Here is a 241,007-nt window from a genome sequence, read left to right as displayed (position 1 = left end):
GTGCTTAATTTTATGCCAGCTATTAGAGCGTTGCTGCTGCAAACTGCTAAAATGCTGAGTTGAGAAACTGTACTTCTGGGAAAACCGTGCTTGATCATCTTTTCTGTCAAATCTGTTTCTGGAATAACTATTACTTCAATTTGATGAATGTGTATTTATATGTATTAAATTTTTCCTTTTCTTTTGACCTTTGAGAAATTTGGTGAAACAGTCTTGTTTTGACCTTGACCTTTGGATAATAGTGTCTTTTAGTGGTGGCCTGAAATTTTCGATTCATATTTTCATCACCTCTGCAGTAGGAATCTTGCATAACTGACAGTATTTCACAAGCAAATGACATTTTTCCTTTAAAAAGAGGATCTTTTGCTATAGTATCCAACAAATGTCATTCTCTACTTCGGAATCCCATGGGATCAGTCTGGGCTGTGTGTATAGCTGCCAGAGGAGACAGCTAGTTTTGTGCTGATGTTGATATGATTTAGATGTAATTTTCATCTAACCCAGATTCTGCAGTCCTGCTTTTCACTTTCTTTTCTCAGAGGTGGGGGTAATGATGAATGGAGCCTGTCTGGGGATTAGCTTAGATAAGAATGAAATTATGCTGTCTGCAAAGTAAGAAAACCACAGGAATGAGCTGACCCAGCGTATGGAGGTTCACAGCTCTCAATTATCAACTGCGGGATATGAGCGAGTGCGTGTAATCTGAGGAGGCTGGCTCTATGTGACAATTTCTGTTGCGTGGACTGCTGCTCACTACAGTCAGTGAGATGAATACTGCTGGTCTGAAGGCCATACTACATGAATGCCTCCTTTTGGTAGGGCGTAGTGCCGCGAGCACCTACTCGTGTTTTCTCAGATGGGCAGTTGTTTGCCTGCAAGTGCTCTTGACACTGAGAAGAGCCCCAGCTGCTGCGGGTTCAGCCTTGTGACTTACCCTGCCTCTTCTGCCACTATCATGTCCTGTCACTGCAGTTGTAATCCTGCTAGGTTGTACTAGCTATTAATTCCTGGAAATGGATGTCCTTAAGTAGGAAAAGCATATTCGCAGTGAAGTCAAACACTGCATGAATTCTCAGCTGTATAAATGGGCCAGGATGTTTTAGTAAATTTAAAAATCCTTTTAATTGATAGGTTTTTAATTTTTTTTATTCACTGTATCATTTGTACTTTCTTAGCACTAATAATATTCAGCAGATTTAATGCCACATGCTTCAAATATTGTGTTTCTTTGAAATACTGAGAAAGCAAAATTGAATCTCGTTAAATAAATTATAGTTTCAAAAAGCTAATCTTACCACCCTGAAACATGATTTTTGCAATGTATGCTTTTGCATGGTACAGGAAAATGTGTGGAAAAAAACCCCACTCTTTTGAAAAGTGTTTTAAATTTAGCTCTGAGTCCCAGTTAAAATGTCTCAAAATGAGCTTTCGTGAAAGTACCATTATTTAAAAAGCCATTTCCTGTAATTCTGTCATTTGATGTAGAGCAGGCTGGTCTCTTAATTTGTGAAAACAGGAGCTGGTTCCATGGAAACCCCTCACATCATTGAATGATTTACTACCCAATAAACAGCTTATTATTCCTTTTGTCTTTATCCCTTGTATGTACCACATGGATGGTAAACGTTTCCATTTCCACTGAGTATGGAGAAAATGTTTTAAGGACTGGAGTTGATTTTTTTTTCTTTCTTCCATTACGTGCTGTCATGGAGCAGGAATTTTCTGGGAGAAAACTGTTTTCCTGTAAAATCAAACTCCCTCAGTCAATTTCTTATGCTGCCCATAATGTCTGTGTTATTTTAGCTACTGGAATTGCTTACATCACCTGTTGTCTAATACATTTCCCATCATAGGACTGCTTTCAACTCATGACTACTAAACTTTTTAATAATTTTGACTGAAAATTATTATGCTGGGCTTATTTGTCATGGTTGAATTTTTAATTTTTTTAATGTTTCAACAAAAAAAAGCAAGATACCTTTCAGACATTAAAACTGGAAAAAACCCCAAACGTATTGTTTCCTTCATTTTAACAACAGTTTTTCTAAGTATTGGGCATATCTACTGCCTCTGTGCTTTGGCCTTAAATGTGGTGACCAAGTGTGTATGGGTCACATGTTAAAGTAGAATGGAACTGTGTACTGAAGCACATACCAGATCAGAACATGTTCTTAGGGACTTACATATAAGTACTGGCAAATACCGAAAGCAGATAATGAGCCTCTGTTTTTCAGGTGTCAAGGAATATCCTTTGCACCTGGCTCTTGAAGCCACTAATACAGTTTGCTGTGGGAAGTGTTGTTTTCCTTCTGTTTCTTTGAAAAGCTGGGGCTGTCTCCGTGTAATGCAGCCACGTTTTTCATGTCTTTGTTGTCTCCATATTGTATATGTAACTACCTTGTTTGTGTAGTATTCCACAACAAAAGAACCCGACGACAGCTGGAGGGCCCCCTGCAACTGTATAACAATACTTTGCAAATAAAATTGCATTCTCTCAGAGCACTTTATGCAGGGATAGCCAGGGGGGTACAGCTTGAAAACTAGTTTGTAGAGGCTGTGGCTGCTTTCTTGTTCTGTGGTGCTAGTCATTTTAGATTTGTTTAACATCAGCTTTGAAAACTTAAAATTAACTTAGCATCTTTCCAAGGTATCTCCACAGGCCCTAAAAGATACTGCCTGTGTTCTAGGACAATTTCCCATTGCTCTCGAGAGTTTAGCAGAGAGCTGCCATTTTAATCTCAGAGATCACTGTAACAAGGTACTTGGTGAGAACCACTGGTGTGAAGTTATGCGTCATATAACTATAGATGTGCAGGTTTTGTTAAACTTAAGATTTTCAGGACGGCTGAAGGGACTGTTAAGTATTGTTTCATTTAGGTTCTCTAGCTGTCCACTTTATCGTGTTGGTTTTGTCTCACACCTAGCTTGTAAGCTCCTTTAAGACAGGGAACACCTCCTGTTGTTTCAGTAAGTAAATCAAATGAGTGCTGCTTTATAATGATAGATCAGCTGGTGTTACAGCAATCCAGGTAGTAGATCTGCCATCATCAAAGAAATATAAATGTGCACGCAGGACCTAAGTGAGATAGCGCCCTTTCATGCTTCACTTTCGTGCTTTCTGCATGTTTTCATGCTTTGCTGCCTCCAACCTCAAATGTCACTCCTTCCCATGCAGATATTTTGGCAGTAATCAAAATCACCAGGAGACTAAAATTGGTTTGTTTCCCATAGTCAACCGTGACTCTGGACATAATGATACCTCTTCAGTATCTCTATATAATCTTTTTTTTTTTCCTGTCAGAAGCTGCTATCTCAAGAAACAAATATATTCTGAGAGTCAAAGATGCTTATTGCCTTTCATGAGTCTAGTGCTGTATTTGTACAATTGATACTTTCCAGCAGGTGATTGATGTCATTCAAATAACCTTCAGATACCTGGCTATTCAGAAATGGCTCATACTTCCACTTCATCCCTACTTGGATTGGGTTTTTTTGGTCACATAACTGATAATACCAAGATTTCATATGGAAAATTTTCCTTATACAAGGAAACAAGTGTTCAAAGAAAAAAAAAAAAATTAGATGGGCACTATTTTAGTGACACATTTCACAGACTGGGATTCTTTGTGTTTAAATTGTGGGCAGAATTAGGCAGTATTACTCAGATTATTACCTATAATTTTACAGTTCTTATCTGTCTAAAGAAACAAGTAAGAAATCCAAAACAATTTCAAGCTAAGGTACTACAGTAATGCTGCTCTTCTGTGTGAGTGTATTTCCGAGGATCCTGCAGTACATTTTTTCACTGAATGCTACAGAGCTGTGTTGCATCTGGTCCTCGGAAACACATGTCAAAAGACATGTTACATTGGTGAATACCAACAAGGTGGTTCCCCTAGCAACAATAAATAGAAGAAAGCTCAGCCCATTCAAGTGATTTACCTTTTTAAGTATGTGGCAGCAAAGATGGATTTTGAACACTAAGGGAGCTCGTTAGCTGTAAGAAAAAAATCAGCAAATAAAGAACTGTACATTTCTCTTACCCAGCACTACCATTTATTAGAATCGTATACAGTGTAATTATTGGGAATTTGTATAGGATATTCTTAAGATGAAATATTATCTCATTTTACTTTTTCCTTCTACAGCTTTTAATTTTCTGTACTATGGGGGGGGGGGCAACATGCTATATGTGGGAAGAGGGAAGGAGAAAGAACTTTGAGAAAGGGAAATGATTATTGGGATAAGTTCACCTTCCAAACTTACTAATAATGTACTGCATACTTACTCAGGCCTAGAATTTGGGTGACATAGGCCACTCAGTGGTTCACATGGTCATCCACTAAAGGTAAATTCAGAGATTTAAACATAATAATTATGCTAAGTCTGCCCAGCAATAATTCTTAATGTATCCATGAGAGGTGGTAATGGCACTCCAAGTCATATTACTGCTGCCTCTGTGAAGAAAGCTGTACAAAGCAAGACTAAGGATTACTCCTGGGAGCATCACACTCCAGCTCTGCAGAATAAAGGGTAAGTTTATGGTATTTGGGTAACTTGACCCATGTTGTGGAAGAGCTACACATTAGGTACTGCTAACTGTGGTACACATCACTTGCTAGAATCTGTGTGGATCCTTCTCTTGGCAATTGGTATCTAGAATATACAGCATGTAGGCTCTTCTATGTGTATTGTTTGTTGTTGGCTTTTAAGTCCTCTGAGTCACCTCTTGTCTGCAGTTTAGAGCTGGGAATGAATCCAATATAATTCTAACTCCCTATAGTTCAGTGATGCTATTTACATTTCAGTGCTATCTCTACATAAGGCATTCCATCTCCCCCCTTCTGTGTCCAGGCGTCTGCCTGAGGTCTGCAGTTTGTGCTTGTGATTTGTAAGGGTTGGACTATGGTTATGTACCTTGCACTTTAGCCTTGGCTAGAACTGTTATATTGTTGAACTGCTTCTCCTGCTCTTTCCCGATGCAAGTGTAATTACTCTTTAATGCTGTGCTGCTACCTACATAGTTTTGCTGCACTTGTATAGTCCTTATCTGACTACACTGCAGCTGCTGGCTTCTAGTTTAAATCATCTTTGAATATATGCATAAAGCTCCAATATTCTTCTCACTGCTTACGTTGATTTCAGAGGCAGTGGAATCCACTCTTACATTATTAACATTGCTGGTATTTCATTTCCTTCATTGCTGAAGTATTTTTTTAATGGATGTTCTCTCTCCTTTTCAGTCCCCTGTGCTGGTTTTTGCTTCGCATCCATGCTGTAAAACTCCTCAGTTGCTTTGCCGTTGCTGTCCTCTGTATTCAAGTAATGCAGTAGTTTTGTATTCAGGATTTTTCTTCTACGAGTGCAAATGAGAACAAAACTACATGTCTCGGCTAGAGCAACCATCTGTATGCAAGTATGCACAGATGCATTAAAGCTAGGAGCTGTCGTTTCAGACATCTGTTTAAATGAAAGCCTAACTGCAATAAGACCTTGGCTACTAGACCCCTTGGACACAGCTAACGGTACCTGTACCTGCACATGTCCTGCTTTTCCTCTCAGGTGGTGAATGGGACAGGGGGCACTCTAGGACAGGAAGGGCTTTGGGATGAAATTATGATTTAGAGATGAGAACTCTCAACTGAAGCATTTTGCTTGCTCCAGGACAGAGCAGGCAGACAGCGTGGGCTTTGGCTCAGCAGGCTGAGAATTGGCAGCTTTGTTTCCTTCAGGGGCCCTGACCTATACTCCTGCAGCCTAAGCCCTGACTTGGGACTGGAAAAGGGCTCTGGGACTCTCCCAGAGACCTATTAGAAATGACAGCACACCATGGTCTTTGCACACCTTATCCTTCCCTTTACCTTATTCTTTTGTTCTCAGAAATACAGCAACCCTACTCTTCAGGCAGAGATGCAGATGAGGAAAGTATCAGGTAGGATGGGGGATGTTTCCATGTGAACAAAATAAAACATGATTTGGAAGAGAAAGCAAGCACTGGTGGAGGGAAGTCTTAGTGTGAGGTCTCCCCATTAATGAAGGAGAAGGCTGACAAACTCTTGAGGTAAGAAAGGGACGTGTAGAACTGGTTGAACCACAGAGGTTTTTATGTTCATTTTCTCTAAGACAGTGGCAATCTTTGAACAAGGTGCATTCACATTTATTTAAAAGCTAAGAAAGGAAAACTGAAGCAGCACCCTCATGGCCTGGTAGGAAAAGACAATATGACATGATACACATTAGCTCAGATACTTAGAGTTCAGCGCTGTATCCATATTTGCATAGCCAGAATTTAAAACTGCCTTAAGATTTTCACAGTAGTAGTACACATTTCAGCAGTGTCCTTAGAGTCTTCAGCAACTGTTTTTTTCCCTTTCAGCAAACCTGTTTAGTATTATTACATTAACTTCTGATTCACCAGTGTTTATGATGTGTGTAGGTTAATGCAATCATGCATTCTGTTTGTAATCACAAGTTCATCTCCGGGCAAAGAAAAATGCGCACAGAGATGAACAGGTATTTAAAAAGCATGAAGACCTCCTGACTTTTAAAGAGATTTACTGTAGTGAATAATGTTTGTGTATATCCATTTAAATAAGATTTTAAGATTATAAATCAGGGTAAGACAGTGCATCTCAACTTTTTAATTGCAGAAGGAGTAAGTTCCATTATAATGATATGTTTTATGATTAAAATACTTCCATTTATAATTTGTTGGTTACATATTTCACTACAAGTCAATACTGTATGTCAATTTAAACATTAACAAATTCACAAAATACCCCACCTACTTAATGTTTAGCAACTGAATGCTTCCATAGAATATACTTTGGAAAAGCTCATCAGGTAAATACTGTAGACTATTTGCTACCTAAGAAATGCTCCATTCCCATTCAATTCTTGAGGCTATAGCATTTTATAACATTTCATTTAATAACAGCTTTTCACCTTTTGGCATCTAGCCATGGCCATACAAATGACAAATTATTTAATTTTCAAATACAGTCTAAAGAAAAACTAGGAATGGCTTGATCTCCCACTGAGCTGGCATTAGTAGAGCCATTGTATAATGGGTCAATTATCACTGCACATGTAACCAGAAATATTACAACAATTAAGAGTTGCTCTTTTCTACCTGAGATTTGCAAGCAACAACAAAAAACAATGGCTGCACTTAAATATGGCGTGTTTCGGTTTGGCTGCAGGATAAGCAATGTTCATGTAAATTGCAGTTTAGGATTGACACTCTTCCTATTACTGCAAACAGTTACATTAACAGCCTGATTGCTAACAAAGACAGACCTTTGAAGTGCAGGTGCCAGTAAAGAACATGACTAAAAAGAAACCATTTCCTTTAACCTGTGTAACATTACAAAAATGGAAGGGTTATGTGATCTGAAATTTGTTCCTGCTGAAATAGGCAAGTTAGAATTAAGATAAGGGGTTTGGGGGGGGGGTGTTGGGTTTTTTTTTGTTTTTTGTTATTTTAAATTACAATTAATTAGCTGCCTTTTCAAATTCCATATTATGGTATTTCTGTGATTCGTGGATGACTCTATTGGCAAGTTGTGAATTCCAGTTGTACTTACAAAGCCATTGCAACGAAAATTGCTGCACCATGGAAGACCATTGTCTGTTTGGAAATCCACCACGGCATCTGAAGTCTGTAAGCATACCACTCATGTAGCTCCAATACAGTGTAGTTACCCATCATGACTGTACCCTGACTGGAAACAGGTATGTTTGAACAGGCTGGCAGTGTTTGGAAAAGCGATTCTAGCTGGCCTGCAAGGACCTAGTGAAAAGGGAGTGAAAAACCATCAGCATCAGAAATAAGCAAGCAGGCACAAGAGAAATATAAACTCAAGAGATTGAAATAAAGAAGATTTAAGATATAAATGAGCTTTTGTAACAGAGCTCACGAAGGTCTAGATTGTATAAGCCAAAATTATTTAGGGATAATTGAGGAAATTTCTATGGTTCAAAAACCAACATATGAATCTGGGAGAAATCTGCAACTACTCAGAGCTTCTAGATTCTGATTATAAAAGAATTCTTGACAATACTGAGGGAATAGGTGCAGAATAGTGCATGTAGATGTTATTTCTGCTTGAATCTAGGTGCTTCTTAGATAACTTGATAAAGAACAATGACATTTTAGAACCTTATGCACAACTGATAGGGATGTTTTAAAGTATGTTACAACTTCTGTAAACTGAGGGCATGTAGGATTAACATTTGGATCCCACTTGGACAAGCTTGTTGATTGTCCAACAGGGTCAGCTTGACCAGGTGTGTGTCTATACTACTATTTGCTGTCTATGTTAGAATTTGTTGTTATAGTGTTTATATAATCCTGTATACTACAGGATTTTACAACTGCAGACAACCGGAGAAAATAATGGCTTGTGATGAAGACTTTGTATACTCCAGTGTACAAAAATTCAACAAAACAACAATAGTATGAAATGGAGCACTGCTCAGCAAAACTTCTGGAGACTCTTATATCCCCTCAGTTTCCTTCTAATGTTGTCATGGACTAAATTCAGAGAAAACACATAGGATTTACATTTCCTGCTGACCATCTGAATCAAGGTTTGGCTTCAGTTACTTTCAGTTTTGATAAAGCATTATCTTGATGTAATTTACTAGAATGTGGATGCTAGAAAAAAAAATGTCTGTCTATAGAATTACAAAGCACAGAGTTCACTAATCAAGGGAAAGGTAAAAAAAACCTACTGTACTTCGGCCAGAATGATGACAATTCACTGTCAGAAACTACTGCCTTGTTAAAACAAAACTGGCACAGCAATGGATAAAGGTGGTGCTGGAAGAGTTTTGTGGAGAAATGCCATTGCTCCTCTGTCTTTAAAGTTTGCATCTTAAATACACATGAAAATATATATGGATATAAAGCCCTCCTCGTCATTTTTTAATTAAGATTACTTACAGACTACTTGCTAAGTTAAATACAGATGAGAACGGATCTATTGCTTTCATATTTGAAGGGCTACTGGGTGCTGTGGAGTGAGTCAGACTTCACTGAAGCTGATGAATACAGCAGTTGCTCTTTATTTGTAACAGATTAAATTAGAATGATAGGAATTGTCACCCAAAACACAGCCCGCGGGGCAAGGCTGATCAGAGCCCAACAGCGTGTTTCTGACTACAAAAATAGAGATCTGCTTATCCTATGGATCAGCATGTCTCATTGTATGAGACAGATACAATTAAAAACTCTGTGGAAGAAGCAGAGGGTGGTCATGATGAGCTGGCAAAATGCTTCCAGAGAGATCGCTACAGAAAGCTGAGTGAGAAGGAGCCTTGTATGATGTGCTCACTTGAAAAAAAGCACTGGTACGTTGAGCAAAGGAACAGCCTCCCATTTGTTTCTCTGAGATTTTTTGTAAGCAAAGAAGTGTGTAAGAGAAACATTTACCTGAATTTATTCTCATCAGGCAACCAGAAACAACCTGAAAAATGGCTAAACCCATAAAGGCTAATAGTTATAAAAGGAGAAGCCCAAAGATGGGGGGAGTCCTCCACGCTCACTCCCACAGGGGGAGAAGTGCTTTATAAAATAATTTCCTCCACCAGGACCCATTTCTCAGAGCACAGATGGAGCTGCACTCGCAATTCATTGTTCTGGACAATAAACTGAAGGCACAAAGACAAGTGAGGCGTTTAGTTTCAGTGAAAGCTATTTAACACTGACTTTGCATATATAGGCGTTAATTTTATTTCTTGCTCCTAACTATTTCTTTAGAAGCTCACTAACCATTACTCTTCTTTTCGGTGTTTAACCGGCCTTTTCTGAGAGACCTCGGCCCTTCCCCTCCGGGCGCGGCGCTGCCCTTCGCAGGGAGCAGCGATGACCGCGCGCCCCGCCAGAGCCGCGCGGCGCTGCCTGACCGGACATGGCGCCGCCCCCCCCTCCAGCAAAACCCCGGGCCGCTCCCGCCGCCTCGGTGCACGGCCCGGGCGGGGCGGAGCCGCCCCGGCTCCTCAGCTGTGCCTCGTTGCACACCGTCTCTCCCTGTCCCGGCGGGGTGAGGCTCCGCTCCCACCAGGTCTCCGGCCCTGCGGGGCTGCCCGCCGCCGTGTGGGGTGGGGGTCGTGCCTCAGCGGAGAGGGGCTTCGAAATGGCGGTCGCCATTTGTCTCGCAGTCCGCTGGCGCTCGGAGCCGGGCAGGGGCCGTCACCTCTCCGAGGGAGTCGGTGCCGGCAGGCCTCGTCGCTAGCGCCGGGAACTTGTCTTTTCCCCGAGACCCAGAGAAGTCTGCTCTCAGCCCCGGGGATTGCGGCGGGGAGGGGAGGGGAGGGGAGGGATGGCGACCTCTGCCCCGCTGACAGGCCGTGGCGCCCGCTGCGCTGAGGCAGGGGTCGTGGGTTGCCTGGGGCCCGCTTGTGCAGCTGAGGCTGTGCGGGTACCCAGCCTCTGCAGGTGGCCACCAGCTGTACCTGTTTTTCCAAAATCTATAGGTAAGCAATACTCAAACAGAAAAAAATCTCCATGATTAAATGATTAAAAATGGTAGAAGATGCTACAAGGCAAGAAGTAAGTAGGCGTGACACAGGATTCAGGCACATCGGGACAAAGCCGTGAATAACTGAAGAAAAGTCTCTGTAAGTTCCCTGAATACCAAAATAGACCTGGCTCTAGTATATAGTACTTTAAGCGACCTACTACTAACTAGTGAACCATAATATACATTGCCAATACTATAGTATTTGATAAATTCCTTTAAGCAAATACAAGTGTCCTTTTCTCCCTCCCTGGTACATACAGGTATGCGATTATTAACAAAAGAAAGGAAGAGGTACCGTCACCCATAGACAATACTGCGCAGAAATCAAGAAGAGACTATCTTGAAACGTCTTTCTAGTTATTTCTCTGAAGCAGTGCATTTAGTTTTGTGTAAATACAAAATATTTTTTAATTTTCATATTTAAAAGTTAGGTTTTTTCACTTCTTTCTCCCCTTTAAATCTCCACTCTGGAATTCCGATTTCACTGCACTGTGAGCACCAAAGATCAGTGTTTTGTTTTGAGGTATTTTGAAATTATTAAGTGGGAAACTATGTTCTTGTACAGAAATTTATGTTAGTATGGAGATGTATAATAATACTGATTCAGTGTCAGCAAATCAGATGTAGTTACTGAGGATTTTCTGGTAAAAGCAGTGAATTGGTTATATCTTAACCTACTTTGGAGTCTTGTGGAACGTGTTCTGAAAATACGTGGAATCCCTTTCTTAGATGCTTTTTGTACCCTCAAATTGAAGTCCAGCTCAGTTCTTAATGTGCAATTTCAAACTGTAATGCATCTATTTTTCTGACATTATATTCTTTAATCCTCTAGTATTTATCCAAGTTGCTGTAAATTATTGACATTGTAGCACATAAAGTAAAAATAGAAGAGTTCACCCAAGTTTTATTTCAAAAATAAAAATGTGACTTGAACCAAGCAGAGCTATTTTTCTCCTGGGCTAAGATTTTCATATGGTAGTCTGGCTGGAAGGCAAGGTCGATACAGATCTCTAAAAGCTGTTTCAGACCCTTTTAAAATGGAAGGTCAGTTTAAGTGCAAATGGATTGTTTGGGAAACAGGGAAAATATGAACTTCTGTGCTGGTACTTGCTGCTCCATGGTGTTCCATGGCTAGGAAGCTGTAGGAACATTATCTGCAGCAATACATTTGTGCAGGTTGGAGAGTGAGGGCCGCTGTGTGGTTCCTTCCTCAGAATGTTGTGCTGCCCTGTTGATGTATGTGCAGAGTAACTGATTTATCCACTACCATCTGAAATCCTTGATTAGAAGAAATATTGTACCTGTATTATTGACTTTCTGACTGCAGGGAAGAGAGATTTAGTGAGCAGCACAGTGGCTGTTTGGTTGCTTTAAGAGCTGCCAGGACCAGTTTTGCAGTGTTTTTGCCAAATGCATTCAGAATAAAAAGTTCATTGGACAAAGACAATGATTCTTGCTGTCCTAGTGCCTGGAGAGGCTCACTAACAAGGGGCTCCTGAGCACGGGCTTGTCTGAGGAAGAGACACATTTTGTGTCGCAAAAAGAGAAGTTACTGTCTTTACCAGCCTTCTGCCACTGAGGAATTGGAGGAGAAGGGAATCATGAACAGAGTGCTGATGCACTGCGCAGTGCTGTGAGGGTAATCAAAGAACATTCATGTTTAGGGAGGGGTTTTGAAGTACTGAAAATTATGGTATTGATTTGCTTTTGTTCTGCTTAAAAAAATGGTTGGTGGTTTTTTTTGTTTCCCTAGCCCTAGTTTTAAGCTGTCATCTGAACACACTTAGTGTGATACATTGTGTGTCTGTAGTTTCATGCATTAGTTCCTACAAACTTCCCTTCCCTAGAGGTGAGTTCTGGTGATCTAACCCAAGGAAATATAAGGGAGGAGAAAGTAAGGTGACAGGATAGCCTATGGATCAGCAACAGAAAAGGAGAAGGGGAAAAAAAGCCTCATACAAACCCTGAGCATAACTGGCCAGGTGAGCACTATACTTTTTACAAATCTATTCTACAGCTGAACTTCAGTAATGTAGAGCCAGAGAACAGAAAGGCACCTTTGGCTTGGTTGTTTCAGGGAAGTTGGGAATGCTCTGCACCTGCAGGAACAATCACCACGTCAGTCAGTAGGAATTCTTCTTTTGTTCTTGTTACTGTTTAATTAATTCGTTTTCACGAGATTGAACGGAGCTGTACTGCAGTAGAATAAGCAAGCTGTGGTATTTCCGGCAATCATCCAGGACACAAGTTCAGAGTGGGCATTTTTAGTAGAGACTCCTGCGTTACAGACTAAAATGTGGACCCACATTCCTCATAGTGCTAACAGGAGGAATCAAATATGTGGACTCATTTGCTGTGATGGATTATCACTGTGCTGTTTGATAAAACCATGTAGCTCCTAAAATGGGGAGGGGAGATAGGAAGAAGGTAAGGGAGCTGTAGCAGGAGAATCTAAAGGACAGAAGAGTGCAGAATGAAGGTGGTGGTCACCCAAGGAGTTACAGTGTGCAGCTGAGGAAAGCACCTGTTCTGCTGTTTGTGGAAAGTGGGGGGACTGCTCTGGAGGTAGAAATGGAGAAGGAGCAACTATCTAAAGCATGAAATCAGTCTCCTGCTACTTCTGTCCTAGCTTGTCCTGCCTTTCATGCATCTTTCACATCTTTGCACAGCTCTCATTTTGGGAGTTGGACAAGTGATATAAATAGTGGGGAAAGGGTGGTTTGTCTGGAGTGATGAGATGTGACTGATTTGTGTGGTACTTCAGCAAAAGGAAACCCCACAATGAACCTGATGCAGCATTAACAAAGCAAGGCCTTGGGATTGATGTGCCACACCAGAAACCTGAAAAATAACTTGATAAACTGCCGTTGTTTAATTGTGCAAAATTTCTGCAAGGAATTTTCCCCACTCTGGGGAAGAGAAGTTCTTTGAATAATGCATTGTGTAAGGCCATACATGCTTTCCTTGTGTCAATGCTGGAAAGCTGGATGGCTGTGGCTAGAATACCACTACTCTGGGATAAATGTCTGACAGTGTAAGGCTGAGCTTTCCCATCTGAATGCTGCACAGCAGGCAAGAAGCTCTGCTGAACACAGCTGAGAATTGGCCTGTGGTAATGGCACGTGATGAGGGGAGAGGAAGTATGAGATTTTTCATTCTTTGCTGCTGCTTTGTAAGGAACAAGGCATGTCAGTAGCCTCTTGCTGGCTGGTCCTCTTTTTCTCCGCCCCTCATCCAGTTGTTCCTTCCTCAGGCGCTGACTGTACCCTGCTGTGTAGAGAGGGAGTACTTATATTTTTTGTGGAAAAAGGAGACGTTTGCAGAACTACACATTTGAAAACACTGGACTGAGTTAATTTTACAGTGTTTCTTATGAAATAGAAGAAAATTCAGGAAAATGAATGCATCTCCTGACGTAGCATGATACAAATTAATAAAAAGAGTAGCTTTTAGTAGTAGAGCATGTATGAGATACAAATATCTCAGAATAAGGGAAGAGTTAAAGCTAATACATGTCCTTTTGCATCTTTCACTGTTCCTCTGCCCTTGTATCCACTACTTTCTTGGTCAGAATATCAAGAAAAAGTATAAGACTAGGGCAAACGGATCTTTGTTTGCCTGCCTATCCTGATGGCAGGATTATGGTTGATGACAATTAAAGTAGATGGAGTCAATTTTCTTTTCTTTCTTCCTATGCTGATGGTAGCATATTGACTGTGGAGAGAGGTGCATTCGGTACACTGGTGAATGTGTTCAGCCCACCTGAGATAATGGCATAATTACTGCTATGACTGTATTCAGGCAGCTGTTTGTCTAACGTTCTGCATGGACACTATACTTTTTGGCTTTGCGTGGACCTTTCTCACCTTACACACAGTTTCCATGATTCACAAGAAAATCCCATCTCCTTCAGTCTCCTGGTCACACCACTACTGCAGCAGAAACAACAGGGAATCATTTACCCCTCCAATTCACAGAGCAATGCTTGCACTAAGCCCCAGAGATTTCTGTGGCAAGCAGCCTGAAACACTTGAAAGGGATGTAGTTTCCAGGGCATCAGTGTTCATGGCTGAAAGCTTCAATAATATATTAAGCTGGGCATTTTGGTGAAAAAAAGATCCACTTGTATTTAATCTGCGTTGAATTACTATTCCCGCATTGTGTGCAATGACTGAAAATTATGTATTCAATAGCAAGGTCAACTCTGTAAAGCAGATGGCACCTCTGTTAATAAATATATACTTCCTGCCTTGTATTTAGGTGGGTTTTATTCATAGAAGACAGGAACTAATTGTCCATCTTTGTGTCTAAATGCGAGAGACAGCCACTTGACTTTTGGCTTCCTGAGATTCAAACCTAGAGGAGTTCAGAGCAGGGTATAAGAAAGAAAGGTGAATTCCAAGTTGGGGGAGGTACTTCAGTGGAGTAAGCAAGTTAAGGCCCTCAGTCCCAGTTTCACAGGGGCACCATGCAGACAAAGAGAGTTTCTGATATGACCTTTTCCTTTGTGATGCCCCCCTCTGGGCTCCACATGCTGGTCCTACTTTCTTATTGTTCTGAATGTCAGTTTAAATGTCCAACTTCCATGTGGATATTCACATTTGAATACTTAAGATGAGTCCTGTGTCTCCCACCCCTAGAATTAAGAACCTAGGATTTAGATGGAGCAGTGTGAAGTGTCTGAATAGATAATGTCGTTTTCTGAATGCTGTCCTAGTCATTGGTGTCTGCTGCATGGCATTGCAAGTAATAACAATAATTCTGCAGAACAGAATACAGAGCAACTAGAAAATTCTCTCTTGAGAAATTGATGTCAATTTTTCCTTTCATCCTGGCGAGGTTTCCTATGTTGATTGGTACTTTCTAATTGCTATCAGCAGTATCAAAAGATGCAAAGTTATGTAAAAGAAGTTCCAGCCTTTGCCCAGAAATCCATAGATTTCATTCCTGCTGTGCTGTGCCATATTCAAAGTTAATTGGATGACCCAATTTTAAACCTGAAATACTGTATGAACTTAGAGACTGTATCAGTGCGATTGTAAGTTGCTTGAAGAGCACATCTGTGGTCTTGGGTACAAAAACCTGGAGGCCAAAATACAGTGTTGGAAGCACATTAGCAGTTAATGACTGAAAAGAGAGGTGGCCAGTGGAATAGGAATGTATACAACAACCATATGATAAAACCAGATATTTCCATTTTGGTCAAATTCTACTTTGTAAGAGACTGGTATGGAGGCAGTTTAAGGGACTTTGTTCATCATTCCCTTGCATTGCAATAAAGCATCATCCTGCTTCTTTCTATATGCCATTTAGCGTTTGAAATAGATCAATTGAGCAAGAGTTCAGGAAACTTTTAAGTTCCCTTTACAAACTAAATCAGGCTGTAAGTTTTAAATTTCTGTTTCATTCATCATGTGCTTTTGAGGCCTCCTCATGTTCTTGTTAATAATTCAGCCTTTACCTATTCTAGGTTTATTGCTCAGAGAGACAGTACCTTTTGCTAAGTCCAGCATATGGCCAACAGGAGCTATGTCAGGTAAGGAATGCAACCTTTAATTTTTCACCTTATTCTCTTTTGTTGTTAATCAGCTTTGGAATAGAACTATAGTGCATGCAGCTCTGTTCATGTATGTCAACAACTGTTAGCTCTGGTAGCCTGTTACTTTGAAACAGTTGGAGAAGTGCCAAAGATCTCAAGTGTCTTGAAGGCTGTCAAGCTTTTGCTTTTTGTGTTTGTTGTTGCAGCAGCTGAGAACACAGCAAGTCCTGAAGCAAACTGGATTAGGTAAGAAAGAATTTTTAAACATCATCTTCTATGGCACCCTGGAGAAAAAAACAAATGTATTGTATTTTTCTGACTTCCTTCCCATAAAATAGATAAGTCCTTGTCTCATTCTGCTAACATGTCATAATTATCTTATTGATGGTCAGCTAGTAGCTGCTCTGCTTGCAGCTGTTTTTCTTAACCTTTTCTTTTTTTTCTTCCTCGAGTAATGAAATTAAAGCTATCAAGCTAGGCAAAACAGCTGACTCCTGATTTCATCATAATACCAAGAACATTGTGAAAGAAAGTTACTCACTGAGAACATGTAATTAAAAATGAGGGTTACCAACTGTTGTTGCTTCTCAACGTGGCCTTCGTACATTTGTAGCAGCACAGCTGTATTTGACTCAGGTTGCACTAAGAGTGTTAATTCCATTCACAAACATTCCCTAAGGGTAGAACTGCCCTTGGAATTGTGGGCTTGTTCAACCACTTCTCTTTCTACTGCTGTTCAGAAACTACTTGCTGGAGAGGCTTTTGAACTGAGTGGTGCATGGCATGATGAAATACAGATCTCTGTGACTGGTAAAATTCTTAGTTATATTTATTAGGGAGCTCTTCAGCCTCATCTCTGAAAAAATACAGTGCTTAGTTTCTACAGGCCTTATCTGTTAGCTTCCTTCAAAAGAGTGATTGTTATAAATTGTACCTAAAAAGCTGCTAGTCTTGAGTTACGAGTTTGTAGTTTTGATGGTTTTATTGATGGGCAGTGCATACAGTATTGGAAGAGGAATAAGCTTTTACAGCCTTGATACTATAAGAAAGACTGGATTGTGAAGAGTGCAGCCTGTACTGCTTTCATTTTAAGTCATGTCTGAAGAATTGACTCATGGTGTACTTTCTCCTGCTTGGGTTCTTTGCCAAAAAAATAAAATGGTAGCTCTCTCTCTCATCAGGATTTATGGCCCCGTTAGTGTCAACCTATTGTGAAATGAAACCCAGGGATTTCATTATCAAAAATTTTAAAAAGAAAAATCAATTCACTGAGAATATTAATGCTGTAGGTAACACAGTTTCCAACTAAGGATTTACATATCTAAGTGTTAGCTCTTTAAAAAAAAAAAAAGTTCTCACATGAGGTTCTTATGTATGTGTATAGTAACAAGAGTAGCTCTTTCTAAGTCATTGTGGTAATGGAGCTAATGACAAGACAGTTGGCACTGTCGTGCTAAGGTGATCTTCACTCTTGCAAGACAAAATATAGTTAGATTAGCACATTTTTGCAGAGATCCGCAGTTATCCATGTGTATAAAAGATTTGACTCCTGTTAGCTAGCAGATGCCTGTGTCCTTGACAAAGCTGTTTTTGCAAGATAGATATATCTATAGAATGCACAGTGATCTGTACTATATGCCGCAGTTTCCTCTCCAGAACGCTGTGTGACTTGCAAATATATAAACCTTTTGGGGACTAGGTGGAGGGTCTTGGAGGGTTACAATGATACCTGCTCTGGTAAGGCTGCCCTAAGGCCCAAGTGTATCAGATTGCCATAGTAAACCCTCTACTCTGTCCTTGACACAGTTCCAGCTCTACCATGGAGGCTGTACTGAACTTGTAGGTATGCAATTGTGCCTTATCTTTGCTGCCTTCCCAGCCTTTCCTCTTTCTTACATTTGGACCCAGGTGTGCAAGTCTCAAATAGAACTTGCTAACTGCAGCCCTGCATCTCCTTGTTCCAGGTGTATGGCTTTCAGGAGAGAGAAGTTTTTTGCAGAACAATTTAGGAGTGTTAAGCAGCATGCTGTAAATGCTTTGGTAAAGGCTTTATAATATCCTGCAGTGTGGGAGGTATCCTGCAAAGGGGGAGGGCACTTGTTTTATCATGGGCTGCTTGAGGCCAGCTGTAAGGCTGACACTAAATACAGTTTTGAGAATCATATGGAAATGGTGTGTTGTATGCAAAAATAGATTGGGCTCTTATTTAGGTATAAGAAGGTAGAGGCATCTCTGGCTTTTTTTTGTGGATAATGAAGAAGATAGGAATATTTAGGGAAAAGTTTCTTCCTGGCATTGAAATCTGAAACAACAGAAAGTGCTGCTTAAAACTGTTTGAAAGAGTGCTGTCTCTGCTCTTTTTAATTTCCTGGGTAGGCATAGAACTAGAAGAGTGATGCTGATCCCGAGGGGGATCTTGTCTTTATATTTGACTACTACTTGGAAAAAGAAAAATCCCATTCACTGTTTCATAAATATTTCCCTGCGCAGGCAGAATTTTACTAAACTCTGCCAGGTGGAGAGTTGCCTGATTCAGTGTTCTCTGCTACTTCTACCCTCAGCTTAGGCATTGAGCAGATGTCAGGAAAAGAGAGAAATGGTTTATGACAGTACAGCTATAAGAATAATTTCTTCTACTATTCTTTGGTGACTAGTACTGTTGCCAGTTCTTGTCTCTTCCATGGTCTTCCTACTTCTACTCTTTCCTGTTACGCAGCCTAACATGAGCTGAAGGGTAGAAGGGAACTGTAGTTAATTTGGGCCTGAAAGACAGGCAGGGCTAGAGGTTTCAGAAACACTTCTTTCTTCAGGATCTCTCCTTTTTTTTTTTTTTTTTTTTTTTTTTTTTCTCCTGAGTAAATGTATCCAGAATTATCTAATTGGCAGTAAATTTTAAGACAAACTAAGAATTACTATAAACACAGAAAAAATGGAAATGGAGGAATAGTTTAGTGTGGTGCAATGATTTCCAGAGAAAGCATTGCCCCATAGGGTTAAGAGGGCCTGGGGGTCAGTCCACTGAACACACCAAGACTCTGGCTGGTAGAAAGTGGCTTGCTTTCAAATGCTCAGCAGCTCACCCCAGATTTTGTGGGATCTGTCATCTTATCAAGGCATTTGTTCTAAAAAACATTTTTTCACAGTTTTTCTCCAGTATAGTTGCCCTTTTATTTAGAAAAAGAAGAAATTATTGGAAAGTTCCCTGTGCCAGTTATTGCGTACTTTTTAATACATTAACTTTGAGATGAGCCAGCAAAACCTGGAGGTATAGGGACAGCAGAAGCTGTTCTCCGTCAGGTTCCTATCTCTAAATATGTCAGCTAGGCAGTCTAGATACCACCTATGTAACCAATATCCAGTTACTTCACCTCTGCCATGGGACAATCCTGTCATGTTTGTAGCATGTCCAAACAATCTGTCATTGAGCTATTTGTTACATGGTTGCATTTGCTCTAAAGAATTGGTATAAAACCTGTTCTTAAAGGAAAAGAAAAAAAATTAAAAGCCCCATTTCTGGTATTGGAAGTATGTAATATTGTTGTTGCTACCAGTTTTCCTGGATGTATGGGGAATAAACTCTAAGTGCGTTAAGCAGAAGGAGTAGTAAAAAGTGTAGAGTAGGATGGCAGTTTTCATGTCTCCTGGTACATTTTTCACGCTGTATTTTAAACTTACTGGAGGGCTGAATGATAGATGTGATTAATTCCATCTCACTTGTAAGAAGAGGGCATGTTTGGTGCACATCTTGTTGTATTCACTTGTTCTCTCATCGTTCTGTCAATAGTTACATGGACGATCTTTATATTTTGTGTGTAGTCTGTGAAGTGGATATAAAGACCTGTCAGGCTACCTTTTCTAATACATTTTCTTCTGAGGAAAAAACCTAATATAAATGTCACCTGCAGTATGCGCAACTGTAGCAGATGGAGCATTGAATTAATGGCTCTGAGAGGCAAGCCAGGAAAGATTATGAGATGAGATAAATATGGTACATGATTCAAAAAATTTCCTGTGATTAAAAATGAGTTCAAGAAAGAAGATCAGATCTTCAAAAAGTTACAGAATATTTAGAAGCCACCTATCTTTTGACCTTTTGGAAAAGTGTTAAAAAATCATTTGCAATTATTTTTATAGGGAAAATCCCCCATTAATTTAATGAAAAGGATATTTTTCAGCAGTGGGTCTTACATTCTTTTGTAACAAGTATTTTGAATATTCTGAAAGGAAGGGAGTTTGCTTATAAAATGTATCTGGTATAATGCCTCATGTTTTGTGGCAAGATCACTATCTCAGTGAAAAACAATTATAAAACTAAACTGATTGCTGTATTGAAAATTGTATATATTGTCATCAAATATAGAGGAAGGACTGTTTTTAGTCAAAAAAGTGACTTGAGTTTAACAGCTGATAATAAATAGGAAGGTGACGTTAATGCAGCTCCCTTGCTGGTGTTCCTTTCATAGGTCCAGGGAATGGAAGCAATTTATATGCTGGCAGAAGGTTTGGAGGGTCTGCAGAAATCAGCTAACAATAAACTAAAGGTGTATGTCAGTGACTCGTGTAAGTAGGCTTAAGTTGCTTCTCACTAGTGGTAGTTTGGCCTCTTTCCAGTTTCAAGAGTGAAGGACTGTCATGACTAACTGTAATAATGTATATGTTGTAATATAGAGAAACTAGCTGGTTTAATAGCTGGATGAAAGGTGGTGGCATGGTGATTTGTGATGGCATAAGGTTGCTTGGCTGAGAGCTTCACAGAGTTCAGCAGCACTGCTGAGAAAACATGCTTGGTTTCACACTCCCTCATAGCAGTGAACTGGCTGCTGTGAAGTGAACACCTTCTTTTGACCAATCTGTGAAAAGGCATTTGGAGCAGAAAATTCATCCACTCTCTGAGCTGGAAGATGAGCGCTCTTTGTGACAGGCTGAAAGACTGGGGATGCAACATGTACGAGGAACAGCTAAGCATGAAATTTAGAGTACTTGTTAAATCAGATAACATCCTTTCAGCTGTAAACAGTTGTGAAGAGTCCACACCCTGCTCCCCACTTCATAAATTAGGGTGATCTCTCCACATGTAAAAGTTTGTGTGTCCAGGGGCACATCTTCTGCAAACTGATTTGCTCCACGAGAATCAAAATGGGAAAAATGGCATTTTAGCCTTCAGGACTACACTGTGGACAAGGAGGCTGTGATGCTGCCGCTTCCTCAAGGTATGGTTCCTGGTACAGCTATCTTAAGGTTTCCTCATATTTGCTTCCACATGCTGCAGTCATTCCTCCTGATTCCTGGCAAGGTGTTCCTGAAGTGGGAAGTCATGGAGTGGCTGTAGCTGCCAAATACTAGTAGGTTCCAGTTTTCAGAGAGTTCTCTGGAGATAGTTAATCTGAGTTTCTCTTTTGATTGGCAGTATAAGCTTGCTCTGACATCTGATGAACATGTACTTACTGCTGATAACACATGCATGTACAAACTCAGGTGTTGCACAAACTTGGGTATTGCAGCAGAGTTTCTGTTCATTTGCATGTTACCATGAGCTGACTGAAAGTGAATAAAGGGAATATTAACCCCTTGGGAAGGAAGGACTACAAACAGCTCCTCAGGGAGCAATGACAGAAGCTCTGATAACAAGCACATGAGGCAGGAAACTGGTAGTATAATCTTAAACCAAAGTGAAACTGGAAACCCCCTGGGATCGAGAGCTAGCAATCAGCACTGCACAGTAAAGCAACACAAGGGCCGCAAATGAGGTGTTTGAAAGTCAGGAAGCTGGCAGTAAAGTGGGACCTGCTGAAGCAGCTGGAGAGGGACCCAGCAATCAGCACCAGAGTGCTGCAAGGGCTCAAATGATTTTTTTACTTGGTGGGGCTCTGAAGGAGGTGTTTGCCTTAATTAATGTAGTCCCTCAGAGGCATAGAGGGAAAGGATTCACTGCACACAAGTGTATTTCTAGATCTGTAAAAAGTCATGCTACACTTTTCTTCCGAAGCAGATTTATTGCTGTCTTCCCCGCCCCCATCTCCCGTGATAGCAAGCTCTTACAGAAACATACCATTCCTGGGGCTTTCACCTTTCTCTTTCTTCTCACCATCCAGTTGGTTACTGTCTCCATGCTCGTGATCTTTCATGAGAGGGACCATGTTCACTGGTGTGTTGTCCTGTGTCCCACCCCCACCCCCCCATTACCCACGTGCTTACTGTACTTTTGAAGTGGGTTGGAGAGCAAGTTTTGTCTTTTCTTCTAAGTACTCAGCTTTTTTGTCATGCTTTCATGTGTGTTCTGAATGCAGGCAGTTACAGATACATACTCTGCTTGTCCTAATCCAAATAATTAAGTAAGAGTCAGAAGATTAATGGAAAAACTACATACAGTTGTGCTTCTGTCTGTATCAGTAAAAAGTGCATGGGGTGATGCCACAGAGTTACACCAATATCTTCGTAAAAAGAAGTTGCAAGAATTGCTGCTGCTGGGACTATTTCTTGTAAGGAATGTCATGAAAATTGTGCTACCTCTATGAGAAATTTATTATAGTCTTTTTTTAATAGTTGTTAGATGACCTATGTTGTAGCTTTATGTCTGTATTTAATCTGACTTTTCTGAGTCTTAACAATGGTACATCTGGAGAGATGCAGAAAAGATAGTAGTAGCGTGAAGTTTTAAGGATGAAAACTTCTGTGAACTTTGGATGGTGCAAATATATAAACCTTATTTGTTTACTTGAAATATGGAGTCACCTGTCTAAGTAAATTTTAAGTATCTCCTGTACTGTGTTGTACAGGAAAGGGAGCTTATTAGGAGTGTTTCAGGAGGCATCTTACTCTAACATTCAAAATTAAATGAAGGAAAGATCTTTGCCAGTTCTTTACTGAATAAAAGTGAAGAGGCTATAAATTCCTTCTTACTAATGTCTTGATGACAAATGTGTATGAATATTTCATCAGCCAGAAGAATACTGTTACCATTCAAACTTAGTCTTATGCTTTCATGAACTCCAGAGACTTACAAATTAGAATAATTTTATAATCTGTGGCAAAGACTAATTTTGTTAAATAATATATACTAAATTGCCAGACTTTTGCAAGAGCTGTTTATTTAATAGAAGGAAGAAAATAATTAAATTTGAAAAGAGGTTTTAGGAGAGAGGATTTTTTAAAAGCAGGTCCTGAAATAGGGTTCTGCTTTACAGTGTGGGCTTTTGTGTAATTAAGTATTGGTTGTCTTAATAATTACTCAGGTAATTAAGAACAGTATGTCCTTATGGCCTTAAATACTTGCTTACTCTGTGTAAAGGAAGAAAGGAAAAAGAAAAAAGAAGACAAAGAAGAGATTGTTTACCTTAAAATATTTGCCTTGCAAGTTCCACACCGTGCTCCTTTTGATTTCAACGAACATTCTCTATGTAAACAGTATCTAACGTAAGATACGGACATTAAAGTTTAGGCTAACTATTGTGATAAATGAATTTAGTCCCAAACAGGATTCCAATCAAAGTTTATAATTTATTAAATGAATAAAGGCAAGCAAACAGTGCTGGGTGAATCGGGAGTCTCTGCTCTACCAAGATGCACACTGTGAAAAACAACCCAGCTTGTTTTATAGTCTAACATTAGTTACATCGTGTCCTTCCAAAAGGCTCTCCACCTCCTGGTTGTGCAGGTGCAGTAGTTCTCCTAGAAACTTCTCAAACTCTCCTCATTGGCTGAGGGGTCTTCTATACAATGTATCTCCTCACTGCTCCTCGCTGCTCAGGCATGACAGCAGACATCCTGTGCAACAGGCAACACCCTGCACAACACCAGCTGTGGCCATCAAAACCTAAGCAAGTTCGCAACAGACACCTCCCCCCCAACAAATGCATATAACAAATTGCTTACACACTGCGACTTCAATACACCCTCTATTCATACATACTAAAGATCACCCCGTTCGTAACCTTGCTTAATACTATGATAAATGCCTCAGTTCTCCCCTAGGATTCTCCCCTAGGATCTCTTGTTTAACACTGCGCAGTTAACAACAAAACCGGTTTTGGGCTGGCAAAAAAGAACTATATACATATCATCTGTTTCCTCCTGGCCTGCGGTTATACGAGGACCGACAAAATGGTTAAAGATTACATATACAGCGAGGGTCACATTTTATTATGCGGCCCTAGCATTGTTTATATTGACACGAATCAGATGAACACATTTCACACTATGAACCCTAACAGTTATCACCAGGCAATACTGTAGCATGTGTATCTTCATCTGTCTTACTTTAAGCAGGTGAAAATAGTGACCATGAGAAAAATGTATCTGGCTCATCTGTTAATAGGGCTGTTGGATCTCACTGGGTTTACTTCTTGATATGCACTCAAGGATTAGTAGATCTGTAGGTCTTGTTACTCATTGGTTTGCAAAATGTCTAAGTTTTTGCAGGTTCTGAGGGAGGCTAGCCTGAAAAAAGGCTCAGGTAAAGTGCCAGTAGGCACTCTGCAGCGAGGGCTGGGCTGCCCTGCGAGGGCAGGTGGGCTGGGAGCCATGAGTGCTAGTGAGGCAGCAGGACCAGTGGCCTCACTGAGCGTGGGGCATCCTGGCAGGACCCAAGCCAGGTGAGGGGGCAGGCCCAGGGATGGCAGCCAGGGTCGGCCAACAGTCCAATGACTGCCAGGCGTGTCTGTAGCAACAAGGAAGACTCAAGGTCTGGCCAGGAGATCAAGTCCATGGGTTAGGGTTTAGGTGTGGATGAATGGGGTACATGCTCAGGCAGAGGCATGGCTGTAGGGTAGATAGCACGGGCAGGGACCAAGGGTGATGGCCTCAGGTTAAATGCAGCTCCCAAGAGAAGCAGATGCCCTGACATTGCAAACTTTTGCAAAATTATGTAATACATCGTGCTGCTTATGTTTCCTTGCATGTGCTGGGCATTATTCTGTGCTGGTTGTTGCAGTTGATAAGCAGTTTTCATGCTGATCCTGCTTGAGGCAGAGCTCACATGCCTGTCTGCTGCAGGTCTGTTTTCTCCTAATATTTTGGATTCCTGAACACCTTTGTTATGTCAGAGTACAGCCTGCTCAAAATAAGAGTCATTCTGGCATGGATGACTTCAGTTGCTGACACAATCTAATTGCCTTGTCAAGGATTAATTCTGGATTTTGCAGTAGGGGTTTTTTTGAGTGATCATGATAAGATCTTTTGTCAGGGACTTACTTAACTCATAAACTTGCATGATTGTCTCTTAATCTTTTGACAGCCACATTTTTAAGGTGTTTTCTTTATAAACATAGCGAAAACCAAACCTCTAAAGGATTTCATTTTTACATGCAGTAACATATTCCTTCTGGTTTTGTGACATTGCACTGTACTTCCTTTCTACATCTGAATTAGCAAATGCATCAACTGCTTGCTTCAGAATCTGACTGTCATCTGAAAGTTTTTCTTCCTTTTTCACTGGCATCCAGTAGCTAAAGGTCCAGAATGAACTGTGGTTTACAACTCCTCCTCATGTTTCCCCCTCCTTTTTTTTTTTCCTGGAGCCCAGGAGGCCAGTGAATCATTTCTGAAATCACTATAGGTCTGAGGTCCTTGAAGGGGAAAGTTATTGTTCAGAGAATAAGTCCAGCAGAACATGGCTTTCTCTAACCTGTCCCTGTCAGATGGGTATTTTTTATTTTGCCCTAGAAGCTAAGATACATGAATCTGCAGTTTCAAAATCACCAGTCTTTATACTTTGTGGCTTTTTTCTGGCTGACCTTTCTCAGTAGGAATGAGAGGAAAGCAGCATTCATAGTCTGTAATGTTATTTCCTAGTGTTTGCAGTAGTACCTCTGCTTCCAGACTCATGAGAGCAGTGTTTCCCCTGTGTTCTGGACTGAACTAGACAAGGGATCTGTAGTCTTACCTTGGAAATGCTTTGTTACAGTATCCCTCAAAAATAGGATTGCATGTTAAAGCAGTATCTAACTCCAGCAACATTCATTATTATCACATACAGCCTCTATTAAAAGACTCAGTTAAATGAGATGCATGTCTTGATCCCAATTATGTGTCTGCTTAAAGTATGGTTATTCATTTACAACATAACAAATATATCAAAATCTAAATGTTAACATATAGAGAGGCTTTGTCTCTGAGGTTTGACCATTTTCCAGCTAATGTTATGCTTCACAATGGACTGACAGATTGTGAAAAGTTGAGCCAAATGTGAATAATCACTGAAGTGTGTTATGGGGCAGGTGAGACTCTTCACATAAGGCCTGAAGCCATCAGCCTCTCCAGAAGGTGGCAAGCAATAGTTTGATGGAGGAACAGATTACTCCCTTCTTAGGTTAATGACTAGTAGTTTGCGTTTTAGGGGAGTGGACAAAGGCGAATTGTCCCAGAGATGGGGATGGATTATAAAGCAAAAATGGTTGCCAAAGTAGGATCCCCTTCTGTGAAGGGAATATGAGCTGAAAAAGACCTGTGAGTTTATTAGATAAGATGACCCTTCAAGGCCAGTCTGAGTCTAGATGGATGTAGACTTGTTTCTTTTAATTTCCATTCTCTTGTGACTTTATAAACCTTGGTAAACTGCATTGTCTATTGTGGATGTAGTAAATAAATCCTTTTATTAGCCATTTACATTGACCTGGTTTGGGTGAGGTATGATATCAATACAGCCAGCTAACTTCAAGGAATTTGTGCCCATAGGCTTTTGCAATCCATAGATGGTACTGGACTACTCTCAGGCAGCCAGCAGCCCAAAACATTTCTTAGAGGCTGTGAAGGATAGTGGAGTTGCACAGGCCAATGCACAAGCAATAACTCAGTGCCTAAGAAGAAGAGGTATTTCCATTGCTGAAGAGGAAATCTCTCTGGAATGCTAGTGAGAAGCCCAAGGATTGCAGAGGAGTATAAGGGTAGAGGACATTATTGCAAATTTTACAAATTGGGAAATTAGAGATAAAGTGAGATAATATTTCTAGTGTACACGCAAAATTCTTCCGTCCTGATACCTTAGCCCATTCCTGTACCATGCTTTCAAGATCAGGTTTTTTTTCAGCTCCTGTTAGTTGTTTTCCATATGGTGGTTGCCTTCACTAATGCAAAGGTTAAGCAGACTGTTAAGTCAGCATGCCTCTGAGATAACATCCCATTTTTAGAATTAGTTCAGTTTTCATTAGTGAATTAACTGGACAGATAAATATTTATGACTATCTCAGATGTCTGATTACAACAGGAAATAAATAATTCATTATAGAAAATTGCCTTTGTCCAATTGATACCACAAGGATATAAATCAGATATGGCAATTTCCAAAAAAGCAGCACGATATATTGTTTTTGCTGGAACACCCTCAATAAGTATCTTTTAGGTTATTAGGAACAACCATTGCTGTTCTAAGCTGGGTAACAAACCTTCCATTGTGTGAATAGCAGTGATGTCAGGAAGTCTATTTACAGAAATGTGCATATATTGTAAGTATAATGACGGTTGGGACAATTTAGAGAATCTATATACAATATATGATTTCTGTTTGATATTGGGAAGTTTCTGTGTGTAAGTCTATCAGACTGCAAGCATCATTTTGAATGGGGGTGTATTTCCCTTCTCTGTTGTAATTCTGCTTCTGTAGGCTGGTTGAAATAAACTTTGTATCAGCCAAAAGCTAACAAAGAGGAAAAATTAAATTTTGTTGAGTGAATGGCGTTAAATAAAGGATTGAATACTCTGTGTGACAAGCCAGTTACCAAGTTTTAAACTTAAACTTAAAGGCTAGACTTCAGTGGGAGGTTTTGGTTACATAGTGGGTTTGAAGAGGAACCACCTAAAAAGGAAGGCCAGAAGATCAAAGGAAAGGGATTCTTACCAGCCATTTTAAAGGAAAATCAGCCTCTCTTTCCACAAAAAGGGTGCTTGCTGCAGAGATCCAGAGGAATGACTTAGAAAAGAAGCGCAACTGTGTTCCAGAGTAAACGGCACAAGCTTGAAAGAAGAGATTGAGGACTTCTGGTTATAGCAAGTTAGAAGCTGAAAGAGTTTGAAATGTCAGGAAGCTGAGACAGTGAAGTCTTAAAGCAACATGTTTATTGTTTTGATTGTTTATTTATGCTGCTTGTAATAGCTAAAGTAAAGGGGTTTTCAGAAACCTTGTTAAGGCTGTGCATATATCTATTTCACTCACACATCTTTAAAAATACCCTTGTTGTGGAACTCTGAGAGAGGGTTTCAAGGCAGTGGAGAACGAGCTGCCAGCATACCTCTGTGGCTAGCTGAGCTGGTCCACAAAGTCATGTGTCCGAAAAGAGAAGCCAGAAGCATGTGCTCTGAGCCTCAAGGGACACTTTTAAACATAGCAATCCATGGGGTTGCCTCTGCACTGTTACCTGGGGACAGCTGATGAGACTTCTGTGCGGGCTATTGCAACAGAATATTGCTGTAATGTTTGGAGAGGTGTAGCTTGGGATGCCTATGTAGGAGACACCTTTCAATACAAGGTATTACTATTGAAAGGTACTAGTTTGTTCAATTTGTAAACAGAGAACCTGAAGCATGGATAAAATACAATTTCTGCGGTACAGGAAGTGAGTTACAGTCAAGAGTATCTCTTGAGTTCTCCTAACTCCTAGGATTGTATTTGAAATGTAAACTCTCTTTATAATGCTATCTAGTAAAAGGAGCATCCTAAAATAAGACAGTAAAATCCTTACACCACATCACTCATACCTTATAAAGATACCTTTCTTGAATGGATGATGTCAGTTGCTGTTTTGCTCATCATGCTTTTATTCTACTTCAGGCTTTGCTCTTTCACTAGGTACTCTCTGCTTCAACAGAGAGGTAGGAACTGGAGTTATTTGCAGAGGGTATCCTCACTGAAGAAAAATGACCCATTGCTATATGACGTGATAGAACATAATGTATGTAGGTTAAAGCATTGTTAAAAATTTGATGTAAAACATATTGCTGTAGATCCTGCTTCATATTGTGTGTACAATCTAATTTACTTACTTTTATGGTGAAAGCCTTAACTGATTTCTCAGTTCCGTGCTGCTTGTGGTGACATACAAGTATATTATCTAGTCTCTCTCTTTTTTTTGTTTGTTGAATGGTATTACAAAATGTTTTCCTCTTTCAAGTTCTGAAAGCCCGCAGTATTGAATAGAGAGCTGTTCTCTAAAATGAAAAATAGGTAAAAGAAAACTGAATAGCTGCTAATGAACTGCTAAAGGCTGGTTATTCCAGGTCATAGGTACTGTACTAGTGCATGGTACAGCATCCTTACCTGTCATGTTTTCTCTTTGTAAATTAATTTCAGGCATTCTCTTAACTTTCTTCAGGAGCATCTGCAGCAACCCAAGAGTTAATCTGGGAAAAGAGGCCAGTTTGTTACTTTATTCTGTGTTTAAATTCTATTCTGAAAGTTCATGGACATTTTTTTGATTGTTGTTATTAAATTGTTCTCTAGTCAAGATCACAGCTCTTGGAGCTGTTAATCTCCCTCAAATCCCCTCAATCAGTAGGGGGATTCTCAGTGTGAAATACCTGGCAGGAGCAAGCTCTGAGAATTTTTGCTTGGGTCCTTACTGGCATCTGTAGTTTCTCCCGGGGTGCTTGTACCTTTTCCTTTATTAGGATAGCTGAGTACTTTGGTAATGTGTTTTTGTATTAGTGGACATTAGGCCTCTACATAAGTTGTGTAGACTTTCAGGCGTCTTCCCTTGTGCAATAAAGACAAATCAGATCTTTCTTATTGATGGCCACATATCAGAATGTATAGTAAAGTGTACCAAGGTCTAAATTACTCTTTGAAGTTACAAAGCCAGACTTTTTACCAGATCAGTATCTGAGAGAATCAGGGTACTGCAGCAATGTTGTTTGCTATGCAGGTCACAATATACAAATGCATAAGTCATGAAGGTACAAAAAGGTCCCTCAGTTATTATATTATACTGTGGAAAGCTATTTTCACTCTTTTTTTTTTTTTTCTTTCTTAAACTGGCTTCCCATCAGAGTTTGCTAACACATTAAGCTTTCTGCTTGCCTTAAATATTAACAAATGGTAAGGTCTTTTTTTGGGTTCAGATCAGCAAAAAACAGAGTTGTTTTTGTTCCTTTCTGTAGATTAAGGCATTATTAAATAACGTATACAGGCATAACAGCTCTGAGCAGCTTCTATGTGTATCACTATCTGTCCTTTTCTTCTACCTATCTGTACCCCAAAATCCCTAACTGATTTTCACGTTCAATAATTAACTGTGAGCAGCAGCGGACATTGGCATTGTCCTGCCACTTTTTGTCAGTCTTTTCAGCTGGGAAGATGTCAAGCCAATTGCTTGTGGATTTGCCTTGGTCTTTGTTACTGAACTCAACTTAGATGGCTATAGGCCCAGACAGCATAACCCGAATAATACATTTATAATTTATTAAACTTAATTCTTTAAAGGTTCTTTTGATAACTGCTTCATGAAGATAGCTGCTGAAGGAAGTTTAAAATTAATGGATTCTATCTCATATGCCTATTATTATTTTTGAAGCCTGTTAGAGAAGAGAAATTATGCAAATTGGTGTCACGCTAGGCTACTGCACACATGCTGGTAATGCATAACAACTAGCTCACTGATGAAAATATTTCATCTTAAGCAAGAGTCATTGTCAGCACTAAGAGATGTTCTTTGTATCATGGTTAACAGTTTATTATTATTTTTCTTATGGATAAAGAAGTGTTCTTATTAAAAATCCTCAGTAGAATAAAACTGCTGTAAAAGTAATACTGGAGAACTATAGTGATGAATTATGATTGATTACATTATACAATTAAGGTATATTGTGAAACAATAGGAAGATCCCTTAAAAAAACTAAGCAGTTGTTGCTCACTCTCTGTGAATGACTTAAGTGGCTTTAATTCTTCAGCTCCTGCATGTAAAAGACTTGATAAATAGATGAGGCTCAGGATCAATTAGTGTCACAATAATCTTTAGTATTAATGAAGCGAAGCTGCTAGGATTGAACCAGTTTAGCCTTCATGACAGCATCTTAAGCTAACACGCACTGCATTGTCTGTCTAGTACTGGGCATGGGAACCAGTACGCAGAACACACAGTTCTGTGCAGTGCTGGCCGATACAAGTGCTCCCTGTAAGGAAGCTGTCTTAGTCCTGAAGAATTCTGATATTCTTAGTGGGACAAAAATCCAATATAGGATAAGCTGGTTTCAGAAAATAGGTCGCTAATGTAAGTTTGCAATTATTTTCTTCCCAGTTTTATCCTACATCTGTCTTAGATTTTCTTTTTCCTCATCTGTACACAAAGCATATCAAGTTTTTCTGATTAGACTGCAGTGTAGAGCCTGGGTTTGGTCTAAAGGTCATCAGTCTGTTATAGCCCTTCATCCTTCCATTTTAACACTAACACACGCATTTTGTTTGCCCTGTTAAATTGCTGCCAAAGGGGGCAGAGAAAACCTCCTCAGGTATTGATTTTTCACACATGGGGACTGTAGCTCGTTGTCACTTGATTTGCCACCTGCAGTTTATAACTGAATGGGCTCATGGGATTATAAACTTCATTTTAGCATTGAGTTCCCAGCCTGAGGTGAAATTGATGTGTTAGCTGTTAGTCATTTGTAACTGCTTTAATGTATTTTGATAGTTGGAATTCTATTTAGATGGCTAGTATAAATAGCATTTTTGCAATAGAAATGCCACTGATCAGAACCTCCTGTTTGAGTTGCTGATCTTAACTAGTTTTCAGATATTTGGATCTGGTCTTGGATAATCATTTCTGCTTAATATTTTGGGGGTCTTTCTGGTTTTCGTTGTTACATTTATAATGTAATAATTACGAACTATATTACGGTAACTGACTAGGTGCATAATTTTATTCAACATTTGGTCTTCTGATTTGTAGATATACAGCGGATTAATTAGTGGTCAAACAAATACAATGTATTATAGTTCCTCATGAGATCAGGGGCTTTATTTTCAGTGGTACTCAAAGCTTCACTAAAAGTTTCTGTTGATTTCTATGTTAGTAGCAAGGTACCCTTTACCTCACAGGATAAGACAGCTCTGCAAAAATGCTTGGTTTACCATATGCAGGAAGTGATTTTTTGCAATAATTTGAATCTCAGCAAGGCATTCAGTCTTTCATCACTGAATACAATTTTCTCTGTTGGTCCCAGCTTCCATTATAGGTTTTCTTAATGCACAGTACCTCCCAGAAACCTTGGAAGTGTCATTTTTCCATTAAAAATACATTTTGCTAATTTTGTGAAAACAAAAGAAAAATGTATTTCTTGCATGTTAGTGAGAAGTGGAGGTTTGCTTTACTAGTAATCTCTGAGAATTATGCAATCTTTATATGCCTTGGCTTGACCATTTTTTTGTTTAACATCCCATATCCACACTGATCTAAGGATATTTATGTTAAACCTTAGTGAAAAAGTTTTTTGAAGTTCTGTGAGAAAATCCTTTCTTACAGAAGATTGCATCCATATTTGACAGAGAAGTAGAAATCCCCCAAATAAATAAGTTCCTACAGTTTTTATAAAAATCTGTGTCAGGCTAGAGGAATGAATCGTAAGCAGTGTCCCCTCTGAGGGGGATACAGGTTGAATTTTGTCCTTGATACATTCTGCTTGGGTTGTTCCACCCATGTGCTAACAATTCCAGCTTAGCTACAGCAGATGTTGTCTTTGGGGTGTATCAGAGGAAAGGAAGAATGATTATTATGATGGTAAGAAATTAAAAAGATGCAGATTTATCAAATTCATTAGTTTCACTGCTCATGAAACAAGTTGCTTTGTGGCTTGCTTAGTTTTGTGAATTACTGCTCACAGATCTTTTCACTCTAGCTACATTTCAGCTTTTGCGCACATTCAGTTAGAGAAGTTCAGCTATGGTAGACCAGAATAAAGCATGTTGTATCTATGAAATCCTATGAAAATGAGTGGGATTGAATGATTCTAACAGAAAGAAATGTGATTACTAATATAATACCATTGACATCAATGAAGATTAGATAGAAGAATCAAAGCAGCAAGTGTCATGACCCAGACTGGACATACCAGGGGGTCGTGTTTAATTCAAAATTCCCTCGGGCTGAATTAAAGGTGAAACGACACCAAACGATCAGTTAAAGATTTTATTCATGACAGAAGCAAAGGGAACTGGGAAGGCGTGGTAGTAGGTGGCAGGGTTTCTCACAACAGGAATTGGCATAAGACTACTTCTGTAAACCGTGTAACCATATACATCGATTCAGGGAATAAGGAGATCCCTCCCGTTGAGTCATGAGGTTCAGAGCAGACCCCCTTACTTTCCAGACTCCTCCTCAGAGAAGGCTCTAGGGGCAGCTGGATCCATTCTTAGTCTCAGACTTGGTCAATGGTTTATATCTTGAAACTACCTCAGTAAACCAGTTAACCTGTGGTAACCATATACATCGATTCAGGGAATAAGGAGATCCCTCCCGTTGAGTCACGAGGTTCAGAGCAGACCCCCTTGCTTTCTAGACTCCTCCTCAGAGAAGGGCCCAGAGGCGGCTGGATCCACTCTTAGTCTCAGTCTTGGTCAGTGGTTTATATCTTGAAACGGATGAGGTGTAGGGATTGTGGAAAAGGAAAAGGAAAGAGAAAAGACAGAGAGAAAGGGAGAGAGAAAGATTTCACTGGTCCTGGGTCCAGCGTTGGTTCAGTCAGCCGAGGTGTCCAGTCAGCCGATGGGTCCAGTTCCACTGGGCTTGGGCATCCGGGGCTTCAGTTTGTGTCCTTTTATCATCCTTGCCCCTCCTTCAGGCGGGCACCCAAACTCATCAGGTTAATGAGCAGTTTGTGAGCCTTTGGGTTTGTGCAGTAACTTCTCCTTCCCTGCAGACATGGCCATTGATTGATCTTTGTATCAGAACAGCTTATCAGAACAGGGAGCTGCGCACCCTCCAGCACGCCCTCCCTCTCCTGTTTCTGATGTCTGAGCTGATGGGCTTTTCACCTTGGTTCCTTGCTGTGCAGGGTTTGTCTTTAAGCAGAACTTGCCCCACCACAATGTTTGAGACATTAACTCTTTCAGTCTCTCACAGCAAGAAATTTTCTAAAGTAGTAGTGATCATTTTTATTAAAAAAAATGGAGTGGCTTGAGTTCACCACATCTTTAAGACCTTCCTACTCTAGAAAACCCCAGTGGTTGCTTGTTCAGTTCTTGGGTGTGGAGTAGATTGAGGCAGTGTTTAATTTAACTTAAAGTGCATGGTCCCATTCTGTGCATGCTAAGCAGATCTCTTTAAGGCTAGTATTACACTGTTTGCAAGTCCCATTCAACTAGAAAATGGCTTGACGTGAAGCAAACTGATTTGACTGTGGTAGACAGCAGATGATATGAAGCCATGGGTCTGTGGTAGGAGAGAAGCAACTTCAGAATGAGCTCATGGGAAGCAGAAGAAACCTGATTTTTGAGGGAGATGCAGTTATGAAGGATCCAGGATGCCAGTAGTGTTACCTGAGCCCCATGGAAGATGGAAGTTTATCGAGAGTGTTGTGGCACTTGTTTGGGAGTCACAGAATGAGGCGCTAAATAGTTCTGGAGTAAAATAACTTCTTTGTGACCCAGCAACAGAGTCAGCAGTGCCTCCTGATCTGACACAGGCCTTCAGGAAAGACTGAAAATGCATACCCAGTAAGAAAAGCATTAGATTTGCAGGGGAGCTGGTCAGGGGCCAAGCTGTACTTCACCTTTGTCTACATGCATCCTAGATATGTTTGTGTGTGACACTGGCTGATCGCAAGGATATATTTGCCACCCAGAGTAGTCTTCTGTTTGGCTTATATGAACAATACAGAAACGATCAATCATTGTTGAACAAAGGTTAATGTACTCTTAAATATAAGGGTGCAATAAGAGTTTACTTATAAAAATTTATAATGCAACAGATTATGATGCAATGAATCTAAATGAAAACATGCAATGGGATTGTCTGGACTAGGCACATACATCTTTCCTACCATGCATTTTCTAGGACATTAATGGAGAGTTTTCTGGTTTAGACTCAAAACATTTGATCTAAGAATTTGAATTAAGATTATAATCTTAAAAATGCTTGTGATTCAGAGCAAGTTTAGGAGTGGTGGTGTGAAATTTTCACCATTTGATTAAAGTGTTCAAAAATCAAGTTGTTTTTTCTCTTTATTTCTAGAGGAGGTGACATTTAGATTTCTCTGCCATGATGTCAGTAGCTGTTTTGTGGGCAGTTTATTATGGTTGATCCTAGGAATGGGGTTGTGTTTCATGCTGTGATGAACTGGAAGCATAGACAAGACAAGAGAGCAAACATTCCCAATGCTTTCCTCAGAACTAGTGTCCGATTACAATCCATTGCCACTGGTTATCACTCTATTCTGGCCCTGTGTCTGATATTACAAGTCTAAAAGCTTAGATTATCTAGTCCATCCATATAAAGGAAGCAGAAGGAAAGAAATTAACAAAGATATTCCTGAATTTAAAGGACTTTATGGAGAGAGAGTGTATGTAAGAGCAATTGGTAAAAAGTTAAAAAAGTTTAAGTTGGAGTACATGGAAGGGGAGAAGGTGTTTCCCAGTTACATTGTCTCCATCTCCATTTTGAACACCCACAGAGTCAGTTTCGTGGTTTGTATATTCAACAGAAACTTGTTCTGTGAAGTGAATTTAGCAGGAGTGTTTTCAGAGATCTACCTTTCATCTATAAACAATAGCAGTGCTGTTCCTGATTGTCCTATTTTTCCCTTATGTCGGCCTAGTGAAATGATGTGATGGGTTAAAGTATGGTTCTTTTTGTTTGTAAGTTGCATAGCATCAATAACAGCTTTTCAACATACTTTTATTCTTCATCTCCTTCCATCACTGACTTTTATCCCAGAAAGAGCTATGCACATCACATTCTGCAGTTTCTCTTTCTGAGACCAACTGAGAACAGTTATAGGATGGTGTGTTGATGGATTCTTTGTATGCTTCATTTCAAGATATTGACATCCTCTTTGTTTTAACCTAGCCAGTGAGAAACAGCAGGAGGAGACTAGCAGATGAAGATGTTCTGACTATTGATTTTCTTATCCCTTTCGGTGGTTCATTAATTCCTCTAACAATTGCTTCTTAGGTAGCTGTCTGGGTGTGACCATTACTAGCCAGCAGAATAGGGGCTGTCATGGCTGCGTGAAGCCATAGCTGATAATGTCAACTTTACCTTCCGAATTCTTCTATCTATGAGTTCTTCATTTAGTATGGAAGCAATATTGAGCTTCCTACGAATAGGGAAATACCTTCATTTTGAATATGACATTCTTATTCTTCCACAATATGTGTAGGTGCCAGAAGAGTGTAAGCCAGCTGTTTCGCAAGAGAGACAAGAGGGGTTAGACGAAGAGAACATTGCAAAAATTAGGCCTCTGCATGAGTTGTTCATATGGAAACAGTATGTTTAATTTTGTTTCACTGGCATTGCCATTATGTCCCTACCAGCTATATTAGAATTCACAACTGTCTAGTACTGTATACCATGACTGTTAGAAAGCACCCGGCTGGAGTGAGGCTCTTACTAATTTCAAAACCTCTGCGAATGTCCCGTTTTACTGTGAGCTAGAAAAGGGTGCATTTTGGAAGGCAGTAGGCAGGCAAATCACTGTTGTGTAGGAGTAAGGCAGTACTGCAAATAGAACAGTAATTGTAAAGCTATTTCTGGCACTGTTTTTCTTTCTTACAAGTCTCTCCTGTCCCTATAATTTCTGAGAAAGATGGCTGTGATAATAAATTTGTAAGAAAAAGTTGCTGATTTTATTCCAGAAGTAATTATATCATAAAAAACCCTGCATGTAGTTATTCTCTATAGGGTTTGGGGTTTTTGTTTTGTTTTCACAACATAGGTGAAGATCACAGTAGAACTTCTAAGACACCACATAATATTCCAGATGGCTAGTTTGAGGCTTTTTAGAGCCATGGAATACAATTGGAAGGCTGTGGTTCACAGAGGGAAAAATGATTTGTGCACTGTCTGTAACCCATATTTCTTTTACGTTATCTTTTATATCAAACAATACATGTAGTCTGTTTGTCTTAGGGATACTGTTAAGGGGTGATAATGTGCAATCATTGATTCTAATGTTGATCTTACAGAGAAATATTTTCTTTAAATGTAGATAAATGTTATTTGCACATTTGCCTGACTGCCATCTAAGTTAGTCTGTCATGCCTGTTCTGACTGTTAAAGGTTTTCAAAATAGAAAAATCCAGGTGTTATGAAGAAACCCATGAAATTTACTTTATTGGTGGAGAATATCTCTTTTCCTGGATAAATGAAAGAAACCCTGTCAATGGCTGAAGCCTGTAGTAATTTTTTGTCTCACCCTATTGTTTGTCTTGGTTGGTCAACTTTTGCAAGATTTATTTCAAGTTAGTATATTATCTCTGCTTTTTAAAAAAATAAAATCATGCTATTTGCCCCTATTTTAGCCTGAGTGCTTTGACTAGACTCCATCAAGTTGTCCTTACTCTTGCTTTGCATTCTGTCTCTTCCCAAGTATGCAAAACAGGGTTTGGTAGAGCGCTATGGGCTTGTTGATAGCATGTAGTCATTCCTCAAATAGCATAAGCGTGTGCAGTCCCAAATAGCTTTGTGTCAGATGTTCCCCATCCAGTAGAGTTAATTGCCAAAGTGTAATTTTTCAGCATCTGGTGTGGACTGTTTTGCTTGCCTGCATGGAACAGATTTAACCACTGAGAAGTTTTCTCCAGCTGGTGGCAGAAATCATGAAATACTTGTAATCAGTAGGTCTCTAATAGAGGTTGAGGCTCCCTCTGGGGAGAGCATTGCTAAGTTTTTCACAGCTAGAAGCCGCTCTCTGTACATCATTTCAAAGCCCAGGGAGGTGTGAGGCCTGATGTGGGGGGAGTGAAAGGAGAAATTTCTTCCTGAAGAAATTTCAGCTTCAGCATTTTATGTAGTGTTCAGGTCTTCTGAATATGGGGTTGTTGTAAAAGTGGTTGCATTCATGTGTAACTTTTCACTGTAGAAATAAAAAGTAAATGGCAGACCATGTTAAAACAAGGGCATTTTATTTTCTGAAGCTCAGCAAATCAGGAATTAGAAAAAGAAAAGCACAAATTCACTTTACAACTTCAGCTTTTTCCTTTAATGTTTACATTTTGTGGTTTTTTTTTTTAAAAACAGATTTTACAATATTGAAGATAATAGCAGATACTGTTCTGCTTTTTTGTACTGTAAAACATTCACATCTATCATAGGAATGTCATAAGGGTTACTATGTTGTGTGCAATGGGCACTTTTACTGATGGCAGATGTAGAACCTCATTTAGATATGTATTGCTTGAGTTCAAGAAGAGGCTGTTTTAGTTTAAGCAGAAGAGGTTTATGGTACATATTTGGCAAATCTCATTCCATGTAATGCATAAACATGCTACCTGTAAATGCTGCCTTTTTATCAGAATGCATGGAAGTGCTCATTCACTAAAATTTTTCTTCAGTCCTCCACCAGGACTCCATCTGTAACAATTTTGTGTTAAATTTTATGTTGTCAACGTTGTCTTCTGGTATAAAGAAATATTAGTGTATTCCAAAAATTTGGGAGATAACCATTTTAAAGATTTCTTAATAATCAGAACAAAAGCAGGCAATGACACGATTATTTTGTTTTCAGGAAAAACATTTATCCACAACAGCTGCTTGGAGGGAGGTGCCATAATAAACATTACATCCGTACAAAGAGTGCCATGCATCATTTTGTGGACAATCTGTGTGACAGGGTAGTTGTTATAGTGACAGTGAAATAAGTATCAGTCTTTTTTTTTCTTGTAAGGTTGCATCACAGCTGTTTGCAGCCTATTCTACTCTGTTTCTTTGCACATGAACGTCTGTAGCATTTCTCCTAAAGCTTTAAAATCACGCATGTTCAGTATGGGTTTTTTTTAACCTGAGATGCAACTGTTCCAATTTATGTTTGTATTCACCACCCCCACAGCCTGCAAGCAAACCTTGCTCTTAAGGTTGGCTTATCAGGAGCTACATGTCTGCGGCTGCTGTCTTCAGTGCGTGTAGTACAGTCTGTTCACTGATTTCAGAGAAGTCTTTCACCTGACCTGCTTCTCTGTTGAGGTGCTAACTGTATGTGTTCAGAATACTGTTCTTTATTTGCAGCATGCTATATTGGATCCAAGTAGTGAGAAACCGTCCTAATAAATTACATTATTGACCCACAACAGATAAATGACATTGACTCTAGCTTTTTTTTTTTTTAACCTTCCCTTCTTTTTCCTTCTTTTCTTTGCCTTTTTTTGGTCAAAAGACCAAAGCAATTCGGTATATTATTTGGCACCATCTTTGGTGCAAATATAGTTTTAACCAAGGAGGGAAATAGACATTTTCTCTAAATGTGCCTGCCATTGTTTAAAAAAAAGATTATACTTCTTCTAACCTGACTTTGGTAACAGCCGTGTTTTGTGCCTGCTATATGGTAAATTACTTTAGCAACATGTAAACATTTTGTCTTAGGGTCTAAAGGAATTTAAAAATTTCTTCTGGAAAGGAACAAAGCATGCAAATTAGTTTATACACATACTTCCATTTTGAATATTGCTATACAGACCTGCGCTGCCTGTGAATTGCATACAGGTTATTTTCTTCTCTATCATGAACAGAAAGCACAATTATTTCTTTAATTACATTGAAGAGCTGCTGCTTCATTCCTTATTAATTTATCAGTTTCCCCAGCCAGGCTCACATTTCTTTCTGACTAAATTTCTCATGCCAGATAGTTGTCACTGCTGCTGGAAAAGGTGAAGAGGTAAATAAGACAGCAGGTTTTTAAAATTATTTCAAGTAGTTTTGCAGATATCAGACATGCTTAGAAAGAAATGGCTCAAACCTTAAAATTCAAGTGTATGTTTGAGATGCTAGTTGATCCATCTCCAAAAATCAAGAGCTTTTGCAGTCAGCAATGGTGGTGTCTTCAATTGCTTTTGTTAAGATCACTTTCTTATTTTCTCCTTTGGTTTGCTCATGGATCTCAAGACTTTACATCTCTTAATTAAGTGTACAGATAGCTGAAGGGGTCTACCTACTGACAGCTACTAAATGGGCAAATAATATTCTTTCTTAGAGAAACCATAAACCAGTCAGCTTCCCTAATGAGGAATTATATAGGAAGGTTAAGTTAGTCTCATCTTAAACTTCATCTTTCCTTTCTCTAATTCCAGTTCAGGGGCAAGATCTAGGTTCTTACTACTTGCAATGAAATCCTAAAATGGTATTGTCATTTTCCTGAACACCAGAACTTGCCATCTATGTAATTTTAAGGGTGGGAAGGAGCCTTTTCCATAGGCTGCAGTGATCCATGCATCACTCAGGAATGTTTGCGGCAACGACTCCCCTGACCAGGAGATCTCCTGAAGGTGGAGGTGCAGTCAGCCAGTGTACCTGACCATAACACACTCTGACTGAAATACAGAGATAGACAAGTGCAATTGTTGAGAAACATCTCCAGTGATGCATGTCACCCCAGTGGTTTGCCTGTTGCCTATTATCAGGTTTGTTTGTATTTTAATATAACAGCCACCCCAGTCTTAACTTTTATTAAACCATGAAAAATTTAACTTTTATTAAACTAGTTATACATAGCCCTGTTGTAGATGTATCAGATATGATGAGGTGTTATACCTACTGAATGCCTGTCTGGCAATTATCCAGGGAGCATCAGACAAAAATATGTTAAAAGCATGACATGGCTTTTTAATGCACAAGAAATAGGGCATCATTGCATGAGCAGTGTTAAACAAATTGTGTAAAATGTCCATTAAAAGAGCATGCAGTAGAGAGAGGATCAGATTTTGTGAGAACTTGTTAAAATGTGTTCAGAATGATGCAGTTTATGGGGCAATGTTAGAAGCAAATAATACATACAGCAGAGTAAGTAAAGAGAAGTAGTCCCCAGAGTTTTCTTTCCATTCCTTCATTTAGTGATCTTATCTTTCTGTCTGGTTTTCATTTGTGATTCTATCTGTATTTCTTCTCAAATTAGGACAATATTTGGTTTCTTTATCATAAGGTGGCTTTTTTAGTACAGAGTTACTTAGGGCTTCCCACTGTATATGTGTCTGCTTTGTTTTCCAGGAAGCCATTGTATGGATTGTTTCAGTATAATTCCAGTATGATTGGACTAGAATCATTAGCTGATCCCTCAGATACCTGGGAAATTATAGAGACTATTGGGAAAGGCACTTACGGTAAAGTCTATAAGGTTGCCAATAAGAAAGATGGGAGTCTGGCAGCAGTAAAGATTCTGGATCCTATCAGTGTAAGTAAAAAATATTAAACTGTAACTTCATTGTTAATTTGAAAGAATTCTCAAACAGAGTTGACATATAAATCAAATGTGTAAGATATTGAAAGCATCCTGAAGGGAACAATTTTGCAGAATGCATTGACAGAAGGAGTTTGGTACCAGCACCTGAAAGCTGCAACTTACAATTTCATCATCTTGTTTGTTATTTGAAGACAGCATTTGCTTAGTTTCTTTTTTAGGTCTATGTAATTCTTCTGGTACAAATTTAGATACCTGTGCTCGGAGCATGCAAATGATAAGGGCACAGAGGCATTCCTCGTAGGGGCCTGCTATAGCAGGGAAAATAGAAGATGTTGTTAATCTTAATGTTCTTATTTTATTCTGTGTACTCCCCAAAAGAATTTCTTTCCCCATCACAGAAGTACTGTGAACTTTAGGATATTTTATAGTTATCTTTTATAAGTGGATAATACTGTGAGGCAATAGTTAAGATAAAAACAGAAGAAGAGCACAGCCCAAATTCTCAGAGGTAGTTCTGTGCCAGCTGCAGTTTTAGTGGGTACTGAATGCCTAGCTCCCCTTGAGAACCAAGGCCCTAGTTTTCAATGGAAGATTTAATTGGCAGCTGCTCAGGTTGGATCAAGCTGGAGTGTGGTCATGACAGCTGGGCTAAAATATTTGCTAAAAAAAGTTAACATTTCTGTCATCTACCACTACTGAACTTCATCTTGGTTTTCTCTTGTATAAATCTGAAGAAGGTAATAAATTATATCCTTTTTAGCAAAATGCAAAAAAAGGAAAATGCATGTAAGAGCTTAAATTTTCTAATAGTCAGTCTGTGCAGAAACAAAAATTCAGTGCTTAAATACTGTTCTGAGTTGTGGCCTTTGTGCTGATATTAAACAGTATTTTGTAAGTGTCACAGAATTCTTTCATTTAATTACATTTGCTTATTTCATGGGTTTTGTTTTGTCTCTCTGTAATTGTTTCTGGTATATGTCTTTTCCTCATAAGAATGTCTTTGTTTTTACTGATGTCACCTTTGAGGTTTTGTTAAATTGTTCTCTGGTCCTATCTGATGACCACAGAAAAAAGAATGAATCAAAGGTTCATGTATTTACATTTAGCTTACACATTAAAAATATGTGTATTTAAAAACAAGTTAGAAAATAATATACTTTTAAATTTCTTATTTAGACAGCTAAGCAAGGTTAAATATAATTTTTACTTTTCTGGTTAACTGTGTTATGCACTGAAAGAATCCTTGAAGAACAACTGCTTGCTTTACACAGACTTCACATTTCTGTATGTAAAAAAAGCAAAAGTAGCATGATTTGGTGTGGCTTAAATTTACAGTATTGAGAGTACTTTCAGCTACATTAAATTAAAACCATTTAAAAGTACAAACTAATTAAAAAATGGTTATTTTTATCCATGAGAGTTTGCTCTTGCTTTGTACAGGCTTACTGTGTTTATATGTTCTATATGTTTGTGTTTTTTATTTAGGATGTAGATGAAGAAATTGAAGCAGAATATAATATTTTGCAGTTTCTTCCCAATCATCCTAATGTTGTTAGATTTTATGGGATGTTTTACAAAGCAGATCAATATGTGGGAGGACAGCTCTGGCTAGTACTTGAGGTAAAAACATTTTGATAACATTACATCTTAACTAGCAAATGTTGTTTGGTTTCTGTTTTTTATTGCTAGAAGAGTCACAGGCTTTCATGGTTCTCTGATTGGGGCCGTTAATCAAAGGACTGGTGAGAGATGATGTGTGGTAGCCTACTGTTGAAAATCACATCCAAACTTAAAAGTTTGTTTAATAGGGAATGTCCTTGCGTTTTATTTTTGTTCAAGTTGCTACATTCTGCCTCCAAAATAAGCAAGTTCTTTTGATAAGAATTGTTTGCCTAAAAACAGCCTGATTTTTTTCATGTTGGAGGAAACATTAGACGAGACATTTCTCTGAACTTTGGAGAGCTCAAGCACTTGAGAGGAATGCAAAAGATGAGGTAGTAGTAACATGGAGGACAGTTAAACATGCTGCCTACTGCAAAAGTGAACAGGGAAAATGTAATGGGAACGTCTGTTTTATGGTAATTTAAAACTAGAGGCTGGTTGTTGTTGAAAACCTAGCAACAGAAATGCCTTCTGTTAACTCTTCATGTTCAGTAGCAGTTAGTAGTCTTGCAATGAAAAATGTATTTTGGTGATTTCGTTGCCAGTTAAGTGACTGCCAAAGATTGTTGCAAGATGAGAATTTCTTCTATGTGTTTTCTAGGCTTAGTTGATAGAGAGCTTTGCACAGACTGATGAGCAATAACAGACCATTCAAACATTCCTTTCTTATAACTAGACCAGTAAAAGTTAGCATTCACTTTTTAATTACCGATAATTTTAGAAATTCCACTCCCAGTTCTTGAATGGTGACTGGAATCAGAATAGGGAATCTTTATTTCCACTTTAAGTTGTGAAATGTCAACAATACATCTAACTTCTATGTACTGCAGAATTATGTAGCTTGAATGAAAACTTTTGGATGTGTTTCATCTTAAATTTCAGTAACTATTAAAAAAGAAGTTTAGAATTTTTGTTTTAGTGTTGTTTTTTACTGTATGCCTGCTGGCTTTGTGTTGAGTTTGGGCTTGGTTTCCTATGTGTTTTCTTTTTTAATACAAGTGTAGTGTATCCAACAGATGCATGACATGTGGTATTACATATAACAAAATTTTGTAAAGCAAAATTTTGACATATTCTATGTAATAAAATTGAATGTAGAATTTTGAGAGAGTTAGGTGTTTGTACAGACCTTATAAATTAAGTACGTTCATTTCAGGTGTGTTTTGGTGGACATTATCCAAAGTTTTAAAGAAATTTGACATTTTAAAAATTGTGTTTTCCTTATACGGATAAATTTAACAGACAAGGCAAACTATTTCTTGCCTTGGAATTTACGTGCAAATCTATGTATGCATAGCAGTTACTTTTTATGTTATAAATTAATGAGAGTTTTTCAGTAAAAGGGAATGCACGAAGTACTCAGACTTTGATCCCTGAGTCTTTGATGAAATATGTTCATCGGATGTGTGACTTCCAAAATATGTAATAAAAAGGTGGATTTTTTTTTTTTTTTTCCTTTAGGCACAATTTTGCTGTGTTTACTCACTACAAGCAGGACCTTTGATAAATGCCTAGGATGAGGAAGGGTAGCAAAAGTGGACACCTTAAATATTTTTTATGATGATGCAGTTCTCGGATAGGTATAGCACAGGCAACTGTAAAGCAAGCTTCCCTACTTTTCCATCTAAATGTGCATCAGTCCACTTTTTGAAGTACTACCATTAGGTATAAAGTGGTAATGAAGTTTACAAGTTCATTTTGTCCCAGATCTTTGCTGACTGTCAAGAACAGTGTCACTGACAGCTGCAGTAGTGTTTGTGGGATATATTTATTTTCAGAGTCAGTCATTCATTTAACATATGCTACCAAACAGCTGTCAGTCTATACCATTTTTCAGTCACAACCAGCTTGGGTTTTTTTTGAAGTGAGGGCATGCTTGTCGATTTTTTATTTGCAGGCTAGAGATAAGTTTACTACAGCCTGTCTCAATAGAACATTTAATGGAATAGAAGCAAGAAACAAAAATCTTTGACTTAATGGCTTGTCAGCAAATGGTTAAGCATGGAATGAAAAACATGCACTTTGTCTCATGAGATGATGTTCTCTTGTAAATACATTTGATGATTGATATTGAGCTGAATGCTTCCACCTAATTTATTTAAATAAAAAAAAATCCCTACTAATTAATTTTAAAGTAAAGTCAAATTCCTGCAGAACCCATCAATATTTTCAGGGATGAATTTTTGCTTTCAGGAACTTATTTACATAAAGGATGACTTTTTTTATCATGTGATCTGGTCCTTTCCATGAACTAAAACTTTTAGTCTAGTGAAATTTTTTGATGCAAGGGGAAGTTAGTAATAAATTGAAGGATAATATCGACATATCACAGAAATTAGTGATTGAACTGATACACAATTCATAAAAGCTATTTAAGAGATGCAAAACTTGAGAGTTTGTAGAACTTCTGTTTTCATACCATTCTCCTGATTTATGCTGTAACATTTTAAACTTAATACTGATAACGTAAAATGAACTTGTGTTGAAATGTATGTGATTTCTGTATGGCAGAAATGTTGCTGGCTACAAAAACAGGTCTAGAGGAGAAAATTCGATGAAAGAAAGGCAATCAATTCTCCCATCATTTTTTTTTTTTTTTTTTTGTCGAACAATTGTGAATATTAAAGTAAGAAAAGGACAGAGAAAGAAGAGAAAGGAAGGAGGCAAATAGCTGCTTAGAAGGGCATGGACAGTAAACTAATGGTGTGAGTGAAAACGTATTTACAAAGATTCTAATTTTACTTGTTTCTCCTACTCTTTTGATGTATGGCAGCCCATTAGTGGGAAATGCTTGCAAGAAGCTGCTTTTCTGGATCTCAGTTGTTGGCAGCACATGCCATCAAATCTGAGTATAGAGATATGGCTTCTGTCTACTTTATATTGCCTGCCAGCAGGAGCATTGATGGAGTGAAGGTTTAAAATGACTGTAATTTGTTGCCTCCCAGTTATCAAGAACATCAATCTTTTCTGTCTGGCCTTTTCTTTGCACAAAAGCAGTTTTTTGAAAAGACAATGCACGTATTATTGTGAAAATACTCAAATAATGTAAATTGGACTTATCCTCTTCTAACAACAAAATATAGTCCCATTCGTAATATTTTGATTTTTAGTTATATTTTATAAATTACACTTTATAATCTTTGGTTTTCACTTCCCTCTCCCCACCCAGGCTGCTGTGATTTATTATTAACATTGCTAATAAAATAAGTTCTAAGGTGGGATGACAACATAAATAATTGTAAGGTAAAAATCTAGTTGTTCCCAGACTTGTGTTGTAGTGCAGTTTTGCGTGGTAGGTGTTTACAGCCTGAACAAGTATATTGAGTAACTGAGGACTTGCCTTGCTTTCCCCCCCCCTCACAACTCCTCCCTTCACAGCTGTGCAATGGAGGTTCTGTCACAGAGCTTGTCAAAGGCCTGCTGAAGTGTGGCCAACGGTTGGATGAAGCTATAATCTCATACATCTTATATGGTGCTCTCTTGGTAAGCATGTTCATTGGGCTTGTAATGACAGCAGAGGGTGCAATTTACTCATCTCATACATACATTTTCCATTTATAAAGTATGGTAATGTTGACAATATTATGCGGGCTATTATAGCAGCAGGGGTTGTATCAAGCATGTAATCTGGTGGACAGATGTTTCTATAGAGTATGTACAGATTGTCTTCATTACATTCCCTAATAGTAGGGTAATTGTTTTTAAATAAGGGAGTAAACTTATTTTTGTTACTGCTGGTATATAGGGCCTTCAGCATTTACACAATAACCGGATCATTCATCGTGATGTGAAAGGGAACAACATTCTCCTGACAACAGAAGGTGGAGTCAAGCTCGTTGACTTTGGTAATGACCACTTCCCATTTGTTTTCCTGATACATGCAGTTTAGCCAAAGGCATCTGTTTACTTTCCCCTGGGAAGGCAGAATGCCATAGTGAGAGACTTTTTCAGAAGGATACTCAGAATTATTTTAAAAAGGAAAAATGGAGAAGGAACCTGGTACAGCAAGAAAAAAAAAATTCTAACCAAAAATCAGTAATAGACTTTTAACTTATAAGCTTAAACATAATAATTTAATAATTAAAAATAGTTCTGAAGGTACCATTTTATTTACAAAGCTCTTTTGCATTTCATAAGGAATGTCAGTTTCAGGGCAGTTGTCCTCCTAATTTAAATTTAGATATTCTATCTTTTGCATATGAAAAGGAGACATTCTTCTCTCTGAAGTGGCTTTTGCTAGCCTTAAGCATATTTTTTTCCCTCTGAGCAGAAGGTAAAATGGTCCCTTAGGTCCAAAACCCAACATCCATTTAATTTGTGATTATTGCTGTTAGATTTGAGCATTGCAATTCTGGAAACATTGTAAGAAATGGGGGAGAGAGACAGACAGACAGATAGATAGGTAGATAGAAAGGGACTTGGCAATAGAATTTAACTCAGTTCAGCAATTTTTTTTGCCTTTAAACATTCACTTAGAAAAGTAAAGAAATGCTGTAGTCCCTCAGATATGTATGCAATGGAATGGACAATTTTAATAAAGGTAACAGAAACAGATTATTAGTAATATGATTTATTAATTAAACCATATAATGCATAAGGTGATCGTCATTGAGAATAGAATTGTATGACTAACAGATGTTTGTTTAGCAGTGCATGAAGGTAAAGAAGAATGTTCACAAAATGAGACTAGTGTAAAATGGCATGCCAAAAACTTCTGCAAATAGTAATATTAAAAAAAAAAATCCCAAAATATTAAATTTATGCAGTGGAAAGAAAATTTAATACTATGTTGTCATGGTATTATAAATTTAACATAAAAAATCTATTGACGATGCTAAAGTAAGTTGGAAAACAGGAGACTCTGTCCCTATCTTCTAGGGACAAAAATTCATTATGTTGAATGGTAAAGGCAACAATTAAAATAGTGCTGGGAGAAACATACAGCCTGAAGCAAAACTTGGAGTGAGTCCCTGACCTAGTACAAGGTAGGAAGTTCCCTTCTCATTTGGGGGAATTTTGGCAGTATGATCTTTGTTTATAACTATCACATTCTGGGAAAAGTTGGCTTTTCTCCCCAAAGCAAAACATTTTTATCAGATGTATCAAAGGCCTTAGCTGCAGTGGAAGCTTAGCTTGGAGCTCTGGCTTCCAAAGGTGGATCAGCGTGCTGCAACTCCAAGTGGCACATTCAAGGAAACTGAGAGTCCCAACCTTTGTGGTGTCCCATGGGTGTCTGATTCCACATTTAGGCTTTAGGATATTTTCCTACTTTTTAAGTTACAGTAGGAATACTAGAAAATCACAACAAATATGACTACCTCAGAAAAAGACATGAGTTAAATCTCGAGTGTTTCCTAACACTTAATTCTTAGGAAATGCCAAGAAATGCCCACATATGTGGGCTTCCTGACTAAAGAAGCATCAGGCACCACGCTTTCATTAAGTTGCTATTTTTCCCCTCTAGTCTACTGCCATAGTCACAGAAGGGACTCTGGGAGTGAATTAGGACTGAGTCACAGGTGATACTGTTTGTAGAACTGTTTGTCTCATTTGTTGCAGAAAGTGGAAGATATATAGTGAAAAATGCAGGGAGTTCAGGAAGAGAAGGGACTAGCAGTTCAATTGAATGGCATCAAATTGGTGACTATTCTTACTTCTGCCAGTGTTTCTCTGTGACATTGGCAGGTTGCTTGCATCAAACTTTTTAGAACTGGCCACTCTGTTCCTCATTTTCCCGACAGCCAGTTTGAAACATCTTGTCTTCCTTTGCAGAAGAGCTAAGTGTTCTCGAACTGCAGCTGAGATCTATTACAGCTCTACTTGAGGCATGTGGAGTGCCTGAAAACTGAAAGATCTGAGATTAAGTACCCCAAAACAGTGGATGCTTTGGATATTTTTAGGTTAATCACTGGAACTAATAATCCTCTCCCATTTTGCAGGAATGTTAAGGAGATTTATTGTTTGATGAGGAGGGAAGGAAGCATGTCAAAAGAAAAAGAAAATAATAATTTTAAATTTGGTATAGGATTGGATATACTAAATAAGTAACTAGAACTTAAATCGATGGGGATTAAAATAAAAAAATTAAATGGCTACCTATTCAGTGAACGTGATCCATTCTGTCCACAGAATGAGACAGAATCTTGAAGAAAAAAAAAAGTTACTTCATATTCAAGGCTGTACATGTGGATATTAGGTCACAGAGAGGATTACACAGATATACTTAAATGAGGCTTTTTTTTTTTCCTTCATTGATGACCTTACAGCTTGCTTTTTCAATGTAACACACGTTTCTTCTCTCAAGTGCTCTCGACAGCATGATATATTTGAATAAATGTTGGTAACAGTGTAAGTCGACCCAAAATGTCTGCAACTTATTATTCATTTATGCTCATGCTCTCTCACTCTCTCTCCCTGTCTCCCTCTCTCAGCTCTTTGGTATTCTACGCTGTTTTGGAGTGTCCATAGATAGCAGTTACAAATTAAGCTAGCTGAAGAGAGATCAGAGTTAAATGCACAGAGGCTTGCTATAGGTCCTAGCCATTAACTGTTTCACAGCAGTACTCGGGAAATCACTGAAGACTTGCAATCACACTGGAAAATGAAAAATAAATACAGGCTTGAATGTTGGAGCCAGCAATCAAATTATTTAACTTATGAATTATGAGTCCCAATTTCTTATTTATTGGCATCAGGCAACATGTGTTATATCTGTTTCTGCCCATTTTTGTCTCTGGGTAATGCCATAGGAGCAGACCACTGTGGTTTTTGGTTTTAAACAATTTTAAGGTGGAATATGTTTTTAAGTCAATGTTGGTTTTGTGTGAACTTATTGGAATGCTCCTGAACTCTACAATTCAATTATATGTTGAGCAGAGCACAGAAGAAGATTTGCTGCAGAAGTTCATTCTGATTTGTTAACGTTGTTTGATTTCACTTTAGTTCGTTCTTCCTTTTTTCAGTTGTGCTTCAGTAGTCCAGTCCCAGTCCGCAAAGCACTGAAGCACAGGCTTTGTTTTAAGCATGTGCTTAACTCCCTAAGTACAAGCTGCAGTGTGAGCTTGATCTTCCCTGCTTTTCTCAATAGGGAAAGACTTAAGTAAGTGCATAAATGTTTTGTTGAACAAGAGTCTCTGCAAATACTCTAGGGAACAAGTTTCCTGCCAGTGGTGTTCAGGGAGTAAATTTCTGAAACAGAATTTTTAAAGTCAAATCGTAATTTGGGTAGTTACTGTTTATACTCATGAAAATAGCAGAAAGAAGTCTGTGATATTTAGGTGCCAATTGAATGTTTGAGTTTGAATGAAAGTGCTTCAAACTGAGAGTCATTCACAAAATACCTCTCAGCAAGTCTGAACTAAAACAGCAAGCTGAAATTAATCAAAGAATTCAGTACAAATGCTGCACCTACTTTGGCCAGGCATTCTGCAGCTGTACTCCCAGGCTTGGGGTTTGTTTTCCAGGTACTTGAAATAAACTGGCTGAAATGACAGAATGAATTTGAAGCCAAATTTTTTTGATCTGTTCTATTGCAGGTGTTTCAGCCCAGCTCACCAGCACACGGCTGCGTAGAAACACCTCAGTGGGAACACCCTTTTGGATGGCACCTGAGGTAGGCAAATGTTCCTATCTGGGTTGTCTCCATTCATTGCAGTGCACACGTTGTTGCCACTTCCACATAAAAGGAGAAAAGGGTATGTTTTCTTCCCTCCCCTATGGCTGTGTTTCTACTTTACATCTAGGCCCCTGTTCAGTAAAATGAATGTACTATTAGAATATACAAAATGGATTTCTAATAATCTTCATTCTTTTCTTCTCTGTAATGTTTCCGTAAAAGTACAGATAATCTGCAAATAACTGAGGGTCTCCTTGAAAATTTCATGACTTTCCAATGAAATACTGTATTTTTTTGTGTGCTTGCCTGTGCCTCTAAATACAAACTGGGAGGAGAAGGAGGAATTCCCACATTCCTGTCTTGCTGTAGGACTCTGCAAAACCCTGACTCAGCAATGTGTTCTTTAACCTTAATCATTGAATGGGGACCTACACACTTAGACACATGGACTAGCATAGATGAGAAAAATAATCTACAGGCAGCCTAGCCAAGTATCTTAGACCATATTTTTACATACTACTCCCCAGACATAACCGTTTTCCTCGTATTTCATGAAGCTCTAGAAAGTTTTAACACACTGGTGAACAAAAGTCCCTTATGTACTTTCCCTAAATTTGGGGTGAAAGATGTTAATCTTCTCCCTCCCCGCTTTGAGAAACAAAAAATACTTTTGTAAGGTATAGATTATGAAATTAAAAAATAGGGAATGAAAAGGGAGTGGTCTGTTTATTTGTAAGCTGTTAAACCTTCATAACAGTAGTAGCCTTATTTCTGTTGAAGGCCATTAGACTTATTTGAATTTGGGGGAATTTCGGATGGAATTAGCATCTGTTACAAATGCACACAGGTCTATTTCTGTATGTCAAACAGTTAAAAGTATTGTGCAAACATTTGTTTTAGAACATTTTATACTTTTTATACATCTATTTCTGTTGCTAAGGAAGGCTGATTATACCTGAACAGAGAAAGAAGCTGCAGTAACGGATCCAGAATTGATCTTGCACAGTCTCATAAAGAATGGTTGATATTTTACCATCTCCATAACAACCAGTTTACGTCACAACGGAGACACAAGATACCTTAGAGACCACTGTGCAATCGTTATTTATGGAATCACCTTGGTTGGAGACATTATGAAACCTTTATAAAATACTCCTCTAGACAGTAATGGACATATTAAGAAATATTTTATTGAACTCAGATTATTAGAAGTTCTTTTTATGGTACTGTTTTGCTTGAATAATTGCCATCAAAGGCAGTAATTGTACCAAATTTATTTTCCCATCCTGCTTGAAAATATTCATTCTCGAGGTAAAAAGCCAAAGAAATATGCAGAGATTTTGATCTGAAAAATTTTTACCTGAAAATACAACACACGTGTAACCAAGGTATGTTATATGCATAGCACATCAAAACAGGAATAGAAGTAGCTTTGAATGCTTCCTGTTTTGAAAAGATTTGTCAAAATAATCAACCCAGTACCATAAGCATAGTAACTCATATCACATTTGCATGCCTGCATGAGCCTCGCCGATCAGGCTTCCAATCTGCAAAATAGCTGTAAGATGCTCAGATATCTGTTATGCTGTTGTTGAAACGGCTTTTAAATGACACGTTGCATAACGCTCGTGCTCAAGTCACTACACTTGCTTTCTTCATGTTCATATGAATGACATATTTCAACCGACGTGCCTTACTTCTGGGGAGATCTTTCTGGTATTTTTAAAATGTGCAGCCAAATTTTTGTGTGAAAGATGAAAGATTAGGACTGCAATAAGCTGAAAAACTCTGCTTGGGTAACAGCTTATTAGGAACAGTGTTTTCTAGATGAGACTGGTGAGATCAGTAAAAGCTAGAAAAGCATTTGAGTTGCAAAAATCTTGCTGCCTATAGGTTTTGACATAGGATAGAATCTATGTCAAACCCCAAAATACCATAAAATAACTGGACAGGAATGAAATGTTACTAATCAGAGAAATAGAAAGCATGAAGACTAGGATTTTTTTTTTTTTTTAATTGGACTTTTACTATCTGTGTGTGAAACATAGGACCCTCAGTCAATGCATAAGGCAGTCATGGGACCTCATCTTATCTAAGGGTGAGAAAAGTGGATTTAATCTGAAGGGGGAGTGGAGAGGGTAGATGAAAAAGCCTGCCTTGGAGAAAGAGACTGCAGGAGTGTTTCAGAGAAACAAACCTTGTGAAATGGAGCTGACGGAATATTTTCCAGGGTAAGCCCCAGGAAAATAAAACCTGGAGAAGAACGATGCAAGATCATGCGAGCTGACAGATAGGAATAACTGGATATAAGCAGAAGACAAATGTGCTGGAAACTAGAATCACTAGATCAGCCTGGATCAGGAGCAGTCTGTATAATGAGGAAAACAATCGTATTTTAAGATGAGGTTTGCAAAATGTATCAAAAGGATTATATGGCATGGTCCTTGCAATAACAAAAGTTCATAGGAAAATAGCAGTGACTGAGTGTGGTGTAAGGTGTTCTGTTCAGCTCAGTGTTCTTACTGGCTGCATGAAAAACAGCAGCTTAACAGTTCTGAGAGACTTGAACATCTTAGAGGGCTCTTTTTTTCTCATGACTGTAAGGCTTGTTTAGCAGCAACAGGACAAATCAAAAAGATTTGTCCTTGAGCATTTGTTTTGAGCAGAGCATGTGATTAACAAAAATTTTGCTGAAAAATGAAAATACAGGGGAAAACCAGGCTGTGTGGAAGCAACAGAGGAACTTGGCAAGGATGAGTCAGTTTGAGAGCAGCTTTAAAGTAGACTCACTGAAAATCCATCATTGCTGTTTAACCTAATTAGTATTGTCTCACACTTACAAACATGGACATGCAGAAACTCGAACACTGAATACAGGTATGCCAAAAAAAGATAAATAAGGCAGGATAGTTTAAGTATGGTGGATGTTTAAAGCTGCCTGTAGCCAAACACTTAAGTTACCTACAATCTGATTCTATTATGCCGAAATAAATTGTGTTGAATGCTAGCAGGAGGAATCTGACTTGAAACTTTTGAACGGAACTGCCTTTACATCTCAAGTTCTAAACCTTAACGCGTCCTGTTTTCAATTTCCAGTGCAGAACTGAACAAAATGTAGTTCAAATAGAATTGCAGTTTTCCTTTTTCCCAAATATAATTATAATATCATGATATAGTTGGAAACTTGACTCTTGAAACTAGCTCAGTTAGAATCTGTATGTGTTTTCTTTGGCCCAAACCTAGTTTTAAGAACAGAAATAGAAAAAGATACTTCAAGTCAGAAAGAACTGGAGAGATACTGAAGATAATTTAAAACCGCAGGGAGTATGCTGTTATATTTTACTGATAACTGCTAAAAAATGACAATGATGCATATATACTTATGTTTTAAAAGGAACATAATTAAAACATAGTTGATCCTTTGAAGAATGATGTGTTGAAGTATGACATGTGACAGTAGGAAAGGCTGAGACATTGGTAAAGGTATCATATGAGTTAACCAGAGGTAAAATCTGGGCTCTGTTTTGCTATTGATTTTAGAGGAATTTCAGATGTCATACTATTATGTAAAGCTGTGTCAACTCTGTATTTTGGGTGTTTGTTATTGTCCTGCCAAGATGAAGTAATGATCGGTAAGACTGCCCCAGAGACAACAGATTGTTTTCCTTCCCCTTGCTGAATCAAGGGATTCCTTCCCCCTGCTGAATCCTGGGATAAAATGAGCATTAGAATAAGTTTCTGATGTGTTAGAACAATAGGTGACTAGTTTAAATTGTCTTTCTTTTTCCAGTGTTTCTTTGTATTTTTTTAAACTTTAAATCTGATCATATGTGTGTGCAATAAGGCAAATCCTGAAACAATGAATAATATTTGCGTTGTTTCAGTACGAAGCTGTGTCTCTGCATAATCTAAAGAAAAATCAACCAAACTGGTAAAAAAAGTACCCCAAAAAGTCATTTGCATTAATGTAGTTGAAAAATATATAAAGGGAAAAAATCTAATTTTGCAAAGACTCACAGCAGCTTTTCCACTAAAGTCATTATTCATTACAGTAAGGGCTGTATTCAAGTCTTAGAATTTGGTCAAAAAAACTTCTTCCTTTTGGTAATTAGGGCTGATTTCTCTTATTTACCTCTCTATTGTAGGAGACATGAAAATTTACTGTCGTGGTTTAACCCCAGCCAGCAACTAAGCACCATGCAGCCACTCACTCACTCCCCCCCCACCCAGTGGGATGGGGGAGAAAATCGGGAAAAAGAAGCAAAACCCACAGGTTGAGATAAGAACAGTTTAATAGAACAGAAAAGAAGAAACGAATAATGATAATGATAACACTAATAAAATGACAACAGCAATAATGAAAGCATTGGAATGTACAAATGATGCGCAGTGCAATTGCTCACCACCCGCCGACCGGCACCCAGCTAGTCCCCGAGAGGCGATTCCCCGCCCCCCCCTTCCCAGTTCCTATACTAGACATGACGTCCCATGGTATGGAATACCCTGTTGGCCAGTTTGGGTCAGGTGCCCTGGCTGTGTCCTGTGCCAACTTCTTGTGCCCCTCCAGCTTTCTCGCTGGCTGGGCATGAGAAGCTGAAAAATCCTTGACATTAGTCTAAACACTGCTTAGCAACAACTGAAAACATCAGTGTTATCAACATTCTTCACATACTGAACTCAAAACATAGCACCGTACCAGCTACTAGGAAGACAGTTAACTCTATCCCAGCTGAAACTAGGACATTTACAAACAAATCCATTTAATAGTAAATACATTTCATGTGTAGTTAAATACTGAGTTGGAAAAACAGCATAGAAAAGATAACCCCATCACTAACCTGGGCTTATGTTTTTAATTAACTCTAAACAAGTAAAATGATACATTCCCCTGAAACTATTGAAGATATTTTCATTTTGTCCCACTTCAACATAGCTTATTTGCCAGCCCTTTGCTTACATCATGGGACTCAAGGTCAGTATCCTGTTAATAGCTCTAGGTCTCTTCACTTTAATTCCTTATTAGCTAAAATTAGCTCTTCTGATATGCATATTTTCACTAAACTTTTAAATGCCAGCTAAGCATGAAATTTTGTAAATGCTGATTTATAATGAACTGTAGGAATCCACTGCTTAGTATAAATAGGATATAGATTTCAAGAATGTATATATACTCATTTTTCTGCCTGAAAGCCATTTAAAAACAGCTGTACAGTGAAACAGTATGCATATTTTGTGATAAAGAAACATAAGGAACTATGTACCTTCTCTAATAAGAAAATTTTGAAAATATTTCCTTATAACATCTTCCACGAAGGTGTAATAACTGTTCTTCTACAGCTAATGATAAGATAGATTGCTGAATTAGCTCCTACTACAGGTTTGGGGGGTTTTTTACCTCATGAATTACAGTAAATGAGATAAGATTGAAAACAGAATTTACAAAAAATAACTGATTGTTCTTAGGAAGAAACTTCACAGTTGGGAATAGAGAAAACTTCTGCTGCTTTTACAGAATTTGTGTTTATCTGGCATCATGATTAATTAATAGTGAAATACTTGAAAACCCCACACATTTAGTAGGTAAAAACAATAAATGAGATAAATGGTAAATATAAAGAATGGTAGGATTAAATAATTCATAACAGATTTTTGTTACATTGTGATTTGAACAATTGCTTGTTTCTAACATTACTATATTTATGATAGCACATTAAGCCTAGGGTGTAAAGGAATTGCCTACTGGGCATACATTTTGAAATGACATCCCTGCTTTCGGGAGGTTAAAGCAGTGGGACACCACGGTGTGTTAGAAATTATTTTTAGGGAATATTAACTGTCCTCTTGAAATGCAGCACTGGGTTTGAGTGCAGTCCTGTGGTACGTGTGGTAAAGAGGTATGGGCATGCCAGAAAGGAACTCCTACAGTGTAATTGTGGGAAGGCGGGGGGGAAGAGTGGGAGCCATTGCTCTAAATTGATAGAGCAAGACTGTATGGAGAACTGGGGGACATAGAAGTGAAATGACTTGCTTAAGGACTTAGAGCAGGTCAGTGGCAGAATGTGGGATAGAATTAGGTCTCTAAATGTCTGCATATGACTAAAATGCCCGTGACACTGAGGTGCCATCTTCTGAGAGTTGACTGGCATGATTTAATAAACAAAGGTATCTTTTTGGGAACACAGATTTTGGGGAATTGAATAAAGAAATAAAAGAAATGGTGGTTTCTGCCCTGTTTTGGTTTTTTCTCCCAACTTTTTCTGTGGCTCTCAAACCCAAGCTTTAACAAGCTGCAATAGTAAGGAGTTATGCTGAAGTTGCTTAAAGTCCAGAAGGAAAGCAGTGGAATTCAGAAAGCTGAGGTTTCTTTAAAGGAGATGGCACACAAAAGAGGCAGAGGGCACAGCAGGACTGCACCAGTGAGCTGTTCCCTGCAGAGCGGGGTCTGGCAAAATGCATCACCTCCTCCTTTGCCTCCAGGAGAGCTGACCTCCTCATGGACTAGCATGGCAGGAAGGGGTTGAAAAGGAAATGGCAGCTGGAGGGAACCTCGAGGAACCTTGCCAGTCACTTTGATAATATGGGCATAATCTTGTCAAGGAATGTGGAGGGGTTACAGATGCTTCTGTTTTGTTCTAACATAAATGGCAGCTATGGAGGGGTTGTAAAACTTTCATGTTTAAAGATTTAAAAAACAGAACAAAAAACCAAAGACCAAAAACCAAAACAAAACCCAAAGATTTAAAAAACAAAAAAACAAAGACCAAAAACCAAAACAAACCCCAAAGATTTAAAAAACAAAACAAAAAAACAAAGACCAAAAACCAAAACAAAACCCAAAGATTTAAAAAACAAAACAAAAAACCAAAGACCAAAAAACAAAACAAACCCCAAAGATTTAAAAAACAAAACAAAAAACCAAAGACCAAAAAACAAAACAAACCCCAAAGATTTAAAAAACAAAACAAAAAACCAAAGACCAAAAAACAAAACAAAACCCAAAAATTTAAAAAACAAAACAAAAAACACAGACCAAAAAACAAAACAAACCCCAAAGATTTAAAAAACAAAACAAAAACCCAAAGACCAAAAAACAAAACAAAACCCAAAAATTTAAAAAACAAAACAAAAAACACAGACCAAAAAACAAAACAAAATCCAAAGATTTAAAAAAACAAAACAAAACCCAAAGATTTAAAAAAACAAAACAAAAACCACAAAGACCAAAAAACAAAACAAAATCCAAAGATTTAAAAAAAACAAAACAAACCCCAAAGATTTAAAAAACAACAAAAACCTGAAGACCAAAAAACAAAACAAAACCCAAAGATTTAAAAAACAACAAAAACCCGAAGACCAAAAAACAAACCCCAAAGATTTAAAAAACAAAACAAAACCCCAAAGATTTAAAAAACAAAACAAACCCCCAAAGATTTAAGAAACAAAACAAAACCCCAAAGATTTAAAAAACAAAACAAAACCCAAAGTAGAGGTAATTGTTTCATTACCTCACTGCCCTGCACTGATATTCCTACATGAAATGTGTTTACTTACAAGGCTGGAGTTGCCTCTGAGTTTTCAGTTTCTGTGTGAAACACCATTTACAAATCTGTGTGAGGTGTGTAGTGTTGTATATCCTTACCGATGAGGAGCAGATCTGTGGGTCAGAAACAAAATGTGTCTGTGACATTAGCAGTGCTAAAGCCATGATGGTCTCGTGGTAGAAAGCAAAACAGATTTGTGTGCTCGAAAGCTTATCCGTTTTTCCTCACTGTATCATTTCTTCTAATAAAAGGTATTATGTTTCCCTACAAATGTAGCCTGCTGCCAGAGCAGTCTAATGGTCTCAGGAATATTTCACTTGGGTGAGTTAAAAATAAAAACTGATTACTCACAGCTGTTAAAGCACAGCTGAATACTTGACATATAATTAATTTTCAATGAATCAATATTAATTGTGATAATTATAAGAATTATTTAAAATATTCATTACTTCTTATTTTGGTAACATTTCTAACAATATAATAATTTTCTGATACACCATGAAAAAATTTGTGTGATGGTAATAAATAAGGAACTGAAATCCATATAAGAAAATGGGGGAATGTGGAACCAATTTCGGTCACAAATTTGCTATTTTTTTAATTATGTGAATGTGCTTGAGGGGAGAAAAGGAGGGAGGAAGGAAGGGAAGGAGGAAGCAAGGGAGAGATAGAGATGGATAGATATCACTTTGGTCTGGATGTATCAGTATCCCCAGTGCTGCTAAATGCTATCATGAAAGATGACTTTTTTTTTTTTTCCAATGCATAGGAATTGCAAGAATATTTAATATTATATTTACTGTGTAGATAAATTAAGTCAGGTTACATAGTGTCAGGTGGAGCACAGAATTTCATTTGACTTGCATAGCTAGCAATTTTGTTCTCCTTGCAGCAAGGGTAACAATTTTGTGCCACATTCATTTTACATACGCAGTGCTTTTCAGCATTGTGCTCGCACACTTCATAAGCTGCTTAGTTAGCTACGTCAGCTGAATACAGCACCACCTTTCTTCAGGAGCATCAACCTTTTTAACTCCAGACTCTTTTCAGCGGGTGGGTCACCAGCACTAATTGTGTAACAATCGTCTCCAGGTAGCACATCTATACTGCTATTATTGGTATTGTGTATGCTTGCAGCTATACTTTGTATATGCACTGTATATACTGAGGCAAAATGAAAGTAAGTTCACTTCTGATAATTCTGGGTAACCTTAAAATGGTTTAATGTATTTTGCTTCAGCTAAACATATGTATAGCTTCCTCTTTGCCCACAAGTCAGTGTGACCACTGTACAAATAACAGGTGTAGTTATCCGTATTACCTGTTTTCCTTCTTTTAAATCCACCTGTGATCTACTTATGGGCTTGCTGAAGTTCAAGGAAATCTTTGCATTGATTTCGGAACAAGTAGAATTATATCCTTGAATATAGTCTTCTTGTCAGGGTGTGAATCATCTTGTGTATCTCTGTGGAGTTTTGTGTTTCTGTAGAAGTGATAAATCACACAGAATGCCTAATCACTGGCTTCTCTAAATTCCCTCCAGTTAGTGTGACTGATTTATTTATGTGCTGTCTTTGCCAGACCAGTGAATTCCCCCCCCCGGGACCTCACCCTGTCCCAGTGTGACCCTCAGCACAGTTAGTGTTGACAACTACCATCACATTGTCTGTTTCTCTGTGCGGTGTTTAGGTGCTTTCCATCCTACGGCGGTATGGCTGGGCATGAAATCATGATGAAATTATAACTAATACAAAAGGTGACAGCCTGTCTCCTTAGCAACTTGGGCCACAGTGTGCACATAACCAGCCCATGCCGAAGTGAAAGTCTTGGTGCTTATTCCCATGGTGTTTACTGGCAAATCTCAAGATTAACTACATCACCCCCTGAAGCTTTGGCATGAACATAGAGTTTGCAGCAAAGCAAACTACCTCTTCTTTTTTGCTTGTACAAGCAGGGGAGGATTTTGCTGGATATAAAATAGGTACAGATGTGATGATGTCTTTGCACAAGGCAGTGAAAGGAGGTGGTATTTTCTTCAGTTTCAGATAATTTCTTCTGGGGTCTCTGTCTTCATGCCCCACTGGGAAGAGCAGGCATCAGCAGTGCTGAGAGGTGCTCTCAGCTCCAGAACTCTGGCCAAAAAGGACAGATGTTTCAAAAAAATAAGTATCTCTGAGTTCCCGATAGAGACAGGAACATAATAAAAGACAAGTCAATGGCATTTTTCCTTTTTGCTCTCCAGGGAGTTGCAATAGTTTTCAAGGCAAAACAGGACTGGAGCATTCCCAACGACTTAGCTTGTAAACTATGAGTGAGAGAACTCTTTCTTCTTCAGATTTCAAGTTAGAGTGTTGTCTGCTAGCCAACATATAAAGCAAACTGCTGATGTGCACATTTCATCAAGCAAAAAGCTGTAAAATTTGATTCTTGGTTTAAAAATAAAAATTAGTGGCATTAGTGTTTCTCGAAGTAGTGCATAAGTTGGCAAAATTCTAATAATAAATCCCACAGAAATTGAAAACTTCAGTGTCAGAAGAGCAGTTGATTTTGTATGTTTTCTGTGAGGCTGATCTCACTGTAGTCAGGCTAACTGTCTAAAACATACTGGGTTGCATGGTCCATTGGCTGAATTTTTGTAAACAAAGAGAATGCAGGTTAAGGGGAATATTTTTCTGAAAGAATCACTGCAGACTCTGATATTAGAATGGAGGAGAATCTGACAGTGTTTATTCTCCTTGGTTAGAGTGCCAGTATTTTGCCAGTATCATTTTACAGCCATGTACCATATTTACTGGAGGTACAGCTGTTACCTGTGGAGCAGAAGACATACAAAGATGCATTATACATTCCTTTTTCGTTGTTTGGCAAGTAACACATTGTGAAGCTGAGAAAAGCTCAAAGACTTTTTTTCTTTTCTAAAACAGCAGTTGTGGTGTACTTTTTTTTTCCCCATCCATTGTGAGTCCAAAGCCCTCTGATGCTCATATTATTTTAGTGTAGCTTGTTAAACTTTGTAAGACTGAGATACATAGCAAGTTTTGCCATTGGCCTGTATTTAGAAGCAATTGTGATGTGCTTACAGAGGAAAAAGTAGTGGTGTGTTTGAACATGGGAGACCAGCTATCTTTGTAGCACTGCTGATGAAGTCCAGTGTGCTCTTGAGCAGATCCTTCTTTTCCTTCCCTTGAAAATGTAAATATATTCCTCTGCATCATAAAGTTTGAGAACAAATAGACAAGTATTTGCAAAGGACTCAGCACGCTGATGAGAACCATGCAACTTCAGAGGTAGTCACTTCCAGGAGATGGGCTCTAGCAGCTTTTCAACCAAGCAGATAAATATTTTTCATATGTTAAAAAAAAGGAAGAACACAGTGCGTTTAATTAGTCACATATGGGTAAGCTACTTGCAACTTCTGAGTCATGGCCTTGGAAGCTGACTTCCATGATTTTTTTCTTTTTTTTGAGGAAGTGTCCTTGAGTATACAGATGATTTGGGGAACTGTATAAAGAAACAAAAATAATCAAGAAATACAAGCTTTCCTTTCAATCTCTGAGCAAAACTGCAGTGAAGGAAACTCCAGCCAACACCAAGTATGGCCTCTTTCAAATATATTATTTAAGTAACTCTGATAGATCTCCACACTGACTTTCTTACAGGTTTTTACATCAAATTTGATTTCTTTCCTTGTGTCTAAGTCATGGTATAAGGAAATGAAATTATCATATAGGCCTCTGAAATAAGGGTGGTGGTTTAAAGCGCTCTGCTTGAGCTTGAGTTGCATAGAATGTATCTACTGCACAGTAAGACTTACCTTTTTCAAGAGATAGAGGAATCTCTGGGATGAGATCAAGGCTGTAATGAACTCTTTGAGGAACTAAGAAATATTTCAGAGCTTTCACTTAAGACATTCTATTGAAGAGAAGGGAGATGGGAAAATGACCTTCATGTGACAACTTTGAAAAACACCGCATTAGCTAACAAAACTCTGCCTCTTCAAGTTGAAGAAAAAAATCCCCCCTCTTTTGCAGTGCTTACCTTCATTTTTTCCCATTCTGTTTATTTGGTAGTTGATGTGTAGGGGAATGTGTATGTATGTTTGTCTCAGATGGTTTGCAGACATTTTGCTCACCACTTTATCATGTCTTACAGACCACCAGTGTTCCTCAGACAATAGTTGAGAAACACTGGTCTAATACTCTATCAGAAGATTCTTTGACATTACAGCAATAAAGGGGAAATACCACTGTCAGTAGGGTATGAAAAGAAATTTCTTTGGCATACTAACCTGGAAAAATTGAGGAGGAAGAGAGCGTTCTCAACACTTGTCAAAACAATGATAATGATAGGAAAGGTCTTAATTTTTCTGGACTGATTTGCTCTAGAAAAAGAACCAAACTGTTAGTACATAGCAAAGGAATTAACTAATGTCCAACTTTACTGCCCCCAAAAAACTAAAATATACATTTCAGTATTATTTTAACTAGTATGTTCAACACCCCTGGTTTCTGATAAAATAAATGATGAGTGCTGTATGATGGGGTCATGAGTCCAAGAGTAAAAGATGGACAGGTCCTGCGGGCCTGTTGGATAGCATCTCTACCTGAGACAGGAATGCCTCTGTTAGGTACAGCTTATGGAGAAAGTAACAAAGAGGTTAAGCTGGAATCAGCAGCTTCTCTAGGAAAGATTTTCTTACAGCAGGCTGTGAGTGGGTCTCTGCTAGCAGCTACCTCGGGTCCTGACTTGCATGTTGGTGTCTCTGCAAAGCATTGTCCTAAATTGAAGCCCTAACCCAAGAACTCAGAAGTAATACAGAAGTAAAAAAAAAAAAAATAAAAATCTTCTAGAACATAGATACAGCCACCCTAGGACATGCTGTCAGAAGTTCTGTTTATCTTAAGTACAAATTAGTAACAATACTTAAAACAATGAGAAAAATCATGCAAGCTGATACTAGCAATATGCGGGGATCTGATAAATTTTCAAAGTAGTTGGTCTAATTGATGAGATTTGGGAAGACAAGCTTGAGTCAGGATTCCAAATCATGACAGAATAAAAGGCAGTGAAGCCTTTGTCTCATCCCTTTGCAAAGATAAGGGCTAAATTTAAACTTTAGTTTGAATCTCACATTTAAATGCAGAATTGTTTCCAGCTTATATGAATAGTTACATTATGATTAGAATGCAAACAGTGGGTTAGCTGGAAGTGTGCATCAAGTTTGTGATGTAAAACAGTTCTGATGTCCAAGGAGAGATTCCTATTAACTTCAGTTTTTCTTAGGCGAGGTACATGGTGTGTTAATTAAGACTTTTTTTTAAATTGCTCAAATCTAGTAGAGACAAAGTAAAAAAAAAAAAATTGGCAGAAATGACCGATGGAATATTCTTATCTAAAAAACAGCTGTGCAAATCAGTCTATCCTCATGAATAGTCATAGAAGTTAATAAAAACATCAATAGGGTTCTCTGCTATTGTAATAGGTTTCTGTAAGAAGTGTTTTCAAGAACAGAATTTAGTAGAGTGATGTTCTTTGGATAGATATTTGAAGCATCCCATAGAGCTTTAAAAAAAGAGGGAGATTGTTTTTGAAGAAAATGAACCTAAGAGAAGTTCTAATTTACTATTACATTTTTGTGGGGTTTTTCCTAATTGGGATATACAGGCAAACATACAGATTTAAAAGCTACATAAGATTTTAGACATGACTCAAAGTACTTTCATGTTATACTAGGATGGTGTGAATTGTATATTAGGTTAAAGCATTGTTTTCTCTGCTTTTTTCTGATAGGTCATTGCTTGTGAACAACAGTATGACTACTCGTATGATGCTCGATGTGACGTATGGTCCTTGGGAATAACAGCTATTGAACTGGGGGATGGAGACCCTCCTTTATTTGACATGCATCCAGTGAAAACCCTTTTTAAAATTCCAAGGTATGGCACTAGATGGCTGTCTTCACTCACTAGTTTGTTCAAAAGCAATCTATTCAAAGGAGAAAGAAATATTTGGTAACATTTGTGCTTCAAATCCTAAGAATCTCTCATAGGAAAAGACATTAAAAAGCTGTAATGTTAAAGACCTTTTTTTTCAGCCTGAATTCTACAATAATTTATATTTAGAACACCTTGAAATGATAAAGACTTACGTAGTTATTTCATTCTTATCTTAGAATATAAAATCGTATAATATCAAGGTACCTCCCTACAAAAGTACTTTTCTTAGCTACTATTGATGAAAACATTTGTTTCAAAAGAGGAAGAAGCCAGCATTTGTACCTGTTGAATAATGTTTAAAAATGTTATTCCCCTAGAGTCTTAGGCTTGTTTTGCTGTGGAGAACTCCACACAATTTTGACAATGCTATGAAGCAGTCTGGTAGTTTCAGCAAACTGTAGTCATAATTTATTTTTTCATTTACCCAAGGATGTTAAAATGTGGAGATGTGGATTGTCATACATGGATATGAAAAAGGGATGTCATACATGGATATGAAAAAGGGATAGAAATTCCCTCTATCTATAGTCATGTAAATTAGCTGTATTATTTCATGCTGTCTGTTTTTGGTTTCATTTTGTTTTCATGTCATTGAGTCTTCCTGAATAAGTTAAGATGAGATTGACAGTGTAAAATAGACTTTAACAACAGAACAGTTGTAATAATAGAAGAAATATAGAAAGAATTTGTCCATCATTGATTAAACTGGCATATACTTCTCTTTTCCACATTTTGCTCATAAAGAATCGCCACTGACTGATAACAGTTTAAAACCTTCAGCAATACAAGTGTTTGACCTTTTGTTATCTGCATAGTTATCATAAGCTTTTAAAATGTCTTCTGATTGCAATTTGCATTTCTGATTAAGTCTAATTATATGCAGATGCAGTTGTGCTGAGTTCTATGTCATATACTTATCTCCTTCTACCCAGCTCAGACATGAACTGCCACCCCTCTTTCCAAAATTATTCATACTGAAGCAGTGGTTCATCTTGTTGCCTTTGCACAAGTATAAAACAGGTCCTGGCAATTAAGGCAGCAAGGGAGACTTCAGGTTACTACAGCAATATCTATACATTTTATCAACGCTCAAAACAGTTTAAAAGGACAGAAGCCATACCAAAAGTAACAGCAAGCGATAGGAAGATACATAGAATAGGGCATGTAGAGGCTTTGATTTCTATATGTAGTTTACCTCTTTCCCTATTTGCTGTTTCATCTCTGTATGACTTAGCAAAACAAAGGTGAAGTACCTATTTGATGAATTAAATAATGGGTACATTTACTAAATAGAATGGTAGCAATTTTTAAGTCGAGAGATTTCCCTCTGCTTTGCATTTTATGAGCTATAACGCTGCTGCTGTTAACTGTGCGTTTATATTAGATAAAGCAGACTATGATGAGTGCTGGATGGCATAAGGGCCTGGCGTACAGGAGATTGACCTTCTCTTCTGGTACTTGTTTGAAGTCAATTCAGAGGGATACTAAATATGACGAAAAGGTGCATTCCCCTCTTATAGTAGTTTGACAGTTCAGAAGTAATCTTTAGAAGTGCAGTTCCTGATACCTGTGCTGCAATTCACACATTTTTAACAGCATTTTCAACATGAGCATTGAGGCTATTCTCAGGTTGAAAGTGGTTCTTCCAAGCACTGGCTGTTGAGTGCTCAAGCAGTGGCATACAGAAACATCACAGCTCACCTTCTGAGACTGTTCAATCCAAAATCCTCTGAGTTCAGGGATCTGGCATCTTTATACTTTCTGCTTTCATGATAATATCTGTGTCTGAAGTTATAAATGCTAATGTTAAGCCATTTGGTCACTTTTAAGTAGTTAGTATCCTTGAGTATCATCTCTGAATTTATCCAATACAAATTTTCACCTACTATACTACTAGTAACATCTAGTAGCAAAGAAGCCTACAGGGTAGCTGTATTTTATTGGAAGAACTCTCTCCTTTTATGTGCCACTTGCCAGCTTTATTTGGTAACCCTTAGCTGCCCCGTGAGAAGAGGAAAGGCACAGTCAATCCCTATTTCCTCTCTCCGCATGACTTAGTGTCATTGTAAGATCCAATCAAAAGAAAAGGAACCCTGCTGGTTTTTTTGGTTTATTTTTTTTCTTTTTTCTTTTCTTTTTCATTATTGCTTCTCATTTTCTTGCCCAAGACTTTCTCTGCGTCCATCATGCATTTGAGCCAAAGCTCTCAGCCCTAGTTTTTGGCTCAGTGAGACTACAGTTAGACTCTGGACTCAACAAGTTTTTTAACTGAGACTAGCACTTGTCACATCTCCAGAGGCATTTGTGCTGTGCACAGGGATCTTCATGTCTTAAAATTGCTCTGCTGATACCTGCAATCAAGCAGCTTAAGTTAGGGTGGAGTGAATGAGAGGCAGCGTATTCATGCAGCTCGAATTCTTGTCTCAGCTGAGGGGTGGTAACCACTGGCGCCTGCTGCCTCCTGCTTTCTGTAAGAGGCTGCCTGCCTGAGCTGTCCCTACAGCGGGCTCTGCTCCACCCATTGTTTAAATCAAGATGTAATTCTGCACATCTGGTGAGATGGAGGAGGGGCTCAGTCAGCTGACTGCCCTCAGTTCACGAATGGTGACAGCAGTGATCTCAAGTGAAGTCTCGAGCTTATGGCTCCTGAGGGATATAGTGAGGAAGAACTCACTCAGCTAGGTTTTGCTTTCACCTGGAAAATGGCCACTAGCAGGAGGTTAGCAGTTTCCAAAATTCTCTCACAACTGTAATTTGCCATTCAAACCACATTAATAGTGAAGTACAATGGAGCTGAATACTAAGGTACACACTTCTAATTCTGGGACTCTGGAGGTAGTTTCAACACCTGGGTTGGGAAGCAATATAATCTTATGTAACTCCAGCCTTGTGTATGTACCCATACTCTAATTTCTGACAGAGACATACATAATTTAATTTGTTGATAACAGCTCCTCTTTCAGCTGTGGTTTCTTGTGGTTTGATGTGAAACTGGCAAATCAGGTTTCAGATACTGTTAATTGTACTAAATGCACTAATACCAAATGACACCAAAGTGTGTTGCACAGTTACGGTGTGACTGTGGTACCCTACAGTAAAGCTCCATTTTATCTAGAAGTGTAAAAAGCTACTGCAAATAATGAGCAATAAGTGTAATGGGCTGTTGATTTACTGCATATATCTGCTTTCTGTATGTGTTCTCCCAGGATATTTTTTGTTGATTGGGCTGATTTGACTTTAGTTTGGAGAAGAAGAGGTAAAATTGATATTCACAGTAAATGACTTGTGGACATCACTCAGACAGAGAGTTATCAGGAATTATTTCCTTGTTCCATTACATTCTTGACTACACTTAATCCATATCTTTCTATTTATACTGCCTTCTGTGTGCTAGGGTGGTCTGTTTTGTGTGCTGCTGATTTCTTTACATTAGCAGAAAACTTTGCGGTAGTTTTCAAGTTTTGTTACCAAGCACTGAATAATCTGTTCTCATGAATGTAGTTTAAAATGTTAGTAATAGCAAAATTGCCAAAGCTAGGTACAGAAAACTCTGTGTGTGTTTCCACAGAATTCTTCTGTTCTCAAGTAGGGAATAAAGTAGTTAAGTTTCTATGTCAGTTTAGTCATTGGCTTTTTTCTAGAGACAGCCAGTAATTGTGCCATTAGCCTTGGCATTGAGTTTCAACTTAGTGAGCTGTGGAGCTAGGCCTTAGTCTTAAATTAATATATTTGAAATCAGTGAGTCTTTACTTTGACTTTATAGGGTTTGAATCAACCATTGAATGAATGATTTTGTACTAACAGTCACAACAGTTACATACCTCCAAGATCTTTGGAGGTGTCTTCTTGTGTAGAACTCAAGTCAAGGATTAGGCTTTTACTGTTTTCATGTGCTAATTTAAGCAGGAAAATGGGAAAAGCCAAACATCCTACACTATTTGTGTTCTCTAAACAAGAAGCAAATCAGGTATTAAATTCAGATGGTACTAGTTACAAAGCCTAAATGTTCTTCCAGTAGGTGAGAAATTACGCTTCTCTATACTTTCTATACAGCAGTTATAACCACGGAAGGGAAGGTCAGAGTGACACTGCTTTAGAAAATTAAGTATTCAGCAAAGCATACTCAAAATTTCAGTCCCCAGGAAACTCTCTGGGGGAATGAAGACTTTATTCCCAAACTTAAGACTTCTGTTAAACTTACCACCTCCAACTAACACAGGTCCACACTTGAATTATGTAACTTGAACCAGGGATGGACTAAGCTCCAGGTTGAATGGCTCGCAGATCTGCAAAGGAGCATGTCTGTGGATACATGATAGGAACCCAAGATGTTTGGGTCATATGACGTTGCTGGAAGAGGAGGCTCCTTATGCCCATTTAAATCCAGATCTATCTTCGTAATTTTTATTTGAAATATTTTACATTCCCCTCTTTGGAGGACATTAATGGAAAACAACATATCTCACAATGAAACATTCCAGTTGCCCTGAACATTCTCTCTGTCCCATCCTAGGTATATATCTCATTGGAAGATTGTTGAAATTAGGATCTTCCCAGTCATACTTCTCTGTGCAGGCTAGTATTTATATAGAAGTGACAGAACTTGTAGTGATAGCTCTGTGAACTCTCATATAAGACTGGAGGCTGGTCAGTAAAGCAGAAGTTGATAATATGGAAAGTTCTCATGGACATTGTAGATAACAAGGCCCCACTCATGTCTCTGTCTCTCTCTTTGTCTTCTCCATTTCCTCAACATGAGCAGTAACTGTCTTGTCTGATTGCTGTGCCTTTCTAATTAAATAACATGTCTCTATCCTTTCTTATTTGCAGTTCTCTTCCCCCCATCTTGTTCAGGGTAAGGATTTTATTACGAAGATTCTAGTGAAAGACCCATAAATGCTTCTGTTAGATAAATAGCATCAGTTGAAAGACTGCAAACAGATGTGTTGCTCCCTGTCATCCATTTTTAGTGTGTTTTAAACTGTATCTGCAAACTGCCTGCAGTGTGAAGTGGATGACATACGTGCACTGGTGATCTGACGTTGTTGATCCTTGTCCTGAATCAGACACACTTATACTGTTTCTCAGATCTAGAATTCTGTCTTGCAGCTACCAGAAGTCTCTGTTTGAATAGAACAGTAAGAAGGTTTCCTTTCATTGAGTCGAGCAACATGAAACGTGATTAGAGATTGAATTTATCTCAACAAAATAGCTGATTTCCAGAGGGCAGGTGTACCCTCAGAATTCACCGAGTGTCTCAAGTCAGGCATGAAAAATACGTGATCCCACTGTGCTGCACTCCCCTGAAAACCTGACCAGTGTTTCATAGCAGGAGATGCTGGATGCTGAGCACTTGAAAACACTGTGTTTTTTAAGGTGTGTAAGTGTTAACTTGGTACTTTTGATAATATGGCCTGAGCTGTGGGCCAGATGCTTAAGCATCTTCCGGTGGTTAACCACTTCTCTTTAAGTCAGATATTTCATTAGACACTAGCTTTCTGGACCTTATATCTGTATGGTATTATGTAGATTTGGAAGACAAAGGGATACAAGTTCATGGACTAATGCAAATTTTAAAAACCTCTTTCATTCATGAACATTTTATTATATGAATGTGTAGTGTCTTGGAAACAGTTGTGATACCACATGCATGAGACTTATTCTTAAAACTGCTAATGAGAAGGAAGCATTATCTTAGAGCAAATGTTAATGATCCGTTTTGCAATGATGCACACATTCTCCCTCATCAAAATGAATTCTTGGATCTAACTCATAAATCTCCTGAAAAGGGACCTCCAGTGCCTAGAGATAGAGATAAATCATACTGCGAAGACACTGAACCATGAAATGATTCTGTTAACATGTCATCTGTCTAGAATATATTTTCAAATCTCCAACAGAAGGGTCTAAATTATGAAGGGAAGGTGGCCTAGCAGAGTTGGTAATTTGGGAGTTGATCCTTTTAACCTCATCCATCTGCTGCTGCTACTTAGGTGTGTCTGTTTTGGCAAAATATTACAAAGTAAAAGATTCTCAAATACCATTACACCTAAGCTTTTTAGAGTAAAATAGGTCCATAAATTCTTCAAATGATGTTATCTTGTGAGAAATGTTACATCATATCAGTACTATCTCTTAAGGTAGCAGTGATTTGAAATTTTGAAAAGAAAAGTAATGGCTATGAAAAGTAGTGTGGCAAAGAGGAGATAAAGATTATATACATTGTAGTCTGGAAAGGGTGGGTATATATACCGGTGTAAAGTGAGGATTTCAGATCATGTTGCAAAGATCCTGTTTCAGGATCTGCCTCTTTACAATCCTGTTTACAGGGAGGTGGTAAATCAAGACCAATTTTCTAGGTTACACTGACAGCTGACAATAACAGACACTGAACCAAATTCTCTTGTGTCTGTATCAGTCAAGTGTTGCTCTTCTGAAAGCAGTAGAAGGCACCTGTTTTAAAACTGATTGGTGATAAGAAATGGTTATTTAATTTTCTAACCTATGAAAACTGAGAATTAAATGAAATTTCATTAAAAATCATTATGCTTCATTAATTCATGTTAAATAGCCAGGAGTGGGATGGAGTTGATCTTGTAAGTATTCACTGAATGGTGTAGTTCTTTACCTGCATTGTACTGTGTTGAGACCTAAAGCTCCTGGGAGTGCTTATTAGTTTGAATTTAGTGATGTTTGACTGCTTCAGGAGCCGACCTGGCTCTAGCAGAACCAAACCTGGTGTCTCCACCTCCTACGCCATCACAACTTCAGCTTCCCGGTAGTTTGCAGGTAGGCAGTATAATTATCTTTGTACTTTCTGTGCAAACATACACTTCATCTTTAATGTTGGTAATGATGTCTGGAGAAGTTCTTTAAGAGTGCTCAGTTATTGTCGTTTTTAAGGTACGATCATGTCAAGAGAGAGAAAAGACCTCTTTCGGTTCTATAGATAGTGTGACTGTGGGCCAGTCGTATGAGGTAGAGGAGCCAAAATATTTGCACCTTCACTTACTTGCTTTATCGTATACAGTGTGGAGCACCTGGTGTACTACAGGTAGTTTCATCAATCTGAACAGGTAAGAACAGTTGTGGGGACATTATTTTTTGGAGGTAACATTTAAATATTAACATTTGCTAATGTAGCCTTTCATATTGCAGCTGGCTTTACCAACTTTATTGTAATTTTGCCGTCTGCATTGGTACTGACATGATACTGATATATCATGTAGTGTACACTTTTACTGCTGTTGCTTGGAACAGTAAAGAAATAGAAGTATGAGTTGTAGGATAGTAAAGCCTAGAGTTGATTGGTTTTGTGGGAAAAAAAAAAAAGCCAAAAGAATTAATGGAATTGTAGTTATTTAAAATGAAGTGTTAAAGTAATTAAAGGAACATGCTTGATAAAGTCTTATGATGAATAATTTGACAGTAGGTATACAAGTTTCAGAGCACAGTATTGTTTATTTCTTAATAGGAATGTGAAATGCAGTTACAGCAATGTGACTAAACTACTTCAGAAGACTAGATTCTGCCTATAGTTATAGGTGGGGCATCATGATATCCATAAAAGCTATGTATACTTGTCTAAGGAATAATTTGACTCTTACACATTATTTTATTGTCTGATACATGGGACTTTCATTAGTGATCATATTTTTATAGAAAATCCCAAATACTAAAAATGTAAGGTGACACGTTACATCTAAGAGTACTGTGGAAATATCTAATGAGCAGAAATGCAAGGTCCTCGGGATCCTCCTTGCTTGGTATATGAATAGCAAAGCAATTAAAGGATAGAGTCTTATCTGTAGGTGGAAAAGAATACAGATCGGTGACTGAGGATTGGGAAGACCACTACTAGTTCTTCAGCAGGTTACAGACTTCTTATATAATCTTGAACAGGTCAAATATGATTAGATGTTCAAAATTATTTAGGTCCCTAAGCATGTTGTTAGGTAGCCAGGGGAATTTCTGAGAAGCAATTCTGTGTTTCATTTCTGTTAAAATTCTTTTAATCTCCATTCTGTGTTTGATTTTTTTCCAAAGAGTTCAGAATCACTGAAAGTGATTTCACAGAAAGTGAACCACTGATGTGCTTTTGAAAATGTCGGTAAGTGTGTGTGCTTGGTTGTGTCTTCCACAGAATCACAGAATGGCTGAGGTTGGAAGGGACCTCTGGAGGTCACATCTTGTCCAACCCTCCTGCTCAACCCTGGGTCACCTGTAGCAGGCTGCCCAGGACCATGTCCGTACAGCTTTTGAGTATCTCCAAGGAAGGAGACTCCACAACCTCTCTGGGCAACCTGTGCCAGTCCTCATTCATCCTCACAGTGAAAAACTGTTCCCAGATGTTGAGGCGGACCCTCCTGTCTTTCAGTGTGTGCCCATTGCTTCTTGCCCTGTCACTGGGCACCACTGGAAAGAACCTGGCTTAGCCTTCATTACACTCTCCCTTCATATATTTATATGTATTGATAATATCTGTCCCTTCATATATTTATATATATTGATAATATCTGTCCTGAGCTTTCTATTCTCTATGCTAAACAGTCCCAACTATCTCAGCCTTTCCTCATGTGAGAGGTGCTCCAGTCACTTAATCCATGTTAGTGATCCTTTGCTGGACTGTCTCCAATAGCTTTGTATCTCTCTGGTACTGGGGAGTCCAGAACTGGACACAGTACTCCAGGTGTGCCCTCACCAGTGCTGAGTAGAGGGGAAGGATCACCTTCCTCAACCTGCTGGCAACACCCCTCCTAATGCAGCCCAGGATACCATTAGCCTTCTTATACCGCAAGGGCGCATTGCTGGCTCATATTCAACTTGGTGTCCACTAAGACCCCCAGGTCCTTTTGTGTAAAGTTGCTTTCCAGCTGGTCAGCCTCCAGCATACAGTGGTGCAGGACTTTGCACTTCCCTTTGCTGAACTTCATGAGGTTCCTGTTGGCCCATTCTCCAGCCTGTCGAGGTTCCATCCCTCTGGATGGCTGCACAACCCTCTGGTGTATCAGCCACTCCTCCCAGGTTGGAACATGAGCAAACTTGCTGAGGGTGCACTCTGCTACATCATCCAGATCATTAATGAAGATGTTGAACGGGACTGGACCATTTTGACCTCTGGGATACACCACTAGTGATGGATGAATGTCCTCGCATTTTGTTTGCAGAATCTGTCAAAGCATGTATTAATTCGATGCGGAAAGAGTTTTGTTCTACAAGGACAAGATATTTTAACGTTGTTACTATCACATTGTCTCACAGTTTGCAACAGTGCCAAAACATGCTGGGGCAGGGGCCCTGCCCTTATAAAGATGTATAGGAGTTATTCATTACTAATACATATCTAACAGGTATATGAACTGGTAAAAGTCAAATGCATCCTAGGGTTTGAATATCAGACTTAAATAGATTTGTGCCAGGGTTGAACTGAGTAATGAGTGACTGGTAGTAGTATTACCTTCATTATGTCACCTTTGTCTAAAAAGCAGAAGCTGTTTGTGTCTAAGACCGTACCAAATATGTATGGATAACTAGTCTTTTAAGTCTGGCAGTAGATCTAAAAATTGAAGTGTATGCAGTTAGTAGCCATATTGTAGCAAAATAGGGTCTGTTCCCTATTACCTTATGACATTTTAATATATTTGAGAAAGTGGTAAAATATTATAAATATTTTTATATACTACATAAGACAGTAGAGAATCAGTCCTAAAATTAAATCATCTTGGTGCAATTTCCCTCCTCTCTTTCTTTAGCTATTCAGTTACATGATAACTTATATACAACTACATAACTGTTTCTCATTGATTTTTGTCTTTCTATTCCTTTTTGTAAATTGTGCACAGATAGAATTTGATTTTGCAGATGCATTCTTTGTTCAGATGTATTCATAGCCTAATTTCAGCAAGTAATTCATGCTCTGTGACTTGTTGTTGAATAGTCTGTTGTAAGCATTTACTATTTCAGCTGCTGGGGAAGACTTTGCCTGCGTAGTATATTGCTGGTTTTTGATTTGTTAAGAGTCTCTCCTCCAACTGCCTTTCTCGTGAATACATGCAATTACAAATAGAAGGATATTGTTTTATATGTATATTATTCAGTGCTTAATTTAAAACAGTTTCAGCAAACATTCCTGCCAGTATATTTGTTGCTAGAACATTCACGAGAATTACACATAGAAGAGCTAAAATGTGTGCAGCTGAACTGAATTCATTGAGAAACTCAAATGAATAATCATGAAAATAAACATGCTCAGCTCTCAGCCATTTTCTGAGCAAACAAAAAAGAATCACCTCTGACATTCTGATTTATTCTCTGTGCTGCACTCTAACCTTCTCCGAATTCTAGGGTAGAAGCTGAGATGCCTGACAGTTGTTTTTAGTGACTCCATATGCAGTTCATTTCATGCATTAAATGCACATGAACTGTTTTAGTCAACCAGTTTCTAAAGTAAATTATTACTTTTCAAAATCCATTACATAAGTAATAACAGACTGCTAAGATACAGAAAGTGCCCTTTTGTTTTGCTCTAGTGGAAAATTTCATGCTGACAAGGTTAAGCCCTGCAGTCTGAGAGCAGTCAAGTGGTGAAAGGCACATCCAGCAGGAGGAGAGGTGGTAGATGGACATCTACTAACTGTTGTCTCCTTTAGAAGTGAGGATCTAATATGTGGCTTAGTTAGATTTAGGGGATAGAGCTGAGCTACAAAGTCTTGCTTTTACCATTGTACACTAAAAATACATTTTTTAGTGTGTTTTCAAAACTGTTCCCTGTTTCTTGACAGAACTACAGTAGTTAACAGCATTGTCTGTAGTTGTCCTGAGGCAGTAATACTGTGATGGTAGCAGAGTAATCCTTACATATAGTAGTTACTGATTTTTAAGGAGATTCATGCTACAGTGCACAGTAAACTGGAGGTTGCAATGGATAAGATATAGCATGGCTGAATTTTTTTAGTGCAGCAAAATACTTGTGCTCTGCATTTAAAATGAGTTTGAAGACGGTGGGAAAATCAGTCAGTTATAAATAGTTAACAGCCAATTTTCCACCGTTCAGCCAAGAGAACAGCTTCCTTCCAGGTAGATAATTCACATGTAATATTGCTTTGCAGTAAGACATTTAGTGTTCAGATACTTTTATATGATTGATTAATATACTTTGTTATGGAAATAGATTCTTAGGATAAAAATAATTGAGATAATCTAGGGGTCAAATTGTTCAGTAAAGAAATAGGTAGCTACATTTTCAACATATAAATCTACATCATTACCAGAGGCTGCTGAGAGGCTGCTGATGCCTTATTAGATAAGGTTTAGATAGATTACCTGCAGCACTAAACAATTTACTGAGAACAGAAAATGGACTTCCAATACAGTCTAGAAATGAAACATCACAATTATTTGAGGTACTCTGTAACCTTGGAAACAATTGGGAGCAGTGACATCAGCAACAATTATGTGCAATTTTTGTCTTTAGTTTATCACCAAGGTAACCAGAGCAGGTTTCCCTGCTTGAAATTTTAAGAATGTCTTGGTTCGATTTTAAGTGAGCACGCATGAAGCAGACTATTTAGGATCTGTTAAAATTGCATTCTGCTTCCCTTTTAAAATGGTCCTTCAGGATTTATATTGTGTAAACTCATGAATTTGGTTGGGTTTTTTTCCCTTTTCTTTTTCTTTTTCCTTTCTCTGAAACAGCTGCAGGCAAATGAAGCCTTAGTTACTGTGTTTAATTCTCTGAATACTGGAAAGAAGGAAAACTGAATTCCTTTTGCTGGCCCCAAATGCCAAGTATTACAGCTGCACATAGAGGCAGCAAATTGCACTATGTTGGTTTTGGGGATGGGACTCACCCACAGTTTGAGGACACATGATGTTACCATATCTGACTTCCTTGAGGGAAGCTTTGCATTAAAGTCTAGGTTCACAAGAGGCTTGCTGTCAGTGCTGTCTGAGGAGTCCAGTGGATGAGTGGTTCCCTTAGGCTTCCTGGCTATGAACCATCCTTAGTCAGCCTACCTCATCTTGTGGTTGTGCCAGTCAAGAATGGCCTAGCACGACACCCATCTTTATGCTTAATCCAAAGAGGGGGTTTTTTTCTGCATGGGTCTCGGGGAAGGTAACGTTTGAATTAAAGCCTTGTTGCATGGTGGAAAAACCTGTAGTCCCCTTCATAATTGCTCTGTGATGGGGAAGTTATGTGGAGTTGGAGCCATAAGGCTGACAGGGAGGTTGTTCAGACCACACGTTCTCTCATCTATGTGTGACTCAATTTTAGAGAGAGATACTTTACTATGAAATAGTGATAATGCTTATCCATCATTCATGGAGGTAAAAGGGGGGGCTGCAAAAAAGTTGCTTTTTTGTTTAAGTCTGGAACACTATCTCAGGTTAAAGCCACATCAGTTGGCAACCTAGAAATGCATGTATAAATTTGTGTTCCTAAAACTTGCATATTTTACCTGTGTCAAACACTTCCTTTTTTTTGCATACATCTTACCCATAGGTTGCCGCACAGGCAAAATACACACGTATGTTCTGAGGGTTATTGCGCATTCTGCTTATGATTTTGCAGGGCAGTTGGTGTGCAGGCAACTTGCCATACTTATACCTTATAGATACAATTTAGAACTTGATGTTTGAAGGAAAATAATAAAATTATGTTCTTGTTTGGAGTGCAGTCCTGAAGAAGTGAAACTGCATTTCAAGCCATTAGCCCTGTGGGTTTCCGAAACATACATTATAGCCTATGGTTAATGTTGGAGTTCAGTAGCCCACATCACTTATAATGAATTGAGCCAAGTAAATTAAATTAGATTTTTGCATGAAAAAAGATAATCCCTTCACATAGTTTGGTATTGCAGAGAGAATAAGGCACCTCATACATTTCACGGTACCAGAGACTTTCATGGGATGTAATTGAAAAACAGATGCCTTTCTCAGAAATAGAATATTGATGTTCATATTTGTTAAGAAATTAGTTCACTGACTGATAGAAGCAGAAAAAGAAAGACAAACTTTTTAGATACTAGTCACATTCTAGCAAGATTGTAATTATCCTTGGGATTGTAATGAATGTGCGTTGATTATTTTATTTTTGTAATAAAAAGTCACCAAATGCCTATGTGCTTTGCCCTCTGAAGTAATTTCCAGAAATATGCAATAACAAGTAATTACACTATTTGCAAACATATTTGGTGAAAAGGAGCTGTGCTTTGAAAGGTATTGATTTGCTTGTTACAGTTATCATTTTGATTAATGTTAAAATTCTATGCAGCATATTTAACCATTACTCATGATTAGTGCAGTAATAATGCACTACGCATATCTATATATTTACTGTTAACAATTAGTGTCATATTTCTTTTCTATCACAGGTGTAATCATAAGTTAGGACTCATAAAAATTTTAAAGAAATATTTATTGGAGTAGACATTGGTTATAAATCTTTATAACTGCAGTATTCAGGGAGTTAACAATTATTTCAGTGGGTTTATTTTATGATAATGAAAGGCCATTTAGATTACAGTTGTATTGCATCTTCTCTCAAGGTTCCTCCAGGAGGTGCAAGTTTTCACTACTGTTGTGAGGCCAGGAAAAACTCCCAGGCAAGACAACAAATACTGCATTCTGTGCAGAGAGACCACATTTTACATATGAACAAACTGAAATGTAGTCAGATTAAATGACTGTGCGATACTAGGTTCACAAAGGTTGCAGTAGCGTTGTTTCAAGAAATAGCAGGCAGGGAATGAAGAAGAGAAGAAGAGGAGGAATAAAGTGGTAAATAGTGATGAAGGCATGCTGAATTGGTCTGTAAGTCGGTTCTGTGATAGCATCAGTATTTATATGGAGCTAAATGTGATCTTGGGCATGTAGGGAAACAAAGCAAAGGCCATGTTCAAGGGGTGGGTTTCAAAGTGCTGACTTTGATGATAAATTAAGAATCCTTCTTGAAAATAGAATGAAAATTAATTCACAGTGTGAAGACCTGAGTGGATAAAGCCCTGAGAAACCTGACCTGAACTCATAGCTGACCCTGCTTTGAACAGGAGGTTGGAGCAGAGACCTCCTGAGGTCCTTTCCCGCCTGCATTAGACTGTGCTGTGGTAAAAAGGTTCACTTCGTCCATGCAGGTTTATAAAGGGGAATTCAAATAGTAAACAGGATAATTCACTTCCCCAGTCTGAATGAGACAATCGCTGGACTAATTTGTCCGGTGTTGTTAGTAACCCTTCAAAAATAGCATTGAAGGCATACAAAAGGTATAAAACTAGGTTAGAAGACTGAAAAAGAAGCTGGTAAAACTGATCAAAACCAAGTGAATTTTCCAGGAGAGGTGTAATTATTTTTAAAGAGCACTATGTTTGTTTTGTTGAAAAAGAGTGTCAATATTTTTACAGTATATCCAAAAGAAAGTTCAGAGGCAACTTGAGCTTAGCCCTGATTTTCTCTAGGGGTATAAGGTATTTAAGAATGGCATTTTAATCTACTTGGCAAATGAATTATGAGATCCAGTGACTGAAAGTTGTATTTACAAAAAAGAGTTAAAAGATACATCTATGGGAACAGGGGAAGCAACTTTTGTGCTTTTGGAAAGGGAGCACTTAAGTTTTTTGCTGTGCAAACCTTGCTTCAGTAGCCTGGGGGGGCAGGGAAAAGGAACATTCCTCCTCTTGAGAGAGTTGGTATCTGTGCTTTGGCATCCAGCACCACAGTCTCTGAGAACGTTAGGAAAAAAATTATAGTAACAGCTTTCATCTTTCTACCTGGGTGACTAAAGTGATTTGACTTTATGCAGTTCAGTTTGGTTAAATTAGCTAAATTGTAACTTCTAGGTTTCTTCATTCACAGGATAGATAATTTCAGATTCCCTCTTATCAGACTGTTCACATATTAGAACAAGTGCTGGGTAAAGATGTTCTGAATTACAATAAGATAGCTTTACTGGGGCAAGTTGATGATCCATGATCTGTTGCCAGCATGCAAACGCATCAGACTTTTACAGGCAGCATCTGCTTGAACTGTCTGGGGAAACAAAAAGAACAGAAAACATCTTACATTGGAACGAAAATGGAGATCTCACTTGATGGAAGCCTAATTTTCTTCTATGTTTAGCCATTCTACGAGTTATTTAAAATCTAGTGCTCATGTCATGTCAACATGTATATAATTGCCTCTTAGTTCCTCATAATTAATTACTGAGAGGAAATTCAGGAAAGGAGGAAGAATTGTGTTCCATATTATACCCTGTATTTTTATTGGTGTAAATATATTTTACTTCTCAGCTAGTTTATTTTAAAGGTTTGGGTTTGGGGTTTGTTTGTTTGTTTGTTTGTTTAATTTCATTGTTTCTTTCATTGAATATTCACATCTTGCAGAACCTAATACGACTTTTTAAAGACTCCACAGATGCAGACAGTGCCCACCCAACTCAAACATAGAGTAAATGCTCTTTGTGAGAGCTCCCTTTGAGGAAGGTTTAACTTCTTGGTCTATTCAGTTGGGAGGATCTCAGTAGACCTGTGTCAGAACTCTGCACTCCAGAAAAAGCAGGGAAGACATGACTGTATAGTTTTATTGTTGTGCTAGGTGCCAGAAAATTTCAGTCTTTCCAAAAGGACACAAATGCATTTTTTCCCAGATTTGTTGAGGAAATAGAGTGCTTGCTTGTTGATACCACCTGACGTTATTTGGAACATAAATAGCTAATGTTTTTGAATGTTTATAAAGGTAAAACAGTGCTATGATTCAGATTCTCATTCAGTGTCTTAATACTTAATACTATGGAAAAAGACAGCTAAAAGACATTTGTGTATCCTCAACACTTACTGCCATTGCATTCTATACATTGTTTATGCCATGGTTCTGACTGATGCCCACAAAAGATGAAATCCTTTCCCAATGGCAAAAATCTAATAATTTTCAGGGCATTCAAATTTCACCTAAGTTTTGCTTTTTGCTTTAACAACATGCTTTTCTCATAGCTGCCTCTTTATTCTAATGTATTCCTTCTACATTACTCCACCAGCAGCAACTTTACAGTTTTTGCCCACTCCTGGACATGCAGACTATCACATGGTAGTGTGCCTTCTGTGGTAAACACAATCTGTCTTCAAAAATACTTTTTTTTAGAAGTCTGTATTGCATTTCAGTTTCGTAGATTATATCCTTGGTTATTGTCTTGTTTCATCTCCCCATGCCAAATGTCAATGCTGTCTTACCCACACAGAATTATTTATGTCAGCTGTTTTCTTTCTTCCATGTTTCATTACTCTCCTACTTTAAATATTTTAATTATCTCTCTGCTCACCTTCTTGCTTTCTCACTTCTGTCCTCTTTGGTCTTCTCTAAGTGAATGGTGCTTATGAGATTGGGTTTGGGATTTTTTTTTGAGAGAATACAGTATTTTTGCCTTTGGGGATTTTGGTTTGCTTGTCTTCATCTTCTTTTTGCCTCTTATTTTTACTTTTTGCCTCTCATTTTTACTTTTCCTCTTCTAACTTTGTTATTCCTTTGATATTTTTCCCAATCTTGGCAATGTCTTGTCTTTCCTTTTGCCAAGATGTTGCCTCCTACATCCAGAACACTCCCTTGTCCTATGTCTGTCATTTACCATTGCTCCTTTCAACTCTTCTTTTTCTCTGGATGTGTTAACTTATCCAGGAGATGCTTCTTTGCAAAGCTTACCCTAGAATATTCAACATGAGGTGTTGGTTAAATCTTGCATTCAAAAAAAAAAAAAAAAAAAAAAAAATCCCTCTTGATTTTCACATGTTCCATGATGTTTTAATATTTCAGCTTTGTAGGGTTTTTTTTGTCTCTCATTGCATCACTAATTGCTCTGTTACACATTACTTGCACTGTTAGTGTTTCTTGACCTAAATTTAACTACCTTCATCCTTTCCTAGATTCCCTAGCTTATGTGAGTCAATATTTTTCCCAGGGTGTTTCCCACAGTCTGCCCAATTATTTCAAGAGATGCATGAGTTTTAAGTTAGCATCACACAAGCTTATTGGGATATGGTCTTATTGATATTATTGTCATTTAGTTCTGCATAAGAGAGGTTTTATTTGAATTGCTGTCACGGGACTTTTTTTGTAATTAATAAATTCTTCATGTTTATCGTACTGTGTTTATTAGTCTTCACTCCATCATACAATTTTTTTTGAAAGCGGCCAGAAATTCAAGTGTTTTAGAATAAAGCTTATTGGATGGAATAGGAGAGGGAACAAATAAATTCCATTCTACATACAGTCATCATGCTCAGAAGGCATATTACCTTAAATGATAATTCCTTTTTTAAAAAATGGTAGCCTTACACATCTTGTACATTTCTTTACACTTCAGCATTTATTCAGTCTATTGCTTCAGAATTTTTATAATGATCCTCCTAATGGACCATTGGAAATATACCACCATTATCTAATGTATTCCCTCTATAAGTATTCATTTCTGAACCAGACTGGTAGGCCTATCAGAATAGTATCGGTTCTTACAATGCTATGAACCAGACTAAACTGAAAACACTAAGTAAGCTTTGAGTCATAAAGTACCAATAAGGAGTAATCCTTGTTTCCTCTTGAAAATGCAGAGTTTAAGTGCTTGCTTTTGTCAAGCATAATGATTGAATTCCATGTTCAGTACCAGCCATGTCAAGCATATGGTGGTATACTTCTTTTGTGGGGTTACTGTTAGGTTTATTTGTATTTCTGTAGAGCCTCAGCTAAGAAGACGCTCCTCTCTGTGAAATGGAAGGATAAGAAGGTGTCATCCTCTTTGAAAGTAAGAGCTAAATTAGTCAGACAAAGAAATGAAGGTAGAGAAGAAGCGCAAGTGGCAAAACCACTTCTGTGGTTCTGTGAAGCAATTCCCCCTTTTCATGGGAGTAACATGATGAAAATGTTTTATGCTTGTTGGAAAGAAGGGCCCCAAAAAGCATGTCTCAGCCAGCTGGAAAATCACAGGTACCCTGTGTTACCTTGTGTGTGTCCAGGACAATATGAAGTCTGTTGGCAGACTAACTGTGGTATGACAGGGCTTTTGCTGCTATGTGTGTCCTGGGCAGAGGCAGGTCTCAGCAGGAGCACAGAACTGTGGGACCAGGTTCTGTGTCAGACTCCAAATTGTCTAGTTCTTCCCTTGGCAATCTTCCTCCACTTCTTAAGAGAAACAGTTTGTGGCATCCCTCTAAGTCTTCCTCTTGTTGAGCCAACTTTTAGCTTTCCAATAGTGGATCTGCTCCACTGGGCAGTGCCTTCAGGCAGGTGGCCTACTCAGTCCTTTTAAACTGGCTGATGCATAGTGGGAGTTTGAAACACGTACAATTCAGGACTTGCCTTTAGAAATTTATCTTTGGGATTTTCACTTTCAGATTTTACAGATATTTTACTTTCCCATACAAATCTACAAATATGTGGTGTAATTGCAGTATTTTAATATTCCAGCTACAGAAGTGTAGTGTCTAGACAACACCATGTATTTCAGTCAGGCACAGAAGTATTACTGTCCCATTTTTATTTCTTTGGCAACTGACAGTCTCCTACTTTGCAAATTCACAGAGCAATGGTTTTAATAGAAAAGCAAAATATTACATTGCAGTAAAGATGTGAACTGGTTATAAATAAAAATCTCTACTATTACTTTCTCTGTTTCAGTTGCTGTTAATTTGCTAGTGCCTCTTCAGCTCTCTGAAACTTTTGTGAATAAATGAGATGACAAAGCATAATTACAATTCAATTATGCTAAATATTTGTTTTGAAGCTTGACCACTGGAATGCAAAGCTGTACATTTTCACCTCCATCCAAAAATATTTCTGAAATAAAATACTTGTTTCTGTCTCAGTGAAGCCAGAAACTGAAACTGGAAACTGAAGAGTAAATGACAGAAATAAATGATGCCTTGTCAAGTCCTGAAAAAGGCTAATGAAACCTTGCAGCTGCCAAATCTGACTGAAACCAGTAGTCTGTGAATTGCAGTGTTCAAGGGAAAAAGTCAAAGATAATCCAGATGTTCCCAGGCAGAACACTTTGCAATACTTTTTCATCCATTTTCTTTCTGTCTGTATGAACTAAAAAATTAGATGATTGAGATTTGTTTTAATACATTTTCTGAAGGTTATTATTTGACCTTCAAAATAATTTAATGTGCTTAGCACGTTATTTCTGTCCATACTCATTACTTTAAAGGTGACTTTTAATTTATCAGATATATACCATTTTGAAACACAGGATTGTTCATTTGAAGGAGCTTTCTTTAGAAGGTTTCTTTTGACAGCTTCTTTTTATTCTTCCTGAAGTGCTTTTCTTTTGGCAATGCATAAAGTGAATCTTGAATATCAAAAGGAGATTTGTGCATAATTCTGGAACTGACTACCTTTTACCATTTATTTTTGCTCATTATTATATACTGGCTGATGAAATATTCTAAGCTGGAGACTTGTGAATAAATCTTGATTTAAGTGCGTTTTAAAGAGGTAGTTCATATTTTGTTCATTTGTGGATTTGTATTTGTTTTGTAGCTGAGCCCATATCCCATTGTTAATCTACTAAGTCACCTACCTAGTGGCAGCAAAATAAATAAATAGTCACATACAATCACAAGCAAAAGGGTGCAAATGTGTATTTATGTGTTACAAGATATATAGCCATCATTCTTTTCTGAGAAATAGTGAAAACAGATATCCAATTGTATTTTACTAGATCAGGACCCTGTATTACAAAAAAAAGATTTAAAAGTGGATTGGTACCCTCAACCCTTTCAAGTAATTAGGATCCTTAGGTTAGTCCCTTAGATGTATTCATCTGTTTAACTTTCAACTCAATATAAATTTATCATATGCTGTTGGATTCAGTCTAGACTTCTGTAACTGTGTACTGCCTATGGAAAATAAAGAGCATCCCTTCCAGTAAAGAGGGAAATATCAGATAATTCTGTCTCTGTAATTAAAAGGTAGTAAAATACTTCAGCAAGAAGAATATTTTTGTTTCAGCAGTGAGGTGGTAATGTATTGTGTTCTGCTTCCTCTTAACCGATTCTTTTCCTTCGGTAGGTTTTGATCTTGGTTTAAAGCAGCATATCCTTGTTAGAATTAAGGCACTTACACATTATTTGAATAGATATATACCTTTGATATTGTAGAAGATAAGAAATTGAAGTTGTATGTTAACAGTTTTGAACTAGACATTTACACAAGGAGAACAGTCCTTTCAGAGAAAAGGGAGGGGGAGTGGAAAAGGAGAAACTATTTAGAAGTGAAACAGTTTTTAGCGAGAAGGTGTTTGGAGAGTGATTTGGCAGGAGCATAGTCCCCCTTCCCATTGAATCTTTTCCTAGGATGTACTGTACCCTTTGTTCTTACAGAATAACGGTACTTTTGCTGCTGCCCCCTAGTTGTATAGTTAGAGTACTATGATCTGGCATTAGTTTGTTCCCTTGCCTGAGAAAGGTTTATGTAACTGTGCTGAGCCCTAAGAAGCTAAAGATGATGTGAGGAGCTACCACCTTTTCTAGCTGTCTCATATGCTGTGATTTGGTACATACGGTCTCAACATACGGTTCATGCCTTGTAGGCTGGATAGGCATGGGAATGTCTTGCTTATAGATCTGGTTAAGAAGATTTAAGGGAGATTGGTGCCCAGTATGGTCAAGACTTGCACAATCCTAGGTGTTCTAAGGAAAGGATGTTCAATTGTCTTTGGAACACCCTAGATCAACTCAGTGGGCAGGCAATTGCTTTAGACCTGGAGCCATTTTGCCCAGATCCTGTGCTTCTGACATTGCTTCCAGTTTTGTTGTAGGTACTGTATTCTTTCTGATCTTCTTGTCTCTTGAGGCAATGTGCTGCTGTGGTTCCCAACCACAGAGGCTTCATGCAGCAGCATTCAGATTGATGACAGCTTTCCACTGACCTAAAAAGCAACTTCAAAGGCCTGCCTGCATATGCACGGAGGATTTTGTGCTGATTCTCCACTCCTGCAGGTACCTAAATTCTACAGTTTCTATCTTAAACTTACAGAGCTGAATACAGTACCCTGCCTCCTCCTGAGTGGACTTTGGTGGAATATATTACTGGAAGTCAGTCAAACTTCAGCAGTCTTTAGTAGGAGACAGATGAATGGGAGAGTGTTTAGGATCTGAATTTTTGATTCAGATAAGTGGAAACCTCTTGCTGATCTGAATGGGCCACAAACAGAGTGCATTAGGAAATCCTCTGAGCCCTGTTGAGAATTGCCTGGTTATGTTTGGAGGATTAACCAAGGTGGGGATGCTCTGGAGTGGTAGGACTTTAAACTTGTATGAGAATTTATCAGGTATTAATGTCAATTATTCACATATTTTAATAGAAACCATTTGTTTTACATAACCTTTTGTAGCGAAATCTCATTATTATGCATGGTTGACTTGTGCTTTTTCTATGGCTGTTTCTCTTAGGTTTTTGAAATATGCATGAATGGTTTAATTTCATGTAAAAACTGCCTATGTATAAACCTAGGCAACTGTCAACAGAACTATTGTCTCTTAAGTCTGCTAGAAAAATAATTCACACCATGCGTGTGTGGAGCTGTGATTGCCAGAGCCTGTTCATGGTGACAGGTGTTGGGATATTCATCTGCTAATTTCTCATTAGAAACAATGTGGTAGGCTGATGATACAGTTTGGTCATTGGAGGCCCTGTCTTGATTTCTGTTTATAAAACGTATGGCTATGTTTACTGAAATAGTTTAAAAAACAATACATGCATTTTCAATTTTATAAAATTTGTCATAGAATTATTTTAAGATTAAAATATTTATTTTCTCATTGCCGACAAATATCTATTATCTGTGATCTGTAATTAGGCTCACAGCTTAACGTAAAGGACAAGTGGTGCTCGCTGAGCTGCATCATTGGCCTTATTGTGGTAAAATGACCGATTTTGTTTTACCAGCTGTGACTTTGGAGGCAGGCTGAATGACAGGGAGCACATAAAGCTCAACAGATTAAAATATTTCCAGCACATAACTTTGTCTATATCATTCAGAATTCAGCAGCAGTTCTTGCTTAATAAACTTGCTAATGTCTTCATGTTCTAAGGAACATTGTGCTCCTGTATGGGGTGTCTTGTACAGGCTCAGTCCTGCAGTCCTCACTGAAGCAAAACTCCCAGTGAAAAACAGTATTAGTATGACCATGGAAAGCACTGAATACAAGGGTAGAACAACTCCTCGCAAGAGCAATGTATCTGCCTAAGGAAATAGAGCATGTAGTTCTGTGACTAATTATGAATTATAGAAAGAACTAAAGGAAAAAAGACACAAAGTTGGGAAATAAATTGTTGATTACTCATCTTGCATCAAAAGAGGACATTTTCAAAAGACAAGCCCAATTATACCCACTTTTTGCAATAATATTCATATCTACTTCTCACCATTTCCATCACTTTATAGTAGAAAATAAGACTATATTGTCCTTCAGCTTCTTACATATGTGGCAAGGATGACTGAAAGGTTGCATGCAGAGCATTCTAATTTTATATGAAAAGAGTAGAGTAAGTTATGTCAGCAAGTTAACAAGAGGTAGCTTTTTAGTTTTTCTGTGAATGTGTTCTGAGTACTGCAGAAACAGCCAGATGTTGGTGAAATGCAGTGATGCAAGTATACAAAAGCCATAGGACTCCATGTGTTGGATTTAATATAGTCTGGAATCGCAAATGGCCCTAGTTTGATCTTTGAGCTGAAGTGGTAAGGCAAGTGTTGCTTCTCCGTGGTTTAGCATCTGATAATGTATGAGTTGCTTTACCTTTTCTCTTTAATGCGATATGAATTGCAGGTATCTTAATGGATTATTAATTTCAAACTGTAAAAGACTTAGTGTGCTCACAAAAAAGCTTGAAGTGAGTTACCCTTGCATATCTGGCTGTTTTTGTTACCCTAGAACTTGAATTTGAGTTCTTACTGCAGAAATCCACCTCTGGAGTTCCATGGAAGCAATGGTGTTTTCTGCTGTCACCATGAAACAGTTTAGTGGTGTCTTAGGCAAAGTGAAGGTAGGAAGCTGACCCTCTTATGCCTCTTTCTGGAAATCCTTTATGGATATGATGCCAGAAGAGGGTGAGCTGATTTTGTACTTAGTAGTTAAGTAACACCTTTCATCAAGGGGAACCAAGGTACTTTACAGATGCTAATGAATTAAGGTTCTGGTCATGTTTATCAGCTCAATTTTATAGAGGGGGTACCTGAAGCATCAATTTAGTGAGCTAAGTGCAGAGGACCACTAGTTCTTTTTACTACAAAGGTACTAAGAATAACATTGTATCTTCTGTTAACAAATACAAAAGTATCAAGCTCAAGAAAACATCTGTAGAGTTATAGATTCCTTGGTTGTGTTGATTGGTACATGGCGTGCTCAGCCACCTCCAAGAGAGTAGCTATCAGTGAGAGCTTAGCAGCTTAGTAATTTGCTGGACAAAACATGTTCTGTGTGGTTAAAAATATGACTTTCTCCATTAATCATTAACCCGCAAATGACTAAATATATTTCCTGAATGACATCTGCTCTGCTGGTCTGTTCTTCCATGACGAAATTGCACCTGTTTCCATCATAACATCGGTGACTAATGTAAGTATCTCTGTGTCTTTTTTTCAAGAAGTTCCTTGTGAGATCATTAATAGAGCCTCCAAACCACATGATTTTTGTAAGCACCGTTGTTACCGCAATGGAAGAACTTAAAGAACAGCATGAACGGAAAAGACAAAACTACGTATTTCATGAATAGCAACTGAGCTTTGAAAAAGCAAATTACCTTGCGGTGAAATTCAAAATTTCACAGCAAATATTCAGTAGACAGCACTGGTATAATTCTAAAAATAAATACACGGTACTTCACAGTACAATAAAAGTTGGCCTTATCAGAATCCAAATTGTCAGATAGAGTACCATTCCTGCAAAATAAAGACTAAAAACATATACTAACTAGAGATGGCTGTCCCTTAAAGCTGTTTGTAGAGTTCATGCGTGTGGGATGTGTGGACTGCTAACCATTTTCATTACAGAGAAAGAGGTTTTAAAGCTTACCTTTCTTTGATACAGGTTTTTTTTCTGGGAATACATTTAGAAAAACTTTTCAACATTTTTTATATGCTTGTAAAAAATCAGATTCTGTATGTGCATGAACATATGAGCCTGGTAAATGGAAGACAACCCTGAAACATTATTGTCATTGAAAGTAACCAATCATATTTTTTTCCTAATGATAAATTTGATAAGTTATGCACATCTTGGACATTCTGAATTTCTTCACTTCATGAAGAAAATTGTGTTCCCTGAGACTTCTGTAACAAAAGAGAAAAGTAATAACATATTAATTTCAGAAAACATGTCAGCCTGCAGTGAAATTAGATGGCTGCATTTGTTTTGAATAGACACAGATGAACAAAAATGGTCCATCTATTACAAAGCCACATTGTAATATTTTTTTTAAACCATTTGGTTTGGATTTTTGAGGGTAACTGTTAAATGCAACTACTCTTTGAATGAATATGCATGAAAAACTCAAGACTACTAAGGAGATCAGCACTAATTTATGTTGTTTATGCTGTTTGCCTTTTTGTTTTGTGAGATGTTTCCAAGCAGTGTCATGCTGTGGAATGTGGCCCCAGTATAAATGAGGTGATTCATGATACAATCCAGAATATTAGTGAGTGTTTCTGTTGTAGAATAAGTCTTATTGTAATCTTTTTTTTCCTGCCAGTTCAGTAATATGTGACCCTTTGCACTGAGCCCTCAAATGCAGCAAAAGGCAAATCATTAAGGTTTCACAAAACACAAGTTTAATCTTAAATAGACTTCAGTACTTATCAAATCTTAAGTTGCAGAAAAAACCTCTGGAAGATAACAGTATAATATGTGATTCCTGAACACTTCCTGGTATAGGTTGGTCCACTTAAATTTGAGCCACTTAAAATTTGGTCCACTTAATATGACCTATAGGCCTTGCTCTGTATGGGTATGTAATTTAACTGTAACAGTAACAATCAGAAAGGAAAGTAATTATAGGCCAGCTAACATGGAACCTATCAGAGTTTAAAAGATTGATCTTATGGAAGGCCATCTTACGATGTAATATAAAAATACTGTCTGCTAAATGTCACTTTAAAAATAACATCTATTTTTAAAGTGTCATCCAAACTGAATACAAATTGAAATCTGGACTAAGATCCTACAGATTGTTGACAGTTTGGTGGTTCTTTTTTGATCAGAGTCAGTGATCTGGGATAAAGGGCTAAAATGGTGAGATGGCTAGGTTAATCTTCCAGTTTCAGTTGATCCTTCCTGAGTCAGGCTGAATTGAAAGCAAAATACTGGGAAGCACACAGTGAGCTATACTGACTACCAACTTCAAAGGTATTGACATAAAAGGAGAAGGACTTGAAAAGAGGAGAACTGTCAGTGAATAACTAGCAGCAAGAAAAAACCCAACAGGCATCTGAAGGGGACACAGACAATTTGAGCATTGCTTTCTCAATCATCATTTTCTCCCTAGTGGAACCAGTATCATCTCTGTTGACTCTCTGTGAGGTAATTCCAGCAAACATTAATATTTTAAACCCCAAAACTTTGTATTTTTTCAGAAATCCTCCTCCTACTTTGCTACATCCTGAAAAATGGTGCAGAGGATTCAACCATTTCATTTCACAGTGAGTTTTATTTTCTTTTAAAAACAGCTTATTCAGCAAGGCCTACGTGTGTCAATCTGAAAACAGAATCTGTCTATGGAGTTGTTGCTTTTGCAGGTTTTTAACTTCAGTTTTCTTTCCATAGACTCTAGACTATGCTTCACTTTTTGAAAGCTATACAGCAGTTTGATCTTCTCATGTAATTTGCTTCACAGCTTCTCTGAACTCCTTAGTTGATTTGCTTCTTGACTTTGATGGACCTGGGACAGGTTTATATATATACCTGATTTCCTTGATGGTTTTGCAGTGAAATTTTGTGTCAAGAAGAAAAAAGTGTTAGTGAAAATGACTGCTGGTCAATATAAAATAAGAATTTGAAAGACAAGAAAGAAAAGAGTTGCCTTTTACCACTTTGCTAATACTCAGTAGGTTGTATACCCAATATATGTAATTGAGCACCAGTTATGCTCTTCCAGTGGAGGTAGTAGAACATTCCTCCAGAGCAGATTGACCCTAGTTCTGTTTCTCCATAATGCATGTCCTTGTTTGCACAGTAGTGCACATTGTGATCTATAGCAGAATCAGTGTTTAATTACAAAAGACACTGGGTGGTGGATGAATTCCATTCTATTATAGAGAAACATTTTTACAGTATTTGTGCTCTGTAGCCTATATTCTGGGGGACTCTAGCACTTCTGGGTTATATTCCACTTGTACTTTAGAGAGTCAGTGCAGCTGGTAAATAAGATTACATTCCTTTCTCAGAAACATTGTGCATTAACCTTCAACATAGTTATACAGGTTTTTCTTACTTGGTATCTTCCTTTTTAGAAGTCCCTGCTGAGCTTGAGAACAATACAAAAAACTAAACATTTCTTAATGTTTGTTTAGTCCTTTAGTTCAGCATGCATTGTTCCTAAAAGAAGTCAAATGTTAGTACTTTATGGCTATACTTGTTTTTAATCTTGTCCTTTGGGTTCTTGATATCTTCAAGGTGTATATTTTTAATCACGTTGATTTTTAATTACTTTTGCTTAATTACTTCCTCTCACCAGCAACATCTGCAGGTTCTCAAATCTTGCTTTTCATTTTTACAGTAATATGCACAATGAAGTAAGGACGTATGCTCATATGCAGTCTCTTAACATGGAGAAATGTAACAATTGTAATAAATATGCTGGGTTTATAGCTACCTTTAAGAGAACACTGAAATGGAATTCTCTGTGACATTGCTTCATTCTTGGGCATGTGTTGGTGAAATTGTTATGATGCAGAGGTTACAAGATGTTTTTATGGAGGCTTGGATTTACATTAGTGGATTTTCTAAAAAAAATTAAATAATGAAACATTGGATCATATAACTGCAAACCTTTTAGCTATTACTGATAATTGGCTCATTTATATGCATTTGTTATGCATTTGTTGATGCCCACCTTGTGACAGCTTAGTTATGATAAATTAAAAGCAGTGATTGTATAAACTCCATACTGCCTTTTATCCATATGTTAGGACCTTGCCTAATGTTTCTGTCACCCTTGTGATGAGTGGCTAGCTTTCGAATAATTTCATTATCTATCTCCTTCCTGATGGCCAACATAATTTGCATAACAAGCTTATCTGGGTCAAGTTGTGGGCCAGACCTGTGTACTGACAAAAACCGAGCATGCAGCTTTGGCTAAGCATACTTTTGACTTCAGTTCTGTTTACACAATAATTTTATTTATGCCAAGATTGCCAAACCTGGTCATTGTAGCTTTTTTCACCCCACATTCTCATCCTTTGAAATGCCATTGTCTCAAGAGGCATTTTTGTTGTAAGTGTTCTCTCACGTATTATAGTGACTTACAATATGCCTGAGCTGCAAGTTTCAATGTACTTTTGTAGGTAACTCTTTAAACTGTTAAAATAGTAATAATGTATTTTTCAGAAATGAAGTCTGTATTTTTAACTATGATTCTGCTGCCCCAAGAGATATGATTTTGCAGGAGCATTTTAAAGTCAGATACATATTTACAAAATCTGAATGGAGAAAGGGTCAAGATAGTTCTTAGCTTGGTGAATTTATGTTTCTATTCCCAGCATTGTTGACCTTGACTTGACATGAAGACTGTATTGTGTTGTCCTCATAAGGATTTTTACAATGAGATAGCTAATCTAAGTTAGATACTTTGTTTTAAAAAAATACAGACAAGACACAATTTCAGCCAAGTCATCTCTGGCAGCAGCCTAATTTTGTATTTGGTATCTACTGAGATACACGCAGCACATACATACTTGTAGAAGGTCAGTAAAATTCTATGTATGCCTGTTTATCTGTACTACTGTAATTGTCCATGAAGAACTTGGCTGCTCTGCTCATAATGTGAGAAAATTAATTATCTGTTTATTTTACCTACATATTAATAGGGTTTACCATTCCTATAAGGCCATGTAAACAACCACATCAGTTGTTGGAGGATTGGCTCCTAAAAGTAATATACTTTTACCTATGTTTATTTCTATGCTGAAATAAAATAGAAGTCATGCCCATGAATGTTTATGAAGCCTTTTTTTTTTTTTTGATAGCTACAGCATAGATGACATTGATCTCTTAAGATAACAATTTGTGTCCACCACTATTTTAGACACAGGGCTTCAGAATTCGTTCATAAAATAATACAGGCTATATTTTAAAATTAATAAAAAAAATACCTATTCACTGAAATTATCTCACATACTGCAAATAATTTTTTTGGCAGTTTAAGCCTTGACTGATCTCCAGGGGTAGATAGAAGAGTTAATATGTTCTTGGAGCAGAAGGATACAATAACCTTTATTTACATTACATCACAAAATGGTAATTTTAATTAAAATGAGCAATGGTATCTCCAGGGACAGACATTCTCCTTTTAAATTTATTTAACCAATGATTAGCTATTATGGTTCTTTGAATTAATTAGTCATTCTTGAGCTGGAGGGAATTAAAGAATTAAGAAATTCAGGAAGTACTAAAGCTAAAATGTGAAGTTACAGGATTTATGGTCACATTTATCACTAGAAAGTAACTTTTATTTTAGCAATGACATTGCAAATACAATACAAATATAATTTTTAGTCTTGATAAACTCAATTTTTTTGTACTCAATTTAAACACAGCCTTGCAAGCTGAATTTCAGTGATGAGTCTACATTCAGATTTATTCAATTAATAGATCATCGAGATTATATAGGTTTTAAGTGCTCCATTTAGATTTAACTTCTCTGAATGCAGATCAAATTTTTTCACAATTTAAGCAATTGTTTAGTGACATTCTGTTCATGTTACATAAAGAATATTTTACTGTTTCTGTCACTGAGAACATGATATGTGTTTGACATAACTCATTAATTTCATAGTATCTAAGAAGACAAAGAGGTTTGCAAATGTCAGAAAGATACAGATTGTGATGTGTAAGGTTATCACCAAATCTGTAAATTTTTGCATTTTATTCATTGATGTAGACTCTGAGAATCTGTCTACAGATGAACTTGAAATACTAAATTGTGGTACCTGACAAAAGATCTCCACCACTTTTGAGTATTGCATGAGATGTTTTTATACAGATGAATGGGCATATATAATGGATTCAATGATCTTCAGCTTTCTAATGAGCAGTTGTAGTAAAAACCTGCAATTTTAGGTAGAGGTGAGAAACTCCCATGCAGGTTTGAAGTTCTGACCCTGTAAAGAATCGTGCTAGATTTTACAAATGTGATGGTATCAAGATCTTTCATTCAGTGAAGTATACTGTTGAGTTCCTTACCATTAGTGATAAGCACTCATTCTTCCTGTGGTTCCCATGGTTTGTGGGTTTATTGGCTTGCTATTCTCAATTGTAAACACTAACAGTAGTAAGTATAGTGCAGTGAGAAAGATATGTATCCGTGGTGGAGTGGCAAGTCTATTTGGGAAACATTAGCGGTTCTAGGATGCTGCATAGATTATAGTATCAGAGAGAGCACGTGAAATAATTGTCTGATGAGACAAAGTTTCCTTACTCCCTTCTTCAAGCTCCTATTGTCATTAAATGCCAGTATTTCCGTTTCTCAAGTAGTCTCTCCCTATTGCTTTTTCACTGGGATGTTTTTTAAGCTTAATTCAAAGCTTAGATGCTTCTGGAGCTCTAACGTTATTACCATTTTTTGGAAGGATAGCCTTTTGTAATAGCTAATGTTTGCCATCTATCTCTCTGCTTTACTTGAAAGGAAATGTAAAGGCAGGATGTTACCACCTGTTGTTACTACATGGTTTTCACTCCCATAATATTTGGTAAAAGTGAAGGCTGAGCATGGCAGAAGACTGAGGACAGTAAGACAGAAGTGGTAGGCATGAACACTAAGATGCAGGGTGGGAAGGAAGGAAGATGGCAGGAGCAAAGAGAAGTGAAATATGTCTGTGCTGATCTTGTAGTAGTTTGTTTTTAGGGGCGGACTTACTCCTTCTAGTTAAATTATTCTAGTTCTCAAAGAAAGGATGTGTTCTAGATGATCCAGGTTTGTTTGGAATGCATTTTTGATGGTATGAAAGGCAGAAGTATGCAAATAGGAAAGCAGTAAAAATTGGAGTTGCAAAAAATATAAAACAAATAATAATCCAGTATTTCTGCCTGATAATAGTACCTTTGCACCGGACTGATGAAGCAACAGTAGAATAGTAATGCTTTATTCCTGTCAGTAGATTTTTAAGTCATCTGTACTTGTAGAATAGAGACAAGAGTTCAATTCCTTCTTTTACAACTGAAGAAACTGAGACAAAGGGTATCTTTTTCAAAGTCACTCAATAATCAAGAGCAGAGCTGGGAATGAAGCCGTCCAGCATACTTTTAGATTAGGGGAAGCTCCAGGAAGCACAGACACGCCTGCTGTCCTTCTGTGGGCCATGAGGTACGGGTCAGGTCTGGCACACAGTAATGGGAAGAATGTTGTTAGTGCCTGTGGACTCCCAACTAGTAGAACTAACCTGATCTCAGCTGCCCAGGTGTTTATGAATTACTTCAGATGAAGACATCATAGCGTGGCTGCATTTGGGGTTTCACAGCAGAGGGCATCGAGCAGTCAGCTTAATGGTGTGTGAGTGAGTAACTTCCCAGCTGCTCTGTGATTATGGCATAGTGGATCTACAATTGCCTTTTTAGTGGCTGTCCTTATTTACTGGAAGATAGGAAAGAATGCACTAAACACCAAGGGAGAGAAAAATATCTCTGTCCTTAGCTGCCTTTCCAGCTATGACATAAGATGTGAAAGAAATAGTCAGTAGCAGACTACGCTTTCCTTATCTCTTACCTTCTGCCTCAAATCAGGGTCTGCTGTAGTGTCAAAGGGGGATGGATGCCTAAAGGGAGAACGTTTGGTACAAATGCAAAACATACTGTTTCTAATAAAAAGCTTCAGCTGTAAAAGGTTCTGAAGGCTATTTGTGTTCCTGGGTCTTCAAAGACAGGCCAAAGAAATAGAGCAGACCCATTCCTGATAAAAGGCTAGGAACCCCTCAATTTTGTCATACAATAAATAAATGTATTTGGTGTTTTTCAGATGCTCCCTAGAATTGTTCTGACTGAATTTCTCTTGTCTCTGGTAAAATTCTAAGGGTTTCAACATGAGCAAAGTCTGATACATTCTAAGAGCTGCAAGAAGTGCCACTCCATAGCATTTGCATTGTTTGTTCTCTAAAACATGTATATGAGCCAGAATAAATTGTTGTGTCTACTTAGCCCAAAGGAGGCTGGGAAACCTGTTGTAATTTTTGAAGCTTTAGAGGAGGTAAAGCTATTTACTAGACTTAATTTTACAATTTCAGTGTGAGTGAACCTTTGTTAGGTTTCAGATGTGTGCTCTAAATTACACTGTATGGTGCTTGATGTTAAAAGTTAAACTTAAAGAAGATTTATTAAGAAAACAGGTGCTGGTGACATTTCAGTGTTAGAGTATTTCTCTCATTGTTAGGGAAGATTAGTAATTTACAGCATTTGCTACCAAAAGGCAGATCAATAAAGATATAAATGTGTTCTGACTATCGGAATTTATATTATGCATGTGATGATTGAGTACTTTGTCATAAATTCAGTCTTTCATCCTGATATCTGATTGTAGCAGAAGGAACAGTAAAATCCTTGTTATTTATCATGGGATGCTGTTTCAAGACAGGAGGCGTATTTAACCTATATACATACCCTTAGTGCTCAGCATTTGCTTTTTCCAAAGGGGAAATTATATATAGTTCTGAAGATAAGGATATTTGTATCCTATATGTCCTGTTGAATTAGGACTGAAAACGGAAATGCTGTTGGCAAAGCTGTCACAGTTTTTTAGTTAATTTTTGCAAACAGGTGACCTGCAGCAGTGGGGGATGGGCAGGCCTGGGAATGGGAAGCAAGGAGGCTTCAGGGAAGCAGGCACATCCCTGCATCATTATTGCAAACGTAAGTCATGAAATGTCTTTTCTTCTCCACCTTTCTGCTGCATGTGACTGACCAGTGTCTGCCACAGCTACGTGTGGTACAGAGGTAGGAGGAACAGAGTGACGGATAGGAACAGAGCATTTTAACCACTTAAAAACAATCTCAGAGATTGTTATTTTTCCTTCCTTGACTGGAAGGTTTCTGACCAAATGTACCTGGCCTAGATGATCTTGCTTGTCAGTGTCTGTTCCTCCATTTCTCTAAGCAGGGGGGTCAACCCAGTTGGGGTCATGCTCTTGATTTCATTACTCTTCCACTGTGAAACAATCTGCTGATGGAAGTAGCCAGGAAAGTATGCGGAAGAAAAAATAAAAATCTCAGAATCTAGAGACCTCCTTATCTCTGCTTGATGAGAGGATCAAGAGAATATCACCTTACTCTTTCTCCTCTCCATCTGGGAAATCTCTGTTCTAGATTCCCCAGCAGAGCCGTCTCCACCTTTGGGGGCAAGCTGGTAACTGTTTTTTCTGAGATTGGAGGAGAGTATCTCAGCACCTCAGGATGACCTGAAGTCCTGTGCAAGACCCTGGAAAGCTCTTCTGTCCCAATAGGAGAGTCCTGGAAATATTCCTCACTGCTAGGCAGCAGGTACTGTCTAAGTAGTGAAGTATTTGGGGGGCAGGGGGAGTGGTGTAGAGTTGTGTGAGGAGCAGGTGATGGGGAGAGCAGCCTGGTGGGCCAGGCAGTGGCAGAGAGATAGGGACTAGAGGAGTGGCAATGAGGACTTTATCTAACCATTTGTTAAACAGATTGGAGACTTTTTAAGTCTCTTGCCCAGAGGCTGAGGTGTGGATTCCCCAGCTCAAATACAGAGTCTGATATACAGTCATAATTTCTTCCAAATAATAACCTATGCATCTTCTGTGCATGTAGATGATAAACGGTGACTAGATGTCTAGTTGGATATTTGGTTTATGAGACAAAATAAGTTCCAGCAATCCACTGCCAGCAGATGAGAAATCATCAGAAAATGTGGCATACACAAAATGTAATAATTGAAGAAAACAAAATACTGGAGATAGATCATAATGTAACTAAGCTATAAGGGCTGGAGCTGCTTGGTTTCTTTATTTTTAAAGAAAGTACTTGCGGCCAAATAGATCATAATAGATCTGATGAAAGAGAACTTCTGAAAGAAATAACTGCTGCTGCTCTGCTTAGGTTTGTCTGCAGTAGTGAATGATGTTAGTAATTGTTTTCTATTTCTGAACACACAGGAGACTTAGGCCACCATTGCAGTTCTTATGAAATCTATTTCTTTCCATTTATTCATTAGTAAATATTAGCTCATGAATACTGATAAATATCTCTCCTTTTCAGTCATCTGATTTGCTACTTGCAAAATGGCAGTTTACATTGTTGAGATGTAGCAATTCCAACAATGTTATCATCCAAGTGCAAGCAGCCAGTGCATTTTTAGAGGCTGTCTCAGACGGGTCTGTGTATATGGGAGCCTGCTCTTATCCCCTGCTAATAAATGCTTCATCTTTGCCTGTAATTGTGGCAAAATGGAAATGGTGCTTAGGAGCCTGGCTGTGAGATTGCAGCAAATGGCTGCAACCTATGTTTAATGTAGTGACACTAATGAATTCTGAGAATTAATTTTCAGCTAAGAAAGCATGATAGAACATACTAGAATTTCAAATTAGGTAATGGATTGACTTTCATCAAGGCAAACATGTACAGCGTTTGTTTCCTTTTCAATCTCTACTTACTTAACCTTCCCATTATTTTAGATCCAAAAAGTAGCAGACCAAATATGATCATATTTTTATCATACCTTATATGAAACCCATCTTCTAGTAGATTTGCTAGTCAATTTGCTCAATGAAAGGCAGTCTCACTACGTTGGGTTTTTTGTTTTGCTGTTGTTTTGGGTTTTTCTTTGTTTGTTTTTTTCTTTGGGGTTTTTTTTTTCTTTGGTTTTTTTTTCCTTTGGGGTTTTTTTTTTTTTTTTTTTTTTTTTTTTTTTTTTTTTTTTTTTTTTTTGTTTGGGGTGTTTTTTTTGTTTTAATAATTTCCATGGGCCAAACAAATTGGCTTAATTTGCAGGTGCAGCACATTTGTTAGTTTTATATGTAATTGCAGCATGGTTGATGTTTGACAGTGCCTAAGCTAACTGTCCAAATTGGTCTTAAAGGAATGCTCAAATGAGCACCTGAAGATATTTTAGTTTTCTCCTTTCCTCAGAAGCAAATGTTTCAGTGATATGACTTCTTAATATTGTTTTTTACTTGCACAACGCACACACTGATTCTGTTGGCTGCATTGAATAAGAATATTTTCTGATAAGTGTCATGATAAAAGCTGTTTTGTTACTGTACTATTCCTCTTTCAAATGTTAATATTGCTGGATTTTTGTGTATTACTTCTTGATTTCTTTTTTTCTGGCCTTTACATGGAATACATCTCCTTACTGAATGTACTGGCAACTTTGGCCTCAGGCACCCATATGATTAACTTTTTCACACGTTATAGTTCTATTTCAGGGTGCAGGTCAGTAGAAAACACTGTGATAATGCTCACCTTCATGCCGGCTTTAGCATTGTAAGAGCTGATATTCTATATTAAATTATTTTTTTCTGAGGAGCAGTATGGCGTCAATACTGCTTCCGGTGTAGGAGATGATGCCTTACTGAACACCTGCAGTGACCTGGCAGTCTGATGCATCATTTTTCACTAGCCCATAGGTAGTGGCCCAAAAATTGTTACTTTACAGGTAACACTGACTAAGAACAGCAGCAGCATGCATTCAGTGTGGCACCAGAAGCAACACAGTTGAAATGACAGTGTGTAGAAGCAGAATATGTAAATATACTTCAGAATACTAATAGGTCTTGTCTACATACAGAGGAATTAGTACAAAGGAATATGCACCAAGAGGAGAAAAATAAGGACTATCTTTTCATTTTCATATGACGGCTCTCCATCCTGCACTCCGTTGCAGCAGACCTGGTGATACACCAAATTGGCACTGAGTATCTGAGTATGCACTGAGCCCGCAGTACCTACTGTGACTAAGCTGCGAGCGGGTTACTGGCACTTGAAACATAATAACGAGTAATTTCTGCAAGTGACTGTGTTGACACTTCTGCTGTTTCAGAGCAAAAGGAGAGTGTATATGCCATACACACTTCAATTCCCTATGGCCTGCCTGGTCTTTCTGCTGCTGTGTTCCTAATGTGCTAGGAACTTGCCGTTTAACTTGATGAATTAAACCAACTTCAGTGGAGATGTACATTTTCCTGTCAGTCTCTTCCCTGAACTGGAGTAGAAGTACTCCAGACATGAATTTAAGCAGCTGTCCCTCACCCTTGCATGGCTGTTAGTTACTAGCTCTCTGCTGTGTTGTGGCATCTCACTAACCATCTGAAAGGGCTCTGTTCTTCCAATATAGGCACAAACTTTTGGCACAATAGTAGGTGTGCTCTGTCTGAGCTTGGAACAGCCTGATCACAGAATCATGTGGATGTGTCTTGTGCCATTAGCTTGGTCATCTTACAAATTCATGAAGTTTTATTTGTGTTTCAAGTGAAATCCTAAGTGACCACAGATTGCAAAAACATCCTACTACCAGAGAATGAAGGCTGCATATAGAAGAAACAATATATAACCTTTGATAGTTGCAAAGCAGAAGAATAGCATGCATGCAAAGTGAATAGTCAGCAGGGGATTGGCAGGAGTATGCAAGAGAAGCAAAGGTAGTCCTAAAGTGGTCTTCAAGACTGCCTCCCTGGCAGAACTTACTTATGCTCATTAAAACACCTGCCAGACCTAAACAGCTAGCATTTCAGGCACGTAATAAAGAAGCTAAGAACTTTTTTCCCTAAAATGTTTTCCTTCTGTCTCTTCTTGTCGGGCTTCCTTAATGAATGCAGTATCCTGGACATTTGGATGTTTCACCTATGAGCCATCTATATGGAAAAATTTCTCTTGCAACTTCTGGATCTTGTCCGTAGAGTGTCTTTGGAGGTGCATTGCTCCAGAGCTCAGACTAGAATTCATATTAATAACTACATACCATCAGGTAAAATATTTGTATGTTCTTCACACTTTAGTAAACACAAGATATTCTGTAGTAAACACAATATATTCTGTCTGGAACTACCAGATTTCTTGAAGAGAATCCATTTAAACTTTAATGTTATTATCTGAAAAGCAACTGCCATGACATTAGGGCCTGTTGCGATAGGACAAGGGTTAATGGTTTTAAACTAGAAGAGGGTAGATTCAGACTAGGTATAAGGAAGAAATTTTTACACTGAGGGTGGTGAAACACTAGAACAGGTTGCCCAGAGAGGTGGTAGGTGCCTCATCCCTGGAAACACTCAAGGTCAGGTTGGACAGGGCTCTGAGCAACCTGATCTAGTTGAAGATGCCCCTGCTCACAGCAAGGGGATTGGACTAGATGACCTTTAGAGGTCCTTACCAACCCAAACTATTCAATGATTCTATGATTCTGTGACACAGCTTCACTTGGATTCAGTTATATTACTGAAAAATTCCTGATGTAATCAAATTTAACAAGAAAATTTATATATTAACAATATAGCATAAACACTATAAATTTGTAATTATTGTTAGAATGGTAAAAATCATGAGTTGCATGAGCTTTTCTGACTGAAATCTCCACTTCAGATACTTGCCATCAATCTGTGATTTTGTATACTACACAGTTTTTTGTTGGTTTGGTTCTTTTTCCTCTGCCTTCCTGATTAATGTTATCTTTCTTTTCAATGCTTTTTTCCTTTCTCTCTGGAAACATATAAATTTAACCAGGATTGGCATAGACCATATTGACTGTGTGGGTGTATTGACTTCTAAAAACCATGGATCACAAAATGAAAGGGGGGGGGGGGGGGGGGGGGAGGAGACGACACACGACACACAGTTGTCAGAACCTGTTGAAGGCTAATGATGGATCTCTTCATGGGGAGAAGGACAGTTATAGCCCTGCGCTCAGAGGGATGGAAATAAAGCTGGTTCTGATACTTTAGTCTTTCTATCAGGAGGCTACAGTTCTAGCCTACAGCAAAATTCACCAAAATAGTTATAAAACTGGTAGCACATTTTACAGACTGTCTTTTCTGGACCAGATGTACCAAGAAGAGGTTGGGAAAATGGTTTTCAGGAATCTAAAGTATAAAAGTTATGTTCAAAGATATTTCAGGATCATTTTAAGACCAGACTTTAGGCTTCAGTAAAGTATTTGAGGTGAGACTAAACTCTTAATTATTTTGCTAATGTGTTTGGTAGTATTTGAAATCAATTAATGTGTATGGTGGGTTTTTTTTTTAAGATGTAGTTTAAATTTTGCAAATTGATACTGATAGAATATAGATTATTCTAAAAGGTATTAAAGTTTCATTGAACTTTTGGCTAAAAAGATAATCTTTATTTGTGATATTTGGCCCTGCTAAGGAAGTACTTTAGGTGTATTGCTTAATATCAGCAAATATGAGATGTAATTGTAAAGTATGTAATACGAATGCATCTCATCAAATAAACTCATCTTGGGCTGTAATTCATTGCAATGATAGGTGCTAGAAGGGAGATATATACTGAATTGCAGCATTTCTTTTTCACATTCTCAAATAATGTCAATATTATTATTTGAGCAAGATAAAAAATTACATTAATATAAAGAATTAGAGGGTACTTTACAGCAGTCTAATCCTGTTAGATCCTTCTTCTGTTTGGACTATTATTTCAGCTTTATTGTACAGAAAAGAATTAAACTTTAACGATGCCTTCCTCAGTTTTAAATCGTGATTGTATAAATTAGCATGATACTTTATTTTATGCTAATTTAATAGGATTTATCTCTTTACTCATTACTAGATCACCTGTTCCTATCACAAACAGAACTTTGATACTCTGGCTAGCATTTAATTCTGACTCATTCATTTCTCTTCCAGTCTGAATTATGTAGGTCTGCAGAATTTTCTGTGATTCTTATGCTGGCATTTATCATTGCAATATAGAAGATCTACCTAAAACATTCATTTTAAAAACAAAACAAAGCTCTATATCAAATTGTTCTGACTAGTGTTCTATCACAGGTTTCACTTGTGGTTTTTAATAGGCTATATACTACAGTTCCTAGTCAAAGTCTCATTGGAGAATAGGTAGAAAATTAAAGTGAATGAAGTATTGCCTATTCAGCTTAGGTTATGTTTAATGTATATTAACTGTACAGCACTTACAAGATATGATGCCATTTTTTCATAGTAAGCTAGTTACAGTTAAAAAGAGAGATTAAATAAGCTCAAATTCATAGCCTTTGTACTAGTATACTTGTAGGGTGAATTCACTTAGTTAAGTATTTTATGCCAGATTTATTCCAGTGTAGAGAAGGAGTCTTGTTGCATACTGAGGAACTCAAATTTGTGGAAAAAGAAACTACTGTATAATAATAGCCACACAGTAAGCCGACTCAAATCATGCTGTAATGAAATAACATCATTGCCTGAGACCAGTATTTCTCTGTCACAGGTGTCTTATAAAGGATTTTGAAGAGCGTCCTTCAGTCACTCACCTGTTGGAGCATCCATTTATTAAACAAGTACATGGTAAAGATATGTCTCTGCAAAAACAGCTGGCTGAGCTCATCCAAGAACAACAGCAGCTAGGTTCCATAGCCAAAACAAGGTACAGTACAATATACGTGCTGCAGCCCTCCTTCCCCACACTAATCCTGGAAGCACAAGTTGAAACTTTGAATGCACAGACATTTAGTGTTCCAAATGATCATATTAATGCATTGACTAGCAGTGTTATTAGCAGTAAATGCTGTATGCCATGTGAATGCAAGAGACATGTTTTCCCATTCACACTTTTTAAAGCTAATTTGATCAGCCGTAATGCAACCTTCTCCTTAGCCTTCTTTCTCCCACTGAACTCCTGCTATATGTTCACTTCTGGATCAGTCACAGAGATGCTAATAATTCCAGAATGTTCTGGTTTGTTGAAATACATATTGGCATGATGAAAAATTATATCATATTTTAGTAGCAGATCTTTAAAAATACAACTGTGAATAATGAAGTAACTACTAGAAAAGGTTCAGAACAGAACACTTTAAAGTTTGCTGTTTGATTAGATACTATTAGTAAGAAGGCTATTCAGTACTTAAAATAATTGTTTTGTCTGTAGTTTAATAGTAACTGCTATTTTTCATTCAGCCTAGTAATTAATTCTAAAATGTGCTTAAAAAGCAATAAATGTTTATCAGCAGCAGAGGGATTTTTTTTACTTTTGAGGCTGATTGTAAATATGTCTTAGTTTAGTTGTTGTCCAGAGGGTGGCAGAATTTCACTGTTTCAAAAGAGAATTAAATGCAAATGAACACACCTTCCCAAGCTCAGCAATCATTCTGTAATAAGAAATTTGTCTAGAGTGAGATAAGCTTTGGCCCATTATTATAAACAAACACCTACTAATGTTGATGAAGAAAATTAAATGTCATAAGTCATAAACATGTATATACTTATATGCCATAAGACTCTGTAGCTTAAATGCTAAAAGCCCAAACAAAAATGTACAAGTTAAAATAAAGGAGTAGCCATAAGAACAGTTTCAAGGTGAAGTTGACTTCTGTGGGTTTGTTGGTTTTTCTTTTCTGGAAAAATATACCAGGAACTGCTTACTGTGGGTGAGGGAGCTATGCCAGTGTTATACTAGAAGTTTCTGCTTATCTAGCCTCCTAAGCAGACCTCCTCCATGTAATACCTCACAGATCAGATTGCCTACAGCTGTGGGTTGGCTGGCCCAAAAGGTATCAGAGTTTTCGCAGCTGTTGACCAAATAGAAGATATAGGCAGAGTAAAATGATCCTTGTGCTAAGAGAAGCTCTGAAATGGATGCTTCATGGTATTCCAATACATTCTTCTGGGATCTATCTCATAATGTGGAGTGAGAAGGAAACAAGACCAAGACAGCATTTCTTTCCTCAAGCCTTTCCATATATTGACTGGGAGTGCTGTGACAGACAAGCTTCTGCACCTTATGCATGACTGGAATGTAGGAAGGATTTTGCTTCCCCGCACCCCCAGTATGAATCAGTGCTCACCTAAGGGAGTTTAACACTTTGTCCATCCTGTCACCACCTAACCAATCTTAAATATTTTGTTTGCCAAGGGTGATTATTTGCAACTTGTGTGCAGTAGTACCTGCAGATTGCAGTGGTATAGGGGACTCTATTGCAATGGGTTTAGCCCTAATCTTGTCCTCCCTACCAGTCTAAGTTCTATTATTGTCCCTGCTGCCCCCAAATTTACTTGGCCAACTAATCCAAGGTTCCCTGTCCCAGGTTATCTGACCCATCTTTCCCATCAATCTCCATTCACTGTTCCTTCTGTTTGTCCTTAAGACTTTGTTCTATTGTTAGAGTCACCTTCTTGTGTCTTCTTCCTCTACCACTCCAATAGCTTCTGTTTCTAATCTCCACCTTCTTCAGCAAGTCCTAGTACAGGTGGTTCTATTTTTCCAGCCATTTCTCTGTTCTTGGTGTTTCTCCTCACCTGATAATGTAGCTTGCAGCCCTCTTGTTCTTTCATATAACTGAATTCACCTTTCCCAGGTCCATTATAGTTTCTCTTCTACTCTTAAAGCTCTACTGTCAGCAGACTCTTTGTACCCATCTTGTTCTTTCCTGGACTCTTGGTTTGCTTTTAGCCATGCCCCTGAATTAGGTGGCTGCTGCTTCTGCTAGTGAATGATAAGAGGGGAGACATGATTAGGCTGCTGGAGAAATAGTCATCTTTACCTTCACTTTGAAGCCTATGGGCCTTGCTATTGGCTTCACTTTGAAGCCAATGAGCCTAACTGCTATTAAAGAATGTCTTTCTGATTGTTGTGGCATTATACTATGGTATCCTTACTTGTTCTTTGAAGCTGAGAGCATGCTCAGCGATTTAAAAAATTTAGTGATCATTTACCATTGAAATCTACAACATTGTTCAGAATGATGAAGTGCTGATTTTCCAAAGATTTGAAACTTGATCAAATTGGTACAAACTTTAATGAGATTGCAAAAGCATATCCCTGCAAAATATCAAGTCTGTGGGCCAGACAGTTAATACTGGACTACAAACATAAGATTATTACAAGAGAACCAACCACCAGGACCATCTAATTATAATTTTCCCCAGAGGATAGACATAGTCTCATAGTAGTAAAGAGCTTGGCTCTGTAATAGGGAGATAGTACCCCCTAGGAAAATTGGTACCAATTAAAAGTCTTTAAAAACTCTGTAATGTGTTTATAAAATAATTTTCAATACAGAATCTGACATGCAGAAGGACACTTGACCAGATGGTACTGTAAAAAAATTTACTGGCATTCATTTGTGGTGATCTTTAGAAGTCATCCGAATGTATAGTCACCACTTCAAAGTAAATAGGCCAATTAAAACCCCCATTGAGTAAAACCTTTCTATTATACCATTGGATATATGTGCATGCTTTTTCTGTTTATTGATGTGCCTACGACAGGTACAATGAAATGTGCCTTAATTCCCTGGTGTTCAGAGATAAAGAAAAGTAGATGCCCTTTTTTAAGAGTACAGCAACACTACAGATCAATCATTTAAAAGATAAGTAAAAGAAGATGTTCTCAGAGCACAGGCTGAAAATTTCCAGGAACTGGAAAATCATCAGGATGCTGGTGTTAACAGCACTTCTACTGTGAGGGAACCCAGGGAGTCACTGGTGATGACAACTGATGAGGAGGTATCTGGGTTTTGTCTCATTTGAAAGTCTTCTAGCATCAGTGCTTTGCATTTGCATCTTTTGATTCTTTATTGACTCAACACCTATGTTTTTTTCAATAGGATTCTCTTTCCAATTGAGCCATGCCAGTTTTGCTTATTTTGGGACATCACTTAAGGTCATTGTGCCTGAGAGCAAGCCTGCAGACTAGAAGGTCACTACTGATTTAGAGGGTATGATGGAGAGATGTGGAGGGCTGATCTAACAGTTCACCGCTACTGAAAAGGAGAGAGCTGGCTTCTTTTTCTCATTTTCCCACAGCTCCCAGGAACAATCTCGTGGTGCTGTTTTTATTGCAGCTCCAGTGATTGTCAAAACCTCCTGAGCTAGAACTTCTAAAGTAAGAGGGAAAAAAACCTAAGCCAGCAGAAACACACAGATAATTTTCTACTCTGTTAGTGATTGCAGAGGGGTGCCTCAACTGATGTAGCTGAAGTAAAGGAAGAATACTTTGCATGACTGAGAATAACGGGGAGAGGGGTAGAAAGAAGCAAGCTGTCCCCTTTTGGCAGGATCATCTGGGTTGACCTCTGGAGCCACAGACTGAAACATCTCCTTAATTCAGTTTCTTTCATTCTTCATTTATAAAGTTTTTTGTGTGCAGTATAGGTAGGCTTAACTTCAGCACAGTTCTTCATACCTCTGAACTGAAGGGGCACTTCATTGTCCTTGCTGAGCTCAAAGGAGCCTACTAAGGCACACATTTGTTGCTGTCATCAGTTTGTTGCTGACAAACATATTGTCACTTTGCCATGAGATAACTTACTAGAGAGCTTTATACTCTATTATTTCCTTTAGGTTAGAAATGAATAACAAAAGGGTTATGCTAGCAAAAGATGACTTTTAAAATGAAAAATGGCATTAGCAATTGCTACTGCTTTTTTTACTGAAAAAGATGCTTTTTGAAACTTTTTCACCAGCTTTATTTTTCCCTAAATTATTTTCATCAGTGAGATGCAGATATCTCCTATCCTTATGCAAATAGGTGTTTTCAGTTTCAGAAAACCCAGCCAGGATACCTCTCTTTCCACACTTGTAATGAGGAGGAAGATTCTTTTTTCATCTGTTGGCATCTTTCATCTGTTGAAATCCTTGAGTTTTGCCATGGTCTTGAGTGAAGTTGAAATTTCAGCATCAGCACTCCACTCCTGCATTGCCTGTTTCTTATAGTATCATGGGGAAAAACTTTGTGAGAAAGTCCAGTGTCATGGCTGCATAAGGATGAGCTCTGAGTATTATCTTTATCTCTTCTCCCTATCCCTTTTGTAAGCTATCAGTTAACTGGGCATATGTTTTGTCTGGTTTCTAACAGTACCAGGGCATAAATGCTAATTAACAACAATATACTTTTCATTAGCAGCTTTGCCATAGAAGCAGTTATATGAAGTTTATTTTAAGAAATGTATTCGGTGTTAAATAGTCCACTAGTTCTATTTTTGTAAAAGTTCTTTTATCCTTTAAAAATAGAGGTCAGTACATCAGAACATTGCTTCACATATATTTGTTCCAGCAATGCTGAATTTTGCTTTCCCGTCTGTTCTAAAGTCAAATACATCATTACTTTTTAACACATGGATACTGATTTGTAGTTCATCTCAGGAGTCAGAGCAGTCTTATTCCCATCAATATATAGCTACCTTTAGGCAGGAAGCATTTCTTAAAATCAGAAAGGATGCTGTCACAGGCTCTCACTCAGTTTTTTTGTTTTTTTTTCTTTTTTTTCGCTTTACCAATCCTGTACTCGCACAAGGACAGTAAAATGCTTTCAGGTTATTCAGATAGTGTCCTCGTGCATAATAACATTGTGAGAACAAGAAATGTAATTAATTCCTAAAGACTTGTACCTCATGTAGCATTAAAGTGAACTGGAAAAAAGTAGGAATGTAAGTTACAATAAGGTGTGGACAACAGAACTTGCAAACATTGGTCAGGAATGATAAGCAGAGTTATAAAAACATTCTTGGTAAAGTAATAATAACTGAGTGTTGATAAAGACTTTGTGGCTAATTCTGTATTCTCTAAGAAAGGTACACAAGTCGAGTTGGCAGTAATCTTGCTGTATTTCAGGGATAAGTTCTTCAAGATAGAGATTCATGCAATTATGTGTCAGTAAAATACCAAGAATGTTTAGGCACCCTCTGAATTATAATACAAAAACATGGTAGAGGTTTGTGTTTTATTCCTCATTCTCTCTCTGAATTACTGTGTAACCTCTGTTACATACCTAACCTCAATATTTCTCTGTCCCTCCACTTATGAAATGGCTATTAATAGCTTTACTTAATACATGATACCTACATAAAACAGATAGCAATTTCTCTGAGGCAAGAACTTTGTCTTTTACTTGTTCTATAAATCTCTACTGTACCTTTGGTCACTGTAAACCTGTCAATGAAGATCACCTTTTGATCTCTTGAACTCATTCGTGTGGTCGGTTGCTTTTTTGATTCGTAGTACAAGAGATTCCAACATAATGCCTGAAGCTCTAGCCATTTTTTCTTTCATTCTTTCTGCCCTAGAGTCTGGGAAGACTCTAAGCAAAGGTATGTTACAGATTATGGATATTGTTAATTCTCACTTAACAGTAAGCATCTGCTCTGTTTGTGTAGATCATATTTTTGTTAAACAGTGTTTGAATGTGTTTGATAATCCGTTAAGGGAGAGTATAAGAGAGAGCTACTCACTTTCCAAATACATCTTTTGATCTCTTGAACTCATTCGTGTGGTCGGTTGCTTTTTTGATTCGTAGTACAAGAGATTCCAACGTCCAGGCTGATTGCCAGCCTGCTGAAAGAAGTCGTCAGAAGGGATTTAGTCTGTTTCCTAATATTCCTAAATGTTAAATGACTCTTTGTGCTGTCTACATTGGCAAAACGTACTGCAAAAAGTGGGCATGTTCTCTGGAGTTTGTTTATAAACTTCAAATATTATCCCCATTTTTTTGTCCTTGTCAGGACTTAATCTATACCTGGCAAAGTTGGCAGCTGGTTCAGTGTTGAAAAAGTTAAAAAACATGTCAAAACTTCCAAAGTCCTTTAAGCTAGGCAATATCTCACGTTCCATAAAGAATGTTTAAAAATACCATGGAGCTTGTTATGGAGACATTTAAAAGGGAAACTCGAATTTGGACCCCCAATATTCTGTCTATTGTGCCAGCCCTTCCTTGCATAAATTTTAATGATAAAATCTTGCATCTTTTAGGAAGACTTTCTCAAAAAAGTAAACTTTCCATTTTATTCCATAAAAAAACAAATTATAAAATGTTTTAGTGGCTTGTGAGTAGTAATGGAAAACTGGAGGATTTTTAATGTTTAACTGAAGGTTTGAAAAGTACTGGCCATCAGCAAAAGTGAATAAAATAAAAATGTTCTGTTTTTTTTTTCCCCTTTGAATGTACAACAATTAAGAAATTATCTACTTATGAACAATCTTAAAATAACAGGTTGCTCTATCCAGTATAGCATGCAGGAGAAAATCTGAAAAAGTCAAGTCACAACAGCATGTGAGATGGAGAAATTCAGATGTAGTATGAGATCTATTAACTGCCTTTTGACTGTGGTGGAGGAGCAGGACATCATGGAGGAAAATACATGATTAAAAACTTAGAATTGGAAACAGGGAAGAAGAGTCTTCACAGAATGCATTCTAAAAATTTTGCCTTTGGTAATATTCTTATAAGCCATTTTTCAAAATTTTAGATACTGTTGGGTCCCTGTGTGGCATTTGGCTGTTCTTTAGGGGGAGTTCATGTGGGGCAGCTATATGAAATGCAGTAGATAAGTCTATAATAATTTTAAGGTAACAAAAATATTTAATAATCACCAGTTGCCATCTATCTTAATTTTGTTAGCTCTGTCTATCAAATGTCACAGAAGCTGACGTTGAGCAAAACCATGGTCTTCTATATTTCCTCAAGTGATTAATAACTCCTGGCCTGAAAATTCTATAATTGATTTGATGTTTGAGAGTTAATGTTGATCAAGTATCAAATGGTTTTGGTTATATGGTTCAAAGTGGCAGTTTCCCAGCTATCAGCAGCTTTGAAGAGGCCAACTCCAGATGTGGCTCATTCTTCTCTTGGATGTTTTCCTATAGACCAGGTAACTTATGTTCCTGTAATGGGGAGCAGACAGTTATGAAACCTTGCATTTTGAAGGATTAAACTGTACATCAGGAAAAATCAAACTTGAAGCAGCTGGGGAAAAAAAAAAAAAAGACAAAAAGGAAAAAAAAAGGCAAAAGGAAATCTAAGCATCTAACAGTTTGAGAAGGGCAGGTATGTTCAGGCTACCTTGTCAGATATTAGGATGAGACTACAGTGGCTTGGCAGCTTCCCCCTTCTTATTAGCCAGCTGGATTACAGCAGCAGTCCATCCAAGGAAGTAATTCTTACAACCAGATATCTAGCTTCTCTGCCAGCTCACATTTAGTTTTGAAAGCAATTAACTGCAAGGAACTTGATTGCATCCAGCCAGTAATTTCCTTTGGACTCAGAGATAATAACAGAAACAGAAATAGTCCTCTGATGCTACACGCAATGTAAGTTAATGCAATTCTTCTAGCCTTCATCTATATGAATATTAGGCAAGTGAGTTTAAAACTTTCTTCTTCTTTCTTTTTTTTTTTTTTTTTTTAAATTGCAAAGCTGCTGGAGCCCCCAAAAGTGATCCTTGGTCTGATTATAGCATATGTGTCTACTGGAGGTTGCACAGACTTTCGTTGTAGCTGCAGCATTTATATTGTGATTAAGGCTGTGTCAGTGTTTCTATTATGTCCTTGCTTCAACAAATTACTCTAGGCTGAAACTTGATGTACATGAGCAAAATTCACTCTTTGCAATGCACAGGAAGTAGACTGTGTTTCTCTGTGTGGCAGTAGCACACTCTCCACTCTTTTTTGTTTCTCATTGTGTTGAGTATTTTTCTTGTAAATCTCAGTTTAGGTGCAATTCATTTTAAAATTGGCAATGATGTAAAGAAGAACAAGTACAGAAACAGTTTTTCCTATGTGAGTCCTAGAAAAAAACCAGTAAACGTAAATGCTTAACTGCACCAAGAGGCCAAAGGAAAGGCATTCAAAAAAGAATTTTAGGGGTGGAGGGGCGAGAGGCCAGAGAGGAAGCTTCCCAATAAACATAAAAATTCTTGGTCTATGCTGCTTTCTTCCTCAGGTTGGACCTGCCAGCAAGATGACTTTTCAATCTAGAAGTCTATGGGGTCCATCTAGCTTTTCCTTCCCCATCATCAGCTTGATAGCAGGGTTTTATGAGCATATAGCTATTTACACTGCACTTCTATTACTATGGCTGGTGTCTAGTACAAAAAGAGGTTATTTTCTTTCAAGCTATCTCTTCCCCACAAGTAGAACAAATGACTGCTTCCCACCCTCTTCATGAAATTGTTCTCCCAAGAGAGAAATGCTTCTCGCCTTTTGCTCCTCCTCCAAAATCCAAGAAAGCTCTGTCCCTTCCAGCTATTCATGCCTGATAAAAAGGCAAAGGGAGGGTGCTTGGGCGGACAGAATCTTTTTCAATAGACATTGCTCATCACTGGAGTTCTGGAATAAATCTAATACTGCTCTTCAGGTTTGATAAGGTTAGGTACCTTGAGTGACTGGCCCTTTACGCCACTTTTTTTGTCAGTAAAGAGACTAGATCCTCCAGGGAATAATTCAGAACATCGCTGGAACCTTAAGGCAAATAACCCAACACCTTTTATTTTCCTTTTGCTTAGAAATTGTACATTTTACATGTCATCAGAAAGGAAGGGTAATTGAAAAAATGGCTGATAATTCTACTTTTTATGCAAAGAATATAACAATTATTTCCCCAATTAAGAGTGTTTCCTTCTGCTTTTTAAGAATTTTTTTTTAATATATATTTTAAAAGCAGATTGTATTCTGATGTAAAATTGTGGAAATAATTAAAGGTTACTGTCTGTATTCTTCCTTCCCACTCTGTCAGTGTATTTGCAGGACATAGGGTCAGTAGAAAACTGATGAGGCCAGCAGGAGATTTGAAGCTAATGTGATGTTATGCTCCTAATATCCTCTTCCTAATCATGTACTTAGGAAAATGAGTTAAGCACAAGAAAATATGCACAAAGGTACATATGTTTTACTTATATTTGACTAAGACCAGTTTTCTTATTTATTTACATAGTGTTAAAAAAACCCTTTCCAAGAAGAAAATTGATTCATTTATCATTTAAGGAGAACAAACAGTGGGAGTTTAATACACAACCAGATAACAGATTAGTTTACAAAGCCATTCTGCAATTAGAGATGCTTAGGTTTGAATGTGCCCTCTTCCCCCTCCTCCCTGCACCTCTGGTAGATACATCCGTACTTGCAGCTTGTTGCAACTTAATATTGTGGCTATGATGGTTTGCTCCAGGAAAAAAAAGCCTCACAGGTGAGTTATATGCTATAATAATGTCTAGCCATCTCTTTGTTAGTTACATCTCCATGAAGAAAAGCAACTGTTAAAACAGTAGTACATTAGGCCACTTACATGCATTCCCTACTCTTTTGAGGATCTGGCTTGTCAGCAAAGTGTAATGTTCTTGAATACAGTGACTGCTTAAAAAATAGCCAAAAAGAACCCACAACCCGCCACCTAATCAAAGATCTGAGAATGGAAAATTTAATTGAATGGAACTTTGAACAAATTCACGCAAATCACCATGCTGTCCACTGGAAATAATACCCACTGTAACAATTTTTCTTTCATAGTTTCTTATTTGTGTACTACTACTTTCATTTCTTCATATGTACAATATCAAGCAAACTACCATCTCTGGGAATGTAGGATGTAAAATGTAAGTGGGACTGTCAGCAAAACCTGCTCTGTTCCCGCTATTTTATTTCCTAGCTGACAAAACAGTTTGCACAGTTTTATTTAGTTACAATTCAAATAAACCATTACAGAATAGTTTTCCAGAACTCATCGAGTAAATAAGGAAAATGAATAAAAATAGACATAAAAAAATTAGGATCTTTAAATGTGATTCACAATTATCAGTGAAACTGTACTCATAGCTAACCCTCTTTTCCTCCTTCCTCTTTGTTAGAAGCTTTCCATGCAGTAATTCTTCTGATGATATAATAGCTTTTGGATATGAAAATATTCTCTTTACAGAATGAAAGCTGACTAGCTTCAAATGTAGAAGTGTACATAAAGGGGAAAAAAGCAAAACCCTCAATGCTCATTTTTGAAACAGGAATCCATGAGTGTATGAAGATAAGATTAAAGAAAAAAAGACCTGCTACATCTTCATATTAACTTTCAATGTTATAGGTAAACAGTGTTTCCTGCCAAGTCACAGTACCATTCTGTTAGTGCTTGATATAATATTTAGCATTGTTTTGGGATGTGTGATCATGTGATTCCTACTTTCTACGTGGCAACCAATGCAGAAACAATCTGTCAAGGACTGTCATTGAGGATCAATGCTAAATGTTACTCAGCAGGATGCAGACTGTATCTCGGTGGGTGTCCTCCTACTATGCTTTGATTATGTTTGTTGTAAAGAAAAGCCTAGTTGTGCTTACAGCATTCATATTTCACCCCCACAGTGGAAGACATATTACAGCCTCCTGATTTGTCCCTGTTTCACCAAGATGTGTTGTTTAAAAACATATACACAGCATTTTCAAAGATTCCTTCAGTATAATCTGATTATAAAGGGGTTATGTGACAGTTTGTCTCTGGTGCTTATTGTGTGGCTTAAATCTCTGAGGACAAGCTGACTGAACATCCAAACAATTTAGAGTCTGATGGCAGCTGTGGTTCAAAAATGTTGTTTTGGGCCAGATCTGGGGTCATCTGAGGAGGTACTTTGGCATACACCAAGGTAACAGAAGGATTTTATACTACTTATTGCTGCTTATAACTTCGTTAATGACAGTATGGTAGGCTGGGTATGTGGGGGGAAGATTTAACGAAACAGAGTAGTGGTTCATTAACTTAGAGCAAGAAGGGAAGGGAAAAGGGGGAGAATTTTTTTTATACTTTACTGTGTGAGTGGGGAGTAGTAAGTCTACAGATAAATCCTCATCTCTGAGCATTGATAAATAGCTAGGGTTATTTATTGTGAAAGAGAAACAGATATTACACTGGATAGCAAGCCGACATGTTGTTTTTATAAAACGATATTTCAAGCAAAAATATATATTTCAGGGAGCGTGTCTGTGTTTTCTGTATGACAAAAACACTCACCCATGACTTCCCATTGCCTCTTAATGTTTGTTGTCTTTGATATGGTTTTATAACACTGTTGCTCTACTAACAAACTTCCAGGCGTGAACGAATACATACTAGAAGACCTTACCATGTAGATGGAGCTGACAAGTACTCTCTAGATGATGATCTGGTAAACCTAGAAGTTCTAGATGAGGTACTGTACTGTCTTGTATAGCAGTTTCTGACAATTGTGCCTCACATTTTGCCTGTTTCTGCTTTTTGGGTTTCTTTTAACAGAATGAGAAGAGTTCCTTCCTGCAAGCTTTTTTCTCACCATGACAAAAGAATTGTCACGTGACTGATCTGCTATCATCACTTCGTTAATATTCTATATAGTGACATAAAAGCAGTAGCAGTGAATTGTATTATGTGGAAGAATTTAATTATGAGTGATGCTAGTTTAAGTTATTTTGTGAGTTTTCTAAAATGTGAAGTTTAGTCATGACAATCTAGATTTAAGTGTTTTTTTCTCAAATTGATGAATTTATAGAGAGTAGTATGGTATCTACAGCTTCTGGATAAAAAGTGATAAAACAATATCAGTTGCATATTTCACTATATCACCTATATGCAGATTATCTGTAAATTTTTGTTTTGATGATCCTTAAATTGCATGCCAGCAAGAAAAAGACATAATACTAAATTGTGCTAGTGTCCTGTTTAAAACAGTCTCTTACTACCACTTAAAATTTAATCCTTGAAAAATTATTATCCTTGTCTTATGGTCAAATAAAAAATTAAATGGAAATGTACTATGAAGTGCAGCAATAATGTGCATGGCCATTTTCTCTTCAGAAGGTTTGCTTCTCAGGCTGGTATAACAAAATATGTACTAATCTGGAAATAGGAGTTGCCGTTTAATTTAGTTTTATGGCATTAGCAAGAATTTTGAAAATATTTGTTTGGTTTTGTGGTGTTGGCATTTGAAAAATAATTAGTAGCACTTACAGTAAGTATTTCTTAATCTGTGTTCTCAGTATATTTACAAAAATCTTCCTAACTGGGAAAATACTGTTTAACTATGAAACTTTTTTAAATTTTCTCAGGATACAATTATCCATCAGCTACAGAAACGCTATGCTGACTTACAAATTTATACTTACGTTGGAGACATTTTAATAGCCTTAAACCCCTTCCAGAATCTCAGCATTTATTCTCCCCAGGTAAGAGAGATTCCAAGCTGTGGACAGTACTCACTTTACATCTTATATTAACACCACTGGCTAAAATACTAAAGTGATGTTGGAAGCTAGGAGCACAGACTAAACGCCAGCCTTTTCTTCTTCCAGAAAAGTGTGGCTACAAGTCTTTTTTTTTTTTTTTTTTCTTTTTTTTCTTTTTTTTTTTTAAATTCGGTCTCATTTGATTTCACTCCTTTCTGCTTGGTGGCACGAATTCCACAGGAGGGGTGAAGATTACCCCAGCTACAGCTGTGCCTCTTGTCTGGCATTTAGGGCTTTCTTCTGGGAAACAGAAGATGGTTATATGAACTTCCTCATGCTGAGGCTGTTGCTTCCTGAAGAATTGCTCTGACTATGGGGTTACTACATGTCCTGTGCCATCAGCTGCTGCTTTAAAAGAAACAAGTAAATCAAATGCTGTAAAGATAGAGGCAGCTTAATTCCCTACAGATATGAAGAGAGGTGGAGCCATAAATCTTAGTCTTCATGGGTGCCTAAATCAGGGTTGCAGGTAGAGGGGCCAGATTTCAGATTCACTGTTGTCTTTGAAGTTTCTTTTGTATAGGTTGGGTATTTCCTTGGTTGAATGCTTGTGTTTGAAATGCTGTTCCTTGTGATACAGTTGTCTCCACTGTCTTGTGCAGGGAAACGTTGGAGTGCATTTTAAGTGTTGTAATTTGTATTCTGGAAATTGGGCAGTGCCAAGAATTACCACTCTTCTACCAGGTGATTCAGTGGAAATTCTGTGGTAAAACAGGCAACTACCGTCTGTTGAACAGGCAGAAGATAATCACTATCACCTTTTCAGTTCTTAATTATGTAGCTAAGTTGCGTATTTTGACTATCGTGTGTTCTTTTTTAAATTTAGTTCTCCAAGCTTTACCATGGTATGAAGCGTTCATCAAATCCCCCCCACATATTTGCCTCTGCAGATGCTGCCTACCAAAGTATGGTTACATTCAGCAAAGATCAGGTAAGAATCTGTTCATTTTGTTTTATATTTCATATTAATTGTACTGCCACTATCCTACCTGGCTATGGCTAATGTTCTGTTACGTTGTACTTTGGGAAATTTTTTCTTTAAGCCGTTTATTCCTACATCAGGAAAACCAGAGTAGAAATCTAGTCAGGTTTGGGAATTCTGAAGAGGACACAGTGGCATAAAAGAGACTAAAACGTCAAATAATGTGATAGGGTTACCTGACCAATCTAGTTTCCTGGACACCCATGAAGTCCTGGCAGTCAACACAAGCTGCAGAGTGTTGCCGCACACTCTGATTCTAGCCTGTCTTGCACTAGGTATTGTAATGATTTACACCTGTGTAAAATAGGAGAGTCTCAATGCCGCAGCAGATTAACTAGAGTTTGAACCAGTTTTCTGTTGCATAAAGACACTATCAAGCAATGGATAATCGATTACTTTAACTACAAGTCACAAAAAATAGGAACATTAACTAATTTTTTTAGTAAAATTTATTAAGGATAGGTCTAATATAAATGTAATAAGGACACAAATCCAATTATATAGCAATGATTTTAATGAGAATGAAATACTGTGCTGTAGAAGCTAGATTTCTTTTTATTACATGCTTAAGATTCTAACTTTGTACTCTTTCTAATTTGATATGCTGTATATACATAAATATTGAGGGCTAATAATTATTTTTATTTATAAAAACCTCCTGATTTTACCCTGCACATCACACAATAATTCATAGAAAATGCTTTTTTAAAATCACGAAAGCAGAATAAAATAATAAAAAACCTGCAATCAGAAAATACCAAGCAAAGATGACAAATAAAAGGGACATTGATGGTGAAGAAAAAAGGAGTTCTAATGAGTATGTGGAAGTACACTGGCCTGAGAGATGGCTAGTACTTCTTTAATGACTTAAATGCTCTTTGACGGAGGCATTAACTTATTCTGCAGGAGTACTTGTTTTCTTTATTTAAGAACTTGTTGTCTGGGGAAAAAAATTAGTTTTGACATCAGCCCATCAGGCTAACTTTGTACATATTTAATATTGTATGTTTCATACCCGTTTAAGAAGTAATTTGCATTTAGATCTAAATCAGGTTCCTGTTTTCTGTTTGCAAAGAATTACAGGAGCATGTTTATCTCCATTACCTGGCCAATGTTATGTTGGTTCTTCAGGTAAAGGTGCGTTAGAGAAGCACTGTAGCCAGACCAAAAATGTATTGATTCTGTTTGTTTTATGCATTGAGCCTTCCCTTGTATTTTCCTGTGAAGCCTGAAAATTGACTCCAAGTCTAACATTTCTCCTGAAACTAAAGTCAAGTTCTGGCCAATTCTACAAGAGTTTTATGGGTTCTACAAGAACTCATTGGCTTTAACTGTATAAACTGTTGTATATGACTTGTCTAGTCACACAAAGGCAATTAAGTTAGGTATCGTAACCCTGTAAATCCATCATTGGGTTATCTGTTTCCAAGAAGAACAAAAGTACCCAACAAGAAGCAAATAAATGAGCTGCAAATATCATATTGCACACATTATTGAGTCAATCCCTACACCTGCTGTCAAACACCGCAAGACACCACCAAAGTACTGCTGCATCTTTCAAACCTTTTCACAAAGCTCAGTTCTATATGAAGGGTCATTGCATCAAGTATTTTAGGACCTTGTATCTTCTCCTAGCCAAGAATCTTGTATGTTCACAGTGTGGTGCAAATAATTTTCAGGTGTTTGCATAAAAACACACAAATCTATGCAACTGCTCAGTGTTAACATTTTAATTATATGTCAGTTAATACTGTACCTTAAATAGACTAATATTTGTACTGGTGATCCACAGAACACATGAAAAAATGGGAAAATAATAAATGCTGTTAGAATTCTTACTTGCTATGACCTGAAGTGTTCATGCTTCAGTGTTCAGGTGTGAACTGGCCTTCAAGGTGTACTGGCCTTCTACTTCTATCTTGTCGATGAAGTATAACAGCAGAAAGGAGGATACCAAGTGATTTAGACCATTCTAGCTAATTCCTGAGTCTGGAAGCCATTTGGAGAACCTATCAAATACCATGAGCTAAGGACTGCTGACTCAAGAAGATGGATAAGTTCTCCCAGAATTATCCAATGAACAGATGCATATTTTTCTGAAATGTTCAGGTGTTAGTTTGCTGTTCAAGCTTGAATACCAGCATCACCTACAGAATAACCTCTCTACACAGCAGCAATTATTTAAGGTTATTTTTAAAGCCAGGAGCAGACTTTTGGTCAGTGTGTTAAATACAGCTGTATGCTGTGTTTCATGTTCATATGAAGACAATGCAGTGAGCTCAGATGCACTGTTGAATTATGTCACATCAATGGAGCTGTGGCAATTTTCTGAATTTTAAGCATTTGAAACAAGCCGCATATGTGCATAGTGTGTGTTAGCCTGTAGACGTGCTCACTCATTTATGTGTTTTAGCCCTTAGTAATTCAATCACTGCTTCACACATGCATATTGCTATCAGGCATTGCGAGACACATTTTAGTAATCTAGGGAATAAATTATTATACTGAGCCTTTGCTCATCTTTCAGAAGGGAGTTTAGGGAGTTGACCCTTGCAGTATTTTGTAGACTTGGTACTTAATATTAAATAACAGATAGGAGCAGTAATAGCTGAAATTGACCATGTGGTGAGCTGTGCACTTAACTGTTTTGTTTTGTGTGTTCAGTGCATTATCATCAGTGGAGAAAGTGGTGCTGGAAAGACAGAAAGTGCCCATCTGATCGTCCAACATTTGACCTTCTTGGGAAAGGTATTTCTTAGACAACCATGTAAAACTATGGACAAATCCTCCAAAATCCACCCCCAATTTCCACTTTATTTAATCTTTATTACTTAAAGCTGTTCTTGTGAATTGTCCCACTTGAGTTAGGGACAGAGTAATCATGCATGTGAGAGTATTGAATTAAGATAGTGGAGTATGACCCACGCTAAGCCATTCAATATTTTTTTAAAGAGAAGGTGACAGATCCTGAGTGTTCAGCACTTGTAGTTACCTACAGTGTTTATCACATATACCGTTGTTCATTTATACAATAAAGAATGACAGATCTTGCTATGGCTCTAATCTTAGAAGCTCTTACACATTTAAATGTTATGAGTAATGCTGTTAGTGCAAAACAATGGGAAAATCAAGTGTATAAGGTTAACCTTAGATAGATGTGTTTAGTTTTTTATGGTTTTGGTACTCTAACTAATTATATGACACCACAGAGGCAGAACAATTGCAGAGAAAGAAGAATCTGGTTTTTCCTACCTGTGGGAGACTTCCTCATCAATTTGTTGATCCTGTTATTGTATAAGTAGAAAGGTTAACACAGTATCTAAGTCCATACAAGCATGAGAAAGGGATGCTATGCTTCTGAAGCAAGAATTGGATTGTGGGTAAGCGTTATATTCTTTTAATGATCCTTCTGATCTGTATCTGTTTTGTCAAGGCCAATAATCGTGCTTTGCGTGAGAAAATTCTTCAGGTGAATCCTCTGGTTGAAGCATTTGGGAATGCCTGCACTGCTATCAATGACAACTCAAGTCGCTTTGGGAAGTATCTGGAAATGATGTTTACGCCCACAGGAGCTGTAATGGGGGCAAAGATTTCTGAATATCTACTTGAAAAATCAAGGGTCATAAAACAGGCTGTGTAGGTATATTAATTGTCTGTCCTTTCACTTTTATATAATGTTTGGATTCTGTTCAGTTCTCCAAAATTCTGTATTTTAAATGCTTTCGTGTATCCTGTTAAAGCAGTGATCCTTTGTACAGTGCTATGATGACAAGAATAATCAATTAGGTTCTTCTGGAGTGGAAGTCAGAGCTGCTCCATTCTTTGGAGAAATAGTGTGGTCAGCTGGGTTTTCTGTGTTTCACAGTTGCTGATCCTACACCATTAAAACAAGTGGGAGATTTGCCATCTACTTCAGTGAGCTCATGATAAGAACTTCTACTTTTACATTGTACAAGAAGCCACAAGAATAAACACGTGTGCTTTAAAAGGACGCTTTTTTCTTCCAGGGGAGAAAAAAATTTCCATATATTTTATTATATTTACGCTGGCCTTTATCGTCAGAAGAAACTTTCTGAATATAGACTTCCTGATAAAAAGCCTCCTAGGTAACTATCACTCACTTGTTTTAACTGCTTGTTGTAATTAGCTATTGATCAGCTCTTGCTTTCAGTATGATGCCTTAAAATCTCTCTTAATCCTACTCCATCCCTTAAGGATCTTTTTTAATCCTCCCAAGCAGAGAAGAGGATGGACAATAAAGCATTACATTATTTGTATCTGTTGGAAAACTTGAACTATTTCAAGAGGAGGGAGGAGGAAGAATCAAGCTTATTATTATGTAGCTATTCTGTCATACTTGCAAATCAGGACAAACACCTTATAATTTCTTACTGTAATGCTCCAGTAAGAACCCAGAATATGCTTTGGAGTTGTGTTTTTTAATTGGTATTTGTACTTTGGGTGCCTCTGATATGTATCGGGTGAGGGGATGTGTGTGAAATTTTGGTAACACTATAATAGATATTTAAAAAGTGTCCTGGTTTCGGCTGGGATAGAGTTAATTTTCTTTCTAGTAGCTGGTATAGTGTTATGTCTTGGATTTAGTATAAGAACGTTGATAACACGCTGATGTTTTCAGCTGTTGCTAAGTAGTGTTTATACCAAGTCAAGGGGTTTTCAGCTTCTCATGCCCAGCCAGCAAGAAGGCTGGAGGGGCACAAGAAGATGGGAGGGGACGCAGCCAGGACAGCTGACCCAAACTGGCCAAAGAGGTATTCCATACCATGTGACATCATGCTCAGTATATAAACTGGGGGGAGTTGGCCTGGGGGGATCGCTGCTTGGGAACTAACTGGGCATTGGTCAGCGAGTGGTGAGCAATTGCATTGTGCATCACTTGTTTTGTATATTCCAATCCTTTTATTAGTATTGTCATTTTGTTATTGTTATTATTATCATTATTAGTTTCTTCCTTTCTGTTCTATTAAACTGTTCTTATCTCAACCCACAAGTTTTACCTTTTCCTTTCTGATTCTCTCCCCAGTCCCACTGTGGGGCAGGGAGTGAGTGACCAGCTGGGTGGTGCTTAGTTGCTGGCTGGGGTTAAACCACGACACAAAGAATAAGTAAAAGTTAGTGCAACAGAAGCAAAAACTTCTTTTGAATTAGCACCGAAGTATATAATTGGAAGATACTGAAATAAATGTTCTTTCCAGTTATCAAGGTATTTGCATTGAAGTCACTGGAGCTTGTACTGGCATATCTGCTAGTATGGTGCTTTCTTTCTCCCACTCTATTTAGATACATTGATAATGAAACTGGAAGAGTAATGCATGATATTATTACTAAAGATTCCTATGGAAGACAATTTGAAGCGATTCAGCATTGCTTTAGAATTATAGGATTCACTGACGAGGTAAGAGATCCGGTTGCTAAACCATTATTGACCTTCTTTATAAAAACCACTTCCAGTGCTGCCTGTGCACAGGCTGCCATTTGGTTTTGTGGATACACACCTGTGCCACAGAATCTCTCTTATGACAGAAGTGAACTGTGAAAACATAACCACGCACTCTGAAGCCAAGACCAACCTGAGGCCTTAGCTGGTACTCAGGCAAGTCCATTCCCAATTCTCTATCACACTGTTTTCTGTGTCAATAGGAGCTTACCTGAATTTGTAGAACTTGGTCTTAGAGCAAGCTACAAGCTTTGATAGCCATTCCAGTGTCCACCTTTTTCTTTCATAGCCTAAATATGATCTATATATGTAATTGGATTCCTTAAAAGTACTTCTTGCCATCTGTTACAGGAAGTGTACTCAGTGTACAGAATTCTGACTGGAATCTTAAATACTGGAAATATTGAGTTTGCTGCCATTTCTTCACAACACCAAACAGATAAAAGTGAGGTTCCCAACCCAGAAGCCTTAGATAATGGTAAACACATTTTAACATTGTCAGTTCTGTAAATGCAATATGATTGTATTTGTGAGAATCTCTAACTCATGGTAACAGTTGGGCAATCCTGGTGATTTCCACTGCATAATCACAGTCATGTATCTTTTTCCCACTGTCTTTCAGCTGCTGCACTACTAAGTATTGGGTCAGAAGAACTTCAAGAGGCCCTAACCTCCCACTGTGTTGTAACACGAGGGGAGACTATTATCCGAACAAACACCGTAGACAAAGCAGCTGACGTGCGAGATGCCATGTCTAAAGCACTTTATGGCCGGCTCTTCAGCTGGATTGTAAATCGTATTAATACGCTGCTTCAGCCAGATAAAAATATATGGCAAGTTACACATCACTAAATCATGTGTATTTACTGTGCATAGGTCTTTGATGGGTTCATCCATTTGTATATTTTTGATTTTGCAGAAAGGGTGCTGTGTTTATTTTGGCTAAGACTTCAAAATGGCTTTCATGCTGTGATACTGAATTCTGTTTCCAGGACATTAACCCCAACATTTTCAAAGAGCTGAGTGGAATTTAGCTGCTGAACCCAACAGAAATTGGGTGGTTAAAGTGCCATACAATTCTTTAAAAAGATGCTTCCTATGTAGTGAACATTAAAATCATACCAAAGGCTGGTAAATAATTGGAGTACACGGAAAAATATTCATAGTCCTTACAGTCCTGCTTTTGTAAGCTAGTAGTAAATACAGATCTCAGGTTATTATTGTGCTGCTGCTTGAGATGTAAGTGATGATTTTTTGTTTTTCATAATTACAGAAAAGTTCACATTGTGCATCCTTATGATTTCATTGCCAGGTACTGATCTGGCTGCTTTGGTCTTTTCAAGCAGCTGTAGAGATTTTTAGAAACAAGAGAACCCCTTAGGTGGTGTGAAAATGCCTCTGATCTGAGATCTCTACTTGGCACTTCACTATATCATATAGACATGTCCTTATCCATACTTGCAGTTCTAGTGGTGACTGTGGTATATTTGAGCTAGCACATGGGCTCTTAACAGTCCTGCTTGTAGCAGCAGCAGACTTGGTAATTACCCTTCTGACTGACTACAGCAAAAACGTACTATTAAAGCTTGACACCTTTTGTCTACCTGGAGGAGCAGACAATATATTTTATTTGGGATCTGCCTACTGAAACCACTTGTTTTAATATGGCTGCTAAGGGTCTGTTACCTATAATGTACCTATAATTCTCCTGCCTTCTTCATGGAAATCTGCAAGAAGCAAGTGGAAAACAAAAGTGTTAACGATGCTGAACAATGCATAAGTTGTTTTAGGTTCAAACACACTTCTTCTCCTCTCTTTTTGGAGCAGAATGAATCAGTTGTGCAATCTTGGTTACCATGTTTATTTTTATTTTAACTTGGTGTTGCCCATGATGAATTTTGTTTGTGTTTTCACATGCAGTAATGCTGAAAATGGGATGAATGTTGGGATACTAGACATATTCGGATTTGAGAACTTCGCAAGAAATTCGTTTGAACAGCTGTGCATAAATATTGCTAATGAACAGATACAGTTTTATTTCAATCAACATATCTTTGCACTTGAGCAGGTAAATTCAACTCTGATGAGGTCTAGTTGAATCAGCTGTCCTGAACCATAGATCATATTCAGGAGTACATTATAAACTATAAAATGGGTATGTGATTTAAATGCAAGATAATGACATCTTTCAGTTGAAGTTTTGTAAATAATGTTGTTGGGGCCTATAGAGTATTGCTGTGCATCATAAATGTCCTAATGATGGTGTTGCTTTTACTGGTTCAATATTAAAACTGTGCTGGTGACTTTGTAGATGGAATATCGGAGTGAAGGAATTGATGCTACTACAGTGGAGTATGAGGACAACCGTCCACTTCTAGATATGTTCCTCCAGAAACCCATGGGTCTCTTGTCTCTGCTAGATGAAGAAAGTCGATTTCCTCAGGCGACAGACCTAACTTTAGTTGGTATGTGCAAACAAAAATTCTGGGAAATAACAAATATATTTTGAGAGGGCGGAATGACATCTTTACTCAAGTTTTACTAGCCTAGTCATCCTGCTGAGCCTGTGCCATTTCAATTGACATTATAAGTATATTTTTCATTGCGCTTCATCATTTTTCTTTGCTTATGTGTTTTCTGTTGGTTTTATATTGCAAAAGTTATCTTATATATCAGGTGTCAAGGGGTTATTGTATTTCCAGTGTTACAAGGAAATAACCTGTGTCTTGTCCCTGTATGTGGGGTACAATAAGCAGCATTTATCCCCATTTACTGAAGGGAAGGCTGAGACATAGTAGAATCTTGTGCCTAAGACCACCCTGTGAGCAGCATTAGTGTTGAGAGTAAAATTTAGATCTCCCAGGCTCCTAGGCCCATGTTTATCCAATTAGAAAATATTGCTTCACTCCAGATTATCTCATCATAAATAGAAAGTGTGTGTTATTTCTGGTGTGCCATCTGGCTGAATATTTCCTTTCCTTCATGCATATTTTATGTATATCTTAACAAATCTTGGTGCCAACTTTAAAAAGTGCAGCACATGCCATGTTTAAAACTGTTGTCTTGCTTTTATTTACTAGAGCTACATTTTTCCCTGCAACAGGAAACAGAGAGTTCCAGTTCCTTCAATGGAATGTGCAGCAGAGAGTCAAACTGTTAGTCAGAGAAAAATAACAGCTGCCTGTTAAATTGCATGATAAATGTACGAGATTTTTCACTTCTGCTAGGCTGAGATGAAACTTGAATTTAGGTCACAGATAGAATGAATGCTATGGTTTCATTCCAGTCCTCATTTGTGTACTAAAGCTGAGTGCCTCCATGTGGGTCCCGTAAATCAGTTAATACTGAATATTGAACTTACACTTTCACAGAGGCACTTTCCTTAGCCTAGTCCCGATCAGTCTTACTGCTGATCTGTACACAGTACAGTAGGATCCCTCAAGGAGACAGCAAAGTTGGGATATTTTGCCCTCTCCAGACGTGCCAGACAGTCATTAATTCCACCACCCTCCCCCCCCGCCCCACCAAAATTCCAAACTTAGTTCTTTTTGCTTTAAATACAAGCTTGATTAAATGTTAATAGAAAGAAAAACCTAACACAAAATATTAATGAATTCTAATGTTAGAAAAAACATTTTGATAATATTTTCTGACCTACACAACATGACAGAGAATTTTATGAATTGATTCTGGCCTCAGGTCTCCAGTTGCTTATTCAGATAAAGAAATATAATAGCAAGCTTTACAGTATCAGCACTAATTTAATTACAAAATATTAAAGAGTATGCAAAATATCACAGGGCCTAAAAGACATTTTTCTTAGAAAGTGGTGTTTCTTTTTCTGTCAGCTCTTTAGAGGTAGTCATGAGAAAAAGAAAGCCTCTTTAGAAGAGGTTTTAGATAGAAGTCTTTTTTTCTGTGGAAGTCCAAAGGTAAATGAGAGAAGGTCCCAGCCTGAAGACATTAACGTATACTTAAAACATGATGCACAAAGTTAAATGAATGGGGAAAGGAAGATGGGGAGAATACAAATAATAGGCATTTAAGCAAGCGAGATATATGCACAGCTTTGAATGTACATAGTTGAAGTAAACCCACTCCAAACCCTATATATGCATATAAGCAAATTCATAGCAAAATATGAGAAGTCATCACACCTTCTCATTGGCCCCTCTTATTTGATAGTTTTCCATGCACAAAATTATCCAAACAGTGGGATTTGAAAGACAGTCTTCCTGGGCTGGCTTAGAATGAGCTGTTCAACTCAGAAGTGACAGCTTTGAAGAAAGCACAGAGAAGCTGGTACACAGCTATTTCTGAGCAATCTGATGATATATGTGTTTATAGTAGTTCTGGCTTCTTGAGCAGCAAACTGTCCCTAATTAGGATGAAGATTTTACTTGTCACTCTAAGTCACTTATATCAATGTCTCTTCTCAATGTCTAGATAAATTTGAAGATAACTTACGATGCAAATACTTTTGGAGACCAAAAGGAGTGGAACTGTCATTTGGTATTCAGCACTATGCTGGAAAGGTAAGGTCATGTGATTTTTATGTAGTTCAAATAACGGTGGTATGGTCATTATTTTTTTTTATCCAAAGTTTCTGCTTTGATTTTTTTTTTCCTCATTTTAAGAGACAAAACGATAAAGTTTATGGAAACCTAGAATCTACGATAAAATTTTCATGTGTAGTAGTCCATTTTAGAACCTATCCTTAGGGCTCTTTCACAAATTCTGTAGACAGTAACCACCTTTTATTCTGAAAGAAATCTGGCACCAGAAACACCATTATTACAATCATTTCAAACGAGCAACTCTCTGGAGCCAGAACAGGCTATGTGATTGTTAACATCATGTGAATGCCACAATAGTTCTGTGTGTGTGTATATAAGTATACAGATAAAATACAATGTAAAACAGCATCTGTAATAGAACTTAAAATCCTATAGAGAGCATTGGAAAGACTGGAGCTATCTAGCGCAGTTCACATGTTATTTTATATGGGGAATAACAGTCCAGTTGTTTTACATAACATGAGCTTTGCTTATGATTTCAGGTCCAAAACCTTGTTTATAAACAAAATCAAAATGAAATAGCCAAGTTTTATATAATTATCAATGGAGTCTTATCTCTGGCTCATTATAAGACTCCAAAATTTTAACATATGTTCTAGTAAACTTTGTGCAGCTTTCTGGCTTTTTAAGAATAACTGTAAAATTTCACACAGGTTTAGTAAATTCTTTGTACCCAAATGGCCAAGTCATAAAAGCACTACTTGCCAGTTCTCTATTGCAGGAGAGCATTCAGTTTCTGTGTAAACTAATGGACTCTAGTGGAATTAGGCTAGAGAGGAATATTGCTAGTGATAATAAAACAGGTCTAAAAAATCACTGCAGTTTAAAAAAAAAAAAAAAAAAAGAAAAAAAGTTAAGCCTGATTAACTGATTCTTACATGAATACAAATAGCCAGGCATTAATTTCTAATAAAAACAATTAAAATAATTGAAATAGCTGAATGTTTTGTTTTCCTACTATCATTTTCAAAGCAGTGAGAAGCCTATTTTAATGTACCTAGATGTGCAACTTACTCCTGTTCCTCCACAGGTCTAGTTATAGATCACAAGTTTGGTGCGGACAACAGATAGATGATGAGCACCTGAGAACCATTTCTTATTTCACACGTAAACTGTCAACTTAAGCTTTAATTGGGGTACCTCTGTTATACTGCATCATGCATACCATAGTTTGATGTGACAAAGCATAATACAACATGATTTAAGCCATTTAACCCAATTTGATGTGCAATGACATGCTGTGAATATAGGTGCTGTTTATATCCAGTTCACGTTCCGAAGACACTGCTGTAGCTGTACAATTTTAAGTCCTTTGCAGATAACTCATTGGCTTGTCAGAGCCAACTGGTCTACTTGGTCATCTTGACTGTTTACATTTTAAGGAACAGAGTAGTTTTTGGGTAACCCTGTTTGGCAACTTTTCTGATTCTGTTTCCCATGCTAGGTGTTATATGATGCCTGTGCATTCCTTGAGAAGAACAGAGACACTCTTCCTGCTGACGTAGTGGTGCTGTTGCGAACTTCAGAGAACAAACTTCTTCAGCAGCTGTTCTCTAGCCCATTAACAAAAACAGGTATTCTCTGCACAGCTTTGCTCACATTGCAACCTCTTCAGCTACCCACTCCTCTAAAACTTAAATTGTTTCTGGACAATTTTTTTAAAATTCTTTTTCAGCTCTGCTGTTTAAAGTTTCCTAAGAGAGAGAGAACATTCCTAAAATGTTATGATCATTTTTTTTTTTTTTTAAATGTGTGGACATGAATTCTTTTAAAAACCCCAGGCAGAAGGATTCATCCCTCACTCCAGAGAAAGGAAGATTATCTAACATGTAGGGCAAGAACTCATTCTCAGAGCAGGATGAGAATATGGGAGTTTCTTGGTTCTTAGTCTTTACTAAGATCGGTTCTCAATTGATAGATTATTGTGTACTGTGTCTTACAGTTCATAAATCATGCCTTGTAGATCAAGTTGTTTTGGTGGTAATATCCATCTATTTAGATGGATTTGTGCAATAATAAAGTTTCTTACAAATTATAAAAAACACATACTAATCTGCTAGAATTAATTAATTCAGTTGATTTAAAGCTTGTTGACACTGACTTACACAAAGTGCACACACACATCTATAGCTAAATAAAACAGCAAGATGAAGTTTGATTTCTCCATGATTAGATGCCAGAATACCAGTAACCTATGCAAATGATAGTTCTGCAGTATACATGCAAACAAGCCAACAATGTACACAACTCTCAATACTTCCTACATTTCAAAAGTATCTTTTTCATAATGGGTAAGAAAAAGATGTAATACTAAGGAATAGTCTAAATATGATGGATTGTATTAGATTGCAAAATTCTTGGGATCTGATATGACACATGCAAATGAGGTTGTTGTGGTTTTAGGTAGAAACATGTGTACATACACTAAGTAGTGCTGTGTAGGCTTATTGTACATGGGCTGTAGATGCAATTCTGTGCCTGTCCAGCAGTTCTGTCTGGGATTTCTGGACCCTCAGTAGCCCAGTTATAGTCTCTGGTGATGCCTTTAACCTCTCTTGAGATTTCTATGTAGAAAGAGAACATCTGGAGAAAAACATATATTGGAGCCTTCTATGCACGTGTAAAACTGATAGCAAAATATCTGTTTTTCCTACATAGGATAGATTCCTGTTACAATGTTTCTGTTCTTTTTCTGTAATTGGAAAGGGGGGAATCTAGATTACCCCCCTTCAAATTATGCTTTTAGAGGTCCCTGAGAGGTGAGGATCCAATGAGGAATCTGCCTCTCCTTTCAGCTATGACAAGCTTAGATGGAGGGGGCTATAGTTTAAGAATGAAGTAGGATTGGTTTGTGCCCAAGTAGGGAACAAAGAATCTTTGTGTCTACTTCTGACTTTTGAGGCTGTGTTAAACTGGTAAAAGGGATTCTTTTACTCATGCTGGATGGATCAAGCAAAGCAAAAAGAAAGCCCACATGTGGTCAAATGTGCCTCCACACCCCATACTAGCCATTTTGTACCTTGGAGCTATTGTCAGAATGCAACAGACTAAGTGCTTTGTCCTGGTTATCAGTCCCAATTATTGTAAATATTATACTTTTGATTTTATCGCTATTTTTAAATCAGAATGCTGATGCTTTCATGCAAATTCATCTTCCTCTGGCTTTTTAGAGATATTTTCAGTGGCAGCAGCACTGAACTTGGGTATTTTGCCCAAGATGCATAAAAGGTTCAGTAAGACGATACTTCTTATTGCACTAATGTATAGTAACCAAGTTGGTGTATTTCCATTTTTTTTGCTTTGCCTCTTACATTCCTTCTTTGTTTCCTATTTACATGAATTGCCCGCTTTCTGCCCCCCATTATAGAACATATACCTTTCCATGAAGAGCACACAGCAAGTTGAGTGTTGTCTTTATTTCCGTCAAGTTGGTACAGGACATCCTGTTAAAAAAATTATTGTGCATATGCTCCTGTGCATGGTGTTACAAGAATAGCTTAAAACCCTTATGTCATTTTTATTTTTTAAAAGTCTTTGTGATTTTGCTCTATTTTTTCCAGCTGTCTAATATAATTGGCACTCACATCCTGTGCTGGGGCCTCTGTGTTCTAAAATCAGATTGTTGCCAGGTTTAGTTTTGGCAGCTTGCAAGATAAATGAAAGGTTTGGCTGAGAACAGAAGGTATTGCTGGCAATGCTGCTTCATCTCTGCTCAGTGAAGAAAGATAATGCTATTCTCTTAACTTTCTACAAAGAGGCTTTTGTAAACAAAAGAACAGTAACTGAGTAAATGTCCCATCATACTCTGTCCTTCCTTGCCTCTTAGCCCTCTTCCCTCCACTCAACATCTGCTTCATTCCTAAAGCAAACCAGGAAAAATACAGATTAAGACTCATAAGTCTGATACAATTTTCTCCAGTTTTTTGTAGATTACTGACTGATGTGAAAGTTAATAATTTACATGGAAGCTATATTGCATCTTTCCAGGTAACCCTGACTTGAAATGAGCCTTCTGCCAGTCTCTCTGGTGTTTTGTTTGAAGATGAGTGACAGCACATTCTCACATCTGCTTGCAACTAGCTCTGGAATTTGCAGCATAGGTGGTTTTTCCCAAGCAGCGATCTCCAATATGTGTAGGAGTCACTAGGTGGTGCTATCCCAGAAGCAAGAAGGAATTTGGGACTGGTAACATGGGTCTGACAATTACTGAAAATGTGGTTCTTAAATACCAGTAAGAACAAAAAGATGCCTTTCCCACCCCGAGAAGATCCTCTGTTTGAAGTATATTTATATAACTGTCATGTCTTCCGCTGTCAAAAACTAAGCAGCAGCAAGAAAATAAATATTAAAAAGACTAAGTTCTTTTACTAATTTAAGATCATGTTAATCCCTGTAATTTATCAAATATACTTATCCCCTCTTAACAAATGCTTCTATTTCACAGTAGCAGACTGTGTAGTTTAAAGGGCCAGGAATTAACAGCAGGACATTAAATATACATTTGTAACAGTAATTTATAGTTAAGAGAGTGCACAATTACTGATATGAGACACCAGAACTTAAACATTCTGGCACTAATTTTGTAGTGTATATGCATGTTTTGTCATCTTTCAGTGGAAACTTAGGCACCTTCGGCACGTTTTGGAATCTGTTCGCACTTTCTAGGGACCTTTAACCTCAAAACTGAATGAACACAGTCTGGTTTAACCTACCAATTCTCCCAAATGCTTCCATATTTTTTCTTGTCACTTTTTTCTACAGACACAGCTTCTTGTGCTGAGAATTCTGTATATTCTGAAATTAAAGTAGAATTTACTCCAAATACAAGACAGAAGTTGAGCATTTAAAAAAAAAAAAAAGTTGCCACTACTCCAGTTGAATATGCATGTTCCCGTTCAGATATAACGCATTCCTGTTTGTCTCTAGTTTTAGTTTATCACTGTTGCGGCTAAAGCATCAGAAAGAAAACAAATCATGATCTAGAAAATGAGTCCCCTTCTAAGAAAAGGGGGCTTTAACTGGAAAAATTAAGGAGAGCCTTGGTACATTCACTAGTGGTATCAGTGAGGAGTCAGACCATTTGACTCCCTGTCCTGATATTTAAGAATTTTTGCAGCATCACCTTTAAGTGGTGGTACCATTGGACTGCTTGGGCAAAGCACCAGTGGGCCTTTTTAAGACTACAGTTCCCTCTTCCACTTTTCCTCTTTCTTACTTTACATCCCCCAGCTGACCAGATCATGCTGGGGGGATAGAGAAGTGTGCCAGAGGGGCTTCATCTTCTCAGAAAAGCTGCAGCACAACATGATTCTCTACTCTTGAAACACAATCTCTGCAGACTTTTTCCCCTTCTGTGACTTACAGACCTTTAGAGCTATTGTCAGGGTTGCTCTGCTCTGCCTTAGGTCCTTGCTGGAGAGAGGGGGGAGAGTTGCCACCTGGAGGGAGGGAAGGGGAAATCCTCCAGCCTTCCCACCACCAGAATAGAGATGCTGGAAAATGTCCCTGTCCTAGCTCTCAGGATCTGTAGTGGCTGGCCTTGGCCGAGTAGAATAAATACAGAGCTGAGTACCATTACCACTACAGCAATGTCATGTCTAATAATGCTGGTAGCATTTGGTATTGCTCACATATTCAGAGTGATATAGTATCAACATGTTAGCCCATTGCCAATAAACACTCCTTGTTCATGGTGCCCAGATATTTGAGTATAATCTGTCAAAGAGAACTGGGATGAAAGTTTTCACGACCTTCACTGAAGACTTAGGATAGTGATGTTTTAACAAGGGAATTTTTTTGTCCAAAATAGGAGGAAAATAGATTTTTTCAAAACCAAATTAATTATAATTAGCCTGCCTAAAGGTCATTTCCTCTCATCAGTATTGATTTTTAGTCTGTGTTCTTTGTGCCTTTGAGTCTCCAGCTCTGCTTACAGCCCTCAGACAAAAAGTAATTATAAACAATGTATGTCTCATATTTAAAAAAAAAAACAACCAAACCCCCAAAACCCCAAAAAAACTAATGGACCGTGTGTTAAGAGAGAATGTGAAAAAAATGTTTCAGGCTTTCTTTATGCACACTAAAGAACACAAGAACTAGAGCCTTTTGCAAAATCCCTTTAAAGAACTGCTTTTTGCTACTCCTTGGTGACAAGAGTACTATCTCAATATTAATTTGTCCATAACTTTGATAGCAGCTGATTCCTCATGAAGAGTCAGAAACTGAGGGAAACAAATGGATTTTCTTGCATTTCAGTCCCATGAACAGATACTACTGGGCATGGAGTGAAATCTTGGCCAGTTGAAATCATAGATGCTTTGCCATTGTTTTCAGTGGAAACATGATTTGACTTGTCATGTTTGTGACTGTGCGCTTCTATTGAGCACAAGCCCTTCCTCTAGTGATACTTAGTGGCAGGTCTCTTGGCTTGGTGTGTGTCATTCTTATGCACTGAAATATAGCGTGTTTCCATTTGGGCTTAGCGGATTTTTTCTCTTAATTCCACACATCACAATAGAGCAAAAGACTCAAATACATCTTAATTTTACTAATTTATTCTACAATAAAATCTTTTTATAATTGTACTTCTGTGTTAGTATTTTCACCTCTAAGAGATAACTGTAGGCACTGTAAGTCAAATGAATCAGAAACAAAGCCACTGTAATTATAATCTAGCTACTTAAAGATGAATCAGAATTTATATTTTGTAAGAATTTGGGTCAAGTTAATGGAAGCTGTATATTATCACTCAGGCCACAGAGGCTTTCCTACTTCTAACTGGTCCATATGTTAAAAGCATATAAAAGTTAATCGGTTTTGCTTTGGTGCCAGTGTGTTGTGTGCAAAGAGAGGCTTTAAACCACAGCTGTGCAATGTAACAATTGTGAACTTTACTGGGTTGCAGATGTGGGACATCAGTAAGCTAAATTAAATGTAGCTTAACTGAGTTTAGAGGTAGAGTGTTGGATTACATTTTATTTAGTTTTTCAGTTGAGCATTTTACAGTTCAGTGTTTCTTTCTCTTCATATCCTAAGGTTTTGTGTCATAGGACAAATGCAGTACACCGATGCTTATAAGACTTGCTGGCAGTAGGATGCAAAACATGCCCTAAAAATCAACTCATCTAGAAACAGAACCATCTATCAGATCAAAGTTAAGGTCTCAGACCTGCTAAAGCTTTATATGAGACATAACAATTATTTACTGTGGAGATTAACTCCCTATAAATATAGAGTGTCAGTGAATCTCTGGAATTGCACATGGCAATAAGCACAACAGCTGAGGAGGGTCAAGATAGATTTATCCTGTTTATGTCTGGTACAGGGTGTTGCCCAAGCACAAGTCCACTTTTTTTAATATGAGACTTCACAGATTACATTGTACTGAAAATGGGCAAAGGGCATAGATTTTTTTTTTGCCTCCAAGTGCTTGCAAACTGAACCCTAAAAAAAGTAAAAGTGGGCAAGTTTAAGAACAGGTCTTGATGAGCTTACTGATTTGACTCATAATAGGCCGTTCTCTGTAGAACAAATCCTGAGAATAATTTTTCTTTACCTTTCTCTCAGAAGAGAGGAGATATCTTTTCAATTTTCATGTTTCTGGCCTAACTTCTCAATTTTATAATGAACATTATCTCACACTAGTGAACAGTAATTAATCTTAACACTTCATTGTATACTAATTAAATTCAAAATGTGTTGATGTTGAGGAATCAAAAGATGTATTAGACAGAAGATGATACTGTTTTTAATATTAACTAGCAGACTGTGGGATCTCACTGTGCAGCATATACAGAATTTAAAGAGAAATATTCAGAGAACATTATACAGTAGTTGTTTTAATGAGTAGTTTACTAGGCAGTTTCTACAGGCACTATGTGCTGTAAGGTCAAACTGTGTCAAAGATGCTTGGTACGTTATTGGAAGCATTCAGTAGCTCTCAAGATTAAATCCTAGAAGAGCAATTATTTTTTAATTTGCTAGTGAGTTTGTAGAGGAGATAAATTTGTTGAATATTCAGATAACCTTGCTGGTTTGAATATCCATAATGTTTTTTGGTGTGTCCTTTACAAAGAATGTGTTTATATTTCCCACTCTTTCAAAATAATTGAAATAGGGGTTAATGTATCAGTGGAAAACAAACCTATGAGTCTGTGCTGGATTTTGTATATTTGTTTCAGAGTATTTTGTACTCCAAGTGTGCTGTCTTACTATGATTTTGTACTTTTATCCATTTTCTTTATTCCTTCACCCTACAACAAACTGTAAAGGTCAGTACTTTACTAAACCAGCATTATCTTTTCTCTTATTGTTTGACTATTTCTTACGTATTCCAACCTGACTTGGCTTGTTTTAGGAGAGCTTATAACTGAACTGCCTGGACAGCAGGTCACAGTGTGTGTCAAAGACAGAAAATGTGTTTGTGGGTGTTTGTATGAATGGGTATTTGTTTCATTAAGTGTGGAGATACAATATAAATGAGAATAATGTTTTGAATTGTCACAAAAATAACTGATTTTATGCTGTCTGTGATAATATATGGAAGTGCTGAGAGCCAGAGGAGCAAACATTCAGTTGAGAAGCCTTTGAGACTTGATTAAATTAGTAGTCAACATCATTAATGCCTAGATTTAAAAAATGGGGAGGCCTGGGACTCTGATAAAGTTCTGTTGCCATGTTTCATCCTAAATTAAGACTTTTAAAAGACAGCTTTTCTCTTGAAGTATCAAAACCTGGTTTTGATGCCGTTTTTATCCTGTCTAGCTTAGGGTCTTAACCACTGAGAAGACTGATAGTCATAGTGAGGTCAGAGAAAATGTTCCTCCATTTTATTCCATGTGCCTTCAGTGACATCTTTATACCTGAATTTTTACCACTGAATTCACTGGGAATCTTCACTGGCTTTAGTGGGATTTTGATCAGACTGTGTATGTATGGAGCAGCTTCAGCAGCAGGTCCTAAGTGATGGAATATATACTGTACATTGTATGGAGGGGGAACATACTCTGGAAATAGAAACAGAGGGCTGGAAATCACAGTTCTTTACTTCTGGATTTCCTGTTTATTCACTGTTCTTGTAGAAAATTATTTTTGCCTGAGGTTAAACTGAGTACTGTGAAGCTTAGTGTTTGAGGACGGTCCTTAGGTCGTCAGAGACAAGATGCTGAGGTGTGACCTACCAGAATGCCTGCTGTTGGTTCTTGTTGGTGAGGGAGAATAGACAAAATACTGAGATAACTACTATGTTCTTCATAATCAAACTTTTACTTTTCTAGATAAAGCACATATGATTTTGGGGGCAGGGGGAATGTTACATAACATGCAATAGAAAGGTTGTCAATTACATAGAACAATGAGGGGAGACCAGAGATGAATCAGCATGTGTGGTAACCATATTTTCAACCTGATTATGTTTTTAGAAGTATTCTTTCACATACCTCTGGAAGAAGTAAACTTGTTATGTGTCCTGAATTGAGGTAATTAGAATAAGGGGGTTTTGGCTAATGCTGAAAATTAATGGAGAATTCCACAACAATGAAGTCTTCACAAAAAATACACCTCTGTAGTTTTCTTCTAATCTCAGTTACAGGTGTGGTACAGGAACCAGGGCAATCTACTGGGACAACAGAAAACCTCATGTTGATGGTGAGGTGCTTTGTTGACGACACAGACTGCAGTGTTCTGTTACTGTCTGCTGTTCCCCAGAGATTTCAAGGTTTGTTGTCCTGAGTTGATTATACACAACAGCATCAAATCGTACGCTACCAAAGACGTGAACGGAAGTTGCTGAGGACCATATCTGAAAGAAATGGCCAATGTCTTCTGACAATGTATAAATCATAAAAAGCTGAGCCACTTTGTTCTGTAATCCAGCAGCTGGGAGACTGACCAGATCAGGCTGTGGCCAGCCTGCCAGTCAGTCTCTGGCCAGTTAGTCAGGTCTCCAGCTAGGCAGGCTACAAACCTGACTAAAGAAAATGCTGGGCATCAAGCAGCAGAAAACTCCAGCATTGTTTACACTATAACTTCTAATTGCTTTTTCCAAACAATTTTTCCTTTTTTCCGATTTTGTCTAGATTCAGCTTCAGTTAGCTCTCAGCTGTACTTAGTGTACCACTCCTATCATTAGTCCTGTGTTTGGACAGAGGTGCCCAACCTATGCCCACCTGGCTGTGGCCAGATAAAAGAGTTTGTCCAGCAGGCAATTCACTCCCCCTTCTGCCACCCTCTTTTCCAGAGCTGTGTGACCCTCCATTGTCCTGTTCTTGGGAACCTGTCTATCATATGATCAGGCTAAGGCATATGTGCTTTGCCTGTTGTCTGTAGGTTTGGGACTATGATGTTCTGAGAATCACATAAGGTTTGCTTATGTATCCTATGATCACATATGTGCCTGTAATATTTTCAGGAAATGTCTGCATTTCAGTGAACACACTCCCAATCGAGTAGATGGCTACATATGTCTGATTCAATTTAGCTGGAAAATTGGGCATGTTGCTTAAAGTAGCCATTAATATTCAAGGTTGTGTTTTAAAAATACCTTGGGCAGTGCCACTAACTAATTATGTACCATAATCTGTTCTTTACTAGGTAAGGGTAAAAGTTAAGACCTTTCTTACTGAGATCATACATTTACATACCTTGGAATATAGTAGGCAGTTTGACCTTCATTTCATCTCAGCTGCTGTCAGTGTCTGTCTTCCCTTGCATTCTAAAAAGTCTACTAACCTACTGTGTTAAAACAATATTTAAACATAGATGTGATGATTGCAAGCAAAGTTTCATTTGTTGCTGTAGACATCACACTATGTGTTTGCTAGTGCGTGCCTTACTAACGTGGGAAGTGGCCACTGAAGTGCCTGCGATGTGTGCGGTAGAAAGCATAGCAGCACTGAATTTACACTCAGGTTCTCCAATCCCAGTCTAGCAGTGTAAAGCTTCTAAGTATATGTAAATATGATCTGTGTCTGCTTCATGCTAGTAAGACTAAAGAAACCTTTAGTCTAATTGAGAATCAGGATTAGAATTTGTCAGTTCACTATGGCATGGATTTTCCATTTCAAATAATCTGGGCCAAAAAATGCATCTTTTTTGCTTCTGAAGCAATTACTCATAATTAGGTTATTCCCAGGTGGGCAACACTATTACTAAGTTTTCATGGTTATCAGATTCTGTTTTGTAGCATGAATCTGATTTTGGAAATACTATTTCTCAGTTTTTATTTACTTACTCTGAATAGGAAGTAAAGTGATTCTCTTTTCAGAATAAGCAGCAGTGGAAGTGTGTCTGTATTGATAGCTGTATTCTACAGACTATTTTTATAAATATATTCTTGTGTAAAATGTGTAGTATATGAGAAAATTGGATTCTTAGCTTTTTATTGCACAAGATCAGCTTAAATTACTTCAGTGACTCAAAAGAATAGAGTTTTGATAGTCAGTGACCAGATTAAAATTAGTACCCAATAAAAAAGTACATGTATTCATTTATAGTTGAGCTAAGAAAAGCTTAGTTTTACAGTAGCAGAAGATGAAAATGCATTATGGAGATAAGCAGTCAACTTCCTTAGGCTAGATAAAATGTACTGAAAGGAAAGACAGAGAAGAATCTGTGTATGTCAAAGACATTGTCTGACTCTGTACCTCTTCTGGAGTGCAAGTGCTTAGCTGTGATTAGAAATAGTGTCAATGAAATATGAATGCATTGTAGCATTTCTGACCATATTATACTGTATCTACATGGTGTTTCAAGTAACCCCTCTTTATCTGAACCAGAAGCATGAAAGAAATTAATAAAATATATGAGGATAAGGAAAGAGCTTGTACTGTGCCCTCTCTATAATAGTAATATCCCTGGTACAGCTTGTACAGTAAGGTGACTTTGTCATTAGGCTCTTTCTCTGTAAGTCATTTGCACTTCACAAACTAAACGTTATATCAAAGCTTAATGGAATTCTTACCTGGCATGCTCTTACTTTGGGAGGAGTGATCTATTGCAGAGATAACCAAAATGAGGTTATAAATACAGTGCTAATACTACTAATATTTGCTTGATGCTACTTACAGAACCCATCACCTAAAAATAATGAAGCACTGACAAACCCTAAGTAACATCAGAACATCCAGCCAGAGAGTGTACTTCTCCTAATTAGTATGGAAAGTCAACGGCTGGACAAATCATTAATTCGGCCAGATCACACAGTGAGTAAGTGCCAGGGATGCAAGTGGGAAGCCAGGAATGCTGACTAGCTCTTTCTGAGATCTAGAGAGCACTTCCAAAGTCCAACCTGAAAAAAGAAAACCCATTCCTTCTTTCTGTGCTGTGTAAATACTTTCAAAACCTCTCCTGCTTGGCTTTGCATAATAGAAGAGATACAGTACTTTGACAGTATGGTCTTTCTCACCTAGCTGAAATGAGGTATCAGTGAAGAATATGTTTGTAGAGATGTGAGATCTATACAGCTTCAAGACAAAAGGAGTTTTGCTGGGCATTGGCACAGTGAGCTTAGCCAGTGAGTGCATAGGGTTTTGTGCTGCTACTTCTCTTTCTGTTGGAAGCTCTCAGAGCATTTCACAAACTTTAATGACTGAAACTTCTCAAAGCATTAATGATATTCCTAACGTTATTGAACAGAGGGGAAAAAAGAGAAACACTGGGGCTGACTGACTCCCCCACTGACACAAATGAATCCCGAAGACCTTAGCCTCTGATCCAGCAGACACGTAGGTAGGTAGGAGCCTTAATTTTTCAGGTGAGCAGTGCCGTTGAACTGAAAAGGAAATGCATGTGAATAGAATTAAACATGTACATGTTTAAAAGATTAATCCTAATTTTAACCATTAGATTCTCTCCCCTCCCTCATGAATGCCTTTTCCAAAAAAAACCTAAGAAAATTTGGAGAGGGTTTTAAATCGCTTAATTGGTCCATTTTATGGAGTTGGATTTAATATAGGTAGTATTTTATTTAAGACTACATGGATGTCACTTGTATTTTCTCTAAAGTGTTGACCATATAATAGGTGTGAAGCTAGACTTCTGAAAGGCACAGTGCAATCTTTTAACCTTTAACCGGTTTAACCTTTCAGGGAACCCATGGCAGTTTCAACTGGCTATGTTATTATCTAAAAACATTTGTTCTTCAAATATTGATGTTCTTCACAAAGTGGAATAACATTTAATTATTTTTGGTGTGTAAAATAATAAATGACCTTGTACATGAAAATTGAATGCAAGGACAGGTACCAAATGTTTACTGACTATAAACACCATGCTAACTCTGGGTAAAACATTTCTTACTATGTAGACTAATTTTCAAATGACATTTGTTCTGTTTATTAGTTTTAATGGCTTAGACATGTTAAAGATAGGTAGTTATTTTCCTGAACATGAACTACTTGAGATGACACAAACTTTTATTGAAACATCATTTTGTGTTTGATCTGGAAAAGAAAATCCTAATAACACTTTTTCTATGGATTTCATCTGATGCTACTATTCAGTAGTTAGTAATTACATAGGAATTCACTGGACACATGAAATAAGCACTGATAAGAATCCATTCCTAGAAGGAAGTAACTAATGAACAAAATCACAATATGTAAAGCTTTTCTTTTTTTAAGTAGGAACTGACCAGTTTGGGGTTTTGGGAGGTTTGTGAAGTCATTAAAGATTTTTTATTAATAAAAAGGTTTGTTTATTTATTTGCTTGGTTTGCCAGATCAGAAATGTTAAGTTTAGTTTTAGTTTTGCATGAGGAGCTAAGGGAGAGCTCAGGGATATTAATCATGAACCCTAGAAACCTAATGCCAGCAGCGAGTGTGGTGAACCTTCAGCAGCTATCTTATTCGAAATTTTATTTGGTTGTTTCGAGTTTTGTAACTTGTTATAAAATGCAACAAAATTTTAGCCATTTTAAACAATCTGATTCAAATTTGTTTCTTTTCCCAACTCCCCTCTTTTAACCCATGTTGCATTATCGGTTCCCCAGTGCAAGGCTTTCAAGCTTTAGACTTGCTAATCTGAAGCCTAGCCAAAAACACCCTTTCCAGGTTGTCTACTTTAGCCAAAAAAAGGCACAAAAGAGTAGTTTCTAACATACAAAAATATCAAAATTACAGCTAAGAGAAAAATAAATTCACTAACTAGTTGCTCATTAAAGTCCTCATTTTAACCTTAGAGAGATACATGTATGTACCATGTGTGTGTATAGATATACAAGATTTTCAAAACAGAGTTGCAGTTCTCATTGACCTACACAGTATAGCCTAAAGCAGTTTCCAAAAAATGTGGACATACCTTGTGTTCTGCACTGTGATTTTAGACTGTCAGGTAACATACACTGTTAGAGCTGGAAATGACGTGCCAGTTATGCAGCATTGTGTCAATCCCAATGCCAGCAGCTTAAAAGAGAAATACTTTTTTAAATTAATACAGAATATTTGAACTGCTCCAAAGAACATCATTGCTGTGTTTGAGTGCCAGCCCACAGATTGTTTTCAGGAGATTGGTATTTTTCTTGTTCGGAGGAAAGTAAGAACAAAAGTTCCTTTGAGTGTTATGTGGACATTGGGTTTGCTCTGCTCCCTTATGGAATAATTACCAGCGATTAAGTGTCCTTGGTTTTTGTTTTTCCCATCCTGCCTCCTTACCAGTTATGTAATATTTAGTTTAGCAAAACTCTGAAGACTGTTTAGAGTTACCGGCTTTCTGTAAAGCAAACAGCTAAACACTGGAGTTGATGCAAACAAGGCACTTAGCATCTGAAAGAAGTGTTAACACTTTATTTACATTTAAATTAAAATGGACACTTATTTATGTGTTCTGGTTCTGAAAGGTGTGTGGTACATCTGCAGAGGCCTATTGTTTATTCATGCTGTAAATCCTTTGAAATGTGTTAAAATGCTTCCCACTCATTATAAAAATCCTGCCACCCATGGATTAGGGCTTTGATGTCACCAATCCTGCTTCAAAGGGTTCTTTCAATGCTATTAATCACAGTTTAGCCTCTGAAGATATAGCCAGAGAAAACATTTGGACATCTTGTGCTAGACTTGCTAAAACTTTGAAATATACAGAGTGTCTTGCATATGCACAGTCCTGTATCACTTCCTCTCTCTTCTCTGAGCCTTTATTTGGAAAAGCTATTTTGTGATGACTTTGGCTTTCTACGAGTACAGAGGAAAAAGTTTAAGACACGTCATACTGTACATTGAAAAAAAGGCACTCGTCTTTCAATTGACACCACAATATGTTTTTCCTGAGGAATTGAGTCAGTCTTTAAAAACCCCAAGGGACAATAAGATTGAGGATTAAGCAGGCCTATATGTCAAAAGGTCAAAAAAAGATACCGTCTTATCATTTTCTCATCTCTTTCATTAGTTTGTGAGCTTAAGATGCTGTCTAAACACTTCAGGATCCACATGATTTCATAGAAACAAGATTGTTTCTGCTGTCTTTTTTAAATCTCTCAATGAGTCACAGAGAAATTGATTACTAGTGATTGAGCTGTATGCCTTTGTGCTGTCGTTGTTTTCATCAGCTCAGTAGCTAAGGTCAGTGACATACCACCTTATCACTGACTTTTTCCTCCCTTTTAAATCAACACTGCACTCTGTCATGCCTGTGCTGAATGCTCTGCAGGCACAATTGGTAATGAGCAGGGTGTGGAAAAAGTGTGGTGGTGTCTGCTATTTTTAGTACTATTGTACAAACTGATTTTCCACCATACAAATTTTTCCCTACTAAGCTTCTTGAACAGTTTTTGCAGTATGTATTTCTTTCTTTTTGAACAGGTAACTTGGCACAAGCAAGAGCCAGAGTGACAGCAGCATCTAGGTCTTTGCCTCCACAGCTTAGTGCTGGGCGTATCAAGGTTAGTAGTGTTCCCTTTGAAGACAAGCAATTGTTCATAAAATATTACAGCAAGACCATGGACACAATGCTTAGCTGATGTAGGTATATAGTGAGGTTCTTACCAAATGAGAGTCTGTCTTAATATTGGAAAACATGCACCTCAGCTGGGAGCACTGTTTCCAATTTTAGTGAGGACCCTATTGTAGAATCCAGTGAAGAGTCAATTTACTACTGGTTAGTCTTTAAACTGAGTGAAACCTCAGTTACATTGATATTGATAGCAATATTTCTCTTTATTTCAATGGGGTCAAGGTTTTCATCTGGCAATTTTGGCCTAGAAAGAGATTTAATTAGGTGAAATTTGAGTAGTGTATTTAACAGTATGAAAGGTAAAATCAAAAAAATGATCTGTTCCTTTTTTATTCAAGTTGCAAATGAAAAACCAGGGGACATTTGTGACTGATAGATGACCAGAAAACAACAACTCGGCAAAACCACTATTCTTTATAAAGAACAACTGTAGAATTTAAATGCTGCTGAATTTTGCCATAAAAGTATGTGGCATAATTGCAAAAGGATGGGGTAATTTTATGGGAGTTAAGAGGATGTGTTGCCAACTGAGTACACTTAATTTGTGAGGAAAACTCTTGTGCCTCAAGCTGATAGCATATACACCCCCCTCCCTCCTTCCTCAGTAGTACTGTTGGAGTTATCTTAGTTAAGGGTTTGGTAGTTTGTTTTGGGGGTTTTTTTGCCTCCAAAGCAAACAATAATAATTTTTAAAAACAAATGTGGTAACATTCAAAAGTCTACAGAATTTTATGTTCTAGGTTTTCTATTTCTTTTCATTCTCTCTTGTTATTAGGAGCTCATGAGCAAATGTTGATAAAGTAATTCGTGTCACCCAGACATCTATATCCTTCACTATACCTGCAAATACAGATGTGGATTTCAGAGATTTATTTTCTCTCTGGTATAAACACTTTCGGTGCTGAAGGACAGATAATGGCCTTTCCAATTTTCTTGTATTATGCACACGTTGTCTTCCACATCCAGTTATATTCAGCATAAGCTTTCTAAGCATGCATTTTATTGATACAGCTGGAATGGAATAGAGCAGTTCTCTCTCAGAGCTTTAATAAACATGATCAGTTACTAAGTAGTGTTTAAGTGGTCTTTCCTCACCCTTCAAATTTTTAAAGAAGGAGCTAAAAGACATGCATAAGTGCAGCACTGTTCAGAAAATGTTAACTGAAATAGGTTTTAGCTGAAAAAAATTCTTTCTTATAATTTCATAAAACTTCTAATTAAAACAACTTAAGGAAAAAGATTTTAAATTACTATTTTACAATTTGTTAGAAAAAATCCAAACTTAATGATTTTGTTTGAAAGTTTGGAAATTTTCATTTATTGTTTAATTTATGAGCTTTTTTGCTTAATGTATTTTTTGGTTTTACAGTATTTCATACCATGCCAGCAGCAGGTGTGGTCAATATGTGAAAGTAATAATTTCCAGTGACTTTATAAGGTGACATGATGTCATAAATCATTCTTTTAATATTATTTCAAAACTATTATAAGCAATTTTTTTTAGTAATGGAACATTTTTGTCTTTTGTAGGTCAAGCTGTTTTCCATTTCAGTCATAATTGTATAGATGTTTATTGTACGTCACTCCTACTGTCATGTAAAAATGTGACTTAACAGTTGAAATATTCTTCATTTTAGTTTAAGAAGAGTAGCTAGTGATTTAAAACAGAAGATTATATTATAACATTATGTTCTATCACTTTCTACCAAGCCAGTTGTGATAAAGCCTATTGCCTGTTGTACATGCAATTATTCCCCTACCATAAAACTGCATGGCTTCATAGGCACGCAATGTTATAAATTAACTAGAGACAAAACTTCTAAAAAGTCTTAAAGGAAAAGGTCCCTAGCCTCAGGGTCTATCAGAATTTTTCTAATGGAAATTTCAAATGTCTCTTGTCAAAAATATTTGAAAATTGATCCTAGCCCTTACAGATTGCACAGATCTGAATTTACAACTCCATCCATAGAAAAAGGAATCTTATGATACTGGTTTTACCCTGATTTTCTGAGAAAAAGTGTATTACATCTCCTTTGTGAGTGTTTCTGACCATCTGTCTTTCTGTATGTTCACTCCCTTCCCCGCCCCAAAAACCCAAAACAAAACAAAACCCTTTTGAACCCAGCAGGCTGTAGTAAACTATATTTGACAGAGTGGCAGTCTCAAAGATCGTAAGATTCCACAGGTTTGGTGAAAATAAGCAGCTGTGAAAAAGAGATGCTTACAGTATCCTACTGCCCAAAAGGTAGAGCATAAGCTCACCCTTTATTGGCCAGCAGATATTCCAGATATGACTGAGAGATCATGAGTGCTGAACCTCCAACAATATCACTAAGAGTCTCTGCTTTCCTAGACAGACAAGAATCCAATTTAGAAGCTCAAATTAATGGGCATTTGGGTTTCAGTACAGTCTTCAAACTATTTGCTTTTGCTCTTTATTTGGTGTTCTTTATGATTAAATTGCTTGTCTTTTAACATTAAATGTTACCAGTTATTCTGAACTTACTGTCAATATTCACAGGCATGGCTTTCGTCTTCTACCTGACCTTCACTAGAGATTTAGATATCAATTCTCAAAAAGCAGTTGTCTTGCCGAGATAGTTTTGAAACATTCCCATATCCTTCCCCATGGACATGCCTGCTGTTCTGATTAGATCATTGATGTTTACTTTGCCAGGTGACCTCCTAAGATGTTTGATGTTATCTGTGGTGATAAGGCATTTTTCCTGGGATGTATTACAAAGTTTTCTGTTAACATCCTTAAAACTGAAATCAAACTGCATTTCCCCCCGCCATGTGTTAGTTTGAGATGCGTACTACTGCATATACACCACTCTGGGCTAGAACATTACAGATTACAAAAACAAACTGAAATTTTTATGGTCACGCTTATGGAAATCTGTCTCCCTTTGCACCATCTGTATTCTGAATCTTGTCTTCACAATTTTTCTTTTGATTTCTTCTCCAACACAAAATCCATTTCCTTGATCTATTACTACTTAGTGCTTCATTTCCTTTATATTTTGCATGCAGTCTCCTAAATATCTCCTGAAGGTAAGAGACACAGTTACTTTATTGAGAACTGTAATCTTTCAGCAATTACTTTTAGTGTTCAGAAGAGTGGTCTTAAGTCAGTGAGTGTTGGAAATGATCGTATGGAGCAAAGTCCAGGAAGTGTAGCACAGGTGCTGACAACAGCATTATCTGGTTTATACAAATGCCACCTGGTCAGAGCAGATGGTAAACTGCCACAAAGCAAGTGAATGCTAAAATGTTGTTAATGCTCCATACAAACAGGATGCTAGTTGATTTTCTTTAATTTTGTTGAGCTGTAATACAGCAACACAATCTGCTTGTGATTGGTAACCATGGTTATACTCATTCATAAATTCTGGTTTCATTTCGATAAGAACAGCTGTACTGACAATATAACTAAAATATACAAGGAGCAATATGTTTGCTGTCCATGTATACTCTCTAAAAATAACTCTTCTGAAATGCTGAAAAAGCAGTATTTGAAGCTATGGCAGTTCAGCAGAGTAAGATTGCTGAAATTCTTGGCATCAAAAAGGCAATTTAAAGTAATTAATAGTAACCACAACAGTAAAAAGGAAAAGACTTATACATTCTGAGATTACCTACTTTGTTTGCTGCTTGTTACCCGACAACATTTTTTCCATACGTGAGCAAAATGAGGCAGCTCAATTTACTTCCTGGTCATTACAAAAATGGTAACTGTTCTTATATAGGAAATAAGACCTGATGGAGTTCATTGCAGTGGTGATAAGAGGAATGCTTTTTAGAAATCAGTTCATAAGGTATTGCATCTCGACAGCTGCTTCATTGGCTGAATGTTATACTATCATAACAAAAGTATGAAATCATTCGGAACATTTACAGCGCTCTGAAATCAGTGTGTGTCCTGCATCTGTTAGAAGCTGGCCTTCCTACCTCTGATAATGTACTCTGAAGTACTCACACCTGAAGGAATGACCATAACAAATACTGAAGCCAGCTTTCATGGGCAAGGTGGGGTGGGTCTGCAGTGTTTCTGGAACAGCTCTAACATCTGAGTTTTGTCTTCCAGGTTGACACGATGGAGGTTATGCGACACCCTGAGGAAACAACTAACATGAAGCGGCAAACTATGGCTTCCTATTTTAGGGTACAGAAGTTAAATTGTAAACAAACATTTTGGTGAAGAACAATAGATATATCTAAAATATTTGTGGGATTGTGAGATCAAAGAGAATAATAAGAGAATTTTTTTATTCTGTTGTGAGGCCTTTGTAGACTCATAAATTTTCTTTTGCTCCTTTTCTTTTTGTTTCTCATACTTGTACTTTTATAATTTTGCTGAGTACATTGATAACAGAATCTAGAGTCTAGACTACTTCCATCTAAAATGCTGGAGGTCTAGAACAGGCCTCTTTATGAACAGAAAACTGATTTTGTGCAAATAAAGTAGCTGTCATTACTAAAGCCTTCATATTTTTTTCACAAGCTCAGGCATACCTACTTTTAAAGATTAAGATTTGTCATTTGTGCTAATAAGTAAAAACAATCCATCTTTTGGAAGTACTGTTAGAAATCATATGAATTGCCATTTTATCTGTAGTAATCCTGTCTGGGGTAATGTATATTCTGCTTGTGTGTTTAAATCAAACAGGTAAGGAAAAGGCATTGAGAATATTAGAACTGGAAGGTTAGGAGTCAGAAAACCCACATGCCGATCCAAGGCTGTTGGTTAGTGTTTTTTCTTGTGGTCATTGGAGAGTGGAAAAGTTTTGAGCAGCTGGTCCTCAGGCTGCACTTGTACCATGCAGAATGGAAGTTCACAGGGCTGTGCTAGCCAGTGTGGGTCAAAGCTTCATGCTGTGTAGGAATACCTGTTTTCTTTGTCGTGCAAGATAGTGTAAGGAAAGGCATAGAGGAAGCTGATGTATACCGAGATGTTGCCCCAGTGTGGAGGGTACAAGGACACACATTCAGACTTGTAATACAAGTGTGGATTTAGAGTGGTCTTGCAAAGAACTATGCAGATGTCAGCTGTGTAGGAACGGTAAAAAAAAAAAAAAGCGGGGGTGGGGAGTAGGGGAGTGAGTGTGAAAGTACACCATAATATGGATGCAGCCTACAGCAAAGTGACTGCAGTCAGCTTGGAATTGTATGTGATTTTGAGATTGAGTATATTTGCAACAAATACTTATCGTACAGTGGATTAATGAGGTGAGGATGGAGCAAAAGTATCAGTATTCAGAGGAATCATTAGAAAAGCAGATAATGTGATCTGATCACACTTTTTCATTTTACTGTAAAATGCAATGGAATAAATTGTTTTCCTTGTCCAGAGTGGACAGGAAAAGAAGTAATGGGCCTATGTTTCAGCAGGAAGATTTTGGTTAGATATTAAGAACATTATGAATAGTCATGATATGTAGCACTTCAGTAGCTTGTCCAGGCAGATTGTGCAGTCTATATCCTCAGTGATTCCAAAAAATGGATTAAACAGAGATGTTCCTGAAACAGTAGAGATACATCTAGTGTTCTCCTTGGGCAGAAGACTGAACTGATGACTTTTTGCAACACTTTCCCCATGATTTTCTGTGATTGTTTCACAGTAAAGCTTGTTCTTCTGTTGGGGATATTTGATTTGTCAAATGCGCCTACAGTAGAATTATAGTTAGGACATTTTTCAGTTAATATTTTTTAGTATGGGCCTTCTTCAACAACAGAAATGTGGTATAAGGAGAGACAAAGAGAAAGGTGTAAGAAGTAAGAAATAAGAACTAGAATAATAATTTTTTTTTTACAATTGAAAACTTTTGATAGGTTCTGGGTTTTAGCCAAAAGCTTCAAAATTATTAAAACGTCAATGCAGGCTAACATTACAGATTAAAATATAATCAAGCATTACATACTGTTTACAAATACATATCTCCTGCTTAAGTAGTTGGATTGCAGTTTTGTGTGCATCTTTTTTATTTTCCTCATTAGTATTCCCTCATGGATCTTTTATCGAAAATGGTTGTTGGACAGCCTCACTTTATCCGCTGCATTAAACCTAACGATGATCGAGAAGCACTGACGTTTTCTCATGAGAGAGTTCTACTGCAGCTACGATACACTGGAATTCTGGAAACTGTCAAAATACGTCAAAAAGGGTATTCTCATCGCATCCTCTTTGAAGAGTTTGTGAAAAGGTAAGGCTTCTATAACATGGCTGTTGTTTTAAAACTCCATTCAATAAAATATATTCTATTTTTAAGTACAGAAAGTTCTACAAACATTGGTCTGTACATGGTCTGATTCTCTAATGAGAGCAGTGACTATCAGAGATAAAGACTACATGAGATATCTGAGCTCTAATGGAGAAAAGTCAATGTGAGACCAGCAGTGAGCACTTAGTATTCAGTAGCAAGCCTGTCCCCATGGTTCACTCAGCAGAGGCAACAAGTGGAAATTATGCGTCATGCTCAGGTAATACAAGGCTTTGGAACATCAGTGACCTTCAGCTATCGTGTGAAGAATGTGCACATGCTTAAGAATGAACTGATGTAAAAGCTTTAGATTTAGAAATATTCCTCATAATAGCTTTGTAGCCTCATAGTCATTTCTCTTGGAGATACCATGAATTATAACCAGATCTCTGTTCACTTAAACCCTTGTCATGGCTACTATTACTGATTTTAATACTATTCTCAATCTCAAAAAGTTATGAATTTCATTCAGGAAATGCTGTTGTCTTTATGATGACAATATGTTTATATGATCATTATGGTTTCCTCTAGATTTAAATTTTTTTTTTGTGTAGTATTTACTGTTTTCCAGTCTGTAGGATTGATAATTCAATAATGGAGCAGGAGCAGAAGCAGTACCGTTAAGCAATCAACTACTCAACAGTAGGAACAAGTAGTGAATGGCTAAATGAAGCATTTAGTGCTGTTTTCTGAACTGAAGGTTGCTCATCCAGACAATATAGACTTAATGAATCTACTGAAAGCAAGTCATACATATGATGCTAGAGGGAAGGAGCTGATTATGTTTTTGAGAAAGAGGAGACACAAACAGTTTCACAGGCCTTTCTAAAACCCAGAGATTGGGTAAATTTGCGTGTGTAAATCAGTTATTTGGGTTTGGAAATCTGTGGTCCTTGCGTAGAGAGATGTTGAACCATAGCTTAATTCATTCTGAAAAATTCTGAAATTTTCTGATTTGTAAGATATTGGTATGCCAAATGAATATGTAATAGGAAAACACTAGAGATATATATCCCAGGAAGGATAACTAACATGTTTGTTTGTCCATCAAAGCAATTTAATTTTCAGACATGATCTCCCCCAATTTTTTTTTGTGATACATGACTAATCTTAGTAAGGTCACACCATTCTAAAGCAGGTTTAAGAGAGATTAATTTTTGTGATCACTAACACATCTTTGCAACATCCTTAAAAGGCTGAAGGCAGAGTTACTAACCTTAACTTCTATCCAATTTACACATAAGTGAACTAAGATTAACTCCACTGAAATTAGTGTAAATTGAGAGGAAATTAGGCCTCCTCTTATCAGTAGGTTCTTTTCATTCAAAAGTACACTGAACTTGAAAAGTCATGGTAATAAAAGCAGCGCTGACTGTAGCTTTTCATTCCTGTAGATAAGGGCAAGTTGTGTTTAACATCTTGTCAGATACTCCCCAAGTTTTTAGTCCAACTTGATGTAATTCTTTCAGGAAAGAAAGTCAATGTGACAAGGGAAGTGGGGCGAGATTTAGCAATTTGCCCAACAGCATAGAAGACTTCTTGAGTTCAGAATATAAATGGGGGGCAAAAGAGGAGATGTTCTTGCTCCTTTGTTCAGTTCATGCTTCATTTTTAAACAAATTCTATTCTGTTTTGCTCTTGAAAACAAACAACCAAACAATGGTTAATAAACCTATCAATGGAACAAGAAACATTTTTCTTCAACTTACAGCCATGACGAGTCAAGTGTTTTTAGGAAGCAGCTGAATACATAAAAATGTTTGAGAAAACAGGTCAAATGCTAAACAGATTGGCACTTCTTTGTTCATAATCAAAAAGACATTAGGCAAGTATGAACAAGAGTTTCAAAATGTCAGTAAATGTGAGGATATCAAAGATTTTCTAAGCCAGCAAGTTAATTGGTATTTTGATCCTTTTGAGCAACTGAACAACAAAATGGATGAGCCAGCACTTTTTCTCCCTTGATGTTATTAAACAAATAGGTGTGCTTCTTATCTGCCTGTTCAATAATGCTGTTTTGTAAACTCTTAGCAGGAAATATGAGGACAAAACAATCAAAGGCAGGGAACAGAACCATTCAGGGTTTATCAGGTGGAAGGTAAACAAAAGATAAAGCTCTGTCTAATGTTACTCTTTACTGTCTTCTGTTTTCATGTAGAACAGATTATTTCAGTGTTGCAAACCTGGAGGTGGTTTATTGGGTTAAAAAACAGATGGTGAGGAGAGGACTTAATTGTAACTCATTCACACAATGTTTCTTCAGCCAAGTATACAACCATCTGTTTTATGTATATAAGTATACATATTCTTAAAGTAGGAAAATGTAATCAGCAGTCCCTGTAAACACTGTACACCTCTCAAGTCTTAGGCACTTTGTCTCTGTTGGCCTTGTCTCAAACTCCATGCCATCATGTGTCTGTCTTTCATGTTTGCTGTGAAGCAGCACAGACGCTTTCCCAGGCTGGAATCCCAGGTTTCAGACACAGGTTAGTAACCTGATCAGGCAACCAGGTGTGCCTGGCTTGTGGGGCCACATAGTGACCGTGCACTGCACGGCAGCTAAGGGAGGTGTGCTTTCTAGCAGGGACCTGCACTGAAAGTCCCACTGGATGGGACACTCCTTGCTATATCTGAGTCCCCAGGCCCCTGGAGCTTCACATGACTTGATGTGGTATGCAGGTGTGTCCTCACTACATATCCCCCAGCTGTATATACCTTTTTACGTAATGTGGCATATACTGTACCATGGGTTGAAAAATAAGGGACTTGAGAGTCTAATGGTGCTAAATGCTTGAAGTGCCTCATTAGCACATGGGAACGTGTTGAGAAGTTTTGTACAAGTTTCATTTAAGGATTGTCTTTTTAATTCTTCTCTGCCTGTTTATGTTCTGCAGTAAAGTTCTTTGCACTGCATTAGGATGCAGGATACACTTTTCATATAAGTACTACCTCCTCCACAGGAGCCAGATGATATTACTGAGATCATACACTTGTGGCAATACCAGTGCTATTACTGTAACAGTGATCCCAGTGAGGTTTGTTCTGCTTTTTCAGTCTCACAGTGCAAATTTGCATAAGGTCACTGTTGGTACACCTGGTACACAGAGTCTCCAAACTGTCACTGTTACATTTCTCATGACCATATAAAACCTCATTGACCTTAATGAGTCACATTCTGTGTTGAGTGGAGCTAGGGAAAAAAAATGGTCAAATATTGCAAAATCCTGTAAAACATGTTACCTCAGTACATGCTTTCTTCTAACCCCCAAAATTCAGTGGTGATAGACTTGTTTATTATTCAAAATCAGGGAAGCACTGAATTAAGTTAGAAGTCAACAGGTTTGCTACAGAGAAAAGAAATGCTTGCTTTTAAAATGATACGGTTTTAATGCAAACTTACTTTTAACACAGTGTCTGCACTCTACGAAAGTCCTCAAGTGATTTCTGGAAACAAAATTGTAACATCCCCCATATTTTTATTTTACTATTATGCATGGAAATGTTTGTTATTTGTTTCAGTAGCTTTAAGATTTTGCCAGATCTGTATAATGTTCCTGTAAACTTTAAATACGGTAAACTACTGTACTTTCCACATATACTTTCTAGACTCTTGTCATTCACAGAGCACTGGTAAACAGTTGCAAGGTGGAGAAGATAGGAAACCTCTAGGGGTGAAAAGTCTGCTAACCGCTTATGAATTGTATATGCAGAATGGACCAAATTATGCCATTCTGAGAGTATTTTTGTGATCTGTGATCAGATATGTTTATCTGATGATTTACAGCATAAGTGTTAGGTATCTGTTACTGAATTTCAAGAGTATCTTAGATGTTTTTCCATTTTTCATTTACATTTTTTCATTCATACTCTCCATACAGAGTCAAATGCAGTTAGTTGTATGAATTCAGATGTGAAAGTTTCTGAAAGAGGTGAGATACAACCAATACAAGTTAGGAATTTTTGAAAGTTATTTAATGGCTCTTTCATTGCTAACTAAAGAAAAACATGGTTTTTTTTAAACTTTCCAACTCCAGGGATGAGAAGGAACAAACGTCTTTTGGAATGTTGAGAATCTCTCTACTGTTGCTGGGGGTCTGGCTAGAAAGGGATTTTGCACTCTTGCACCTCATGCTTTTCACATATCATTATCCATTCTCCACCTCAGGCCAGTATATTTTAGTACAAAGATTTATTTTAAAGAGAAAAGGGTTAATCATTACTTTTTTGAGTTAATTGTGTAGAAATGATGCTGCCATTAAGTCTGGAATGTGAAGGGAACTTTACTAAGAGACACTGGTATAGTAGTTAATGGTGCTGTTTAAATGCTATTTATTGAACAGTTCTACAGTTCACCCTTTAAGGAGAGGAGAGAAATTGAACCATTTGTTTACAATCAGTTTATCTAATCTAAAACCACCAACACTAAAATACCTTGGCCATAACCAGCTAGTTAATGCATAGCATCATTCTGAAGTCTTCCATATCTTGGCATACTTGGATGTCTTTAACATTTAACTTTAACTCTGCGTGTCCTAGCTTTGCAATTGTTGATGTGGGGATAAATTCAACTTTTTAAAAATGTTGGTTTATGCCTAGTGACTACTAAGTACAGTTAATCCCATTTTAAGGTATGTTTTGTCTGGAATATTATTCATGTCTGTAAAGGATAGTTTGTAGTGCCGTGTAAGAACCACTGGTTAAGAAATATGCAATTCCAGAGTTTCATCAGCTCTGAAAAATTAGTTCTTCTGAGGGGAAATTACTTTTCTCTTACTTAGTCTTACTGCTAGTGAGAATGTGATTAGTCAAGTACTTTTAGGAAACGTGGAGATGAATATGTGTCACGTGTAGGAGATTTTCAAGCAGGATGTGTAACCTGAGAAAATAACGTATTTTTGCACAAATATGAAACAACACATGAAGGATCATAAACTTTATTTTTAAAAACAGAAATAAAAGCATTGGCTTAACATAAAAGAGCACTGAAGTATTCCAGACTACTGCATTTTTTGCTGGAATAACAAATGCAAATACGGAAATAAAAAAGTAGAGTCGTGAAATTTTCATCTCATCTGGAAACAAATGTGATTTCTCGCTCTGCTTTTCTGCAATTATCTGGTTTCTTCTCTTGGTGAAATGTTATAAATAGAGGTCACTGTGATCTCTGTACAGGAGATTTACATAAGTATGATAGAAGTGAAATTAGGCCAATAAATCAAAATGAACAGTTGTAGTTGCATATACCCCAAAGTTTTGTGTGCATTCCCAGACGTTTTCTCTACCATTTCACCATGTACAATATTTGCACACTGTTACCAGATACATTAAGGTGAAACGTTTTACCTTCCTCCAAAATATCCCATATGGTCCATTGCTGTACAAAGATTTTAGATTGGGTAAAATAATTGGATGACCCAGTGTGGCACATGCTGTGCTGCCATGCAGTTATCCTGAGCACATCAAGTCAAACTACTTGTGCATCTGTAGTTATGTGATTCAGTCATGAAAACAGGCAGCAGATGGAAAACAAAGTGTTTGCTTAAAAAAAATGCATGGATCTGAGCTTTGGAACTCTAATCTAGAGATTTTTTTACTGTGCAGAATGCAAACTCTAAAAGCAGTTCTGGAAATTGCCAGTCTCTCAGTGCTAGACCTTATTTCTGATGAGTAGAGTAATTTCTGCCTTATTTTTGATGACATAACTGAAACGGAAGAGGAAGACCTGATGAAAATCCGACATCCCAATGTGTTTAAGCAGTTACAGGAGTTTTCTGTGCAGTGGTTGGATCAATCAAAACATTTGGAAAAACACCATTAAGAGGAAGTTTTTATGAAATACTGGGAGGCAATATGTTTACATACAGAAACTGAAGTTATTCCCGTAGTTTGTAAAGTTACTGTCATTCTGAATAGCTTGCTTGCTTAGAAGACAGATAAATTTAGATTTATAAAGACATTTGTTAAGGTAAGAAAAATGGGCATTGCTTTATTTATGGGGGGTTTTTTTGAGTATCAAAAGCAACTACATTCTAGATCATGAGAGCGCGCTAATGGAGAGGGTGCTACATTTGAAAGATATTGAAGTTTGTCATAAACAAAATGGTTTAGTCAGGCATGTAAATTGCATAGCTCAAAAATACTTTTTAGTGAGGTATTTGTCACAAATAAGAAGTCAACTTCTCAGTAATTAGAATGTCATTGCTAAGATAGTAAGATTCAAAAATTAAGAGATCCCTCTTGACTATTTTATTGCATCAGTGCTATCTAAAAACTTGTGTGGTTTTAAAACTCCCAACTACAACATGCCTTAGAAGATGTATGAACAACCAGAAAACTAATATACTCACTTGAATCCTTCCTTCCTTCTAAGGAAAGGAACTGCTTAAGTTACATACATGTGTAAATAACACGGCTATCTGAACTGGCTTTTGAAGCAAACAGTAATTTACTTAGTGCAACTTCCCTGATGTATCTGTCAAGTATCTGTTGAAATTGCATGCTATCACAAATTGTTTGTGATATGTATATTTTAAATCAGAGTTTTATTAGTGCAATTTATAATACCATTTGTCTTGTGAAAACTGGCATCATTACGTTCAGTAATAAGGTGGAGGAAACGTACTTTTTTTCTTTTAAAATGCACTGTGTCTCTCCATATGTACTAAATGGCATGACTCAGTATTTTGAAAGACTTGGCTAAAGAATTTGCAATATTATGTTATTGAGAAAGTCACTGCGTTAAAAATAACTCAGTAATACATAATCTCCTATCATTATTCAGAGTGGGCAATGTCTCCGGTTGGTGAATATCTAAGTCTCTGGTCCAGGACTGATGCCAGTGCTTCTGCCTTTAGACATAATTTTGTTCCCCTTTGGTCTTTATTGACTATTTTACTGGTTCTTTTTTCTTTCTTGTGACAACTGGAGCTAATATATAGAGATAACTAGAGCTAATATTTGAAAATCATATTCTCCTGATGCTAAAAAAAAAAAAAAAAAAAAAAAAAAAGTCTTGCGCTATTCCATTCTTTCTAATTGCTTCTCCATATTTTCTTCAGTATGAGGTGGGATATTTTCTTGCCTTTATGTGGCTACAGAGGAATCTGTGTTTGAGGTTCACTGGTTGGATTCTTCTCTTTATGTTTTAAAGAACATCTGATGGCTCTTCCCCATGGTAATAATTAAGAGAATGGTTTGCTCAACCTGCCGGTTCCTCTCAAACACAATGTAAATAGAGTAGCACTGGTAGAAGTATAACTTAATAAAGACCAAGACAACACATGGTGGTTCATAAATGAGAGCTGAGGTAGCAGTTGCTACCATCTGACAATGTACTTGTGCTAAAATAACCTTAAATTTGTAAACTAACTGGCACGTGTTCTTGCTGTTACTTAACAATTTTTTGCAAGTAGAGTTACTTAAATACTATAGAACCATTCTTCATTAATGCATAGTGGCTTTACAGGTAGGGATTGGTCCATTCATTCTTAATTCAGTTGAAACATGTTTGCATCCCTTTTTCATTATCTATTTGCACAATAATGTTATTTCACATAATTGTTAAGGGCTGTTCTTTGCAAGGGAATGTGGACAAAAGAAAAGTCAATATTGTTTAGTATGGGCCGTCTCCAAAGGCCACTAAAATTGATCATAATCATTCCAATTGATTGCTTATCCCAATGAAACAGGAAAAAGACATCATGCCTAATGACTTACAAACTTAATCATAACCACAAAAATCCTTGTAAGTAAAGAAAATTATTACATTCATATCAGGAGTAATTCACTTGTTCTTTCTTTAAAACAGCTGCTAGTTCTGTTTAACCATCAGCACTGATAAAATCCTTGCCAATACAATAGCAGTGACAATTGTTTTAATTATGCATATATGGAGGTGTGAAACACAAGTGGGTACTCATGCAGTCTGAACATCTTGCTGTCTGTAAATTAAGATTGATATGAGCATTGTTTTTACTGTAAACCAATCTTTATTCTTCACACACAATGGCAGCCTTTCAGCTTCAATGATCAGTCAGTATCACTGTATCATTGTGCTGCCTACCCTCCTAGTGCTGGCCTTTATCTTCACCAATGGAGAATCCTCAGTCTTTCTATTAGGCATACTGAAAATGGGAAGCTCCCCTGAGCTCCGTTGATGGAAGTGATCTTGTTACAAGCTCAAGAGCCTTGGACTTCTTATGTGGATTTATGCTTCCCAAAGAATGTCAAGGCCATTTATATTCTTTGTGAAAAATGACTGATACCAGTAACTAAAATACTGAAATATTCTGAAATGCCTTTTTTGGCATGTCTCATAAGAAACAGGCAGCAGGTCATGAATAACTTACTTTTGGTGCTTTTGTCTTTCTCTGGTGCTAGTATTTGACTTTTCTTCTGCTCGGAAATCTGTAAAGGTCCATTGAACACCTAGGGGAGCACCTGCTTATTCAACAGAAATTGCAGACTTGCAGTGAGATGTAACTGTGCCAAAGTGTGTTATGCAGCTCTGTAAATGGTGTACTTATTTTACACGTTATGCAAAAGGTTTTATTTTTGCCTTCCTTTCCATTACTCTGATTTCTAGCACTTTTCCTTGTTCTCCCTGTCCTTCATTCACTTGTTCACCTGAAAAATTCAAAGCAACCTTGGGTGTTCCCTGAGTTGCACTGGTTTGTGAAAGACCTTTATGGATGATTACACTGACTGGGGATTTCTCAAATGCAGCAGATTCCTGTCACCACTATGGTAGCACTTATTGTCCTATGTCATGTATATGCTTAAATATCTATTCATGATAGCTGTGTCATGATTTATGAAGAAGACTGAGTATAAGGGAGAATTTGGCCTATGAGTTCTAGAGATGCAGCTCTGAGCTAGAGAAGAGCAGTGAAAGTACATATTGATTGTCAAGTCAATTCTTTCTTTGTCATTTGGTTTTGCAGGTATTACTGCCTTGCATTCAAGGCACACGAGACTCCCCTTGGTAGCAGAGAAAACTGTCTTGCCATTTTGGAGAAATCTAAACTAGACAACTGGATTCTTGGGAAAACCAAGGTAGAGGGTGCTAACATTTTCTCAAGGATATTATCCTTTTAGCAAAACATGCCTAACAGCGGTTTGAAAAGTACTGCATGAATGAACAAAAGAGCAAGGAATTTGCTCCAGTTAGCCTCCCAGGTTATGAAGGTGCCCTCCCAAGCTAGCTGAGTTAGTGCTGCAAGAGGAGGGGTGCATTGGGTAACTCCCCAAAGCACATTCCGCACAGGGCTGCCTTGATAAGGGCAGTACATCTGCTAGTGCCCCCACTGTGGTAATGCCTCCCTGAAGTTCCTCCTGCTCTTAACCATAGCATGACTGAAACTTCACACACTGGCCCATCCAGTGAGCCTGGTTAGTACATTATTAATTTGTGGAGTTTCAGGTGAGATCCTTCTGGCTTTGTCAAGAGCCTCTGTTCATGGTTTAAAGTGGAGTGGATGACTTTTGTAAAAAGGATGTTATACGGTATCTTGAGTTGGTTTACAGTGCACAAAGGAAAAACAAGGAGAATTTTCCTGCTCAAGACCCAGATAAAGTGTATGTAAGCACCCACAGGATTTGCCCCCCAAAGCAGTATGCTGTTAGACAATATTAAGTTTAAAAACAAATTCAACCCAGGATTTATCTTCTCACTGTCAAGAAAGGCTATATTTCAAAATTGTTGATACCTGAAAATAACCCCCTGGCCAATTTACTTTGTAAAGGGGGTAAATATGTGGTTTTGCAATGGGGTGATTATAGTCAGTGGAATAATGAAATTCCACAAGCACACTGAGAGCAAATATTTGATGCACAAGATTGCTATGATATCAGCAACCAGTATTTTATCAGTTTTCTCAGCAACGGTGCCCTAAAACAGGCTGACATAAGACTAATGAAAGGGTAGAATACAAGAGGTTATGTTGCTGCCTGCATGTAATACTGATTTTTTTTTGTTTGTTCCATTTCAGGTTTTTCTAAAGTATTACCATATAGAGCAGTTAAATTTGTTCCTGCGAGAAGTTATAGGGAGAGTGGTGGTCATGCAAGCCTATATCAAGGGATGGCTTGGAGCAAGGAGGTACAAGAAAGTCAAAGAGAAAAGAGAAAATAGTGCTGTTACCATACAGTCAGGTAAATGTTCACATTCCCTATTTCATTGAGTGTTTTTGCATTTCAGGCTGTTAAATTGCATGTACATTATTTATTCATTCATAATAGTTTATTATGAAATCAAAATAACCGGAGGTACTTTTCTCTCCAGCTAATTGATGCAAATATTATTGATTTACTTCTAAGGTGTCATATTAGTATTTGGTAATGTCTTTATTTAAATATTTTAGTATTTTGGATGTGATGCCTGTGCACAAAATGAAAATGTTGTTAGGTATGTCTATGCTAGCATGCAACACTTAAATGAAATGCAGTAGCATGCCCTCCCCCACCATGCATACCAGAATTCCAGATAACATACATTGTGGGGTGGGCCCGAGAGGCTGATTATCAGTAATTCAGCAGGCTTCCTTATAAAGAATTTGGGGAGCTGAGTGAGGAGGGGAGTTCTTGTGCTGACATGACCATGCACCTTTGCCTTTTGGGTTAGGACATCAGTGAGCACATGGTGACAATTAAAATTTGGATAAGTGAAGTGGTGTTTGAAGTTGTGGGGATATGAATACTACAGTTGCGAACCCAGAGTTCAACATGTGGGTGGGTGGGGAAGAGGTATTGGTGGTGGGGGCTGGAGTGGTTATGGCAGGAGGGATGAAAGTTTCAGCACATCTCTGACTCTGTAGACTCTGTAGCACTTCCTTAAATAAATGTAATTTCCAGCACATGGGTTTGTATTTTTAGCCTGGAGAGGATATGAAGCTCGCAGGAAGTACAAGGAAATAAGGAACAGAAGAACTGATGCCGCTATACATATTCAAGCAGGTAATTAAAACATTATTTCATTTGCCAACACCTATTTTGCTGTGGGTAATTTCATGTGTCAGTGTTTATAGCCAAGAGAAATGCATACAGTCCAAACAAAAACTATCAAAAACATTTCTTCTGATCATTTGTTCTTCGGTATCAAATGACATCAGTGACAGGTATCAGGCACTTTGGGCTTCTTCTAAGTACTTCTCTGGAAGCAAAACATACTGATTAAAAGCTATTGAGTTAATTCTTTAAGATTCTTCTGAGCACAGTCTGTATGATTCAACTATATGTAGAGCTGATATGAAGCACTGGACTGATTTGACTAACAGTATGGATGGGAGGCACTGGACATACATTTCTCTGTGTCAAGCCCTGATCTTGGCAGGTTGCCAGGTTTTTGTTTTGACTGCTTGCTGGGTTTGCCAGCTTTGGCCAATCTTTTGACTCTCTGCCAGACTCCTATGCAGCCATATCAATATGAATTTGAATAAACTTTAAAGAGATTATTGGAAGAACAGGCCCATAGGGCTGTGTAGGTCTCTAGTAGAAAGCAGGGTACCATATGGCACAGAAATCGAAGAAGCAGTGCCTCAATGGTGTTTTCAGATGCTGCCAATATGAAGCAGCCTCCATATGATGCAGGGTAATACACCTTCCCTGTCCAACCCCAGGTTGAAAGACTAGCCGATCAAAAATGAGTTGTGGCAAATATGTTTACAGATAAACCAAGGTACCACCTTTATTCTACCAGCTTCCTGTGCTATAATTCCTTAAGCTTTGTCACTTCTCTATTCTGTATCATATAGTCTAAAGTCAGTCTGAAAAAGATGTGTTCTAAATATTCTTTTACTTTGTTCTCAAGGCATTTCTAGTAAATTTGTTTTTCTTTTGTCTAAGTTTGCTACTCTGAAATTAAGCATTGCAGTGACTTTCAGCAGAAAACAGAATACCAGTCTGGTTACAGAAATGAACAGAGTATCATTAGGATAAAATAATAATTTATAGCTTTGCATGCATACTGTTTTGTAGAATCATAAACTATAGCTCTAGGGTCAAATGCAGAATATTCTATGGAATGGAGAACTGTTAAGGAGAAATTTTTTTCTCCCATTACAACAAGCACTGAAGGACTGCATAAGCACCCTCTCCCCTTCTTCCTCTCCTTTGTGTTGTCATTTTCTATTGTTTTCATGATAGCACAGACAGTAGATCTTAAAGTACCGCCTGCAACTATTTTCTGGAGTATTTGCTACATTTACACATCGCCATACCTGCACTTTGATTTCCTGACTTATAACAGCCTTTTGCCATAAAAAGGAAAGTGAAGCAGTTGACCCATCACTGTCCCACTATTACCAGTACCTTAAGATGACAGTTATCTCAGGTTCAGTAGGAAGCTGGTGTATAGCAGTATCACTTGGATACTGGTAGAGGACATCCTGCCTTAGAGTTTTATCCAGCTAGATTTCTTAGGCATGTAGGAGAACTAGCTCTTTAGAGAAAGCAACTGATCTATTCTGATCTTTGCACACATGGGAGAGATTCAGAGCTGTGTTCCTTCCTGCCATCTCTTAGACGCTGCGTTGAACATGGCAGAGCAGAGGCAGTGGGAGTGTATGGATACCCTTGAATTTGGACACTTCTTTTGAGCCCTCTGGACCTAATGCTGGAGGAATGCTGTTAGCACTCTTCCCACTAACACACACGCTGTCTTCCTTTGTAACCTGGCACTTGACAGTTTCAGTGATCAGCCTGGGTGAATAAGCATGAGGACTATAGGGTTAAGAGTGACACAGTGCACCTTTGTATTAATTAGGCTGTCTGCTCCTCCTATCTTTGCCATTGCATTTGAAGGGGTATAGTAATAATAATAATCCTCAACACATTTCTGTCTGCCTTCGAAAACCTTTATCTAGGACTTCTTATTTGAAAATTATTCTTGTGCACATTTTCTCTTCTCTACATGCTAAGTATTCTGTGTTTCAAATAAAAGCTCATGCTTGCTAATGGTGGCCATTTTCCAGGTTTTAAAATACACCGACAGTCTTTCTGTTGTTTACATCACACTGTCCAAGTGCCTAGTGACATGGAGACAAAAGCAACTCCAAATCTCTCCCTTCCTGCACATCTTATAATGTGAATGTGTAGTTCAAGGCAGCTTTTCAGTAAAATGGAGTATGATCACCTTTGTATTTTTTTTTTAAATGAGCCATTTCAGGCAGTGAGATAGATTGTTTGCATTTGTCATCCAGACATTAGCAAAACCATATAATTAAAATATATGTACTTCCCTCTCCTTTCCCTCCCCCCCTGCTCAAGCAGGCCTTGAAATTTAGGAAGCATTTGGCTTACATGTTTCTACAGAACAGCACATATTGAAATTTGTTTTCCTTTCATCTCTTTCCCAATAAAAGCAGCCGCTCGGCTTATCCCTTTAGCTTCCTCAGAACTTCCTTTCAGAATTCCCGATCTATTACAGCACATTCACATACCAGAAACAAGATGCCTTTTCATGCTGTCAACCTTTTTCATCTGAAATGTAAATTAATTCTTGCTGGTACGCTTTGACAGAGATCAAAGTAGGGGTATTAACCTTATTGGGCCTTCTCTTCATCAGAATCAGTTCCAAAGACTGCGAGGGTAGTGTTAGGAGGCCAGTCTTCACTGTTATCTATGGCCCTCCTCCAGGCAGTCCTCTGTCTACAAGTCAGCATTTCAAAGGCGCTGATTTCTTTTGTAAATGACCTTATCATTACTTTAAACTGTGTGAAAAATGATTTGCCTGAATAATTCTTGCAGGATTATCCTGCTCATTTTAATTGTGGGGGGACTTCATTCAGATTCCAGGATATTGTTTAAGTGGTTTTGACAGCAAGTGATCATAGCCTGATACAAAGGAGGAACACAGCTCCTGATTGGAAACCTCTTGACTTGTTCAGATTGTTCATTTCTTGCAAGTCAGTCTTTGAGGTAGGCTGCATTTGCATTTTAAAAATAAACAGATGCCTTTCAAATACATGAGCTGGTGGTCTGGAGATCTCTGTGGGCCCAGCAGTTCACTATCCATTGAAGAAACGTTGGAAGAAAAAACAAACTTAGAAAAAAACAACCCTCACAATATACATGAGGATACAATTCCTGCGTGTATTATATTACCCGAAAAAAAGACATTATTTCAGATGGGGGAAAATACCCTTGCTAGGAAACAAAATATTTGTGAATTTAAATTAGGTGGGGAAGAAAAAGCTACCCTACTTCAGCATATCTACATCACAGGTTCTCAGAATACACAGATCTTATTAGACTCATGGCTAAAGTGGTACACAAGGTACACAAGGTTTTTACTACTTCTTCCAGTCACACTTTCCCAAACTGTGAAGTTTAGAAAATGCTAATTTTTAGCTTAGAGACAAATTGTAAAGAATGATTTTGTGTAAAGTGTTTGAGTTAACAATACTTTGCACTTCTGAGTATTTCTTTGTAATTGGGATTTGTATTGTTCTGATTTACATCTACATAAAAGGAAAAATATTTTGTTAAAATAAAGAATTTTTTAAAATTATGTTGTCAGATTCACAGCTGGTTTAAATCAGTGTATATCCACTGAATCATCTGACTGAAATGTTGCTGCACTGATTTACCTCACATGCAAGTCTCATTTAATGTTTCTTTGTATTAGAATAATGGACTAATTAGAATTTAAAACAATAGATAATACAGTTGAAAAAGTACGTTTTTTAGTTATGATAGCATGTATTTCCATGCAGTGGGACTGTTGTCCTGAAAGACTTAAGGGAGGATTTTAATCTGGTTATTTCATTTGTGAACTAACATTGCCAAAATGCCAAATGAGTGGTGCATGCGATTCACTTAGATCCAAGGTGACATCACTGAATTCATTTTAATTAGGCCCACTTTAGCCATCTGGGATATACTGTGCAGCTCTGGTCAGGACTGAGTTTAACTATGCTTCCAGAGGTGAAAGGCAAATGACTAATCCATTGAGCCACCATCTCCTCCTCCAACACGTGCTCACACACTCACCATATGTCACATTGTATTGGAAAATTCTTTACCAAGAACCCAAGATTTGGGCTTTTTTTTTTTTTAAATAAAAAGTGATGGATATTCAGAAGGAAACCAGATGAAGCATGACTTTGTAAAATGCTTTCTTTCTGCAACTTCTGCCCATGCAGTGTTGCTCACTGTTTACATATCTCTAACATGTGCTTCTGGCAAAATTTACTCCATTATAATAAAAAAAAGAGGGCCTGAGAACAGCTGTAATTTACTATTTTACATTTATAATAAATGTAAGCTTTTAATAAAAGTGTTACCTTTGGGATTTTCAACAGCAAAGATTTAATGTTGGCTTCAATAGAAGACAAGGAAGTATTTCTTGAAAACCTTATGTTCACCTATTTATATCACTGTGTACATGTATTCGGCTAATACTGTTGTATAGATCTAAGAATTACATGAGTAAAATGTTCCAAAAACTTCTAAGCATGTTATAAATCTATCTAAAAATATATTTTTTAAAAATTTTCCTGAAAATAACAACCGCAAAGTAGCAGATCCAGTTTTACTTTTTTATATCACTAATTTTCTTCCTTTTAACTACATTGTCAGTGTGAGAACCGTTGAAGAGATGTACGTGTTTCTCTTAATGGCAGCTGAACTTACTCATTGTATTACCTTGATTTCACATTCAGGGTAAACCAGACTGGTTTGTACAGGCTGCACAGCTTTGATTAACTTTACTCTTCCATCTCTTTGTGTTCTGTACTAGCTTAGGGCATCCAGTAATTCTTCACTTTTAGTATCTATCTCTAGTAACCATTAAAAACCTGCTGCCCTTGCAGGGAACATGTTAGGAAGAGTGAAAAGGCCTTATGATTTTGAAGTATGAGGTCCTATATTCTATCCCCATCTCTGAGCTAAGCTCTGTCGATGTGAGTACATCTGCATTTCCTTTTGTTTTCTCTCGTGTTTTTGAGGAGATGAAAAGGAGACCATTCTTACTGGATTTCATGCCCTTGCTAAAATCAGGAAGGGACAACAATGTAAGTTGTCCAACAATACGTTGGAAAATCTATTCCATTCCCTTGCTGATATTGACAAAGAGTTTCGCAGTCATCTTCACTTTTTTTTCTTTGACCAAATCTCACGATCAGAGGCTGTAATGCATGGTAATTAAAAACCCTATGTCCAAGTGGTGATGTGCATCAGTGACACCAGTCCTGATGGCAGCCTTGGTGAGTCTTCCTAATAGTCACTGCTTGTTACTGATAGTTACTGCTTGTACGTGAGAACTCGTGACTTGCTTTCTTGTAATCCTTCTGCCAGAGAACTTAAGAGGGGTTTTTTTCTGCCGTTAAACAGGCATCACGCAATACCTATCCAGAGAGAGAGGTGAAAGAGGGGAGGTATTCATGGGACCCAGCAAAGGATGTGACTCTCTATCCCTTTTACTGTTCATTAGAATTAATTTGGCATGGAGTGAAGAATCAGATTCATGGGCTCCAAATCCTCTCAGATGTTGTTAGTTAAGCTGCTGAATGCTCTTTTAACTAGGCAAATTAAGAAAGTGATATGCTGTTCATCGCAAATCAACTTCTGATTACAAACTACCATGATATCTTCTCTTCAGCAAGCATGAGCTTTAATTTCCAAGTTGCTGTTATGTGCTATTTTAGGTGATATTATAGATTAAAAATGTGTCTGTGTAGAAGATGTCTGCTTAACATGATTTTTTATGACTGAGAATGAATCCTTCTGCTGTTTAAAATACAACTTCATCTCCTTTCTTCATACTTCTTGTATATAGACCTGTGATTGTTTAGTTTTGATCTTTCTACACTGTGCTTCACAATTTGTTCTGTAACTATATATTCCCTATGGGAATCAGAGGGAAAATGCCTGGACTTTTACTATCTGGAATTGTGCAACATTGTGTGTAATGTATATGCCTTGGTACTTAGACCTTAAAACAAAGGTTTTTAACTGCAAGACACCAAATTTCAGACTCCCTGAGGTAAATATATTCTTGGTTTGCTAGGTGCTGGAGCTGACAGAAAACGCACTTTGAGAATTGATCAGTACAAGAAGTAAAAATTCATGTCCTAAATTGTGGCACATAAAACATTTAACACTGAGTTACTAATAGTGCTAAAATTAAGTTCAGTTCCTATGTTGCTTTTCAGATCCTGTCATCTTTGGCTATGTAAAGATCAGGGTTAAAGATACTGTTGCTGGAAAGTTTGGAATATAGACTGGATAAGGTGAAAATGAGGTGACAGCTGGTAATCATTCTTCTTCAATGATGCAGTGATTGTTCACGGAGCAGTAGCAACATGAGTCTGCTAATTTCACACTCTTTGAGCCAAGTGCTTAGTGTCAAAACCAGCACCAGTCAGTAATGCAAATTGCTGTGATGGAGCAGCTTCCCAGCCTCTCAGACTCCCCCAGTAGAATTCTCTGCATATGCATTTCTTTTGAAACATTATAGATCCAGTTAATAAATGTTGAAAAGATGCAGTCCTACTAACACTCAATGAAGCTTTTGAGAGAGAGAGAAGTTTGTTTATCCTGCTACTTCAGTTATCCCATGAGTCAAAGGGAAAGTAGGAAAAATACAGCCATTTACCTGTCAGATTCAAGATATTCTAGAAGAATGTTAGAAACCAGCTTGTGGAAAGGTTAAGTTGAAGAGGACCTGATTTTGAAAATATGTATGAAAACAAAAGACAGGTTAAAAACTATGTTTGTTAAATCAGATATAGCAGGTTTTATGTAGTGAATGAGGAAAAGACTAAAATGGTTATACTGACATTAATAAGAGTCTCTGGGGAAAATAATTTTAAAAAATAAAATCACAGTAGCTATCAGGGTTGATTTTCTAGACACACACACATGCAAAGAACTAATAAAAGTTGAGAAATTACTAAGGATAAAACTGAAGTTCATCTTATTAGTTTGGTTGTTTCAGTGCTGCTTTATCTTTATAGTAGCCCATCGACTGACTGATACTCAGCATGTTTCAGCTGCAGAGAGGTGGCTGCTGGCCAGCTGTCTCTGCTGCCAATATCAGAATAGGCTCCTTGTCTGGTCAGTAGGGGATAGTTAAGGATTGGAAGCCTGATCACATGGGGCAAGTGAATGCTTGCCTCATCTCTGCCAGACAGACTGACTTTTCCAGTCTGATTATTAAGGGTGGAAAGTTCCTCAGCCTCACGATACCTGAGCTCTGTATTCAGTACAACACCTCAGCAGGCCCAACTTCTGTCATGCCTTCTGTAAACTGAATGGTTATTCTTTTTAGTAACCTCTCATTAAAAGGCAATTTTTGCAGCTTCTTACCTTGGAAACCTCACTAGCACTGAAACGCTTAGATTGTTATGGTGCATTGCATACCACAGCTTGGACTGTTCAGATGGTTTTCATTTTCTTATACTGCACAATTAAGTGCAACACCACATACTTTTGTGGAGGTAGGTGGCTGAAAAGAGGACCATTAACACTATACAGGAATTAAAATAGAAAAGAAGGGATTAGTTACAGCCCTTTCCTAAGGGAAAGAGCAGATGCAATCGAGGTAGCTCTGTTTTGTTTCCTCCACCATCTTTTCATTACGCAAAAAAAAAAAACATGAATGGGGAGCTAAATTTATAAAAGTAGTTAAATGTAAGAAAAGTGAAATCAATTATCTCATAATTTGGTAATAATTGAGGGACTGTAAATTCCACAGGGTCTTTATTCTCTGTTGTGTAGGTAATGTCTACTTCTAGTGTTTTCATAAAATCAGAGGTGTGAGATACAGGGAAAACTTGCTAATCTTCTGATCAACTTCTTTGTTCTCAATTTATTCTATATTCTATATTTATTCTGCCTCCTGATTTCCCTTTGTAATCTACAATGTTATCTTGACCCTGATTCTACATGAGGTTACCCTAGACACCATTTCTGTGCCTATCCTGCATCTCACTGTCATATTTAACCCTGGACTCTAGGAATCCCAATGAGGGGTCTCTTCACCTCCTTTGGGTGATTAGTCCCCAGACTAACTCTGCTTTTGCACGTGTTTAGTGTGCTTAGAAGCTTTCCTCGACAGGGAAGGTTTTTTCCTCAAAATCATAATATTTCCTGATCTTAGCTCCAATTTTCTTTTACATATCATCTCACTGTTTAAGTTGCAGTCCTACTAGACTAATAAACAACTCCTTTCCCTCACAACCCTCAGCCTTCTTATTCAGCAACTGCTTGTTGTACATTTCAGCTATAGCATTGATACTGTACTTCATTTCTTCGTTATTCAGCCCTCCCCTTTTATCAAGCTATTTCTACTTAAATAATGCTTGAAATAAACCCTACAAAAAAAAAAAATTTTGCAACTTCTGGGTTTAAGTGTACATTGCAATACTTTTTAGTCTTTTGACCTAAGTGCAGTATGTATTGCTATTTGTGGTTTGTGCTGGAGCTTTATTACTAACTGCTCACAGGTGTCCAGAATTCAAGCAAATTCATGTCAGATAAAACTACAGAAGTAATTAAGTAATTTAGGTATCCAAATTCAGAGACAGTCCATGGAAATAAAGGATGTAGATATCTTCAAAATGTTATTCATTGCTGTTTTCTTTGCCATTTCATTTCACTGCATGTTTGTTACTTCATTTAGTATTTCTAGTGATTGTTTTGTTCTGCTCTTTTTTTTATGAATGGTATAAATTCCAATCTCTGTAGGTTTTTTTTTTTCCTGATTATTTGTATGAGAGGTATTTTAAATGTTTTATTATGGTTACAGTTAATTGAAAAATAGGAAAAGACATTATTAATTTTTCTAGTTTTAATTGAATATATCTGTCCCTGGCTCCTCACCCCCCTACCCCACAATAAAAGCAGGTAAAACTTCTGATTCTATAAAATTCTGATTAGCTCAAATCATGGGAGCTGTGATTAAAGAAGGTGTTTTGGGAGTGATTTTCTACTATGTATTTTGATACATTCTAAGCTGGATTCCTATTTAAATTAGACATGTTCTCATTTTGAGGCCTCTTTTCCTCACCTGGGCTGTGCCAAGTGGTCACTATAACAGTAAGAGTGTAAGGCCCTGTATGATTTCCAGCTGTTAACATTGCAAACATTGGAGCCACCCCTGTGAGGTGCTAAGTGTTCTTTCTGTCCACTGGTTCAGTAAAGGTTGAGGGCATTCACACAGTAAAAGTCTGTATTTCAGGCTCTGCAGAATTTTTCTCTGATTCCTAACTGTTTTTTAGCTTTCAGGGGATATATTGTTCGTAAAAACTACACAAGATTGAAAAGCAGCACTGGCTGTGTAGCAGATCCTCAGCTTATGAGCAGCTGCTCTACTTCTGATTTTGGCTGTGAAGAGTGCTGGTGAGTTGAATCCTTTGCTGTCTATTATCTAACAGAAGTCATTTTCCACACAATGAGATCTGAAAGGAGCAGGCATGTCATCATGATTCAGCCAGCTCTTAGGGAATCTGCAATTTTCTGAGGATGAGCACCTGTAGGTTAGCTAGTCCCCCCACCGGTTCAGTCATCTCAATGTTCTCCCGGTTAGCAGAGTTAGATTTATTTGCGGCACTGGTTGTCCTGGGTTGCTGTCCTGTTTCTGTGCACTTTTTAGAAGTACCCAGAATACCGTAGATTGCAGACAGGATTGCAAGTGCTCAGCATTTCAGAATTGACTGCAGTGCATGTTATTAAATTCTCAAGAGTAGAAATTTACCCTTCTGTGTCTGTAAAGCTCCATGCAGACCAGCAATGAGGTAGGGAAAAGAGCTGTAAAAAGCAGATGGACAAGTCACCGACAGAAAGCCTAGGAATACTGTCAGCCATAATAGTGGTGCCCTCCTCTTTGTACAGGAAGGGTATTTTAACCTTCCTTACCAATGGAGTCACTCCAGACAAATGTCCCCAACACTTCCTTGGGTATGAGAGGCAAGAGGGATCTGTTACATCTTTAGCTGTTGTCAAAGTCTGTCTCTCCCACAGTGTTCTAGGAGAGGTGGCTGCATTTGCTGGATTAATCCCTTTGGTTAGCAAGTTTCAGTGACTTAAGAGTTATGAGATCTCTCCTGCTGTGGCGTGGGCATGAGGACATCTCAGTGCTTCTTCCAGTTCTTATTTCTGTTATTTTATATGCTTCCTATATAGCATATAAATACTGGCTCTTTTACACCTCTTAAGAGTTCTCTGAGGAAATAAATGACTGTAACTAGATTCTGTTATTCCATTAAGAAGGTTTTGGGGTTGGTTTTTTTAAAATAACCATTAACTTCTCCAAAATGTTATTTCTTTCTCTGTGTATGCTCACAACATTGAGTTATGTTAACTTCCATTCTAAGTTTGATTGATTTAGGTTAAATAATGTCTGCTACATGCTCTGGTGCATTATTATAGGATTTTGTTCAGGTGTAACCACCTGCATTCTTGTAGGTTGGTAGTGCTGCAGAATCTCTCCCTTGCAGTATTCTGTTTTCAGCAAGGAAAAGGTTCAGGCCATTGGACAAGGACTAAATAAATAAATAAATGTTTTTGGTAATGATTTTCAGGGAAAAGAATGAGCCCACTGCAATTTACCATCATAGCTGTGTCTTTGGGTTGCCTCACTGCTCATTGGAGCAATGAGTTCCTGAATTTATAATTCCCTTCACATGCATGCAGCTCCTTCTGTCTATTAAGTACTTACAGGTTATGTGTCTTGTGATCTCTTTAGAACTATTGATGATCGCATGGTCATTTGTTCTCCAGTCTGCACTGATGGTTAAAAGCAAGAGCTAATAAGCTGTCTACTATCAGTTTTCTTTGGCATCCCAAATTGTAATTATTTACAATGTAAATAGACTTTTTTTTTTCTTTTTAGCAATCTAGAGCTTTCACCTGGACTTGTTTGGAGGCACACAGCCTCTTTAAACTTTTTCCTTCATCTGTTTTATGTATAGTTAGCCAGGAATGGTTTTCTTCCCTTTTTGCATTAGACTGTTTCTGGAATTCCTTGTTGCTCTCCAGACAAATATATTTTTCTGGATTAGGTACATCTTGCTTAATTGTACATTGCGTGAGGCTCACAATATTTTACAGTTCAGTAACTGTTGAGGTGAATTTGGGCACAAATACACAGACCTTTAAAGATATTCAGCTACTGAACTTACATTGAAATCAATGTCTAAATGCCTTTAGATATCTGGCCTGAAGGTGCCCATGTAGAATACATTGGCCATTCAGGTCTTGCACTCAGTCCTGATTGCTATGCACAATCAGACAGAGAAGTAAATTCATACCTTCTTTTGCCTGGAGTTGCTAAACTGCCATTACTGCTGGCAGTTCTCAAGTTTAACCCCAACAATTATTGCAGGTTATTTGCCTAATCCTATAAATTTCTCAGCAATGGCCTCAGGTTCCAGTGATTTCAGTCTTGAAAAAGTTCAGCATTTCACAGGTGATGTTGAGAATCTTAGGACTAAATCCAGTAACTTACTTCCCATAAATCAAGTCCCACTTCTACATGTAGCTGTTACTGGGCTGTTGTGTTTCAAGCATATGGCTGTTCGGTCATACAGGAAACTTGTAGGAAACAGGAAGGCTGCTGAATAATAGTACAGATGTTTAACACAGTAGCTGGTAATCTGTCCCTAGAGAAGACAGCCTCACTGTGGCTTCACATACCGTGGAACTGAAGTATAGAATAATAAAATATTCTTTTCTCTTTGTTTCCTTTAATTTCTTTTCATTTCTTTTATTTTTGTTTCTTTTTTTTTTTTTCTTCTAACTGGTAGTTATGGAAAATGAAAAATGAGTTTAAAGGTACTCAGGATCAGAAAGCAAAATCATATACAGTTCTGTTCTGTTGTATGCACAGGAACATAACTATACATTTAAATGTATGACAACCTGCTGCTTTTTCAAAGATCTGTTAAAAAAAGAAGTTACAGTATTATAATATATAAAAAGCACTCGGTTTTATTAAGTAATGAATTTCAAAGTGTTCAGAAGGAATTTAAAAAAAAATTGAATTCCTTCAAGGACATTGAATCTCTACACCTAGTTCACACTCTTCATTCAGCAAATGCAGGACATAAGCAAACTCAAGCTAATAAATGACGTAGGATGCTAATTAAATGTACACATTAGTTAATTTAACATTGCATGTTAAATGTTTCCTGCATTTGAAAACCAGTATTAACTGTGTTCAAATGCAAAAATCTTTCCTGTATGAAGCTGATGTCACAGGTACCTAAAGACACATTGAGAATTGGCAAATACCTCTCATATGAATAGAAATAGGTGGAAGAAAATAATGTAAATGTTAGCAGGGATGTGGTTTTGTGTCACTGAAAAAATGTTTTTCCATTCAGTTCCACAGAGCTGTGGACTTGCCTGTGAGTCCTTCTACCAAAAAAGGGTCATGGGATTAATTGTACACCTGGGAGACTGATACTAAGTCTGAATTCCCCTCCCAAAACCCAGTCTGTGTATGCAACACTTGCCAAACCTTTTCTTGACATCATCAGCCACTGAGAGGAACCTGCAGGCCTGCGTGGCATGAAGGAACTGAATCACAATCAAACCCTTTCCCAAAGTAGCTCATTCAAAACTTAAAAAGGACAGAGTTATTTTAAAAAGCCAGACATGGTCAAGACTAAATTCAAATGAGGAAAGTAAAAACCTTTCAGAGCCCTTTTTACAACCCTGCTGAATAGCAGATTTAGCCTTCTGCAGAGAGCTGAATAGGCAGCAGAGAAGGGAGGAGTGCGACATGGTCTCCCCTCTCACAAGGCCAGTGCGGATACCAGCCTTGCCTTGTGTCTGCCTCCACTTTAGAATTGGTCATTGCATGAAATCAAAGGTGCTGAATTTTGCAATGGCATAGCTACAATTTCAAGTTAGTACTGGGGATCTCTTGAGCTAATTAGGAATCATCTGTGGAGAAGAGAGAAGTAATTTTCTAAAACATCCTGTGATTTTTAACTTGTTAGACTGACAGACCTCTAGTGAATATATTTTTCATAAAAGTTCTTGTTCTTAGCAGGATAAGCTACAGTTCAGTGACTAAGGACCTTAATCTATGCTACGTTGTTCATGTTCTTGTTCAGACAGAGCTGTCATCCTCAGATATCTTTAAATCCCTTTAGAATCTCATCAAAGCATCTGTAACCTGGATGTTCCACCATCTTCTTATCCATTCCCTCCTAAATGAAAATTGTGTTAAATAATACTGATCTGATACTTACCCTGGAAGACACTTCCTCTATTGTTCTTTTTTTCCTCTAGCTCACTGAACTATAGCTCACTGACTACTAAATATCACAGTATAAGTTAGCTATATGTACATGATCAGTGGTCTTATACTATGTAGTAGCAGAAAGCATTGTTTCCACATAGTGACTTTGTTACACATAGTTATATCTGTAACTATAACTGCATGTCAGTGAGTATCCCTTGCTCCTTTGTTTCCTTACGGAGCTCTGTGTTAAGGATGCATGTTAGAAGATTACTGACATCAACAGCAGTTTACACTCTTGAGTTGAATTCATTGCGATTTTTCTCCTTACATCTTTCCCCTTTTAGCTAGTTGGTATCATGTTCACGCTTTGGTCAGCATAGGTTCTCAGAAACTATTCATTTTAGTAAAACTCTTGACATTCACAGGAGACGTAGGTAATCAAGATTGGATAATAAAGCCTGAACAAAAGTACACAGGCATACCAGTTTAAGTGTTTGGAAAGTTATAGACAAAGAATAATTACCAGTGTTTCTCTGTTCTACTGAAAGTATGCATCTGAAAGTCAAGTTCCAGAAATGGGTCTATTTCTACTCATTAATGGCTTGACTGATGAAGCAGAATCTGATTGCTAAATTTGTATCAGTACTGAGTGAGTGATGGTTACAGGGGTTTAAGAGGGCAGAATTAGAATTAGGAACAGAGGTACATGGACTGTAATGAACCACAAAATGAATGTCGGTCAGTAATGGCACCCTGCTCCAAAGTTTACGTTGGATAGTAGCAATGAGGATACATACTACCTCACATGTGCATCATAATATTTTCTCATCACTGTCAAGACCTCAGTTATGTAGTATATTAGACACTGCACTTCAAGAAAATGAGCAAGTCCCTCAGCAACAAAAATGATCACATGCCTATAAACCATGATAAGAGGACATCTCTAAGAGAGATGGAAAACTGAGAGTACATGTGATATCGTTTCTCCAGTCACGAAAGGCTGATGTGAAGAGGAAAGGAACAAACTGTTCTCCATTGAGAATCAGGCAAGAAATAATGGGCTTGCATTGCAGTGCTGGAGAGTTAAGTTAGATATCAAGAAAAACTCACTGATGGCATACTGAGTTAAGCCCTGTGTAGGTTACCTTGGGAAGTTTTGACATCTCCATCACTGTAGATTTCAAAAATCAGCTTAGACAAACCTCTGACAAAAAAAAATGGGTAGGTGTAGGTGGTTTTTCTCTGAAAATGGGGATGGCTTAAGTGATTTGCCAAGGTTCTTTTTATGATCTCTAAATACAGAGTGACTTCTTGAAATGTGACATCTCTGTGCCAGTGGGTTTGGCGTTGCAAGTCAGCCACTTTTATAGCATCTTAGTGCCAGCAGTCATTGCTGCATCAGTGTAGGGAGTAAGTATAAAAATTGTTCCAGAAGAATTCTCCTTGGGTCGGCTTTACTTGCAACAGTGTTGTTGCTGTGCCTCAAAAATGAACAATGTTCATTTCTGAATGTTCTGCAACAACTGGAGGCCCACTGAAATAGTATGCAATGTGGATTCACCTACATGGTGGATTACCACAAAATATCCTGTGTATCACTGAGGGTGGAGAATAAACATGATTTTGAGTCACATGAGCACAGATCAGTTCAGAAACTGGCTTAATGTGAAGTAAACTGTTCCATATAAAAACTCTTCTGTCTTCTGCTATGCTTTCTTTGACTTGATCTGCAGCTTGACTCTCACTAAAGTGAGGTTCACTCAGTCAATAACAAAACCTTCTTTGGATTCTTTTGATTAAAAGGAAAAGAAAAAAAAATCACTACGTTAGTGTGCTTCTACTGTTCATGAATAGCTGCTTGAAAGGGTCACATCTCCACATTTTAAACCTTTTTTTTTTTTCTTCAGGACCTTCAGATCAATGCCATCAGGTCCTGGTGATTTACTGCTTACACCTTTCTTACATTGCTCCATAATTTCCTCCTTGGATAATTTCAGTTTCTGTCAAGACCACACTGCGATTTCTTGTATAAACCGTCTTTTGAATACAAATTTTCATTTCTTTCCACAGTAAAAGCTGGTATAAAGACATTCTGCTCTCCTTTAATTGCTTCACTTTCCTATCTGTAATCATATTAAACATTAAGCTTATTGCTTGTGATGGAAATAGGAGGTCTGCAATTCCTGTGGCATGCAGTGGAACCCATTGGGTCTGATTCTGCTGTCATGTGAGCTTCTAATTACAGTTCATAAGTTCAAATAGTTACTCATGATTTATAAGGTGTAAATGGAAATTTGGGCACAATTTTTCAGTGTCATCTTCTTTTTTTTCCCTCTTTTCCATCCCTTTGGAATTTTTCATCTACCCATGCTGGAAGAATTAAATTTATTCTGTTCAGGAATACATTCTTTCTGCAAAATGAGCTGTATCCTTTCTAGTAAAATATCTAGGAGTGTTTCTAACATTTTCAAAAGCATTTAAATGATGAAAGTCCAAATTCCATGAATTAACTCATAATGGCCAGAATAACTCCAAAACTAGCTATTTTCCTCCGGCATAAATTAGTCTGTGCTACTAGTTTTATGCTGCTATGGTTTGACTGCTTTCAATGCTAAGGATAGTGTGGCTATACACTATACAGATGTGTAGACAGACCCTAAGAATCGATGTTTCTTTTTTTGTCAATGTTTCTTGCTAATTGAGTGATTTATAGACAGTCCATATGTGAAGACTGAGGCGTATTATAGCTCAGTAGCTGAACATTCAGCAGCAAATTGTTGTATTGCCTGATTGAAACCAGGCACATGAACCTGGATCTCTTGCATCCTTCCCAGGTAAGTGTGCTGACTGGATCTCATCTCTCTGACCCAAATACTGCTTTCCTGCAAATGTGGAAAACAAAAATTTTTTGAAACCTTAGGAAAAGCAGTTTCTTCAAAGATACCTGAAAATACCCTGCACCTCAAAATCAGCCTCAGATGCCACATTTGAAAATGTTAGCTATCATCACTGATTGGCTCATATAACTAACTACTAACCTAACTACTGCTGAGATGCCTTCCTGTTTCTATTGCATTTTTCATATTGCATACTAGCCAAATTTTCGGAATAGCTCAGAGGCTGATTTCAAGGTGCTCAGCATCTACAGTTGATGCCATGTTTTCAAAAGTGTTCCTTGCCAGTTTGACATGGTGGTGGGTTGACCTTGGTTGCCCACCAGGTGCCCACCAAGCTGCTCTGTCACTCCCCCTTCTCAACAGGACAGGAGGAGAAAAAACAACGAAAAGCTTGTGAGTAAAAGCTAGTAATCATGAAGTACATACTTATATCAGCAACAGTACATCCTGTGGAAGGATGGGGTATCTTGCGCCAAGTACAACCCAACTTAGGATTGTTCTAGTCAGAAACACAGCATCACTGGGATCCTCACAGAGAGTCGGGGTCTAAGGGCTTCAGAATTCCAGAGGCTGATTTTTGCTAGTTTAAGCTGTACAGAACGCAAGTTGCTGAACTTTACCTTCATGCTTTAAATACTTGGACAATGTTCTAGCCCTGGCAAAGTTACGGTGCTGGCAAAGCCTTACTAAATTCTAGATCGTTTTTTTTAATAGAAGGTAGAGATTAGTTCAAGCTGCAGGTTTAGATCCAGATCCAAACCACCCCAAAATCTGAATATTTAAATTTAGATGATGATTCAGTCCATTTTGGCATTGTAGGCCATTTGCAACATAATGATCCAACAGCAGATTTTTATTTTGACAACCACCACAGTGATATTGGAGGATTATTCATGATTTTTAGTTCATACTGGGTTTATTTTCTGCAGTATTGGGGATTGGGGGGATGAATCATGTCAACAAATGCTTGAGTAATTTTGGGGAAAAGTGGCAAGTTACCTAACTAATCCTATTAAATGGTTATATAAATAATATATATACAAGATAAATAGTAATAAAGAACTTTACAGATAAGATGGTACATGCACAAATGCAATGTCACATACAATCCTAGACGTACTTTGTACTTTCCTGTACAAAAAAGCGTGCCAGTACAAAATGAGAATGCATTTTTAAAATGGATCCCTCCATTTCTTCCAAGGAAAACACCAGTTTAAATTCAAATTACAGTTTAGGCAGAATGTTTTCCTTCTCTTTCTTAGTGTTAAAGAATAAAGGGGAATTTAAATTCCCCAAACCTGACAAGCAAATCCAAACTTCATTCACGAAATCGCAGCATTACAGAAAAGTTGAATGTTTACCATGTTCATGAATTCTTCATTTTGTTTCCACACCCTGAGGTAGCTTATTGACAACCGTGATGCCATCATTGTTGTGACTAGTTTGAAACAATTCAAGTCAATGCTCTTGAGCTGGGGAAACACATTCAGACAAACTTAATTAATCTAAGAGCCTAAACCCTTTTGCAAATAAGGCTTGAAATACTTCAGTAGCCTCAGTGGATGTCACAGAATAAATGTATTATCTAATACATATGCATGGTGATATACAGTTATCAAATTCTATACATAATAGTCTAAAATATTTCAAGTCCTTCAGTATGTTATTTTAATCTGAAGTATTTTTAAAGGGTACATTTTGAAGTTGCATTTTGAAAGGTAAAATGCACACGTGGCCAGGCATATTTTTTAAATTCCAATGTTGTTCTATTGTTACATGAGTAACTTATAACTAGTGTAGCTTATTGAAACATAAGTATTGACAGCAGATGAAATTTGAGGTAACATATGTTGTATTTTTTAATCAGTAAAGCAATTTTTGTTCTTTATATTCCCCCTTCCCACTGTAACTGAAAGGGCTGAAATGTATTCAGTTGTAATAACTGTGTAAAACTGAAAGAGCTACTTAGTACCTTGTAAAGCTTTTCCCCATTTATGAAAAAAGCTATAATATATATGTCTAAACCAAAATCTATGACTGAAACTTAGATTTCAGATGTTTTCATCTATAAGTAGAAATACAACTGCCATTAATCGTATTTTCAGAAAGTTTGTGAGGGGGTTGGAGAGTAATGAAGCAATGGCTGAGGCGTGTTTTGATAATCAGAAAATCTTGCTTTTAATCCCAGTTTTAGGACCATTGGCATATCAAGTAATATCTATGAACCTCAGTTTTTTATCCATCAAATGAAATTGGTAGCATTTTTTTTTGGTTTTGCATAGCTGAACATTCTGGAGCAAGTTCTGTCTGGGTGGACTTTACTATTGAAGAGATCCATTGACTTCAAAGGCCTGCCAACAAGGATCAGGGCCTGCAGAAGGTTTTTATGATACTTTAATTACCATTAATGAGAGCAGGAGTTGGCCTTTAATATTTTTATGGTGACATAATGTGATGGTAAAATAATAACAGATATAGACAAAGAATCTAAGAACTCTTTACTCCTTGTTCTGTCCTTAACACAAATGGCTTTAGGAGAACACAAAGCTGTGTGTTTCACTTCTTCCTCGTCTGTCAAATTTTGAGTGCCTATGTTTGAATTCTGTGAAAACAGCTTTTCACAGCCTGGAAAAAAAGTTTCATGCAAAATCTTCTCAAATTAATTTTAATACATGACTTCAGTTTCATAGAATTCTCATAAACTCATTTTACACACATGCACGTATCCACAAATTTTTAATGACAAATTCATTGCTCATAGCCTGCTACTGTGTTTAATAACATGCACTTCCTTATAAGAGGAAATGGAACTGGTCTGTGTTTTCTCTGAATTGATTGTATGTGCATATTTAGAAATTGGGGGAGGGGGAAAAGGGAAAACCAACAAAAAAATGTGTATGCCAGTAAACCTTTTATAAGAATGAAGAAATTACAATATTTAAACTACATATTTTATTTTTCTTTGCTTTTAGGCAGCAAACCAGTAACCAGTCTTCTCCTGTGGTGCCTGATTTTCTTGACAAACAAACAAAAAAGGTACTACTAAGTTTATATTCTAAAATAACATCTCATTATAACTTCAAATTCCTGAGTCCACAGTTCTGCAATGTGTTCATGGCTGCTTGGCATAGCCATCTGAACATGAAACCGTTAGTGATGTTTTGAAGTCTTTGAGACAAAAGCCTGCTTGCTAAGAACTTTAGTTCTGTAGAAAGACAGGGAGGTACAGTGAATAAGAGAATCAAAAGGCTGGAAATTTGCTGCTGAGAATAAATGCTAGCTGCTCCCTGAGGTGATTTGTCTGTGCACTTCACTTTCTACAGATGTTAGAGACTCTTTTTTAGTAAGGACCTGAGGTTCTTTGGTAGCACTTTGATATCCTGCTTGAATTCAATATGTGAAATGGAGGAGTCGCTCTGTGACTTGGAGCACAGCATAGTCTTTGAAGTCTGATCCAATTTTTGCTGCTTACCATTTGATGTTGAAAGGATGAAATGGAGAAAATGTACAGTTTTTGCCAGTAACTCTGCTGAGCATATGTAAGATTAAAAAAACAAAATCCCTTGGATGATGTACTTAGAAATGTTAAGCAGATTAATACCTTCCTATAGCTTTTTTCTAAAGATACAAATTAACTATGAGAGGAAATCAGCATACAGTGCATGCTATGATTTAACTGCATGAGGAAAGGGGATAAATAAGTTAAATGGAAAAAGTAAACAAATGTTTGTGACATGGGTGCTAAGTCGGTGTTGCTGAAAGCCACAAGAATCTTGTGTAACTTAAATCTAGCATTAGATGTTTCACAGAGTCATAGAAAATAAGAAGTTGCTCTCTGTGAGATCACAACTATAAGTTATCATGGCAGAGTGGAATCAATACATTTCTTATGTGCCAAAACCAGCATTCTTTATTCCAGAAGGATTTGGATGAGATTTCTGCTTCTCCATTTATTCGAAAACAGTCGTTCGAAATGAATGATTCACAATCGATTAGCCAATCCCAGTCATTTACAAACCATCAGTTGTCAAGTCCCTTGAGATCCCATAAAAAAGGAGGTAAGAAATACAGTAAAGTAACAGAGATCTTTTGTTTACTATTTATAAGCTACATGTTGTCAGCACGTAACTTGCTTTATATATTGATGAGGTCTTTTAACAATCCCTTGGAAAGCAAGAAACATAAAGGAACTAACTTTCTTCTACACATTTTCAACCTGGAAATATAAAAAAAGCCCTTAAATACCTGAATTACAGAGGCAGAAGTATAAAGATTTTTAAAATAGAGTTTCTACTAAAAATGTGGTTAATAATCTTGAAATACCCTTTTAATGAAATCAAATTGACTTTCAAGAGCTTCAGCTTTCCTTTGCCTTCCAGCCTCAAAAGTAGAAGACAGTAATGAAATCTCTCATGTTTGGCAGAATGAAAGACAACTTGTTTGTTCACACACACGAAGATTGTCAGCAACACAGGAAAGTCTGCAATAATTCTACAATCTATGCAATGTGTTTTTGTGTTTTATTTGCTGATACATTATTTTTGCCATGGTCAGTAAGAGTTTAAAATCTTGAGGTAAAACATTATGACGTTTGTTGAGTTTTAACTGGTTTATCTTTGAATATTCCAGAAAATTATTACCTATCAGAATACTTTTCTCTTTTATTGTAGTCATTGTGTCCTTGCAAATCCGTGAATACAAACTTTAATACCGGTTCATAGAATACCTTCCGCAGTTTAAGATTAAGTAGGTTGATAATGCGATATCTGTAACTAGTGCCAAAATATAAATGATAATACATTAATTTCCAGGTTATTACTGAAAATTAGTTGTTTGTAATTTAGTGCCATACATTAACATTTCTGTTTATATATTTAATGGGACACCTTTCATCTTGTAAGTCTACAAATATTTATCTGAATACTTGAGCCCTAATACTGCAATTTATGTGTTTAAACTTTACAGAGTTCAGTTAAATAATTTACAGTGAAAAGGTAAGAAGATAGGTATTTATATGGAGATCCTTCTGTTACAGGAAATAATGCAAATTCCGTGGTTTTAGTCTTCTATTAAGGCATAATGTGCTTTCCATGCTAAAAAACAGAATAGTATGTAAACACAGCAGGTTGAGAAATCCATTATTCTCTCTTCATGCATTTCTGTCCATATGGGTTTTGAATCCATAGTGTGGGACTGCAGGGGATGTGTGCATTTCTATCTTAAATTATTACATGTTAAACAATAAACCTGTCAAACAGAAATATCTTCATTGCGGCAAATCCTCTTGAGCAAAGCAGTCAGGGCCCGAACCTGTCATCCTTACTCTTACTGGATATTGTATGTTACCCTGCAACTAGTCTCCTTGAAATCAAAGACATTGTGTCTGAGGTAAAACAATTAGAGAAAGTAAAACTGGCAGAATTACACCCTTAGCAAGCATGTGATGCAGAGTCATTACCCAGTAATTTAGAGAGACTTCAAAAATGTGAAGTGATACAAGAATAGAATTTGAAGAAGAGATAAATGCAACATTAATTTCAACTATTTAAGAAACATGTATGTGTAAATGCATAAGCATGCAAATACAGAGAAGTAAGGAATTTCCTAGTTAAGCATGAAGATATTCAGATAGATGATCATATAAATCACACTTCAATGAGTAACTATTAAGGAAGTAAACCTGCTGAAGAATAATAACTTCCTTGGGTGCTTTTAAAAACAAGGCTTGCATTCAGAAATTCCGATGCTTTCACACGCTGCTGAATCTGTATTCAGTCTTATTGTGTGAAGTATACTTTTTAAGGAGAGAATATTGTTAGTCCTATTGTGAAAACCAAGTGAAATAGCAAATATCTTTTTGGAATAAGAACACATGTATAAAATACATTTGTTTTATAATGTAGGGCTATACTACATAAGCTGTTATTCACAGAAAGAAAGCTGTCCACTAGGTGGTCCAGACAGTGCGAAGACTGTTATTTTTCATAGTGAAACATTACTCTGCAATGGTATAGATTGATTTTGAATTCTCTTTAAGTTACATTACAGGCAGAACTAGTCTGTCAGCCTGGTGGTAGTGCTGTGGACCTGGAACACAGAGGCCAACAGGGAAGGGAATGTGACAGGTTTCTGCACTGGTCTATGACCCAGTTATGAAGTAGTGTTGATGTTTGCTGAAGGAGGGAGTCTGTATCCAGGCTTAAGCACAAAAGGAAGGACAGGCTGCTTATTTGTCTTGAGGCCTTGGTAGATGAGGCTGTAGTGTAGTCAAGGGGGGACAGAACACAAAAGGGAAAAAATGGTTGATACAAGTTTACATCTTTTTGTATTAATCAAGCAGACTAATCAATCGCATCTTGTTATCCAGCTGTCTAATACCACAGGCTGCCCATTCTCAGTAGTAGATTGGCAAAGGAAAAATAGATCAGGAAATTTCCACAAAGATCCTATGAAGACTGTACTCTGTAATTAATGCAGAAATAAAAGCCTCTTTTTCACTTCGAAAGCCTTTACACTGGGTCATAGAAAGACTGAGTAGTATGGCCAAACTGCATGCAGCGCAAGTTAAGTGCGTGCATGCTCTATGGTTGCATAGAGTCGCAGAGGCTGGCTTTACACTGCCCAGGTGTTCCCCTGGGCTCTGCCATAGTGGTGGGGCAAGACTATTAGCAAAGCCAAAGATTCTCTCCAGGGTCTCACTGTGACACACTGCCTAGGTGGAGAGGAGAGTCCAGTCAATAGTAACAATTAAGCCAGAAGTGAATTATTCTAGTCACAATAAAGTGGTACTGAAAGAATCGAAATAATATAATCTCCAGAGGCCAAGTAGTAGTATTCCCTTAGACGAGATAGATAGTGAGAATGTTTGAAATTATTAATGAGAAGTGAGTGCTTCATAGGGAATTGACCAATGTGACTTTGCCTCAAAAGTAAATATGACAGATTTTCTGAGATGCAAAGGAAATATGTTTGTAGAAGAAAAGCTAGTAGTATCTCTGCATTGACCAGAAAATTACATAATTCTTAATGCTAACACAGGCATTTTGAACAAGTGAGAAAATATGTGAAGAGTCTCTGGCTATGGACATTTTCTTGTGGGAGAACAGTATGTGTCTTCTGATGATGTTCAATTTCTGCCTTGCACCTCACACTATTGTCTGCAATGCTGAAACTTTGTGAGAGGTAGAGAAATTTGCCAGGGTTCTGAGAGATCTGGAACTGTGCAATCTGCAGTGTCTGTAGCCACAATCTGAGGCTGAGGTACTGAAGCTTGCACTATACTTGTAAAAGTCAATAGACCATTTCCAATATCGCCCTTGATTTTAGATTCCTTAATCTTTTATATTCTCAAAACTAGTGGAAATTAGGGCCTAACATGTTTCAAGCTGGTCTCCCAGTAGCCAGTGACCCATTTTGAATGTTCTCCTTGCAATATGTATTTTTATTTTTATGTTGCTCATTTTTCTCTTCCTTTCTGGTAAACCAATCATAAAAATGTAATTTGGTGAATGTAGCTGTGTTGGATTTGGAGAAACATGTGAAGGTAATCACTGGTTTTTTGCACTGATGGAGGGCAAGTAGATAGTGAAATGTGTTAAGTTATTGTTTGATGGGGAGGAAGGCTGCTGCTCACCCCAGACAGTACTGTGGACAAGTTTTAGTAAGGGGCATGGTGGGCATGGGAGACATTATTCCCAAAAACTTCCTTTGTGGTTGTCATCATACAGATGATACTTAGAGGTTCATCACCCTAAACAAGAAATTTTAAATAATGAAGGCTTCGTTAGTTGTTAGGGCTTAACTTCAGTTTTAAAGAAGTGATCCAATTTTAATTCTATCAGGACCATAATTGTGTTAAAACACCCAAGCCACAGAGAATATACTTAGGTGATTGGACTTTGCTTCAGAGTAGAGTTTTCTTCAAGTCAGACTTTGTTATTGAAAATACTCTAAGCTACCTCAGTCTCAGCCCTAGAGCACAGTCTTGATTTGATATCCTGCACTTGCAAGTGAAAGGTGCTTAAATATAGGGAACCATCTTACTCTACACGGTAGTTTAACATCGTAGCATAATTTTAACTCTGATCTCATTTAACTCCTGTTTATACATTGTTTTAAAATAGATAACAGCTATGGCAAAGCGATAATCATTAGTAATTTGGAAATGGGGGCACTTTTTATCCTTTGGTTCCAAAAAGTCAACATCTCAGCATGACTAATAGGTATTATGGTAAAGAACAGGCAGTATCTCACACAAGATCTGGATGCCTTGTAACCAAAGATGCCACTTCACTTTCTGCAAGTGAGAGAGAGATCAGTCCAAGGCATTCAGCTGTTTCTCTCCGTGTAACTCAGCTTCGTGTTTGATTCCCTTATAGCAAACCTTCCTTTCTAAATGAAAAACAAAACTGCTGCTACATAATGTAGTGTGAAATGCTACTAGTTGTCATTGGCAGATGGGATGATACTGACACATGGATGCCATTAATTTCAGAAGCCTATCATTCAGAACTTTTGAGTGAAAGAATTTGTAATCTATTTAGAATTATTTTTGGTTGTTTAATCAGGAGTTTCGTTTCACTTTTAAGCCCCCCACTGAGACTAATTTTACATTGAAGGAACGTAAATCATGAAAAACTTGACTGTAGTCAGTACAGTCGTAACAGTGAGCAGAATTGGGTCCTTTGATTATAAACATTTGACATGAAAAATTCCCTACATATCTGGGGCTTAGGGTTTTTGGGGGCAGAAGATTTGGGTTGTTTGGGGGGGGGGGGGGGGTTGAGTGGGTCAGGTTTGAGTTGGTCATTCTTTTGCGAATAAAATGCAAATAAAATAGCATGACCATGGGACAGTCTGAATATTACAGGAAACACTGAAAAGGCCAAGGTAGTGTTACATAGTATGACCTGATTGTACTGAGCATGCTGTAGTTATGTGCAAGGCCTATGAGATCTCCACAGTATTCTCCTACTACATATCACACTATAACAGAGGAATTACTATTAGCTGTGTTGCAGTTGAAGCCTTGGGCAGAGGAGTTGCTGATGTGGTATGTTGTATAATGAATTTCCATTGAAAGGATCCTCCTACAGTAGTGTTGCGTGGCTCGTGAGCCAAAATCTGACTGGGCATGAGCAGGAGAAAAAGTAGCTTCTTTTTCTTTTTTCCTTGAAAGAGTATCGCTAGATTACTGACCCCTTCACACCTGGGATTAATGCTGGGCTTTGGGCTTAGTAAACAGAAATCGTGTTTCCAAATAATTCATTTTACCTTACAAATGTATAAGTAGAAATCATAGGAAGGAGAAGATATTTTTTAGGATGTTTCTTGAGAAAATAAGCTGAAAATTAAGCTGTGTCTCAAAGCAATCAGTATTGTTTCTATCATTATAAGAAAGGATAATCACCTTTCCAGGGTTGTGAGGTGGCATATTTATGCAGATGGATTTTGTTGGTGCAAGCCTATTACTGTGCATTGCAGTGCACGTGGTGGGGACCCAGCAGGAGGCCCCAGGAGGGACCATCACCTCCCATCCCATGGAAAGCCTGAGTTTCCACTTTGTGGATTTGTGCTGGGCAGGAGCCTGTTGGCTTCACTAGCCATTAGGATGAGAAACACAGTACCTCAGTTTCAGTATTTCAGTTCTTCACCATATAGTTCCAGTGTGGATTCAGAAAATCTGACTGCAAATGTAAGTGAAGTCAGTTGAACCTCTCAGCCTTATGTAAAGTTTTCAGCTGAGGCTTGTACTGATGACATTTGTATTCTGAACTGGTTCACCCATAGATGCTTTCTGTTAAACCTTTCACTACTCTGTGATGGCATGATTTCCAGACTGCATTTGCCAAAGTAACAGACCAACAAATCTGGAAAGAAATTGGGCTGTTCTGAAGTTTTTCTTTACTGCTCAGCTTCTTAATTGTTTTTTCCCCTCCAATAGACAAAGACACAAACAGTGACAAGTGATAAATACAAGCTTTGATTTGTTAAACACGTTAGCTCTATGTTTAGCCCTAGGCAGTGAATTTCATTATAGGCTGGTTTACTTCTGGATTGGTTATTGTGATTGTTACCAATGCAAAAAGATTTGACCTGCAGCCATGACTGATTAGTATCAAAAGTGAGAGATAAAATAAGATGCAAGTAAACTGCACAGATAAACTGCAATAAAGTTCTCCAGAGACAGTGCTTGTTCTCAGTACTTGTTCCATATAAAACAAGTTGAAATTCAGCTCATAATGGCTGCATTGCAATAAAAAGAGATTGCAGATCTCTCTCACTGAAATATTGAAAAATAATAGTAAGAAATACGAGAAATGTAATAAAGTTGAATCATATATACACAGTAACACTGTGCCAAAAGTTTCTCCTCTTAACACATGATGTCTACCACTGTCTTTCTGATCCAAGCTGCAGCTCACCTGATCTTTCTGTCTTCGTTTTCTATCCATGACATTTTCTATCCAGACAGGCTTGTCTGAGCATTGTTTTTGCCATTTTTTGTTGGTAATTTTTTATCATGCAGTACTTCACCATTCTGTTGTTATTGCTTGAAATTTCTCTAAGTATTCTCTAGAAGCCTTATTTTTATTATTTTGCCACAGTTACTAGTGCTCTGAACTAGCAGCATATCTCAGATGACTGATCTACTCAGGCAAATAGTGTGGTTCCTAATTTATTACTCTTCTGTTTCTAAAAAATTGCACCATTTTATCTAAGTAAACTTCATTAGAATAAGTACAATAGGTACAGAGGTTTGAGGGTGCACACAGAGTTCTCTCCTAAGAGAATAACTATAATAATATTTTTCACAAATTGTATTTTGTGTTTTGCAAAGGAAGAGACAATTCAGAGCTTTTTAACTTTTCCCCGCTATCAGAAAACTTTAGATAGTGTCTTTATTTCAGGTTATTTTGTAAGAAAAAGGCTAAGACAGTTAATCATTGGCTTTGATAGAGCTATGATTTCATCTGCTAGCTGTATGTTACCAAATAATTTCTGGTTCTTTGCTGATATTTAAAAATGTGAATTCACTCTGCTGAATTCCCCACAGCTAAGCAGTAATAGCTGGAATTCAGATCTTTCTTTCTAGAAGACACTGTATGTTTTCCTGAATTGTTTATGTTTTTACAGTTCTTCATAGAGACTATGAAAAGAAAACACGGTGGTAAAAGCAGTAACATAATTAATGTGATGGTGACAGAATGGTACATGAGGTGTGGGATAGCTCAGAAAGTACCGTAACAAATTCATTTCTGAAAAAAAATTTAGATTTCAAATATTACATACTTTGCATTTGTTTGGATTTTTTTCTGTATTCTGGTTTGGGTAATTATTCTAGGGGGTTGTGATTAACTGCCTGAAATCATTTACAGCTTAATAGAAACCCAAACCATGGTATATAATTTGCATGGTTGATCAATGTAAATGAAAACCAGCAGTGTCTTAGGACAAAATATTTGCAACCACATATGTGAAGATCTAGCTCCTACAAGTTACTCATAGATACAGTTTGATAAATAGGTATTCCATTCAGTAAATCATGAACTGGCTGTGAAGTATTTGGGTGGAAAAAAATTACCTTATATCGGTTATTCATTCACTCTGCTCATGACAATGATTGTATTCCTTGGCTTTCCATCCTTACTTCTCTCTACTCACTAGAAGTATTTTATATTTCAGTTCTCTCACGGATAACCTCAGTTGATTACAATGGTTAAGCTGAATACAGCAACAGCAAATACTAGCTTGTAGCAGTAATTACGAGCTTGCAGAGCTCATTTCTGTCCCCAGGCAAGGATAATCTTTCTTGAGGATCTTCCTTGCATATGGAGAGAATTAATGGGAGCCAGTTGTGCTTATGTGTTGGCTGACGTTGGCAGTACACCAGAAAAATAACGCCACCAGAAAAAATAATGCCACACTCCCACCTTCCCTGCTTATAACACCTTTCCCCCAAGGGAAGATAAGAATACCAGAATCACAGGAAGTATTGTTAGTGCTGCTAATGGAAGGAAGAGAAGCTGCTTTCCTATGTGTGCTCAGGCAGGCAACAACCGTATCTGAGTGATAACACAACATATATGAAAGAACAGTTTTATGAATTCTGATATTTCTTTTCCTAAAAATATCTTAGTACCCGTTCTTTGCCTTTAAGGTTTGTACTGCTTTGTGCAAATCACTGTTTTATGTAGAAGCATAAGCAATGAACAGCTTGAGAAGGCAGGAAACACAACTACATAATTACTAAGTATCGCCTCTTGCTTGCCCTGTTGGTCTGCCCTAGCAGCTGGGCTAAGTCTAATGGGGTGAATGCAGAGATAGCTAACAAGCTGAACAGCATCAAGAATACCCATGGAAGACTGACTCTCTTACATTTTGTTAGGAATCAAATACAGAGAATATGTGTGATTGCCTGGTATTGGGGTTGGAGAGCTATACCAGCTCTTTACTTTCAGCTGCAGCAAGTTGTTTTCTCTGTAGGCTAGGAAGTACACCTTTGGTTCTTTGTCTGTTGCTTTGTGAGTGTAGTGCTATTCTTGGGACTCCCTCTCACCAGTGTGCTTATGTTTGCCTCATGCACACACACACAAAAGTCACATTCAGAATAAGGAAAAAAATACTACATTGTTCCAGCCTCTTTTTGCAGTACTGGGATTTGCAAACACCAAAAATGCCCTCCAGCAAAGTGCTGCAATTGTTTTTTCTACATTCTTTTAATGCTGTTCTTTACTGCATATTCTTAGTTACGATAAAAAGCATGACTATCAAATGAATAACAGTAAGCATGTGGGTTTTAAAAGGCTTATTTGCAAAAAAAAAAAAAAGTTTGCTGCAGCTCTACAAAAAAACTGTGAGCTGATTTGAGTAGCAGCATATATGGTTGTAGTCTTAAAAATTCAGAACAAACAGCTGCTATAGTTAAAAATCAGTAAAAGGGATATTTGTGTAACAAAAATCTTTGAGCTGTTGATTCGTTTTAAGAGACAGGTGAATATATATGAAGTTCAGATCTGCATCTTCTCTCCCCTAATGTTCCAAAAGGGCACAGGTATAAGATTCCAGTTTGGGCTCACCGCTCAGATTTTGCTCATCAGACTTGGAGACGAAGTGATATAAATTTCTTTCATCTGTTGTTGTCCATGTGCTTCCAATTAATTTTTCATTCATAAGAAACTGATAAATTGGAAGTAGTACTGCTCTTAATCTCCTCATAAGGGTCTGCCGCTTGCAATGGTATTCAGAACAGCTGTTATATTGAGTCTATAGTATATATCAGTTTTCTGTCTGCTGTATCAAGGCTCATGCCTTTTGATCATTGATTTAGGGCCCAAGAAGGGTGAATTCCTCAGCTCCATATCCAAAGGAACTTAACTGCTTTAGAAAAATGGAATTTTACATGAGTAGATTAGATATTTTTATTTGCAAACTGTAGTCTTATTTTAAAACATTCCCTGGGAAGAACATAGTCATCACAGAGAGCCACAGGCAGAGACGTCTCAGGGCATTGCAAATGAAGCAGGATTTTCATTATCCCATTTCATCGTCATAAGCAACTTGCAGCCTCAAACTTTTTAATTCAAAGATTGCCTACATGGTGGTACCACACAGCACAAACTAATTATTGACACACATTGAAGAAAATCACTGTTAATTCACAAAACTCCCTCTTCTCTTCCCACACACAAAATAAACATGCACAGTCACAAAAGCAGTAAGTATCAGTCACTTTGCAGCTTGAATTCTGTAACTTGCTTGTAAAATTGCAGTGGCTTGTGGTGTGACTTGCAAGGATGGGCAATTGACTTCTTCGGCTTACTTCGAACTGCTTGTTTCCCAAAAAAAGAAAAAAAGAGGCATGTGGGAAAAAAGGAAAAGAAGAACCAACCTAACCTTTTCTTGGAGAGGGAGTATATCAGTAGGGCAGAAGACACTGTCCATGACACATGAAACTATGCAGAATTTCATATACAGGGAAAACAGGTGAGAGACATGGACAGGTGACACTGAGTAAAAAACAAGCCAAGAGAGGAGTGGAGAAGGAATATACCATCAAAGAAAAAAACCCATGCAGAGAAGCAGGAAAGAGAAAGGAGAAAGAAGAGGATGAGATAAAAAAGTGATGAAAAAAAATAGTTTAGTTTCAATTATGACAGAACACTTGGTAGCCTTAGCATTGGAATGTACTACTGCTTTCTGTAGCATTGCTTTTCTTGTATCTAGTTGCTGAAGTTTTTCAGGGAAAACTTTAATTCTAGCTTTAGACCATTTGAAAGGAGTACAACACTTATTGCTGTAGGAGAGGTATCCTTCATGGTCTGTTTTGAAAGGCAGAATCTTTTTGAAGGGTAAGCAATACTGAACTATTTCCTTTGCAGTAGTGCCCATATCAATGCATCATTAGTTTGCAACATTTTACGTCATTATTTGCAACATAGTTTTTCATTATGCCTAGGAAGTGTGTGTCTCTGAAAGGGTGGAGCATTAATTGGTCCAAAATCTTTGAAGATAAAGAACAGACCAGACGAAATAAGGGAAATTTTCCCTTGTGTAATACAACCTTTTCTTCAGTGACCCTTTTCTATTTCTTATTTATGAATTTTAGAGGCTATCCAAAACAAACAAACAAAAAGAGAGCAAAGTATGCCCATACATAATGTCACATCAATAGAAGAGAGAAAGTAAAACACAAGACTCCAAATAGCACTGTCAGTTAAGCAATTCACTCAGCTTTAGAACAACATTCCAGAAGTTAGCTGAGACAGGAGAAATTGAGATTACCCCCACTGGACTTCTGGCATTTACAGTCTTACATTCTGTACTTCACTGTCCCATCCAGAGCAGCCATACAACTATAATGCCCTCTACCTTTTGGAAGTTACGTTTCTAAAAACGTTGGTAATCCCAACAGGATCTAAGTAGATCGCTCTTAAACTGCTAATGCATGCTGGGTTAAATTCTGCCATGATTTTCTTTGTGGATTATGTGAGGGTCATTGAGAGCATAAATTAAACAGTTTGGTTTTAAGTGAGTCAAGCTTAGCTTTCAGGCAGTTTTTGTCTTTGCAGAAAATGATTGAAGAAATTTTCAGTTTTATTTCCTAATGTTAATTTTCATTCCTCTGTTTGCCTCCATCTCATTATTCAATGTTGGACCTAAGCAAGAGCTTAACATTTTTTAATTTAGGGGTGTTTAGAGTCAGGCCTGAATTTATTAACCTGTGGCTTTCTGCAGCTTATCTACCTTTCCAAATGTAGTGGAATTTTGGCAAGAGTTCTAAGTCAAGTTCACACTCTTCTAGAGCTTCTCATGGTGGCTAGTTATCTCTTTTTGAAGTCCTATGACTATGCAGGGTCATCTGAAGCAGAACAAGATGTGCCTTGCTTTCTGGTTGTGATTCTTTAAAATAAACAGCTTTCAGCTGAATTGATAGTTGCTTCTGAGAACTAGGGTGGGATTTATTCATTGAGTTGGCAGACAATTTAACATCAATGTTTAAGGTCAGCCTTTATCAGCAGGTTATCAAGATCTTTTATCCCTTGTTGCTGAAAGAGGAAGTGTGTCCCAGATTGGTGTCTGGTTAGAGCCTGTAGCTAATGAAGAAATAACACAAGAAGACTTTGGAAGAAACCATATTTTTGTGTTCTTGCTTATGCTCTGTTAGAAAATAAGTGGCAGATTACATGCATATTCACTCAATATTGTCAAATAAATTCTTCAAATAAGAATTCTCAGCAATAAGAACATCATTGGCTGCCTTTGGATTTGCAGTTCCATTTACTGTAGTCAGAAAAAGCCAAACTCAGAACAGCAAACATGCTTAAAGGAGTGATGAGAAGGATAAAACTGAGCCAAAGAAAGCTTGGAGGAGTTCTCTAGCATGGAAATACTGAATTTTTACTGAAAGGTAAAGACACATAAATTTGGGTTGTCTGGAGGAACATTACTACCAGCAAAGTAATAAGCAAACATTAGAGGATGCATTTTCAGTAGAACTTTAGGTCAGCTTATTAAGAGTTTCCAAAAGTCATTTTTGGGTGGAAAAATAGAACTACAGTTTCCAAAGCAGTCAGTAACTCCCTAAATGACCATCATTTCCTGGTAAGTGTTTCAAATTTTGCCTTGGAAACCTGGCTACTAAGTTTGATGCTCCAGAGGTAGCTGAGTTCTGAAAATTATCACTGCTACATATGATCTGTAGGAGAGCTGAGTCTCACTGTAAAAGAGATTGTGTCCACCATTTCCTTTGCAAGCTAACTGGAAGGTTGCAGGCACTGAGTTGGTGCAGGGCCAATGCTTCTTGTAACCTCTGAAAAGGTGTAGCAGGGGAAGATGTCCCTGACTGCAGCCTTTTATCCTAGTGGCTTTTGTTCAGGTTTGTGCTGCCCTGCCTTAAAATGATTCCTGTCCTGGGACAAGTAGGAACAAAGACCCAGAGCTGGCTCTGCATGCAGCAAACAGGCCTTCTGTGCTAGGGGTGTTCTCTGAAGAGGCCTCAGGGCAACTGTAAGTTGGACCTATTATGCTCAACTTCATCATGCATCCTCATGCTATACCATAAATAAGCATGGCTGGTCTGTAAATCTAGCCCATTGTATCTGGATTACATTTGTTAAACTAATGCTTGGGGTTTTCTCTGGCTTTATTCATACCAACATCAGAACATTGAGTAAGAACAACAAATCAGAAACAAAAAACACAAACACTTAAAAATATTGCTCCCACAGATTGGAGCCCCAAGTGTGTTTTATATAAACAATTTGAATTGTGGCTGGATTTTTGACCAGATTCTTTCCCCTGAAGGACCTTTCAAAACAAAAACAAACTGAGCAAAACAAGTTTTGGTGGGATGGGCCTATGCCTATTTTCATGTAAGCTGATGACAAAGCTCAGAGCAGGAAGGCAGCAGTGTGCTGGAATCTGGTGTACATTGTGTTCTGCATGTTCCCAGCTGACTTGCCAGAAGTGATCTAGAACTGAAACAAGGCCCCCTTTTTACTAGGACACAGGAGAAGTCATCACTAATCTAAAACAGTTCAGCTGTTTGAAAACAATAGACTTTGTTAATATGATATCCTGATTGTGCCTTATTCTCATGTCAATATGCAGCCTGTGTTGCTGGGTCAGGAGGGTGAGAGCTTTTGAGAACTGTCCTTTCTCTTATATGGCCCATGAAAGTAGTCTTATATTCTATCACTATACCCTCTATCTGCTTCAGTGCGGCTATATTAACGCCATGGAGGAGATGAGGAAGTGGTTGGCTTCAGCACTTGTCTACTGGGAGAACTGACCAGCCACAAGAGTCTGGAATAAGTTATAGCCCACACAGCTGTTCAGCATGACTCCACCATCACACAAAGCCTACAGAGTTCAGCTGGCACTTGCAAAGGTGCTTACGAAGCTGTTTCCAGTGGGGTAGTCCAAGATTATTTTCATGTGAATGTGCTATGTGTCATGGAATTGCAGGGAAGGAGGCAGGAGGTTTCTACATCCTAGTGATGAAAAAAATGGAAGATGAGGCAAAGTTTTGCTTGTAATAGCTGCTTGAATTTATTTTAATGGGGTCACTTTCAAGGAATACTCTGATGCAGTTTCTGCAGGTGCTATATCATTAACAAAGTAAGTCTCCTACCTGGAACAGAGGTGAAAGTGAAGTTGAGTGCCACTGTGGAGTGTTGCGCTTCAGTTTCAGGAAGAGAGACTGAGTAAACATGATACAGATTATTAATGGTATTGCTTGTCAGGCTTTTTATTTAGCCTCAAATTTGAAAGCTACTCCTTTATTTCTAAACCTTCACATTTGCATCCCTTTGATATGAAATACTTGTGAACTAACTAGAGAACAGAGCTGTGAGTTCAGTAGCCAAGAGATCCTTGATTTATTAACAAGAGTTTCACAGGCTTCTATGCAACATCTCCTTCTGCATATAACAAATGCAGCAGTCAGAGGCAGAGGTTGATGATGAAGGGCCCAATACTTCAGTGTGTAGCAGTGGTTATCCACAGATCTTGTTTAAAGTCCATAACAATCATTGCCTAAATAAGACCATTCAATGTGAAAAAAAGATAGAAATGTGGATTCTAAGTGACTGCGTAGAATTAGAAGTTTGTAGTACAACTCGAAAAGTAAATTGGGTTGAACAGTGTAGGCAACTGCATGGCCATGAACAGACTTTCCTGTTTGATGTTTCACATTTAAGACAAAGATAATATATAATACCTGTGTTGTGAAACAGTAGTGAGCAATAATTGTGATGTAAGTACATAAAGCATTTAAACTGCAATAACTAAGTGCTGCATTGTCCCCTACAGTGTCATTAAGATACTTAAAGGGGAAATTTGAATTACTTCTGAGACATTCTGCCACCGAGTTATTCTAAACACAACTGTGGATGTACAATTGCTGTTTAGATAAGTAATACCCTACTGATGCTGCCTTTGCAAATAACTATGAGAAAACATTTTAATTTAGTTGCATAGGAATTTCAGAATAATATTTGTGGTGCTTATCAGATTCCTGGAAGTTTAAGGACACTGATGTGCCTTATTTTTGGTGTATGTGTATGACTACAGCCTGCAGATTTTTGTGAAACAAATGTTGTATTTTTAGTGTAGTCTTATGCAGGAGGGCATCTGAAAAAAAGCCTGCTTTAAATCAACAGAGTTAGCAGTCTCCTCATTGGAGAAACTACCATGCACAGAACTGGCCGGTTAGCTGTATCTGCAGTTAGAAGACTTTGAAAATGTAACTGTACTGCAGATGTATGCCAGCAAACCTCCTTACTGGAGAGGCATCTCATCACAGTAAAGCAGTTCTTAAAGCAGTTTGCCAGATGGAATGAATTGTTCTGGTCAAAAAAAATAGCAGTATTTCTAGCTGAGGACTTTTATCAGCCCAGATGATGGTAAGAAATAAATACATTGATAGCTATTGCTGGTGTAGACTAGGCCTTAAACTAAACCATTGTTCAGAGCAAGGGCCAAATTTCTGCTTCTTTTACTTATGAAACTTTCATTGCCTTCTCAGGAAGAAAGCTCTGGACCTTCTGCTTGGCGTGCACCCAGGGAAGTCATGGTCTAGACACAACCATTGTACCATAGGGTTAAAGAGCTCAGGCTCAGGTTTTCATTTGGTATGAACCCTGCCAGACATGGCCTCATGTGATTAAATTTAATCTTTTCTCTTAGATGATATTTGAATAAACACCAGTATTTAGTCCTGTAGGTTCCTAAGATAAACATAATAAAAGCAAAGTGCTAGAAATACATCAGGCTATCAGGCTGCTAGCCTGTACTCAGAGCTTAGTCGAGAAAGTGGAGAAGGTCCCGCAGACTCAGTCGATTTTAGATGAGATCAGAAAAATAAAAATAAGAGGGACTAAATGCACCCAGCAGTGCCCAGCTTCCCTGAAAATGCCTTTTCTGATACTGAAAAGCAATTTGTTTTTGTTTGGTTGGTTGGGTTTTTTTGTTACCAGAACATTAGTTTTCATGTAGTATTTCTCAACAGGTAAAGATTTTCCAGGGCTGAAAGGTAGGGAATGGATACTCCATGCAGGCGCCACGCACATGCTCTGGGGCATGCAATGTGGTTGCAGCTGCACGGTGTCCTCCCTCCATCTCTCAGTCGGAGCATGGCAGGAGTGAGCCCTGTTTTTCACAGCCATATTTTCTTAATTTCTTCTGAAAACTCTCAGGCATATACTTCAGCAGTATAATATAGGCAGAGAGATTTAACAGGCCTAGCTACAAATATGTTATTATATGTTGTAGGAAGATCAAATGTAAAATGATTGGATAGGCTTTTGTTTTCAGACTAACACATTCATGAACCATGTTCATTCAACACTAAATCCAAATGCTTCCCATGTCACTGGAGATTACTTACAGTGTGAACAGAGAGGTCAGTCCCATGTATGCTCTTTGCCTGTTGTTTGTATTGATGAGTCCCATAAGTTTCTCCTCTCTCCTTAAGCGCAGTATTCAAATAAATTGAAATACATGCCCATGCAAATCTATTAGTGAGCAGCGTGCTATAGTGTTGGAAAAATAAGAGATGAATTAAGATAACAGTATCTTCTATAAACTTGAAAACAAATCATTATATTTTTTATGTCTGAGATTAAAGGTAAGTTTTTCAAAAAAGTGTAGTGTTCTTCTAAGGCATTGCATCTGGAATTAGCTCAATCTGTGAAAACATTTGTCTCCTTCCAGAAATTAACTTGGTTGATCCCTTTTAAGTACATGTTCTGTAATGGTCTTTGGCCACTTTTAATGTCACTTTTAGGTAGAGCTGAATCTAAAGAACTGCAGTTTACGTGGTCATTATATAATTCATCTAGATTGATCAGTTTAATATCTGATTTTTCAAGATTTCCTCACAATTCTGGAATTTTAGCAATGCAGATATTTTCCTGTTGCCCAAGGCAATAATAGATGTGGTGTGCAAACACTGCTTTAAAGAGGGTGTCTGTCTGCTGATTTACATATTTTAAAAGTATTAAGATCAAAAGTAATGAGAATTTAATCCATATGGCATGTAGAAGATAAATAGGAATATTAATACTGTATCAAATACTAATTAAAGGAAACACCAGTCCTATTTTTAAAATCTTGCATGCAGATGAAAAAGAAGTCATTGCAAAGTTAAGATCTGATTCTTAAAGAAATTAAGAATTAGCAGTTTTCAACCACAGATTCTAACGGTGAGACTGAGTTCATATGCTAGGCCAAATTCTGGTTCCGTAGTACTTTGCAGTATCTGTTTCTGTCGAAGTATCTCAGATGACTCTGAAACTGAAAACTACCACCAGCTCTACTACCAGCTTTTAAGATGGAAATTCCCTTTTGTTAGCCAAGAAGCTGAAATACAGATGGTTTCCAAGTTGCCTAAGCATATGTGCCTGCAAAAGTGCTAGGCCCTAAAATAGATCAATTCATGGGAACCCTGTTAGATTTTGGTCAACTCTTGTACACAGATTGCAACAGTGGGTAAAGAAAATGTTGTCATCTGCTTCATAGAAAACTTTAGACAAGAGTGGCCAAGATGAGTCATAAGTTTGTCATGTCTTCAGGCTAGACTAGATTTCTGTATTTCACTGTTATGGAATTTATATGTGAAAGTACCTTGGGATGTGTGCTCCCAGCAGGGTAGCTGGGTCCAGATGCACAGGAGCTAGAAGCTTTAGTGCAGTGTCAACCTACACTCCATGCAGACAAATTAGCCCTAGCAAGACATATGAGATACATTTAGTGCATCATGATCTCCAAGACTGTAGACCTTCGGTTCTCCATTAAGTCTTTGTTATAAATATTAAAGGGTAGGGGGTATGCTTTTAGAAGAGGAGAAGTGAGCTTGCAGTGAAGAGTTACCTTTGAAATATGAGAAAAATAAACAGAGAGCGCTTAAAACAAGTTTTGCTAGTACTGCAGAGCCTTGCAAGCGTGAGAATAAACTGCATTATTTGCTATAGCAGACTGAAAAAGACCTGAGAATAACAGAAATAATTATTTTCTTCATTTATATCTGTCTGCAACACAGCTGAGCCTGCCAGAGTGGAGAGGAAAATCTAAAATGTTGTATCTTGCTCAGTCTGGTGCACTACTCAAACTCTTACTCTTTCCTGTAAGTCTGTGGTTCCTATGTGTTTCTATAGTAACTACAGCAAGTAGCCATCACTATACAGCAAATCTTGCTCCCCACAGGTTGAGAAAACAGGCTTTGATCAGTGGACCATCTTCCAGCTTAAAGGGATAGTGATTCTACTGTAGAAGGCAGTAAAACACTCTGAGGATTGAATAAACCTCCACTGTTGCTGCTGTGTTCCTTTCTGCCAGATCAGAGTGGTGAGGACAAAGTTGTTGTGTCAGTGGATCAACAAATCACAATTCTTCTGCAACCTTCCATCCACTTTTAAAGTGCTACTCCATTCTAGAGCAAATGGTGCAGCAACACATCAAACAGGTACCAGTTGTTCCACAGATACATGGAGCAAAGTAATCCAGGAGCTGCCCTCTCAATGCAAGAGGAAATTTGATGTAAGAGGAAAAATGCAGTCACTAGAGAAAGAATGTGAAGGAGAGTGCTATAAAACATTCCGAGCTGCATGTATGTAAAGCCAATTTAGCCAATCAGCCAGATGATGAGTGGGGATATAAACCCATCTGCTCCTTGTCCTCTTCCAGCAAGTATTAGGTAGATGCAGTAATTGCACACTGTGCCCCTTCTTTACAGTTGGTCTAAGGATGATTTCACATAAGTACCAGCCCCAGTCCATCTAGAAGAAGCTGAGCTTTTTCCTGGGTGAATTGATGCTTTTTTTCCCCCCAATCATTATTTCAAATATCTGGCAAGAGCATGTTGGCTCTGTGCTTTCTGTGGGGAACGGCTGCCCTGGGAAGGAAGGATGTGGTTAAGCTCACCAAAGTTGTTTTGTGGACTGCTGAGTGGCTGCAGGGCCTTGTATTCCAGGCATGTTTGTTTCTGTTCCCTTTCCTGCAGAATAGCCCAGGTAGTGTTTTTAATAGTTCTGTGTATTTTGTAAAAGATCTTTTAAATATTAAATAGAGTTTCATTTTGCAGCTGGAAAATTAAAACATAGAAGTATTTCATCAGATCCTTCATCCAGTCTTGAAGCAATTTTGAAATGTTAACTGAAAAAATCTATCTGCCTTGGAGCATTTTTTACATCAAACATTCCATGAAAATATTTTCCTCAAACTCTTTAAGTATTTCCAAATATTAAACAAGAAGAGAGATGACTTTTCCAAGTATTGGCGATGGTCTAATGCAGCTAGTGTCAAGTTCACATATTTTTTTAAAATAAAAAATAGTGTAAACATTACAGTGGAAGGAGAGTGGCAGGCATCACTCTTACCACCAGTACAGGCTGACACACTGCTGATGCTGATTCATATTCTGATAGAGGTGTCATAGACGCCAAATAAACAGAGAGAGTGTCTGTTGGTAACCATTTTGACCTACAAAGACAAGAACCAAAGAGAGGCAAATAACTAAAACAGTGAGTAGTTTTGGAGATAAATATACAGGAGTTATCATTTCTTCCCTCCCCATACCATTCCCTCCTCAGCCCCATCTTGGTTTAGCTTTTGAAATGGTTTCTAGTAGCTTTCATTGCCCTTTTCAGAGATGTGGAAGAGCAAGTGGTGGTGATTGGAAGAGGGATAATCATCTTTTACCTTCAATACAGGATGATTTCCCAAAGAGGGAAGACTTTTCGTTCCTGTAGCGCGGTGTGTATAGTACCTGTGTGGATATGTTTAGGATGTACCGTTGGCTCTGTACCTATCACGTAATAAAACTCAGCTTGGATCAGCATTGAGTTTAGCTTAGTGCCTTCTAGAAACTTACTGGGCAGAAGTTTATTCTGGTAGTTTATTGTGGTTCTAGGCCTAAATACTTTCTTTGCATCCTTCCTTTTCTTTTGTAGTTTTAGTCTGGATAACCCTTGTCCCTGTCCTCCAGCTGGAGAAGCAAAGTCAAGTGCTTCTTAATCTCTGCCTATGGCCTTAAAAGATCTCTGCTGCTTTTAGTGGGGGAATCAGAGATCTAAAGCCCTCATCTCCATCATATCCACCTCTGAGTTTATGACAGCTTTATAACTGTCTTCCAGGAGAAAAATAAAAAAGCATTGTGGTGGACTTCTACTTGGAGCTGAACGCAAATGAGTAGAGCTGGATTGAGAAGATGCTCATCCTAGAGCACACACTACTTTCCTACGATGATGCCTGTCTTTCCTTAGGGTTATGGTTTCCAATCTGGTTGCAGGATAAGGTCAGTCTCCCAACAGTTCCAACTCTGTCTGAAGAGGCATCTCTGTAGTAGAAATTCCTTCTGAAAGCCTGGGTTGTGACACCTCATGTTTAGAGGGCTGCATGCTAGGCTCCCTTATTTGCTGTAGATCAGAGTCCTTGGGACAGCACTATTGAGCTGAGTCAGCTGGGCAGCTAAGGTAGCAAAGCAGAATCTCAGAGTCAACTCAGATAATACTCAAGAACAAAAACTCATTCAAAGCAGCGCTTGACACAACCATCTCGTCCATACTCAGCCAGATCTTTTGCAGCACATGCTATCATTTTATTGGCTGTTTTTGCACCTTTCCTGAAGCCAGGATGCTCAGTACAGGCACATCTGAATTTTTCTGTCTTTGAGAAAATGAATTTCCAGAAGTCTGTGACAATTAGCTGGTAGCCACGTGTGCGATACGAGTATTACTGACCATTTGTAGAAGTCAGTGTGTGCAAGGCATAGTGTGAGAGTCTTTTCACAAATCTCTGAGCATAAAAGAGTTTTTTGAATGTTAAAATCTTGAAGGGCCCCTGAGGTTCAGGCGCTGTCCTGCTACATGCAGAGGATGTTGTAGCTGGTGTCTGGTACTGAGAGATGTCTTTCCCAGATGTCGCATGCTGCCATTTCCAGACTAGCAGCTCAGAGAAGCATCCTGCAGTTTCTTCAGACTCCTCATCTTGTGCCTGGGCACTGCAAGATGTCACTGCATATGTTTAGGTTTATTGATTTGTGGGGGATGAAATGCTTAAGAATGCCAGTTCCCCAAAAATTTCTCTTAATGCAAGCTTTGATGTAAAAAGTAAAGAACAAAGGTATCTTTCAAGAATGTAGGAAATAATAAGCCTGTGCTTTATTTAGTCACAGCTAAGGGAAAATAAAACTAAAAATTTTGGTTTGATTTCAGCATATTGCCTTAGTTCCCTTGACCTACCACATCGGGGACAAAGGCTTTTCTGCCTTTATTCCCATTTCACAGCAGGATTTCTACTAAATGAACTTTTTTAGTGAGTCGATTAATCTCATTTCATATCTGCTACACTTTTTTTATCTTTCTCTGGTAGCAGTCGTGAACATACCTTTTGAATCCCCCTCCCTGTTGTTGGACTTCAGCTGAGCTGAAGAATCTAGACATCATCTCACAGGTCATTTTTCAGTGGAGGTGCCACTCACTACAATGTTACTCCCTCCAATGTTCACAGGTCATTCTTGTTACTACCAACACCATCTGTGTAAAAGACAAAATCATCTTTTCTTTTTTTAGTCTGAGTTATATATCAGCAAGCTCAGTTGCATGATCTAGTCAAAACAGAAGGAGGAGAATCAGCAGCAGAGGACATAGTCTGCTGAATTTGGCTGAATGCATAAAGATAGTCCTAGTGGGCTGTAGAGATACCCACTTACAAAATGCAAAGGTGCCTCTTCCTGACAGACAGGCTGGTGAGGGCATGGTATTTCACACAAATTAAAAAAAATGTGAACAAGAATTCAAATACATAACTTTTTAGTAACATACAATTTCAAAACTATTCATATACAAAGAAATTAGATCAATGAATACAGCTGATTACTGGCTCCTGAAACAGACTAGAGATGGTGACAAATAGAAAATTAAAAAACAGCTTAAATGACCTATAAAATGGCCATGGAGCTGCACTTTAATGACCAGGCAAATAGCAGTATATGTCATCTTTGGACCATCTGAAGTTTGGAACGTCCCATCAATAAGGAGTGTAAGAATAAGGATTGTGAGAAAAATTTCCCTTTCATGTACGAACAGAGGTATTGCAGTACAATGTTACATCCATACGGGTCAGTGATGAAAACTACAAGTGTGTACCTTAGCACCAGGTAGCCTGGCTTTCCAGAGCTGTGAGCACTCAACAGAACTGTGGCCACTTCAGTATCTCCAGTAATTTGTTAACCTAGGCAGTTGCCTGTGCCTTGAGTTGATCCTGTGAGCAATGCAACCACCTAAAATGTGCCAAAATTCCAATAATTATTATTATATCACAATTTAATTCAGAGCATTTATATATGAGACACTTTCATTGCTGGATAGATGTTTGACCACTTGTGTTGAGCACACTTACAAAATCAGTGCTGTTAAGAGCACAAAAACTGTTGCTAGATTTTGCAGGCCTTTTCCTCTCCCACTCCCTCATCCAGAGATTGGTGAACTGCATAGGACCAGGAATTATGAGTGGAAATCATGTATCTCAAAAAAACTAAGGGCTGTACAGGCATCACCTAAAACTGCTGTAGAGCGTAATTGCCCTGGGGCCCTGGGCATGCCTTATCAGCACCAACATGCAGCTTTCTATATAGAAAACTTTCAAAGCGACACTAGCTATTCTGCTGTGCTACCATGATTCAGAAAGCTGAGCACGTGCCCTCTTTACCGTGGAGCACCCTACATGGAAAGCATTCCCTGAGCAGACTTGACCAGGGAGAAGAGATGAGGATGGGCCTGTGGATCAGCAATTATAAATACCCAGAAAAGGATCAAAAAATGTTACCCATGCTGCTCCAATCCAGGGGTAAAATGGCAACTGCAGAGAAGCTGCTTCGTAGCCATGTCTCCTGTCTGCGTACAGAGGACAGATTTTATTCCTTCCTTCAGCCCTCACAGGCAAATCCCAGTTACTTGGAATTTGTTCAGGAGAAGAGTGAATTTTACCCTGAAGGAATTAGGAAGCATTATAGATTCAACATATGGGACCGTATGTCATTGTATTGTTTCCAAATGTTTCTTTTTAAGCTTTTTTCCCTCCATTGCGGACAGCTTATTTCACCACACATTGTCTAGAGAAGAAGGGAGTTTCATACTCCCATTTCTTTCATTAAGCCACTATTAAAGCTATATCAATTTCGTAATACTGTTTGTCAACTTTATTTCATCCTTTGTTTCAAACATGCACACCATAAGTGTGGTTTGAGGCAAGTGCTTTGAATGTGTTGTTCAGGCACTGTCAAAGTCAATGGCAGAAATAGAGAATACAAGCAGAGATGGTCCTAAACCATCCCTAACCCAAAATACTGCACTTAGTTATAAGGCTGTTCACAATCAAACAAAGCATTTTGCTTGAGCCATAATAGAGGGAAACCAGCACTGATATATGAATGTGAGTCTAATTAAACTAAAACTGGAAATGGGTGGATTCGACCCTCTCCTTGCTATGCAGATCAATATGTAATGTAAATTGAGCTGCTCTGTATCTCCCTCTTTTTCTGTGATTTTCTACTCCAGCCCTGGAGAAGAGCTCTGGTGTCCAGTGACATCTGTTCGAAATCATGTTTTGGAAAAAATGTAAATACAGAAAACTTGAGGTCAGGCCCAGACAAAGTACTGGGCTAGCTCCCAAGGCCTCTCTGCATCTGGGATTGTTTGATGTCAGGAAGGCCCTCCACAATCAGAGCCATCAGTAATGGTGGCAGAAAGAGACCCTTCAGATAAGGCTCTCCATGGATTTGTTAAAAGGCATCATAACTATGAAAGTCTTTTGCTGAGCTCCCTATCTATAAAAATGTGTGGCTGGCTGGGTGCTGGCCTCCTCTGAAAAGGAGGGTGTGCTGGACTGGAGAGTACAGAGGCTTCACCATGTCCACACGAGTGGAGATGGGTCTTCTGTGACCTTTAGAGAAGTGTTGGGGTAGATGGCTCCAGCCTCAGCCACTCTCACACTCATCATGTTTTTCAGAATTAGTTTTTACTTGTGTCTAATTCTGACAGTGTCAGACTGTCTGTCTGCACAGGCCTGCATAGTTCCTGGACCTTTAATTTGTCAGAATTGTCAGTTTTAACTCAATCAAAGTTTCGCTGAGCGATGATACCTTCATGTCGGACTAGTTGAAGGCAGTAGTACAGAAGCAAATGCTGAAGGCCTCATTTGTAAAGGAGTTGAAGTGCCTGAAGAGTCTACTGAAATGTGCACAGCTGGCATCAGGAGACCTTAGATTCACAGGTACATTAGAAAATTGCCCTAGACACAGGATAGCTAACTCCTTGGTCTCTGTAAGCTCAATAGAGCTGCTTTTGTTTTCTTACTCTAGGGCCTAAGATCTTTTGGCACTGTTCTGGGCATTATTGTTTCCCTAAGACCCATAACCGTGAAAATCGAGCTCTGTTGGAAAAGCAACTGGGAAGCAGAGACATCTTAACTAGAAACCAGTTTTAAAATGTGGAGTTGGCATACATTTTACATTTTTATCAAGTGTGTATTTACCAATTAGTCAGCAGCCTGAGCCAGTGGATTTAATGAACTTCATGTGATTTATGCATAGCTTTTATTAATTGTGCCAATAGGGATAAACACTGGATACAAATAGATGCAGATGTCTCACTTCTTTCTCCTTTAAATAATACTATTTCTTGTCATTAAACTACTCTATTTTTAACTACTCTATATGTTGGAAAGTGATAATTTCTTACCTTCCATACTACTGTCCTTCCAAATGTAAGGCTCAAAACTTTCACCGACCCATATTTTCAACGGCCTGGTCTGTGCTCAAGGCAGATACAGAAGTTCAGAGAAGAAAACATTTTCTCCTTCTCCCCTTTCTCCCATCAGTGGAATGTACATTAAATAGTAAGTAGGCCACAGAAACAGAGAGCATGTGAATGACTTGAGATCCTGGTAATTTGAGCAGTCAGAGGAAAAGGGGGCCAGCACCTGGCTTTCAATCTCTGTTTCAATGAATATTTAACTACTTTAGGCAAAGTGGGACACTTTCAACAAACGAGGCTGAGAGAAACCTACCTAAGAATATTTTCTAGCCCAGCAGTTAGGTTACTCTCCTGAGAAGCATGATGTGTGGGTTCAAGTCCCTGTACCAAAACAGTTTAAGGAGGCGTTTGAAGCTACATCTTTCACAACCTAAGAACATGGCCTAATCACTGAGTTTTTGGATATCAGGGGTGGCAGCACTACCTCCTCTGTTTTGGGAAAGGAGTCCCCTTGTGACAAAATCAAAATGTTTTGTTTTTGAGATGCCAGAATGAATTGTTTCAACATCTCTGAAGTTTTTTCATGTTATTTCAGCTGAAACTGTTAGCTAATATGACCTGAATTCACAAAAAAGTTTCTGTTGCCCTAAAATTCCAGAATTAGTGAAGAAATAAATGAATAAAAAAGAAGCCCAACTAACTTCTAACTCAGGTGCAGTTATAGTTGTCTGGTCACAGCACTTCCTGAAGAGGCCCCATTAGTGGCGTTATAGTTTTTATTGGGATGCTTCTCTTCCACATAGGTGGAAATCCCTCCCCTTTAGAAATAAAGAGAGCTGTGATCTGGAGTACCCAGAACTGAAAGCAGATTTAAATTATCCTGGCATGGCATGCTAATGGCCAAGAAATAGGAATACCTTTCAGAAATCTTTAAGCATTTTCACCCATTAAACACCATTTAGAGCTTATACAACTAAATACTAGGCTATTTTTAAAGATAAAACCCCTTATACACATTGGCAAGTCTAGTGAGATCGTTTTATTGACTTTGTGCACTACTTTAATAGTTTCTTATGTTCAAATGCCAGTAATCTAAAGAAACTTTTTGATACCATCAAAAAGAAAAAGCATAGGCACTTCTTGTGATGTCATTGACTTTTTTTTTCCCATTGAGTATGGACAATAAGCACGTTTTTCTGTTGGATACTAAGTTAAATTGCCATAGTTCTGGTTTTAATAGATGTTAAAAATATAGCTGGATGCCATCTTAGTTACACTTGGCTGCAGCAGAGCGCTTCTTATCCACAGGTTTGCCATAAGTTCTTTAAAAGGATAAGAAAAGTGTGGTTGCAGGCAGGATTACTGGTTTTGTCCCTTTGGTTCTGCACAAAGTACAAGCTTTGCGTCCTCTCCAGTGATGCGATACATGATAGGATATGAAACATTTACTTCTGATTATTTTCATCATCCACAAATAAAACTCGAAAAGGTAATCAGGTGTGCTCTCTCAGCTCCTTGGTCCCCTTGAACCCTCTCCTACCATGGTGTTTCGTTACAAGGATGAACCCTGATGGGCTCAGCCTCCTTTCTGTGGGCCCAGGTTCACAGCTAGAGTTTGGGGACTCATGTCTGTCTTGAATAGTGGCACAAGCTACTGCTGTTTCTTGTGTAAGAGGAGCGGTGCGTCATGTAGCTCTTCATAATATGATTGACTATCTCTTCCTCTGTGTGCGTTGAGCTCCAGTGAAATAAGTAATGGTGATGTTTAGAATGTCATCATTAGACATCTTCATTTAATGCTTCAGCAGAGATGGCTGGGAAATTCATCCCTCACAAGGCCGATGTTGCAAATTCTCTGTATGTTCAAACTGTTATCCTAGTCCTGGCTGTCTGCAGCCATGAGGGAAAGAGAAAGAAGGACAAGTGTCATGAGGGCATTAGCCCTTTGCTGGCACTGTCAGGTGGTACAGGAACCTTCCTCATCACAGGCCACACAGCAGCTGTGTAGCCTGCCTGCTCACGTCCTACCCTGCAAGGCTTTATTTTGAAACAGTAACTCTTTCTCTAAAAAATAAATACACAAAACACATAAAGCTAAGACTTCATAGGCCAAAACAGCTACCTAAGGTGTTTTGTATCTCTGCATAAACTTTCCAGATGAAGTCCTAATAGCAGAGACACGCACAGAAAGCAAAGTATGATAAGTGTAGTTAACCTCTACTATGTATTTTAGAAACAAAAATAAGGATTTATGGTTCTCTGTAAATAATGATGCCTTTCTTGTACCATGGATTGTTCTGAACAAAATGTTGTCAACATAATGATGAAAGAATAGTAATTTGTTTTGAACAAATACGTGTTATTGGTTGACAGTAATAAAAATGGATAAATCATTAAATAATAACATGTATTTTAAAGAATATTGGTCCTGTCCTACAAGGCCTCACATGATCCATCATTATGCAGTGGCATAACGCATTGACTTCATGTAGATTGCTGGCATGAGTGAGTGTTTGCAGTAAAAACTGAAAATCTTGGTTTGCTGTATGTGGTGTTGTAGACAGTTTTCTTCTAGAAAATTGCATCTTCAGAGAAGAAAAAATATCTTTGGCACCTCATATTTTTGTGGCTGCTTTTTGAAGTTACAAATAATGCAAAATCACCTGATCAAAAATGAAATGTGTGATGAGAGGGAGATAATTTCCTGCCACTCTACCTTGTAAAAGCAAACAATGAACTGTAACTTATGGTCATGTTTCTTTCCTTTTTGCTATATTATAATTTAAATATCTTTTTCAAAAAAAATTTTATGGGCCTCCGAAGTGATTTATGTGTTTTGTACATTATTTGAAAACATAAATTTTGCTGATTATCTTCAGTTTGCCTCTGTCTACCCACAAGTCACATATTCATTTAATTTAGACAATGCTGAGCAGCTACATGTGGAATTGACACTTTCCGTGAAAGCAAAAGTTATTCTTGTGCTTATTTTATTGAAGAACCTAACATAAGAATTTTTCATCAAAGATTAGCTTAAGTACTCCTACATGTTACTGTGTGTTTGTAGAAAGTGTATGGCTCTCAATTATCTCTGAATTAAGATTGCTTCATGAGTTAATTCAAGTATTGTGTAGATAGAGTGAGTGCTGGACTTTTAAAATTTATTGTATCATCTTCTACGTATGAAGAGAAATATATATTTCTCTCAGCCCACAGCCTTTTACTTCATAGGGCCTTTTAATAATTGAAATAATTAAGACAGTCCTTTCTAAAGGGAGGAGTTTAAAATTCTATTTTATATTTCCATTTTAATCATATTTCTCTAAACCATATTAATATCAACATGGTTTCCTGAGACTTTCCTTTTTTTCCCTTGTATTCATATGCTTAGTGTTGGGGCTGGCTTCAGAGGAACTAATTCTAGTAGGGAAGGTGTGCATCAATGTTAGCGTTTTCAGGATATGAGCCTTTCTACTGGGGACAGGATATTGTTATTATTATTACGGCATTACTTCAATGGGAGACTTTGATGAATCTGTTCACAGTGGTAAAACTGATTTTTAGGTTTTGTCTCCATGGGAAAGTTAGTATAGAATAAGCCGTAATATAAATTTATGATATAGCGACTCAGCGCATGCTAGGGCTTTGCAAATCTGCTCAAGCTAGATGTGAATCAGACCCTGGGGGCAGTATAGCTGGATGAGTGCAGTGCCATGCCTAAGCTAATTAGTCCTACTGAGAAGCAAGATATGTTATGGAAAAGAGTTATGTTAATATGGCCATACTTCTCAGCTATCCAAAACAGATAAATCAGAAGTGGCATTCCATGGCAATAGGTACATTTGCAATGCACTAGTTTATTCATGTTGTAACTCTGTGTGGTCCTTTGTAGGTCATTCACACAAGGAATTAGTGCACAGTAACTATTAAAGTGTTAATTCACAACTTTGCATGCTCCACAATACCCACAGACCCAAGTGCAGAATCAGGACACAAACAGAATTTGGTGTTGCTATATCACAAGCTATTCTATAGGGATATATTATTCAATTACCAGCCAAGAATCTAGTACAGAGTTGTAAGAAAGGGGTTGGAAAAAAAATCAAGGATTTACAGTAGTTAAGAGGTGGAAAATATGTCCGAGTCAGCTCCCCCCAAAAATTTCTGAAATCACTTTGTCTGTATTTTCTGGAGTGACAAGAAATTCTGTGTACCTACACTAAGATACCATGAAGGAACCTGATTTTCGAGAATGGGTGAGCTGTAATGGTTTAAAAATCAGCCCTCCTAGTGCCTCAGTTTGAACCCTGAAATCACCACTCATGTTGGTGAAGAAGGGTTTGTTAAGCTCTGAGGAATAACATGTCATCAAAGTCACTAGAATTAGTCATGTATTTATGAGAAAAATAAAAAAACCCAACTAATTCTGTAGCATTTACCAATTTAAAATAAGTGACACTCAAGTACAAAGACTCTGTTCAGAGGGGAATATAATACAGTGAGCTGATGTACTTATGTAAGCTGTGTCCTGTCAAGAAAGGTGAGTTCAGAACAAAACAATGTATTGTCACATAAGCAAGTCACTGTATTATCGGAAAGTCAACTCACTTTATTTTTATATGTGCACATATGTGTGTGTATTCCTCTGCTCCCGTGAGCTGAAGTCTTTGCCAAATTTTTCTTTAAATGCTTTTAGGAAGGACTGGATGAAAAGTACACATATTCTATGTGCTTTGCACTCTCAAAGCTCTTACTGCAGCTGGTGTGGCTAGGTATCATGAAATATATAGCCTAAAAATGCTTTATTAGGATTGAAATCCCAGTGTTGAAATTCTTTGCAGACCTCCCTCAGTTTTGTTTAAACATCTTTTCTACATTTTCTGAACACACTTTGCTATTACTAGAAGGTCCCATCTACCTTTTCAGGATGAAAGTTAATGACCTACACCTCTGGAAATAATGACCCCCTTATTTTTATACATGTCTAGCATTCTATCATAAGATTCATAGTGTAAGTAGTCAAAGGTTTGTGATTTGGATTTGGAAGGGGGAAAAAAACCTAGATGCTCTTTCACAAGATACAGATATATTTAAAGCCTGAAGGTTTTTTCTATTCCTACTTATTTTTCTAACTCTGTCATTGACTGAATAGTTTGCTCATGCTTCTTCAGTTTTTCTTTCAAAATATTCCCTTAGAATTCCCTGGCCTGAGTTTGATTTGTAGATCAATTCTGAGCCATCACTAATTGTAGGTCTAATGTTAGAAGTCCCAGTAGCAATTAACAGCCCCTTTAAGAATGGATTGCTGTAGCACATAGGTCAGCAGCATTAGTTTCCTTTATCTAGCCAAGATACCTTCTTTACTTCCAAGATTTACAAATGTCAGACCAAATCACTGTAGCAAGACTGAGAAGCAAATATCTAACTAGTGACATTTTTGCAGGATTCAGTCAAGCTTTCTTTAATACTTCCTTTAAAAGTTACTGCTGCCAACTACCTTGAATTCAGAAAAAAAACTTCTTTCTTAATGAAGAAATCTACTGAGAGTTTTATCTTGGGCTTCTACCATTTATTCTTTGAAATATATGCTGAATCTGCTACACTCAAATTTGAGATACTAGTTGTATCAATATGGACCCATGGTTTCAAGCCTTTAGATATGCAAATTGTGTTTCTGTAACGAACAAAACCTTAGAGACCACGCTGCTGTGGTTCCACAGAGCCTTTATTGCGCCTCATCATTATGCTAAATTAATACAAATTTCCTGTGTGTCCAGAATTCAAAGTCAATCAAGTGGCTTAATCTCTGAGGGTATGGGATAAAAATGCTATTATTACAGTTTGGAAGAAGGTGAGGGATTACCTTTAAAAGGATCCAGGCTATATGCTAGGACAGCAACTCTGAAACACAGGCCCGTTATGAACCACATCTTAACTGAGTGTGAACTTACAGATTGCCTCCTGCCCTACTTTTGATTGCACAGACTAGCTCCCCACATTTGTATGATACATTTTTGGCAACTTCAGTACTTGGCTCTGTAGAGAAGCAGTATTAGAAAGGTATTTGTGATTTGTTACTGTTCCCTAATGCACTGAATGTTTTGACTTTTTATTTTTAAAAGTTAATCACAGTGTTTACTTTTTATGTTTGTTTCATCTTCTTCCCCATATGCTTTGCTTTTCTTAGCTAGAATCCACAAGATGAACCAGTGCCAAGTGTCCAGTGAGTTTTCTAGGCATATTTGCACATGATACACAGCTCTTGAGATCCACAATCTGCAGTTTAAAAACTTTTGTATTGCAAAGTCCAAATGTACTTTAGAGAATATCTCTAAAATTGATGATACCATCAGGATATTTAGGATTCATACTTTAAAGTTGCCAAAGCTATTTAATCAATCGGATTGACTAAATCATCATCCTAATTCTTCTTTGAAGGAATAGCTGTCATAGTATCGTGCAGAAGTAATAATGAATGGCTCCATTGTTGATGCTATGTTTGTGAGGATTTTTTTTATATCTTTTGTTTCTGAGCAATTTTGGAAATTTCTCATACCTCCAACATGAGATGTGGTTTTACTTTGGAAGGCAGAGAAGGACAAAATAGTCACTTGAGGTTCTTTCTAATCCTATTTTCTTTAACTTCACTAAACAAATAAACTGCACCAACAGGCTGAGTCCCAACCATGACATAATGCTGATGGGACAAGCTTGCATCATGGCAAGCCTCCAGGTGCACAATGCCTGTGTAGGTGTCCCAGTGTTTCTACTTCAAGACTAGTACCTCAGATGAATAATTCCAGAGAAGGGAAAATGGGGCATGTCCAGAAAATTGAAGAATGCCTGGCTTTCCTTAGTATTCCTCTTTGCATGGGATTTCTACTTCTGCCTTCCAGAAGCTCAGGCTGATCTGGTGCAGTGCTAACAAAAAGGCAAGTGTAATACAGCCGTCCTACCATAAGAAGTTAAAGTTGACCTTGAAATGATCTTTGCATTGAAGACTCTGATATGCACCTTTTGAGGAGTTACCTCAACCTCAGGTTCAGGTGTCTCTTGGGGATTTGTTCTACTTGAATCTAAGTGGATTTCTTTCCTGATCATTTGAATGTTAGCAACCTCACAAAGAAAAAAGAGGAAAAAAAAAAAAAACCACACCATAAGAAAGAGCATTTGAAGTCCAATCCAAGTCTGTTTAGCCTAATTTCCTCTCTCTGACAGTAACCAAGAGCAAAAGCCTAGGGTATAGTAAAAAAGTAGGGCAAGCAGAGATATTTGCCCAGAACACTCTCCAGCCTAGCATGGTTTGTGGCTCAGGGATTTCCCGATCCGGAAGTGATCTCTTCGTATTTAATTGCTCTCAGTAGGTTTTTCCCCTGCGAAATTCTTCATTCACTTGTATTGATTATACAGCACTGCTCAAACAGCAAGAGAGACATCACTTACCTCACATGATAATGTAAGATAGGTATTACTTATCACCTGGTGGCTACTGGATTAAGCAGGTCTTACCAGGAAATATGCTGTGATATGTAGTAATTCCAGCATACCTGAAATGTCCTGGTTTTCACCAGTAACTGTCTCTTCTGAAAAGATCACAAAAATTCACCAAAAAGCAGCTTCCACAACTGCCCTGGGTCATGTTTAAGGAGGGGAAGAAAAATAATCATCAGTTAAGTTTTCTGCATTGTCCAGAAGTAGTTTCTGCCATTCAGGATGGTTTGGCATGATTTTTTTCCTGAAGTTAAAGTTGTAGCTGTGTAAACCTCTTGGCTTTGACTGGTTAGTTGACTAGTTGCCACACCTCTGGAACCCACTATTAGATATTACTACATGCAGGGCATATGAGGGGTTGTGTATATTCAATGTGTATAGGAAGACATGTCTTCAGGACCATACTTGTAGAAGCATGCTGTTTGCTGACAGGTTTGAATCTTACCCGTGTTAGTTACTGACAGTTTAGTTCTTTGGTATGTTTTGTTTAATCTCTGCCTTTTCCCTCTACAGTTAAATCACTCACAATAGAGACTGAAAGAACTGACAAATACTGAAGGATCAGAACTGTGTTGGAAGGGAAAAAAACAACAAAAGCCAAGATTCTAACTATTTATGGATCTTGTTTCCCAACAAAGTGTATCTAAAAGCCATTGTCTCAGGGTTCAGAGACAGCTAAATGATTGATTTCACATAAAATATTTGTTGTTCTAATTACAGTATCATCTGGGTCACTGGCAACAAACAGATGCAAAAACAGCCTTTACATACCATCTTGAAAAACTCATGATTTGCTTAGTGTGCTTTATAATCTAAAGCATATGGCTTTGCGTAGAACTGCAGTATCTAAAATAAAGCCATAAGTAATGAATCACTGGGTGGAAGAAAACGCATTGCTTCTGTTATGAGTTCTTTCAGTGTGTGTATTCAAATGGTTCTGTTTAGGGTTATAAACAAAAGGCTGTGCTCACAGTTTTAGCAGTGTGTTACAGATTCTGGGATGCACATGACATCAAAGAGGCTACACTAATTTCCCTAGCAGTCTATGGCTCTTGGCACTGTGAGCACACTCCATCTGAATAAACAGAATTCTAGTTCACCACAGTCGTGTGGGGGATCTGAGGTGATCATGAAGCTTGGTTTTATTTTATTTTAAATCTTTCTATTATAGGACTTTTTACCCCTCCAGATTCCGTGTTTTCAGTGAATCTGGTAACTACATTTGAAGCTATAGACTTAGACTACAAAGCTCTTGACACTGAAACTAATTAAATCTAACTTATTATTCTTACCTACCGAATCCAAGTAAGAGCTTTGAGTACACTGCAGTTGCAGGATTCGTGAAGGATTAATCACTCTTTCTAAGCATTAATACGTATTTTTTGAAGTAGTTAATGTCCCTTCCCTTAGCAACACTTATGTGAAGCTCCAGTAAGATATTTTGTGACAGTTAGCAAGGGCTGAGGCCTTGTAACTCCTCAAAGGACATCTGATTTATTGTTCTTTCCATGCTTGCTTGTCACTAGCAGCATGAAGAGCACTAGCCCCTATAAATATTCCTGGACACTCTTCTGTAGAAGAAGGGACTGCAGGAATTTGGTGGCAAGAATGGTTCCCATCATACTATATCTCATTGTATCAACAGAATGGATGGCCTTATTGAACATTTGCAGAGCTCTGAAGCTACTGCTACGTAAGCATGAAGTGTCCTGGAGAGAATTACAATTGTTAATAGTATTAAATATGCCGACATGCCTCCAGGCTCCTGAGTTACTAGATTAATCAAATCCTCTGATGCCAGAACTTAGGTTCTACTGCTTCACCATTAATGGTTGTTTATTCCCCTTTCTTCTCTTCCTTAGTTTCCCAGTATCTTACTTGATCGTTTCATTTTTTGTCTTCTTCCTATCCGTTTCTCTTTCCTTTAGTTTTCTCTTTCCCTGTCATTAACCTCAGAAGGGAAAAGAAGATGTTAGAGACACACCTCATTGCTTAAGTCACCAAGCAGATTTGCTCTTTATTCTCTCCTACCCTATGTTGTTGTCTCATGGTGTGGTTTTGCCTGTACTGAGATTAAAATCTTTCAGAGATAGTGTGTTTATTTTCTATCAGCCTCCAGCATTTTTGCAGAACTACCATAATGTCGTCGTTTAACGCCAGCCAGCAACTAAGCACCACGCAGCCGCTCACTCACCCCCCCCACCCAGTGGGATGGGGGAGAAAATCAGGAAAAGAAGCAAAACCCGTGGGTTGAAATAAGAACGGTTTAATAGAACTGAAAAGAAGAAACTAATAATGATAATGATAACACTAATAAAATGACAACAGCAATAATGAAAGGATTGGAATGTACAAATGATGCGCAGTGCAATTGCTCACCACCCGCCGACCGGCACCCAGCTAGTCCCCCAGCGCCGATTCCCCGCCCCCGCTTCCCAGTTCCTATACTGGATGGGACGTCCCATGGTATGGAATACCCTGTTGGCCAGTTTGGGTCAGCTGCCCTGGCTGTGTCCTGTGCCAACTTCTTGTGCCCCTCCAGCTTTCTCGCTGGCTGGGCATGAGAAGCTGAAAAGTCCTTGACTTTAGTCTAAACATTACTTAGCAACAACTGAAAACAGCAGTGTGTTATCAACATTCTTCACACACTGAACTCAAAACATAGCACCGTACCAGCTACTAGGAAGACAGTTAACTCTATCCCAGCTGAAACCAGGACACATAACATAATTAAATTTATAGTATATAGCATAGACCTGATAACTTCATTATTCCCAAATGAAGCTACAGATTATTCTACAGTACTTGTTCTGTGAAGCCTATTAGACCTGTTATCCTGTCCTTGTTTCTGATGCATTTATAGTTGGTAGCATTTAACAAGCAGTGAACAAATGCCCTGTGATGTGGGCCTGGTATCTTTTAACGTGTGCTCATACTAAAGTCACACTGACCGCAGTTTTGTACAGGGATGTGCAAGATAGTTCTGCATTAACTGGCTTGAGTGTGGCAGGCAGGCAGGTGCAGCAGGACCTCAGTGGAAGCTAACTGCCTGAGTATTCACTCTGCTTCTCAGGCAAGTTTTTCATTTTACTCCCATTTTGCACTTACGGTGTGATGCTAATTTGTGCAAATGGTGGAGAATCATGGGAACGAGAAAGGGAGGAAAATATGTTTGTATGAACAGTCTTGGCCAAACAGCATTATGTACCCTTTGTAAATCATTCTTTTTTAAAATAAAGCTGAAATAATTAAAATCATAAAGCCTAGTTCATTTACAGCATTTTTTACTGCATAAGTGATGTTCAGTCACTCCCATTTAACACTGATATGAGTGGGACCAGAATCACTAGCCCCTTGAGCCCTCTGCTTGAATAGACTTGTATGGCACAGAAGAAAATGTAGCTGTTCCTTGAAATCAACATGCTGCACATAATTATCCACTTAGCATCCAGTCCAGGAGGACGTATATTATCATTGTCTGTGAGGTCATTTCTGCATTTGCCTAAGACTTCAAGAGAAAAAGTGAATTTAACTTGCTGCCTTGAAAAATGATTCAAAACTGGAAAAGCTTGAAAACATCAAAATACATATAAATTATCAAAGGAGAACAAAGACAAGTTTTTCCACAAAAGTCTTCTCCCCAGGCTATAACAATGCTTTACATAGGCATGATCAATATATCCAGGCTTGAGAACCAAAGTCTTTTGGAATAAATTAGACTGGCAGGAAAAGAAACAAACAAAGAACAAATTAACATGATTTTAAACATTGCTTAAATTTTCATGAATGTAGACCTTGAGATGTTATGATGAGATCCCATGAGTCTGTGCTAATATTTGCTTATAATTAAGGGTTGCACTTTCATGTTTCATCTGATATTATAGATTGGAAATCAGCCACATGCTTACTATTTTTCTTGGTCATACTGATTTATGTACTTTATTTGCCTACGCTATTAATAATATATATGATTCCCTAAATGGCCCCATTACCTTTCCTTTAGCAGGCTGCCCCTTCTCGTACTCTAAATCTCCCTGTCTGACTAATTAGAGAAGGACTACCGTTCTTGTGATATTAGGTTTGTGGTCACCTATAACAGAAGAGACGAGACTACCCTTGCAAACCTGTTTTGGGTAAATGGCTTATGAAGGAAAATGAGACTACTCAGCTCCACCCTTCGATATGTGTTGTAGTGGATGGAGTCCCTTCAGCAAGGGAGTAGATGACACAGCCCGCTTTGTGGCACTGACACATTGGCAAAGATCCCTTCTGTGCATTCCTTGCTAAAAGTAAGATGTCATCTGGGGTTTACGGCCCACTCTGTGCTGCACCAACCTTAAAACAATCTGACTCACATCAGTGGATTTTACAAGTTCCAAATGCAGTTGTAGCTGCCTCATCACCATCTTCTCTGCAGAATTCTCCATATAGGAAAAATTAGCAATGTTTGGTGAGGTTATCAGCATGAAGGGGTTTTTGAAGCAAGAGTTTAATTATGAAGAGTTTATGAAGACCCTAGCTTCATTTCAGAGAGCAAAATCTCATGATTCTCAGTTCCTCTGAAGAGTGTGCCCAGTCCCTAAGTTTTCAATACCAAGATAAGCAGGACAAACAGGACATCTAAGAAGAGATCTTCACTGAATATCAAGTGAAGTCATCTGCCTCATGGGAAATCATTAGAAAAATAAATTTTTTGCAGGTACTGTCTTAAAAGAATTGGTCAGGGCCCAAATCCTAGATGCAAAAGTCCTTGTGTCAGTGCTAAAGAGCATTTTGAAGTCTTTCATTAAATCTTCCTGTTTGTCCGTTTGTGCATTTCTGAAAGGGTCCTTTGCAACTTATGTAAAGGATGGGTTTTTAAACAGAAAAATCATCTAAATAAGATACGACATAAGAAATGTGCTAATAATCTGCAAGCCAAGAGATGTCATAAAAAGTGTCAGTATGATGGATGTGATGGCTAACTGAAGAAAAATATTTCCATTTCAGCCATAAGAAAGTAAAGAAGAGTCGTCACATGGAAATTCAGAGGTGAAAGTATATCCCAGAAATTAAAAGATCAATACAAAATCTTCTGCAGATTGAGACTCGTAGATAAAAATCACATTAGAGAAATGAATTCATGTTAAGCTAGAAGTGATATATGTCATATCTTGAATAGTTTTTAACTTTAGCTTGAGTCAAAACATACCTTTTCTAAAAGCTTCCAATCTCAACCTGAGCTTCCCTTATACTGCTAAATATTTTTTTTCTCCTGACTGATTGTTTTCACTATGTATGTGCTGTATTTCTGGTCTGAAATTTTCTTCCACTTCTGACCATTAGACAGTTCAGACTTTCATTTCTGAAGGTGAAAAACCCTCCACTTTCTATAGAGGGGTTTGGACTTGCTTCAAATCACCTCTTAACTTTCTTTTGAAAAAAAAATTAAATAGAACAGTCCTCTCAAATTTCTCACCATATGGCAGGTTTTCCAGATTTCAAATTATTCTTGTTCTGCAGTTTACAGCAGGCACTTTAAAATAATTCTGCACTCAATGATAAAACTGTTTTCCTGTTTCTATTGAGTAGTCTTCTGCTTTGCACCCAGTCTGCTTCATATTCAGCTGAATATCTGTGATGATTCCCAACTCTCTCTTGGAGACACTGCTTTCCAACTATGCAATTCCCAGTTCTTAAAAATGTAACTAACTCGAATGTTTGACTTTGCATTTAGTTGAAAACACACGGCGCTTTAATCTGTTTGAGCACTGCAAGGTCCTGGTCTATTGACTTGGGCTCTTATGTATCAGAGAAATAAAAAGGATAACCAATAGTGGTAACAGAGGAGTAAACAGAAATGCCATTGGTTTGTTTACTTATAAATACTTTATACTCCAAGAGTTTTACCCATTTGCCAGTTTCTAATTCCCTTCACTGTAAGCAACATCAATTTTGTGGTGGCTTCAGGGTAGCATCCACATGACCCTGCTCACCCATGTATCAATCAGCCTCTCTGGGTTCAAGTGAGGAAAGAAGGATGCCCAGAACCTCAGCTGCCCTACACTTGCTAGATCAGCTGACATAGTGCACTTGGCAGAAGGCATTTTACCTACTCTGTGTTATTTCTGCACTGCAGTAAGCAATTTACCAATAAAGAAATTGTAACCTAAGGAATTTCTGTGCTTAGAGCTACAAAGGAAAGGTTTTCTTCCAGACAAAAGGGGGGGCAGATCTCCTACTTTTAAAATGGTACTAAAGGACAACCTGAAAGAAGTTCATGTGCTCAGTCTCTCATCTGGTCTCTAAATTTGTGGCAAACTCGGGAGACTGGACATGCCAGAGGCACTTAGCACAAATTGGGTGCAGTGTAGACAATACCCTGTTAATGATACTGGTGGTGCTGCTATTGCTATTAAAATGACAAGTGACTTTTTTCTTATTGGTGGCTTTAAGTTTGTCATCAAAGCAAAATATTTTAGAACAGCATTTAAAATGCCTATTCATTTGCTGAGTGTTGAGCACATGTTAATACCGTTTTCTCCAGATATGGTAGTTTATGATAAATGTTACCAGATTTTGTACTGTTCGTGTAGTATGCTACTAAACACTAAGACAAATGGGCCCACTGAAAGGGTATTTCCTTTGGAGGACACAAACTGCAGACCACCCATAGAATATACAGAAATAGTTAAGTGTCAGCATAAAAAGCTAGAGCAAAATATTAGTGTCTCAGAATCCTAATGAATAAAAGACATTTTTAAAACAAAGACTCTACATATAGGTGTTTTGAAAAAATAACATGAAGGCCACATCAGCGTTTGGGGGAAAGGAAAAAAGAATACCCCATCATATTATCATACTGTTTGAAAATTTCTAAATATTTGTGTGCTGTGTTTTTACTTCTGGCAAGCTGCAGAGAGGTGTGTGAAATTATGCAAAACTGTGCGGACCCGAGTCTTTATTCATACCAGCCTCTTCCTAGAATAAAAAAATTATTTGTGGAGAGGTATTCAAGAACTACATTTCTGTAAAAAGGAATTCAGATGGCCTTGCGACTGAAAACATTGCTTGCAAAAATTGCAGGCCCTCCTGTCGTGAGACAGAAAGCCTAAGATCAATTTGAGTAACTTTCAGAGCAAACAGGGAGAGAGTAGAATGTAGTTATGGCAGGTCTTCCACAAAACTTCCAGAGACTTCAGAGATAACAAAATTGCACTTATGTCCTACCTAAATATTAGAGAAAAAACTTTCCAAAGACACAGATATTATTTGGGCACCCAATTTCCCCAGAAGCATTTTCTGGAACAGCTTCTGCCATGTTTGGTTATATACAATACAAGTAGCAAAGGTTGAGGCTCAGCCATCACAAGCTCTTTAGCAAAAATATAAAGGTTTACTGAACTTGAAAGTATAAAGCATTGAAGCTTTGGGTATTAAATTAGCAAGCAACATGAGCGTATCATTTAAAAGTTATTTTGTATCACTGGAGAAATGTAACATTTCTCTATAAAATTGTTTTTCATTTCTAGACCCAGCTCTGCAGTGAGTTCCCTGGTGGCCATTTAACCCACCATCCCTCCCAGGTGTTGTGAAGGAACGTGACAGTTGGCACGAAAAAAGTGCTCCCCTCCCACACAGAGATTGCAGTCCCACACTCAGAGGAAACTAGTGTCTTTCAAATTTTACTATTGAGAGGGAGAAATACAGTGAAAGAGAGAAAATGTCCCAGAACAGTCAGTTATTTGGCTGAAAAGGCCAAAATTCAACCACCTCCTCTACCTCACTCAGTAATTGCAGAAAAGTACAATAGTTGCAAACTGTAAACCTGGGTGTACAATAAACCTCCTTTGTAATATTAGCTGCTCCTTAAGGCCAGATCTTACAAATTATTTGTGAGCCCTGCATCCACACAAGCCATATTGACTTCAGTTTTGAAGTGTTTAAAGGAACTCGTGCTGCTTGATCTTTGTGCTGGTCTTTTGTATCGGCACAAGTTTCCCATGCAGTATGGGATGCAAATGTGATAAGATGTGTATTTTTCTTTCGGTGCCACCAAAACCTGTTTTTATTCTTACTGTCACTAAAATCATTTTTAACAGGGAGCTATCAGAAAAGTCAAAGGCATTGGGAGAATTATTTGAAAAGTAAATGACCTTTCCTTACCCCCCCTAGTGTCTTTTAGTAACCTAGTGATTCTGATTTATACTGAAAATAGTTGTCCTGGTAATCTAGAGGATGTGCCACAGAAAATCCCTGGTAAAATAGAGTACAGCACACCATAATGTCTTTTTTCTGTAATACCAAAAAAAAAAAAAAAAAAAGAATGAAAAGGCTGTTAGTTCTTTTCAGAATCCACCCTTTCTGAAATATTTCATTCATCTTTAAATTCTGCTTTCCAGATGACTTTAAGCAACTATTACTTTACAGCGCATCACAAATTATATTAAGAAAACATAATTCCAAACCAGTCTGATTACTCTGATTAAACAGAGAGCCATGTCAAGAAAGTAGCCTTTTTATTATATAAAAATGATAATAATAGACTAAGTCTCATCAGTCAAAAGGCTTTATTACTGTCTACTGTAGAAAAACTGTTTTGCTGCTGCTGAATGATATATTCCTAGCTGGTCACAATATACCTCATTTCCTGCTTAGATAACAGAAGATACTAAGATAAAGTGTGAAAGGAATAAGAAGCTGTGTGATATAGATATATGGAAGAATAAAAAATGTTATAAAAGTAAAAATTAAGTTCTGCTTAAAAATTTGTGTTTGAACTAAGTTTCAAAAGAGAAAACAACGATTCCCAAGTTTCTGTGTGCTTACTTTGGATAGGACAGACTTGCTAATAAATCCAGGACCAAACAGGACAGAAGACTGTTTACAGACTAAAATATGCTAAGACGTTCACAGCACCTGGCACAGCTTAAAACTAAATTGTGTTATCTTACTGTAGGTTCAGAAAACTGTCTTGAACAGAAGCTGAGAACACCTCGTCGACGATGTCAGCAGCCCAAAATGCTGAATAGCCCCGAGGACAACATGTACTATAACCAGTTAAACGTGAGTTCAAAGTGGCAATAAAGCTGTTTTACTGGCTTTGTTTCCAGTTAATAATTCTGTTATTAATACCTGTTTCAGCCCCTCCAGCCCCACCCCCACGTTCTTCTGCTCTCGTCTTGAACATGTGCTTATGCTCTTTATCTGTTGCTTTCATGTCAGGATGTCTGCCTTCACGGTGAATAATTGATGTGGTTTATCAAAGACGAGCAAGATGCATGCTTCATCAGGCTCACTTGAGCCCTTTGATCAAAAAAATTATGCTGTGACTTCTGATATTATCAGCATCTGCTTGCATTCAACACAAAATCACTTTGAATTAAAAATTAACGACTTGCTGCTTTGCTTTGACTGTGTGTTCTTGGCCCTCTCCACAGGGAACTCTAGAATATCAAGGGAGCAAGAGGAAGCCAAGAAAACTTGGGTAAATATCTATCTTCTTAGTTCTAAGCAACTGTAAACAGAAGAAGTCCTTTGTGATATTACAGAATATGCAAAACTTTCTAGAGAGGTTTCTAAAAATAAACAACATATTTCTGTGCGTTGACATTGGACATTTTCTGCAGAAGCAAATGTAAAACTTGCATGTACTGCTGTCTACAGACACTAGAACTGATTCTTACAAAATATGCTCCCCAGCTCTCTCCGAGTACTACTACTACAAAAAAATAGCTTTCTTCATGTTTTTAAGTGCATTTAGCCATAGTGAAAGGTCCCAGATGAAGGGTGTTGAAACAAGTTCTCGGACCTAGAACACGGGCAGAAGCCCTGCCAGGTTTGCAGCATTACACTCGCAATGGGCTTCAGCCCTCCTGGGGGAGCACATTTTAAGAACTGACAGAGAGGCCACTTAGCCCAAAAGGGAATTGCTCCTTCTCCGTTGAACTGAGTCGGTTCTCATTGTCACGTGAGCAGTTGTCACCTGGTGATAGGTAGAAATCACTGAAAACAATTTACAAAAGCCAGGCTGGCTACTATACAATTGCCAAAATATTTCATTGACTGGTCACGTGGACCAGAGAGAACTGATGGATGCTTGGTCTTGCAAATGCATGTACTCCAAAAGTATACAAGAACTTTCTGTATTATGTCCTCTGTTTTTAGTTAATCTTTTGAATATAACTGTATGAATAGGAGGTCTTTGAGTCAAGGTTAAAGCCCAAAATTTTGCACGACTGCACAAGATTTGGTTTATTTTATCTCCCTCCCCTAGTTTAAAGAAGTCTGTATCCCTGTTCAGGGAATAAAAACACCAGCATGAAACTGCAGTGCTCATCATACATCACAGGAAAATGAAACCTCCTTGATGTCAATAGGGCTTTCCCCCAAAATTGTTGATGTGGTCTTTGGCTCATATTCACAGCAAAGCATCAGCTGAAATGTGTTATCAAAATTGTACCCTACTTGTGGAACATATACAGACAAAAAAGTCACATTGCTCAAATGAAATGCCTATTTGATGCAAATAGTTGGTCTGTCATTCTGTACACCCAAAATGAAAGACTATATTGCATTTCACTGATCCTCAAAACCATTCAGAGTATAATCATAATAAAGTAATAGCAAAGTAAAAGTATGTATGAAAACCATATCTTTCTCATCAAATCATCCCATCTTTTTTTTCCCTTTCTTGTATTAGGACTCTTCATTTTCACATCCACGAAGAAGTTTGTATTTCTGAAGATACTGACAGAATTAAGTTTTTAACTTAATAAATGTTGTTTGTTTTCTTTCAAGCCAAATCAAAGTGCTGGACGGAGAGGATGAGTATTACAAATCATTGTCAGCTGTTGAATCTATCGCTGAAGATGAGAGCTTTCTTAGTTCCCCATCTCCTCCTTCTTCAAGAGGTGTGTCTTTTGCTCAAAGCTGAACCTCACTTTCTCTATTGACTAATACTGGTAAGAGTATTTTCATGATGGTAATCTCTTCCAATTAACTTTGTGCGTGTGTTTATATATTAAAAAATACCGTTTCAGCTAGTAACTTTATTTCACTAATTTAGACCTGGTTTTGCAACTGTGGATTGTCCCATTTAGCTGTATTTCTATAAGCAGTTCCAGTGAAGGGGAGCAGCACTACCTGTATGTGTTGATGTTGGTAATGGACACATTTCTTTAGCAACAAGGTTAGTTTATACAGTTCTAACCCCTTCTTCCCTGCTCCCCCCCAGCTGCTGTTCCCACCCTGTGCCATCCCTTCTGTTGTGCTGGCACAACTGCTGGTAGAGCTGTGTGAAAAATAAGATCAAGGAACTGAACTGGATTAAAAGAACTCTACTAAAAATTTTCATTTGGGGTCATAGTGAAAATGTTTTGCATTTCATTAGACTGGTATTAAACATTATCCTTTATAACTTTCTGTGCTGTGTATGGCTTTTAACACTATAAAAATGTACAGAGTAAAATCATCTAAAATAATGATTGTGACTCAATTTACCTTGTAAATATTTTTCTTATAAAGTATTAGTTTACCATAAGCTTATCTTGAAGAATTATTTCAAATATAAGAAGCAAAACAGTTTTAAAGCTAACATTTCACACACTGCTTCATATAGTCCTTGTGACTGAAACCATCATTATGACTAGTTATTCTTGTTATCCATGCAAGTATTTAATTTCGTTCTTAACCTGTATTTCTGGGCTCCAGTGATTCGTACATTTCCACAGCCCTCTTGTATGTAGCAGGGAAAAAAATGTCACCTGCAAATTTTTCTACTTGCTTTTCACTTTCTTTCCAAATCCTTAATGAAACAATATGTAACTTTCTATGGAACGCTGAGATGCTTTGCTGGTAACTGTCTTTGTGACAGAAGCTGACTATTTTATCTTACTCTTGTTGTTTCTGAGCCACAGTTTTGATCTGTGACAATTCTTTGCTTCTTTTCCATACAAGCTCTTGTCAAAAACTTTTGGGAATAAAACATTCATGTGTACCGCCTTACAAATTTGCTCACAATTTTTTTTTTCTTTTTTTTTTGAGAAACCATGCTGATTAAATCTGACCTTGTATTATATAGACCTAATTATGACCCTTGGTTTTATCTCCCCTCCTATGGGTTTACCCTAATCTGTGCTAACAAAACTTCTTCCTTGCAGAGGTGCAGTTCACACCTGTTCCTTAAGCTGCAGAATTTCTTACCATCAGGGTTCACTGGCACCAACTTTTTGACCACAGGACAAGGGAAGATGGCATGGGAAATGAGACCCAAGTGCAGTCAGGCCATCCCTAAGCCAGAATAGGGTTTGACAGGAGAAAAGGTAATGAAATGGATAGTTCAGCAAAAGCTTTGTCTCTCCTAATAAACACAGAAATTAAGTCAAGCAGGGCAGATGATGATGAGAAAAGGATTCAGCCATTCCGGGAAGAACAATCCTTCACTCATTCTTCACCTAAAATGTGACAGAAGGTTGAAACTAAAAGCTAAAATCCTGCCAGAGATTGAAGTCCTTTGGTTCACTCCTCATTCTCCTCTGCTGTACATCTGGGTAGATGTACTTTAAAGGCACTTTAGAGCCTTTAAAATTTAGAGACTTTTTAAACAACAGAGAATTGGTGAGTAGCTGCAGATGAATTAATGATATTCAAAAATGCAGTGCAAATACAAATGGCAACTAATATGAATGCATGTGTGCATATCGCTTTCTTTGCATTTTGTCAAAATGCAACAAGAATGAGTATTTGTTATGATACTTCATAAAAAAGAACATAAAACTTTTCTTTTCCTATGCAATCTATAAATTCCCCATTAATTTGTAACATATTTGGGTAGAAAATAACATTTTAAAAGAGTCAAATTACTTACTCTATTCTTATATTGGCATAGATCACATGGAGTTCTAGCAATATCAATGCTTTCTTGTTCCATCCATCCTTTTTGAAAACTATTTGGGAAAATAAAGTTTTATTATTACTGCAATTCACATCATTATTATGCGTAGTTAGAGTTTATCTATTGTTTTAGTTAAATGGTAGTGAGCTTTCCAGTTAGGTATTATAAAAACCTGTCTAAAAAACAGCAGTTTACCTTACACTGAGTAATACATTACTCTTTGTAGTTCTATTAATTTCATAAAGAAGTAAGGGAAAGCGAAAAATAATATATAATTCAGTGAAGCACTTAAGCCAAAGCCTAAGTCCCACTGAAATCAATGAAATTTCAGCACGTGATTAATTGCTTTGCTGAATGGGGGCCCGAATTAAACAAGAGCAGCTTCAGAACGTTAAATAGTAAAGCGCAAGCAAAATGCAAACACTCCCTAAGTACATTCCTTAGGTTTCTTCTTTTTTCTTCTTCTCAATTGTTAAGCTTGTACCAATCTCAGCCATCAGAAATGGACTTCAAAGAGATACTAAGCAGTCTTTAATTGCATGGAAAGGGTAAAATACAATATTTTCCTTGTTATATGTAATGCCACTATCTACATCTGCTATAAATTTTCAAATTAGTTTACTGTCACTAATATTTTTATACTGAAGTTACTATCTAAAAGCTGCTGTTGAGTAGTGCGTTCTCATTCTTGCTACTTCTTAGCTAAAAACTGTGCACAAAGCCGCTCTGTGCATTTTATTATTTCATAACTTATCCCCCTTTCCTCATTTGTTTTTGATCAATTCACTTTACCCTCACCAGATAACCCCTGTGAGGTGGCCTTCTCTCATCCTCATTTTAGAGCACATATATGCCTTTAGTTTATTATCCTCAGCTTGCTGTAGAGCCATGCAGTCGCATTAAAACTGGCCAGAGTTGAACTTCTGTTCTCGCATTGATAGATGTGTGTGTTTGGGTTGAATTATTTGTGCATGAAAAGGAGTACAGGAGACATGTCAGTGTGATGATCATGGTCAGTGGGAGATTATCAATGTGAATTGCTTAGATTTTCTTATTTGGTTTTGATACCATTGAAGCATTGTTCTGATTTATTTCCTTTTGTGTATATTATCCTGAAATATTAATGTGTTTTGCTTAATAGTTCATAACATATCCTGTTCTTAATATTTTATAAAAGTGAAGACTTTAAATCCTGTTAGGAAGAAGAACATTTCTTAGACAGTGTGTAATATATTAAACAGTTTTCGGCATCTGGGAGAGAAAAGGGTGAAGCTCAACAAGGGATTTTAGTAGATTACTTCTGCAGACCTTAACGGCACTAGAAACCGGTTCTTGCTGAGGACAATTTCTGCCTTTCAGTTATGGCAGCTTAAAAACTTCTCTCTGTGCCAACAAAAATCAGTCAGGGAGCTTTTGGAGATTAGCCCCTTTCATTTGGTAATTTTAAACGTACTTCTCACTTAAACATTTACATCACTTTAGTAACATAAAGGGACCTTAGAATAGGAGTAAATTGCAGCCATCTTAAATTTGCCCCCACTGTGACCTCCCTCACCCATACACTGTAAGAGTGGTGGAATGGGCTTTTGTGCACTGAAGGTCTTTTAAGTGGCCCCTATCAGGCCATCCAAGGAGTTGTTGTTACTCAGAAGCTTATAAAATATGGCTGTAAATAATGTAAAGCTAAAGACTTCGCTAAATCCAATCAGACCAAAAGTTGATTTTCCTTTTGGTGGTAGCAATCAAAACCAAATTTTTCAGTGGTAGGTACAGAAAGTAACCCACACTGGACAATTACAAAGTCATCTTCCTGGAAGGAAAATTTCTTCCGAACAGTAGGCGACTACTGATTATCTTATGTCATTTAGCATAGTTGCAAATGTAAGCATAATGCTTATATAATTATATACTTATATGATATTTTTCTGTATTTTATGTAACTGTGAATGGTTATACTTCCAAGCAATTCTCTCATTGTGTTTTAATTCCACTAAGTTCCTGACTTCTGGTACACTGTGGTACTGAACGCTATACACGGTACACACATGCACACAAACACAAAGTGGATTTATTGCTTCAGTTTTAAACAAAAGGAATGTATTTACACATGGTCCTTTCTAATTGAGTTGGAGAGCTTCTGACTTGTGCTGTCAGAGGGTAAAAGGGAGCTACCAATTTACTTTCTTTATACTACTTTTCACATACCCCCGGTGCACTTCTCGTTCAATATAAATGGTTGCACACTATAAAGATTTGTAAGGGATCTCCTAGTGTTGCTATTTTCTATATTTAGATCCCTTCAATTTTTGCTATACTTTATTTATCAATAGTCTTGACTGGATAATCTCTAACCTTCATTGTCATAACTGACATCCATTATTGTGAAGAAATTTTTTTTTATTTATACCTTCTATCATCATGAAAAACAGGTATGGTTTTAAATATAGAAGATATTAAAAATCAAAAATAAATAAGGAATTGAAGATATGTAGTGTCTTTAGGTCCATTCTTATTTGATATTGAATTCAATAAACAGTGGGAAAATAGGATAAGTTTCATATACTTCATTATGTGGTTGTTTCTGTTAGTGCAAGACATGTATGCCTAAAGCCTGCAGTTTTAATACCCAGTGGTCTCTTTTCAGTATCCATTGGTCTTTGCTTGATTTCATGCATATGAGGACAGATGATCAAATCTCACGTTTTAGAACTCAGGTCCATCACTGTAAGTAGAGTTTCTCCACAAGTTTCTACTTTAGTGAAAATTAGAAAATACATAACTTGGGAAAAAGTTCTATGATTTCATGGAGAGAGAGTAAGAAGGTAGTTTTGTGGTGGAAGCAAATGGCTGGAGGTCAAGATGTCTGGGTGGTACTACTAGCTATTTTAAAACAAATTTAAATTGATGTAAAATGGGATTTAAGTCCCAATTTAAAAATTTTACCTATTTTTAAAAAAGTAATGTTATAATTGAATAATTTTTTTCCTCCTTTTGTAAGAATTGTAATTGTATAGGGGTATTGCTTTTTTTTTTGTAAAATAGTTAGCAATGAGATAAATAACTGAAGTCTACCATACTCATTTCTCATTCCTTTTTTTTTTTTTTAAATCAAAATGGAAGGAGAATTTTGAGAGACAACGAAGCTCTGGCATTTTTAGTGTCTTCTGGTTAACCAGATAAGTATAGTACATACAATTAAAAACAAAGCCATATGGCACAAAAGTATTATCCCATAAGAAAGAGATAAGTAGTTTTAGTGCTGATACATGCACAAGACATGGCATGTAATAAACTTATCCATCCTGCTTTTAACTCTGACAACAAAATTTAAGAAATAATGTCAGTTTTGTTGTTAACACTAGAAATACATTTCATTAATGTGCCTTTTCTTTAAGGCTGTTCACCCTGGGAGGAGTTGTAGCAGAATGCTTAGTTAACAGAACATGTTTCTGCTTGACAGCAGAGCAGGACTCCCAGACTGACAAAAGTAGCAGAGGATGCTATGAAAACCAAAGGCCAAGAAGCAGTCCTCTGGGCCAGAGCTAAAGGTTACAGAACTCAGTGAGAGGCTTTGTGTCTCCTTGGTGCTGGGTACTGGAACTGGTAAGGGAGGAGGCCAACAATTCATAATAATAGCTCACTGTGTCTTTAAACACAGGCTGATGCCCTAAATTGTTTTAATGGATTTCTCAAGAATTATTGGAAATTATTTTATTACATGTATAAATCCAGTATCAGTCAGAACAGTAAATATATACATTGTGTTATCAGGGAAGTGTTTATTGTAGTACTTATGTGCTGTGATGCTGAAGGACATAGGAGCAGATAAGTGAAAAACACATCTTGGAGTAAAGTTTCCAGAAACCAGATTACATATTATTGGTCAGGCCAGTAATAGATTAAATTCCTTGCTTTTGTTTGGCAGGCCTCTTTTTTTAATTAAATTGCAGAGAGAGATTCTTTTTTCAATAATTTAAATAGTATTTTTATAAAATAGTTGGGGAATGGAGATGGCAAGTAGGTAGATCAACATGTATGCATTTTTGTGCAAGAGACCCAAGTCCCAATTTCTGACCCATTACCAGTGAAAAGTAGGCTTGAAAGTCTCGTCTTGATCTCTCAGTGAAAGTAATATCACCACAACAAAGACTGGATGCCGTCCATTGGGCTGGAGTACCGTGTTGGGAGGGAGGGAGGGAGGCCTGTCAGGGCTGTTTCTGAAAATTGTTGTGCAAGTCTGTGATGAAGACCTGTCTAAAACTGGAATAGCAGAACTGGGGTATTGTGCTGTGCTGTGTAATGCACTGGTGGGAATGCATGAGGCCAGGACAGGGGTAGCAGGGTCTTGTGGTTCTCGTGGAAGTAATCCTCAGAAGGCTGGGTGCCGGAGTATGGCATCGCTGTATGGCTGGAAATGATGATATGGACATGCTACATTGGGACCCTTAGCAAAGGGAGAGGAATGCAGAGGAGGTACTTCCACAAAATTATGTGACATAGTTTATTCAGTGTTTTTTGTTCTTGCTGCTGCTCCCTGTTATAAGCAACAAATTAACACAGTTAATGCAACAGGAGAGATTATGTAAAGGCTTCTATGACAGAACGGCTCTTACTGAGATTGCAAAAGCTTTGAAAGAGAAACTTTTAGTTTTGTAATTCCTATCACCCCAGGAATGAGCACTCCTCAGTGCTATTGCAAGAAAAATAATTTAAAATAATCTGTTAATTTGATTAAATTTTCAATAATCTAAGATCCCCAATTTCCATACACATTTCTAAGACTGCTGAATGCTGTAGATGAAACAAGAAAAGCAGCTCAGTCCATCAATCCATACAGCTGAAACTTGGGACAAGACAATATATTAACTACACTGTTCCTAGTTTGCCTTTATGCCTCAAGATGAAAGTAAGCTGTAAAAGAAGAAAAAGTATGAATGTAACCACTGTTGTTTATGTTCTTGTTCCGTAGGATTAGTGTGATGGAAGTTTACATCCAAATTCAAAGAGAAGTGCTGTACTTAATGCAGGCACAGACTTATATTTATTTGATTAAATTGATCTGTTAGAAATGAAGTTTTGAAAGAAAAACTAAATGGGAGGCTTCATAAAACTGCATCTTTTGATAACTTGTATTACAATCTCCAGCATTTTTAACTCAGTGCAGATTTACAGCTGAATTCCAATTGGAAATTGGTATTGATTGATTATGTTGCTCATTTAACATTCCAGCATGCTGCAACAATAATGCAACAGACTGTGATAAAATGGGATGTGATCTAACAGGACATGACTGATGGGATGAGAGCAAAACGCTGGGTCTGCTGGTAGTGCTGAGCAGTAGTTCAGATTGGCATCTTATGTGCTTTGATTGTTCATTTCATTTTACTGTCATCCTACTGAGTTGAACATTTTAAAAGACACAGCGTTTTTCCATCTGTAAGTCATGGAAAGACAGATGGATATGGAGAAGCTCCACCTACAGCGCCTTGACTGAATGCCATTGCCCACTTAGTGGTAGAGAAATCCCTTCTGGAAAATTAGAATGTCCTTAAATATATTGTATTGTGAAAGGCTTTAATATAGGAACTTACTGATATTTGTAATTCTCTTTTTTAATGAGTACAAGTAAAACAAACTGGTTCTTATCAACAGAGCTGCTATATTATAAACACCGCTTCTGTTATGTTGAAGTTAATCCCCAGTCCTGTTACAGGAAACTCAACCTTATTAAAGTAACATTAAGAGCTTCTTTTTATTGATCTGCTCTTTCACTTAATGATAGGAACTTACTGATGTTTTAATAATAACCTTGCAATCTTTATCTCATTTTACTTCAATGTGTATTACAGAAAGATGCTATAGAAACTAACTTAGCATAAACATTTTGTAGATGTCTTTAAAGGTTAGGGAAAAAAAGATTTAGTTGCACTGCATGTTAACAAAGATGGCTGAAAAACTACAAGATAAAAGAGCGCCTCGAGTATGAACATCAAAGAATTGTTAATGACAAGAAATACCATTAGGGTTAGCATCCCTTTTGTTTCAGCCCCCTCACACCTGCAGTGTGTTGCAGATTCTGTCTTTGTTGGCACATCTGAATTATTTCCATTAGCATTTATAGAAAAGTGGCTGCAAAACAACAGAAATGTACCCCTGGTTTTCTCTGTTGCTCCAAAAAGTCAGATATTAGGTTCTCTGTGGGTTTCCTTCAAGGTACAGTATCTTATTGTAAAGGAGACTATAGACCCAGGATTCCGTTGATTGCAAATGAGCTAGGTTAAAAGGAGAGGGGAGCTTTTGTTACTGCTAGAGAACTAATATAAGCAACTACAAGAAGCACACATAAGAAGCTCAGACATTAGCAATAGCAAAATCAGAGCGTGAAATTCAGATTAGCCCTCCACAGGCTGTGAGAGGGAGGGGGTATTGGAAGACTTGGCATGGCTAAAGGTGTAACCTGTTTCATTTGGCCCCTGAAAATTTTTAACAGATGGTGGGACCAGCTGTCTTTTTCAGCCATTTAATAAACTCTTCGGTGGTAACAGTTTGGGAAGTGGGGGGTTTTGAGTTTTAGGCCAGAGGAAAAAATAAAGAAATCTGTCCCGATTGTCTTTGCCAAATAGTGAAGTCTGGAAACATTATGAAAAGTTAAAGTGAAAAATCTAATTGATGATACTGTCCTGATTATCCATTTCAACAGAAGAGGGGAAAAAAGAACTGCCTGTGCCCAAGTGGACCAGTGCATTAAAAAAATGCCTATTATGTTGTTATCTTTATCTGTCGTTTTAATTTCAGCGCTTGCAAGGGAGGCACATAATGAGAAATTTTAAATGAGCTGTAGAATGAGAAACTGTCTTACTTTTTGAGACATTATACTATGTCAAAGTAACAGGCAGAGTGATCTCTTATATTAAAAACAAACTGCAAAATATGTCTTGGATAAGATCAAGTTTACACGGTCTGCCTAGGTGAATACAGCAATCAGTGAACTTATCCTGACTTGCATAACACGGTGTTATAAAATGACAATAAACTGCCATTTTAGAAACATACAATGTTCAGGCTCTAATAAAAACTTTAGTGATATGTGGGGTTTTGTTTATTATAAGAGTTTACAAAAAAATACACTGCAACTCTATTTCTTCAGTTAAATTAATTTTTTTTAAATTAACATTTCCAACACAACACTTAAATGGCTACTCTCAATTATATGAGATGTTTTATTTAAAAAGCATGTCTAGTGTCTTTGAACAGAACAGTTCCTTTTGCACATTTACATGCTACCCAGCTGAGCAGCCAACCCTTCCATTTGACAAGGGCTTTGTTCTGCCTACAGGCCTATTATAAGCCCTAGATTGTTTGCCCTTAATAAATTGCAACAATAAGACAGAAGCCTCTTTCAAGTTAAGAGAAATAAAACATGTTGCCTACATAGCAAAGCATATGAAGTTTAATAATGACAACAGAAACCTATCTACTAAATCTCATTTGCTTTGCTCCCAGATCACTGTGGTTAAGATAGCACAGAAAGGTTAGCATCTTTCCATGCATCGAACAAAAGATTAAAGAAAACAACAGTGCGACAAAACAACTCTAGCTACAGAAATTTTTTTTCTTCACTTTATAAAATCATACTGGATGCTGTGTAAAGAGACTAGTTGGAGCTAAACCGGAAAGAAATGTGTACATGATTAAATGTAGAGCAGAAAAATGTTTTTAACTGAAACGAAACATGATTTCATCTTAGTGAGAGGAAGAAAAAAGAGTGGAAATTTTTCAAACTGAAGAATTTGTACTACTCTCCAGTGTGCTGGTGTGTGTCTGCTTGTGTGTGCCTTGTAGGCCCTCCAGTGAATCACAAAGCCCTACCAATTTTGCCTTTATAGCAGCTAATGGACATTCTTCTGTGGCTCAAGTGTTGGTTGGGAACCTGTGATCTTAAACAAAATTGTTAAGCCCTCTTTCTGAGGCCCCATTTGTAACATTCAGCTGTCAGCTGTGTTGTGTTTGCTAGAGATTGTTAGAAACAGCTACCTTTGTTGAACTTAGATCTGCATATTTTTTCACTTAAGCAGGAAATTCCCAATGATTTTTAGAGTATATCTGCAAATTATGAAGAAAATAGGAGGTAAAGTACAAACGAGATAATAGCCTGGGCTCCCTGTGCAACAGTAAAATTCAAGAAGGTGAGCATACCTGTCGTTAAACCACTAGGTATAAGTGATTTGAAAGAGTTTTCTCTATTAGAAACTTGTTAGTAACTCAATACAGTGTTTTCAGAAAGAAATTCCAGTTACTGCTTCATTCATAGTTTACATTTTTTAAATTCTTTTTTTTTTTTTAATTTGCAGATGGAAGTTCTGAGGATATAAGTATTTTTTTGCTTTGATAATAAGAGAGGTACACTTAGTACTTGGAAATGTTGCTGACAAGCTAAAAATACAGTGATACAAACTTTCAAAGGAAATGTAGTGTTTATGACAGGTATTGATTCGACTGGGTTAAAGGCTACTTTTCCTCCTTCTAAGGTATTTTTGAGCTGGGGATGATACTCTAAGGACTGTTAGGTATTTTCTTGGGAATGTTCAGTATTTCAGATACCCTTAACTTTTCTTCTGCTCAGCCACAGCATGCAGGAAATATCACTGTCATCCTGCTCTCACAGGAAGAGGGAACTGAAGATCAAGGTGGTCATGGTTTTTCTCTCTCCTGTCTTCTTTTGTGTCAAATAGAATTAGAGGCGGATTCTTCATTGTCTCTGCCACAGTACAGTGACAAGGTGCCAGCTTCACTGCTTCTTCCAACTGCTGCACAGAACCAAATGGAGAGCACATAATTTGTTATTTCTGAGAGGGCAAAGCCTTCCTGTTTTACCCTGCGGCTTCCTACAGTGCTGATCTCTATTGTATCCAATTTCTGGGTGACACTTGGAAGAAGAATTTTAAAGGATGGACATGAAGAGAGAAGTATCAATGATCTTTGATGAAAGGAAAAATTAATGGACTTGGGGACAATGGAGTAGCAAACTATAATGAGGGAGACTTACAAGAAAAGAGAGGAAGCTACTTGAGAGGAAAAAAAAAAGGACATGAACCATTAGATTTCATGGAAGAGGCAACCTTTAGTAAATTTTGAAGATTATCCTCATCATGTACTATAATCAAGCCTTAAATAATCTTGCAGAGTGTCTTAAGATGCATGTAACACCTATGGTAGAAAACCACTTTGAGATGCTTTGGAAACTTCTCAAGAAGGCAAGTGGTATAGTTACTGTGGCTCCAGGTTTTTTTAGAATACAAAACTACAAATGGACTAGTAATTGGAATTCCAAAAGCAAAGACAAATAAAATGTATCAGGTATAAAATTCCTAGCTTTTCTACAATAGGAAATTGCCATGATATTGAAATCGGTATCTTGGGATCTGGTTCCCCTTTCAAAAATCACAAGAAATCTTCACTTTTTGATGGTTCAGAGTAAAACATCTTTTTTTCTAGGCCTGCAGTACTGCAAGGAATCAGGTTTTTAAACCATTAAAGCCATTGTCTTTTATAAATCTACTATAAGCTTTGGAATGAATCTTTCCTGTCATAAATTTACAGAAAATACCAGCGCAAGGATAGGAAAAAAAATTCCTGGGATTATAATTTTCAAAAATAGTAATTCTTCAATATGCTAGAAATTTAGTAGTTGGAACTCCAGAAAGATAGCATACTGGGTGGGGGATAAAAATCATAGGTAGTGATAAATAGTATATTTAATTAGCAAATACTTCTCCAAACAAACCTCCGTATGTATGCTATTAGATGGCTTGACGTAAATAGTTTTGCTGTGATTTATCCTTCATATTTATAAGCATATTGTAGCAAAAATAGTTGTAATCCTTCATCTGAGGAGGTTGTTTTCTTCTGTATAAATGATGTAGTCTAAAAAAAAAAACCTTATTTTCCCCGTATTTTTCTGGGGTTCATTATGTTGCAAGAGATTATTTGCTTTTTCAGACAAATTGCACAGAGATGGATATCTCTGGATATCTCTAACATACATTTATGTTTTCACCTTCAAATTAAGGTGATCAAGAGGTATCAGAAAAATATCAAGAGATCAAAATATATCACTTTGATTTTTCCAGCTCAATCCTGTAAAAACTCAAGCTTCACTCAAATATCTAAATATAGATACTATTATTTTCTCCATGCATAAAGATCTCAGATGTTTACAGCCCATTTACAATTAAATACATAATCTGTCTGCTCAGCCAGACTGAATCTGGGTACTTTCATTAAAATCACACTGGTTTTGTTTTTGACAAAATAATTAATCAGTAGCTGGAAAATAATGTTTAACAATAGCTCACATACACTCTGAGAGGCAGGATTACAAGCTTGTTCTCAGTATCCTGTGAGTCTTCATTTAGCTCTTTGTATCTCAATGTATAGCTGTAAATAACAACAACAAAACCTGGATTGAAACTTAGGACATGCAGGAAGGGTGCTGAACAAGGGTTAGATAGAAATAGTTTTCTGCATCCTCTGAATTGTTGTGAATGGCCAAGTATGAGAAGTATCCCAAACTTTTATTCCTCTTTTGAACTCTCCAGACTTCCATGATGTGAACATGCCAGTTACCTCATAGATAATGTTTGTAAGACTGAGGGAACCAGCCAAACATGGATCAGGAAGGAGCTGGTAAGGGAAAAAACAGTGTCCCAAAACTTGGCTGATCTAACAATATGGTTGTGTGTTGGTGCCTCATGTATTTACAGAGCATCAAATTCTTGATAGCCAGGAAACAGAGTGATGGCCACAAAGCTATTCACTTTTTTAAAATCAAAACCTGAAATTTATATTACGTTCAATGCTACCATAGCTCAGCTGTTCTGCAACCAGCAGTAGGCACTGGAGATAGCCGCATACCATAGATCTACATTTGCTGTGTTTGATCATACACGGTGGTAGAAGGTTTCACTGGAAAAGGTTCGTAGAACACTGACTGAGGTGAGGAGAGAACTGGCATAGAGAGAGGGTCTACCTGAGGTGGAGGAAAATTAGCTCTTCTGACTGCTCCTATGTGTGAGATCAAGGAAATGTAGATGGTAGCGTTACTGAATTCCCAAAGTTGTGTCAGTAGCAAAGCCTGCAGGTCTTTCTGCAGGGGAGGTTGTCAGCACTGAGAGTAGCTGTTTTGATGATTGGCAAGTGAAAATAGAGCTTTGGACAGAATCCTGTACTGAAGAGTTTGCTAAAGCAGAGGCAGGATGGGCTGAAAAAGTTAGCAAGTATCTAGTTATTTCTGCTCAGTATCTTCAGTGTTGGAGTTATAGAGGCACATTTGGCTGTTCAGTACAAGCCCACCTAATAGATTTGTCTTTGTAAAGCAAAGGTGTCAGGCTCTGGTTTTTTACTTATCATAGGCTGTAATCACTGTCCACCAGGAAGAGTAGAAATATATGGGTTGTGCACATGTTGGCTTATTGCTCCACTTGCATAGGCTGCATGTTTGTCTCCTGCCTGCCTTCACACAGCCTCACTGCTGCCTCATTGCTGTCTCTCTGCCTGCCCAAGGTTATCTGGGCTTTACTCCTCGGCTGTCTTTCCCACAGAAAGATCAATATCTGCTCATAATTCGAGGTTGCTGAGAGAGTGTACAAGTGTCAGAAGAGACTGACATGAAATCAGAGGGGTGGGAGGGATTTAGAAAAGAGTTTGGATTTTGTAAGGAGAAAGAGGTGGAACATCGTAACAAGTTGCATGCCTCTGCTCTTCAGTTGGGCTGTTCAGTCCAACTCCCTGCTCCTCAGTAGGGTTAATATGTGACATAGGACAAGTATGTGGTCTCCCTGTATTTCCTTTGGTAAGAATGGAATAATAACATACTAATTCTTTATAGAGGAGTTGTGAAGATAAATGCTTTAAAGACAATGTGCTCATATTGACTAAAGCTCTTCCCAATACACTCAGTGCACAGTTTGACCTTCTTACTCAGGGCTGTCCCAAGATTTTGCTTGTTGATCCAATTCCCATATTTTCCCCCAGCTCCACAGCTGCACTCCTGTTACTCAGAAAAATATCCTGAATATGCCCTACACACCTGGGTGCTAATCTCATTCCTTACGTACCCTGTCACTGGTAAACTTGGCAAGTTTACAAAAAGAAGAAAGGTGAACTATAAAAAATAATTGCATTATTGGCTAGTGGCAAGAGAGAACAGGGATGTGGAGACATAAAGTTTCCATCCCTTATCTAGGTTGAATATGTTGAATATGGGTTGAGTGTCAGAGGAGGCTGTATATGCCTATGTAGGAGACTTCTGAGTGAAATGGTTATTTTAGCCAAAAAAAAACACCCCACAGAGATAAAAACAGCTTCAGTCAATCACTCAGAGCAGAGTGAACTGCCCCATTCATTTTAGTATTCTTGTTACCAGTGACTCCAGCATCAGCATGTGTGAGTCCACACTCATTCTTAGCTTCTCCAGCCAGTCTCAGCACTAATGTGGTGCCTACTTGGAGGTTACCTTTTCAGCCTCTCCACATAGATGGTTAGCCTTTTGCTTCTGACCTCTCCCAAAATGCTGGCTTGCACAGGAAAAGGAGATCAAACATATCCACCCTATAACAGACACAAATAGGAGTTCTGATCCTGGTCAATGAAGGGACTGGAGGAAAGTCAGCAGAGATAAATTTCTGCTCTAACGTAACAAGAAAGTCCTGGTCTCCGGGCTATTCCCTCCCAATTCCAGACATCTGACCAGTAGTGTTAGTTCAGAGTCTGTGTAGCTCTGTTTCCTCTTTACTACATCCCTCCTCTGCTGCTTTCCAGTTTTTGATGCTTTACTTTGAGCACTGCAAATAGTGTGTAAATGATAGTGGAGCAGCATATACCAAAGGGAAGAACAAAGCTGACTAGATTGTGCTATTTGTAAGTATGTATAAGAAAATACTGATCAGCTGGGGCTTGTCTAACTGGTAGAGCAACAGTAAACAGAAGAAGTGATTAGTTTTATAGATAGTATGATCAAAATCCCTGTGAGGGCTATAAAACAGAGAGCAGCAATTGAATTGATGACCAATGAGGCATATGGTATCTAAATTAACAATGAGCATAGGCTCTCCCAGGAGGAGGTCATCAGGGTATCAGAAAGCTGAGGCAGAAAGTTCCTTTTGTCTATTCCTACATTAAATTCCTGAGATAAGGGAATGCTATACTAATATGGAAAACTAGATAAAACTGGAAATATGATGCTTTCTCTTGAGTCTTTGCTGTAGAGTTTAATGGATAAGGCTATGCACATTGCTAGAACTACCTCTAACCTCACTGTGTACACATCTAAAACTTGATTTAAGAGGGATTTTCATTACTCTGGTCTCTTATAAACACTGTTCTACTTCTAGAATGCAAATTATCTTATCCTTAATTTAGAGCTAAGTAAATGAGAACAGGCAGGAGAAATTCATAAATCAACTGATAACTATATCTCATTAAGGAGAATCATTGGCACTATAGAGCAGCTTCGTTTGAAATCACTCTATGTGCCAAGTGCACTTAGAATGTGTAGCAATGGAAGTGAAAAAAAGTAGCAAATCATGAGCACGGTTCAGTTTTTGTGAGCATCTATGCCACTGACTTCTGTAACAATTTTGGCAGAAAAAGAATATTATTTTTCAACGCCATACTCTAGTGCATCAGTAAGGATGACAGCATTTTATATAGTCTGATGACAATGAAAAAACTGCATGACTTTGCACTTGTTTTTTCTCCAGACTTTCTTACTTTAAGATGAAAAATTGGAAAATGATTCTTTGTGGTTTAGTGTGGCCTCCTAAGCAGCAGTCAGTGGTTGTCAGTCACAGATTTCTCCTGAATCCACTTACTTGGGTTTAAAAGTGGCTCATTTGATAGAGCTGTATCATTTGGGCATTGGAGTCCCAGCACTGCAGCATTGTAGTCTCATTCCCCAGCATAAGGAGTAGGTAATTTAGACTTAAGAATGCATTTCCATTTTATTGCATTATCTGTCCTTCACCATGGACCGTTCTCTCTTTCATATGTAGTATGTGATTCTCTCAGCTCAATTCTAGTAGAATATGGGGGCTTCCTGCATGTAGTAGGAAAAATAGGAATGTGAAATTTAATGAGGGAGAGAAGCCAAAACATGTACCCATTTGAAGGTCATTTCTTTTTGCCATCCATGTCAGAGGTTCCAGAAGTGTGAGAAAAATGACACTTCATTAGACTGGAGCAGGAGTCATGGCCATGCTGACACCCTTGTCTTTGAGGGGAATATCCTTTCTTCTCTTCTTGTCCTGGGTTCTCAAACAGCTGGTCAAGCTGTTTGCCCCTGAGCAATAGGGGCTGACTGAAGAGTGAAGGGAAATGCGATTTATTCCCAGATTAGGATTGTTTGCTTTCATTTGGCATGGCCAGCCAGCCAGCAGGAGGAGGTACATGCCTCGGCTGATGCTCCTGAGGTTTGAGCTGAGCTGGAGTTAATTTGTTTAAGTGTTCAGTGAGGAGCAGTCTGGTAATCTTATGTGCAGGACTGAAGTAAGGAGCTCCTCTTTCCAAGCCTGGAGCAGTTGTGTGTATGGCCACGGTTGTTCCCTTAGTAAAGAAGGGGAAGGAAGCTGACACTACTGCATAAGAGTGTGGTGAGAATGACTTCACATTTCTATAGGTCTGTGAGGATGGAAAGCATAATACAAGCATTGTATACATTTGAAATAATTTTCTTGATGGTATTTTTATTTTCAGAACTAGAAGGGGGCAAATTTGTGTTTGAATAGTTCACATAATTTATGCATTTACCTATTTATATATTATTCTGCATCACTTAAGGCATCAAGGTATGAAGTGACACAGAAACATACCATGCACTGCATTCCTAAAAAGACTTTTCTGTCAGTCTACGAGGGCAGTGTTTTTAAGTCTTTATGTTCAGCTAAGGAAAGATAAGTCATTTCAAAATCATAATTGAAGCTTTCCCTAATCTTCCTTGGGATCCTGGGCCTGTGGTGGCAGCCAAGAAGACTGGCATTTTTTTTAAAATCCTCTCTTAATTTAGAAATTTGGCTTTTCTAGGTCCCTCTCAAAAACTCTCCCCATGTTGGGGGGCACTTACCTGTGTTTAGTTGATAGGCACAAGAAGCGTTGACTGCCTTTCACTAGTATGTATTACTGGAACAAGCCACCTTAAAAGCATTTACATAGAGGATCTGTAAAGAGGGTCTTCAGATCATTTCCCTTAGTGTGAAGACAGTATTGCTTACCCAACACACCTTCAACGCCATAGTCATGTCCCATATCTGTGTCTCTGTTTTGACCCTCACAAGCCCACTATTGGGCTTTTTCCTCTTCTCTCTTTTTTTTTCCCCAGCTAAAGTGGAGTTTTTGAAGACTTTGTATAGAGCGCTTGCATTTTGTAAGAAAGTTTATGGATCTTTTATACACTCTTGTTCAGTAGTCCTTGAAGAATGGGTTATTTCAAAAGTGATTCTTTAAATATTGTAAAATATTGCCATAAGAAAATACTTAATCTTTTCTGTACCAAAATGTTCTAAAATTACAACACAAGTTCATTAAGTAACAGGTGTATTTTTACAGTGTTGGATTAATCCATTCAGCCAAATTGATAGCAATGTGGCAGCCATATGATCATCCAATATTTATGTGTAGGTTGAACAATGATCTTTCTGGCTAAACTTTGTGCTGTTTCCAGTTTTAACACACTATAGACACAGACAGATGTTTAATTTGTCAATAAATACACTAAGTAACTAAAATTAATTACCATGAGACCAAGTTTTTAGATAATATATTCTCTGTAGTTAAAAGGAGGCAAATAACAGTTTAATTACTTTTTCATTCCATACTGAATAATTACAATGCCAGGAAAGCGTGGCTATATGTATCTGTACTCATAAAATAAAAGGTTCCCAGCCAGTCTTCCCCAAACAAATGCATTCCACCAAAAATACATAGGCTTTTTTTACCTAATGTTTCCCAAAATGAGAGGACAAGCAGGGTGCACACAGCAGATCCTTTTCAGCTGCTCACCAGAGTCTTGGCTTGCTTTCCATTCTACGGAAGTCCATTTCTAGCTATTAGAGTGGTGAAGAAAATGCAGCCGTGTATGCCAGAGGCAGAAAGGCATTTGCAGAGAGTTGGAAACGATCGTTTTGAACTGAAAGGTGTCCCAGGCATTCCAAGTGGAGCCAAGAATAACACTTTCAATATTGATATAGTTAAGGGTCTGACTCCTTTTTAAAGTATGGAAGCAAGGGGAGGAAGTATATCCAAAAATGTTCACCAGTGTTCCCTAAGGCAGGAGGAGGAGTCACAGAGGGCCAGCCAAGGAAGGAGCAGAAGATGAATACATTAAGATATTTAAACCTTTAACAACAGGCAGTAAAACTGTAGTGAGGCATAAAATTTATTCTACTTTTCTTAAAGGGCAGCTCAGCTTTCAGAAGTTTGGGAAATCCTCTATTAATCTTTGTGAAATCCATACCTAGACTGGGAAATGTCGAGGCAA

At 37.7% G+C, this 241,007-nt stretch overlaps 1 protein-coding gene across 17 annotated transcripts; it reads left to right on the top strand.

The window, feature by feature from the left end:
• Positions 1 to 9,958: 9,958 nt before the first annotated feature.
• MYO3B (myosin IIIB) lies at positions 9,959 to 223,587 on the top strand. 17 transcript variants are annotated; one of them, XM_030018870.1, is made up of 38 exons: positions 9,959 to 10,067; positions 10,480 to 10,623; positions 15,997 to 16,062; positions 16,272 to 16,311; positions 41,176 to 41,359; positions 42,854 to 42,988; positions 46,409 to 46,513; positions 46,776 to 46,875; positions 50,566 to 50,642; positions 63,977 to 64,122; positions 89,792 to 89,857; positions 102,807 to 102,962; positions 114,381 to 114,477; positions 115,370 to 115,486; positions 116,373 to 116,477; positions 119,193 to 119,276; positions 119,962 to 120,164; positions 120,536 to 120,634; positions 121,830 to 121,944; positions 122,338 to 122,464; positions 122,609 to 122,819; positions 123,907 to 124,054; positions 124,298 to 124,451; positions 126,433 to 126,521; positions 128,008 to 128,137; positions 142,355 to 142,434; positions 145,539 to 145,559; positions 146,593 to 146,670; positions 148,503 to 148,708; positions 157,708 to 157,819; positions 158,755 to 158,917; positions 159,638 to 159,718; positions 168,985 to 169,105; positions 178,828 to 178,891; positions 179,775 to 179,913; positions 220,541 to 220,647; positions 221,022 to 221,068; positions 222,382 to 223,587. In XM_030018870.1, exons 3-38 carry the CDS (start codon positions 16,056 to 16,058, stop codon positions 222,515 to 222,517), a joined length of 4,050 nt encoding a protein of 1,349 aa, XP_029874730.1. In that variant the 5' UTR covers positions 9,959 to 10,067; positions 10,480 to 10,623; positions 15,997 to 16,055; the 3' UTR covers positions 222,518 to 223,587. The 17 variants fall into 17 exon arrangements, 13 of the variants coding, with proteins under 13 accessions (XP_029874730.1, XP_029874731.1, XP_029874741.1 ...); XM_030018871.1 differs by having other exon boundaries at positions 9,971 to 10,046; XM_030018873.1 differs by lacking the exon at positions 9,959 to 10,067 and having other exon boundaries at positions 10,090 to 10,623; positions 222,382 to 222,545; positions 222,818 to 223,587.
• The last annotated feature ends 17,420 nt before the right edge of the window (positions 223,588 to 241,007 follow it).

This window comes from Aquila chrysaetos, chromosome 6, assembly GCF_900496995.4.
Source record: "Aquila chrysaetos chrysaetos chromosome 6, bAquChr1.4, whole genome shotgun sequence".
Lineage (NCBI taxonomy): Eukaryota > Metazoa > Chordata > Aves > Accipitriformes > Accipitridae > Aquila > Aquila chrysaetos.
This window is presented reverse-complemented; position numbering and strand designations above follow the sequence as displayed.

Coding starts and splice junctions, on each gene's coding strand:
- MYO3B (XM_030018870.1), top strand. Junction 122,820..123,906: donor CAGCCAGATAAAAATATATG/GCAAGTTACACA, acceptor TTTCACATGCAG/TAATGCTGAAAATGGGATGA. Junction 221,069..222,381: donor AGGAAGCCAAGAAAACTTGG/GTAAATATCTAT, acceptor TTTTCTTTCAAG/CCAAATCAAAGTGCTGGACG.